Source organism: Diceros bicornis, chromosome 6 (genome assembly GCF_020826845.1).
Source record: "Diceros bicornis minor isolate mBicDic1 chromosome 6, mDicBic1.mat.cur, whole genome shotgun sequence".
Lineage (NCBI taxonomy): Eukaryota > Metazoa > Chordata > Mammalia > Perissodactyla > Rhinocerotidae > Diceros > Diceros bicornis.
Window position 1 is genome coordinate 65,179,934 of NC_080745.1, and position 243,997 is coordinate 65,423,930.

At 41.3% G+C, this 243,997-nt stretch overlaps 3 protein-coding genes and 1 pseudogene across 10 annotated transcripts; 1 reads left to right on the forward strand and 3 right to left on the reverse strand.

Moving 5' to 3' along the window:
- Positions 1-12,254: 12,254 nt before the first annotated feature.
- Positions 12,255-77,194, forward strand: ABCC2 (ATP binding cassette subfamily C member 2). Its single transcript, XM_058543746.1, has 33 exons — positions 12,255-12,399; positions 18,093-18,504; positions 20,136-20,309; positions 31,345-31,470; positions 32,908-33,042; positions 33,264-33,371; positions 33,775-33,830; positions 35,035-35,269; positions 37,194-37,357; positions 38,190-38,367; positions 41,147-41,401; positions 42,501-42,566; positions 44,512-44,649; positions 45,198-45,344; positions 47,237-47,321; positions 48,033-48,099; positions 49,511-49,637; positions 51,172-51,348; positions 52,336-52,503; positions 55,552-55,732; positions 60,739-60,862; positions 61,147-61,276; positions 61,937-62,156; positions 62,307-62,461; positions 64,915-65,070; positions 66,451-66,650; positions 68,136-68,262; positions 70,132-70,233; positions 70,674-70,817; positions 71,674-71,832; positions 72,820-72,986; positions 75,800-75,994; positions 76,697-77,194. Exons 2-33 carry the CDS (start codon positions 18,475-18,477, stop codon positions 76,824-76,826), a joined length of 4,626 nt encoding a protein of 1,541 aa, XP_058399729.1. The 5' UTR covers positions 12,255-12,399; positions 18,093-18,474; the 3' UTR covers positions 76,827-77,194.
- A 3,820-nt stretch (positions 77,195-81,014) lies between these two features.
- LOC131406808 (calponin-3-like) lies at positions 81,015-83,468 on the reverse strand (annotated as a pseudogene).
- A 3,656-nt stretch (positions 83,469-87,124) lies between these two features.
- DNMBP (dynamin binding protein) lies at positions 87,125-194,810 on the reverse strand. Of its 8 annotated transcripts, none has more exons than XM_058543750.1 (17): positions 194,667-194,810; positions 148,918-149,072; positions 147,124-147,246; positions 141,216-143,210; positions 107,480-107,673; positions 106,507-106,606; positions 103,298-103,445; positions 102,684-102,701; positions 102,120-102,319; positions 100,713-100,843; positions 99,581-99,685; positions 96,003-96,131; positions 94,491-94,823; positions 93,894-94,073; positions 92,397-92,595; positions 89,531-90,078; positions 87,125-87,416 (listed from the first exon to the last, which is right to left on the reverse strand). In XM_058543750.1, the coding sequence occupies exons 2-17, from the start codon at positions 149,060-149,062 to the stop codon at positions 87,231-87,233; spliced, it is 4,734 nt and encodes a 1,577-aa protein (XP_058399733.1). In that variant the 5' UTR covers positions 149,063-149,072; positions 194,667-194,810; the 3' UTR covers positions 87,125-87,230. The 8 variants fall into 8 exon arrangements, with proteins under 8 accessions (XP_058399733.1, XP_058399730.1, XP_058399731.1 ...); XM_058543747.1 differs by lacking the exon at positions 194,667-194,810 and adding an exon at positions 181,888-181,972; XM_058543748.1 differs by lacking the exon at positions 194,667-194,810 and adding an exon at positions 152,601-152,690.
- A 2,908-nt stretch (positions 194,811-197,718) lies between these two features.
- CPN1 (carboxypeptidase N subunit 1) lies at positions 197,719-222,309 on the reverse strand. Its single transcript, XM_058543766.1, has 9 exons — positions 222,087-222,309; positions 217,679-217,875; positions 212,726-212,881; positions 210,513-210,695; positions 209,332-209,443; positions 206,522-206,661; positions 204,172-204,271; positions 200,813-200,931; positions 197,719-197,919 (listed from the first exon to the last, which is right to left on the reverse strand). Exons 1-9 carry the CDS (start codon positions 222,307-222,309, stop codon positions 197,761-197,763), a joined length of 1,389 nt encoding a protein of 462 aa, XP_058399749.1. The 3' UTR covers positions 197,719-197,760.
- Between the last annotated feature and the right edge of the window lie 21,688 nt (positions 222,310-243,997).

Consider the following 243,997-nt stretch of genomic DNA (forward strand, 5'->3'; position numbering starts at 1 on the left):
TATTTAATTCTATTCTTTGCAATTTGTTTGTTTATTCTTCCAGAAGAATTTCACTATACTTCAGGTTCTTTTTTTTTTTTTTTTATGAGGAGGATCGGCCCTGAGCTAACATCTGCCAATTCTCCTCTTTTTGCTGAAGAAGATGGCCCTAACATCCGTGCCCATCTTCCTCCACTTTATGTGGGATGCCGCCACAGCATGGCTTGACATGCGGTGTGTTGGTGCGCGCCCGGGATCCGAACCTGGGAACCCCAGGCCGCTGCAGCGGAGCGCGCACCTAACCACCCGGCCGGCCCCTATACTTCAGGTTCTAATAATTAAAAAGAGAATAACTTTACAATAAGCAAAAATATGAAAAGATTAATGTTTATTTAATTATCTGTACATCCTTTTTGGCCTCTGGTTATTCTAAAAAATTTTTTTGTTTTAGCAGTACAAAAATGTACAGATTATCTTTGGTGGGAGAATTTGAGAGTAACTATTTTATTATTCACTTTTATAGTTTTTAGCTTTTGCTATATGCACATGAATTACCGGCCCAATTAAAAAATATGAAGGGAAAAACAATCTTTTACTGTTACCACTTAAATCTGGATATCTATTTTAAGATATTACAAAAGAAAGAAAACCTTTCTTAAGTTCATCTGTAATCATTAACTAAAAGTTTACAACTCTTTGGTTATCTTGAACATTGAACTTTTGTAGACTTCTCAAAGTTATTTAAATGTAACCACTTATAATCAATGTTTGCTTACTAAGTAGAAATGATACAGCACATTTTTTCCCAAGTCATTATGATCAAACATTCCCTCCTATCTCTATGCAATCAATTATTTATAGCATACATTATATTATATATTTTTATATTTATATATATTATAATATATATGTATATATATTATAGCACACATGAGCTATTAGGAAGAGATTTGGGAGAAATCATTTTACATAAGACCAGCAGAGCTAAGACCAGAATCCAGGTTTCCTGATTCCTTTACATCTTGCAGTCTTTCTTAGTACAGTCTTTAAATATCATTGATAACACTTAAAAGGAGAGAATTCACAGAACGCCTCATCTGATAGAATAGGAGCATTCCTGAAAACTTGCGTGTATTTGGACACATTAAGATCATATCTTCAGGGCATTAGGAGAACATGGGTGGTTCAGTGGTAGAGTTCTTAGCTGTCATGGCACTAGGAGAGCTTGTGATTTAAAGAAATCCTGTGTTGTATTCTTAGGTAAAGGGAATCATCACACTATTTTTGTCTTTTGGGTGAATTTTATACACATTAAATCATAAAATCTTGGAGATCTTGTCAGACCTTTCCCCAGAGCATATATCCTTTCTCCAGTGTTCCCTACCTCATAAAGGGGTAAGAGGATCATCTGTTGAAGCAGATGATCCTCATACCCCCTTGATGCAAAAACATGCAGATATGGAACATTATTCTTTGCAATTTGAGAGATATAGGACAATTTTCCTAACCTTTCTGAACTTCAGTTTCCTAATTGGTAAAACTGGAACAAAAATGCTTACCTCATAGGATTATTGTGAGAAGTGCAGAAAATCCCCATAATTAGGACAAATACTTGAAAATTCTAGTCATTTGTCTACCCTAAATTCATAGTGACATACTCAAAAGGCATCCTGCAAGTAGCCTTAACAAGATTAATTTCAGGAAATATTGATTGATTGAAGTACAGAAAATCATGTAATACTGCCATCCACAATACTACAAATTTGAACAAGACTTGTGTATGGCTCCCGTCCTCATCCAGCCTCACGTCTTTGTACAGTGTATCATCCATTGTGTTCAGTGTAATATTTAGTATCATTAGTTTGTATTTTATAGACTGAAAAGAATATTAATCTAATAACATGATACTGCAATTTATATGATTGGAAATTTTGAACCCTAATTCATTAAGGTAGGGTTTTACTGTAACTCTTTGAAAATGTTAAAAGTAGCTACTAATGGCAAAAAATTTCTTAGTAAACTTGAATTGTTTTTAAGAAAAGATTATTGTAAGGATTAAATGAGACAAAATTTTTAGAGTGCCTAACAAAGAAATGTATTCATTATTTAAGAAATCTATGTGAGGTCAGTAGTTTACATTAGAGTTCACTCTTGGTGTTGCACATTCTATGTGATAGATATCCAGTAAATGTGAGTTCTCCTAATGCCTATTAGTCACTGATAAAAATGTTGAAGGTAATGGAGCTTCTGCAGACCCTTTTGGAATGCCAGTAGAGATCTCTCTCAGGTTACATCATTCTGTTAATTTCTTTGAATATATAGTTGTTCAACCAGCTAAAGGTTTATGTAAATATGCTCTCATCTAGCCCAAGTGTCTTAATATTATCTACATGGAAATCATGATATATCTGGTCAGATGCCTTGCTAAGTTCAACATACACTATACTTGTTGCCAATGTAATAATGACATCAAAAAAGGAAATTAAATTAGTTTCCCTGGTTTGTTCTTAAAGTACTTATTCTGGTTTTTAATGATCATCTTCCTTTAAAACTCCAAAAAAGTTCTTTATTTAGCAAACCTTTCTAGATCTTTCCAGTGGTTAATGTCAGACTTTATCTATGATCCTTCAGCACTTTCCTATTAAAAAATCAAACACTTTCCTATTAAAAAATCAATTTGCCCCATCCACTCTTTTGATACTTTTCCTATTCTCAGTGATTTAAAAAGATTGCAGATAATGGTTCTGCAATTACTTCCATAAGTTCTTTCAGAACCTATTTTGGGCTGCAGAAACTTCTCTGATATTCATTCCACCCTTTCCAATGTATAATGTAAAAAGTGAAGTCTGCGAAGTTCCTGCTGTCCCATGCCCAAAGAATAAAAAATATTAACAGTTCATTTGAATTGATATTTATAGTTTGAATATACACGTATAAATATATAATTTTTATATCAAAATGGGTCACATACTGTTCTGCCACTTACTTTTTTTTTTTTAATAGACTTTCTTTTTTTTAGAACTGGTTTATGTTCACAGCAAAATTGAACGCTGAGATTTCTCATATACCCCTGCCTCTACACATGCATAGCCTCTCCCATTATCAACTTATAAACATCCCCCACCAGAGTGATACAGTTGTTACAGTTGTACCTATATTGACACATTATTATCACCCAAAGTCAGTAGTTTACATTAGAGTTCACTCTTGGTGTTGCACATTCTATGCATTTGGATAAATTTATAATGACATGCACCCACCTTTTAGTATCATACAGAGTTGTTTCACTGCCCTAAAAATCCTCTGTGGTCCCCCTATTCATCCATCCCTCTCTGCTAACACCTGGCAACTACTGATTTTTTTGCTGTCTCTGTAGTTTTGTGTTTTCCAGAATGTCACATAGTTGGAATCACAGTATATAGCCTTTTCATATTGGCTTCTTTCATTTACTAATATGCATTTAAGTTTCCTCCATATATTTCCATGGCTTGATAGCTCATTTCTTTTTAGCACTGAATAATGTTTCATTATCTGGATTATCACAGTTTATTTATCCATTCACCTACTGAAGGACATCTTAGTTGCTTTCAAGTTTTGGCAATTATGAATAAAGCTGCTATAAACATCCATGTGCAGCGGGGGCTGGCCCGGTGGTGTAGTGATGAAGCTCACATGCTCCGCTTCGGCTGCCTTGGGTTCGCAGGTTCGGATCCCAGGCATGCATCTACACACTGCTCATCAAGCCATGCTGCGGCAGTGTTCCACATAAAAAATAGAGGAAGACTGGCACAGATGTTAGCTCAGGGACCATCTTCCTCAAGCAAAAAGAAAAACAAAACTGATCTCTTGGGGCTGGCCCAGTGGCATGGCAGTTAGCGCGGGCACTCTGCTTCGGCGGCCGGGGGTTCGCAGGTTCGGATCCCGGGCGCACACCAACACACCGCTTGTCAAGCCATGCTGTGGCGGCGTCCCACATAAGTAGAGGAAGATGGGCACGGCTGTTAGCCCAGGGCCAATCTTCCTCAGTAAAAAGAGGAGGATTGGCATCGGATGTTAGCTCAGGGCTAATCTTCCTCACAAAAAAACATTGTATTGCATTTGTGCCTTTGTGAAAGATTAGTTAACTATAGTTATATGGGTATGTTTCTGGGCTCTCTGTCTGTTACATTGATCTATTTGTCTATTCTTTCATCAATACCACACTATCTTGATTATTGTAGCTTTATAGTAAGTCTTGAAGTTGGATAGTGTTAGTCCCCCAACTTGGTTCTTCTCCTTCAATATTGTGTTGGCTATTCTGTGTCTTTTGCTTCTCCATATAAACTTTAGAATCAGTTTGTCAATATACACAAAATAACTTGTTGGGATTTTTATTGGGATTGCATTAAATCTACAGATCAAGTTGGGAAGAACTGACATCTTGACAATATTGAGTCTTCCTATCTGTGAACATGGAATATCTCTCTATTTATTTAGTTCTTCTTTGATTTCTTTCATCAGAGTTTTGTAGTTTTCCTCATATAGATCTTGTACATATTTTGTTAGATTTATACCAAAGTATTTCATTTTTGGGGTGCTAATGTAAGTGATGTTGTGTTTTTTGTCTTTTTGGTGAGGAAGAATGGCCCTGAGCTAACATCTGTTGCCAGTATTCCTCTTTTTGCTTGAGGTAGATGGTCCCTGAGCTAACATCTGTGCCCATCTTCCTCTACTTTGTATATGGGATGCAGCCACAGCGTGGCTTGATGAGAGATATGTAGGTCCATGCCCAGGATCTGAACCCGCGAACCTGCGAACCCTGGGCTGCTACAACAGAGCGCACAAACCCCATCACTGTGCCACCGGGCTGGCCCCAGTAATGTTGTGTTTTTAATTTCAAACTTGACTTGTTCTTTGCTGGTATAAGTGATTGACTTTTGTATGTTAACTTTGTATCCTGCTATCTTGCTATATTCGCTTATGAGTTCCAGGAGTTTTTTTTGTCAATTCTTTTGGATTTTCTACGTAGACAATCATGTCACCTGAGGACAAAGACAGTTTTATATCTTCCTTCCCAATTAGTATACTTTTTTTTCCTTTTCTTGTCTTTTGCATTATCTGTGACTTCCAGTATGATGTTGAAAAGGAGCAGTGAGAAAAGACATTCTTGCCTTGTTCCTGATCTTAGTGGGAAAACTTCTAGTTTCTCACCATAACTCTGATGTCAACTATAGGTTTTTTGCAGATATTCTTTATCAAGTGAAGATATTCCCCTCTATTCCTAGTTTACTAAGAGTTTTTGTCATGAATGGGTGTTGGATTTTGTCAAATGCTTTTTCTGCAGCTATTGGTATAATCATATAATTTTTCTTCTTTAGCCTGTTCATGTGGTGGATTACATTAGTTGATTTTTGGGTGTTAAACTGGCCTTGCATACCTGGAATAAACCCCACTTGGTTGTGATGTATAATTCTTTTTATACGTTGTTGGATTTGATTTGCTAATATTTTGTTGAGGATTTCTGCATTTATATTCATGAGACATATTGGTCTATAGTCTTCTTTTCTTGTAATGTCTTTATCTGATTTTGGTATTAGGGTAATGCTGACTTCATAGAATGAATTAGGAAATATTCCCTCTGCTTCTATCTTCTGAAGGAGACTGTAGAGAATTGGTATAGTTTCTTCTTTAAATCTTTGGTAGAACCCATCTGGGCCTGGTACTTTCTGTTTTGAAAGGTTATTAATTATTGATTCAATTTCTTTAATAGATATAGGCCTATTTATATTGTCTATTTCTTCCTGCATGTTTTGACAGACTGTGTTTTTCAAGGAATTTGTCCATTTCATCTAGGTTATCAAATTTGTGGGCATACAGTTGTTCGTAGTTTTCCTTTATTATACTTTTAAAGTACGTGAGAACTGTAGTGATGTCCCATCTTTCATTTCTGATATTAGTAATTTGTGTCCTCTCTCATTTTTTCTTAATTAGCCTGGCCAGAGGCTTATCTATTTTTTTTTTATCTTTTTAATGAATAAGCTTTTGATTTCATTGATTTTCTCTATTAATTTCCTGTTTTCAATTTCATTGATTTCTTTTTTATTTATCTATTTATTTATTTATATTGTAGCATTGGTTTATAACATTGTATAAATTTCAGGTGTACATCATTATACTTATATTTCTGCATAGATTACTCATATTCTCATGTTCACCACCCAAATACTAGTTACAGTCCATCACCACACACAAGTGCCTAATCATCCCTTTCACCCTCCTCCCTCCCTTCTTCCCCTCTGGTAACCACCAATCCAATCTCTGTCTCTGTGTGTTTGTTTGTTGTTGTTTTTATCTACTACTTATGAGTGAGATCATATGGTATTTGACCTTCTGCTTCTGACTTATTTCACTTAGCATAATACCCTCAATGTCCATCCATGTTGTCACAAATGGCTGGATTTCATCGTTTCTTATGGCTGAATAGTATTCCATTGTGTATATATACCACATTTTCTTCATCCATTTGTCCTTTGATGGGCACTTTGGCTGTTGTGAATAATGCTGCAATGAACACAGGGGTGCATGTATCTTTATGCATTGGTGTTTTCATGTTCTTTGGATAAATACCCAGCAGTGGAATAGCTGGATTATATGGTAGTTCTATCCTTAATTTTTTGAGGAATCTCCATACTGTTTTCCGTAGTGACTGCACCAGTTTGCACTCCCACCAGCAGTGTATGAGAGTTCCCTTCTCTGCACATCCTCTCCAACACTTTTGTTTCCTGTCTTGTTAATTATAGCCATTCTGTCGGGCGTGAGGTGATATCTCATTGTAGTTTTGATTTGCATTTTCCTGATAGTTAATGATGTTGAACATCTTTTCATGTGCCTGTTGGCCATCTGTATATCTTCTTTGGAGAAATGTCTATTCAGGTCTTTTGCCCATTTTTTAATTAGGTTATTAGTTTTTTTGTTGTTGAAATATATGAGTTCTTTATATATTTTGGATATTAACCCCTTATCGGATGTATGGTTTGCAAATATCTTCTCCCAATTGTTAGGTTGTCTTTTGGTTTTGTTGATGGTTTCCTTTGCTATGCAGAAGATTTTTAGTTTGACGTAGTCCCATTTGTTTATTTTTTCTATTGTTTCTCTTGCCTGGTCAGATATGCTGCTTGAAAATACTTTGCTAAGAGCGATGTCGAAGAATGTACTGCCTATGTTTTCTTCTAGCAGTTTCATGGTTTCAGGTCTTACATTCAAGTCTTTAACCCATTTTGAGTTAATTTTTGTGTATGGTGTAAGATAATGGTCTACTTTCATTTTTTTGCATGTGGCTATCCAGTTTTTCCAGCACCATATGTTGAAGAGACTTTCCTTTCTCCATTGTATGTTCTTGGCTCCTTTGTCAAAAATTGTCCATAGATGTGTGGGTTTATTTCTGGGCTTTTGATTCTATTCCATTGATCTGTGTGCCAGTACCATGCTGTTTTGGTTACTGTAGCTTTGTAGTGTATTTTGAAATCAGGGAGTATGATACCTCCAGCTTTGTTCTTTTTTCTTAGGATTCCTTTGGCTATTCAGGATCTTTTGTTGTTCCATATAAATTTTAGGATTCTTTGTTCTATTTCTGTGAAAAATGTTGCTGAAACTTTAATAGGGATTGCATTGAATCTGTAGATTGCTTTAGGAAGCATGGACATCTTAATTATGTTAATTCTTCTAATCCAAGAGCACGAAATATCTTTCCATTTCTTTGTGTCTCCTTCAATTTCTTTCACCAATGTTTTATAGTTTTCAGTGTACAGATATTTCATCTCTTTGGTTAAGTTTATTCCTAGTATTTTGTTCTTTTTATTGCAATTGTAAATGGGATTGTATTCTTAATTTCTCTTTCTGCGACTTCGTTGTTAGTGTACAGAAATGCGACTGATTTTTGTATGTGGTTTTGTATCCTGCAACTTTACCATATTCATTTATTATTTCCAGAAGTTTTTTGGTGGATTCTTTACGGTTTTCTATATATAAAATCATGTCATCTGCAAATAGTGACAGTTTCACTTCTTCCTTTCTGATTTGGATCCCTTTTATTTCTTTTTCTTGCCTGATTGCTCTGGCTAGGACTTCCAATACTATTTTAAAAAGGAGTGGTGAGAGTGGGCATCCTTGTGTGGTTCCTGTTCTTAGAGGGATAGCTTTCAGTTTTTCACCATTGAGGATGATATTAGCTGTGGGTTTGTCATATATGGCCTTTATTATCTTGAGGTACTTTCCTTGTGTACCCATTTTATTCAGAGTTTTTATCATAAACGGATGCTGTATCTTGTCAAATGCTTTCTCTGCATCTATTGAAATAATCATGTGATTTTTATTCTTCATTTTACTAATGTGGTGTATCACATTGATTGATTTGTGAACGTTGAACCATCCCTGCATCCCTGGAATAAATCCCACCTGATCATGGCGTATAATCCTTTTAATGTATTGTTGTATGCCATTTGCCAGTATTTTGTTGAGCATTTTTGCATCAATGTCCATCAGTGATATTGGCCTGTAATTTTCTTTTTTTATGTGTCCTTATCTGGTTTTGGTATCAGGGTAATGTTGGCTTCATAGAATGAGTTAGGGAACTTCCCTTCCTCTTCAATTTTTTGGAAGAGTTTGAGAAGGATAGGTATTAAGTCTTCTTTGAATGTTTGGTAGAATTCACCAGGGAAGCTGTCTGGTCCTGGACTTTTATTTTTGGGGAAGTTTTTGATTACTGTTTTGATCTCCTTACTGGTAATTGGTCTATTTAAATTCTCTGTTTCTTCTTGATTCAGTTTTGGGAGGTTGTATGATTCTAAGAATTTGTTCTTTTCTTCTAGATTATCCAATTTGTTGGCATATAGCTTTTCATAGTATTCTCTTATAATCTTTTGTATTTCTGAGTTGTCCGTTGTAATTTCTCCTCTTTCATTTCTGATTTTACTTATTTGAGCCTTCTCTCTTTTTTTCTTGGTGAGTCCAGCTAAAGGTTTGTCAATTTTGTTTATCTTTTCAAAGAACCAGCTCTTGGTTTTATTAATTTCTTCTATTGTTTTTTTAGTCTCTACTTCATTTATTTCTGCTCTGATTTTTATTATTTCCCTTCTTCTACTGATTTTGGGCTTTGTTTGTTCTTCTTTTTCCATTTCCTTTAGGTGCACTGTTAGATTGTTTATTTGGAAATTTTCTTGTTTGTTGAGATAGGCCTCTATTGCTATAAACTTCACTCTTAGAACCTCTTTTGCCATATCCCATAAATTCTGGCATATCGTATTTTCATTTTCATTTGTCTCCAGGTATTTTTGATTTCTCCTTTGATTTCTTTGTTGACCCAATCGTTGTTCAGTAGCATTTTGTTTAATCTCCACATATTTATGGCTTTTCTGATTTTCTTCATATAGTTGATTTCTAGTTTCATACCTTTGTGGTCAGAAAAGATGCTTGGTATTATTTCAATCTTCTTAAATTTGTGGAGACTTGTTTTGTGGCCTAATATGTGATCAATCCTGGAGAATGTTCCATGTGCATTTGAAAAGAATGTGTATTCTTTGGTTTTGGATGGAATGTTCTGTATATATCTACTAGGTCCATGTGTTCTAGTGTGTCATTTAAGGCCAATGTTTCCTTATTGATCTTCTGTTTGGATGATCTATCCGTTGATGTAAATGGAGTGTTAAAGTCCCCTACTATTATTATGTTGCTGTCTATTTCTCCTTTTATGTCTGTTAATAATTGCTTTATATATTTAGGTGCTCCTACATTGGGTGCATAGATATTTACAAGTGTTATATCCTCTTGTTGGATTGTTCCCTTGATCCTTATGTAGTGCCCTTCTTTGTCTCTTGTTATAGTTTTCATTTTAAAGTCTATTTTGTCTGAGTATTGCTACCCCAGTTTTCTTTTCATTGCCATTTGCATGGAGTATCTTTTTCCATCCCTTCACTTTTGGTTTGTGAGTGTCTTTAGGTCTGAAGTATGTCTCTTGTATGCAGCATCTATATGGGTCTTGTTTTTTCATCCAGTCAGCCACCCTATGCCTTTTAATTGGAGCATTAAGTCCATTGATGTTTAATGTAGCTATTGGTAAGTATATACTTACTGCCATTTTTTAACATTTTTTCCCTCGGTGTTTTAGTAGTTCTTCTCTATTCCTTTTGTTCTCTTGCTCTCTTCCCTTGTGGTTTGATGGCTTTCTTTAGTATTATGTTTGAGTTCCTTTCTCTTAGTTTTTTGTGTATTTATCATAGGTTTCTGGTTTGTGATTACCATGGGGTTCATACACAATAACCTATGTATATAGCAATCTATATTAAGTTGATGGTCTCTTTAGTTTGATCTGAAAGCTCTACTCTTTAACTCCCCTCCTTCCACATTTTATGTTTTTGATATCATATCTAATTTCTTTTTTGTGTGTTTGTATCCATTACCCTCTTATCATGGAAACAGATAATTTTTCCTATTTGTTGTCTTCTCTTTCCTCCTTAAATAAGTCCCTTTAACATTTCTTATAGTACTGGTTTCTTGGTGACAAACTCCTTTAATTTTTGCTTGTCTGGAGGAACTTTTTATCTCTCCTTACATTTTGAATGATAACCTTGCTGGGTAGAGTATTCTTGGCTGTAGGTTTTTTCCTTTTAGCACTTTACATATATTGTGCCATTCTCTTCTAGCCTGTAAGGTTTCTGTTGAGAAGTCAGCTGATAGCCTTATGGGGTTTTCTTTGTATGTAACTTGTTTTCTTTCTCTTGTGGCTTTTAGGATTCTCTCTTTATCTTTAATTCTGGACATTTTATTTATGATGTGGGCCTCTTTGGGTTTATCTTGTTTGATGCTTTCTGTGCTTCCTGTACCTGGATGTCTGTTTCCTTCCTTAGGTTAGGAAAGTTTTCAGCTATTATTTACTCAAATAGATTCTCTACTCCTTTGTCTCTCTCTTCTCCTTCTGGGACACCTATAACACAGATATTAGTGCACTTGATGTTGTCCCAGAGGTCCCTTAGACTGTCCTCACTCTTTTTAATTCTTTTTTCTTTTATCTGTTCAGCTTGGGTGATTTCTTCTAGTCTTTCATCCAGCTCACTTATCTGTTCTTCTGTATCCTCTTCCTTGCTTTTGAGTCCCTCTAGTGAATTTTTAATTTCCAGTATTGTATTCTTCATTTATCATTGGTTCTTTTTTATATCTTCCATTTCTTTGTTGATGTTCTTACTGACTTCATCCATTTTTCTCCCAAGATCAGTGAGCATCCTTAACAATCTTTGTTTGAACTCTCTGTCGGGTAGGTTGCTCATTTCTGTTTCATTTAGTTCCTTTTCTGGGGTTTTGTCCTGTTCCCTTACTTGGAATATATTCCTTTGCCTCCTCATTTTGCCTCTTTCCCTGTACTTGTGTCTATGTATTAAGTAGGTCAACTATATCTCCTGATCTTGGAGAGGTGACCTTATGTAAGTGATGCCTTATGAGGCCTTGCAGTGTGCTTCCCTCTCGTCATCAGTTCCAAATGTTCCAGGAGTGACCCCTGTGTGGGCTATGTGTGTCCTTCTGTTGTGGTGGGGTTGCTCTTCCCGTAGGTACCCAGGGAGGCTGAGCTGTTCCCCTGGCCAGCCGTTGTAATACTCAGCTGCTTGCAGTTGTTATGGGCCCTTCAGTCTCTTTATCGGGTGTGGGGAGCCCCAACACAGTTGGCTGCGAGGTCTAACGGCACATTCCTGTTGCAGTTTTTCTATTAAGTGAGTGGGCCCCCGGCACGACTGGTTGTTAGGCTCAGGGGCTTGCAATTACTATAAGCCTCTGGCCTTTGAGTCTCTTGTCAGCTCTCTGAGGATTGCAGCTGGGTGGGGCTGGCCTCAGGCACCGGAGCACCCAATTGTTTCAGGCTTTGGAAGGTGGGGCCAATCCCCTATGTGGCTCTTTGAGAAGCACAGGTCTTCTGCAGCTGACAAGCCCGCCGCCCACTGGTCCACACACACAGTCAACACAGTCCTGCCCCATGCATGCACCCTGACCCCCTGAAGTGGACCCGGTCTCTCCAAGGCAGGAGCCCTACACACTCCAACAATGCCCCATACTCTCCACCCATTCCTTGCACGCGCCCTGCCCCAAAGAGTTGGACCCACTCACCAGGCTGCAGAGAATCCAGGCAGTTTGCTTAGCAGGCCCATAAGTTGCCCAAGGGCTTGTTGTTGGGTGGGGCCAGCCCCTAGGGTGGGCTGCCTGCCCTGGCTGAGCTGGATTAAATCGGTGCTCTAATGGGTGAGGCAGACCCTGGGCTAGCAGGCTGCAGAGAGAACTCCAATGGCATCTGCCAGCGCCTGTGTCAGCATGCCCACACCAGGTCACAACAATGGCTGCTGCCAATGTCTCAGTCCCTGGAGAGGTCTCACCTCTCACTGAGATGCACTCAGAGCCTATCAGGTGAGTCTCTTTTCACCAAAGGACTGTGCTCCTTTCTTTCTGGTGATTTTAGTTTGATTTCAGAAATGAGTGAATTTGTTCCTGGGCCCTTTAAGAATCAGCTTTAATTTCTTTGTGAACCAGCTTTTCTGGAAGTATTCCCCAATGTTGTTAGTAGCAAGCAAAGTCAAATATTATGTCACTTGTCTTGGTTGTGCTGGGTCCAAAAAATGCGTATAGTGGGCATGCTCCCCAGCTCAGGGCCCCCACTCCTCCAGGGAAGGCTGTGTACCTTTGGTTGCTCCCGGGCAACTGTGAAGCACTGCGCCTTGTGAAGGTGGTGTTTTTTTCTCTCCAGAGGAGAATTTCTGCCTCTTCCACCTCAATTAGGATTGTCATTTGTTGCAGGGGTTCCTCTTATCCAGTATTCAGTTCTCTCTCAGAGGTAATTTTTCCAAGAGTAGTTGTAAATTGGCTGTGTCCATGGGAGGAGGTGAGTTCAGAGTCTGCCTACGCCACCATCTTGACTTCTCTCCCATTGATTTCTGCTCTAATTTTTATTATTTATTTTCTTCTACTTACTTTGGATTTAATTTGCTCTTCTTTTTCTAGATTCCTAAGGCGGAAACTTAAGATGATCGATTTTAGATCTTTCTTCTTTTCTAATATATGCATTCAATGCTATAAATTTCTCTCTAAGCACTGCTTTTGCTACATCCCACAAATTTTGATCATTTGTGTTTTCATTTTCATTCAGTTCAAAAATGTTTAAAAATTTCTCTTGAAATTTCTTCTTTGACATATGTGTTATTTAGAATAGTGTTGTTTAATCTCCAAGTATTTGTCGACTTTCTTGCTATCTTTCTGTTATTGATTTCTGGTTTAATTCTCTTGTGGTCTGAGAGCAGATGTTGTATGATTCCTATTTTTTGAAATTTGTTAAGGTGTGTTTTATGTCCCAGAATGTGGTATATCTTGGTGAATGTCCCATGTGAGCTTGAGAAGAATGTGTATTCTGCTGTTGTTGAATGAAGTAGTCTATAGATGTCCACTATATGCAGTTGATTGATGGGATTGTTGAGCTCAGCTATGTCCTTACTGATTTTCTGCCTCCTGGATCTGTCCATTTCTGATAGAGGGGTGTTTAAGTCTACAACTTTAATAGTGGATTCATCTGTTTCTCCTTGCAGTTTTGTCAATTTTTGCCTCACGTATTTTGATGTTCTGTTCAGCGCACACACATTAAGAATGCTTGTGTTTTCATGAAGAATTGACCCCCTTTATCATTATGTAATATCTCTCTTTATCCCTGATAACTTTCCTTGGTCTGAAGTCTGTTCTGAAATTAATAGAGCTATTCCCACTTGCTTTTGATTAATATTAGCATGGTACATCTTTATCCATCCATTTACTTTTAATCTATATGTGTCTTTATATTTAAAGTGGGTTTCTTGTAGACATCATATAGTTGGGTCTTGTTTTTGAACCACACTGACAATCTCTGTCTTCTAATTGGTGTATTTAGATCATTGATGTTTGTTCATCAATTGTAGCAAATGTACTACACTAATGCAAGATGATAATAGGAGAAACTGTGTGTGAGCGGGGAGGGGTTGGGAGTATATGAGAACTCTCTGTACTTTCTGTGCAATTTTTCTGTAACTCCCTCCCCCTGCTACCAAATAAAATCTGGAGATAGTTTTAGGCAACACCAAGCAGTATGAGACAATTTTGAGACAGTTAGTGTATTTTCTCTTTTATGATGGCAGATTATTTATTTGAATAAATCCTGGAATTTCTCTTATTTAAAATTACATAAACACTTATTAGTCTCATTAGTCAATCAGAAGAGGAGCTCCATTAAATTTTAAGAGACTTTATCTGGTAATTTTAAGTAGGTCCACAAATTATTTGACACACATCTCTTCAAAGGTGATATCTAATTTCCTGAATGTGAGTCAGGCTTAGTGATGCACTTGTAACAAATAGAATAGGGCAGAAGGTAAGGTATGTGACTTTTGAGACTAGACCATGACAAATTTACAGCTTCCACCTGGCTAACTTTCTTGCCCTTGGAACTCAGGTTCCAGGTTGTAAAGAAGCCTGGGGCACATGGAAAGGCCATGTGTGAGTGTTCTGCCAACAGCCCCAGCAAAGCCACGACCCAACACCATCATTACTTGCCAGACATATGAGTGATGATCCTTCAGATGATTTTGACCCCAGCCTCAAGTCTGCCTGCTAAGACCCTAAGCAATGTGGAGCAGAGACAAGCCATTCCCTCTGTGGCTGAACTCCTGGCCCACAGAAACTGTGAGAAATAGTAAGGATCTTGGTTTAAACTTGGAGTGATTGTTGTGCTATCATGGATACCTAATACAGATTATTACTTTCCTCTGGAGACAGACAAGGTTTATCAGTTTGCTTGCTCAGAAAACATTTCATATTCAGATAATGAAAAAATATTTTGTCAAATCCTCCAGAAAACTAGAAGAACTAGTTACGATAAAATAACCAGATTTAAGGTGGAAACAGAAATACTTTTATCTATTAAGAATTTAAGATTATTAAAATTAAAGCAGTGGTTCTCAAAGTGTGGTCTGGGGATCTCTAGGGGTTATGAGACACTTCAGGGGATCTGTAAAGTCAAAACTATTTTCATAATAATACTAGGATGTTATTTGCCTTTTCAAACTCTCGCTCCTTAGCAAGTGTACAATGGAGTTTTCCAGAGACTACATAATGTATGATATCACAACAGATTGAATGAAGAAACAGATATAAGAATCCAGATATCTTCTACTAGGCCAGACATTAAAAGAGATTTGCAAAAATGTAAAAAAAAATACTTTTCAGTATTTTTAAATTGCTTTGGAAAAGATAGTTATTTTTCATAAAAATATGTTATTTATTAGAGTTTGGCAACTTGTAAATCTTGAGTTATATGGCTGAGTCCTCATTTAAAAATATGTTAATTGCCTAAATTTTGATAACATAGTTTCTTCTCTTTCTTTAGCCTTATTTGAAGAGTCCTGAAGGGACATGAATTTGGAATTCTGTGTTCATTTAGAGGCTTTAGTATGCTAATCAAAGAAAGCTGACCCTCATATGTTAGGGGTTTTGTTCCTTTCTGTTTTAAGGCTCTCCTTAGATACTGTCCTTTATTAAAGTCAAAAGTTCTTATAGAGGCCACTGTATATTTTTATCATCCCTGATATAGGAATTCCATTTTGCAGATACTGACAGCTAATGGGTAAGCATGAAAAAAGCTAGAAGTTTAGAGAGAGGAAGAAAGCTCTGATCCTTAGAATTACAGAAACCCATATTGGTGCACGTACAAATATACACAGTGTATTCTGTCTCTGATTAGAAGCACATGATAGAAACAGCTTCTCAGATTTACAGTGTAAATGCCAGAATCCTCGTGATGAACAGACAAAAACAAACAAACAAAGCTAACAAACCCAGATTTCCTCTTGTGTGCCACCTGGCACAAAAGGAATTCCTGTTGAATGCCTGCTGACAGAAATCACCACCAGTGGTTCGTCAGACAACCAAAATCCCACATCACTGATACCAGAAGGGAAGAAAAATTGGATGAATGCAAATCTGGAAAACAGCTTGGCTTGTGAGAGCCCAAAAGCTCAATTGCTATCTATACCACTCACCAGAAGAGCCAGGAAAGGTGAGCTGTGGACCTATGGGAACCAAATCGGAACAAGGTATAATTTTAGGCTATATACTTCTCTAGGCTCTGATGGTAGGACTCAGGTGGGAAAATCTTGGTAAAGCTCTCTGGGTTGTTGTGGTGACCTCTTTGCCTTTGTCCCTGCCTCCTGCTTTCTATTTTCTTGGGAGATCTCATTCAGCCCTGCTGCTGTCTCCCTTGGCCATTCCAAGGATGACTGAGGCTGCCTTACTCTCTGTGAAGGTGGAATTGCAGGGCCGTAAAGGAGAGGTTTCTCTCAACTATTCTGCCTCTTTATAGAGTGCCTAGGGATTTTCTTTCAGCTCTCCTAACTAACTGCCCCCTCCCTTTTTGTAGTACTATTCCCAGCATTTGGTGAAGACTAATGTGGCAAAGACTTGGGAGTAGTGCAGTCTGACTCTTTCTGGGGCTCTTCTAGATTCTGATCTGTTATGCCAGCCCCACACATGGCCTGGAAAAATTTGTTAGAAGTTGGGCTGATTTCTCCTGAACCCCATTTATGGTAGATTTCTCCTCCTCGCTCTGTTTCGGGCAGAGATGAAAGCTGCTATGGTTCTCTTCTGTCTTATAGAGGTCTTGTCATTTATGGAGTTTAGTTCAGGGGTTGGCAAACTTTTTCTTTAAAGGGTCAAATAGTAAATATTTGGGGCTTTGTGGGCCAAGAGGCAAAATTGAGCAGTTCTTATTGAAAGACTACTCATGCTGAGTAGTCTTTTTCACATTTTATAGTTAAAAATGTAAAAACTATTCTTATCTCCAGGGCCAGACAAAAACATGGGTCAGCTGGATTTGATCCATGGGCCAAACCAACCCATGGTTTGGTTCATTTAGGTTTCTTTGTGTCCTCACTGATGGATTTCTAAAAATCTATGATTATGTCATCTTTCCAGCTTCTTTCTGTTGGTATGGTCAGAGATCCATACCAGAGCCACTATACTGATGTCATGCCTTTATCTGACCCTGGATCTGATCTCATCCCAAGTCCTAACTCATTTTAACATTGTTACAGGCACATAGAAAAGTGTGGAAGTCCATCTTATAGTTATCTTCTCAGAAGAAGATAAGTGAATGAATGTCCTAATCAAATTTATACATCTTTCAGATGTTAATAATCCAGACCATATCCACTGATACTAGTGGTAAATATTTTTACCATTTGTGAATTTAAGGTAACCAAAGGTATAGTTAACCTTAGGCAAGGAATTAAAGTATACATTAAAATATATATGTATACATTAAAGTATACATTACTCTCTTGTTAATTAATCTCTGTAGATACAGTCTGTTTATACCCACAGAACAAAGATGTGTTTTTTTGTGTTGATGACCAAAATAGTTCCACATGATCCTCCAAATGATGGTGTTTGCACTTTAGTATGTTGGCAAGCGTGTCTGGGTGCTGTTAATTTAGGGTGCCCTGATTTTATAAGAACGTTTGCTTTACTAGGGGAAGGGGGTAATGGGAGTTGTTTGATGGGTATAGAGTTTCAGTTTTGCAAGATGAAAAAGTTCTGGAGATTGGTTTACAACGATGTGAATATACTTAACACTACTAAACTGTATACTCAGAAATGGTTAGGATGGTAAATTTTCCATCATGCTTTTTTGCAACAATACAAAAAGTTTGCCTTAAAAATATTATTACGTAAATAATACCTGATAATTATGGAAAAATCGGAAAATACAGACAAACAAAAAGGAAAATAAAAATCACCCACAATCCTAACAGCTAAGGTTAACGATTTGTTTCATAAATTATATATATATATGTGTGTGTGTATATATATATATATGTAGGTTCACACTGGATACCCTGTTTTATAACCTATTTCAAACAAAGTTTAAACTATTTTTAACTATATTTTACGTTCTATGTTCTTAATTAAAAATCCAGAGGAGGGGGATGTTTCTGTAAACTCTGAGGCCTTATAAAGAAGTGAAACTGCATGTTTAGGGGTGCATGGCCCTCCATTGATGCTTCTCTTTTTTGGTTATGTGTCTTCAGGAGAAGGAAAGGCTCCTCCACTTCCTGATTTGTCAGCCAGCTCTGCTGTCATCTTTCAGTGGTTCCTTTTAGATCTGACCACACCCACAGAGGCTTCTTATACTTTGGGAACTGGTGAGTTCTCCTCAGTTCTCAGTGGAGTGACATAGACTTCTCAGTCACATGTCTATCCACTGGGATAACATCAATACATATCTAAGCAAGGTTAACGATTAAATTGTTGGGATGAAAGGTCAGGAGACTTGCCTTTAGTTGGAACATCAGAACATCAGTATGGGAGGAAGTATATGGCTACTCGCCTTCCACCTTCTCTGAGGAAAAGAGTAAAGAAAAGACAACACAGTCCTACAAGAGTCTTCGTTCCAGAAGTGCTCCAGAAATCATGGAGAAGTTCTGCAACTCTACTTTTTGGGTGAGAAATTTCACTTAACCTCAGTGTTGACTCTTCTCAGACTCAGAACAAGTAGTAGATTAGCCTAGAGTGGCCACCAATAAGAACCAGAAACGTTAGATGTATAGATGGTCAAAAGCTTAGGTTTTCTTAGAAAAGATAAGTCATAATATCTCCAGAGTATATTCTATGTGGGAGAGGTAATGTATTTATTCTCTAACATATGTTTGTTGTATCCAAGACTCTTTTCTCAGACTAGCTAGTTGCAAAATTGCCTTCTCTAAAGGGAAACAGGAAAAGGCTTCCAATTTCATCAATGTTAAGAGGGGGAATTGTCGTGGTATAGTTTGTGGGGTAGAAGAAAGAAGAGAGGGTCCATGATTGAGTCTTATTGAGATATGTTGATGTTGAAATGATAATGGTTTGTTCTAGATTAACTGGCAAATAGCGATATGGACTGGAAGTTGAGGCCAGGGATGCAAATTTGGGCATCATGAGCACTGAGATAATTTTTGAACCATTAGAACAGAGAATTTCAAGACAGACAGGGTGAACAACAAAACCAAATGGTTTAGTGGAATAGAGAATGAGAAGGGACCTTGGATTTAGAGATTGTGAGAAAGTGTGGTCTGCAAATGCCTAGCAGTGCATTTGCTAGGAGTGTTGGTTAAAATAGTTAAAATATCTAGATAATTCTTCTGAATTCTAAAGTTAGATAACTTTATGGTGAAATGAGAAGAGCAGGAATGAGATAGCAGAGCATGTGGGCAGCACTTACCATCTTAGAAAGAACCTGGGCCCAAGGTCTTGGAGGCCAGGACATGTATACCACAGGAAGGTGGGTCTTAATAGGCCCTAGGATCTTGACAGGCTATCTTTTGAGAATTCTTTCTGAGAATTATCTGATAGATCATCTTGGTCAGGGCACCTCAAACTTTTCTTTAGAGAGTCTGTGCAAAGAGCTGTACAAAACAATTAAAAAATACTTATAAGAAGAGAAAAATCTACTCTCACATGACTCAGATACAAGAAATGGTGCCCCCCACCCTCATCTCACAAGACTCTTCTAATTTATTGCATAATGCAAAGACTAGCACAAAACTTACTGGGAATAAGCCTTCGTCCCACAGCGCCGTTGCTGCTCCTATGTCAAGGCTCCCTCAGGTTCCAACATAAGTCCTCAGGGCCAGAGGAGGCTAAATGCCATAGTATGACTAAGCATTCTGCTGCCTGCATGTTTAAAGGTCTGCCAGCACTAAAAATCAGAATAAGAAGAACGAGTTTTTATATCCCAGGGAACTATTTTCCCCTTTGGATTGAGGAACGATCCTTCTTCTTCCCACAACTTGACAAATGCAGTGGTGAAGTTTACTTAGAATAGCTCGTGGAGAAATAAGCTTAGAATCACAGAAAGAAAGATTTTTAGAGATTGGATTGGCCAGAAACATCACTAAATGTCATTAAATAGTGAATTCATATCAATGGAGATGAATAGGAAAATACAGGTAGTTAAAGGGTCAGGCTGCATATGGATATAGAACCAAGTTAAAATTGTTTGGAAGCCGGGGTAAGGGTGGGGGAATTGGCTGGGGGCTGGTCTTCTGTCTTCAAAAATGCATGTGTCCAACAATCCTTCCATTTTGTTCCCCTAGAATTCCTCATTTCTGGATAGCCCGGAGGCGGACTTGCCACTTTGTTTTGAGCAAACTGTTCTGGTGTGGATTCCCTTGGGCTTCCTTTGGCTCTTGGCTCCTTGGCAGCTTTTCCAGACATGTAGATCCAGGACCAAGAGATCTTCTATAACCAAACTCTACCTTGCTAAGCAGGTACGGAATCCCACTATTTTCTAACTAATTCTTTGGTGCACTAGAGGCATTTTCTTGGTGGTTCCAGTGTCTTCTTCCCTGTCTTGAACCAGCTTTCCCAGGTGCTGCTGTCTCACGTAGAGCCATACTCTGGGTCTCCTTCTCTCCACCTGCCTTATGCCTCACTGGCCCCTTGCCATATTTCTTAGTTAAGGTGACTTTGATTTATGCATAAAGATAGTGACTCTTAAATCTTATTGACATTGGACTCCTTAAACACAATGATGAATAATCAGTCAAATAGTTATTGTCTTTTCAGTGTTTGAGAAGTAAAAACTGGATTACCTGTCTTGAAGTTGTCCTAATGAATCAAAAGACTGTAATTCAATTGGCACCTACCATGAGGTAAAAATAAAATGTCCCTTGTGCACCATTCAGGCAATCCAGCCATTGCTCATCTCTCAAAATTTGGATCTGAAATAAGGGTTCCATTTTCCCAAAGTCTTCCATTGAGTCTGTTCAATCACTCACAGTAGAGTGAGGTAGGGTGAGTGCTCACAGCGACAAGCCTGAGTAGGAAAATAATGGAAAGGACAGGGGCTGTAGGAGAGAGCCTAGCAGGATCAAGGGGAGGAGCCCCTCAGCCAGCTCCACTGACTAATGCAGAGAGGGTCTGGTGGGAACTGAAAGACCTTCAATTGAGGTCATAAAGCTACCTCATAAAATCCACTATCTGTTTCTTCCAGTCTTTTAATTTTGTATGATTATTTTTAGTTCTCCTATTTGTTATCTTTATACCTAAAAATAATCTGCCATCAGTTTTAGACCCTACATCATACATATCCATGACTTCAGGTTACCTGGAATCTAAAAGGAAGGAGGGAACTTGGCCAAAGGAAGTGGGATTTGCATTGACGCTTCGAGGTGGGGACTGTGGTGGGTTTTGTCAGACTCTGGATAGGAAAAGAACAGTCTCTGAGAGCCTGGGGCAGGGTCACTCTCTCCCTTGTTGACCCAGCACAGGGCCTAGCACTCAGTATGAATTTGTTCAATGTTGTTATTAAATGCACTCTAGGAGTAAAAATTGAGTTAAGAGTGTTATATCCCATCCTAATCCTAGCTATTATTAACTTTTCAAAAACAGCTTTATTGAGATATATAATTCACATACTATACAGTTCACTCGTTTAAGTACAATTCTATTTTTTTTAGTATATTCACAGATATGTGCAACTATCATCATAGTCAATTTTAGAACACTTTCATTCCCTCAAAAAGAAACCCCCTATCTCCCCATTCACCTTAGCCCTAAGCAACCACTGATCTGTTTTCTGTCTCTGTAATTTCCCGATTCTAGACATTTCATATGAATGCAATCATGTAACATGTGGTCTTTTGATTGGCTTCTTTTACTTAGCATAAAGTTTTCAAGGTTCATTCATGTTGTAGCAGGTATTAGTACTTTATTCCTTTTTATGGTGGAATAATATTCCATTATACGGCTATATCACATTTTGTTTGACCTTTATAAACACTAATCTCTATGGAGAAAAAGGAAAGCAACGTATTAGTTTTTGTTTTTGTTTTTTTCTGTAGCTAATAATCTACTCCTTGCTCGTAGTCTCAGGAGCTCCATTTGTAATTTATACTTTACTTTTTTGTGCTCCACCTTGAGGGTGATAGGCACAGATTAGCTTCCTCTTAAAAATGTCAAAATAATTGGTTTCTTCTCTGAAACAGTCAGAAGTATAATTCCTAACAAAGTACAAAGTAAAACTTTACTTCTGTGAGAACTTTCTGCTAGGCTCACGCCTCAACTTGGTTTTATTTCTCCACTTCCTCTTCTACCTGTCTTCGGGCTGTTTGTTGCCCGTTGCCTCTCCTGAACTGTTGTTATTGCTGTTCTTGTTTGGTCATTAGTGCAGTGATTGTCTCATCTGAACTAAGTCAGTTTGCTTGACCAAGCTGGTGAGAGACTACAAGTTTCTTTGTTTGTTTAAAGGTGCATACTTACTGAAAGGTCCCTGCACACAGTAGGTAGCTGAATGAATTAAATTAAAAAATGATGAATGAGTGAATGGGCTCATATTTAGTCCCAGGGGAACAAAAGAAGTATTTGGTTCTGGAGGTTGTAGAAGTGCTGAGATCAGAGGAAGGTGTGCAGCAAAAATGGGCTTGGTGTTGAGCCAGTGAGACATGGGAATCATCAAGTATTTGCAGAAGTATAACACAGAAGATTGCCTGGCTTGTTCTGAAAAGTTTCAGAGAGAAGGATCAAGATTAAGTGGGTGGAGGTTGTTCCAGGGAAGCCAACTTTGGCTAAATATACAGAAGAACTTTCTAATAATAATAACTATCTCTTAATAGAATAGACTGCTGGAGGATATAGTCCCTGAAAATATTGAAGCTGAAGTTAGTTAGACATTTGTCTGTCAGGGAAGTGGGGGAAGTAGACACTCTCGGTAATGAGCAGAAGATTCAACCACAGTGCCTTGTCATTCATAATGTGCTGGGAAAAGGAGGACCTTGCAAAGATGGAGAGAGATTAAATATGGCCAAACCACTCTTCTTTCTTTTTTAATACCAATGAGACTGTGTCTCCTTAGGAAGCTGAGTGTAGTAAACTCCATGTGCATTTGAAGCTCCTCCAATAAATCAGAGATCAAGGTCAAAGGCTATTGGGACTTGGTAATCATTAAACAACCACAATATTTCCCTGATTCTAATTAATAAAAGTGTGTTATATGTTTCTGATTATAAAAATAATGCATGATTATTGTAGAAAGTTTGGAGACTCTAGAGAAACAGGAAGAAAAGTAAATCCATTGATAATTGCACCACTCTGATGTTAACTCCTGTTAACATTTTGGTATGTTTCCTTCCACTGTTAAAAAAAAAAAAAAAAACTGAACAAGAAATACAAAATGAAAAGAAAGTCTCTCTCTCACCCTCGTACCTCCCAGTGCCATTCTCCAGAGGACTCCATTTAAAATTATTTTGATGGTTACCTCCATATCTGCAAATAATGTGTTATACTTGTATTTTTGGATCTATCAACTTCAAAAAAGATCTGTTTATGCCCTCTGTAAAAAATAAGGACTTTAGCTCAATGATCCTGTCCCCTAGCTTCCTTTTTCTCTCTTCTTCTTTCAGTCCTTTAATTTTGTATGATTATTTTCAGTTCTCCTATTCGTTATCTTTATACCTAAAAATAATGTGCCATCAGTTTTAGACTCTACATCTTGATGCCACTTTGTGTAAGATGAGAGAATTAGTGCCCCTAAATTTCTTGGATCTGGAGACCACTCTCAAAATTTTCAGAGACAGCAACAGTAAATAAAGTCTCTAAGCCTTTGCTTTCTGAAAATGTTCATCTGAATAGGGAATGCTAGGTTCAAAAAAAATTTTTTTTAACTCTGAAGATGTTGCTATGTTGTTCCCCAACATTGTGTGCTACCGAGTTAGAATTCTCATTTCTTGTTATCCTCTCTAGAAGCTTTTATCCTCTTTATTCTTTTTTTTAAAGAAGAGATAGGCATATTTTTTTCCCCCAGGGGAAGATTCGCCCTAAGCTAACATCTGTTGCCAATCTTCCTCCTTTTTGATTCCTTCCCCACACCCCTAAAGTGCCAGTACATAGTTGTGTATAGTTGTAAGTTCTTCTGATTCTTCTATGTGACCTGGCACCACAGCATGGCCACTGACAGACGAGTGGTGTGGTTCCATGCCCGGGAACTGAACCTGAGCTGCCGAGGTGGAGCCTGCCGAACCTAACCGCTAGACCATCAGGGCTGGCTCTATCCTCTTTATTCTTGATGTGCTGAAATTTCGTGAGAGTCTGTTTATATAGGTTTTTTTTTCATTCAGTGGGTTCTACATTTTCAGCCTAAAGACTCATGTCTTTCTTATCTCTGAGAAATTTTCATATATTTAATCCTTTCATTTACTTTCCTCCAATTTCGAAATTCCATCTTTCTGGAATTTCTTTTAGATAGATGTTGGACTCTGAATTTGTCCTCCTTCTCAACTTCTCTCGCTCTGTTTCTACAATTTCTTTTTCTCTTTTCTCCTATTTTCTGCAAGATTTCTCCAATTTTTTCTTCCAGTTGTCCTAAAGAGCCTTTATTTTAGCAATCATGGGTTTGATATCTAAGAATTATTCTTAATTTCTGATTATACTTTAAAAAAAACAATCTCTTGGGTCGGCCAGGTGGTTTAGCGGTTAAGTTGGGGCTCCACTTCAGCAGCGCAGGGTTCATGGGTTCGGATCCTGGGCGCGGACCTATGCACCGCTCATCAAGCCATGCTATGGTGGCTGCTTCCCCAGCTGGCCTCTTTTTGATGGGAGCACTGCTTGTGAGCACTGGACGGCTGTCTGGACTTACCAGCTTCCCCCAAGAGCAGGAGCCTGGGCTGTACCTCTCCCCTTCTACTGCATGCTGAATGAAGATGAGCTTACTCTGGGGCACCAATACCCACACTTACCACCTAGCCCTCCTCAGGGAAAACATTCAATTTCTTTAGAGTAGTTCTGTATTGGCCTAGTTAGGGTTGGTGGTGGCAAACATAGTTGTTGCCAGTGGATTTGCACTGATGAGTTGGGGGTGGAGGAGAGAAGGAAGTAACTGGCATAATTGTACCAGTTCTGTGCACAAAACTTCAATTAAGATTGATTTCTGTCATGTTTCCCATTCTTACTCTCTGTCAGGACTGACTACAAAGAATAGATTTGTATCAGCTAATACTCTCTTACCTGCAAGTCACACCTGTTGGCTTAAACAACAAGGAGTTTATTATCTTGTATAACAAGAAGTCCAGAGGTTGTACAGGTCCAGAGTTTGTTAATTTAGCAGCTCAACAACATCAACAGGTAGCTTATTATTGTCATCTTTTTTCTGATGACCTCAGTATATCAACCAGTTTGTCAAGCTAGCACAGCTCCAGGCATCATACCTTCAAGTCAGTGTCCAGAGGCAGATGAAGAGGCCAAGCGCCTCTTTGTATCACTTTAAAAAACCAGCACAGCTTTATTGAGATATAATTCACATACCATTCACCTGTTTAAAGTGTATAATTCAGTGGTTTTAGTATATTCACAGAATTGTGTGACCATCACCACTGTCTTATTCCAGAATATTTTCATCACTCCCAAAAGAAACTCCATACCTATTAAGCGGTAACACCCCACTCCCCTCCTCTCGCTCCCCCAGTCCCTGGCAACTACTAATCTGCTTTCCATGTCTATGAATTTGCCTATTCAGGACATTTTGTATACATGGAATTATATAATATGTAGCCGTTAGTGTCTGATTTATTTCACTTAGCATTAGGTTTTCAAGGTTTATCCATGTTGTAGCGTGAGTCAGTACTTCATTCCTTTTTTTTTGAAGTATCTTTGTTTTGTTTTGTTTTGTTTTGGGCTGAGGAAGATTCATCCTGAACTAACATCTGTTGCCAATCTTCCTCTTTTTGTATGTGAGCGCTATCACAGCATGGCCACTGACGGACGAGTGGTGTAGGTCCACGCCCAGGAACCAAACCCAGGCTGCCAAAGCAGAGTATGCTGAACTTAACCACTAGGCCACCTAGGCTGGCCCTGAAGTATCTTTTTTATTGTGGTAAAATACACACAACATGAAATTACCATTTTAAAGTGTATAATTCAGTGGCATTAAATACATCCCAATGTTGCGCAATCACCGCCACTATCTAGTTCCAGAACTCTTTCATCATCCCTAATGGAAACCTTGTACCCATTAAACAGTCACTCCCCATTCTGTCTTTCTCCATCCCCTGGCAACCACAAATCTGCTTTCTGTCTTTATGTATGCCTAGTCTGGATATTTCATTTATATATGCAATCATACAATATGTGGCCTTTTGTGTCTGGCTTCTTTCACTTAGCATTATGTTTTCAAGGTTCATCCATGTTGTAGCATGTATCAATATTTCATTCCTTTTTGTGGCTAAACTGTATACCATTGTATGGATATATCACATTTTGTTTATCCATTCATCAGTCGATGGACGATGGACGTTTGAGTTGTTTCCATTCTTTGTCTATTTTGAGTAACGCTGTTAGGAATATTTGTATGCAAGTTTTGAGTGGATATAGGCTTTTAATTTTCTTGAGTATAAACTTAGGAGTAAAATTGCTGAGTCATATGGTAACTCTATATTTAATATTTTATTTTATTTATTTATTTATTTATTTTATTTTTTTCCCCAAAGCCCCAGTAGATACTTGTATGTCATAGCTGCACATCCTTCTAGTTGCTGTATGTGGGACGCGGCCTCAGCATGGCCAGACAAGCGGCGCATCGGTGGGCGCCCGGGATCCGAACCCGGGCCGCCAGCAGCGGAGCGCGCACACTTAACCGCTAAGCCACGGTGCCGGCCCAATGTTTAATATTTTAAGGAACTGACAAACTGTTTTCCAAAGTGGCTGTACCCTTTTACATTCCTGCCAGCAATGTATGAGAGTTCTAATACTCATCCTCTCCAATACTTGTTATTGTCCATCTTTTTGGTTATAGCTATCCTAGTAGGTGTGAAGTGGTATCTCATTGTGGTTTTGATTTGTGTTTTCCCAATGACTAATGATGTGAGCATCTTTTCATATGCTTTTTAGCCATTTGTATACTTTCTTTGGCAAAATTTATTCTTTCAGTAAACCCTTTACCCGTTTTTTATTTGGGTTATTTATGTCTTTTTATTGTTAAATTATAAAGAGTTCTTTATATATTGTAGATCTATGTATCACTTTGATCACTGAGGAAAACCTTTATCTGAAGTCCCCACAAGCTGTCCCCCGCTTCTTTTTGGCTGGAATTGTGTCACATTCCTATGGCTAAAGCAGTCACAGGCCAGAGGAATGGGACCCCATCAAGATTGGTTTTTAATTCACTTCATGGGGTTGGAAATGAGTCCAGCTTCTACCCAATCATATGGCTGAGCTGAGTAGGATAGATATTTTACAAAAGGGAGGTTCTGTTAGGAAGAAGAGCATGGCTTTGAGTAGGCGACTCCGCCATCGGGATCCCAACAGGAAATAGCTGAGGCAAAATAAGATAATATAAGGTTGTATTTACAAAGGGACGTAGGGCTTAACAGCAAACTGTTACCACTCTAGGCTTGAAGGGACAAGGGTGCAGAGTGAATCTGGCCGGGCAGACAGAAGATACAAGCACAGCAGCCAGGCATGTCTATCTCAGGCTCCCCTTTTACTGCTGCCTTTTCTTGTGTGTGTTTTGGGCCACAGTTTTCTCTGCTCTTTTCCCTGTCACTATTGGCACACTTGATTTTTGTCTTCTAAAACTTAATCTGATCTACTGAGTTCACCCTTCTCCATTCATATTCTCAGTGCTAGTATGGATTTATTTCTTGGGTGCTTCTTGGCCATCATTTCAATGGGTTGGAGAAAGATGGGAGATAAGCAAGCATACTAAACCTGGCATCTTGAACTAGAAACTCCCGTCTTTTTCTATGAATATTTTAAAAACATAATTGAATTCATTGTATATGCAATTTTGTAGTCTACTTTTTTCACTTTAGATGATATAAAAAGCATTTCTGAGTGTTGTTAACGTTATTCTTAAACATAATTTTGATGACTACAAAATAGTTCATCACATGAGTATACCTTAATTTATTTTAACAACTCGTGCAACATTAACTCCTCCCAATAAACCTCTCCACCACTGTTTTGGGTTATTTTAGGTTTTATAAATTATTCACTATTAAAAATGAGACTCCAATTAACATTCTTGTGCATAAATATTTGCCTACAATTCAGATTATTTCCTCAGAAAATATTCCTTTTTTTTCGTGAGGAAGATCAGCCCTGAGCTAACATCCATGCTAATCCTCCTCTTTTTGCTGAGGAAGACCGGCTCTGAGCTAACATCTATTGCCAATCCTCCTCCTTTTTTTCCCCAAAGCCCCAGTAGATAGTTGTATGTCATAGTTGCACATCCTGCTAGTTGCTGTACGTGGGACACGGCCTCAGCATGGCCAGAGAAGCGGCGCATGGGTGCGCGCCCTGGATCCGAACCTGGGACGCCAGTAGCGGAGCGTGCACACTTAACCGCTAAGCCATGGGGCTGGCCCAGAAAGGATTCTTAAAAGTAGAATTACTATAACAAAGTATATGAGCAGTTTGAGGCCTTTGTAACAATAGAAAATTTTTATAATCTGGGAAGGTTTTTACCAGTCTGTATTCTCACCAAAAATGTGTTAAAATCTGTATCTCTGCACCCTTGCCATCACTGAGTAACATATTTTTCTTTAATTTTATATGCAAAAATGTCATCCTGTTGTTTTACTTTGTATTTCTATAGGTACTTACACAGTTGATTTTTAAACATTTGTCAAGAATATTTCTTCATTTGTGAATTGTCTGTTCACATCACTTGCTCGTTTTTTAAATGGGGTGTTAGTGTATTTAACTTTTTGAGTAGATAATTCACAGAGAGTTACAAAATTCAAAAGGTACAAAAGGTACACAATATGCTAGTCACTCATTCCTGTTTGAGTGGGCAGCCATAAATCCTAGTTCCTTGTACACCCTTCCAGAAGTAACCCATGCTTGTACAAACACCTGTATATGTATATTTTTTCACACAAATGTTAGTGTATTATATATACTTTCTGTTTCTTGGAGATCCTTCCATTTTAGCACATAAAGATCTATTTCTTTCTTTCTTTTTTTTTTTTTGTAAGGAAGATCAGCCCTGAGCTAACATCTATGCTAATCCTCCTCTTTTTGCTAAGGAAGACCGGCTCTGAGCTAACATCTATTGCCAATCCTCCTCTTTTTTTTGCCCCCAAAGCCCCAGTAGATAGTTGTATGTCATAGTTGCACATCCTTCTAGTTGCTGTATGTGGGACGCGGCCTCAGCATGGCAGGACAGGCGGTGCGTCGGTGCATGCCCGGGATCCGAACCTGGGCCCCCAGTAGCGGAGCGCAAGCACTTAACCACTAAGCCACGGGGCCGGCCCATTTTCTTTCTTTTTAATGACTACTTGAGATACTGTTATTTGGATGTAGCATAATGTATGTGCCCTATATGATAGAAATTTCAGTGGTTTTTAACCTTCTGGCGTCATAAGCCATGGTGCAATAACTAGCTTTGTACATATGTGTGTGTCTGTAGGATAAATTCCTAGAAATGAAATTACTGGATTAAGGGTATGTGGATTCAAAATTTTTATAGATAGTACAAGCTACTCTCCGTAGAAGTTTTTCCTCAGTCTCGCCAATTTTTTATTAAACTTTTTGATATTTGCTAATCAGTTAAGTGAAAAATGGTATGTCGTCATAATTTGAAATTGCACTCTCTTATTATTAGTAAGGTTGAGCATCTTTTCGTATGTTTAAAAGCCATTTGTGTTTTTTTCTTTACATTACCTGTTTATATTCTATGCCCATGTTTTGCACTGAGTTGTTAGTTTGTTGTTTTTTTTAAATTGCTTTGTAGGAGTTGTTTATAACGTATATTGGTCCTTTTTGATATGGATTGCTCAGAGTATTTCTAATCAATTTGTAAGAGTTTAATATATGTAAGCCTGTGGCAAGACTCCTTCCTTTTCCTTGGCCTGAGGAGTGGTCTGCTGGTTAGCATTTCTCTTTACCTAGTCATCCTCAAGGGTGGGTGCTTTAGCTCCACTTTGCTCTATTTTGTCTCCTAATTTACCTAAAGGCAAATATAACTTACCACTTCAGAAGCTATTGTTTTTTCCATAAAAACCTTATAGTCTCATGTGAAAAAGCACAATATAATGAATTATATACTTGAGAAAAATGTATCTGCTTATCAACATGTCTTTGACTCTATGCCTTGCTAAATAATTGCACTGGTCCTATTAGTTAAAGGTGCATTCATCTTCCTCCTTGGCTGCTTTTCATTACAAAGGGCCCAATATCTCTGCCTGAGCCATTCTTGGATAATGAAACTTATGGCAATGAGTAAGGATAGATGGATGGGAGTAGAAGGTGATGAGGGTAGGGGAGATGGTACTAAAGATCTTCATTTTGAGGGCTAAGATCCTGGTGGACCTCCTTAATGGAGGGAGTAATTTTCCATCCTGATAGGTGGGGCATGGTCATTCAGAACAATGCAATGTGTATCTTGTCTTATGAGCTCATAGGACAAATATTGATTGGTTTGGCGTCATCCTAGGGTGACATAGTCCCAATCGTTGCAACATTAACTTCAAAGGTTATGTGGGGAAAAGGCTAGGACTAATGACCAAGGAAAGGGAATAGTGCCATCCCAATTGGGGTGAAGAAGTCCCCCTTTAAATCTATTGTATTTGTTATCTGTTGTTGTGTAACAAATTACCCCAAAACTTAGCAGCTTAAAAATAAACATTTTTTTAATCTTACAGTTTCTATGGGTCAGGAATTTGGGAGTAGCTTATCTGGGTTCTACTTCAGGATTTCTCATGAGGTTGCAGTTAATATGCTGGCTGTGTCATCTGAAGGCTTGACTGGGACCAGAGCATCTGCTTCTAAGATGACTCACTCACATGGCTGTTGGCAGAAGGCCTCAGTCCCTTACCAAGTGCACCTCTCCATATAGCTACTTGAGTGTCTTCATGATGGGGCTGGTAGCTGTCCCTGCAGTGAGTGATCTGAGAGAGAGAACAAGGAGGAAACCACCTTGCTTTCTATTACCTATTTTTGAAAGTCTCGCACTGAAACTACCGCCACATTCTATTCATTAGACGGGAGTCCCTGAGTTCAGCCCACACTCAAGGGAAGGGAAACAAAACTTTAATTTTTGAAGGAATATCAAAGAATTTGTGGACATATTTTAAAACCATCACACTAAAACATTCCTTAAAAACACTTATTATAGCATACTTTGAACTTTATTCCATTGCTTGAACTATATGTATCCAGAAATATTTATTGAACCAACTATATGATTCCAGAAATATTTATTGAGTGTGTTACCTGAATCACTGCATACCATTTTTACCATTCATTACTGGGAACCATTCTGTTCTAAAGACTGATATCCTCCTAACACTGGTCTTTTTCCCTTCTCAGGTGCTTGTTGGGTTTCTTTTTATTCTAGCAGCCATAGAGTTGATCTTTGTACTCACAGAAGACTCTGGACAAGCTACAGTCCCTGCCATCAGATATACCAATCCAATCCTCTACCTGGGCACATGGGTAAGGCCCGTCACCACTTCTGTCCTGTTTATTTTCTCTATTTATAGTTATCTAGCTGAAATTTGCTCTTTTGGAGTGAAATAAAGTCCAATTTCATCTACCTTTTTTAAGGGACCTGTGGTGAGGCAAAGTTTGGATGTAATGGAGTAAAACAAATATTAGCTTTTTATCTTCTTTTGAACACTAGTTTATAGAGTCTTTTCCCTAGGGTAAGTACTAGCTTTAGTGACTGAAATGTGTAACTTATGCCTGCATATCTTGCCATTTAAGGCTCGTACATGAAATTCAACTTTCTCTTTGTAAAAAAATTTTCTAAATATTAGTTTTAAATCGACTGACTGGTGACTCTAATCAATGGATCACTGAGTCTAGAGTTGTTTGCATAAACTTGATGACAGAAACTGCTGCCTCTCCTGCAGACAAGTTTTTTTGGGGGGACTGTACAGTGGTTTAAAACACAATGGAGTTAGATGCCATCATTTTAAAAGAGGAGGATGCCATATAATTATTTGGATTTCCAAACTTCCTTGAAAAATCAGAATGTCTGGCAACTATGGGCCTACATTCCCACAGGGCAATGGTCAGCTAGGACTGAGTAGCAGTTGCCCCCATTAGACCAGGCATGTGCTCAGTACAGTCCCCCACCCTCACTTCACTCAGTAACATGGGCTGCCCGGCCCCTGTAGGCATTATTGTTTGTTACCATTGTTATAAAACAAAGAAAGAAGAATCTAGGCAGTGGTATGCTGAGGCCAGCTCACAGAGCTGGTTGTGTGCATCTCTTCCCAATCCTATGTTTAGTGACATCATGTTGGAGCTTGAAATCCACCATAGTGGGAATATTTACACAATGGAAATTGGCAAAGGCTACAAGTCATGGCTTTTTTTTTTTTTTGAGAATGTTGGTTTACCAGCACAGTACTAGATGTAGGAAACTAACATTTGATTAATTATATCTAAGTGAGATATTACAAGGCAAATTTTTTTTATTAATTGCTTAGTCTAATATTAGAAAATCGTCATACAGACACCTTGCACCTATCCAGCAAAATCTGGCGCCCCTGCCTGACTACTGTAATGCCTGAAATTAATTTCCTTGGGTCTTGAAAAGCTTTCTCTGCTCCCAAAGTAACTCCATTAAAATGTAGACGATGAATTTCTGTGTTCTTCGCTAACTCCCCACCCAAGTGTAGTGAATAGAAATGAGGCAGGGAAGGGGGTCCCAGGGAGAGCACTGAGGCCCTGAAAGAGAAATTTGGATAGTATCAGAGAAGAAGTCTACAATTTGGAATTTGTGTGCTTTCTACCTGGTCAGATTAGTTACAACAATCTTCTCCTTCACCTCTCCTTTCCTCCTCTGTTCTCTGACACCCTTCTTGCCTCTTGTCCTTGGTTAGTGATAATCTTTTTCAGAACTTGATATGAAATTCTCTTTAGCTCCTGGTTGTGCTGATCCAACACAGCAGGCGATGGTGCGTGCAGAAGGACTCTTGGTTCCTGTCCATTTTCTGGATTCTCTCAATAATCTGTGGCACTTTCCAATTTCAGACTCTGATCCGGACACTCTTAAAGGTAAGGAGGAAAGAGAGGGTGACATGAAGAGAAATTGCTGGGTAACTTCTAAGTTGGAGTAAAGGGCATAAAGTGAGCTGTGCTCCAGAATAGAATTGTATTTAGGGGATTTGATAATAGACTTTAAAGACAAGCATTGACATATATGGGCTGTTTAGATTTAATTTGGATAAAAGTCTCATTATCTCTGTTTTTTGGTTGTTGTTTTTTTTTTCCCATAGGACAGCAATTCTAATCTGGCCTACTCCAGCCTGTTCTTCATCTGCTATGCATTCCAGATCCTAATCCTGATCCTTTCAGCATTTTCAGAAAAAGATGACTCATCAAATGTGAGACTCTAAATATACCCACCTCATACATTATCTTGACAAATGTGACTTTGAGATGTCTAGGTCTCGCAGAGGTCCCATGAGCCCAGAATACAGTAGTATAGACCATTTTATGACATAAGGAAACAGAAGGTGACTAGAGCATGGAAATATTGACTTTTATACTGACCCACCAATCTTCAGCATAGACATTTAACTTGTATGTCTATGCCAAAAAATTTGATGGTCATTCTATTGGTGACCTTAGAGTCTCCAAATACATATATGTTGTTCAGCCTATTTCAGTAACATATCTAGTTTCTAGCACAACATCGTACCTAGAAAATTCAGTTTCTGATTTTAGAGTCCCATAGAGTTCCTGTTTCCAATTGATTTACTTTCTGATTTTTTGTGCGTCTTACAGGATCCATCATCCACGGCTTCATTTCTGAGTAGCATTACCTTTAGTTGGTATGACAGGTAGGAAATGCCTGGAGTATGAGTTGTCTATTATCTCTATCCCCTCACTCTCCTGCAAGTGATGGACATGCCTCCTGTGACCTCCATTTCTCCTCTACTTAGAGTCAGAGAATGTTAAAATTTACAGATCAATTTAATTTAGTTCCTTCATTGGGCAGATTGGAATGCTGAGGAGAGGATGGGGGAGATTTGCTCTTGGTAGCCTGGGGGTTCCACGGAGAAAAGGAAGGACAGTAGGAAAAGAAGGCAGTAGGACAGGAAAAGGGAAATTTGGGGGCAGGCAGTGTGGCACAAATTTGGAGGGTAAGAGATGAACTAGCTGGCCTGGACTAACAGAGGATCTGCAGCAGGCATCCTTGGCCGTTGTAGTTCCATGGACCCCTTGGCAGGCTGGTAACATCCATGAATCCCTTCTCAGATAGTATTGTTAAGTGCATAAAATAAAAAACATAGGATTATAAGGGAACCCAAATGTATTGAAATGTAGTTACCAAAATATTTTTTAAAACACCAAATTTATAATATAGTAATACATGTACTTCTTTATTAATGCATTAAATAACAAGATCTAGGGAGGGATCTAATAATGACCATAATTTCAAAGTAGCGATGAGCATAAATTAGCCATGAAAACATCTGTGATGTCTCCTGGTGACAAAGGCACAGGTATTTCTTTTTACAACTGTGGTTGGTTGCCTATACTCATATTGAAAGGAAAGGCTAAATTTCCGTTAGAAGCCAATAAAGATAAAGATGTACTTTATCTTCCATCCACGTTCTCAAATCCCAGGTTGAGGAGCCCTGATCTAGAGAAACAGTATAGAGTCGGCCTCTAGTTCTGCTCAGTTCCTTAAGGGCATTGTGGAGGCACCTCAAAGACACGCCAGAGCGTCAGAAAGGTAGCCAGTGTTTGAGGAGGAAAGAGCAGGAACGGGGGAGGTGATGATCTTTTGGCTTTTAATTCCATAGTGCCCTTCCCCTTTCCCTTCTCTTGTTGTCTTCTCCCACCCTCCATTACCCCCACCTGCTCCCTTTTCTGCTCTCTCCACTCCTCTTTCAAGTTCAGAAGGCCAGGAGATGGGGTAGTGGGGCAAAGGAGAAGTCCCATCCTTCTGTCCCTTCATCCCAGAACTGGATGGTTTTGATAGAGGCAGCCTCTGACTCAGCCTGTAGGGTCTCAGCCTGTGGGTCACTCTTGTTTCAGCATTGTTCTGAAAGGTTACAAGCACCCTCTGACACTTGAAGATGTCTGGGATGTTGATGAAGAGACTAAAACCAAGACACTAGTCAGCCGGTTTGAAGTGTACATGACAGGAGAGCTGCAGAAGGCCAGGCGGGCACTCCAGAGATGGCAGCAGAAGAACTCTCAGCGAAACTCTGGAACCAAGCTACACGGCTTGAACAAGAATCAGAGTCAAAGCCAAGATGTCCTTGTCCTGGTAATTTTCCCATGAGCGTCTCTGCGAATGTGCTGTATGTCTCTGGCAAGAGGACATCAGTGTCATGGTGATTCTGTCCTTATATTTTGACAGCACTTCATGCTTTGCAGTGCATTTTATATTATTAGTAGTATTCACAATACTAATAATACCTTAGTCATGGATACATGGGGGTATAATATACTATTCTCTCTCCTTTTGGGTATATTTGAAATTTTCTATAACAAAATGTCTTTAAAAATAGAAAAATAAAATAAAATAATACCTTAGCATTACTAGAATTTGTACCTGGGTGAGATTTAGCATTAGCAGCTTATTTATTCACTCAAAAATATTTATTAAGTACTGTGTGTCAGAGACCATTCTGGGCACTGGGTACAAGGAACAGCTTGAAAGAGTTTAAACAGCTAGAAAATAAACAATAAATCAATACTGATGTTACTCTTTGAAAGTAATAAACACTAGTAAGAAAATAAAACATGTTAATGTATTTGGAGTGAAGTGCTACTTTAAGGTAATAGGGGAGGCTTCTCAGAGGAGGTGATATTTGAGCAGAGATCCAAACGATGAGAAGAGTCCGTCTGAGGGACCATCAGAAGGAAGTGTATTCCAGTCAGAGGGAGTAAGAGTGTGAGGCTGAGAGGGGAATGTTTGGCTCATTTAAAGAACTGAAAGAAGGTTCGGGAGCATGGAGAGAGAGACTGAGTATGGGGTGAGATGAGCTCAGGGAAGTGGATAGGATTAAGCAGTGTAGACCCTTTTGGACCATGGTAAGAAGTCTGGATTTTAAGTCTGATGGAAAGCCAGTGGGAGGTTTTAAGCAGAGGAGTAATGAGATCAGATTTATATTTTTCAAAGCCCACTTGGGCTGCTGCTGGGAGAATGGATGGTTGAGGGGCAAGACTGAAAGCTGGGAGGCAGATTGGGGCAGTTGTCCAGGCAAGAGAGACTGATCAGATGGGACCACAGTGAGAAAAATTACAAGAGAATGTCACTGATATAAAAACCTGGAAACTGAGGCTGGGAAGCTAGAATTTGGGGCTTGGTGGGACTCTGGAGAATATAATGAGGAGGACAAAACATAGGAAAAGGAAGGGGCTGGTGAGTGAGTGGTAAGGCCCCATGTATTAGATTCCCAGGGCCGCTGAAACTAGTAGCACAAACTGCGTGGGTTAAAACAACAGAAATTTATTGTCTCACAGCTCAGGAGGCCAGAAGTCTGAGATCAAAGTATTGACGCTCCCTCCGAAACCTGTAGAGGAGAAACCCTTTCCTCTTTTACCTTCTGGTTTTTGTCAGCAATCCTTGGCATTCCTTGGCTAATGGATGCATCACTCCAATCTCTTTCTCTGTCTTCTTCTTTCTGTGTCTCTTCTCTTCTTATACGGACACCAGTCATATTGGAGTAGGGCCCATCCTAATGACCTCATCTTAACTTGATTATGTCTGCAAAAGTCCTATTTCTAAATAATGGTACATTCTAAGGTACTAGGGGCTAGGACTTCAACATATCTTTGGGGGAGGGGACACAATTCAACCCACAGCAACCACAAGCAGGAAAAGAATGAAAAGGCTTCACAGCATCTAAAAGATAAATATTATCATGTCCACACCCTTCAGTCACAGGATTGCCCCTCGGGCCCCCACTCAGGGTCTGTTTTTTATTTTTATGTGGTGTTCTCACCAGTTTAGTTGCCTGTTTTCCTAATCCAAAATAGATTGTAAGCATCAGTTAGGAGGGGAAAGGGGAACAGTGATGGTGGCTAAAAGGGTGGACGGTGACCAGGCAGTGAGGAGAGGACCAAAACCCATACAAAGAAGGCAACAGGGCTCAAGAGGGTTAACACTCTGGAGCTGTTCGGTGCAGGACAGTCTTAAACTACACAGCTCTGTGGGCACTGTTGTTGTTTGGTTTTGTACCTAGGAAGAAGCTAAAAAGAAAAAAAAGAAGTCTGGGACCACAAAAGACTATCCCAAGTCCTGGTTGGTCATGGCCCTCTTCAAAACTTTCCACGTCATACTCCTGAAATCATTCCTACTGAAGCTAGTGTATGACATCCTCACGTTTCTGAATCCTCAGCTGCAGAAGTGAGTCCCTGGGCCTTGGGTTGTCCTTTACAGGGCCTCCTCTGCCATTCTTCCTTTTGCGCCTTCTTTATGCAGGCAGGAGTGTATTAGTAAATTCTCATTTTTTAAAATGCTTATAATTTTCTTCCACCTTACACCATTGTGTTTGTGAAAAGCACAAGGCAATTTTCAAGATGTAAGATGATATATCCGTTAGCCTCCCTCTTTTCCACATCCCTCCCCTCACAGGAAGCCAGATACTTGTTAGGGGTCCTGTCTTGTTAAACGGAACTGCTGTAGGCTGAGCCATGTCCAAGAGGTGGGCAGCATACCCCAGAAGAGCCTTGTACCTAGTGTATCTTGTGATCTCTTCACTCCACAGTCACAGCCTTCAGTGGGAGGTTCAGGTTAATCATGACAAGACTTCACAGTCTGCTGGGATCTACGGAATGAACTATCCTCCAGGGGAAGCCCTTCTAACTCTTGCTGGATACATGTCCTAATTCCTTTTCAGGCTTGCATTATCCAGGAATGAATCCACTTGTCCCCCACAGCCTCTTTTACCAGGGGGTGGGGGAAGACAGGGCCAAAGCATTGCAGTGGCAGCTCTGTGGAGCATTCATTATCCCTTCTCACAGCCATGGGTCATCAACCCTAAGCTCTTGCTGCTTGTCTTCAAGCAAAAACAAGAACATTGGCACAACTGTGGACCTCAGGTCTTCCAAGAGCATTGGACAGTTCTGGTCACTCTGTTACCTACAGGGTGTAGGGTAGGGTAGCTGGCTGTGTGCGAGGAGCGTGAGGAGCACTTGAAGGCTTGATGGGCATCACTTACTCGGTTTTGCTCTGGCAGGTGGCTGATCTCCTTCGCAAGTGACCCTGACTCATATGTGTGGGCTGGATATGTCTGTGCAATCCTCTTCTTTGTTGTGGCCCTCATCCAGTCTTTCTGCCTTCAGAGTTACTTTCAACTGTGTTTTGTGCTGGGCACAAAAGTACGGGCAACTGTCATGGCTTGTATATATAAGAAGGTAAGTGGGATAAGTCAGACATCACCAAAGAAAATCCCTTTAGTAAATGTGAGCATTTATTCCAAGATTGAGGAAAATTTGATGGAAATGATAACTGACATCAGCACTTGATTTTGATTAACCATATAGCCTTCTTCAGATGTTTCTTTGGAAATTAAAATATGAAAAGTGTGTATATAGACATGGGGGGGGGTGTGTGGGGATGCACTCCAGGGGAAAGTTGGCAGGATCTGCCTTTCAGCCTTGAAGTCTTGCATACCTGTCCCTCTTCTGACTTGTCTCAACAAGGTGAGAACACCTTGGGAAAGAATATATAGTCAGAAAAGAAGCTTGCAAAGGACAGACTCTTAAAACCACCAACATTCAAACCAAATACTGAATGAAACTGGGCTCATAAGACCTGAACTCATAAGTCCATCTCAAATTACAATTTCACCATAGACTAGAATGCTCTATGAGCCAGTGCTCCATCTCCCCAGACTTGCATTTGCCTAATGACTTCTTTGTCTAAATCTTTAGTGGCTGACTAACCCCTCCTCTAACTGGCTCCTTTTTTTGATTTGTAAATACGTTCACTCTAGTTACTGAGTTCTGCAGACTTGGGAAATTTTCCATTTCCTTAAGATAATTTTACTCATCTTCCCTCTGTTATGTTGCTTTTAACATTTAACTTTCTCAGGGCAACTGTATTTTCCTTATGTCATAAATACCAAGACAAAGTCTCATTTTGTCCCTTAAGAAATGAAAATAGTCAATTATATCTCAATTTAAAAAAACAAATAAATAGAAAGAAAGAAATGAAAATATAATAGTTATGATCAGTGACTACAAACCTGAGGAGAAAATTCATCCATGAGGATATAGGACTTTTTATAGGTCAGAACATCAAACAGTTGCCTTTTCTTCCACCCCTAAGGAGTTCCATCATAGTGATTTCTCTACTACAGTTCCTGGTTTTCTCCTTTGCTTTCCTCTCTTAAAACACCAATGTGTCTTTGTCTTCCCTGAGTAGATACTGACACGTCAAGAGACCCAGACAGGTAATCCAAATGTCTTTAGGTCAGAAGTCTGGTCAAGTCCTTTGAACTCCCAGATGCTCTCACCCTGGAATTTGTCTTCCTCCTGATTAATTTTTTAATCTTATTCCTTCTGGAGATACTGGATTTCTGCTAGTTTGCGGAATATGAGGTCACTAATCAGGCTGTCTCAGCCATTTCTACAAATGTTACACTTTTACAATTGTGATGATTCTTTCTCACTATTTTGTTTCTTAATATATTCCAGGTTTTGTAACTGTTACAATCCATAAAGAATCTGTAAAATAGAGCCCTTAATGAGACCTGCATTCAAATAAATATCGCTACTAAAATAGAATTTAAAATTGACCAATTTCATATATTTAGACAATGCTTCATAAATGTTATGAAACGTTTTTCATATATTATCAATTCATAGCCCTGTGAAGTAACCGCATTATCCCTATTTTACAGAGAAGTAAGGCTTAGGTCATTTCAATGCCTACAATTATATAGCCAGGACCTGCCCCCAAACAAGGGCTATTGGAACTAAATTAATGACTTTTCATTATTGAGATTTATTGACTTTTTATTGAGGTTTATTGAGAAAAGAAAAGCATAGTGATTACCTTGAAGGGTAATTAGATGTTACTTTTTTTCGCTTTTCCGTACCAAAGGGGAGGCATAACGACAGACTGACTTCTCTAGAACTTTGGTGGCCTAACATTTTAGGAGATTTCGCTCTTTTTACTGTACAACCCCAAATCCTTATATGTTCCAAAGAAGAATGTATTGGTGGATTAAGATAACAGTAGAGCTTCTAGGAGGAGGATGGAGGTGGATATCTAGAGCTACTTGTAGCCCATATACTATTTTTGTGGGAATTAGAAGGCTCTCCTTCCTCCAGGAAGATGTAGCCTGTACCAGATGGTGGCTTGGTGAGCATAGTGCAGACTGGTTTCAGTGCCTACCCACCCCCAAGTCTCTTGGCTGGGTGCATTTGTGCAGGGCATTGTTGTAACTGACAAATATGTGGGTATCAGCTTTCTGATCTCTCTACCATAAGGAATAAAGAAACAAACAATAAACAAATGTGTGAACCCTGCAGCTTTCCTCTCCATTCTAAGAGCTCTGTCCTTCTTGGGAATGGTTGCAACCTCCTCATAAGAGTATGGCTCCGAATAACATTGCTACATCGAAAGTCTGCAAGGCCAGAATCAACACATGCCTCCTCCCTTCATCCCTCTGTTCCTTCCATCCTTCAGTATTTGATTCACTACTGTGAACCATGTGATATGCTAGTGAAATGGACAGATGTAGGCCTTGTCCTCATAGAGTTTGCATCTGGTAGAGAAATAGAATAACAAAATAATTACATTTCAGGGTGATGAAGGTAATGGCAGAGGTAAGCACAGGGTGTTATGGCGGTACACAGGAGGGGTATCTAACCCAAACTTGGGAGTCAGGGAAATTTTCTCAGAAGAAATTCCATCTGAGCTGACACTAAAGGATAAATAGGAGTTTTCTGAGCAAAGAAGTGTGTGTGGGAGGGTGGGGTTGGGGAAGGTGGGAATAGCAGGAAAGAATGGTCAAGAATGAGAAAACACTGTAAGATTTGGAGGCAAGAAGGCACAGCCCCTTGGAATAGTTGTATCCATATGGAGCCCGTCCTTCTACTGTGTTCTCACTTCCTGAGTTTCCCCTTTAACTCTCCACTATCTTTGGCCTTGTCCATGGATCCCAATCCCAATCTTTATCTTTAGGCCCTGACCCTATCCAACCGGACCAGGAAGCAATACACCGTTGGAGAAATAGTGAACCTGATGTCTGTGGATGCCCAGAAGCTCATGGATGTGACCAGTTTCATCCACTCGCTGTGGTCAACTTTACTACAGATTGCCTTATCCATCTACTTCCTATGGATAGAGTTGGGACCCTCAGTCTTAGCAGGTGTTGGGGTGATGGTGCTCCTAATCCCAGTTAATGGGATACTCGCCACCAAGAATAGGGCTATTCAGGTAAAGAAACAGAGTCACCCTGGGGATACACACACCTTCTTCAAATTCTAAAGTCTTTTGCTTACTCTATTCTAACTCTTGGAGTTTGAGCAAGGTAAAACTGATAGAAGGCTTTCCATCATCCCAAATGAATTTGGCTTTCTCTATCTTCCCTTTTCATATTCTGACCACTTTTAGGGTTTATATACTCTATCTTCATTCCTGTTAGAGGGAAGAGCCTGACTGGAGAAGGAAGAGCTGCCCAGGGACCCTGCGCGTAGCTCTTCTACCCTGCTCCTCAGGGCTGTTCTTAGAACTGTGATTATTGGCCCTGTTTTTCCATCATAGCAATATAAACCAACCATGCAGGGAAGTCACATGAGTGACCCAACTTTAAGCCTAAATCTTAGCAATGAATCCTGCTACCATGAGGTGATAGGGCTCCATGTGGACGGTCCTTAGCTCTGCCAGAAATCATAGGCTGAGTGGTTCAACTCGGTGGTGTGTATGATTTATTCATTGTTTTGCATTCGTTTAGTTACAAATAATTATTTTAAAAATATTTATTGCATACCCTACTTTTCTGGGAACACAGCAGCAAATTAGACAAGGCTCTTGCTCTTGTGGAGCTTCTGTTCTACTTGGTGTGGAGAGTCAGGTCATAACAAACAAAAGCAAAGAAGAAAAATATCAGGTCATGATAAGTACTACGCAGAGAATTAAAAAGGGTGATGTGATAGTGAGTGAGGGGGTGGTTGTTTTAGATTAAGCGGTCAGGAAAGACCTCTGTGAGGAGGGGACATTTGAGCTGAGCTCTGAACAACACAAACCTGACTGTGAAAGAGCAAGCCTTGAGACAAACATCCTGGGAAGTGGGCATGGTCAGGCCAAGGCTGTGGGGGCAGAAACGGGCTTGGCATGTTCAAGGATCAGAAAGAAGATGGGTGTGGCAGGAGTGGAGAGAGCCAAGAGAGGAGAGTGGGAGAGATGCATCCCACAGGGCACCTCAAGTTCGTACCAAGTGACAGCCACAGGTGCCACCGAGACCTAGCAACTGCAGCAAGTCTGGACCCTCTCACATGGAAGTGTGTTGTGTTTTTGTTTTACTTTTTCCTGGCAGGTAAAAAATATGAAGAATAAAGACAAACGTTTAAAGATCATGACTGAGATTCTCAGTGGGATCAAGGTGAGAAGCCAAGTGTAGGTGGCCTTCTGTGTGCATTGACAGCAGCGGTAGGTTCTTGGCCTTAACAAACCCTGGTGGAGGCCCTGCTTCTGGGCCTGTGGTGCATCACATGACTCCTGACTCCTCCACCCACGGTCTCCTATTTCTTCTCCTACTACCCCTCTCAGGCCCTCTTTTAAACCTTGATTTCTATTTATTTACCTTAAATGGTTTGTTTTGTTTTTACATTTCACTGCAGAAATTTTCAAATGTGCACAAAAGTAGGGAGAACAATAGAATGAACCCCCGTGGACTTACCGCCCAGCTCCTATAATTATCAGCATGACCTAACTAGTTTCATCCATACCTTCACTCCCCACTTCATGCCCTGCTAGATTATTTTAAAGTAAATCTCAGATATCTTATCATTTCATTTGTAAATACTTTGTATGTATTTCTAAAAGAAAGACTTCATTTTTTAATAACCAAAATACCATTATCACTGTTATCATTGTTAAAAAAGTTAACAATCATTCTTTGGTGCCATTAAACTTCCCTAATTGCCTCATAAATGTCTTTTTTTGTTTGTTTATTTTACTGTTGGTTAGTTTTGAATAAGGATCCAAAAAATGGTCACACATAGCATTTAGTTGATAGTGCTTTAAATCTATAATAGTCCCTCTTTCCCTTTTTTTTGGTCATATTGGAGAAACCAGGTTGTCTTATTTCCTCATGAATTGGTAGTTAGATCTAGAGGCTTGATTAGATTTAGGTATGATTTGTTTTTTTTTTTTTTTGGTTGGGATGGTGGGGCAGGATACTTTCAGATGGTGCTGTGTGCTTCCAAACATCAACGATGATGAGTGGTCAGGGGTCCAGGTGTTGTCAGCCTGATTCATCACTTGTTAAGTTTCCTGCCATTCTTTCACCTTGAGCTGTGATCTGTGGCCCTAGTAGCACATTTCGATCCCCTGAGAAATCCGTAAAACCCACTGAGGCTTGGGCCTAATTCAAACCATTTAAATTGGACTCTCTGGGGGTGAGGCCCAGTCATATATATTTTTTAAAAGCTCCCTAAGTGATTCTAATATGCAGCCAAGGTTGAAAATCACTGTCATAAAAATTTTAGCAGTCACTGATGATCATTGCCTTGATCTATTCTTTCATTAGGAGTTGCAAAAGGGTGATATTTTAATTCTATTATTCCTTTGACATTAATTAGCTGGAATTCTATAAAGAAGAATTATTTTTAATCAACTAGTTGGTTACCTGAAAATAAAATTTGCACTAGATAGGCAGGATAAATGCTTGCTTTTTTCCCTCTATTTACTAGCTTTCAAAATGATGCATTTCATCTTCCAAAGGTGACCAATAAGTTCTTGTTTAATGTATATGTAGTTTTGAATTCATGGATTTTAAAATTACCAAAAACTTCTTAAAAATGAAACAGAGGCCTCTTTTAACTCTGATATTTCTCCATACAGAGCTCTGATGAGCCTTTTCTGCTAACGTGGCAAAATGAAAAGATAGACCTTGTTTTGAGTCTGAGCTCTACCGCTTGCTAGCTTGGTGACTTTGGGAAAGTTACTTAGCCTCTCTCAGCCTGTTTCCTTATTGTGAAAATGGATACAATAATTCTTCAAAATTAGGGGACTAACTCTCCCTGAGTTGCACTGGGTTTAGTACTAAAAACCTCGTGTCCTGGGCAGACCCTTAGTCCCGGGCAAACTGGGACAGTTGGTCACACTAATGTTGTTATAAGGATTAAGTAAGATAATGTGTATAAAATGATTTGTACATAGTAGGTTGTTAGCAAATACAAGCTACCGTTCTATAATCGTACTTTATAATCTGTATTTCTACCCCCCAAATTTTGGGGAGCATATCCTAAAATCTGGGTAGATGAGACACCCCTGGTGTCCTTTCAGGGCAACAGTGTAAGCTGTGCTCTTTTCTGTCCTATTAGATCCTGAAATATTTTGCCTGGGAACCTTCATTCAAAGACCAAGTCCACAACCTTCGGAAGAAAGAGATCAAGAACCTGCTGACCTTTGGGCAATTGCAGTCTGTGATTACATTTCTCTTGTACTTAACTCCTGTCCTGGTGAGTGACATGAGTCAGTGGGCTGGGTTAGCTTCCTGAAGAAGGTCTGTTCTAGATAGACTGCCCAGCACCTCTAGGCCTGACCTCAAAATCCAGGGAACTCAGGCCCACTCCTCAACTCCCCAAACTGCTATTCCTACCTCATGCCCCCAACTCTAGTTTCACCCTTGTATGCAATTTGGTGGTCTGGCAGCCCAGAGCAAGTTGCTGGGATATTCAGCATGAATGTGGCATCCAGGAGTGGTTTGCATAGAAAGGCTTCTTGTCTTCTTGTCTTCTTGGGGAGCCTCTATGGGTCTACAGAGGAAGGAATACTGACATAGGAGCCAGGAGACCTGAGCTCTCATCCCAGCATGCCATTAATTGACTTTGTGACCATGGGTAAGATATTTTCTCATCTTCTGGGCTCAGCTTTATCATCTGTAACATGGGAAGGTTGAGATAATCCCTAAGACTCCTTCAACTCTGATATGCTGTATTCCTGAGACTTAGCACAAGGCTGCTTGAGCCCTTTTAGGAATAAATTGCTCATGACTTTGCTTTTCCAGGTGTCTGTGACCACATTTTCAGTTTACGTCCTGGTGGATAGCAATAATATTTTGACTGCAGAAAAGGCTTTCACCTCCATCACCCTCTTCAATATCCTACGCTTTCCCATGAGCATGCTTCCCATGTTTGTCTCCTCTGTGCTCCAGGTAGGTAGGAACTCTCACTGTTAACTGATTATCTCTGATTAAAAGCCTTAGATTACAGAATGACTGGCCTTTCATGTCTCATTTCTAGCTTCTGCTGGTGAACTTGCAGTTAGAGAGATTTGTTTGGTCTCTGGGGAACAATGGTTTGATCTTAGTAATATCACAAGCTCTCTCAGCCCCAGTTTATCTGACTATAAAATGAAGATGATCATACCAATCTCATCTGCCTCACAGGGAGACAATGCTTGTGAAAGCATTAGTGAGATTATTGTGATTAGCCCTGGCACCTGGAACATTTCTAAGCCCTTTTCTCAGCCCAGTTTCCCCCACATTTTCCCAAAGCTCTTGAGGTATTTAGGCATTAGGGAACTATGGCATGAAGGGAGACGAAAGACTCTCTCTTTGCTTGAAGCCATGTGATGGTAAAACCAAAGGCAATTTGGGAGTCTCAAGCTGTCAGAAAGTGAGTTTGGAGTTCAAGAGGCCTTGGATGGGCCAGAGGGAGTGTCTGCGTCCTGAACACTAAGCAGAGCCACTGAGACGGACCAGGTACCAGACCTCAGGAAGAAGATCACAGGGCAGATGGCCAACTGGTGAGGCAGCCAGGATGATGGAGTGTGGTGATCTGCGCTCATTTCAGAGGTGGCTGACTTCCGACAACTCAGGCCATAGAAAGGACTGGGGTTTAGCAGAAGACCTCCTTGTCCCTGACATATTAGGCTGATAAAAAACAACATGCTGGGGCCAGCCCCGTGGCTTAGCGGTTAAGTGCATGCGCTCCACTGCTGGAGGCCCAGGTTCGGATCCCGGGCGCACACCGACGCACCGCTTCTCCGGCCATGCTGAGGCCGTGTCCCACATACAGCAACTAGAAGGATGTGCAGCTATGACATACAACTATCTACCAGGGCTTTGGGGGAAAAATAAATAAATAAATAAAATCTTAAAAATAAAACATAACGTACTCTTTTTAGATTCAAATGGTTTATTACATAGATAAAAAAAGCAAGATCAGCAAAAGTGCTAGCTCCTTGCATTCCCTGTGGCACAAGATGACACTGAAACAAAAGGGGCCAGATGACAATGCGTCAGGGGCAGTGGAGCACTCTGTTTCTGAGGAGCTGATCCATGCAGCAGCTGAGCAGTTTTACAGCCTGTGGTCACACTCTAAGGAGAGGGCAAAGCAGAAAGCCCAATGCTTCATCAAAACCCAGATGGTGATGAGGAACCATCTTGTGACAGCCTCTCTGGAAGATAGGGAGGCAGGTGAGAAACATCCTTGTAAAAGCTCCTGGAAATCCTCCCAAGTTCTCATGTTCCGGGAGGACCACAGGATGCTCTGCCAAAGCTTAGATCAGCTGCAATTTAAGGTTGGCCTGTGTGGCCTATGTGGAGATGTGCAAGGTCATTACGGTGACGTGGCCAACTCCCCTACAAAGGGTCCCATTAGTGGCTCAGTTAGGACACTGGATGACTCATCAAGGCATGGACTCAGTTAAGGAAGAACATGCCAGGGGCCTAATTACAAGAACCAGATAGAAGTTAAGGTTATGTCTTAGAGAGAGGCAAGAGAGTTTCTGGAACCAGAAAGACTGGAGAGATAGCAGGAGAGTTGACCTCCCCCAACCCAAGTTGTCTGAGGAGCTGAAACACAGCATCTTAATTTTCCTCTGTCCAGAATGGGATGGTCCTAGGGCTGAGGTGTGGCTGAGGTGAGTCTGTGATGGGGTCAGGAGGTTCCAGCTCTGGCAAATGGCAAATTATGGACAAGAAGCCTAGCAGGTTAACTATGTGCTTCCACATCCAAGGCTGATGACAAAGTCAAAATCCTCTCCCTGTTTGTGCTTGTCATTGGATATTTTATTCTTGCAATCCTTTGTGTCCTTCTCTAGGCCAGTGTTTCTGTAGAACGGATAGAGAAGTACTTGGGAGGGGAGGACATGGACACATCTGCCATTCGACATGACTGCAACTTTGGTAAATGAACTTGGATTTACTTCCCAAACTTCTGGCACCAGAATTTTGATAGACAAGGGCTCAGCGGCAGCAAACTGGTTGAAGGGAGAGCTAGGGGACTGCTCTTGAACTTATATTTCCATAATAAGCATAGTGTTTTTACTTAAATTATGTTTTCATTTAGAACAGATTGCTTAGCCAGATTGCTAAGCAAAGCTGGGCCAGCTGTTCTGAGGATAAGCAGGGAATCCTGCAAAAGATCTAGAAAGCAGGATGGAGCCAAGCATGTGGAATTGGGAACCTAGGATGGAGTGAAAGAACACACAGGTTCTGGAGGTTTAAGGACTGAGGGGCATCCACAGCCAGAGCGAGCAGTGGGTCTGGAATCCAGGGAAGAGAGTGACTGGATGTACATATGGAGGTGGAATTTGTACCAGAAGACTAGGTGAGGTGACAGAGGGCCTGAGAATGTACCCAAGTGTCTGTAGGTCGGGAATGTGGGCTACCAACAGGCTTGGGACTCCTGAATCAAAAAGAACTTCATATGCAAGCACCTTCTGGTCTTATCCCAGGAGCATTTGTTTGCCTCCTGTTGGCATAGGAGCCAGCACTTGACAGAGGTGATCTCGGGATCTACTGGAGGAAGTGGAGAGGGACACGTGAGGACTGAGAAAGGGCCAACTGATGTGGGGACCTGGATCTGACTAAAAGATGGGACGTTTTTCTTAACAGACAAAGCTGTGCAGTTTTCAGAGGCCTCCTTTACCTGGGACCAGGACACGGAAGCCACAATCCAAAAGTGAGTTGCCCCCTTTCCATCCTGCTGTTCTTCAGGATTCTCAATAACAGTCCCGTTATTGGAAAATTCTGTGTAATAAAACACATGGGGAAACGAGCTATGTGCACATGTGCAGTTAGATACCAGTGTAAGCTAAACCCCTGAAGGGGTGACTGACAGCAAAGATCCTTAGCTTCTTTGCCCATAACTGCATCTGCCACCCTGCTTTCCTTGTGGGACTACACACATCCAGCTGAGAACTCATGAAAACATTTGTTCTCCAGATTGTGGATGGAGGTAGTACAGGGCTGGCAGGTGGCCTAGGTCTCTGGGTATGGTAGAGGATACACACAAGAACCTGAACTCAATTTCAGTTCATTCATTCATTTAAGAATAGTAATCAAGAACATTGGAATCTGGCTTCTTTCCCCAGAGTGGACAATGGGAGCTGAATAAGATTCAATTTCAGATCTGGAGTTTTATATCTAAATAACCCATTCCCATATCCCACCCTGTAGGCCGGCCACTTCCTCTGCCTTAAGACAATCCCTTAACGCCACATTGCTGCATGTAATGTGTTTCTTAAGCTACGTGTAACAGCAGACCCAATTCACCCACTGAGCACAGCAGGAACCTGAGCAGGTGGATCTTTCTTTCTCCACAACCAAGCACACCTTATCATCTCCTGGCTACACCCAGGACTTTCCACCCTTCTCTCCTGTTCCTGCAGCCTTTAACATGGACTCTGGGGCTTGCCCCAGGATATGTCAGGCCAGAAGTTCCTCCTCTGAACCCTCCCAACCTGAAAGCCTCCCTTTGCAGACAGGAGACTGGACATAGCTCCCATTTTGTTAGTATAAGTCTAGAAGAAGTTAGCTCGATAGGCAGGTTCAGAAAGATGGTGAACAAGTTCCTGATGTTCCTAATGTTCCAGGGACTCAAATAATAGGGCTGGCACACAGAGTTTCCAGGGATCTAGCCCAGTGTGGGACTCTTCCCCACCACACACAGCCAAGCCTTCAGGAGATAGGGCAGGGAATCTGTGCTTTCAGCAAGTACTTCCATTGAATGGCTGTTCTCATTGAATAGCCAAGTTTGGGAAACATTAATCTAGTCTAACCTCATTAGTTTAGAAATGAAAGTCTAGAGGAAGTAACCTTCCAAGATCACATAGCTCAGCAGTAGTAGAGTTGGAACTTGAACTCAGGACTCCAGGCTCCCATAAGAGTCTTATTCAGTGGTACCATGTTGGTTCTAAGGGAATTTTTCCAGTTGAAACCTACATTTGGCACAAACACACACACAAAAAGGATCATTAAAGAAGCACTTTGGAGTCTTGTATATCCAAGACAAATTTTCCAGTCTTCCCATGGCGAATCTGAGAAGTGGAATAACTCCCATCATCTCTTTCAAACACACTTCTCTCTTTCAGTGTGAACCTGGACATTATGCCAGGCCAGTTGGTGGCTGTGGTGGGCACTGTGGGCTCTGGGAAATCCTCCTTGATGTCAGCCATGCTGGGAGAAATGGAAAATATCCATGGGCACATTACCATCAAGGTGAGAGAGAATGCCAAGAAGAAGACTTCTGACACTTGAATGTGGGCCGCTTAGTGCTGCTTTCTCATTTAAGAGAACGCACTGAGGACTAGAATCTGATAAGCACTGTTGTGTTGCTATAGGTGAGGTCTTGGGGACATCTGGTAGACTTGTAAACTGTAGATTGTTTGCCCCACCCTACGTATATAATCAGACTCTGGGATAGATTCTATGAGGCTGCACTTTTAATGAGCTCCCCAGGTTATTCTCATATGCATACTAAAATTTGAAAACTGTTAAATAGGGATGTCTTCCTTCACAGTCTAAGCAATTCTGCTCTATCTATGTTTCTGAAAACCTCACGTTCTACAAAATTGTGCAATAAAAATAACAGGGCCTAGAGAGAAAGAGTTGGAACAGATCATTAAAAACTTACATAACTTTGTAACAAGGGTACAAATAAAAACAATAACAACAATAACAATAAAAACAGTAGCACTGTAAAATTTCCACTGGCATTTACACCCAGCATCACAATTAGTTCTGGGTCTCCCACCTTCTCTTTTGAGATCTTGATCTTTGAGGGTACTTGCTTCCAATACAAAAATTTGATGTAGTATGTAGACATCTTCATCAATTATGATTTTTTTTAACAGAGAGGAAATCTTTTCCTGGCGTCTTCATCAGCACTCTCAGCTTCCCCAGAGAGCTAAATTTAGGGGACACTATAGGTACTTGGAATCATTTAACCAGCTACTACCTGCACCAAAAAAAGGCATGTCTATAGATTTTTAGCTTTTTTCCTTCATATATTTAAATATATAAATAAATATATATATAAAGCCTTTCTTTTTAATTATGAGAAAGTTTGTCCCTGATTGCTTTACACTGACATGCTTGAAAAAAATTTTAAGAATCAACACTTCTTCCACGTTGTACTGACATTATTCCCTGATTTATCAGTCACTAATGAGCTAATTTGCATTAAATAAACATGCAGTATAGCAGAATAGCCTCTACAGATTTAGCTCTGTCCCCTAACTCCTTTTAGGAAGCTTTTTCTTGCTAAGTCATAACTGAGTCCATCCTCAAACGCAGGCATCTGTCAGGTTACATCTCTCTTTGGACATGATCTGCTTCATGTATCAGCCTGGTGCCCTGATTCCAATCTCTTAGTTCTTGCTTCCTAAAATGTCATCTATAACATTTCCCCTGTCAGTGTTAGCTCTCTGTTGGTCCTAGTAAACTCACTGGGGTCTGACTAAAACCCTGTTCTAGAAGCAGCACATGCATTTATCCTCTGATTTTCAGGATCAAGGCTAGAAAGTGATAGTCAAAAAAAGGAGTATTTAAATGGTGAATAGGATATTGAATCTTTCTCCCTGGGTGGTAAAATAAATACAAGCACATTTGTAAATATCAGAGGCTCAGTCAGCCTGACATACATTTCTTCAAATCTAGGTTCCATTTGTTCTTTCCCCTTCCTGCCACCCCTTCCTTCAACCCTGCATTTCTGGAGGTACCACTGTCATATGGTCTGATCCTCCCCATCTAGGGCACTGTAGCCTATGTCCCACAGCAGTCCTGGATCCAGAATGGCACCATAAAGGACAACATCCTTTTCGGAGCAGAGTTGGATAAAAAGAGATACCAGCAAGTTCTGGAGGCCTGTGCCCTCCTCCCAGACTTGGAAGTGCTGCCTGGAGGAGACCTGGCTGAGATTGGAGAGAAGGTACTTGGGACACCAAGGGACCTTGAAGGGTGAAGAAATAGCGAAGAAAAAAAGTGAGGATGGTGAAGAAGTACATGGGAGTAAAATAGTTGACCAATTTTGGTAGTCATGTTTGGAACAAATATCAGAAAACATGAGTTCACACAATATTTTGTAATTTAAAATTTTGTGCCTGGAAGCAAATATAGGAATTAGGTAATCTAAAGGTAAGATGATGAGGCTAGGACCTGAGAGGTTAAGTAACCAGTGACTGGCTCAAGGTTGACCTTACAGGTGGAGGGGCAGAGGTGGGACCAGAACATAGATGTCCTGACTCTACTTCTATATATTAGTGAGGGCCAGGGTAGGGTTCTAATACTCTGCTTCAAACACTTAGAAATTTAGTGTGAATTATTTTCTCAGGTTATTAAATGCCTTTTTTAAAAATCAATTTTTAATGACTATATTGTATCCATCATATGGATATAGCATAATTTGTTTAGAAATCCCTGATTACTACATATTTAGGGTGTTTTCATCCTCCCTCTCCATTACTAAAAATGAATACAGCAATCTTTTGGAGACTAGGATCTTGAGATGTTAGAAGACTAGTAAGATATAGCTCTGGAGAGATTTTGTTCATTAATTAAACTTACATTTACTGAGTACCTATTATGTGCCAGACACTATTTTAAGTGGTGGAGTTATATCCATGAATGACAGAGAAAATCTGCCCTAGTATAGCTCTACATTCTCATGAAGCAGGAAGCAACAAAAATGATAAATAAGTAAATTATATGATAGAAAATGGTAAGTTGGGCATACTTTTAATTATTTGGCCTAAAGTAGTTTATTTGAACCAAAGTTATTTATTTGTATAAAGGAACTTATAAGATTTTTAAGCCATTGATACCTTGTTGAGGCAAATGTCTTCCTTATCCCTCCTTAATAGCTCTGTGAAATTGGGACTATGGAGTAGTGCTTAATAGAAATTATTTTCTTCTTCAGGGTATAAATCTCAGTGGGGGTCAGAAGCAGCGGATCAGCCTGGCCAGAGCTACCTATCAAAATTCAGACATCTATATTCTGGATGACCCCCTGTCAGCTGTGGATGCTCACGTGGGAAAACATATTTTCAATAAGGTCTTGGGTCCTAATGGCCTATTGAAAGGCAAGGTGAGAAATTATTTAAAGTGATGAAGACATGAAAGGGGCATACACATCTCCTAGGAATGCTGCTGTTCTGAAGCAGATTTCCCTATTTATCTGCCCACAGGCTGCTGAGGAGATACAGTGTCAGACTGGTCTCCTGGGAGACAACCCCATGAAGGCTTCCATCTTGAGGTCAGGGCTTATGCTGGAACTGGCTAATTTGAGCCTTATTCTGTGGCTCCAACATTGAGCCTCTTAGGATGATTGATTATGATAAAAAGTACTTTGAGACCTACGGTACAAATGGTATAAATTTATTTATATTTATTATACCTATGGTATAAATTTATTTATATTTATTATAAATAAATAGTTATATTTATATTTAAATATATAATATTTTATATTTATAAAAATATTAAATATATTTAATAAGAAATATATTTGGTCTTTGTCTCCAGTTCCTGGCATGGAGCTCCTAACCCTTAGAATTTTCTGGGTGACATTAGGAATGTCTTTTGTTATTCATAATGAGCCCCTTTACATCACACCTGAGTTTGTGCTAATGCGTGACTTATGATGGGGCCCCTAGATAGCCTTGGGACAGGGCTATTCGCTCAAAGACCAAATGATGGGAAGGTTGGAATTTTGAGCCCCATCCACCAACCCTGGGGGAGGGCAGGAGGGGCTGGAGATTGGGTTATAAAAATTCTTAAACAACGAGGTTCAGAGAGCTTCTGGGTTGGTAAACACATTAAGATACTGGAAGAGTGATGCACCTGGTAAGAGCATGGAAGCTCCACACGTGCACCTCCTCCCATACCTTGCCCTATGCATCTCTTCCATTTGACTGTTCTTGAGTTGTATTCTTTATCATAAACCAATAAATGTAAATAAAATGTTTTCCTGAGAGCTATGAGCCATTCCAGCAAATTATCAAACCTGAGGAGGGGGCTATAGAAATCCCCAACTTATAGCTAGTTGGTCAGAAGTACAGGGGGCCAAGACTTGTAACTAGCATCTGACGTTGGGGCAGTCTTATGGGACCAAGCCCCTAAGGTGTGGGGTTTGTGCTAATTCCAAGTAGTTAGTGTCAGACTTGAACTGAATTGTTGGATATCCAGCTGGTGTCAAAGAATTGGTTGGTGTCAGAAAACACGCCAGAGGACCCAACAACTCACCTTGCTGGTGGGACACAGAGCATTCTGCAGGTATTAGAATTATGCTCTAAGAAGGCACTTTTCTAGAACCCTTGTAGGATGTAGGAACACTATGCATGGAAAGGTAAACTCAACTTGATCACAGAAATAAAGCTAACACTTTTTGAATATTCATTATGTCCCAGGCCCGTGCTAAGCACTTTGATTGCATCGTCTCATTGATTCTCAAATGATACTATCTTTTGCTAGTATCTTTGAGATAGTACAGATAAAGTGGCCAGAGCAAGTCATTAGAGCAAGTCATACGAGTCTCCACTCGTAGGTGGAGACTAGGCTTTCCTTACCATGGGCAAGTTAGTGCATTTGTCCTGACACAGTGGGCTGAATGGGAGAGGGTCTGACAAAGCCCCTGGAGGGTTTGAATGTGCTCCTCACCAGCAGCAAATGTAGAGTGGTGGCTGTCAATAACAACATCTCCCTCAGCACTGGGCAGTAAGACTCCATCTGTATTTGGCCTGTTCCCTTCAAGAATTCTTGAATGCTACCAGTCAGAGGATGTTAGGGTTGACTGGGCTGCTGTCCCACTGAGGCTCTTTTTCTTTCTCTTGGATCAGTGAATCAACAGGAACTCACTCTCCCTCCTATTTGTAGTCCTGGCTTCTGTCCTTAAGGCCTCTTGGCTCCATTCATTCATGAACTGAATATTCACCTCGTGCCTGGTTTGTTGCAAAGACTGGGTATGCATGGTTGAAAAAGTTTAGTCCCTGTTCTCAAGTAACTTACAGTCAAATGGGAAGACATATAGAAAAGCAAACAATAATATTATAATACAAGAATTATTATTATTATTATTTTTTAAAGATTTTATTTATTCATTTTTTTCCCCCCAAAGCCCCAGTAGATAGTTGCATGTCATAGGTTCACATCCTTCTAGTTGCTGTACGTGGGACTCGGCCTCGGGTTGGACGGAGAAGTGGTGCCTCCGGGCACGCCCGGATCCGAACCCGGGCCGCCAGCATCAGAGCGCGCGCACTTAACCGCCAAGCCACGGAGCCGGCCCTATAATACAAGAATGATTTTAATGGCAGTCTATGCAAACTACAGTGGAAACATTGGTGGAATACACAAGTCTTGCTTGGGGATCAGGAAGGCTCCCAGAAGAGTTGGCTTTGAGCTGAGACTTGAAGGATGAGCATCTCCTGCGTCTTCCAGATAAGAGGGACCTAGTCTCTATGGGGCTAAGAAGTAGAGAACAGAAGCGGTGGGCTTGGGTTGTCTATCCAGAGGCCTGTCTCAACGCTGTGGTCCCTACCTTAGCCTCATTACTGATATATGAGTGTTTTGTCTTTCTTTGAGTGGAGTTCCTGTTGCAGTAGTCAGTGTGGTTCATAAATAGACAAGAATACAAGGGATGCCAAGTCTCCCACACCAGGAAGGGCCTGGGCCAAAGACAAAGTTTCTTGCCTTAATATGCTGAAAGAATCTGGGCAGTTCTTGTTAGTTCAGTTGGTTAGCTGGTTAGTGAAAGGGGCAGTTAGTTAGCTAGTTATTTAGTCAGTTTTGTATGCATCAGTTATATTGATAGGCCTTGATCTCAAGTGACATTCCTAAGCCCAACTCTTGGCTACCCAGGAAGCTGGAGGAGAAGGTGTGTAAGGCAAATCTCATTGTCACTACGGGAAAATAACTGTGAATATATCCACAACAACAGGAGTCTCATCTTACACCTAGGGTCAGGTTTTAGGATGAGGTGCTGGGAAGGAAAAAGGAAGTAAAAGAGTCAAGCGGTCAGGACCACATTTTGAAGCAAAGCCCCACAGTGAATTGAGGCATCTGTTTTTCCTTTTTTAAAGTAAGCCAAGGAAGGTGGTGGACATAGGGTAGTCAGCACAATTTATTGTTATTTTTACAGACTCGACTCTTGGTTACACATAGCATTCACTTTCTTCCCCAAGTGGATGAGATTGTGGTTCTGGGGAATGGCACCGTCTTGGAGAAGGGATCCTACAGCACTCTGCTGGCCAAGAAAGGACTGTTAGCTAAGAATCTGAAGACATTCATAAAACAGACAGATCCTGAAGGAGAGGCCACAGGTATGTAAGGAGGATTGGAACAGGATAGAATTTGGGTATGGGAAAGGGTGGGAATGGTAAACCACTATTTACCCTTCTGAGCTGATAATTATCCAGAAAACTGGATTTGTAAGTGAATTACCCAGAGATTCCAGATTTATCCAAAATCTGTCCTTTCTATGTTTGTGTCTCTGTAAAGAAACACAGACAGAAACTCTATGCCTGAACCAATCTGGGGCTAATCCTGCCCATCTGGTCTCTGACAAGCCATCGAATGGCACTGTTTAGAAAGGTATGACTGGGGTTTTGGCTTGACTAGCCCTTGTGGAAGAAACAACAGTGGCATGAGAGATGCCCTCTTAGAGATGCCCTACTTCTTTTGACTCAAGACACGCATCCTACCCCACCTACCCCAAATCCATTAAAACCACTTCTTGAACAGCTTTATAGGCTGGTACTAATAGTGTGCTGCTAATTTCTTGATAAGCCCTAACAAAAGGAAAGGATCTTTATTAATACACCAAAAACTACTGGGTGTTTTGAACTAGAAAAAATCACGGCAGTTGCATAGTCTCATAGTCTACCACAGAATGGCTGATACCCCTACCATTGGTCACTGATAAGCTCCAGTTGGCAATGGAGTCTTATTCCCTGGGGTTCTTCCCAAGAACCTGCCAACAGTAGTCCTGTGCATATTCTGGGTATATACTTCAGGTAGCAGGATTGAGAAGGCAAGATCTGGAGGGTGCAGGGGCATTCCAAGAGTCAGTCAGAAGAGAGAGTAGCTACAGAGCCTACAAGTGGGAGTACATTCAAGACTTGAGGTCAGGACATGTGGTGGTTTACAACTGCCCTGGGAGCACAAGAGAGGGAAAGAAAAGCCTAAACGAGGAAGTCTGTAAGTGTTGGAGGGACAAGGCAGGAACAAAGAACAGGATGGTGAGGGCGACAAGAATTGGGAGCCAGCCCAGGAGAGTGGGGCAGAGGTACCAGGGACCAGCAGAAAGGAAGGGGTCAGAGCTTTCCATCAGCCTTTATGTGCCCCAGGGACTGGCCTGAAGAAAACAAAAAGCACCTGCCTGGGGAGTGAAGGTCCCAAGCAAAGGGCTCCATCAACCACATCACTGTGACTGGGACAGTTTTCTTATGCCAATTCTAAACATTTTTTCCTTATTTGACTGAGCTAATTTTTTTCTGATTTGAGTTTCTGGACTCTTTTATAAACTCTCATGGATGGACGGCCCCTTTGAAGAATCCTATCTTTTATGTACAAAGGACAGTTTGCAAAATAGCTCATTAAGCCCTTGTTCTGGTAAACATTCATAGGTCATTTCTGAGCAGTGACGTAAGCCCCAGTGCCTGGCACGCTGTTGTGTTGGTTCTGGGACTTCAGGTACAGACCAGGAGGTGGTAGGGTGGAGGGAAGGGCAGGAGGGTCGAGGTGACCTGTATCGATATTGGCTCTGCGTATTATATTCCTAATTAGCTGCTGTAACAAAGCACTGCAAACTGGGTGGCTTAAACAGCAGAAATTTATTGTCTCACAGTTCTGGAGGTTGGAAGTCCAAAATCAAGGTGTCAGCGGGATTGGTTCCTTCTGAAGGCAACAGAGAATGATCTGTTCCAGGCCTCTCTCCTAGCTTTGACTAGGCAAGTCAGTCTCCGGTTTGACACCTTGGCATTCTTGGCATATAGACACATCACTTCCATCTCTGCCTGCATCTTCACATCGTGTTTTCCCTTCTGCATATTTCTGTGTCCAAATTTGCCCCTTTTATAAGGACATCAGACATATTTGATTAGGGGCCTATTGCACTCCAGTCTTACCTCATCTTAACTAATTACATCTGCAATGACCCTGTTTCCAAATGAATTCACATTCTGAGGTAGTGGAGATGACAACACATGAATTTTGGGGGGACACAATTCAATCTATAACATCTGTCCTCTGACACCCCAAAATTCATGTCCTTCCCATATGCAAAATGCATTCACCCCATCCCAACATCCTCCAAATTCTTAATCATTTCAGTATCAGCTCTAAGTCCAAAATCTCACCTAAATGTCAATTTATTTATTTACTGTTTTGATAAGGAAGATTGGCCCTGAGTTAACATCTGTACCAACCATCCTCTATTTTGTATAGGTGACGCCGCCACAGCGTGGCTTGATGAGCGATGTGTAGGTCCACGCCCGGGATCCGAACCTGCAAACCCTGGGCCACCAAAGCGGAGCTCGCAAACTCAACCACTACACCACCAGGCTGGCCCTTAAATGTCAATTTAAAGGCCCAAATTTGGGCTGGCCCCGTGGCTTAGCGGTTAAATGCGCTCACTCTGCTACTGGCAGCCTGGGTTCAGATCCTGGGCGTGCACCGACGCACCGCTTCTCCGGCCATGCTGAGGCCGTGTCCCACATACAGCAACTAGAAGGATGTGCAGCTATGACATACAACTATCTACTGGGGCTTTGGGGAAAAAATAAAAGAAGGAGGAGGATTGACAATAGATGTTAGCTCAGAGCCGGTCTTCCTCAGCAAAAAGAGGAGGATTAGCATGGATGTTAGCTCAGGGCTGATCTTCCTCACAAAAAAATAAATAAGTAAATAAAACTGTTAAAAAATAAATAAATAAATAAAGTCCCAAATCTCATCACCTAACTCACTCAAATCAGTTGTGGGTGAGACTTGGAGTTCTGGGGCAAAATGCTTCTCCATCTGCGAACCTGTAAAACCAGATGAGTTATCTGCTCCTAAAATACAGTAGTGAGACAGGTATAGGATAGACATTTCCATTCCAAAAGGGAAAAATCAGAAGGAAAAAAGGGATCACAAATCCCCAGCAAATCCAAAACCTAGAAGGGCAAATTCCATTAGATTTTAAAGTTTGATAATAATCCTCTTTGGCTTGATGCTCTGTTCTCCTGGCTCACTGGGGTGGTGGCCCCACCCTTTCCAGCCCTGGGCAGTGGTTTTACCTTCTGAAACTGAGGAGCAGCCAACCCCTGAATTGCCTTCAGGGTCATTTTCCCCTTTTCTTGAAGGATAACACATGTTCATGGCTGGATAGCTCTATTGACTCATTTTCTGCCTATAGAATCCCAGAAGTCTGACAGTGTTCCTTCATTTCATCCCATCTCTTTCTCCTACAGTCCAAGCTGGCAGCATTTCTGCTAAGATAGTTAATTGGATCAAGTCACATGCCTAATCTCTTTAGCAAACCTGCTGTTGAGACTTTATAGTGAATTTTTCATTTTATTTATTGTACTTTTCAACTCTAGAATTTCTATTTTCTTCTTTTTAAATAATTTCTATCTCTTTATTGATGTTCTCTATTTGAAGAGAACTCATTCTCATACTTTCCTTTATATCTTTAGACATGGTTTCCTTTTGCTCTTTGAACATGTTTATAATAGCTGATTTAAAGTTTTTGTCCAGTAAGTCCAATGTCTGTGCTTCCTCAGGTACAGTTTCCATTGACTGCTTTTTTCCTGTGTATGGTCCCATACTTTCCTGCTTTTTTATGTGTCTCATAATTTTTTGTTGAAAAATGATCTTTTTGAATAGTGTAACAACTCTGGAAATAAGATTTCTCTCCCCTTCCTCCTCCACCAGTGTTTGTTGTTGTTCCTCCTGTTTAGTTTCCTGAACTAATTCTGTTAAGTCTGTATTCCTTGTCACATGTGGCCACTGAAGTCTCTTCTTGTTTGGCTTAGTGATCAGCTAATGACTGGACAGAGATTTCCTTAAGTACCTGAAGCAATAAGTCACTCAGCCTTTGCTGAGAGGCTCTGTGTGTGGGGAGGAGAGTGGGGGTGGACATGTCTTCAACATTCCTGCAGGCAACTTACAATTCTGCCTCAGCCTTTGTTTCTTGTTTGCACAGAGCCTGAAGGTTAGCCAGAGGTAAGAGAATAGGGCCTTCTCAAGTCTTTCTTGGGCAGGTGCACAGCCCTATACATATGTATGACATTCTAGATTGCCAGGAATATATTGAAAATATAAAAACTCCCTATAGATATCTTATTCCCCAGCATTTCCTTTTAAGTTTCTGGTCAGCTTCTCATTTGCCCCAACTGTTATCACCACCACAAGCAGCAGTGAGCTTAAACAACTGCTGCTGATTGTTTGAGCTAGCTCCAAGTCAGGTCCAATAAAGACAAGCCCTGTGAATGAGGTTTTCCAGGGAACTGCCGGAGAGGTCAGATAATGACAATTCTCCAGGGATGAAGCTTTTGGGGGAGTTATGAACACACTCTGTTCCCTCCAGCAGCTGCTAGGCTGCTGGTTTTTGTGGTTACTTTGATTGTGAGGCTGTTGATTTTCTAGGCTCCAGCAGATCTGATGAGGAGGATGGGAATAGGGTAAATTAAATTATCATAAAGCCTACTATTCTTACTGAGATTTAGCCATTTTTATTAAAATAAATGCTTCTTGGATTGTTGCTAACCTTTAGTTAACTTCAGAGAAATGAAAAAGTTGATTTTGACAATTTTCTTGCCAGTATTCTCATTGCTTTTATGAGGTACCGATTTCCAGAGGTCCTTACTCTACCATTCTCACTGATGTCCAGGCTATGTTTTACATTTTATTTTATTTTATTTTCAGGGTATGTTTTTTAAATGCTTTAAGTTCATAAAAATTTGTCAAATTATTTTAATTTCAAAAAGAGCATTTTTAATTTACACTCACTTCTATGGTCAGTTCTTGGAATTATGACTCTTCTGTTTGTCTACTATCACCCTTAAAAGTTCTTTCCTGCCTTAAAGGAACTTAAAAGCTTCTGGGAATATTTTTCTCATTTTTGACCATTTTCTCTACCAGTGGAATGTTAACTCATTTCTCCCTTATCCTGGTATTTCTCAATGAGATGTACTAATAAATAGTATTTCTGGAGTAAAAGATTCCAGCCTCTGTGTACATCTGAGATCTCTTGCTGAGGCCAGCAAGATCAGAAAAGACCTGTCTCCTTGTTCGTAGGGCTGTGAGAGCTCTATGCTATCTCCCTAACTTTTGATGTGTCTCCTAGTCAATGAGGACAGTGAAGAAGAAGATGACTGTGGGCTGCTGCCCAGTGTGGAGGAAATCCCTGAGGATATGGCCTCCTTCACCACAAAAAGAGAAAATAGCCTTCGTCGAACACTTAGCCACAGGTTGGTCATCTATTCAGCTAGCAGCCTCATCCCTTCCGTATTTCCACTTGATCATTCTTTTTTTTCTCTGTGGCTTGTCCTGAGAGAGTGGACACTGTGGACACTCCCAGCTCTTCCTTTGTTTCCTTTTATGGGGAAGAGGGTTGGGGTGGTGTGTTTCCCTCATGGCCATCTGCTCTGAATGCACTTTGATGCAAGCAAAATGCGTGTGACATTTGCTTGTAGTGTCAGGATGCATCTACATACTCAGGAAAGCTTTCCCCCTCTCAATCTCTCAATTCCAGGTCCAGTGGCAGGCGTCTGAAGTCCCTAAAAAACTCCTTGAAAACTCGGCATGTGAATACCCTGAAGGAGGGGGAAGAAGTAGTGAAAGGACAAAAACTAATTAAGAAGGAATTCATACAAACTGGAAAGGTGAACACCACAATAAAAAGTACTGTTAGTGGTGACATAAGGCTCGGGATCTGAACATTTTAAAGTTTGATGACTTGAATACATACGTACAGGAGGGATATGTCGTATGTGCTTTGCAAATCTTTAAATTCATTGAAATGATATTAGAGGCTTTGGGCTTTCTATCAAATCATATTTCCCTGAAGAATGACATGATTCCTGTGAATATCCTCATACCACACTACAGAAGTGTTTGATTCCATTCTGATATGTAGAGAAAACAACAAAACTGCTTTGAGGTGCAATTCTGGGAGGTAGAGAACACTAACATATCAATCTCGGAGCACACAATTCAAATTAATAAAACTTAAAACCAAGGTCTTAAATTTAAGGTAACTTAAATCCAAATTAATAAAACAAATTCCAAGGTCTCCAGTATAATCCCATCTGTCCCACTTATATATCTTCTAGAAGCTCATTAATAATCTGATGGTTATTTACCCTGCATTATATTTTAGCATTGGTTATTATCCTGGCCCAGTGCAGAAATGGTGACCAAATTTTGCTACATGCTATCCACTTTTCTAGGGGACTCCACTTCCCCTTGTGATTGGTATTCTAGGTAATTCCTCACCAAAAGCCATTAAGAATTCTACTAATATTGAGATGGGGGTTTTGCAGGTAAAGTTCTCCATCTACCTGAAATACCTAGGAGCAATAGGATGGTTTTCGATAGTCTTCATCATCTTGGCCTATATAATGAATTCTGCGGCTTTTGTTGGATCCAACCTCTGGCTCAGTGCTTGGACCAGTGACTCTATTACCTTCAATGCCACCCACTACCCAGCCTCTCAGAGGGACATGAGACTTGGAGTCTATGGAGCTCTGGGATTAGCACAAGGTATGTCTGACGGCTAGGACAGCCATCTATTACAAAATCTGTCTGGTCCATGAACTTTACTGGACTTGAAAAGTATTTGCCATTATGTGCTTGGCACAAGTCTTCAGGGATCCTTGTGCATGGTGCTGACTAAACTGGTTCCATTTCTAGGTGCATTTGTGTTAATAGCAAATATCTGGAGTGTCTATGGTTCAGCCCATGCATCAAACATCCTTCACAGGCAGCTGCTGAACAATATCCTTCGAGCACCCATGAATTTTTTTGACACAACACCCATAGGCCGGATTGTGAACAGGTTTGCTGGTGTAAGTATCTCAAGGGCTGTAAGATGTATTTATATGCTGAGGATCTTTCTATTTCTGACAGGAAAAGAATTCTCATGTCCCCCTAGGCAACATTGTCCAGTTCCAGCTCTTTCGTCCACTCAGCATGCAAATGTTTTTTGAGTACCTTGTGTGAGGTCCTGAGGATCCTGGGGATACAGGGATGAACAGCTCTGGCCTTTTAAGTAGCTCACCATCTAGTGAGGGAGACAGCCAAGGAAATAAAGGATTATGACAGAATATGGTAAAATCAATAACAACGATGTGTACAATGGTATTCTAGGAGTACAAAAGAGTGACAGAAAAAAGAGGTACTAGCTCACCCGGAGTGACTGAGAGTGGGAAATGTCAGAAAAGGTGAGACTTGAATTAAGTCATAGAAGTTAGCCGGGAGATGGTGGGGGTAGGGGGTGGGTGGGTGGTAGTAGAAACAGGATTAGAAGGATTATTCTACAGAGGGAAAAACACAAGTAAAAGCACTATCACTGGCTGTGACAGTGAATAAAAGAGATAGCAGGATAACCCTCTGCTTAGCCTCTGCCTCCATTCCTGAAACTTCCATCTTTGATGCTTTAAGAATAAGTAAATTAGGTCTGGATTATGGAAGAGAGCCATCTATGATTTTAATGATGTTCTAAAACATAGTCTCCATCTACTACAGATCCTGGAACCCTTAGCATTCATTCATTCATTCAACAACCTTTATTGAGTACCTTCTATGAGCCGAGGACTATACTAGGCATTGGAATGCTCAATAAATGTTAAGATCATAGATGGCTCTCTTTCGTAGGCCAGACTGAACTCACTGATTCTTAATGCATTTGAGATGGAAATTTCAGGAACAGAGAAAGAAACTGGGCAATTCTGAGTAATATTCAACGATCATCAGTACAGTTTTTAGTCCTCTGTTTGTAGAAGAGGGAGCACATTTTTAAAAATGTCTGAGCGTCTCTGGACCCTTATTTGTTTGGTCTTGGAGCAGACACAGAAAGGCTAGCTCACAGGCCACAGCCAGGCTCTGGGGACACAGTGACTACTTCAAAAGTGGGCAGGTGACTGATCCTCATTTATCACCTTCCTCTGGGATAAAAATAGTGGGCATGATGTCATTGGAGACAACTTCAGTAGGCTCTCTGTTCTTTAATAAAATCTAAAAAAGCACACAATTTTCGATGCAGAGATTTCTCACAGGAATTTTGCAAAGATTACACGCTCTTTTCTGATGTGGTAATATATATAAATAGTATTCTGAAAAAGAGAGCACAGAGATCTTACTGTGAGTTATGTAGACAATAGTCATATTTTGCTAACTGCTTTTGCATGAAAAAGAAAATTGTCATAACTATATAGCAAGTTTGTAGGGGAGGTGGCTCAGGCCTATAAAGGAGAGTTTGATCCAGGGTCCTCTAGAACCGATGGCTGAGCTCTTAAGAGGAGATGAAGAAGAGGGTGGAGGAAAGAAAGATGGAGAATCTTTTTAAGGATCAAAAGTAATCTGTATAGAATTGATAGCTGGTAAGGATTTCTTTTTTCTGCCAACCCTGGACATATAGTTATTTGCGTTCTGATGTGACTTTGGGTAGAGTAAATTAGACCCAAGAGTCATCCACTTTTCAGGGCTCTCTTGGGAAACTATTATCCCTTACCCAGTTTGGGACACTCCAGAGATAATTGGAACTAACTTTAATACTCATGTATTACTAACCCTAGAATAAATATAATCTAAGAAATATAGGCAAGGGAAACCCAAAATATAAGCCAGGCTTCCTAAGAGTACTAAACCATCCATCTATCCATCCATTCATCCATCCATCTATCTATTCAATTACTCATTTATTAATTTATTCAACATGACATGAAGGTAATATGACAGTAAGACCTATCTGTCACCTCTGGGTTCCTTGGTTAGAACGCTGGCCAGGCAGGGATCACATTCAATCTCCACATCTCTCTCCCCTTGAAGGTCTATGCTTGTTAGAGGAAACAACTTCCCAAGTGGAGGATGGTTCTTCAGTCAAGGGTGGGTGACAGGGCTTGTTGACTGGAGCCTCCAAACAAATGTTTCTTGAATGCTTGTTTTGTGCCAGGTTCTGTTCTAGGTACCCAATGGAATTAGGACCTGTGTAAAGTTAGAATAATTGTATTGGCTCCTTTGTAGGAGCATTTACAAAGAGAGACTCCTTTGCCGAGTCTACTTAAAAAGGTGAAGGATGACTGCCATATCTGTTTTGGGGGGATTTAGAAAGATTAAGAAATTACAGAAAGGAGATTGGTTATTGGGTTGAGCAGAACAGTCCATGGCAAATGAATATCCTGAAACAATTAAATGAAGGAGTCACTAGAAACCCAGAATCGAACAAATTCCCTGCTGGAATTGGGAAGATGTAAATGTCATAGGAATTCATATACCATCTTTCCTAATTATGTGTTCCTAGGATATTTCCACAGTGGATGACACCATCCCCACGTCCTTGCGCAGCTGGATTTTGTGCTTCCTGGGGATAATCAGCGTCCTTGTCATGATCTGCATGGCCACTCCAATCTTTGTCGTCATCATTATTCCTCTTGGCATCATTTATGTGTGTGTTCAGGTAGGTTTGGAAATGGCTAGGTCTCCTTTCCTCTCTACTTATAAAAGCCCAGGCTCTTTCCTGAGAATCTTCTCTTTTGTTTATTGCTAGTCACTCACTCCTCTCCAGCATCTTTGTCGTTTAGTCATACATTGATATACTGAGGAGCCCACAGGCCACACTCTGAAGTTGAAATGTCAGCACCAATTATTGTATGGTTCACAGCAAATCTCGCCTTAACTGCTGCCCACCTAGAAGCTTAAGTGGGGCAAATTTATGTTTGGATCCAAGACTAATTTGAGGTTGGCTCTGGATGAAGTCTTGAAGCTCTGTAAGACCCCTCACGCTGGTTATGTCATTGGTTGCTGCTAGAAGAGTTGTGCTATGGCAGCTTCCTTGGTTGGCTTAGACTTATTTGCTTGGAGATGTCTCTGGTAGGAGTTATATCTCTTTTCACTTCAGGGCAGTTCTAGTTTCACTGGGATGTCTGTGGATGGCTTAGGCTCAATTCCAATGTGTTCTTGAGGGAACAGGTAGCTTAAGAGCCAAGCATAACAGAAAAACTGGAGCAAGTGGAAGGGACTCCATGCCCATAATAAAAACTAATGAGGAGAGGGAAGCAGTGGAGAGAACTCTTTTCCCACCAATTACCTTTGGGATGAACTGTTCACCTAGGGGAAAACAATTCTGAAGACATTGTATTCAAGGGCAGACTAGTGGCCTGTGGTAAGGTGATACCCCCTGGTGTTTGTGTTGAGTTCCTCAGGTTCATTGTCGTCTCCATAACAGCCTTTTGACTGTTAATAACAAACCAACAAATAAGAAGCAGGATATTTGAGGAAACTTCCAGGTGTAACATTTTAAATTCTGACTCTCAAATGCTCAGCTCTTCCCTGGTTTCAGCAAATCCTCACAGAATCTAGTAGCACCACTAACCCATTCCACTGAACCTTACCCTCCAGCCCTCTTGTCTCAGAAAGTCAGCCTGCACTCTCTATTACATCCAGTTCCGGTTCTTAGACCCTCAACATTTCACACACATTTTTCTAACTACTACTGTCATTTGGACAGTATATGCAGATTCTTGGGGAGAATATGGATTAGGCTGACCAAACTCCTGATGTGGTTTGGAAATTCAAACCTCTAACGCTGTGGTATAGTCTCCTCACTTTCATCCTCCTCTGTTCCCTACAAACCCCAGATATTCCCACCATCCTCTTCCTCTAGGCCTCTCTCATCATTCATTTAGCCAGAGGTGGGACTGGAAGCTTCTGTCCTGTTCAGATGTGGGCTATGGCCAACAAGGTGGAGAACGTTGAGTCATGGTCACAAAGGAAGAGGTACAGCATATGCAACATGATTGTGTGACTAACTGACTGACTCTTTACTTTTGGGGACCAGATTTTTTATGTGGCCACTTCCCGCCAGCTGAGACGTCTGGACTCTGTCACCAGGTCCCCAATCTACTCTCACTTCAGTGAGACTGTGTCAGGTTTGTCTGTCATCCGGGCCTTTGAGCACCAGCAGCGATTTCTAAAACACAATGAGATAGGGATTGACACCAACCAGAAATGTGTCTTTTCCTGGATTACCTCCAACAGGTAAGGCTGCTCCTGGCATTTAGCCAAATGTGTGCTTTGGGATTCTGCATGTTTGACATTAGCTAAGGGAGGGCAGGCGTGGCCAGTGATGTGAAATTCACTCTGGCCAAACGTGCTCGTCATGTATGTAGAGAGAAGAATGCATGAGCTTTGGAGTCAGAGACTGGGTCCCTGTGCCTGCTCTGCCATTTACCATGCTGGGTAAAGTGTCTTGACCTCTCTAAGGAAAATCTCATTTTCTTTGTTTTTACAATGGCTAGAACACAACTATTTTACAGGGCTATAGTGGAAGTTAAATGATATCTGTGAGCATTTTGTAAACCAGGTACTAAACAAGTACTGAGTGAACTGGACGTTCTCTGCTTCCCTGAGAGAGGATATGAGATTCTCCATAGGCAGGACATGGTTTGTAGGGTGGTGAAAGAAGTAGAGGTTGGAGGGAAGAGAGTTGGGAATTTTTAGGTAAAACCAGTGATGACAGAAATGGAAAGCTCACATCCTGTGAGGTGAATCCCTGAGTAGGGTAAGCATTCTTCATTTCTTCAGCATCATTAGACCCTGCCAAGAAGTGGTATGCCCTCTAAGGAGGAAGGTCTTTTTCAGGAAATGAAAATCTCTTGAGTGGCTTCCACATTGTCTTGAGGTGTTAAGGGCAAGCTAATGATGCTCAGTGTTATTTGGAACATGGAGAGATCAGGAATTTGATTGTAAAGATTTTATTTCTCAGGTAATTTCCAAGAAGGAAATAGGCATATAAGTAAATCCTATTAGACCCCCATTGTAAAATATGTTTCATATTTATTTGTACACATGCTAAAATTATTGGTGCAAACATTTAAATACATTTCAGTTGGGAAAGTCAATTTTTATAAAATATGTCTTTCTATAGACCATTCAGTTCTCTACAAAACTCCAATATATCTCCCTGTGATCAACTCCTACCTAACTTCCCTCTACCTCCAGCTTCCACATCTTTTTAAAATCATGAAATCAGACAGGGTACATTGAACCTTCCTCTGGTGCTTACTTTCTACCCTTACGTATGGATTCTCTATGGCATTGCTTCCCCTGCTTAATCAAAAGAAATCACTTGGAACATTGTTAAAAGTGCGGATTCCTGAACCCCATTCTAGTCCCTCTGAATCAGAATCTCCTGGGAAAGAGTCCAGGAATTTTTTGCATGAATCTGTATATTTTTAACAATTGCCCTGGATGATTCCTTTGATTTGTCAAGTTTGGGAGACATTGCACCATAGGATTCTCTTAGTTTAGCAAATTCCTCTAGTACCTTTAAAATGCCATTTATTTTCAAAAAAATCCAATTTAAAAGACTTTAGGAACACATGGTAATTTGAAGCACCTCCTAAGAGCATAGCCCTACCAACTCAAGCCCTCTGAGAGTGTCCTATGAACACCGAGGTTGCTGATTAAGGTAAGCAAGTGGAGATCAGTGATACTTCTCTCTCTGGTTCTGTTGCCCTACAGGTGGCTTGCAGTTCGTCTGGAGCTGATTGGGAACCTGATCGTCTTCTTTTCAGCATTGCTGATGGTTATTTATAGAGATACCTTAGGCGGGGACACTGTGGGCTTTGTTCTGTCCAATGCACTCAATGTGAGTCTGAAGGTTGGGTGTTTGGTTAAATTAATGTACTTATTCCTAAATTGAGTCTAGAGTATACTATGGAGTCAATGCTCTTGATTCGTTTCTAGATCCAAAGGGATGAGAGGAGACTGAGGTTCAAACTCTGGCTCCATCTCTTACTAATTGTGCAACCATGGACATACTCCTTACCCTTTCTAAGTAGGTACCAGTGTCATCTGGAAAAATGGACATAAATCTTGTTGCCCTTGAGAGTTAAGAAAGCAGTTTCATATGATTGAATCCAATAGTTCCCTGTCTCTTTGCCTCCTTGCTTGATTCTAGTCAAAAGAGAGAATAAATGAGTTTCTTTTCCATAATAGAGCAGTAGCCAAAAGGTCTTGTGAACAAATAACTTCACCTATGTTTGTTTTTCTTGGATCACAGAATAATTGGAGCTAATTCTAATAAAGAACATAGAGTCAAAAAAAAAAAAAAAGAACATAGAGTCCAATAAAACTATATAATGCATCCCCAGCATGACTAGGGGTTAAATGTTAGACATAATTTCCTAGCAGCTAAGACAGTGGCTGGCACTGTAAATGTTCAATAAATGATACTCATTTAATGAGTCATTTGGCCATCTTTCATGGTATCTTTTCAAACTAATATATTAGAGATTTGCATAGCTATCAGCAAGCTCTTTATGGTGCTGTCTTCAGCAGGAGTTAATAAGGCCCAAGGCAATCACGGCAAGGCACCCAAAAGGACTCTGTTTTTCACCAGAGTTACTAGGTTCCTTGTGCCACTGCCCCTTCATCCTCTCGTTTCTAGGCTTATTAACCTAGGACAGATGGGGCAAAGAGTTGGAGAACTATTAGATTGAACCAAAACAAAAACATTCAAATATCGACAATTACATATGGTTCAACCTACACAAAGTGGTTACTCTTAGTCCCCACGATCCTGTGCTTGCCCTCTCTCTAACCGCCATGTGCTCAACAGAAATTCCCTGTGCATATGTGCTAGGTCCAAGTCTTTGCCTGAACGGAGCTTGCATCAGAGTAATTCACAGATTCCCCGGATTCTAGACTGGCCCAGATCATGACAACCCTCTTACTGCTACTTAGATGTACAGTCATGTGCCGCATAATAATGTTTTTATCAACGACGGACCACATATACGATGGTGGCCCCGTAAGATTAGTACCATATAGTCTAAGCGTGTAGTAGGCTATACCATCTAGGTTTGTATGAGTACACTCTATGATGTTTGCACAAGAACAAAATCACATAATGACATATTTCTCAGAATGTATCCCCATTGTTAAGCGACGCACAACTGTATGTTTATAATGGCAGGAAGGCACCTGGAATTTATTGGGGTATAGGGGAACAAGGGTTCATGTGGATGTTCCACCTTGAGGGCTGGGTTCTCAATCAAGCTGTTGTTAATTGAGAGCAGAGAGAGGAGGTAGCTTTTTGGAATGCCTTTTCCTACCCTGTGTCTTTTTTATTGTTTTTCCCATTTGTAGAATGCCACCCCGTATCCTCTCCACAAAGAACTCTAGGCTTACAGGCAGGAGAGCTGAGTTCTGGCCCCGCTCCACCAACTTCAACCTCTCCAATCATAGCTTTAGCCCCAAGCCACTCCAAACTCATATTGCCTTTCACGTTTAGCACCACACAGTTGAGCACTGGCTTGTTCTCCAGCCATTCGATGCCCTGGTCTCATTTCCTCCCCCAGGGAGGTGAGAATTGTCACTTATACTTTTCCTTGCTCACTGGTAGAGCTTGGCATAGTGCTGGGTAAAAAGTGGGCACTGGATTGACCTTGTGGTTTAACTAGTTGAGTTGGTTTCTGAGCCTGAGACGATTTTGAGTCTTCTGTTTTTTCGATAGATCACACAAACCCTAAACTGGCTGGTGAGGATGACGTCAGAAATAGAGACCAACGTTGTGGCTGTTGAGCGAATAAATGAGTACATAAATGTGGAAAATGAGGTAAGGAGGAATTAGAGGAACCCAGGGGCAAGGAAAAAAAAAAAAACATGCGAATCCTTTGAGAGAACATTTTCACTTTGTCTAGAGATTGCACGTGGGGTCATAAAGGGTCTCCTAAAAGTTTCCCTTGCCCTAAGTCAAAGGACCTAATTTCTTGAAACAGAATAGGAAATGGTTTGGGGGAAATCAACTCTTGGAGTGCACCAGGTTAAATGGTGGCTACATTCTGGAGATCCAGAGAGCAACCTTGTGGGATAGGGTTTCTTTAATTGAATAATGTAAGAACCTTCTGGAAGTACCAATCTATTTCAGTCTATTCAATGCAGATGCCCACAGGTGGCTGGGACACTGCTACCCTTCTGTTCTGCGATGTGAGTCCCATGAGGACTGTTAGTGAGTTGCCACAGTGTAAAGCACTTCTCCTCCTGTCTCCTTGCCAGGCACCCTGGGTGACTGATAAGAGGCCTCCGGCAGGTTGGCCCAGCAAAGGGGAGATCCAGTTTAGCAACTACCAAGTGCGGTACCGGCCTGAGCTGGATCTGGTACTGAAAGGGATCACTTGTGACATTAAGAGCACGGAGAAGGTAGGTGGAGCTGAAGAAATGCCTGGATGTGAGTCCTTGTGATTGGAGACAGTTGGACACAGAGGCGGAGAGCAGCTGGACTCTGGGCTTTCATCATTAGGGCAGAGTGAGAGGGTAAGGATGCTTCCTCCACCCTGGGGAGGTGTAGGGACACAGTGCTACCACCAGAGGGCAGGATACCAAGAGATCAAACAGATTTAGTGGGGCTGTAGGGCTTTCTGTTCAGTCCTTCCCTGCCTCCTTGCGGCATCCTCTTCTGTGGCTAACGGGGGCTCATATCCTGTAAGGGCCAGGGCATGTAGAGAGGAAGTTAGGAAGCACCAGGCCTGGGGAAGGAACTGGTAAGAAGAGCAGTGTGGAGGTTGTCTCTGCAGAGAGAATGGCCTGTTTCTCCTTCTGGTCTGCAAAGTCCTGCACCCTCCTGTGGTGTTCTTGTCCTCTGAGGACATAGGGTCTAATGTAGGACCAAAACAAGTCTAGGTAAGACTGCTGAGATCCAGGTCAGGGTCTGGTTCTCAGCTGATGGCAGACCCGATCCTTCCCTTCTCCTCACTTCTAAACAAGGATTTTAAAAAATCTATAATTTCCAATAATAATTATAACAACAACAGCTGCTGATGTGTCCATTTCCAACGGTCACTGTAGTTCTCAGCAAGTGACAATTTAGGAGGTAGGATGGGAAGGCCATCTTTTTCTGACATCTGAGCACTTTTTTCTTACCAAATCAGTTTAACATCTTAGAGATGAAGTAGCCAATCACTGTCTCTTTCCACCTGTGATTATGAATGCCCCAGGCTAAATTTTTTCCCCCAAGAGTTACATGGTGAACTAATGCGCAAAGGAACTATATTTACAGATTGGTGTGGTGGGCAGGACGGGAGCTGGGAAGTCATCCCTGACAAACGGCCTCTTCAGAATCCTAGAGGCCGCAGGTGGCCAGATCATCATTGATGGGGTAGATATTGCTTCCATTGGGCTCCATGACCTCCGAGAGAAACTGACCATCATCCCCCAGGTGAGCTCTAGAACTTACTCTCACTCACAGCAGGGGACAGCTTGTTCTGCAGGAGACATGTGCATCTTCTTCTTGATGTATATTCAATTAGCAGTGTCATTTCTGCGGTCTACCCAGGATACCTAAGCTAGTTCCCTAAGACACATTGTTTGCAGAACTTACAAAAATAAGTTTTGCATCTTTTTGTAATATGCTTATGTGACTGCTGGTATCTAACAGTAGGTGGCAGCAACACAATAGCAGTCAAATAGAGCAGATAATTATTTAGCATTTCTGTAGCCCATTGTGGTTCTCAAGACCTTTGCAATCACCGTCAGCAGTTTTGCCACTGAAGCTTGAAACCATTAAGCTTTATACTTCCTATTTGATATGGTTAAAAGATAGAGGAGGGAATTTGCTGCAGGTTTCTGCCAGCAAGTGGAAAGCTTAGTGCATCAGCAAGAAAGGCTTCCCTTCAGCTTCCTTTCTGGACCCTACCAAATAGGGACTGCCCTGGAGGCTTCGTGGCTCTCCAAGCCATTCCTCCTTTGCTCACTGCAGCCAAGTGTCTGGGGATGGTTTTGGTTTGTCTGGTGTTTGCTCAGTTTGATACACTCTTTTCTCCAGGCTCTTCAAAAGCTTAATAAATTCTTCTCCTGCGACTGTACTATCCCTTCTCCTGGCTGGCACTGATCCCTCCCCTTCCACACCACATTTGGGGGTGTGGGAAATGCCTCTTAGCTTCTTAAGAGATACTGAGGCAAATGTGGAAATCCATAAATGAATCTCAGAATGAAAAACAAAAAAGCCAAAAACTCCTCTTAATCCTGTGCTTAGCTCCCCAGCTGGCAGCCACTCTAAGCCTTCAGGGAGGAAACCTGACAAAAGCTTACCACTAACCAGCTTTCCATCTCAGGCCAGTCCTACCTGCTTTCTCCTGGCCACAAAGAATTGCTAGTCCCTTTTCTGTCATTAGCCCCATTAGCCCCCTTGTGCCTTGACTTGCAGGATCCCATCCTGTTCTCTGGGACACTGAGGATGAATCTAGACCCTTTCAACAACTACTCAGATGAGGAGATTTGGGAGGCCCTGGAGCTGGCTCACCTCAAACCCTTTGTGGCTGGTCTGCAACTTGGGTTGTCCCATGAAGTGGCAGAGGCTGGTGACAACCTTAGGTAATATTTCATAATCCACTTTCCCCACAGGCAGTGAAAGGAGGTGATGGGGAACTACTCCTTTGTTCCTTGTGCTACCGGCATTACCTGGCATCACAGAATTTTCACTCTCCAGGTCTAGTTCCTAATGTGTAAAGTGAACCCATTGTGAAAATGACATGATAAAATAGACGTGAATGTGTATTGAAAACCTTTGTTAGTAAAGGTACCCTCATGAGACATGACACAATGGGAGCTTACAGATCCCACCATTGTGGAGGTTCTCAACTTAGCTGCACAGTGCAACCAGGATGAAAACAATCCTGACGCCTAGTCCAAGCCCAGAGAGTCTGATTTAATTGGTCTGAGGTGTAGACTGGATATGGGAGTTCGAAAGGATCCCCAGGGGGTTTTTACGAGCATCCCAGTTTAAGCAGCACTGGTCTAAGGGGTACGCAGATGATGGGATATGGTGTCCACAGAGTCCTTGGGCTCCTGAAACAGCTTAAATCAGTGCAAAGACTCTCTTGGCTTCACAGTTCTTTTTACCTTTCCAAAGCTTTTCTGTGTATGTTGACACTTCACACTTCTGGCCTTCACTGTGTGTTTACCTGTCAGTTAATAAGTTGACCTGCCATTTTCTCTATGACAATTGGGTTTTTCCCTCCAGATGCTGAAGTTCAGCCCTCAGCCAAAGCCCGCTGCCCAGGGGTAGTTCTTGCTCCAGTCCTGGGTGCCTTCAGAGTGGTGGGCAGGGTATGGACCATTAGCAGATGATGCTCAGAAAAGAAGGAAGGCTTAGTAGCTCAACTAATAATAGACCAGTAGCTCTGGCTTGACCTGAGAGCTTGTTATAAATGCAGAATCTCAGGCTCTAGACCTACTAATCAGAATCTGCATTTTAGCAAGATTCCCAAGTGATTTGTGTGCACATTACAGCTTGAGAAACACTACCTAGACCACTGATTCTTAACTTGGCTACACCTAGACTCACTCGGGAAACTTTAAAAAAATCCTAATGCCTAGACTGCACCCCAGACCAATTGAATCAGGGACCTGGGTGACTTCAGTGGGTGGCCCCAGGGAACAATTGTGAGCCTTGATATAGAACGCCATCATGTTTGTTTTCCCTCAGCAACAGATCTAGGAACTAGCAAGACTTAAGCAGGTCTTTAGGCCTATGAAAAACACCAAACATTCAGTCAGCAAATACATATTGAGCACTTACTGTATGCTAGGCACTGGAGATATAGAGGGAGATGACATTGACACAACCCAGACCTCCTGGCACTTACAACATAATGGAGAAGACAGACCTTATGCGAGTGCTAATGCTAATGCTAATCAAGCTAATGCTGTGCAGTAAAATGTTGCAGATGTGTGGGACCCTCTGGCAGGGTGTGATGGGGGCCTTGACACTTCTGTTTTGTAAGAACAAAAATCACGCCATCCTTCTCTGCCCATGCTGGGAGATGCTTAAATGGCATCATTACCGATGCCTTGATTTCAGACCTGGTTTGGGGTGTTGAAACTTAATCTGATTAGAGGTGAGAGATCAGAAATCAATCAGCTTGGAGAGAGAGTCAGCAGCTGAGAGCCAAACTGGTGCCTCAGCCACAGCCTGTTACTCTGGAGCCCAGCTGAACCAGGCAGGAGTTTGGGACAAGTTAAGTGAATAGTTTTGTGGTGTCTCTGTTCTTACATTACAGAGAAAAACTGGAAGTTCATCTTGGGTGACTTCTCATCTCCTGCAGAAATTTTCTTACAGAGAATTGCAGAACTTTAGTCTAGCCACCCCCTGTTTAATATGTTCCCTAATGGCCACAGCAGGAAAGATCAATTAGCCATTCCTGAATATTTCCTCCACATCATTTCCCAAAGCTTTTTTATGTAAGAGGTCCAGCCTTCATTACTAGCTTTTAGCAAATTAAAGCAATTTGCATTTTACAAGCATATTCGAATTCCACATACATTGCATCTCACACCAAGACATCGTGTTCATTAGATAGCTCTGTCTCTAATCAAGGCAGAAGGCCTTGAACAAATAATTAGCCTTGAGTCTAGAATTACACGTTAAAATAACGGATGGATTTGCTTTGCTAAGGCCACTAAGAAATGCCACTAGGGCATTCTGGTGCGGTGTCACCCTATATTAATGGTGTCAAGTCAAATACTGCTGATATGAACTTGGTGGCATCCATCTTATTTTGGAATTGTTGTTCATGTACTGGGATATCACTGTAGCCAAATGCAAAGCACTATTCCTGGGCTAGTGTTTTCCAAACTTGTTAAACATGAAAATTGCCTGGAGTGCTTATTAAATATACATGTTCCTAGGCTCCTCCCTATTCTGATTGAGTAGAGTGGGGCCCAGAAATACAAATTTTTAAATTAAGTACCTGTGGTAGGTCTTCTAATTAACTGGAAAAGTTTGGAAAACATTGCCTCCGGCAACAATGAATAGGTCGTGAATGAAGTTAAAACATTCTGGGGGAATTTAGGAGGGGGTTTTTTTGTTTTGTTTTTCTTTTTGGTGAGGAAGATTGTCCCTGAGCTAACATCTGTGTCAACCTTCCTCTATTTTGTATGTGGGACACCACCATAGCATGGCTTGATGAGCAGTGCATAGGTCTGCACCTGGGATCCGAACCCGCGAACCCTGGGCTGCCGAAGTGGAGTGCATGAACTTAACCACTACACCACTGAGTCAGCCCCTAAGAATGGGAGTTTTGAAAGTCTGAGCTGGAACGTGAAAACTGACTCCCTGCCCCCACCATCCCAGGTTATTCCTTGGTCCTTAGGTGCTAATGCTTGGTTTCTTCCATTGGCTGCAGCACAGGGCAGAGGCAGCTACTGTGCCTGGCCAGGGCTCTGCTTCGGAAATCCAAGATTCTGATCATGGATGAGGCCACTGCTGCAGTGGATCTAGAGACAGATCACCTCATCCAGACGACCATCCACAATGAGTTCTCCCACTGCACTGCTCTCACCATTGCCCACAGGCTGCACACCATCATGGACAGCGACAAGTGAGTTGGAGGGGTTTGGGTGGGGTGCAGAGCTTGATGGACATAGCTTAACCCTTTGTCAACAGCAGTAGCATCAGCCATGAGATATCTTACAGCAGAAGGTTTAACCACCATCATTTTACTGATGAAGAAACGAAGGCCTAGAGATTTCAAGTAATTTGTCCAAAATTATACATCAAGCCAATGAAAGCCAACAGGGTTAAGGGAACTGTCTTGAGGGTAAAATAGGAAACAGTGTGTAACTACTAATCAAGTGTGGGGAGGTGGAAGCCCAAGTCATGAGTGGCAGGTATTGACCACAGACCTTCCCAACTCAACTGGGTCTCAGCTGCTCCTCTGTAAACAGAAGCTTTCTGTTCCTTCCAACTCTGATATATTACATTCAAAATGAAGGTAACATCAGTAATCTTAGAAACTGTTTAGAGAGGATAAGCTCCCTTAAATAATGTGTGTCTTTGGTAAAAAAAAAAAGCGCTTATGTAAATGGACTCATACTGCATATATTCTCATACTACTTGCTTCTCTTGTTCGACATTATGTCTGGAATCCATCTGTGTTGATGCAGACAGCCATGGTTCGTTCATTCTCACTGCTGTGTAGCCTTGTATGAGTGAATATACCACGACTTAGTCCTAGTTGTTCTTATAAATGCCAAGATTTGAGATACTGCTTTCTAAGACCTTTCTTTCTTCCTTGTTTCAGGGTAATGGTCCTAGACAATGGGAAGATTGTAGAGTATGGCAGCCCTGAAGAACTTCTGAAAAACTCTGGCCCCTTTTATCTTATGGCCAAAGAAGCTGGCATTGAAAATACGAACAGCACATCATTCTGACAGCAGGTCCCATGGGTTAGAGATGGACTATAAGGATCATTCCTCATTTGATTTTTTTGTGTGTGAAATATATCATACATACAGAAGTGTGTGTAAAATGTACATTTTAAAGAAGGATCATAAGTGAACACCCATGTACCCACTACCCAGGTTAAGGAATGACTATTACCAGCTACGTCAGCCCACGATGATTCCAGTTTGATCAGACCTCCTTGCTACCACCCCCCCCGAGATAACCACTATCCTGAATTTCCTGATCATATCCCCTTGCTTCTCATTTTAGTTTTACCTCCTTGTATGTATCCTTAAACAATGTGTACATTTTTAAACTTATGTAAATGGCCTGATCCACTGGATTCCTCTATGGATTCTTCTATGACTTTTGTTCAATACTGTTTTTGATATTCATCCATGTGGATGCGTGTAGCGAGGTCGGTTCATTCTCACTGCTCTGTAGTATGGCAGGGTGTGAATATGCCACAGTTTATCCATTTTAATGTTGATTAGCAGGAGGATAATTTCTAGGGTTTTTTTTTTTTTTTCCTATTATGTACAATACTGCTGTTAACATTCTGGTTTATAACTCCTGAGATAGACATATAAGAGTTTCTTTAGGATATAAATGTAGGAATGGGAGATATGCACATGTTTACATACTTATACTAGGTAATGCCAAACTGATAAAGCCAATTTAAAACACTTTTGTCAATCTGATAAGTATGAATTGGTATCTCATTGAGGTTTTAATTTATAGTTCCCTGGTTACTATTTTGGTTTCAATATGAGGATTCTGCTGCTGCTTATGCATGGTGCTTTATTTCCTTGTAAGCCGTGTAAATTTTTACTGTAAGCTGCTCACTTTCCTTAGCATTTTATCTCTGGACAAGTTGAACCTGAGCTCACCTAAATGGAATTGTGAAAGCTTCTGCCTATCACCTGCAGGCATTACCCAGAACCAATTTGAGTTAAATTCTCTACTAAGGGGTTTCAAGCCTTACAGTTAGTGTGACTTTAGACCACAAGCCTGCACAAGAGCCAACTTGTGGTTTACAAATTCTCAAGGGAGATCCCTCCCCCTTGACCTAGCGTTGGGTTGGAGATAGACGTGTTGCCCTGTTGACTCCTTCCGCATAGTGGGGTTTATTCCTCAGTTACCGGTATACTGCAGGTATAGCCCTTTCGGGCCCAGGTTTATCAGAGGGTCTCCTGTTATGTCTCCAACTTGGCAGGCCTTGGCTTCATCTCTTGCCTTGGCATCCTGTATTGTCAACAAAGGTCAAGGTCTCCAGGTTTCAGAAGTCACCCTAAGCTTTGGCCCTTCCTTACCGTCAGAGTTTTTTGTGTCATATTATTTTGGGTTCAGCATATTCCTTACTTCCATTTCAGTGATGCAGTTATAAAAGATTTTTATTTATGCATCATTTTAGCTGTTTGTTGAGTGGGATGCTCAGAGAATTAAGCTTCCTAAAGGAAAGGTATAAATAGCTGCAAGGCTGGCTGAGGAAGGGATTTGTTTCCTCCTATTTGTTCTGTTCCCATCAGCATCACTCGAGCAGCGTTTCTCTGCGGCAGCGGTTCACACAAGCAGCAGCACTGATTTCAGTTTGCAGTTTCTCCAATACTCACAGAACCAGTGTCAGCCCTCAGGGAACCAGCACCGGCCGAGCAGCACCCCCTTCTCAGAAGTCTGGGTTTCAGCTCTGAGGGGCCCCTCCTAGGTTTTAGTAATGCTTTGTTCCCACAGCCCTCACAGCAACAGTTGCTTCTTGCGGTTGCTAGCTCTCTGATACTTGTTTTCCTTTGGCCCTTTCTTCAAGGCCTAGTAGACAATTCTTTGTATTGTTCTCTCTTAAAAGAGAGAGTTAGTCTCTTGACTAACCCAACTGACAGAGCCCTTGGAGATAATCCAGTTAAAATCTCTTATTTTTCAGATAAGCACCAGCCTGAGAAGGGTTATATGATATCCAGAGTGAAAACACGAGTGTTTCTGGGAGAGCCAGGACCAGAAACTAATTTCCTGATTTGGTCCAATGATTTCTTCTTTTTCCTATAATGAGAGACAGTTTTTGATCTACCTACTCCTATTGATGCAGATGAAGGGAAGGGAAGGATCATTCTTTTCTCAGCAGTGATGACAAAGACATCCAGTGAAGGCAGTGTGAACCAGAACCAGCCTGGATCCAAACCTTTGGTGATAACTCCTCCCACTCCAAATCTTTTGTTGGCCAGTCCCAGTCCCCACTCTGGACCACTGATAACATGATTGCTTTTTCCCACTTTCCTTCCTGAAGGTCTCCTTCTTTTGTCTGTCCTTGAAGCATTAAGATTTTTCTATGTTTTGGTCCTTGACACCCCCCCCCCCCAGTTTCTCTATATTTTCTCCATAATTGATTGCATGCACTATTGTGGTTTCAACATCTACCCATATGATTCTTATTTCTAGCCCCTTCCTCTCCTTCAGTTCTGAGATTCATATATTCAACTGCCTATGGATATTATCACCTGGATATCCTTCAGGCAGCTGACACGCAACTCACCCTACTTTGACAGACCTTTCTACTCCCTCCACTCAAAATAAAAGATTTTTTCCTGTACTTTCTTTCTCAAGTGGTAACATCATTGTCCACTCAGTCCTACAAAATAGAAACCTGGGCATTACTCTTTTCCTTTTTCTTCCAGGTCAAATCAGCCACCAGGCCCTTCCAGTTTTATTTCTTTACTCTTTCACTTTTGCCATCATTCAGGTTCTCATCACATCTAACCTGGACTGGTGGCATAGGTATCCCTGCTTCCAGTATTGTTTTTCTAAAATATACCCACCCACGGCTCCCAGTGATCAAATAAGCAGAAATGACCAGGTTACTCTTGTGCTTGAACTTTTCATTCAGTGGCCAACCAGAGGAAAGTTAAAATTCCTTAGTATGTATAACAAAGCTCCCTAACATCTGGTCCAACCTCATTTCTTCTAACTCCCATATCTCATGTTAAGCTCCACCAACACTAAAATGCTTTTAGATTCACACACACACTCACCTTTTGCTTATTGATCCCCTCTGCTTGGAATACCCTGGCTACCTCTAACTCATTAGGACTCAACTCAGAGGTCATCTTCTCCTTAGAGCCGTCCCTGACTCCCTCTCCTCTCAAACCCCCAAGCTAGCTTCAGTGATGTAGTGGATTTTTAATCATTTGGGAAACTCAGCGTCTGAATCTCAGGTCTATGTTGGGGACTTCCCCAGCTTAAGACTCTTGTTGGAACCCCAGGATGCAGCCATGTGACTAGGTTCCATTCATCGGATACTACACCAGCACCAGATTTTTATTCAGATACTGGTGACATAAAGAAGCAGGGAAATCTATTCTGGCAACGGTGACAGCAGTGGTGACAGTCACAGCTATTGTCCAGAGGTAGCAGTGGTGGTGGTTCTAGCAGCAGGGTCCCCTGATATCATGGTGTGATACTGAGCATCATTCCTGACTTCCAAGTCTCACATCTGGCTTTCCTACCCTCTCAGAGTGTCAGTGAGCTACCTGTGTCATTTGAAACTTTCCTCTCTGCTTAAGTTTACGAGAGTTGGGGACTGTTGTTTACAAATAAAAATACTCCCTAGCACACTTAACTGAGTATTACTGTATTTATCACTTTGTTGGATAATTTTCTGTTTAGGTCTCCCTCACTAAGCTGTGAGCCTCTTGAAAATAGGAACAGTTTCTTACTCATTTTTTGTATGTCCAGGGGCTAGAATATAGCAGGTACTCACATATTTTTCTGAATGTTAAAAAAAAAAATCTATAAAGAAAATACAATGGGAAAATGCATGCCAAGAATGCAGTGACAGGGTTGAAGAAAACAAAGTAACTCCACATTGATACATTGGCACAAACGGGAAGAATAAATGTACCAATCAAATGTCAATTTTTTTGCAGGCTACTTTTGTACAAGTGTGCTTGGAAACACCCTCTGAAGAAATTTGTTCCATTTAGGCAATAGGATGAGAATACATTTAATCACAGATGCACACTGATCATGATTTTATTTAAACATTAGCAAACAATATTGTACAAACGTTGACATTTAGATCTCTAAACCACTGAAACTTAGATTTAGTTAGCAAAGACTATTCAAGTATAAGTATGGATTTAGTCTTCCACATAGATTAGACACTAAACTGTTTTTTAAAAAGCTTCATATTGTTTGAAGATACTAAATAAAAGAAAGATTGTAAAAATGCATAAAAGAATTGGCTGTAAGCAGCACTCCATTTTCATAGTATTCCTTTTAACTTCAAGTAATGGGAGTATGCAATTAATTGGTTATGCTGTAGAATTTAATTGTTACAGTGTAAAAAGTAACTACTTAGGGAAGAAGTAGCAAAAAAAGTATACGTAAGGCAGTATTTCTTTTAGGTAAAATGGGCATAGAGTTTCAGGAAGAAAAGAAAAATTACTTGACTAGCTTGGTTCTTCCTGAATTTAAAAAATGGACTAATACAGAGCTCCTTTCTTCAACTCCTAACAAGGTCTTGGTCACCATATTGGTAATCTCTTGGCTAGTCCCCTTGGTCCTCACCGTGATAACCATCTGGCTAGTCTGCCTGATAACTAACTACTGTCACTGATTTCAGATCCACTTGTCCTGTTCCTTGGCTTCCACTGTGAATGACGGGCTCTGTCAGAGCAGCAGTCTTTGGGACATTTACCTGCTGCTTAAGCCTATAGCCACTCGTTCCTCTCTGAGAAACAACTTTGTTGGTATCCATCTATAGAGATTGTCGAGTTGTCTACTGGTTTACCTCTGGACATAGATGTTTCTCCCCATACCTGGTGCTAACACCCTCGCTGTTGGCTCTTTAGTTAGTTAGCACCCATCTGCACGTCAAGTGTGATCTGGTTTGTCAGGATTTGCATTCTGGCATCACGAAGACACCGCCTAGTCCCATAGCTATCGGCCTGGCTGATATGTTTATTAGTTCCAATCTGTAAACCAATTACATTTTGGCTAGCTTTTCATTTTCCTTTATCAAAAGGTCTGATTTTTCTGCATACTTGACTTCAATGTTAATGGTTGACCAGACTCCTTCTGTTCTGGCCAGACCTAGAGTAGTGGCATGGCTTAAGGGCCAAATCTGGCCTGCTATCTATTTTTGTAAATAAAAGTTTTATTGGAACACAGGCATGCTCACTTGTTTCGGTATTATTTTCGCCTGATTTTGTGTTACAATGGCAGAGCTGAGGAGTTGTGACAGACTGTATGGCCTGCAAAGCCTAAAATATTTATCATCTGGCCTTTTACAGAAAAGATTTGCTGACCCCTGCTCTGGAATCACCAGTGTAGTGGACTGGATCATGTTTCCATTCTCAAAAAGATAATTTGCCTCAAAAATGTCATGTGTTGGGGCCCGCCCAGTGGCGTAGTGGTTAAGTTCCCACGTTCCACTTCAGCAGCCCGGGGTTCGCGGGTTTGGATCCTGGGTGTGGACCTATGTACTGCTCGTCAAGCCATGCTGTGGTGGCATCCCGTATATAAAATAGAGGAAGATGGGCACAGATTTTAGCTCAGGGCTAATCTCCTTCAGCAAAAAGGGGAAGATTGGCAACAGATGTTAGCTCAGGGCCAATCTTCCTCACCAAAAAAAGAAAAAAAAGTCATGTCTTCATACCAGTGGTAGACAGAATAATGGTCCCCAAAGGTGTCTATTTCTGAATTCTTAAAACTTGTGAAGATTTACTTTACATGGCAAAAGGGACTTTGCAGATGTGATCAAGGATATTGAGATGGGGAGATGATCCAGGTGGGCCCAAAGTAATCACAAGAATCCTGACAAGAGTCAGGAGGGTCAGGGTTAGAAAGAAGACCGTGTAATGAGGGAAACAAAGACATTTGAAGATGCTATGCTGCTGGTTTTGAAAATAGACGAAGGGGTCACAAGCCAAGGAATGCAGGCAGCTTCTAGAAGCTGGCAAAGGCAAGGCAACAGTTTCCATAGGGAACCAGCACTACTGACACCTTAACTTTAGCCCAGTGAGACTGGTTTTGAACTTCTGATCTCCAGAACTGTAAGATAATAAACTTGTGTTGTTCCAGGCCACAGATTTGTGGTAATTTGTTACAGCAGCAATAGGAAACTAATACAATACAGTAAGCCCAACTCACTCTGACCAAATTGCCAGTATTCTCCAACTGAAGTCACTTTAATGATTATTCATTGATCTTCAATGAATCTCACTGTAGTTTGAATGCATAGAGGATTATGTCATCTTTTAAGCCCAGCTAAAAGTGGGCTTCGACTTTCACGCCTGTCACCTCTTCTATCAAATTGCAAAGATTTTATTCAGCTTGATCATATTTGGAGGAAATCTTTTCTTGATCTCAGCTGAGAGGCTGTAGGAAGGTCCCTGGTTAAAGTGAGTCATGGTGATTCAGACCATAGGAGGCGGCCACGACAGATGGGGAGTCTCACACTCTCAGCTTCCCCAATCCTGGGCCTGAGGAGCGGCTGCCGTGGGAAATGCTTAGAGCTGGACTCCTCTTGTGTCCCAGGGGACGCCTAGGCATGGCAGTGCACAGGTAGTGCCTGTGACATGGTCCTGCTGTCTGCAGACCCCCTGGTCTGCTGCGGGGTCCCATGTGCCTGCGTGCTCCCAGTAAATGTTTCCTGAATCAACGAACACATTGCTGCTACACTAACCCGAGGGCTCCCTCCCTCCCACCACCACACCACCAGAACCTACCTCCAGCAAAGCACTGTCTGCTCCCTTCCCCTTGAAGGTCACCTCTGAGTGGTATTAAGGAATGGATAACCCTATGTAGCTTGCAAAGTCTGCACTTTGTTGTGGAAAATTCCCTTCTTGATACATGCAAAACACTAATATTGATCTTCACTAACAATTGCAAGAAACTTCCAGTGGGCTGGGTGAAATAAAGCAGGGGCTCAGACTGGAGATTATTACCCCTGCTCTGTGGCACTGTATGCCACACCTACCAAAGGCAAAACAGTAAAAACTTTGTCAATATGTTGTACTAATAGGTGGGAGAGTTTAAAATCCTGAGTTGTGTTTGGTGACTAGACAGAGGATTTGAATGATGTATATAAATCTCGAGGTTTCTTGGTCCTCAAGCCTAAGGTTCTGCAAGTGAAACACAATTCAGAGCACAACTGTGTTCTTCTAGGGCCTGTTGGTAATGCTCACCCTGAAACAAAACCCACCTCAACAGTCTCGACCTCACAATTAATTAAAACTGGGTGATACAAAATTCAATCTTTATTAAAACCACATACTTCTAGAGCTCAGTGTACAAGAATTCGCAGCCATCATCTTATGCTCACAAGAATCCTAAATATTAAACCAGAAATCTACACTTCATAGATGATGACAGATTCCTACCACCGCTCCCTGTTCTCCTAGGACTCTTGGGTGAAAGCACAACTGAAGAGCTACTTCCAGACAGGAAAGGGAGAAAATTTATGAGAGGATGTAACCAGGCAAACCGGATTTAGAAAATTTCTGCAACACTTCCTTCTGTGGTGTCTGAAACATCTGACACCCTTCCCTTCCTTGGTTTTTGTAACTCCTACTTTTCCGACAGTAGAAAGTTCCATTAAAAAAACTGCCCAGACAGGTGCTCCTCAAACTTTCAGTGCACACCAATCAGCCGGGGACCTTGAGTCAGCCGGCCCGGGGCAGGGCCTGAAGCTCCAGTCAGCTCCCAGGTTATTAGGATGGTGACGCTGCTCATCTGAAGGCCACGCTTGAAGCAGCAAGACCTAGCAGACATTTAGTGTTTAAAACGAAACTCATCTTTTCATAAACTTGCTCCCATCCCCATCAACTCCCTTTTGCCAGTGATTCCACCCTTTCTTCAATTCATATTATTTATAGGATGTTGCTGCTTCTTGCCATTCTCAAGCAATCTTATGCCCAAATCAGTTAACTTTTCCCCCATAATTAAATTTTCTTGCCTTTGATCTGTCCTCCCTCCAAATCATCCTGTTACCATTTAGCCTTCCTAAAACAGGCAATCCACTTAAGGACCCACAGGAGTTTCTCATTACCCGACTCAACACATCCAAATTCCTTGACTTGGACCTCAAGGCCCTCCAATTTGTTTACTCTCTGTCAGGCAGTGTTCTAGTGCTCTCCACGTATCACCTCATTCAATCCTTAGAGCAACCCCAGGAGGTAGCAAGTACTACCAGCTCTACTCTAGATGCGGAAGCTGAAGCTGAGCCCACGTTAGTTAAGTCGCCAAGGTCACAAAGCTCTTAAGTGTCTGAGACCAGACAGTCTGGATCCAGAACAAGGTGGAAAGACTCAGCAAGAGAGCCTGAGGCACAACTTTAAATTCAGGATCCATCAAAAACTTGATGTATGACTTGGGCAAATCACAATGTCACTGGACCCCATTTTCCTAGTCCATAAAATGAAAGAGTTGGCGCTTAGCTGACCTGTTTCTTTCCCAGAGTCTGTCTATTCATTCACGGTTTCTATTTCCTAATATCAGCCACTTGCTTCGCTGTCACCCACACATTGTCCTCAGTGCCACCTCGCCCAGTGCTCCTGCTGTTTCTCCCTCCCCCACCCCTGACCTTCCCCAAGCTGCTACTGTGTCACCTTTTTAGTTAATCACTAGCGCATCAGTTTCTGCATCTGTAATAGCAGGAAAATATTTACCTCAGAGATTCCAGCTTAGAGATTTCAGCTCTTGTGTTCTGCTAGGATTTTGAAGTATGAAATGGCTTAAAATAAAGAGGCCTGCAGCATGGACATCTTTGGAGTATACAGTAATCCTGTTGAACTTATATTTGACAAAATGAATTTTTGACCTGAATTTCTTGTTAGCTTCTTCCATCTCCTGGAATCTGGGCATCATGGAATTGTCAAGAAGGTACCCTAGAAGGTTCAGGCTAAATGTGGAGGGAAATTAAGAAAACATACTCATAGCCCTTAGAAATGCTTTTATTTATAAAATAACTACTTAAATATAAACATCTCTAAACACTATTCACAAGAGACTTGCATTGCTGCCTTCTGACCGACCCACAGACACGTGGGGGCCAAGGGGTCTACCTACAGGCGTCTCTTGATTCATCAGGATCTTAAGGCCGAAGGTGCAGGTGGAGGAGCAGGGGCTGCAAGGCTGTTCTTAATTCCCTTTCTTACGGCAAAATTCGTAGTTTCCTACTCCAAGGTAGGCTTCATACCTGGGACAGACCTTAAGAATGAAAGCCCTGCTCAGACAGAACCTGCACTGGGAGATTCTTAGTGTAAGGATGAGCAAATATCTTCCTGAGGCCGGAGGGAGGTACGGTCAGGCACATTAGAATCCGTTTGGCTTAGACTATGGTCTCAGAAGCATGGAGGTTGGTGGTGAAACAGAAAATGCTTATTTCCAAGTCTAGGATAAGCTACTTCTGGGACTGCTCATCCTAATTCAAATAAGACTGATGCGTTATTGTTTTCTGCATCTGTGGATAGCCGCGTGCTTGGATGAAGGGGAAAGGCATCCAGTTGTCCACCAGGCTGGACTGGTTTCAGCTCATTGCTGAACGAATCCTTTTAATGCTGGAATGGCTGGAGCTCTGATCCTGTTCTCCCAGGAAAATCTACTGGTCACTGATTTGCAGGAGAGATTAGCACAACCAGACTGTATAAAGCAGAGATGACTGTCAGAATGGTATAGAAGACTGCATCCAAAAGGGAAGAGAACCTTTCAGATGAAGGTCGAAGGAAAATAAAGACCCTAAATGCTTTTTAACAGGAGAAAGAAAGCAGTTGAATTTTGCATACCCAATCTGGAAATGCAGTGAAATAAGAAAAAGATTACAGATGGTAGTGTTTTAGGGACTTTTAGAAACTAGAGGTGGGTGTGTGTGTATGAGCGTGTGCCGGACACTGAAGCTTCAATTTGAAACACCAGATTTGGTACAGTCTCAACAAACTCCTTGCCACATGCAGAGGCACAACCTAAAGGGGCTCCCAGAGGACTCTCTTCATCCAAGTCAGTTTCTGATCAGCTGACTGTGAAGCATGGGGCCACCTCAAACTCACTGTGGTACAACCAGTGCCAACATCTTCTAATGCTATAGCACAGCTTCTAGCATATATAGGATACTGGTCTTCTGACTGGAAATTTCTCATTTCCAAAGGCTGACCCCAGAACTTGCCTCTCTTCTCACGGTCACTGAATCATTTGCAAGCCAAAGGGTCCATTTCTAATTCTAGAAATTCTAGTGAGCATCAAAGTTGACAACCCAATAGAGGAGAACAAGACTTATCCTGTGCCCCACTGTGGCAATGCAGACAGGGCCCGTGTCTCCAGAGCAGGTGCCCTCTCAGTGGACCACCAGAACCCTTCAGCAGAAGGAAGTGAAGGCAGCAAGGCTGAGTGGAGGCAGAACAGGTTCAGGTGTACTCAGCTTTGCGGATATAATTGGATGGAACATAGCCCTTCTTCCCATTAACTTCGGCTAACCACCACTCTCTATTTCCCATAACATCTTTAAATTCTAGGATCTTGAGCCTCTGATTGGCTGACACACTCAGTTCATTTGGGTTCCGTGCCTTGAAGGTATAGACAGCAAAATAGACCTGTGTGAGAGAGACAATGAATCAGCAAATGGGAAACTGCTTGGAGCAACACTGTCCAACAGAACTTCCTGAGGTGATGGGGATGGTCTCTATCTGCATCATCCAGTATGGCAGCCCCCAGCCACGTGTGGCTACCGAGCACTTGAATTGTGGCTAGTGAGACAGAGGAACTTAATTTTTAATTTTAACTAATTTAAATTGCCACATATGGCTGGTGCTACCATAATGGATAGGGCAGATTCAAAGAAAACCAAAATTCACATCTTTTTACTCTTTCAGAGTTGCCTTAAGGAGTGGAAGAAAGAACCTTCAGGCAACATGGAAGATAGATGAGATATAAGGATACTCTTCCATATCCCAAAAGCAGAAATTGTGCATTTCAAAAGCTTAAAAAAAAAATACACAGGGCCAGCCCCATGGCTTAGCGGTTAAGTGCGCGTGCTCCGCTGCTGGCGGCCTGGGTTCGGATCCCGGGCACGCACCGACGCACCGCTTCTCTGGCCGTGCTGAGGCCGCGTCCCACATACAGCAACTAGAAGGATGTGCAACTATGACAGACAACTATCTACTGGGGCTTTGGGGGAAAAAAAGGAGGAGGATTGGCAATAGATGTTAGCTCAGAGCTGGTCTTCCTCAGCAAAAAGAGGAGGATTAGCACGGATGATAGCTCATGGCTGATCTTCCTCACAGAACAACAACAAAAAAATTAAAAAAAAATACACAGCTAACCTCAAGGCAAGAAAGGATGACCTCTAGGTGCTGATAACTAAGATATAATGCAAAGCGAGGGCGGTGCTCAGTGATCAGAAGGAGAAGCCGTGTGAGGCCCACGGAGCACGAGGATGAACACATCCCCGAGGGCTGGGGTGTTAGGACCTGGTCAGGGACAGGAGCTGATGAGGCGAGAACTGAGCTCCCTGTACAAAGTCAGAATCTGAGAAATGGCCATTTTCTCCCTAAGCATGTCTACAAAAATTGTCCACGGGTGGGTCCAGAATGTCTGGACTGGCGATGTCTGTCCTGGGCAGTGGTTAGTGACAGAATCACCAGAGAGAAACGGGCATGCACTATTCCCTGAGGAATGTGGTATGGAAAGTCTGGGCTGAGACACTAGTGTGAAAACTGGTCTTTTGGAATCCAGAGCTTGGCAGAGGCAAACACCTCCACAACCCAGGACATGACTGACTCTCCAACCAAGGCCACTCCCGCTGGAGATGAGCTCACAGATAAAGGTTATAAAACACACGGACACTCAACGGCTGCAGGTTGGCCAAGGCAACAAGCAGTGAGCCTGGCATTCCTCAGCTGTGCATCTGAAAGTGGCTTTAAAATACATAGGTTTAGGGCCAGCCCTGTGGCTTAGCGGTCAAATGCACGCGCTCCGCTATTGGCGGCCCAGGTTCGGATCCCGGGGGCGCACCGACGCACCGCTTCTCAGGCCATGCTGAGGCCGCGTCCCACATACAGCAACTAGAAGGATGTGCAACTATGACGCACAACTATCTACTGGGGCTTTGGGGCGGGGGGAAGGAGGAGGATTGGCAGTAGATGTTAGCTCAGAGCCGGTCTTCCTCAGCAAAAAGAGGAGGATTAGCATGGATGTTAGCTCAGGGCTGATCTTCCTCACACACACACACACAAAAATACATAGGTTTAAAATGTTTAAGATACAAAGGCTATATTCAGATTCCCAAGACAAGAATAGGCCATTATGAAAAGAATAGGAAAAAAGGAAACAGAGCCAGAATTTTACTTCTAAAGTCTAAAAATAAAAATATAGTTTTTGAATTAAAAAACTAAATAATGGGTTAAACAGCAGACTTTACACAACTGAGGAGTTCACGAATTGGAAGAGTGGAAAAAGTTTTCATTATAACACCTTGTAAACGCCCAATGACGCAGCAGAAGGGGCCCAATGAAGAGTCAGCCATAGAAGGTGCCCAGAGGTGTTGAGTTGCTCACTCAGTGCGTTTCCATGTGTGCTTCATAAAATCTGTCTGTGAGTGCCTCTCCAGATTCCCCCACGAGGCCTCTGACTCGCCCACTCCTGGAGGAGCATTATCTGTACCCACGAGACACCTGCCACCTGTTCCTGGTCACCAGGGAGCACTTACCTGGTTGCCTTCTGCCTCACTGCTTTCTGGCTCTTCGTTTTTGTTCTCCAGAGCCTGGGCTGTTCTTGGACATCCTTTCACAAGGTCTTTACCCTGCCCATTTCGCCCTGGTGTGGAGTAACCAACCATTTCTGGATGCCTGGAGTTTCGGTAGCTCCTCGGGGTGGGGGCAGGCTGGTTAACGTCTCGGGCCCCATCTACAGAGTCCCAGGGCCTGGGCTGGGAGGTAAAGTCTGGGTCTGAAGGGCATCTGGAAGGACCGCTCTCTGAACTACCCAAGTTTAAGGAGGCACTGAGCGCTCCTTGGTCAAATTCCTTCAATGAAGATGCATCTTGAGGCTGTTTCTGGCAAGACCCCGAGGTAAAGGACACAGCCATGCTGCTGGGGTTGAAGGTCAAGGTGCTGCTGCTGTTCTGCCGTGGGAATCTGGGGGAGGAGCCGCTGTGCTCGGACTCGGTGGAGGAATGGCTGCCTACGGAGACGTCAGAGTGGCTGCGCCGGGCATTGTAGGGCTTCAGGAAGGAGCTGTACACGAAGCCTTTGGTGACTGCGGGGGGGAAACACAGGCAGGAAGAGGAAGGGAAGGAGAAGGGAGGGAGGGAAGAGGGAATCCACAGAGAAGAAACTATGGTTTAAAAGCTAGGTCAACAGTGAGAGCAACACTAAGTAAAATGCCTAGTGACAAAACAGATTAAACATTCAATCTCCGAATACAATGTGGGGGGGTAGAGATGAAATGAACCTGCCAGTTCATTCTTGTCACAATCTCATAGCACATGAGTGATAAGGAGGCCTTAGTGGCGAATCCAGAGGACAGAAATAAAAATGACCACGTGTTGGAGAATGAGCATATGAAGAAAATTTAACAGGAAATCTAGATCATGGAAACAAAGGCTATGGGAAGACTTAACTAAGGATATGTTCAAATACACCACGTGTGGTAAAGAGAGATTTTAAAAACCATCCTCATCATGGCAGAGCCCCTCAGATATGCGTTCCTGTCCTCTTTCCCGTTCATAACACTTGCCTCTCTGCCTCTGGTTTAGGAATGTGGTGGAAATACCATGAGAATAGTCTCAAGTAGGAAGCTGCTTGTATTAGTTACAATACACACAATAACACACGTACATCACATGTTCACTTTAATGAACAGTCTAAACTGATGACTGAGAGGGCCCTCGGCTAAAACTTCGAAACATAAATAGGGATTGAGATCCCTAATCCACAGCAAAATTTTTTATAATATTAAGAAAGACGGGCCGGCCAGGTGGCACAAGTGGTTAAGTGCACGCACTCCGCTGTGGCGGCCCGGGGTTCGCCGCTTCAGATCCCAGGCGTGCACCAATGCACTGCTTGGCAAGCCATCCTGTGGTGGCGTCCTATATAAAGTGGAGGAAGATGGGCACGGATGTTAGCCCAGGGCCAGTCTTCCTCAGCAAAAAAGAGGAGGATTGGAAGATGTTAGCACAGGGCTGATCTTCCTCACCAAAAAAAAAAAAATAAAGGAAGACATATCTGTCAAGGGAGGGACCCAGAGAATGTCACCTCCTTGCGAGCAAGGGCCATCTCTGTCTTGACCTTCAACGTGCTTCCTGTACCTAAGAAAATGCTGGCCCGCACTTGTTATATCTGCTAAATGATGGGAGGGATCCTCTGGGCAGGTGGCGAGGGGTAGAGGGTCTAACAGCTCATCCTAATACTGTGGGCTTCTTGTTACCACCTGACTCATCAGGATCGGTGGATAAAAACCCCAAGGATGAAAGAGCTATTGAAAAGCTTGGATCTCTACTAGGAGTTCATCTAGGAACCCATCACCCTGGGAGGCTCTACCCTTCGCCCTTCTTTTCCCACTTCCAATCTTTATTATTTTGGGTAAGCAGAAGTGAGGAGTGGAGAGAAACATCCAGAAAATACTTTTAAAGAAACTGAGAAATGTTAAAATTTTCAGTTCTGGGCAGTGTGAACATAGATGTTTATTACATAGACCCACCATCCTTATCTAAAACGCAGAGGGCCAGATGTGTTTTGGAATTCAGATTTTTTGTATTTTGGAAAGGTAATCAAGTACACATACCATATATTTCACAACACCCCAGCAGGGTCTGGGTCAACACCCCAGAGTCAAACCCATTAATGTGTGTGTAGCAAAATATATGACCATTCACACCCAAACTGGGAAGTGACGATTATAAATAGTCTTACATCACTTTGTTCAGGTTTTGCCACCAAATGAATTCCGATCAGGGCAAGTTTGGCAAATGAGTTTTGAAACAAAACCTGTGTTTTTCAGAGCTTTTCGAATGTTGGAATCCTTTTGGAAAAAGGATTATGGATCAGTATTATTCTTTCTACTTTTATTTAAATTCTGTACCCCTTCCTCTACCACCAGCAAAAAAACCCCAACTGTGACCGTTTTTAAAGTCATTCTCTAAATAGTCATAAGGTAAAACTGTTTGTTATGGGGGGGTGGGGGCACAACTCAAAAAACAAACAATAAAACCCCTCCTTACAGGACTCTCACAAAACACATTTAAAGAACCTGGAAGAGGGCAGCTTATTTTGTGGTTTACACAGAATACGTGAAGAGGGCACAGGACTCATGAGGCAGTGTTTACTGAGTGTACAGCTGTAAAATATGGCAAGATCTTCAAAGTAAGCAATGGAATCTCCTCTGGAATTTGTAAAAACAAAAACAAAACCAAACACAGGTTTTGTATCAGTAATTACACTCTCTAGGGAGGGACAGAACTTTTAAGGTTATTTTTCCCTTTAATCAGAGACTCTCATATTTTTTTCTGGCCTAGACAGCATCCAGGTACTTGTTCCTCATTTAAGTTACAGTAATCTGCTGTCTAACGTTCTTACCTCCATTGTCAATGAGCCAGCGGTTCTGACTGCCCATGGGGTCTTTCTTTTTGATCACACCCACCAGGTCGCCTTCCAGAAGTGAGACGTCCAAGTCTTGAGCAGCATTGAAGTTCCGTTCTGCCTGGAAGAGTTTTTCAGGGGGATACCTTGCCAGCAGGGAGGCGCGGAGTTCTTCCGACTGCAGCATATAACTTGGCTGAAAGGCAACACGAGGGATACAGTCAACAAGAACCCTCCTTCGCCATTATCCCAGCAGCCATATTTAATCACGACACACAGTCAGAGCCTCAGAAATGGGGGCAACGACAGCCAGCCGCTGGCTACTCCCATCAGGTGTCTTTGTGTCTGAGTCAGTTCTTGTGGCTGGGTGAAAATCACGATCTCTTAGGTCATGTTTTGGTGCCTTTGTAACTATTAAGAAAATTTAACACGCACCTAGTTTTACATGTGTTATCCCATGACAAAAACATGTAATTCAAGTGCCACCTAAAGAATCAAAATATATAAGTAATATTACTAGGTCTTCTTATATTGTGCTATATGAATCTAAACAATTGAGACTTTCCTTATCTTGACTTTCCCATCTATAAAAACAAATAATATTGATAAAAATAAGAAAAAGTAAAATAATAAATTTTATTCTCCCTTTTATGGTAATATAAATTAATGTCTATGGGATTATATGAGGAAAAATATTGTAAGCAAAGACAAGTCAGTAGCCTTTTAGATTATGACCCCATACAATCTGGTGTATCTTACCCTATTTTTCAAAATATGAGGAGCTGAGTTAAAAAAATATATAACTCCAAGTAAAAAAGCAGTCAGTTATGAACTGTTTGGCAGTGTATCAGATAATTACCTTTTCTAATGCATGATCGAAAATAGGGAGGCCTGGCAGAATTAATATACCTTTAAATCAGTTCCCTTAATTAATCGATCAAAGTATTAATATTAAGCCTTTACTAACTCCTTTCAAAGATCCAAGAACACTTTTCAGAGGGCATTTGGAAGTACATATCAAGTGTGAGAAAACCAGAGGTGGTCACTATCAAGTACCAGTAGGCACACTGGTGATGCTTGGTGAATGAATGAACGAGCCTACGATAGAGGAGAACTCAACAACCTTCATTCTCCATTTATTATAAAATATTTAAACTCTTATTAAATTGCTAATCTGTAGAGACAGACCTATGTCCATCAATATTAATAATGATAACTATGATGACGACAATGTTGATAGCTTACTTGACTATGAGCCAGGCAATTTCCAAGTGCATCACGTATACTAACTCCTTTAAACCTCAAAATAACTCTACGATGTGGATACAACTATTACACGTTTTAGAGATGGGGAACCAAGGCACAGAGGTGAGTGGCTTGCTGAAGGCCACACAGTGAGAAGTGTTGAACCGGGATCTGAACCCAGGCCATCTAGCTCCAGAGTTTACAGTCTTAACCCCTAGGCCGTACGACCTGCTCTCGTTCTCTACTCACCAGGCCCAGGAGTGGCTTTCGGGCAGACTGGCGGTCCACAGTTTTCCTCTCAAACGGCCTTTTGGTGGCTGGAAGGGACTCGGGGAAGAAGGTGAAAACCTGGAGCTGCTGCAGGACCCTGCTGTGCTCTTCATGGAAGATGGCGATAAGGTTTCCCTCCTTGCCGGCAACTTTAAGTAACTGGAATCCCCGGGAAGAGCAGAGATAGGGGAAAGAAGAGAACTCGGATGAAAGATCCCAGGGCCGACAAAGTCTCGTTAAAACCAACTGGAAGCTGAAGTTCAGCTGCAGTTCACTCTGTGAGCTATCAACACTGCAGCGTGACGCCAGGGACAACACTCCCTGCGGCACGGCCAACAGGCCGAGGGGCTAGCCCTTCTGGGACTTGCTCAGGAGGGGGAGAGAGCCTAAGCTTAAAAGCTACAGGTTTCATCGTACCTCAAGGGATCAGGAATTCCAATTCCTGATGGGCTTGAACTAATGACATATTTAATCTCTCTAGTTTGAATAATTTCTCAACACCCCTACTGTGTGCTCCCAGAAAAATACCAGGAGAACGTGCGAGATGACTTCTCCACAGGGGACTAAGGGACTCACTGAAAGCAGCGGCTTTAACTGCTCCAGGGCCTGGCGCACAAAGTCACAGTGGGCCTCGGCATAGCCGTGGATGCAGTTGGTGAAGAGGCCCTGGGCCAACTGGTGGAACTTGGGCAGCTCATCCAGCAGCTGGGCGTTCAGGGCCTCGTAGTTGTTCCGGGCTGACTGCAGCTCCTCCAGGGTCTTCTTGTCCTTTAACTTCTCTGCCCGTTCTGTACAGTTATAGAAGTCCAGCAGCTTGTCAAAGCGTTTCTGTACCAGCTTGTGGGGCCCTGTAAACATGCTCAGTAACTGATTGAGGGGAGAGATGACAAGCCGCTCTGTCCTCTCCTTCTGTAGGGACGAGAAAGGCACGTTGCTCAGTTGGTCGGTTTCCCATATTTGTTTTTCTCAAAATACTCTCCCCACCAGGTTGACTGTGTTGTGTCCTGTACCCTCCGATTTGCTCCTAGTGCACAAGCTAAACCCACGCAGAGCCAACAGCATGGTCCTTCTCCAACACCAGATGTCTGGACATATTCCCCAAAACCTAACTCCGAACTTTTCACCCAACAATTTGCACACACTAAAGAGTTTGCAAAATATGCTAATCCCACCTTAGCTCCATAGTTGAAAACAAATGCTAAATTACACACATTAATATGTTTGCGTTATAACCCAGATGTGACAGTCTGTCTGGTATCACTTCTTATGTGTCTACATGTCTACATATAGCTTGAATTCAACTTAAGATATAGTTGTTACATAAATCTGGGGTAGCGAAACTTTCACACATCCATCATACCGCTCCTAATCATAACTACTTACTAATATCTGTTTTCACTTTTCAAAGGATTTTTCTCTTTAATTCTTTCTAGAGGGATAGACATTGAGGGTAAGGTATTGACACATAAAGAATATACATAGGTACTTGGTAAATTATTTTAATAAGATGCTACTATTAGAACACCTACAAGTTCCCCAAGGGTGCATGTTTTCTTCAGCCTCAAGCCATCCAGAGATCTCCAAAAACTATCAAACCCCACCTAGTTCTCCTTGGGAGCAAGCAATCCCATACATGTCTAATTAGAATTTCCCAAACAACTGGGCCCTTAGTGCTTTCTTTATAAGGGAGTTGGTACCATCTCAAAGATCTATTTATTAATCTCTTGACTATTCCTAAATATTCCTTTGAAAGTTATCACTCCTATAGTTGTATTTTTTTGATCAGAATTATTTGATCAGAGTGATCCCAGATTTAATTTCCCAGTTTTCCTCTGTCCCCTGAAACAAGGCTGATCACAAGCCATAAAAAATCCGTTTGAATACACACAGGCCCTTCCTGTTCTTTTGCCTAACTGAAGTCATGTTCTGAATATAAGACCCCGATACGAACCTAGTTAGAGGATGACTAGGACTCTGATGCACGGAGCACGTCTCTGTGGAATTCGCTTTTCCATGAGCTGGATGTTAGAGAGAAGGCTGGGAAGAGGGCCAACTCATGAAGAGCGGGTTGAAGAAAGGGTGACTTACGAAATTTGTGAAGAGCTGATCGCTGATGTAGCGATGCACCTTCTCGAACTGTTCCAGGTCTCGGTGTCCCTTCTCCATGCACACGTCCCACATGCTCATGGCAGCCACCACTTTCACACATGCCGATTCCTAGAGCCAGTTAGAAACAAACACAGTAAGATGAAAGAGAACTTCCTAGCCTTCATCATTCAGCTGAGGAAGCAGCCTGGAACAAAAGGTTCCATAATTAAAATTTTTCTCTCTAGTGTAATACTTTAGCTTTGAAACAAGCATGCTCTCATCAACTATGATTTATGGGCACAGAGAAAAGTCTAAGACTTTTAATTATAGGAAAACTGGTGAGGGTTTTTTATCACCCCTTTAGCATTTTCCTATGGGCCTTAATTCATCCAAAAGTACATGATCAAATTAGAGCCAAGACGATTCCTGCAGGATTATGGTAATGAACAACGACCTCTCCTTCTTCAAGTCTTGGCTCCTGCTGTCACCTTCTCTAAGACAACAGCCCACTGCCCTGTGAGTAATTACAACCCTGCTTCCTGCAGCCTGACTCAGGCACTTCTGATGGCTCTGCTCTGCTTTTTCCTTTGTCATTGCAAAAAATACCTTCTGACAGACAATCTAATTTACTAACATTTACTGTCTCTGTCTCCCACTCCCACAATAAAACGTAAGCTCCATGAAGGCAGGGATTTTTGTCTGTTTTGTTCGCTGACTCACTTACCATTTTCTGAATAAAAAGTGAATGCGAAGTAAACTCCTCCCGACCGATTCTGACAGTTTTTAAATCCCAGGCTGGTTTTCTTTGGCTACATGAAACAATGCTGGGTTTTTGCCTTCTTTGGTTTAAGTTTAGGGAATGCCTATTATTTTGATATTAACCCAAATAAAATCTAAATGTACTAAAAACCCCATTCATATTATTTCAAGGGTAAACAAAATCTCTAAGCCAAAAACACCAATCAGTGCCTCATACATCGGTTTGCGATTTTATTTTACAACATTTTTAGATCTGTCGTCTTTAAGCCCCATATCTGTACATAGAGATGATGCCAGTTGGAAGGATAAATTGAGGACTCTTTCTAACTCCTCCCAAGTGGGAGAACTAATGTGAAACATAATGTCCTATTATATCTTTTAAAGAAATGTTGTCAAGTCCCAAAATATCAGTCCACATGCCAATGTAGATACCAAATTATACAGTCAACGTCCCTCAGCTTATGTTCTTGCTGGCTCTCTATCAGTTGATCTACCTAATTTTATTATCTGGCAGGGCTTTTCTTTTTATGTCAGTGACAAAACTGTTCAACGTTTTCTCTCTTAATTTCCACTGTTAGCACGAGAATGAAACTGATCTGCCTGTCAAAAGGCTGTCAATGTTACATATGTCCCACCTCAAAATGGTACCACCCACTGCTATGGAGACAAGCCTTTTAAGAGTTGGGGGCTCAGGTGTATACTTGCTACACATTTAGAAAACATGGGGAGAAAATAGCCAATAGGGAGGTATCAAAATTAGAGGAATTGTAGGGAAAGTCCTAAGAAAATGGAACATCCTTGGTAGTTGTCTCAATATTGTTTTTGTTAAATCTCTCACTTTAGGCCAATGTGCTCCTGAAAAGTTTGATAAACCCTAATTTTTACCTAATTACATTTTTAAAACATGAAGGGAGAGAGTCTGCTATTTAAAAGAAACGTAGGGGGCATTTCAAATCAGTGGGGATTATTCAATAAATGATGATGACAATTGGACAACCAGCTGAAAAACAAAATAAAGTTGGATCCCTACCTCAAACGTTATCCACTAAATTCCAGCTAGGCCAAGAACTTTTTTTTTTTTTATAATTTTATTTATTTATTTTTCCCCCAAAGCCCCAGTAGACAGTTGTATGTCACAGCTGCACATCCTTCTAGTTGCTGTATGTGGGACGCAGCCTCAGCATGGCTGAAGAAGCAGTGCGTCGGTGCGCGCCCGGGATCCGAACCCAGGCCGCCAGTAGTGGAGCGCGCGCACTTAACCGCTAAGCCACGGGGCCGGCCCTAGGCCAAGAACTTTAACATAAAAAAAAAAAAGAAATGATAGAAGGACTGAAACATGGGAGATATTTATTATCTTGGAATAGAAAAGACCTTTAAAGTATGACACAGAACTAAGAAGCCATAAAAGAAAAGTTTAATTAGACAAAAATAAAACTTTTCTACATGGAGAAAATATTTTAAGCAAACTCAAAGTCAACAAATTAGAGCAGGCAGGGGGGGATATTTGTAAACCATCATCTGAGACAAAGGGTTATTTTATCTAATATTTACAGAGGTATTACAAAGAAATAAGAAAAAACCCAATAAATCAATAAATAAGTGTCCCAAACATAGACAAACCACAGAAAAAGTAATGCAATGATTTAAACATATGAAAATATCCTCAACTTCATTCATAATATAAGAAATGCAAATTTAAACTATCCTGAAAGAGCATTTTTTACCTATCTTGCAGACAAATATAAGACATCTTGATTTTGATAATTTGTTATCTTTGATAACACTGTGTGCTAGCAAGGGATGGGGAAACCGTTTCACATATTGCTGGTGAGAGTTTTCACTGGTACGAAATCTATGCAATATAACAACATCTATCAAAATTTATACTTTCATATGATTTGGCTCAGAAAATCTAGTACTCTGGCCTTCAGATATAATAACAAATGATTTTTTAAAAAGCAAAGGATCTCTCTTAAAGAAAATTATTTTTTGTTTCACAGCATGAGACTTACAAGTGTGAGGGACAAGGGCATATGGTATACTTATATAAACATTCTTCTCTTCACCCAATAGAGAAATTACGGATTTGGATAGAAAGGATTCCAGTCTTGGTTCTGACTTCACGAAGGAAACACTGCCTGAGGCAAGGAAGACCTGGGCCAGCCTGGTCTCAGCTCCTCCAGCTCTCCTGACCTATTCATGGTTCTTAGAGGCCTTGCAGATAGCAACTAAATCAGTTGGAAATGAATACTATTATTAGAAAGCACCCCTCCATAGGAACCCTTCTCTTACTATTTGATCTTCAAAAGGATTTTGACAAAATGACCTGTGACAAGTGCTTCTTAAGGAGACAGTAAAAAAGAGGGTGGTGGGGGAAAAAAGAGTAATGAAGATTGAAAGAGAGAGAGGCAAGAGCTAGGCCACTTTAAAATTAATATAACAGTGCTGATCTTCTAAATGTTGTTTAACTTTTAAATAACCTGTAGGAATCCTAATAAAAGTACGTCATACAGAGAGAACTACTTGGTGGTTACCAGGGGCAAGGGGGTTAGGCGTAGGCACAAGGGGTGAAGGGGGGCATTTATATGGCGACTGACAAATAATAATGTACAACTAAAATTTCACGATGTTATAAACTATTAAGACATCAATAAAATAAATAAAATTTTCCAACTGAAAAAAAAAAAAAAGTACATCATAGCATAATGGTCATTTGAGTCCCGATTATTCAACATTCATTAAACAATATGCTCAATGAACAAGAAAGTGGACAGAATTACCCTGTACGTGATTCTATCTAGAGTGATATCTTCACTCACCCGGATATGCTGGAGGTAGAGAGACAGGTCTCGGATAAAAGATTTGATCAATCTTTCTTGCATTCGGAAGTTTTTTTCTGTTTCTTCAAATGCTTCATCTTTTATCTGGTCAAAATAAACAAAGAAGCTGTTTATATAATTAACAAAATAAACAAGTGCTGTTATCAGACTTCAACGCTCCCTCAATTTATCTTATTGGCAAAAGTATCTTTCTTAAAAATATCTTTTGTTTAAATTTTAAACCTTTGACGTTTCCCTGAATCATACTGAACTGAATTTAAACAACTCTGCGTGGCTTTGAAAGATCTGCAAAATACATACAGGCCCTCCCACCTTCACACCTTACTTCCTCTGCTCCTGATGGAAATCCTGTGCTCTGGTCAGGCTGCTCCCTTCACCGTTCCTAGCGCCTGCTCGGTTGTTGACCCCGATGCCTTCACTTGTACTATAACCTTGCCTGGTATGCCCTCCCCTCTCCCCGCGCCCAATCTGACCCTTCCTTTAAGGTTCAGATTAAATCTCTTGTCAACACAAAGCTCACTCTCACTGAGCCCCTGTTTTCTTAAGTACTACAGCGTTCAGAGAAAAAATGTCAAAACTTAGCAACTGATTATTTTCTAGCTGGTATTTTCCACTAATTGTATCATGTATAAGTCATATAGTGGAATGAATTCTGGAGACTTCAGATCTACTCTCAGTGCTGTCAATAAACCATTTTTCAAATCACTCAATTTCTTACAGTTTATATTTCTTTATTTGTGACATATGGTGTTGAACTATGGTAATCTCTTAAATCCCTTTTAGCTTAATAGGTCTACAATTTTAATTTTGTCTCCCCACATGGATTATTAGCTCCTTATGGGTGTCTAAAACCACAATGACTATCATATAGTGACGGACGTGACCTCCTGATTTGCCTTGTACACACTGTAAGCAGCTCACCAAGGCACGGACGGAGGGTTGGGTGGGTAGATTCTCATAAAAAGGAACTGCAGGGTCCTGTACTCACCAGCTAGCAGCAACCCCAGGGGAGGTACTAAGAGGGGAATCATGCCAATCACACTGTGCAGGCTGCCCCGTGGAGCCTGCAAGACTGCGGAGGACGTGCTGAACTTCCGCACAGGAACCTCACCTGTGGAGCAAAGCCAGTGAGGTGCTTCAGGTGACTGCTCACTCGGTTGGATTTCTTGATGATGGAGTGGATGTTCAGTTTGGAAATTTTCTCCCTGAGGCTATCTTCATCACCCTTCCGGTACTTGAGGACTAGGGAGTGAGTCAACAAAGCACTTTTCTGAGCACGGATAGACTACAAAATGAGCTACACAATGAGACTAACAACCCAAACTAGAGCTAGTGCTTGCTTCCAATGAGCTTGTAACAGTAGAGACAAAATATTAATCCAAATCACCACTTCTGGACAGACAGAATATCTGAAGAACAGCAGAGAGAGACCGCACAGATTGGGGAAGGTTACAGACAAGGAGGAAAGGCAGCAGAGGTGTAAGGAAAAGAGCCTCAGATTTGAAGTCAAGGAAACCTCTCAGTTCAACGCCTGGGTCTGCCACTTCATCAAAGTGTGGCCTTAAATAAGTTACTCAACTTCTCTGAGTCTCATTTTTCTCTCTAATAAAACGTAGAGAGTAACAGTACTTGCCTTATAAGACCATCTTAAACGGCCTCATATACAAATGAAATACATATATACCAATTGCGTTACATGGTGAAATGCTATACAGGAGTTATTTGATTAACCACTGTGTAACATTTTAGGCACAATCTGCATAAAAGTCTAGAGATAACAGTAGAAGGATAGCAAGGGGACGGTTAGGTGGCAGCAAAAGGGCACACTTTACTGTTGTACAGATGAAGATGACATTACATTAGGAGATATGAACCAAGACAAAGGGCTGGATGGCCAGGGAACGCTCACAGCCACAGTCAACATTACATTTCAACGCGGGTGCATGGTTGAAGTGAAGGCAGAGAAAACAATTTAAGATAAAGCGTGGAGAAGAGTGGAGAGGTGGGCAAAGAGGTTATACTATATTATAGATTCTTTGAGGAGATGAATAATAAATCAATTTAGCACAGTCACCATGCTATCTCCCTGAGTGTTCAAATTAGAGCCACGACAAGAGATCTGATGAAAGGGAGAAAAAATGGTTCAGTTCGTTCTACATTATAAACAAAGAGAGGGTGGTGTGCCAACTGACTTAGTGTTGGGAGGGGAAGGAGGAGCTCAGACCAGAGGCAGGTTACTGGGTGTGGGCATCTAATCAGGCTTCACAACTCCTCTTACTGCTCTCAGCTTTATCTCAGATGCCTTATTCCCAATATTCCATGGCTGTGCTTTTATTACTATTACTATTACTGCTTTTCTTTTTCATATCACATTCCCCCAGATTCTACTATCGTTTCTCCATCACAGCCCTATTACCTACCACCTGCCTTGTCCTGCTCTAGGGAAATAACTGGTTCTTTTGAGAAGGAGAGCAATCGCAAGGGCATACCTCCCTCTCAGCAAGTATGCATTTCTTACCCAGGTCCTTTCGACGTTTATACTCGTTAATGTTAACGTTGATTTCCTTGACTGCAAGGACTGCACTGGTTAAAGGCACTTTATCCGGGTGGGATTCGGGGGTGGAATTCAGCAACTCCATCAGCAGGAGTGGGTAACGCATTATTCTCTGCACTGGCTTGATGAGGAAGGAGCCCAGGTTAATATAATTTGTGCACCCCCTATAAGAGAGTGAAAAAAAGAGTGTTCAGTCACCTGTCAAGAATACAGGGCCCATAGGGTGTACCTGTTATTCCTAACTATGGCTCTGTTCTTTCACCCTACTTCCTAATTTCATTCATCCAACAAATACTTCCTGGGCATAGGAATAATACCAGGCACTGTTCTAGGGTGCTGGGGGTTTAGTAGTGAACTGTCCTGGGGGAAGGAGACAGGCAATAAACAAACAAAAAATATACAAAATGCCATCTGGAGATAAGTGCTATGGAGAAAAATACAAGAAAGAAGGTCTACTGGTAGGTTTCTGTCTATAGAGGAGGAAAAACAGAAAAAAGAGTTTGTGCATCAAGGGGCAAGGGAACTTACCATTTGTTGTACAGGCTTCTACAGGGCAGTGGACATGAAAAGAAGAGACAGCTGATTAGAGATATGCTGATGCTGATTTTCACATTCTTCTCAGAACATATTAGCTCAACTAATGCCTATTAGTTGGGCAGACAAAAATCACATGGGATAAAATGGAAATTATGAATATCTATGGAGGTATATCTAGTCTATTAAAAAAATTAGGAAGCCCCTAACTTCACTTTGATATACTTAGACATATATTAAATCATTATAACCCGCCTCCCTAAGACCAGGAGAATCTCACCCGATGGTCAAGAATAACTGTACTTGGTCTTCTCACCTATGCTCATGTTTACTTGGACCAAACTATCCTCCTGACCGCTTCTTACCTGAAAATGCTAACTCAATACTTTGTATCTATAGATAAAAGTACAAGCAGGAAGCCAATTAAGATTTTCAAGATACATAACAGGAAAAAGGCAAGTTACATAATAGGGTCTACAATAATATACCATTTATATTTAAAATAAGATAAACAGATGTCATAAGAAGTCTAGACATATACATGGGAGTGACTTCTGAAAGGCAGAAGTAAAGAGCTACGATGCAGGCAAAGCGGTCAAAACTCCTACTTAAGATCTGCCAAGGAGTCTTGAAGATGCTTCTGGATCTTCTCATCCTTCTCATAGATTTCCAGCAGTGAAATGGCCTCATCATGATTCTGACAGTAAACTTTGTATGTTTCCTCAAGCTCAACCCGGTGATCAAGAAACACAGGTCCTTTGAAACATACGCAAACATAGTGTTTTTAGTAACCTTCTTCTCAGTATCCTAAATGTAAAGTATGTAACCAAAGTTTAATATCAGTTAAAGCCTATCACAAGAAATGACAAGACGACTATCCATCAAATTAATAAGAAATTTCCATGTAATAGCTTAAAATTGTACTTATTTAAAGCAAAATTTAAAAGAACCTTGTCATCAATGTATTTATTTTTCAGAAACCAGACACACACACACACACCACACACACACACACACACTCTCGCACGCATGCGCGTCCCTGAAACAGCCTCCAGTCCCTTTTCACAGGCAGAGTAAGGCATTTGCAAGTACTTCCCATAGAGAACCTGTAAGGACCTCTCACTCTCTAAGCCCCAGGAAAATCTCCACAGGGATGAAGAGATTCTTCTATAACAGCAGTTTCCAACCTTCATTTTGTGCATGAATTAAATACATAGGACTATAAAAGAAATTTATTATATTAAAATAGCTATGATATAAAAACCTCCAAATTTGTGATCTAATAACATATGTACTTCTTTATAAAATATTCAATAGCAAAATGTAGCAATAAATCTAATAATCACCATAATTTCAAAGTAGGATGAGCGACATATGAAACTGGTAACATTGGTTGCTTCTGGTTGAGTGTTATTGAAATTTCAAGATATTTGCAACAACCTAATGTGACACAAGCATGTGATTTCAGTTGGTGACAGCCACAGGAGCTGCTAATATTGTGTGGTTTCTTCCCTACATTCATATCTTAAATAAATGCTAAATTTCAGTTAGAAATTAGCGAAAATAAATTTCTATCCAAGTTCACAGACTCTGTGAAATCTACCCACAGACCCCCCGTTCTACAGCCAGTCAGGCAGAGGAATAGTTCCTCAACAAAATTCCACAGAACAATTTCATTTAGAGCCACTGCCTGAATGTGCCGATCCCTGACTTGTTAAAACTACTCTTCCTCATGCCCTTCTTTTTCTCTCAGTATACTTGGTCCTTCCTTCTTCAGCTTGTACTACTCCACAAAAAACCTCCTCTCATCCTTGTGCTCCTCTCAAAATACGGTCCTCCTTCTGCTTCCCCTGTAACTACTTCTACCAGCTGCTCTGGGCAGAAGCCCCTCCCTCATGGAACTCCATTCCTTTCTCCACAATGTCACCTCTGTTCCCTCTGTGTCATGTCCTATGGAATTCTCTGTTCTTGTGCAAATCAGTTTCTATTTAAATTAAATGTATTTCCTTAATTATAGCTCCTTTCTGCAAGAGAAACTTGATTTTTGGTTTCTCTTACCATCTCGTCGAGTGCTAGACAGACAGCTATTCTGTACAGAGGTTAATGGCACGAACTTGGAGGACAGAAAGACCTGAACTCGAATGTCAGTCCCATCAATTACTAGCCATGTGACCTTGGGCAAATTCCTTTCCCCCATAAATCTCAGTTTCCTTATCTGTAAAGCAAGATTAATAGCACCTAAACCTCACAAGGTTGTTATAGGGAACAACTGAGATCAAGCTGGACATCTCTCTAAAGGGTGTGGTGTATAATAAACACCTAAGAAACATCAGCAATGTTGCACTACTGGCTAACATCCCACAGCCTCCTTCCTTTGGGAGGGCAGAGCCTGATCTGTTCCTGTGTCCATTTCTCTCCCAGGTGAGTCAGGTAAATACTGCCTAGCCTAAGTCAATATCACTATCCCATTCTCATTTCTAGTGATCAGCTCGAGCGTCTGCATGTGACCCAGTTCTGGCCCATGAGAAATGACGAGAAATCTGACAGGGGAGCACTGGAAAAGGTTTGCTCACTCTTAAACAACACAAGGTCACTTCTTCCTTCTGCTGGATGTTCTCACGTGTGTAGTGCGATGGCTAGAACTAGATGCTAGTGGTAGCATCCTGTGACTATGATTCCAACAAAATCACAAAATGATAGGATGTCCCCTCCCACATGGTACCAGAGCTGGTCTGTATGACCAATAGAATACGGCAGAAGTGATGGTATGTCATATCCAAGATCAGGTTACAGATGACAAGGTGGTTCCCACCTTGAGCTTTCTCTCTCTCTTGGATCACTCACTCTGGGGAAAGCCAGCTGCCATGTCATGGGGACAGCCTGTGGAGAGGCTCACATGGCAAGAAGCTGTAGCCTATGAGCTCAGTGAACTTTTGGAAGTGGATCTTTGAGCCTCAGATGACAGCAGCCCAGACCACAGCTTGACTGTTACCTCATGAGAGACCCTGAGCCAGAATCACCCAGCTAAGCCACTCCCAGATTCTGACCCACAGAAACTGTGACATAACACGTTTCTTGTTTTAAGCTGCTAACTTTTGGTATAATTTGTTACACAGCAATAACTAACACAGTTTCCTTGTTTATAAGAAATAGATGATTGTTTTTCAAACATTTTTGATACTGACCTGCATGAATAAATACATTTAAAATCATGACTCACTATACATATACAGTCATGTGTTGCTTAACAATGGGGATACGTTCTGAGAAATGCATCCTTAGACGATTTCATTGTTGTGCGAACATCACAGAGTGTACTTACATAAACCTAGATGGCATAGCCTACTACACACCTGGACTATATGGTACTAATCTCATGGGACCACTGTTGTATACGCGGTCCGTCATTGACCAAAACATCATCATACCATGCGTGACTGTGAGTAGAACTGAAATAAAAGTTCCAAAAACTGCAGTTATTATTTACAGTACATTTTGATATTTTCTATTTTATCTTATTGAAAAAACATATACTAGGTGTAACCCATTGAACTGATCTCATGACACGTTAATGGGCTGCAACCGTCAGTCTGAAAAACGTTCTACTACATAACATCTAAAATTTCTTCTCTGGCTAACATCCTATATCACCTCAAAGTAGGCTGTAGATAAAAGGAGAGGCAGGGGCCAAACAACCTCTGAACTAAGTAACTAAAACTTCATTTTCCTAGCATAACTCAGGACCAGCAAGACCCTTCCCCCCTGCCTCCTACGCATGAAAAAACGTCGTTTCTGAAACAATGGCAGGAGCTCATACCTACAGCATTGCTGATTTCCAGATCGGCCAATAATTGCTTTGAGATCTTAATCACCATCTGCATATTTCCAAAAACTCCCTCAAAATCAATGTTTGGTACCTGAGAAAGGGAAACAAAACATAAAGATGGATGGAAATGAAATTAATGCATATCATTTATATTAGCAACATCTCTTCAAGGATGGTATAAAAATTGCTCAAGGTCATCTTCACTCATTCTCACAAAGTTTCTAGAACAGAAACATCCAACATTATCTTTAGTGACACCCTTTGCCCTTGATGCAACTACTCTCTGCTCCCCCACTACCTTAGTGAAATGACTGTGGAACCAGTTTGGCCTATAATTTACTGGGATACAAATTCCCACCCAGTACCTAAAATCTGATGGCACTGCCCACTTCCTACAGAAGTTTTTAGGAGTGACTGCTCCAGGAATATAAACCCAAGTCCAGCCCAGGAGGTCAAGTAACAAAGCAATAAGGACTGTAAATTCCCGAGATATTGTTAACCTTTTTTTCTATCTCCAGCATCTAGAAAAGTACCATGTTACACACGCACACGTAGAAAAGTATACACACACACGTTAGTAAGGGTTTCCTGAGAAAACTTTGCAAAATCAGATGCTAGAGCCCGGTAACCTATCATGCCCAGACTTCATTATATTATTGCACAGACTTTCTAGTAAAGTGACAATCCAGACTCCCTGGAACTGCTTTCAGGAGCCACAGAAACAGGAAATGTCCTAGGAGTTACTGCAGCGAGTCTGGTAAGTTAACAGTGGAGCTGATAAGTGACAGGATGCTGAAGGCTTAAGTTGATGACACACCTACGCTGGGGCCCTTGAATTGAGAGCAGCAGCCACAGCCTTTATTTCAAACCCAATAATCTTTGTGGTGAAAGCTCCCATATCCTGATGCCTCAGGCTTGGAGAACCACATTCAAGATAAAGCTAAATTTCTCCCGTGGTTCTGACCTGGGCCTGCTGCAGGGGTACCATGATCCGCTCAATACACATTTCCAGATCCCGAATGTAGTCTCTTTCTGTCTGAAGAAGTTCTTCTACCACCTTGGCTCTCTTCTCCAGCATCCTCTGCTCTGGGTTTTCAGTGGACCCAGACCCAGAAGGGGCCACCAGTGATGAAGACTGGGAGGAGAGGAGCGTCATTTCTAGAAGAGAAAAGAGAACTGGTCAGCAGTCTGGGTGTGAAAGCAGGACTCTTCAACAGTTTGAAATGAAAAGAATACATTCCTTGAGAACCAAAGGTCTCACTGTTGTCAACCATCAGGAAATCTGATTCCACAAATCAGTTCTAATCATGATCAGATGAAGAGCTTAGAAAGCCATCCCTGCAGAGAGAACTCCCATCTGTGCGATACCATCTCTAAAATTTGTCCTAAAAAGGAGTAGCTGGCCTGTTTTATGAGGACAAATCAGTGTCCACAACCTCCTTGGGAAAGAGGTTGAAAGAGGTGCTGCTCTTATACAGAATTGCTTTCACTTAATTAGGTATAAAACCCATTCCATGATCTCAGCAGCAGAAATACCAAGCTGGAAGTTAAAAATGTGATGTAGCACATTAAAAAGAATATTATGGGGAACATAATAGTGCTAAGTAAAGGGAAAACAATATTAGGTAGTAATTATCCGTCTGCAATCTGGGTGACTTTAGGGCCCACCATGTTCCAGTCTGTGATGGTGGATTAACATTAGCATACAATGAAATATATAAAAATTGTTTAGATTCTCCCTATCAAAACATAAAGACTCATAAGCAGGTTTTGTTACTTCAAATGTCCTAGAAGATAGACACAAATGAACTATAAATGAAAATGAGTATCTGTCTTGTCATTAGCTTTTACAATTACCTGACTGATACTTAGATTCATATGATTAGACTTATTTATAAAGATGGGATGGCATTTGTTCATTTACAATGAACATTAAATACGAAAATAAACAACTGAAAAAATTTCAACAGTGAAGCAGTCTCTGCTATTTATTTCAAATTCCTTAAGATCCACTTTAAAAAACTACAAATTTGGTGAGTAAATATACTAGTAAGTCTGAGTATGCTTACAAGAATATTTTTACCCAGATCTAAGAAGCAAAAACACAAGCGTTCAAACTACTTATAGAAAACTAGGCTTTCACAGCAGATTTTAGTCTCCAAAAATCTTCCCCACTGCCCCTTTTCTAAGAATTTAGGAATTTCAATGTTTAAAAAGTGCAACCCAGATTTTGGTTTCTAAAAACCATTCTCCCCTAAAAGGAATCAGAGCTCTTTGGGCAGGGAACGTACAGATGAGCCTGAAATATCTTATGGCAGAAAGTAAGGAAACGCTCAACAAAGTGATGGGAGCATGTCAAAGGGCACAGAGGTGGCTTGAAGGGGCTCCCATTGGCCAAATCTGGTACAATTTGAGTATCAAAATAAATAAGCACAGCAATGGATTATAATCTATTGAATAAAATAAGAATCCATGAGCTCATATTGATAATATATAAGTACATAAATAAATGGGGGAGAAGAGAAAGCCCTTTCTTACAGTAGAATGTCAACTAATAAAAATAACGGAGTTAGAAAATCAATATTTTGCAACCATCAGAATAAAAGTTGGGTCAGCCACAAACAATCAATGGATGATTCTGGTGTTGGTAGTGGGGTCTGATGATGATCAGGATATCTGCATAGTTTTGAATTAGTTATTACAAACTACTTATTAATGATAAAAATAGAAAAGTGACTACATAGCAGAGAAACAGATAATACCATAACTCAGCGATCAAAATTAACTGTCAGGTCTGGAAACAACACAATCTCCCTTACGTAGACTCCTAGTCAAAAATGAATAATCTGTAATGAATCTTGAGGAAACACGAGACAAACCTAAATTGAGGATTTGGACTCTTAAAAATGTCATGTTATGGAAGACAAAGAAAGCCTGAGGGAGAGTTCTCAATTAAAGATAACTGAAGAGATGACAAATACATGAAATGTGTGATTCTGAACCGGATGCTGACCTGGGGAAAAAAATTGCTCCAAAGGACATTACTAGTACAACTGATGAAATTGGGATATAGACTGCAGGTTAGATAAACGATTAAATCAATTTAAAATTTCCTGAAATGGCAAATCTATTGTGGTCATGTATGAGAATATCCATGTTCAAACAAAATACACACTGAAGCTTACTAAGGAGCACGATACATGCAACCTACTCTCAAATAGTTCAGAAAATGAGAGAATGAAAACAAAAACATGGCAAAATGTTAAATACTGGTGAATTTGAATAAAGGATATACACGAGGATCTTTGTACTATTGCAATTTTCTGGAAATTTGATATTATTCAAAATAAAAATTAAAAAGACGTAATGGAAAAGTATGGTTCTTGAACTTTTTTTGGTAGAATGAACAACAAAATTTCAAGCATAACTCTTATTTCATCAGTGTTAAATTATGACGCTAAAGTAATTGTAGCATATGTAAAATTTATTTTCAATGGCCTTGTTTTAAATTTTCTCTGCCATTTCAAAGCTACAGAATCTCAGTCTCATATATGGTTTCCTAAGTGGCAAGTTGAGAAGAGAAACTCATTTTTAATACAGGACTAAAAAGCTCTGGAAAGGGAGACCATTTATCGAACTCCCACCATGTGCCAGGCACTTTACATATTATGGCCCTGAACTCATTTAATATTCACACTCAAACTTGGAAGTAGTATTATTACTCCCATTTAGTAGATGAGAAGACCTAGACTTTGAGAGGCTGCCCAACTTGTCCCAGCTTACGTAGTGAGTAGATGGTAGTTCTGGAATTTGAATCTAAATGTATTTAAATCCAAAGCCTGTCCACTGAATCCCGCACCATTTTGCCTCCCTAGCCTGGAATCTCAACTAGAAAACATCAGGGGCTTATTTGCTTCAAAGCTTAAAAATTTCCTGGAAACGATTCTCTCCTGGGAATCAGTTCTATTAATTATAATAGTCAAAAGCATAAAATACCAGCAAACACTCATCAATCAGAAGCCAGCAACCTACATTAAGAGAATCAACTGGATTTTTATTTATACTGAGAGAGAGAGGGAAAAAAACTATCAGCATGCCTTTTTTTCTACAGGTGGACTTATAAACTCGATTAACTCTTAAGAAAACAAAACCACAACAGTGTAGCGTGATTAAAAACCCCTGCCGGGTATTTTCGCTAAACTGCAGTTTCCTGGGCACCACTCCTGAGATTCTGAGTCAGCAAATCCGGGTAGCGCCCAGGTATATGCAATTAACAAAGTCCTAGGTGTTTCTGAGATGCAGGTGACCTTCAGGCTCCACACATATTAATTAATACTCAGATTAAGTCCAACTAGAAATATCTGGCTGTAATTACTCCAAACGTGAAACTGGTTTTCCACTATTCCAAATATAGTCTAAGAAAAAAGTTAGATCTAAGACTTCAGCGTCTGGGACAACTCAGTGAGAGCAGGCAGCCTCCGCCCTCCGCCGGCTGCCCTTCTTGCTCCTCCTCCACTCTTTAGCTGGGGAGCCCCCGGGAAAGTCCATTTTTACCACAAGCCCTCAATTGCCTCATCTGTAAAATGAGAATAAAAATTCCTGCTTTGCACAGTTGCTTAGGGAATTAAAGTAACAACACAAGTCAGACCTTTTCCCACCATGGGACAGAAAATGCTGTGGGCACCAGGGTAAGGTAAAATGCACCAAGTAGAAAATGCTCCTTTCAGATAACATAACATTCTACTTTTCTATTAAAAAAAAAAAAAAAAAAAACGGGATGAGGAAGCCCATGGAGGAAGTTGTAGCCCAGGACCAGCCTAGCAATAAAACGTGCAGCCAGCTCCCACTTTCTCTGCAGGATGGCCCTGGAGGCAGTAAGGAGCTGGGCCTGACTGCACAAATCTAGTTTCTGTGATAAAACAACTAGTGGTGGGTTTCTTTCTTTTGCTCCCCTCTGCATCCCACCTTCCACCCCAGTCCCCACTCCACCCCTTCTCGAGATATCCCACCCCTTCAGGTTAGCGCATTATCAGACTCAGTTCTCAGTGTCCTAAGGAAGAGATGCAGTTAACCCAGAACTTCCCAGAACAACTCTAACACCCACACTTTAAAGTAGAGCTGAAGAGAAAAGCCACTCACTTCTTCCCTTGCCTCAGAAAGCTGACTGTCTTGCGTGGGGAAAATCTTTGAATTCCCGGTTTGGTCCCAAGCTGCAATGCAGCGAGAAGGAGGCTGACTGTTCTACCTGCTGTTGTGCCGGCTCCAGAGACCCCAGGAGGTACTTGCAGCGCCAAAACTCTGGTGCGGGCGTACATGTGGGTCGAAGGGTAAGCAGGCAGCGTAGAATCTTCCCAGGGCTCTGGAATGCTCCACAAACCCCTAAAATCCTTTGAATAGGGTCGGCATTTCCCCCAGGCTTTTCCATATTTACATATGAATCGCCCCAAGTCCCCCAGGCTATCACAGCAGGGTCAGCTCTAAAGGATGGAGCTGGAATCCTCTGCTCACTGGACTGAGATGTAGAAGGGCGGGCTTGCTTTGCTCAAGCTCAACACCTGTCCTTAGCTTTCCCTTCTTGGTCCTAAAACAGTCACAATTTTAGTTCAGGAGTTTTTAATCCAAGAGTATCTCTTACATTTCCTATCCCCTGCTAAGCGTTGTTTTCTGGGATGCTCTTTTTAAGGAAGAATTCTGAAGGCCCACCCATCTCTCACGATAAGAGGCAAAGCTGCAAAGCGGCCAGCATTTGTCCATTTGTCTGCCCCGGGGCCTCTCCCTCTGCGGTCCCTCCCTGCGGTCCCTCTCCCCGGCCGGGCGCAGCCCTCATTTTCTCTGGGGCTTTGCAGAACCGGACCTCCCACTTTAGGGACCTCACCCTAAAGCCCTCAGAATGCAGCAGATCTCAGCTGGCTACTCCCAGGACAGCAGGAACAGCCAAGTAATTCACGGGGCTGGGAGCCCGGCTCACAGCTCACGAACATTTCTTTCCACTTTATAAGAAACCGAGGGAAAGAAAGCTGCAGAATATGCCATTTTTGTTTAAAAAAAAGAGAGAGAGAGAAAAGAAAGGAAAACCCCCTATATATTTCCATATATTCATACAATACGTAAGTGCACAGAAAAAGGTCTGGAAGGAGAACACACCAAACTCATCAGAGAATTTGCCTCAGGGAGGGAACTGGGATTTGGGGTAGAAGCTCAATGGGGACTTGAGCTGAATCAGCACTTTTTAATCTCACAAGAATATATTAATATATTGCCAGTAATTTAAGACAAACTGTCCTGCTGTCTCAGACAATCTCTACTGGTGAAATTTTAAGCAATCTGAGAGATGACTACTTTTACCCTTTACCCTGCCAACTCCTTCTAAAATCGCCCGTTACCTTGTGAGGCCTTACTGGCTGGTAAACTGGGGCGCTGCTGCTTCCCTCCACCATCAGGTGGAGCTCCCTTCAGATTTAAACAGTTTTATTTATTTATTTATTTATTTATTTATTTTTTTGTGAGGAAGATCAGCCCTGAGCTAACATTCATGCTAATCCTCCTCTTTTTGCTGAGGAAGACCGTCTCTGAGCTAACATCTATTGCCAATCCTCCTTTTTTTTTTCCCCCAAAGCCCCAGTAGATAGTTGTATGTCATAGCTGCACATCCTTCTAGTTGCTGTATGTGGGACGCCGCCTCAGCATGGCCGGAGAAGCGGCGCGTTGGTGCGCACCCGGATCCAAACCCGGGGCCGCCAGTAGCAGAGCGCACACACTTAACCGCTAAGCCATGGGGCCTACCCTCCCTTCAGCTTTAAATGTTACTTTAACAAATATTTATACGGCACTTACTATGTGTGTCAAGCACTGTTCTACGCACTTTACAAGTATTAGTTTATTTACTCCTCATAATGACCCTTCTACCGCCCCCATTTTACTGATGAGGGACCAAGAGAAATTCAGTAACTGGCCCAGTCTGTGGAAGCTGGGCCAGCTGGGGTTGGAGCCCACATTGGCTCCACAGTCTGTGCTCTTGACCCATAGCTATTCTGCTATTCTGCCTCCAGTCCTTTTCCCAGGCAGATCATGTGAGTTGTGACCTGGAACTCTACTTGCGGGTTTTGGGGGCTCCCTCATAGCCAATGATAGTGCAATTCTAAAGCACAACTTAACCTCTGGGGAGCCACAGTTTACCCACGATTAAGACTGTGAGGGGTATGGCCCTGGGGCACAAGCGGTTAAGTGCACGCGCTCCACTGCGGTGGCCGGGGGTCCCCCGGTTCGGATCCCAGGCGGGCACTGACACACTGCTTGTCAAGCCATGCTGTGGTGACATCCCATATAAAGTGGAGGAAGATGGGCATGGATGTTAGCCCAGGGCCAGTCTTCCTCAGCAAAACGAGGAGGACTGGCAGATGTTAGCTCAGGGCCAATCTTCCTCACAAAAAAAAAAAAATAGACTGTGAACAATTATGTATTTAAGTATGAGTGTGTATGTTCATACGATTATAGCTATAAAAACCCGCTCAGTATAATGTAAATAAGCCCTAGACAGAACCAAATCTAGTAGTGTCATACAAAGTAAATAGTCAATAGTATGCCAGATAATTTATGGCAGAAATTATGTGAAAGGAAGGGAAAGCCCTATTTTGTCATGTCTTTTGGTGGATCTTTCTGACTTACACATTGATCATCTTACTGAGGGAAGGGGAGAGCCCCCTTCATGAAACCTCAGTTCCTTCCTGGTACCCTGAGAAACCTGGCATGCAAAGGCATAGGGCAGTAAGTAAAAACCTTTAATACTTTCTCCACTTCTTAAAAAAGAGGAGGCAAACATTTTAACCCAGGAGTCTACTTTTAGGAATTTATTCTATGTAAATAACTGGACAGGTGCACAAAGATGTACAAATAGAGATGTTCATCAATGCATGAAGAAAATTTGGAAACAACCTTAACGAAATTTCTACCAAAAGGGGCCTCATTAAGTGACAAAGAACAATAAAGTGGAAAAAAGAACATTTGCTTTAAAATGAAAATATTGTAATACTCACTCTCAATTACCCTGTTAATCCATTTCAAATTCTTTCTTCACTTTTCAATAATCTGAGGTTTCTTTCCTGACCTAATGCCTCTAAATTGAAGAAAACAGGTAATAGAACACTGTTGAAATAACGATTTGCTAGTCTAATGAAAACAAAACCACAACCGCCTGCTTAGCAATCTATCTAGAAAACGCTGTGAGGAAGCGATCTTTGTAAATTTGCGCATCTTCTCACCAGGCCCAACAGGAGGACTCATAATCCTGGTTTTCCTTGTTACCACATCGCTGCAGCCAGCCCACCCAGCCCCCACCACTTCGTTTCCTTTACATTACTTCTATCTGGAGAAAGTTTATCCTGCTCAATGTGAAACTGTCAGCAGTGTGGTCCCTGGCGTTTCTGCAGGGCTCACAGCAGACTATTCCTGGATCACCAGGAGGAATCTATTACATTTAGGTCCTAAATCTCAACAGCAACAGAAGAAACTTTCCCTGTGGCTTTTGCTCAGTAACTACCCCGCCTGTTTTGGCTGGTCGCCTCCAGCACAATCCCTGCTGGGAGAGTTTCCACCTCGGAAAACCTAGCTCAGAGCTTCCCATTCCCGCTTCGTCTTCCAGGCTGTTAGAAGAACGGGTCAAGTACCCAAAGTCCAAGAGTCTGCAGCTTCTGATGCTGCCAGATCGCGAGTTTCATACTATGATCCACTGAAACACCAGTTTTGAACCCTCACCAAACACACACAAATCCTAGAGAGGTATGCCCTTGGTGTGCTTAAAATGGTGAGGTTCTTCTTAGTTAATCTTTAGGCAGCAGAAGTGAAATAATCAAGACGGCAAAGATAGTTTTCACAAAATAATTAGAAATAAATTATTACTATTTAATAAGCAAATTTTTATTATAGTCAGCCAACAAAACTTGACCTGAAAAGCTTTATTTTCTAAACAGACACACCTCTGACGTTATATTTACCGAGTGTCTTGAGGGAAGGCAGGATTGCTCTCCTTTTACGAATGAGGAAATGGGCACAAAGGAATGAAATGACTTGCCTGAGACCACACGGCTAACGACGCTGCGTATTCAAAACCAGCATCCCACGCCAGTCTTTCCATTAAATGTCAAGGGCTGTTCTGGGTTGTATGTCTTTTTCGATATGAGCACGGCCATTTCCTGCCTTATATTTCCATTTTTACTAATAACACAAGTGATGTTTCAAAATTTGCTCATTTACATGATCCTCTGGCTATTTTTCTATCCAACTCTATAAAACCAGACTTTCTTCAGCTTCCGTGAGATACTTTACTTTCTATTCCTTCCACTTGCCTTCATACCATTTTATGTATCTTTTACGACTGTGTACAAAAAAAATCAGTTGATCTGAATGATAACCCTGTTCAAAGTACTAATTACAAAAATGTGTGACTATTGACTAGCGAGCTACCAGGCAGAGTGCTAGGAGAGGAGGCACAGGTACAAAGAGATAGAATGCCAAGCTTTCTTCAGTCCAGGCAAGACACGTCATCTGTCTGCTGGTCCGGAACAGCAAATCGAGTGGGGTTAAACCAGATGGTCTTTAAAGTTATTTCCATTTGAATTCATGAATCCAGTTAAACAGGCAAAACACAAATTCATGAAACAAAAGAATAATATAAAATAGAATGAACTTAAGTGTTAAGTGTTTTGGTTATATTTATTTAAAATGGTGAACCCTGGGGCCGACCGGGTGGTGCAGTGGTTAAGTGCGTGGGCTCTGCTTTGGCTGCCCAGGGTCCGCAGGTTCGGATCCCCAGTGCGTACTGACGCATCGCTTGTTACGCCATGCTGTGGCGGCACCCCATATAAAGTAGAGGAAGATGGGCACAGATGTTAGCCCACCGCCCATCTTCCTCAAGAAAAAAGGGGAGGATTGGCATAGGATGTCAGCTCAGGGCTAGTCCTCTTCACGAAAAAAAAAAAAAAAAAGACGGTGAACCCAGTCTCTCAAAATAAGGATTATTTTCAAGTGTGATCCAATATTTTGATGGTAAAATCTGATTAAACCTAGGATATCGATCAGTACTATCTTACTTTCTAGCTGAAACATGGAAAAAAATAAAACCTCAATATGAGGGAACATAAATTGGGTTTTCCCTGGGACCCCAGCATACATGCTGTACAAACTTAAAGGAGCTGTTGGCACCCCGATGGTGACTCTGTTCCCCTGGTTTCCATTTCTAGGAACATGTGTGGAGCTGCTTCTAGATCTTGAGAGGGCAGCAGGTGTGGTGAATAAAGCACTCGGACTCCAAGTCAAAAGACCTGGGATCCAGCCCTCCTCCCCTACCTGTGTGATCTTGGACATGTTATATAACCTCTCTGGGCCGTTGTGTATAACAAAGCAGTTGGGCCTCTTTGGTCACTTCCAGGCTCTAAAATCTTACGTCATTTCCCACTCTGTTACTTCACTTACTCCTCTCAATTCGGTACAATCACACAAGCCTCTAGCTAGTTCCACAAGGAGTGTCACTTACTGTGTGAGGCCTGGTTGGACTCACCTAGGCAGTTGGTCACTTCCTCTCGACGAGCCCAGAGGACTGGGCACTTGCTGCTGTCATGGAACCTAGCACGACACACCTGAAGTATTTGCTTCCTTATTATTCCTTGAACGTGCCCAGCCCAGCTTGTCTCTGTGCCCTCCTGCTCACCTACTGTCCTCTAAGCCCAGCTAGATGAAGGCTTCTCTAGTCCCTGGATTACTCTTTTCTCTAAACTTCACTTCTCAAGTAACAATACAAAATAATACTTATTATTTATCTTTAGATGTACGTGCCCTCAAATAGAATATTTCATTTGACAACAAACATTCCTTGAGCACCTATTATACGCTAAAGATTATATAAGGGTCTGCAAACACCACCTTTCTGCCATCATGGAGCTTCAACTCCACTGGACTTTTCTGCACACCTAACATGTACCTAACCTACAGTAATTAGCGCAGCAACCCGCACTTAATAAATGGCAGCAATTATTATTACTTAGAGTACCCTAAGCATTGCTCTGCTACGGTTGTGATGGAAAACACTACACAAAGATTTTAAAAAATCATTAAATATCCTAACTTTTGTTTGCCTTAGCTACTTAGCTGCCACACCTAGTTAGAATTTAGGACCTCAGCACTGGGTAAATCAGGTTTCAATCTTCCTCTGAGGCGGGGCAGAGGCTGGAGAGCAGAGGAAACTGAATTCCCTATCTCCAAATCACTGAGGGAAGAGCTACAGGAATTCTATAATATTTTTTGTCTAATTGCTGTAAAGTCAGCGGTTAAGTGGAAGCATCTTGATATTTCAGTAGATGCTAAGATGCACATTCTTTCATATTTTAACATATTGGAAAGCAATTGTGTTTTCCAATTAATAGCATGTTAATTAAAGTCTTTTAGTCTAATTAGAAGTCTCCTTTCTTTCTAATGGTACATAAAATTGTTCAGTGTCTTACAATAGATCGTGTTTTAGAGTCAATGAAATGCAATATATTTCATCTGCTTTGTCTCCTCTCAGCTTATGAATAGAATAAAGGAGTTTCTTGAGACCTTGGAAGGAGCTCCACGATCTAGGATCTAGCCCTGCCTTCTGCTGTGGAGCCATGTATACAAACGTGTATCTTTCCACCAGAAATGACGGTGCATTGGCACTGTTAAACCACTATAACTTGACAGCCTGATGTTTATGCACAGTGAGGACACTTAGTGGTTTCTCAGGAAATATCGAATTAGAAAACTCGGTGGTGTCAGGGTGTGTGTGTTAGGTTTCTGAGCCCCCACCTTGACTTTCCATTGAAGACGAGGCCTTCAGTGGTACTGCCAGTTAGGGGCTTTGATTCACCCCTCCTCCCGCTGCATCCATTAACATCCTCAGGTCCACACGAGAGATGATGCCCTAGAAGACTGCCTCTTGCTATCCTACCTCAATTTCTTGCCTTTTCTTGATATCTTTTTGCCCTTACCTGGGATCTCCCCAGACCAATATTCCTCTATTGTTGATGAAACATGATATAAAAATAATTTAGGTAATGGCTTGTGGAGAAAATTGATAGCGTAGCTTCTTGAGAATACAACTCATGGTCCCAATAGGCAAGGTCTTTGAGTTGGATGCGAGTCTGCCAGATTCAGTCACTCTGATCTCAGAAGAAGAGTGCCTTATTTTCTCTAATGCTTCAATCATCTCCCAACTCTTGAAGAAAAACGTCCCTACATTTATTTCCTTTTGCCTCCACGTATTCACTCTTTGCCTCTCCTTTGCCTCCTACACACCCATCTATCTTCAAACAAACACTGACACCCTGACTTTAACAAGTAAATACATGAGAGAGAGAGAGCAGGAAGGGAGGGAGGGAGGGAGCTGGGGGGACAACCCCCCAAAATAAAAATAGTAAATAGATGAAAACTGTTCAACTTTGTGCTTCCCTCAGCTATCATCACATCTCTTTGATTCTTTTCTCAAAAGGTCTTGAAAGAATGGCCTTCATGCCCTCCCTCCATGACCTCATCCCCTATCTAAATCCTTTGCAATTAATTCTGTATCATCACTATTCTAGTAACTTTTGAGTCAACAAGTAACCTCCTCAATAAATCCAATGGCATTATCCTTGATTTCCCCGTGGCATGTGAAAGTGTTGGCCATTCTCTCTTACTTTAAATTCTCTGGTTTTCTTCTGCCCTCTTCAAATGTTCTGGCCCCATCCCTCTCACTGGCCTCCCTCCTCCTCCTGCCCCCAGGCTGAGAGCATCTCCTAGGCCTGCTCTTTTCCCCAGTTGTTCCTTTCCTCAAGAAGTCAGCTACTCACAGTTTTAGTGATTACGCCTAAGGGGATGACTCACCATGTGCAGGTCAGCTCTGACTTCTTCCTCACATTCTGGTCCACACTCCCATCTGGTTTCTAAGATTTCAATACTCTAGTTCTTCCCCACACTGTATTCCTCTTTGTCACCACAACTCTGTATAATTGCTCATACAGTTTCCCCAATCAGGAATCTTCCGCTTCTCTCTAACTCAACCCCACTACTCCTTAAGCTTTAGCTCAAGTTCAAACATCTTCCTAAAGCCTTTTCCAATTACTTAAGTAAACACTGAGCTTTCCCCCTTCTGATTGTCCATAGTATTTACTGTCTATGCTCTATACTTCTGTACTTTATTTAATTATTCATAGTTTTACATTTTGTCTCTTCAACTGATCTGTAAACTTCTGTGTGTAGGGGGAGGCATCCTTCTTTGGATACCCCCAATGCTTGGTACAGTGCTAAGTAGAAACACTAGTTAATAAATACTTGTTGAACTGCATTCAAAGGGGATGTAGGATCTATGCGCTGGTGTAATGACGAGTGATGATGATGACAGTACCTCATGTTTACTTAGCATTAACTATCTGCCAAGGTCTACTGCACTATTTTAAGTGCTTGTATGTCTATAAACTCACTTAATCCTCATAATACTATCATATAGGTACATTATCTGGTTTTATTGATGAGGAAACTGTGGCACAGAGAGATTAAATAATTTACACAGGGTTACAAAGGTAGTAGGGCCAAGGTGGGGGAAGGTATCTAATAATTCCCCTTATAGCACTTACAAAATTATTTTTAGGGGCCGGCCTGGTGGTATAGTGGTTAAGTTCCACACGGCTCTGCTTTGGTGGCCTGGGTTCACAGGTTCAGATGCTGGGAGTGGACCTGCATCACTCGTCAAGCCATGCTGTGGCGGCAACCCACATACAGAGTAGAGCAAAGACTGGCACAGATGTTAGTTCAGGGCCAATCTTCCTCACCAAAAAAATTATTTTTGAATTATTTATGTTTATATTACTTGTTTTTATGTTTTATATGTTTATATTCTGTTCAAGTTCAAATTCTGTGAGTTCCTAAAGGCAGGCACAAGTCTTACTCATCTTCTCCAGTGTCTCAATAAGGACACAACTGGTATTCGGGGCAGGACAATTCTTCATGTGTAGCATGGTCCTACACACAGAAGACATTTAGTGTCCCTGGTCCTTGCCTTCTAAATGCAAGTAGTCCCCCGCACCCTGCCATTGTGACAACCAAAAGATACTTCAACCACTTCCAAATGCCACTAGTCTGGGCTAGCCAAGCCCCAGAATGCCTGCCACCTCCAGAGCCCACTACATACCAGTAATCGGCACCAGCAGTAGTCCCTGCAGCTATGGCCCCAGCCTTCGCCACTGCCATTTGGACCATGGATGTGTATCTAGTCAATGAATGGTTGATTCATATGAGGAGGCCTAAATAAAAAACTCAAGCTGAGTCAATTATACTCACTCTCCTGGGAATCTGAATTAAGAAATATCAGGCAGATCAGACAGGAACAGAAGCAGAAGCTGCAAGAATGCCCCAAGGCTGTGTTGGGACAACCGTGGTGTAAAGAGGGAGTAGAAACTATGAGTAAATAGAAAGTGTTGGTCTGAAGTAAGAGGAGACCAAAGCAGAAGTTCAGAGAAAAGCAAAAATGTCATGAGGAAGCTGGCCCTGAAAGAGAGAGACAGTGAACAGCCAGTCCATAGGATACCTGGCTTCAGCCCACTTGCACTGGAATAATAGTCTTTTCCCTCCTCAGGATCTCAAGGTAATCTTTGTCTCACTAGAATGTAACACAGTGTTTGGTACGCAATAGATTTCTGTTAGATAAAAATACATGAATGGCTCATGTTTACTATAACAGAATGGAATTAGACAAGAGGTGCAAAAGGTGCTCTGAAAATTGTACAGCATGTAAATTGAAGGGGTACCACTGCTACCACGACAGATGATGAAACCCCACCATTCACTTGCTGGCCGTTAGTTACTGCCCAGTTAACTCTCACGAGTACCCCTGTCTCTCGAGTGTCAGAGATCTCCTGGCATCTGCTATACCCGTGGCTTGTAACCAGCATATGAAATCAACCAGAATAAAAAGCTAGTGTCTTGGATTGACTGGCAGATATTTTATTCCAGTAGTGTGAATGCAGACTGCAGCTACAGAGATATCATGTTCACATACTTACAATGCAAAGACCATCAGGGTCCTAAAAACTCTGAACTCTATGTAACACTGGCAAAAGTGCCTCTAAATCTATGCAGGTTTTTCTTATCTTGGGAGAAAAAATACAACAGAAGATCTTCCTAGATTCTGCTGCTCCACTGCAATTACTGTCCAAACTTTTAAGGAACTGCTTTTACATCCTCATCACCACTTCCCTCCTAAACTCCCTGTAACATGCTTTGTGCCTCTGTTGCTTCCATTGCTCACCCCACCTACCTCAGTCCATGTCCTCTCATATCTCTGCTGCGTGTAACACAGTTGTGCCCCCTCCATTTGAAGCCCCTCCTCTGGCTCCCCTAACACAATACTTTTCTGCTCCTCTAAGTTCATTTATGCAGAATGAACCTAGAGCTGCGCTTCTGGCTTCAGCTGTAGTGATGCAGTGACACCACTGGTCTGGGCATCAAGAGATCCAGATTCTATTCCCGATCTAAGGATTGACCAGTTAGTTTCCTTGGACACACATTTCGACTTCTCTGAGCTTTCTCTCTCTTTAAATGAGTGGGTTGGATTTAAGTGTTTTTCAAACATTTTTTACTGTGACCCACACTTTATACTTACACTGTGAGTCAGCATATACATACAGACACTACATATACACACACACACTCACACATACAGAAGTGCTTTACCACATGAGATGTGCTATGAAATTTTCCATTCACTTCTACTTTATTTTTCAGAAATGCTAGTTGTAACCCACTAAATAGACTTCAAGACCCAATCATGGGTGGTTATCCACTATTTATAAAACACTGGACTTGTTGATATGTCAAGTTCCTTCTAGTAATAAAATAGGAGGATTCTGTGAGGTAGTCTTCAACCTAAACCTTTAGCCTTAACTCTCACCTGAATTCCAGTTTCATATTTCTCTCTGTAAGAGTTCTTCACTTAGATACCTTAATATAACTGAAATTAACCCAGTTAACATGGAGTTTGAAACACCAAGTCCCCTTCCCATCATAACCGTTTATGTTACTAGCAAGTGCAAAACCTTAGAGCTGACTTTTGGTCTAGTAATGGGAGCGTAGCTTACATTGCACTAACCTCCCTATTGATAACTTAGCAACTCTGGACAAGATACTTTTAAAAACAACTATGTGAAGGCATTGGAAAGCAACCCAACGCAGGCAGAAACTGAAGCGGATATGACTCAAAAAAAAGGGAAGCAAACTATGCAAGATCCATATTTATCTGATTTTTCCGCTGAAGGCAATTCCTAGTCTTTTAGCACGGGGGTGGGAGGGGATAAAGCAAACAGTGAAAGCCACTAAGTGGCAATCTTATTGGGCTGAAGAGTCAAGGTGCAAGTGTGGGGCTCTGAAGGGTTAGATATTAAGGGGGAACTCCTGGAAGAGAGGAAGCCATAGAGAGGACGGCCCCAAAATTCGCATAGAAACTCCCCTCAAATCCTTGAACTGTGCATGCGGGCAATAAGACTCCAGGGAACCCAGCGGAAAGCAGTAACAGCCGGAGGCCAAAGAGCCCGGCAGATATTCACAATTATCTGGGACTGGGAACACAAAGTTTGAAATTTCAGTCCCTCCAAGTTAGGAGGTTCAATAAATACTTCCAGTTTCCCCCTGAAACTTCAGAAGAGCCGCACCTTAGGAATAAGGCCCACCTCCCAGGACTAGGGGCCACACCCGAGGACTAAGGGCAAAACCATAACAGACCTGCCCTAACAACATCTAAGATGGAGGCTTCCACAGGAGAATGAACTGATAAGGCAGCTGAGGGAAACGGCAAATCAGGGAAGAATGACTGGGTTTCTAGTTTGGGAAACAGGCTGGGAGCAGCCACTAAACTGGCTTTGTTTCTCAGATGGAGTTGGGGAGGGTGAGGAAGAATGGGAGAGGAGGAAGGGATGGGGTCTTCCACCTGGATAATTACTCCTGCCAACACAGGGTCTGAGGGCAGATGTCCAATGGGGGGTCAATCTGGACCTCAGGAGAGAGGGGACCAAACAGTGACAGTCTGGTGGGGCAACTTGTGAGGAGTAGGGGGAGGTGGGTGGATAAAAGACAAATCATAATTTGTGAGACCTACTATGTTCCAGACGTGTGCTTAAATGTTTTATTTGTATTATCTCACTATGAGACAGGTATTATTACCTTCCTTTTACAAATATGGAAGCAAAAGCTCAGAGAGGTTAAGAAACTTGTCTAAAAGTTCCACTACTAGTAAACGGTGGAGCTGAGATGCGAACTCAAGGCAGAAGACGGGCTCCAACGCTTGTTCCCGGTCTGTAATTGCATGTCATGACTGTAATGTTCAGGAAGGGGAGTGATACATGCCCCATGAGACAGCCAGCAAAGAATGCTGGGAAGCAAAACGATTTCTAGCGCGGACTAAGATTTTTGTTACAGGCCAATGAGGATATTAGCAGTATAAAAAGGGATGTCGACTGAGCTAAATATGAACATACTGTCAAGTCCTCAAATATAAAGAAAGAGAGTCGTAAAAATGGAAATGATAGCAAGTGGAACTGAGCTGGTTTCAGAGAGATCATAGGGCATATTACAACACTCCAGAGAGAAGGGGTTGACTTGTGCTAAGTCAAACAGAATAAACACATTGATTACAGTTAGGAAGCTTAATACAGTAAGGAACTAAGGATAGTAAGCAAAGTTCATCTAAGGAACAGATGTGGGGGGAAGGAATAGGAACAATGCAAAAACCAACACAAGGAATCACAGAATCAGACTTTTTTTTTGAGCCAGAAGGAATTTAGAAGTCATCCAATCCCTATCATTTCAGAGTTAAAAGGCACCTAGAAAAAAATGGCTCGCTGCTAAATACTTCAGCCTCCCAACTAAAGCCAGGTTTGGTTTCATTTTTATTGTTATAAATGCAGGTAGAAAGCCTGCTTTGTCCAAAATGGTGCCCTGGAAATTTAAGTCAAGTCAAGTCTATGTTGGAAGACCCAGAATAAACCACTGGCACTTCCAGGATCACACCAGGGACTGATCTTTTCAGTCTTTGTTGGCCCCCACCACAAATCTAACCAGTGAGCATCTTGTGAAGGAGAACTAGACAAAAAATTTCCCACTTAGGAGGAAGGTGTGAGATGGATTTTTCCAGATCGTTCACATTTTCTGACTCTAATCCCTGGACTCCCCTAAGTTGGCCAAAACCAGAAAGTCTGCTTGGCATGAGGATAACATATAATAAAAATAAAGGTTTAACAGGGGGTTCAGTAATTATAAAAACGATGACAGCAAAACAATAAATAAACCTAGTTCATTTCAAACAACTGGAGAAGACAAACTGGCAAGAGAGAAATAACCTCTACATGATAAAAGACTCTTACTATCCCCATTTTACAGACAACTTATTAAGGCTCAGTGAGATGAAGTAATTTGAATACCTAACATGTACAAAGCACCATGAAGAATATAAATAATCTTCTGAATTCCACAAGAGTTTTGGTGCTTATCATTCACTTAAGATTCCTGAATGTGAAGGAATGAACAATCTATAAAACAAGTCAAGTCTTCCTTTCCACTAATGTCTAAAAAAGTGTACGGATTGAGAGAAAGAACACACTAGGAAAATAAATTTTTGCTTGGTGCCCTGATAATGAACTTGCCATTCCCATAAGACAAATAAAAATATTAAAGTAAGAATGGAAAGATATTTGGGATTAGAGGCCCCTGACCAAACCAAGAAAGGTAAAGGAAAGTTCCCATGAGAACACTGTCTGATTCTGAAAGCCATATTACGCATTTATGCCCCATACATGCTCTTGCTCTGTAAAGTGCCTCCCCAAGGAATTAAGTCTCTAAGGTTGCTTTCACTCAAGATACACTTAATAAGAACTTTGGAGGCCAGGTTCCTTCAGTACACAAGTGTTCCTGGTTCCTGGTAAAACCACCCCTTTAATCTCTATTCACAGTTTATCCTTCTAAGAAGGCTGGCTGAGTTCATACCTTGGGTTCTCTTCCTGTTTTGCACAAATTCTGAGCGTCTCAGGGTGCTGGGTGCTGTGCGGCGGAGGCAACTATTCCTTTTCCAAGTCTCTGGGCGATTTAATTTTCTCTCCTCCTCTAAATGCCAGGTACTCTTCTCTAATGAAGGGCCCTGAGGAACGCCACAACGTTCTCCTGGGTCTCCCCTAGTCCACTGATGCTGCAGACCATCCGGGTTACTCTCGCTGCTCCCAAGTGCCATCCTCCCGGGTTTGTCAAGCCCATTATAGTCCACACTCTTCATTTGACGGAGAGAACCTGTGCCTCTGTGATTCTGAAATTTATACTCCCAGTTTGCAAAGAGAGTATCAGAGCCTGTATATTCTGTCTCAAAATTACTCTGATCCATGGCATGAGTCTTTGCTTTGGGATAGATTTTATCATTTTGATAAACATTCCTGTCCCCTTCATAGTATTTGATAAATTCCTTAACTTCATTGACACCATTCAAATCTGGAAAATCCATAGACTGACCATTAGTATAATTTTCAGGAACATGATATAAATCATTGAGGTCTCTATAATAAAAATTAGTTTCTTTACAATCCTCAAGATTATAATTAAAATTCCTGTGGCCTATGTGACAGTTTTGAGGTTCACCAAAATTCCCCAAAGAATCATCTAAACCCTGGTAGCCAGTACACTGTTCAGTTTCTTCGGAGTCCTCAGTATTATAATTCAGATTCTTATGATCTATGTAGTCATTCATCTCCCGGCATCTGCCAGTTTTCCAGGTTACATCTGGGCTTCCTGTAAGCAAATCATCCTTAGTCCCAGGGCTCAGATTCCCATAATCTACATTTTCTGAATTCCTATAACCATCTCTTCCTTGAGTCACACTTCCGTGGTACAAACAGTCCTTTCCATTTTCCCTCACTTCCTCATAGTCCGTGTAGCTTGGTTCACTCTGCTCAAAATCCCAGTATCCGCAGTGCCTTTTTCTGTAGGGCCGATTCCGCCCCCTGGTCTGGTATCTGGAATCCAAGTCACCTTCTCTGTGAAGTCCATCCAGCACCGTAGGGTCCCCCTTCTGTAGACTCCTGCAGTCTTCATACTCCCAGCTGGAGCCCCAGTGCCCTTTCTTCTCCGCTTCTCTTTTCTTTCTAATGTCTTGGGTTTCACACATACTCAGTGTGCTGGAAGACACAAGTTTTGCTGCACTCTTCCATGGGCCTGGGTCGGGCTGAAATGTGGACAGGTGCGGTTTAGCCTAAGGCTCTATCTGTCCTTAAAACGTCTCCCAAGCACTCAGACACTCTTCTTGCTACTCCGGTTGGAGCCGGAGAGATGTGGAGTTATTTCGACCTCAGGATCCAATCAGTGAGCTGCTATATCTTTCCCCACAGAGGCCGGAAGATAATTAGTAACTAGTGTTCATGTGATTGGAGTTGGCAGTTTGTTTGGTGTTTCCCTCAAGCTGGTCAAACTGGCTTGGCTGCTTTATGTGCTGAAGGTAGAAGCATTCTGCTGCTCGAAAGGTTTTGCAGAAAAAGCAGTGTGAAAGAGAAACAGCCCCCTTTACAAGCCTGAGGTAAGATCATATATCAGTCTCATCTGCCCCTTTAATCCTTTAGTAATCAACCAGGGGTAGAAATAAATGCTCTCACATGCAGCTCAAACTGGACCTCCATTCCCCATCTCCCAAGGCCAGCTTTCTAATCCTTGGACACCTGAAACTCTTCGGGACTCCCTTCCCTTTACTTTGAGGCAGAACTCTTCCTCCTTTGAGAGCTCTACTTGTACAGGATTCAGGTTACCAGTCAGTACACACTCAAATCACAAGCCTTTCAAGCTCCTTCCTGCAGACACGTTGGACGTGCCACTGAAGGAAGAAAAAGCACTTCCTTTTACTCTGATCTGGTGTACGGGTAATCTTATAGTGTAAAAACTCTTCCCCAGAAGAACACAGTTATGTCTGCTTTCACACTGCCCTTGATACGTGTCGTGCCAGAGAAGCATCAAAACCATTCCTTTCCTAAATAGATAGATGGGAACATCTATCTCATAGAGTATATTTAGGAACTGGAGAATGAGGCTAGATATCAGAAAGGTAGGTATAAAAATACCATTTTGAATTCAAACATTAGAGAGAGAGCTATTAAATGTGAAGCATTGTGGAAGAGAAAAAGATGAACAAGTTAGTCCCTGCCTCTTACAATGCAGGAGCAATACACTATAAAGGAAGATCTAACATGGTAAGTGCTTAACAAACACAAACAGCAACGGCGACAAAGCAAAGTCCCTGGTGGGGCAACTGAAGGTTTTTTGGAAGTGGTGGCATTTGAACAGTGCCTTCAAGCATAAGCAGGAATTCCACAGACTTTCTACATATGGAGAACTAGGAAATGGGGAACAGTTTGAAGAACATAATATGTGGGAAAAGTACTAAGAGATAAGGCTGGAGAGGTCGGTTGGGGCAGATCCCAAGGGACCTGAATGCTATTTATTTTATTCAATGCATTATGAAGAGTCGCTGCAGGTCTCTGAGCAGGTGAGTAACATGCTAAGAGACAGGCTTTAGTAAGATTACTCTTTCAGCTGTCTGGTCAGCTATCCGATGTCCAGGAATGATTCCCTGAACTTGTATCTAAGCCCTATTTGTGAAATAATATTAAGAACCCCAAGGAGACCAGGGTTATATGCTTGGTCAATAATTAGATGTTTCCTCTTGGGTAAACCACTTATCCTCTCTGGGACTCAACTGACCCATCTATAAAATGAGGCAGTCGGCCTCAATGATGTCCCCAATTCCTTCAGTTTTAAAAATCCGAGGAATTTCCTCACAACTTCTTTTTCCTTTCCTCAAATACCCAATGTGCTATTATGCACCTTTTGGATTCTCTACTAATAGTTACGGAATAGTACGGAATAATACGGAATAGTTGAATCTCTAGATTGTCAAATCCTATGATTTTCATGCAAAGTTTTTTGTTCATTTGTTCTGCTCCCTTACACTTTCCAAACCAACAGCAGTAGGAGCAACTCCCCTGGCAGCTTCCACGCTGTCAGTGTCTATCATGTGCCATGATCACGGCTGAGGCTAGGAAATTGATGTAAATTTTTTTTGATCGTCACTATTCTGCAAGGAGAGTCTTGTATTATCCTTATTTTACCACAGATAAAGAAAGAACCTCTGAGAGTCTGAATTACCTGCCCAAGATCATATAAACTAGCACAAGGTAGGGAGACAATTTGAACCCAGGTCTGTTTGACTTCATGGCAATAGACTAAGAGGAGTATCTCAGAACATAGTAAAACAATTTCCCTCAAACCAAGTAAACTCTATCTCAGTGTAATTCAGAGGTGGACCACCCCTGAGGCAAGTTTGCACACACCCCTGCCCCCCTGCCAACACTGCCACTCCCTGTCTCCAGTCCTGGCCTACTTCCACCTGCCACAGTGCTGTTCCCCACCACCCAACCTCAATGACCACCGAGACCTGCACAGTAACAGAGAGACTGTCCACGACCGACAGACTCGATGATCTAAAACCTATTGCCTGAACCCAAGAAAGACTGTGATTTGGTTCACCAAGCCAACATCATTTGGGAGGACAGCTTTCACCATGAGTTATACAGAGTGACAGAATAATAGAAAGCACATGAGACCAGGAATTAGGACATCTAGCTTCTAGTTCAATTTCTGCTAATTACTGGTTTGTAGATACGCTAAACTTCTCCAGCTGTCAGTTTTCATATGTGTGAAATGGGAAATTAATGCTTTCTCTGCCACTTTAAATCTAAAATTCTATGATCTTACTTATTTCTAAGTAAAGATTATATATAAGTAAGCATTTATCTTTCCCTCACTGTCATGGAAAACAAAATTCCCTTTAGCAACTTAGTATCTTCGATAAAGCTGGCATGATTAGAAACACACCTAGTCAATCAACCAAGAGAAGAGATAAAAGAGAGGATAAATTAGAGGTAAGAAGGATACTAGTTATAAAAACTTCCAGAAGAGGTTAAAAGCTAACGCTAAGGGGCCAGCTTGGTGGTGTAGTGGTTAAGTTCACGCGCTCTGCTTCGGCAGCCCGGGGTTCACGGGTTTGGATCCTGGGCACTGACCTACACAACGCTCATCAAACCATGCTGTGGCAGCATCCCACATATAAAGTGGAGGAAGATTGGCACAGATGTTAGCTTAGGGCCAATCTTCCTCACCAAAAAAAAAAAAAAAAGCTAAAGCTAAAAGAAACAATCTGTGGATAAGTGGAGAGTGAATAGCTAGTTATAATATGGGGCTCCCACTCCCCCACTCTCCTTTTCTTTTTTTTTTTTTTTTTGAGGAAGATTGGCCATGTGCTAACATCTGTTGCCAATCTTCCTCTTTTTTCTTTTTTCTCCCCAAAGCCCCAGTACCTATGTACTAGTTGTGTATCATAGTTGTAGCTCTTCTACATGGGACGCTGCCTCAGCATGGCTTGATGAGTGGTGAGTAGGTCCGCGCTCAGGATCCGAACCAGTGAACCCCAGGCCGCCGGACTGGAATGTGTGAACTTAACTGCTGCGCCACTGGGCCAGCCCCCCACTCTCCTTTTCTGAGTCCTATTGCCTTTAGAGCATTCAAGATATAGTTTGCATAAAGAAGTGAACTGCCTCAGCTTTACCTCCATATTACTATGACCCAGAACTAATCAAAAGCTGTGAAGGGGTTGCTATTTTCATGGGATAAATACGTATGCAAAAAATGTGGCCTCAGGGAAAGGAGAGAATAACTTTTCTACTTTTCTCAATCCTAGCATCCCTGGTGGACTACAATCTTGTAGATAGTCATCCCTCTCTGCAGCTCTCCCTGTCATGACACAACAGTCACATTCCACCAGCTCTTTTCAAAAGCCTTAAGCAGCACTCCATCCGGATGTTTGTTATTTGTTACTAGAGGGTGGGTGATCCACTATAATGACCACCTGTGCGACTCCCAGAGTGGACGGAAATACTGCTGTACATCATGCTAGAAGTGAAGATGGGGCAGCAGGATTTGGAGAGAGAGAAAAGGAGAAGGTAGAGGAAAGGTAAAAGAAGAAAAGGGAGGAGATAGTAAAAAAAAAAAAACCCCAGCAAGAAGAATTCACTAAACTTTTGTTAATGTCTCTTAACTGCCCATGTCGTTCCTCCAGTCTGATGATCAACTGCTCCTCACTTTCTTAGATTCTGCCCTAGTGACACTCTCTGATTCCCGTAGTTCTTGCTATTTTCCAGAGCACCATGCAAATATCCCTCTCATCTTACCTGTTACTTTATTATACTTGTTTATCTCCTTTTATCATACTGAAAGTTCCTTGAGGGCAAAGACTATGGCTAACTTATCTTCCAATCTCCAACACAGCTCTGTCCATGGGGTACATAGTAGTACTTGCATGTTTAATGAGTTGATGCTTGTAACATTTACGGAGTACATGCTAGATGCTAGGAAGAGGGCAGTACCGCTTAGAGATTAAGAGTACAGGCTTTGGAGCCTTGGGTTTGAATACTGACTTTGCCACTCACTAGCTGTTATATAATCCTGGGGAAGTTCCTTAAGCTCTCTAAGCCTGTTTCTTCACCTTTTCACTATCAAATCTACCATCCTACCTGCATCTGTACCCATAGGCTCTCCCTTCCCCGGTAAAATGGAGGGAGGAAGTGTCTCTGCTCTGATAACAGGCCAATCTCTCTGTGGGTTCACTGGCTCCCACTCCCTCCTGACCCCTCGAAGGCTTTGTTCCAGCAATTAAGCTCTCCCTCTCCTGCTTCCTCAATGTGTCCGCTCTAGTGGATCAGTCTCACACACCCACGAACATGTGGTAATGTTTCCCATCTTACAAAGAACTTCTGTTGGCCCCTCAACCCAATGCCCCCTCCAGCTACTACCTCACTTCTCTGCTTTCCTTTATAGCAAAATCCTGTGAAAGACTTGAGTAAGCCAAATACTCAATGCCTCTATTTCCTTACCTCTCACTCTACCTTTTATCCACTCCCCTAAGACTTTCGTCCCTTCATCACTGCTTTACTGAAACTACTCTTGATAGGGTCACCAAATCTGATGGTCATTTCTGAGACTTCATCTTACTTGGCCTCCCAGCAGATTTTTGACAGTGACTTTCTATTTCCTGAAACTCATCCTTCACTTGACTTTCCTTAACTTGACTGGCTGCTCCTTCTCCTTTGCTAGTTCATCTCTCTTGTCGTCCACACTCCTAAACATTGGCGTGCCCCAGGGCTTCTCCTATATACCCAATTACCTAGCACATAGGAGGAATTCAAGAAATATTGATATGACTAGGAATGTGATTTCCACTCTTATTCAGGCCTCTCAGCCTAAGGGTTAATTAGAAGGAGTTGTAAAGAAGACCTATCATTATGGCTAAAGTTACTCACAGGATGTCAACGCTGCTACAACCTCTGGTTGTGTGGAAAAGGGGTCTGGAAATGAGAGAGAAGAAAGACACCAAAGATCTAACAGTAAGTTCCCCAATAGAGGAAAAGACTAAGCACTAATAAAAAGAGACTAGAATGGGGCAAGCCCGGTGGTATAGTGGTTAAGTTTGCGTGCTCCGCTTTGGCGGCCTGGGGTTTGCAGATTCAGATCCCAGAGGTGGACCTACGCACCGCTTACCAAGCCATGCTGTGGCAGGCATCCCACATATAAAGTAGAGGAAGACTGGCACGGATGTTAGCCCAGGGCCAATCTTCTTCACAAAGAAAAAAAAGAGAGAGACAAGTGACTGGGAGAAGGAAAGGCAGACACAAAGAGAAAAGAATCTGTAAAAGGAAATAAAGACTGGAATACAGGAAAATAAAAGATGTTTGGGGGGAAATCTGATATACTCTCAAGGCTACAAATGTTCTAAGTGGGACAAGGCTGTGAGAAGTATTTAAGATGTTTTAGAGCTTAAACCATATGATGAACCTAAAGGGTTATAGTATGAGGTAGGTGAGGGTTCAAATAGAGAAATTGGAACTGCAAGCAGCTTAGGGATGTTACTAGCATGAATGGGTAAACGTTCTGGAAACTTGAGTAACTTCATTATAAGCTAGCAGTCAAAAGTATATCTGTGAGGAAGGATTAAATATTTAAAAAATAGATATCAATACATACATACATGCTCTTAAATCCACAGATACATGCAATCTAGCAAATAGTTTTCAACAGAAGAGAGTACTAAAAATGTTATGACTGGCATAAATTATTTTGGAAGTAAGTTGGCAAAAGTGAGTTGGGATCCCTCTTCCTTGAGCACCTGTAGAAGTATCTGACTTTTTCAAGTGTTGCTTCCTACCCCCCCGTCTCAGAGATCAAGCAGCTCCTCCATAAGTCGAGACACACGGACATTACAGTGTGGCACAGTGAAAAAGCGCAATGAAACAGACCTCAATTTGAATCCCAGCCCTCCCACTTACGAACTGTGAGACTTTGGGCAAATCCCGGTGTTCTCATCTGTCAAATGCAGATGTTTTTGGGGATTAGAAAAAAATGTATAAAAGTCTGTAGCACACTGTTTGACAAGTAATAAATGCTCCGTGAATTACAGTTACTGTCACTATCCTACTCTTTCAGTTCCCGTCGTCCAGACAGCTCATGGTGAAGCTCGGTCCCTGGGCCTCTTCTCTTTTTCTCTACTTTTTTTTTTTTAAGCAATCTCATTAAATGTCATGGCTTTAAATAATGTCTATGTGCTGTCAAAATTTATTTGTCCCAAATTTATGTCTCCAGCTCTAACCTTTCCCTTGAACTCAGGGCCTATGTATATCAAATTGCCTAATCAATGCTTGTACATGGATATCTTATGGGCAACTCGACATAATCAAAACAGAGCTCTCGACCTCTGCCCTGTCCCACTTCCTCCAACAATCAGATCTCCTGCAGTCTTCACCATTCATTGAGAAATTACTGGCAACTCTAATCATTCCGGCTGATCAACCTCAAGATCATCTGTAACTTTTCTCATTCTCTTACACCCCACATCCAATCCATCAGCAAGCCCTACTGGCTCTAACTCAAAATATAGCCAGTACTGAGCCCTTCTCATTACCTCCCCTCTACCATCCTGGTCCAAGCTGCCATCATCTCTTGCCTGGATCACTACAGTAGCCTCCCAACTGGTCTCTCTGCCTCTGCCTTTGTGTCTCTTCTGTCTATTCTCAACACTGCAGTCAGAGTGACTCTGTAAAGTTGTTAATCAGATCATATCACGCCCCTGCTCAAAACCTTCCTGTGGCTTCTCGTCTACAAAGCCCATGCCTTTGCTCTAGCTGAACTGGCCTCCTTGCCATTCCTCAAACACCAGGCACACTGTTGTACTTGCTGTCCTATCTGCCTGGAACGATTTCCCCCACCCCCAAAAATGGCTTGGCTGGCTTTCTACAGTCATTCAGATATTCACTCAAATGTCACTTTCCTCATTCCATAGATTCTTTTGCCTTTTAATACATATTCATATTTTTACTTATGTACTGTTTCTCTCTCCCCATGAGGGCAGAGATCACTGCTCTAACTCCAGAGCACTGCACAGAATACAGCAGGAGCTCAATTCTATTTGTTGAATAAATGCCCCAGGGTTTTTAGTCTTTTGGGTCTTGCTATATCTGGTAAGGTAGAAGTGAAGGAGGCTGCCACTCAAGTAGGGGTGTGGTGGCATGAATGCTTGCGCTGGAGGGGTCCCATGCTACCAGGAGACATGTACTGAAGCCTCAGTGAAATCTGAAACCGATACTTGAAGTCCCTGGATCTATTCCAGTTTCTCTACCTCTTTGCCCGGAGCTAAGGGTGAGGAAACTTTCCCAAAGCCATACTACAAACTGCTAAGAATAGTAGTGATTCACAGGTTAATCATAACTAAGTTAACCATTCCAAGCTACATTTCTTGACATACATTAAACCATGTATCCTAAAAGGAAAACTAGTTTCTGTGCTGAATTAACACAGACTGTTGATATAGGCTCTGACTATGGTTGCGGCTATATACGGAGATAAAATCCATTAGAAATAACTGAGCTAACTTTTACTGAGACAACATCCTGAACCAGATGGTACGCAAGTCAAGGGTACTTGGTTTTTTTTTACGTACTGATAAACTAGAAAGAAAGATTATTATTTCTTTTACATAAACTTTTATCAACTTGAAAGACCACACCATGTTTTGGCTATTTAACTCTATTTTTACTAGTTTTGAGAAAGAATTCTTATACCCGAAGCATTCCAAGGAGTCTTCAGAATAACTAATTGCTTCTCTATGTAGAAAACTATACTTTCAAATTTAAAAAATCTGTCTAGGATATTATGCATCACTTTAGTATAAAGATGTTATTGTCCTGCATCAGTAATTCTCCAACTTATCAATCTAATGGCTCTCTTTACTGGGCCTTAGATCTCACCCAATATCTTGCTGAAAATGTTACTTTCCTAAAAAACATACTCTGATTTGATTTGCAATAGTCATTTCAAATTCAAATTAAAAACTACCCTGAGAGTCTCTGGTCAATTTTCATCTTGGCATTACCTTAAAGGGAAGAGACAAGTTTAGGGGCAAAGTTCCTGGTGTGGAAGAGGCTGACTCACTTGTGGTTGACCACCCCACTGCACTGACTGAGAACAATGGAGACCTAGCCCACAGAGAAAGTAACTATGGCCGTGATTCAAGGGCAGCAAGACACACAGTGTGATTAAATACGAAGGTTAATATCAGTACAGTCACTAGAGTTTCAAAGATACACAAATATGAATGATACTATGACTATGTCCTTCTTATTAATCAATGTGTAGCCAGTGCCTGGTTCATAGTATCTGCTCGAGAAATATTTGCTGAGTAAAGAAATGAATGCACAACCCTGACCATTGCTCAAATTCAGGCATGTGAACCTCTCCTCAAGATAGAAAAGGAGCATGATATGCTAAAATGAGATTCTCTCAGGGCTACAGTATGTAGTCCTCATCAAGGCTTCCAAAAGTAACATGTACTGGCAAATCTGAAAGTCTGTGGACTAACCTTGAATGTTAACACTGCTTCAGAGCCAGCCAATTATCAGATTTGAAGCTACTGTGTTATAGATATGGAACGAACATTAATTAGCAACTCATTTGACCAGAAGCTCCTTGAGAGTAGAAGCACATCTATGTTTATTACTATACACCCTGAGCCCTTTGCACAGTGCCTGGCACATGGTAAAAACAATGAACATTTGCTGGATGAATGAATGGTTGACCTGAATACCATCCTGAAGCCCACAAAATGACATTTCATTCACCAACACACGACAATCGTAACTGCCTCCTGGTAGTCTACTCTGACTCTACTCTACAAATTTACAACTCCTAATTCTCAGTCAGAGCCAATACTGGCTTATGTAAAACAACTAACACTGGGCTATTTCCAATCATTAAAGTTTAGGTTATTTGCACCAACCCTCTCACAGAAAAAAAGCTAAAAAGTTAGGGGAAATATTAAAAAAAAAAAAATCTTAAAACTATCAACACACTGACAAGATAGCAATGTAGAGGCCAAAAGCAAAGGGAAAACTGGAATCCAGAGAGGGAAAGAACCACAGAAACTGCACTGCCCCAGGGCATTTGCCAGTTCCAGAAAACTGTACTTTTGTGTCAATGGCCCTCTGGGGAGAAGGGGTCAAAAACTCAAGGCCCAGAGCTACTACAAGGTGAGGAGTCTAAAAGTAAACCCTTTCTATAATAAGCTAAGATTCCAAGGGACTCCTGAGGGTGAGTCGGAATTGGACTAGCCCTCCTGCAGAAGGCGGGGACTGGCATCTCTGCTCTGACGGTCCCCAGCTCCCCGTAGTCCAAGTTCAAAGTTACAACACAGGTAGGAGATCTTTGAAAGCTCTGGGAGATAGAGAGTAGGCAACTTCAACTCAATTTCATTTGGTTAAACTAAATTCAGTTTATCAAGTATTTAATGATCTCTACAACCTGTAGAACATTATCGCAGGTGTGTGGGAAATGACACACTAACACACAGTTCCTGTCTTCTCAGTAGGTTAAAATTCTCATTGGGAGGCATCTAAACAACTAAATATAAAATCAATCAAAGATAAATTCTGTATTGATGGTTCTTTAAATCTTAGGCCTTAAATTTCAAGATTAGAGATTGTAGAGGACTGGATTGGAGTCCACTAAAGCCTAGTGCTCAAACTGATTAACCTCCTCCTCTTTCAAGGGACTGCTTTTATTGTTGTGTATTCTTTTTACAATGATAGAAAAAGATGACCTTAAGAGGCTTTGTCCGTGATTGCAAGAAATAAGTAATTTCATCATATTAGCAATAGATATAAACAATACACCTATTGAAAATCCATCAAGTCAACATTAACATAGCCAACGCTGTATTTTGTGGATTCAAATAAAGAAAAGTCTACACCTGTCAGAATGGCTATAATTACCAAGACAAAAAAATAATGAATATTGGAGACAATGTGGAGAAAAGGGAACCTTCATACACTGCTGGTGGGAACGCAAACTGGTGCAGCCATTATGGAAAATAGTATGGAAATTTCTCAAAAAATTAAAAATAGAAATACCATACTATCCAGCTATCCCACTACTGGGTATTTATCCAAAGAACTTGAAATCAACAATTCAAAGAGATTTATGCACCCCTATGTTCACTGCAGCATTATTCACAATAGCCAAGACATGGAAGCAACCCAAGTGCCCATCAACTGAAGAATGGATAAAGAAGATGTGGTGTACACACACACACACACACACACACACACACACACACACAAATGGAATACTACTCAGCCATAAAAAAGACAAAATTGTCCCATTTGTAACAACATGGATGGACCTTGAGGGTATGATGTTAAGCGAAATAAGCCAGAGAGAGAAAGACAAACACTGTATGATTTCACTCATATGTGAAAGATAAACAAACACATGGATAAGAGAACAGATTAGCGATTACCAGAGTCAAAAAGGGTTAGGGGCGGGCAAAAGGGGTAAAGGGGCACATGTGTATGGTGATGGATAAAAATTAGACTATCGGGGGCTGTCCTGGTGGCACAGTGGTTAAGTTTGTGTGCTCCGCTTCTGCAGCCTGGGGTTCGCGGGTTTGGATCCCAGGCAGGGACCTATGCACCGCTTATCAAGCCATGTTTTGGTAGGCATCCCACATATAAAGTAGAGGAATATGGGCACGGATGTTAGCCTAGGGCCAGTCTTCCTCAGCAAAAAGAGGAGCATTGGCAACAGATGTTAGCTCAGGGCTCATCTGCCTCACCAAAAAAAAATTAGAGTAATCATGGTGAGCATGATACAGTCTATACAGAAACTGATACATAATAACATACACCTGAAACTACACAATGTTATAAACCAATATGACCTCAATTAAACAATTGAAAAAAAAAAGAATATGCAGTGTTGAAGTGTTTAGGGATAAAGTATACTGATGTCTATAACTTATTTTGAAAAGCATTAAAAAATTAAGCTAGATGGATGGGTAGATGGATAGACATGTGGTAAAGCAAATATTGGTGGGCATATGTACTATTCTCTCACCTCTGAGAATTTTCTTTTAATTTTTTGTTTATTGCAGTAACATTGGTTTATAACATTGTATAAATTTCAGGTGTACATCATTATACCTCTATTTCTGCATAGATTACATCATGTTCACCACCCAAATACTAATTACAACCCACCACCACACATGTGCCGAATTATCCCTTTCGCCCTCCTCCCCCCCCTTCCCCTCTAGTAAGCACCAATCCAATCTCTGTCCCTATGTGTTTCTTTATTGTTGTTATCTACTACTTAATGAAGGAAATCATACGGTATTTGACCTTCTCCCTCTGACTTATTTCACTTTGCATAATACCCTCAATGTCCATCCATGTTGTCACAAATGGCTGGATTTCATCGTTTCTTATGGCTGAGTAGTATTCCATTGTGTATATATACCACATCTTCTTTATCCATTCGTCCCTTGATGGGCACTTAGGTTGCTTCCAAGTCTTGGCTATTGTGAATAATGCTGCAATGAACACAGGGGTGCACGTATCTTTATGCATTGGTGTTTTCAAGTTCTTTGGATAAATACCCAGCAGTGGAATAGCTGGATCATATGGTAGTTCTATCCGTGATTTTTCGAGGAATCTCCATACTGTTTTCCATAGTGGCTGCACCAGTTTGCACTCCCACCAGCAGTGTATGAGAGTTCCCTTCTCTCCACATCCTCTCCAACACGTTGTTTCCTGTCTTGTTAATTATAGCCATTCTGACGGGCGTGAGGTGATATCTCATTGTAGTTTTGATTCGCATTTCCCTGATAGTTAATGATTTTGAATATCTTTTCATGTGCCTGTTGGCCATCTGTATATCTTCTTTGGAGAAATGTCTGTTCAGGTCTTTTGCCCATTTTTTAATTGGGTTGTTAGTTTTTTTGTTGTTGAGATGCATCAGTTCTTTGTATATTTTGGAGATTAAGCCCTTATCTGATAATTTTCATAATAAAATGTTGGGGGAAAAAAAAACCAACAAATAAAGAAAATTCTTCCTGACTAAAACTTTCCCCACCTGCTGTAGGTCTTTCACAGTATTACACTTTTAACAATTAGAAAAAAAATAACATAGTAAGAACACTGGCCGAATTAGTAAATTAGCCTTGAAAAAGGTCAGTTGAATAAAAAAGAATAACAATTTCATCACTTAGTACTAATTCATTAATCCATATATCCATTTAAAAACACTGCAGTGTTTTTAAGCATAGAAGACATAACATTTCTGTGGGACACTATTAATTCTAAAAAGTATCATTATTGAGAAATTCCTGCTACCCAGAATTTGCGAGACTTTTGTTCTGCCACTTGTATATCTAATGCAAGAATAGTTTACAAGTGTATCTCAAAACTTGCAGGTATGGAAGGCAATGGAGGATCCCGGAGCTTGCTATGGCTTTGGGAATGTAGTGCCAAGCCAAGGTCCCCGCAGAATTCCTTTTCAGGCACACTGAAATCAAGGTATCTGGCATTCCCCAAAAGTTCAGGTACTCATGTTAAATGATCACTGTTCTGAGGACACGTCTAAGCGCTTCACCTCATGCAAATGTTGTTGCTGCTGCCCCTGTTTAGCGCAAGTCACCCAGGGGCCCAGAGGCCCAGCTGTTCCCTAATTAATCACACTGGATTTGCTCCAAGACTCCCTCCCACTGCCATGCCTCTGAGTTGGGAGCTCCCTCAGAACTGTGCCCAACTGCACAGCAGTCCTCTCCTAAGCATATTTTAGACAGAGGTTTCCTCTCTTTCTGTAATACCATCTACTTTCCATCTTTCAGAAAATTACTCAATTTCCAGCCTTCTGATAATATTCTTTCTTGTTGGAAATTGGTTTTGGTTTTGTTTTTTTTTTTTTGCTGAGGAAGATTCACCCTGAGCTAATATCCCTTGCCAATCTTCCTCTTTTTTTGCTTGAAGATTAGCCCTGAGCTAACATCTGTGCCAATCTTCCTCTATTTTTCTATGTGGGTCGCCATCACAGCGTGACTGATGAGTGGTGTAGGTCCACGCCGGGATCCGAACCGTGAACCCTGGACCACTGAAGCAGAGCGTGCTGAACTTAATCACTGTGGAATGGGGTGGTTCCCATTCGGGAATTCCCCAAATTCCACGGGGCCGTCACCTGGAATTTTTTATTATATTTTTTCATTCACTTTTAGAGATCTAAAGTAGAAGGGGAGGTAGGTAGGTGTACTTGGTCTGCCGTCTTGATCCAGTCTCTCTGGGCCACCATTCTCCTGTTTTTATTTCTTACTAGTGTCCTGCCATTCCTAGATCCACAGATTAATTTTTATTATTTACTTTCCTGATGACATGTACGTTCGGGGCTCCCTGGCACACAATGCCAACAGTGATATGCAGTCATGTTCTCCTGGGGTCCTAGACAACGGCTGTTGCATCAGTCTCTTCCTCTTCCTACTTTATAAGTGATTTCCCCTGTGAGTCTGGTGAATATGAATGAAGTCTCCAGGGGCTGGTCACCCCAAATCAAGAGACAGAATGTGAATTTTTGAATGTGCAAGTGGGAAGCAGTAAACTGTAGTAGTTAGAAACATGAGCTCAAATCCCAGTTCCCCTGGCAAGTTACTTAATCTCTGCAAGTCCTAGTTTCCTCATCTATAAAGTGGCCATATGAATTATCCCAGTACCTTAGGGTGGCTGTGAAGATTTTTGTGTTAGCAAATGGTAACAAATACTTATTAATAAGTTAATAAATGTTAGCTATTATAATTATTATTATCATGGTTGAAACCTAGTCTGGATCACAAAGATACAAGATGCAGTTTTCTCATGAGTGTTAGCCTGGAAGTCTTTAGTCCTTAGTAGAGCCTGGTTAAGGAAAGTAATATTTAGGGACTTCCCATCTGCCCGACTGCTATGGATGCCACAGCAGCATAGGAGGTATAAATGTCAATGAGCTTTGAGCTTCTTTATCTGAACAGCAAATGAAGTCAGGAGGCTACCGTGGTCATAGGATACACTGAGACAGCAGTTCAATTGTGATAGAATAAGAAATTAGGTAATGAAAAAGCAAATCATTCTTTAATTGGTGAGCACAGATGGTAACATATCCCTAAAAAACATGGGTAGGCTGTTGCTTGGACTTGCGGGTGTCAAGAAACGAGCAGATATTATTTCCTCATCACTTACCTCTAAGTTGCTGGAGTTCCATATTCAAACTCTCGATGTTACTCTCGTAGAACTCAAGATTCTCAAGGGTCTCTGCCCTTAATGATTCCTCTTGCTTCTCCTCCAGCATTAGGTTTAGCTCTTCCTGAGCCCTGCCATACATATCCAAGTCCTGTTCCATTTCCTGAATCCTCACCAATACTAAGGGACACGGGGAGGTCTGGTCCAAAGTCTCCTCCATATTCCCAGGGCTCTCCTTCTCCAAGGTCTCACAGCTAGGATGGTTACAGGGTAGGAGCTTGGAGGGTGCTGCGCTCATTCTCTGCTGTGCCGTGGGGGGCAGGGGAGCTGGGCGAGAGGGTCGCACTGCCAAGGGTGGTTCAGGTTTCAGGTTCTGGTCCACCAGCAAACGGGAAGAAGGGGATGCTGGAGTACAGGGACGGGGTGGTGGTGGCCTTAGGGCCTTTCTCCTCTCAGGCAGCTCCTGCTGCGTGATTAGCTTTGAGGAACCTCGGACAATATCCTTCTCGGAGTTAAAGTCCATGATTGAAAAGTGGCGCAAAATGTTATCTGCTTCTGTGCCGGGCCCTGACAAGCTCTTCTCAAACTCGATCAGCTGTTGTGTCAACTTAGAGTCCAGGTCAATGTTGCCGTCTCCCTGGGAAAGCGCCGTTGCTTCTACAGCGGGCTCCTTGTCTTGCAGACCAGGCTTCATCTCTGATCTCCCTGATGCAGAGCTAAAGCTGGAAGCATTTCCTTTGGATGTGTGGTGCTTTTTAGCACACCTTGCCATGCCCTGGAGCTGAGGCCTCAACTGGCTGGGTCTGACTACCCTAGAGGCTGAAAGAGAAGAGTCACTGTGAAGAGGACGCACGGGCTTCTGAATGGTTTTTGGCTGGGAGTACGTTCCTCTAGGAGGTAGGCTGGAGTAGTCTCTAGTCCTGGCTTCTAGAGGAACAAGGTCAGAGTACTGCTCTGAGCTTGCGTGGCTCCCTCCTACTGTAGAATAATACTGGTTTTCCTGCAATCTGGGATGAAAAGGTATCTGAGGTTGGGAGGAAACACCATTGACTACCTCTGAAGGATCCTTCATGGAAGAGTCTTCAGCAAGAAGCTCTTCGTGCCCCACACCTGGGCTTCTCTGGGGACCTCCTGAGGTGCCCTCATCCCAATAAGGGTTTTTGTTTACTTCATACTCAGAAGCCAGATGATCTGGGGGAGAAGTGGATGTTTCAGAAATAACACAGTTGGACTCCTCTGCTTCACACTCACTAGACTCATGTCCTTTTTCCTCCGCTACTGAGGAGTTCTCTGATTCATCCAAAGAAGTTTCGGGGATGCCTTCCTGTGGCAGATCCATGGTTTCCTCCACCGTTGTTTCAGGACATAACTTCACAAACCGATAAGGAAAGATGCCTGTCCTGCCCTTCAGGGATCCTTCTAGCCAGCCATCTTCTAGAGTCCCCAGAATTCGGATTTTATCGCCTACCTCAAAATCCAGCTCATTCGGTTCCAGGGCTTGGAATCTGTAGAGGGCAATTCCATAGGTCCCTGGCTGCTCGTCATCCTCTTCCGGCCCTCCTTCTTCTTCTCCTGTAGGGGTATCTACTTCACCATTAATAACGCAGTCATCATGATTTCCAGAACTCACCGACTCATCCACAGTCCTCAGGGGACCCAAAAGTTCTACAAAACCTTCTGGAAAAATGCCTCTTCGACCCTCTAACTCCCCTTCAAACCAGCCTGGTTCAGGAACTCCAACAATGGTGATCACATCCCCTTCTCTGAAGTCCAGCTCCTCATCCAGCTGGGCAGAAAGCCCCATCAGCGCCCGGGCTTGTCCCATGGAATATTCAGGAATCTGGAGCAGGGCACTCTGTGAGTGCCAGTGCCGGCTTTGTGAAGACAGGCTGAGCTCCCGAACACACGAGGATGGGAAGAAGCCCCGGGCACCCCAGCAGCTTCGGCCCTGCAGCCAGCCAGCCGTGACAGCGCCATCAAGAATCACTAGGTCGCCTAAAGAAAGAGAAGCAAAGATAAATGACCTCCGTCATCACCCCAGCAGAATATTACTATTACTAACAGTGGAACTCATCATTTTAAACATCTATCAAATTCAAGGAAATATACACCTAGAGTTTTAAGGGCATGAACACTTTTGACAATTTAGTGACAATCTAGTAAATTTTGACAATTTAGTGAAAATATAGTGAACATTCCTGTAAACCAATGGTTTTCAAAGTGTGGTCCATTGAACCCCCGGGGTGGGTCCCCAAGATTGTTTTCAGAAGGTCTGTGAGGTCAAAACTATCATATTTTCTTCATATACTTCAGCAAAAACAACATATCACAGCAGACTGAATACAGACACAAATATAAGAATCTAGCTCTCTTCTACTAAACCAAATATTAAAGAGATTTGCAAAAATGTAAACCAATGTTACTCTAATTTTTTTCATTTAGAAAACTAGTTATTTTTCACAGAAATATGTTATTTATGTTAATATGTAATCAGTTTTTAAAAATGAATTAGTAAATATTTTTTAAATTTCTCAGTTTTGGTAGCTAATATGGTAAATATCAATAGACCCACATAAGCAGGAGCTCTTTAAGGATCTCAATAACTTTTAAGAGTGTAAAGGGATTCTAAGATCAAAAAGTTTGAGAAATGCTACTATAAACAACGTTCTTCAAGTCTGTGCCACTGATTAGCTTATAAACGATAAAGAATACATTCATGACCACTACAGTCCTTTGAATAGACGGATCGAATTTCTCACACTAAATTTTATTCAATATCAAATATGGAACAAAGGAAGAAGTCTTCAGGAATGGGTTCTTTGCTGGAGATACAGGGTGTGGACAATAAGCTCTTCCTTTATTTTCTCCAGAGGCCTTCCTGAACTATCTTTACCCTGAAAATACAACATAATCCAATCTTAAAAGAATGTTCTAATAATCAGCACTTTTGTTTTTGAAAATAACCAATAGTTCCAGTCCTGGTGTTTCAGGTTATCTTCACAAAACATAAGCTGCACAGTCAGCATCCGTCTTACTGTTGAAGAAGTTGAGGTAAAGAAAGGATAGGGCACACTGTTTGTTTCTGGAAAAAATAAAGTTAAAATCAGTCTTATAGGATTTGCCTCAGTTAAAAAATTACTCTATAATTTTGTAATAACTTATTTTATAACAAACTCTTAATTATCTGATTATGAACTATGCATTTTGTGGATTATTAGTTTTAATCTTTTTTTTAACTTTTCTCTTACTTGACGCCTAAGTCACCTGTACTTTCACGAGTAGATGCAATCAAGAAATGTGGTACAACCAGCCCACATAAAATAAGGTCAGGATAGCAAAGTATCCAGCAAAATCATATGAGTCATTTTACAGTCACGCATATTTGAACACTGGCTTATCTTTTAAGGTATCAACATATATGCTCTTGATTTTTAAAAAATTAAGCCTGCCCTACCTGACTTAGTGAATTATATACTCCTTCATTTCAGGTACCACTTTCTCCTTTGTATTTTAAGAGTTTGGTACAATCCCTTTCACACAGCAAGCACTTAAGGTCCATTTGCTAATGATGATGATTCTTCAACTCCAAGTCCCAAATTAATTAATTATATCTTCCCTCCCAAACTAGCTCCACACTGCTAACTTCCCTTTTTCCTCTAATTTGTTCTTTCAAAATAGTCATTCCATTCATTACTTGCTCTTTGCTACCACCCTAGTCCAACTCCCATCTCACTCTTTTAAATCTTGCCCCCAGACGTCGTCTCTTCCAGTCTACTAAATGATTCATGCCAAATGAAGATTATAAATGTAGCAATTTTATCATATCCCTCCTCTGCTCAAACTTTTACCACGAGGCATGAAGGCTTCTTTCTACAGCTAAAGGCTTCTTGTCTAATAATCCTATTCTTATTACCTGAAATATATAGAAAATAAGTTTGCTCTGGATATTCTCTAAAGAGGTTTACTTACTAAGCTACCAAAAGGCTATTCTCATGTTTTCACCCCAATGCAACCTGGCATTCATATGCAGTCATGACGCCCCCCCAGGCCCTCACTCCCAGCTGTGCAATATTATCTTGCCTATGAGACCCTATTCCACACAAGGGGATTTTCATCATCTCCTATACAAGCCTCTCCATCTGAAACCTTGGCATACTTCTCTAAAAAACCTTAGAAGCCCACATTCATCTTGGTCATCTGTAGTCTACTAAAGAAACGATTGCTTATATCACTAATTTTGACACGTATTTTTATATACTCCACAGCACCTAATGTAAGATTCTGTACTTGGTGGTAGGCACTCAACACATTTTCACTGATTTGATACTGTTTTGCTTAGATGTTCTTAAAAAATAGGGTCTTGGTCCTATATTTCTGTATTCCTTTAATTTATGATTCAGTATCCACTGGTCAGAGCTTGGGGTCCTGAGAATTACGAGTGACTTTTTTTCCCACTAGCTCTGAGGCCATTTCATCACTGCCACAGAGGGAACTCACTGGAGACATGGCTACTGTTCAGACACAATAGGCCTTTTGGTGAATAAAGAGAATGAAAGCGTGCCATAACTCCCACTCTACTGGCTTTGAAATGAACTGGCTTTCTTAAAGCTGCAGAATTACAATATTTTCCTTGTTTTGCCAGATCTCTACGAAAAAGTCCATGCCATGCACATCCTCTGCACAGCACTGGTGGAAGCCACTGTGCTCTGGCCCTTTCTCCACTCTCTCTGGCTGGACTGATGTGGACTACAGCCCTCCAATGGGAGAGCTGGGAGTAGGGACAGACAAGGTTCCCTGCTATAACATCTTGATCTGTTTCTGTCTGCCCTCCCAACACTGATTAGCAAGAAAGGATACAGAACAGAGGTAGAGGCTGAGCGTAAAGTGAAGTGCAAGAAACTTACTTGCATAGATTTTGAGGATTAAGATCAAAATTTTTCTTTCTTTTCGGGTTAGGGAAGTTTGCTAGGTTTCTCCCTCTCCCCGGTTCTGCTCTCTTTCTCTCTCTCATATGTGTACATGGTTTAAGAAATTAAGCCTGTCCTTTTAGTGCCATCCTCAAAAGAGCACGTAACAAAATTAATGACATATCTAATAAGTTCTACCATTTTGCTGACTGTTCTGAGTCATCACAAAATTGGACTACATAAGCCTCAGTTTGCAGAACACTACTGGTTTCAATGCTTATGCAGAAATGTATGGACTTAATCAAGTACACTTGTAGAAATGGTTTAGAAGTTCATACGTCTATCAGAGTGCAAGAACTGAGAAATACTCGGAAAGTCACTGAGATTTGGCTGTGACTATCTGTTTTAAACTGCTTCCTTTTAAACTGGTTCTGATGAGAACTTTTAACAATATCTAATGGTACAGTAGTAAAATGGGGCTGTTTTGCATCTGTCTCTTAATTTCCATACCACAATTCCTGCTCTACTATTACACATTAATAAATAGTAATGTTGTTAGCAAAACCATATCAGTTTTTATGGGAAAAAAGGATAAATATAGTCTGAAGTGTGGCTCCAGCATGGGGCAGTGGAAAGAGAAGACTGGACAGAGGATCAGGTGATATGAGTCCACACTCTCAGGCCAAAACTTCTCCTCCACACATAATATTCTTTGAATCTCATTTTCATTATTTATAAAATGCACTTAATAATAATACTCACTTGGTTGCCTCCAGGTCTGTGTTGAGGATCAAATGGAATGTATTTGTGAGAAAATACTGTAGAAATTATAAAAATGCTACTAAAATATAAGGCATTATATTGTCAGGATTATTTTGGCATTGTTGAAGGCTTTCTAGAGGTTAGCCACTTACAAAAATTCAAAAAAAGACCTAGTTGTCAAAATTGGCTGACTCCACCAATCTTATTTGAAACAGTCTACTTTTGGATGATCCACTTACCTCGATGAAGGGGGAGATTGTTCAATTCTTGGGATGTAAATTCACAGATACAGACAAACAGCCTCTCTCCCTCTTTTAGACTGGGAATGGTCACAATTTCCACAAAACTGCTGGGAAACTGTCCTGAAAATAAAAGCAAACATTTCCAATGTTGAAATTTCTTTTTCTCTCTGTGCACCAGGACAAAAAACTTTTTTTCTGAGCCCATTTCTAGACACTGAATTGAAAACTCACTGAGTACGTACTCATAATTTAGAGAATCTATTATAGAAAAAGTGCAGTGCACAAAATTAGATGCATGCAGAACACAGAGAATGCAATTCAATCCAGTAAGCATTTACTGGGTGCTACTCTAGGCAAGGTGCACTGCAGAGCGGAAAATGAGTAAGACAGTCTTGGACCTCAGAGACCTTAAAATCTAGCTCAGACATAAAATCTAATTCCAACATAAGTAATAATTCAATTATGAAATCAAGTATCACAGTACAGTTACACACGTTGCCATTTAAGTTCAGAGAAGGAAGAGAATGGGTCAGGAAGAATATGAAAAATTTTATGAAAAAGATTGCATTTGAGTTTGAAGACAGGTAAAGGTTTTAATAGGTAGTAGTAGAGAGCCAGGGCCTGCCAGTTGGAAAGCATAAGAAAGTTTGATTGATTCCACCTTCTAAATTTCTCTCGCATCTGTCCACTCATCTCTAGACCCACCAACTTGGTCCAAGCTATCAGCACCTCTCACTGGATTACTGCAACAGCCTCCCATCCTGCCTCCCTGCCTGCAGTTTTGCCCCTTCCTATCATTCTTCAATCTACAGCAGTGAGCTTTCTAAAATACAAATCTGTTTGTACTTTTATGGTTTCCCATTTCCTTAACTCCCTCCCATGGCATACTCTGTCCTCTGTGATCCAGCTTCTGCTCATCTCCCCAGCACCATCTCCCCCTCCTCAACCATCCATGCCCAACTGAACTTTTCTCAGTCCTTCCATGTTCTTTGTCTCTCACTCCAGGGCCTCTGAGCAAGCCTATCTTCTTTGCTTTGCTAACTCCTACTCATTTTTTTCTCAGCTGAGATATCATTTCTACGGGGAAATAATCTATTATCTCCCAAATGTGAGTTAAGTGTCAACAGAGTCTGTTCTAAGGACTGTATAACATACTGCAGCCCAGACTTACATAAATATACATAAGTTAAGGACTGGATTTAACATAGGTACATAGTGTGAGGGAAAAACTTCCACGCCCCGCAAGCTAATTAATGAAAGAAATTGGTGCTAACATATATTTTAAAGAATAGAAGTAAGGAAACCAGGGGCATCCAGGGTAGAGGGCAGCTTTAACAAATTTGGGCCAATCATGGATCCAGGAAGGAGCGCACAGGATGCATCATGCTCCCTTGAAAAGAATGAAAGAAAGGGTGGAAAATGCTAAAAGAAGACAGCCAGAGAAAACAAGGTGCAGAGTGACTTATGTTCCATAAAAACTGGTAGTGAAAAGCAGTGGTAAACAACAGGGATTCTGAAAAGAGGAGTAATGCATATTTTCAGAAGAGAAATAACGCTGAATACAAAGGATAAAGACCTGGGTAGGGAAGGGAGGCATGTGAATAGAAAACTGGGCTGGATGGAATGATAACAGACATCCTCTCCTCGCTGTAGAGACCACAGTATGAATACATATGGAAAACACAAAAGGATTCTGAACTTTGTTGACTTCTGTTTCCCATTCAACCTTTATTTTTAACATGGAAAGAATGGAGGGTCCATTTTGTACATGAGGAATTATGAGCCTCTTACCTGTCACATCCTCTTTCTTTCCTAGAAGCCAAAATTCATCCACCACTGCCAACACTTCAATAATATCTCCCACAAAGAGCGGCAGCTCTTCTGATACACTTGGGCAGAAGTCAAAGATGGCTCGAACCACGGAGCCAGCCTCCATGTTTTATAACCTGGAAAGAAAGGTCAAAAGAAACAGGAAAGCACAAATATTTAAGACATTATAGTATAGACCTATATCTTGACAATGATAAAGCTTAAGATCTAAAGATACTTAAAATCAAGTCAAGGCTAAGCAAATAAGAAGTTTGTACTCTATACTTAAAAACAAAAATCAAACTACTATCTCATTTACTTCTTTAAAAATAGTAATTTCCTCATACATCTTTCATTTGATTCTCAAAGTCATTCTGGAAGTGAAAAAAAAGAAAAGCGACCTATACCTGTGAGTGACAGAAAAGATTCAAGTTGGGAAATGTAGACTTTTCAATATGCCTGAAGAGGGCAATAAGGAAATTAACATTTTTAAAGTACCAGGCAACATGGTACTTTTAAAATATGGTATTTAGGGGCCGGCCCCGTGGCTTAGCGGTTAAGTGCACGCACTCCGCTACTGGCAGCCCAGGTTTGGATCCCGGGCACGCACCGACGCACCACTTGTCCGGCCACGCTGAGGTGGTGTCCCACATACAGCAACTACCAGGATGTGCAACTACAACATACAACTATCTACTGGGGCTTTGGGGAGAAAAAGGGAGGAAAAAAAAAAGGAGGAGGATTGGCAACAGATGTTAGCTCAGGGCCGGTCTTCCTCAGCAAAAAAAGAGGAGGACTGGGCTGGCCCCGTGGCTTAGTGGTTAAGTGCGCGCGCTCCGCTGCTGGAGGCCCAGGTTCGGATCCCAGGTGCACACCGACGCACCACTTCTCCAGCCATGCTGAGGCCAAGTCCCACATACAGCAACTAGAAGGATGTGCAGCTATGACACACAACTATCTACTGGGGCTTTGGGGGAAAAAAATAAATAAATAAAAATTATTTTAAAAAAAAAGCAAGAGCTAGATTAAGATGGAACGCTAAAAAATATTTAAAAAAAAAAAAGAGGAGGACTGGCACGGATGTTAGCTCAGGGCTGATCTTCCTCAAAAAAAAAAATTTTTTTTAAATATGGTATTTAAAAAGTAGGCATTTTAAATATGGCATTTCATTTATTCTTCATAACCATCTTAAAGATTAGGACACCGAGGCTCAGCAAGTTAGAAACTTAATTTGTGCAAGATCACACAGTTCAAAGCAGCAGGGCCAGGATTCAGACCGAGGGCATTCTGGCTGCTACCTACGGAGATTGGGTCTGCAAAAAAAGTAACATGACCTAAAGAACAGCAGCAGGACTGTGCCTCAGTGGTCGAGATTTAAAACGTACTGAAAATAAAAATCCATAAAAAGAACAAGAAAGGGCTACATAGATTGCGCCTCCAGACAAGATTTAGTATGCTACACCAGATCAGGTATGTGTTTTTGGTTCAAAGAAGCCTATGGCCCAACCTTGCCGAGTATCCTTGCACTGTTACAGCGTCTGTGCTGTAATAAGGTGATGTGTCCGTTATCTTGACACATGTGGCCGAGGAGCCTAAGCACGTGCTTAAGCAATAGAAAGGGAGGAAATGAATGGCGTGCATATGCCTACCTGTAAACCGTCAGCCATGACTAGCTACATTTCTCCCTAGTCTTTTACAAGGAGCAGCTGAAGATCCCCAGTGTCCAGACCCCAAGTCTATTCTTCCTTATTTACCTCAAGTACTCGTTTGGTGTTGGTAGAGATGAGGATTCTAACTTTCATCTCACACATAACTATAATCACATCAAAAAAGCACTAAGTGCCCAATTACAAAAAAAAAGATAGTTAAAGCTCTGTTAAGTTTATAATCTAAGAAAACAATGTGGATAAACATGTCAGGCATATAATAAATAGTTCAGTCTGTCAATGTGGAGTACCTATAAGAGTTTAATGAATCATGTAACACAATTAAACATTACATATTTAATTTGCACTACTGACTAAAAGGAGCTGATCTTTATGTTACTGAATTTTTTTTCTATAATGAGATGACTTCAGTCCACAGTGGAAAAGAGAAGTGGCCAGTAATATTCCCCACATCCTCTGCCCTCTCCTACCACATATTTAAGTATTAAAAAGAATATAATTGTAGCAATCGCTGGCTGAGGAGGCAGCACACCGTGAATGCAAAGCATTAGACTCCTAGAGTCAGAGAGACTAAGGTTCAAATCCCAGCTCCACTATTTATTAGCTATTTCACCTTGGACATATTACTTAAATTCTCTGGGCTTCAGTCTCTTTGTTCAGAACAATGGAGATAATAATACTTTCATATTGATCATCAAAAGGATGATAATGAAAAAAATAATGATAATTCCTAATATTTATTGAGCACTTATATGTGCCATGCACACTATGCCCTTCCCTCACTGAGTCCTCACAACAACTCTATCGTATATTATTGTTCCTATTTTGCAGGTTTAGGACACAGGCTCAGAGAGGTGACGTAATCTGTCCAAGGTCACACAGTAAGTCAGAGATGGAATGGGAACCCAGATCTGTCTGTCTCCAAAGCCTTAACCAGCATGCTAATAGTATGAAAGCACCTAGGACAGGACTGCTACAGTAGGTGCACAATAAATGTTAGCAGTTATTACAAAACATTATTTTCACAATTAGCTACAAGCTCAAATCTGTGTCACCGATGTAGCATCACCAGAGAATGTGCTATTTCAAGTATATAAACACTACAGAATGTACCATTTCAACTTGCCAAAACTCGATTAATTTTGACCATGTTTAAAAATAGACACATTATATACCTCCCTGCCTTCTTCAGGGGAAGACACTGGAAGGGATTTACTCTTTGGCTGATGGACCCAAGTTCATTATTAAGACGATACATTAGTGTACTGTGTTGTAACACATCATATACAGTACTGTGTAACTTTCAGGTCTCTCTCTTTTTGATGTCAGCCTTCCCTCTGCTATCAGTTTATCCCTCTGCCAACTTTTCTACCCTCTTTCTAGATGGTTGTTTTTAATCTGCTGGGGAGGGGGGACCACACATACACCACCAAAATTGTTAAAAGTTCCCTCAGAAATAAAAAGTGAACAAGCCCTAAATGAGAGGCAAACAAACTCTTCTGTGGTGGTAAAGTACATGTGTAAGTGCGAGAGTTTTCCAACCGTTATTTTTTATGTGCTCTGAGGCCCCTTTCTTATTTTTGGGCTGCCTGCCAGAGGGCTGAAGTTGCCAGATGTCAGACTTCCGCAAACGGGTGGTGTCATAAATATTTTTTTTCCTAAAACAAACAACATTTTGCAAACCTCTTAGCCATCTACACGTTATTAAAATAACTCCTCAAGGTTGGGCCAAGGTGGATATTATTTTCCTTCTTATACTACATTTTCCTAAACTTCATCTCACTATCAGACTCAATATATACCTCATTATCTAAAATATCAAGTAAAGAATTAGCATAGTCCCCCTAGGATGACTTAAGAGAGCTACCTATTACACTGAGGAGTGACCTGTGTGACCTGAAGGAGTTCAACTTTCTCCCTGAGAACCTTTTTGCTCTAGCAGAAAATGACTCAGAAGCAGAGGAGGGTCTGGCGCAGTAAATACTTTTAGTGACTGACCTCTGGCCCTATTGGAATGAGTGTGTAATCGCTGAGGAATACACACCCTGGAAGGGTGCTGGAGTCAGAGTCTGGCTAAATTACAGGATTCATGCATGAGACCAGAAAGGAGATCTTAGTGTCCTCTGTTTGACATGGAATAGCATGAATTTCATCTCAGTCTTCTCTGCTCTGTATACACAGGAAAAGCAACTATTATTGTTGCTGTCTGGGCTATTTTAGAGGCCTAGACATATATTTTGAAACTTAATCATAAATAGCTTATATAAGCTGTTCCTCCAACTCCAGATGGAAGTACAAAGAACTGGGGAGGAAACCAGAACACAGATGGGCTCGAGAGAAAGCAGAGGAAATACTGCCTGTATGGCATGTCAGGGACATGGGAAAAGAGCTGTGAAAACACCACCTTCTTTTCTCGCTGGTAAACAGCTGCACTTCCACCTGTGAGGAGTCATTCTGCATTTGAGATGTAAAGGTCCTTAATTCTTCAAACATTTTTAGAACTATAACCCTATGAGGGAAGAGACTTCTGTCTGTTTTGTTTGCTGGTCTAGAGCAGTGCTCAGCACATAAAACGCTCTCACATTTTTAGTGGGCAAATGAGTTCCCGAACTTTAGGAAAATATAGCAAATTGTTCATATCAAAATCTCCACTTCTACTTATCTAAAACAAAATTAACCATCTCTTTTCCACAAACGGTTTTACCTTCCAGCTTGTGTAACAGTGTCATATAAATCTTCCAGATCAAACATTATTATCTCGGACTTCTTCATCCCCTACAGCCCATGGTACACTGATAGCAACAACTACCATTTGAAAATCCACCATGGGGCCGGCCCCGTGGCATAGCGGTTAAGTGCGCGCGCTCCGCTGCCGGCAGCCTCGGTTCAGATCCCGGGCGCACACGGACGCACCGCCTGTCAGGCCATGCTGTGGCGGCGTCCTATATCAAGTGGAGGAAGAGGGGCACAGACGTTAGCCCAGGGCCATTCTTCTTCAGCAAAAAAAAGAGGAGGATTGGCATGGATGTTAGCTCAGGGCTGATCTTCCTCACAAAAAAAAAAAAAAAAGGAAATCCATCACGTGCCAGATACTGAGCTAGAAGCTTGAATCATACTGCACTGCAAGATAGACAGTAAGGCTCTAGAGCCAGGGTACACGGGTTCAAATCCCAGCGCCACCACTGAGCAATACATTTAAACTCTCTCGTGCATAAGTAGCTAAGCCAGAACAAGAATTCAGGTCTGTTTGACTCCAATGCTCATGTTTTTTTTACTATAAATATCACTCTTCTTAAATCCCACTGGTTCTTCCTTCAAAATCTTCTAGACTTCCATTTTCTTCTCTTTGGTTCGCCAACATTTTATTACGAAAATTTTCAAACAGCAAAGCTGAAAGAATTTTACACCTATCACCTACATTCCACCATTAACATCTTACTGCAGTGACTTTATCACATAGCCTCTCTCTCTTTATCCATTTATCAATCCATATTACTTTTGATACATTGCAAATATTTATTTTTAATTTTTTTGATGCATTTCAAACTAATCCACAGATATCTCCCCCAATACTTTGGCATATATATCTTAACTAGAGTTCATTATTTGTTTACAGTTTTGGTTTTTTTTCTTTTTGGAAGTACCACTCCTCTTTTCTTGGCTAAAGGTACAATTCTTTTCCCTGTCAGTGAACCTGGTTAATCGTTTAAACTGTTGATTTTTACACTTTTACATATTATTCAGTTGCTTGAGAATTTACAAGGTCTATTTTCTATAATTCATGCACATATTCAACAAATATTTATCAAGCCTAATGGAGTCAATCAAATTCCTATGCAGGCTAAAAATCTGGCTCCACTGGGTAGGCTAATCATTTGATGACCCTTTAACCCAATATTCTTTAAATGTTTATTCTCTAATCCTGTTGATGGCTGACAGGAGCATTAAACTCTCCTCTCTTGTCCTAAGCAACTGAGAGACAGAGAGAGAGACAGAGACAGAGAGAGACAGAGACAGACAGAGAGAGAGACAGACAGAGAGAGATTGATTCTTAAATCTGCAGTGACTTTTTTTAGTGCCTCAAGAATATTTTAACACTTTCTATGGGCTTATGGCCTTGGCAGCTACCTCTAAATCCAGTTTTACTCCCATGATGTACAAGCAACATTCAAGATATTGTGTGGGGGATAAGCTACAGTTCCTGCCCCCAAGAAGCTTAGCTTAGTCCCCACCATTTTCCCAAAACATGTTCTGAGGACACTAATCAGCTCCAAAATACAAGAGCTCCATGGTCATTACAAACTTGGGGAAGGCTATAGACCATATTTTCCTCTTGGAGGAAAATACTAGTATATGAAAAAATACTAGTATATGAAAGACCAAGACAACTCAGCCAAGAATCTTTTTTAATCCAACTTTCCTAAACTTGTCTGGCCACAGCACACTTTTTTCAGGTCAAACTTTAGATTTTTTTTTAACCTCATCTCACTACACTTATTCATAGTCCTCTCAGTGCATTCCTATCTGATCAAAATCCTCTCTGCTCCCATAAAGCACTTTCTGTCCAGAACTTGTTCCTTGTTTACATGCTGTTTCTTTTATCCACAGTGGGTTCCCCTGTCTTTCCACATATTTAAAGCCTCCTGCTCTCTACTTCCTCCAAACTATGCCCACCTCTCCCACTCAACCCCACCTCCACCTTTCATGTCTCAGCTCCTAGAGCCCTTGCTCTTACATCATCTTGTAGATTTCTGAGATATCACTGGACACTGGACACATAAAAGTTAAAGCCATGACAGTGAATGTATTAATGAAAACATATTCAGAAATGAAATAACATTTTAAAATGTACCTCACACAACCCAAGTGTCCATCCACAGATGAATGGATAAACAGAATGTGGCATATACATACAATGGAACATTATTCAGCTTTAAAAAGGAAGGACATTCTGACACATGCTACAACATGGATGAACCTTGAGGATATTATGCTAAGTCACAAAAAAACAAATACTGTGTGATTTCACTTAGATGATGTATCAAGACTAGCAAAATTTATAGAAACAGTAAGCAGAATGGTGGTTGCCAGGGGCTGAGGGGAGGGGGCAATGGGTACAGAGTTTCAGTTTGGGAAGATGAAAAATTGATGAAGATAGATACTGGTGATGATTGCATAACAATGTGAATGTACTTAATGCCATACTTAAAAATGATTAAAATGGTAAATTCTATGCTATATATATTGACCGCAACAAAAAATATTTTTTTTAAGTATGTCATAAAACGTGAGAGAACGTGAAAGAAGCCCTGGGAAACTTCAGTAATTTTTAATAAGCAATATATCTTAGTAAAGTATGTCTGGACATACTTTACTAAAAAATCTCCTGAGATCACAAACTATAAACTTTTACCCTGATAGATACTGATATCACACAGCTTAACGAGTAATTTCCAATGCAGCCTTTTGAAAGAAGATCTGAACCTGGAACAGATTTAGGACACTGAACAATAACCATGTGTTGATGTCTTCTATTTCTCCTCCTAGGTCTGTCCTCCACCCTTCTCCGCCCTGCCTGTGCTCATCAAGGCGCTCCCTTGCCTCTGGCTTCCAGTTGGGTTCAGCCAATGGGTGGCACCAGCAGGAGATCTGAAGGCAGAGGGATGGTGAGGTTGGGGTATTTATTCTCCTGGCTCCTTTCCTGCTAGGCTGTGAGTTGGCTGTGCTGTTCTACTAAAGGGCACAACTACCGTCAGAAGGCCTCCTCAAAACAGCTTTCTCTTGATTCAGGTAAACAGCCGATTCCCTGCCCCTTCAGGCCTGGGGGGCCCTCCTGCTAGCCCTGGGGTACAGTACAATTCTTTGTTATTTTCCTTAAACCTGTCCATTCCATTCTAAGTAGGACCTCCTCAAATTACCCAATTTGAGCCTGCCTTCTACATTCTGCCGGGCCCCTGATGGATACATGCCCAAAGGAATTTTTAGGATTTATGAGAACTATGCATGAAAAAAATGAGGATAGAGAAAATAGAAAACTATAAAATTAGTTTCCTAAATCTACCATTCTAAATCTAGGGAGCTTATCTAAGAGATAAGAGCTAAAGATATAAATTTTGAAGGCTTTATAAAATATTTTGAAAAATACTGATGCCTGGATTCCCCCACTAAAATATTAGCCCCACTTTTGATGGATTTGGTGCATAGGACCCAGACTCTAAAATTCTTGTTTCGAAATTCTAAGCAATCGATTTTACTACTAGGAAAGTGAGACACAATGTGTGAGAGTTTTGAAAATTTATTTTTTCAGAAAACACTGGTGACACCTTCTACCTTCTTCCTAATATTTCCCAATTCATAGTATAAGTCTAAATTCTGGGATCCCAGAACAAAATTTCTGAGGGAGTTTTCTTAACTGGAAGACGACAGACTGCGGTGTCTCCTTTCTCGTTTGCTCCTACAAAGGGGAAGTGCCGGCACAACAGGTACGTCTCTGCCTACCCGAGAGCTGGGGAAGGCCCCCTCTACAGGGACTCTGCAGTTCAGGCTCCTTCAAAGGAACATGCTTTCATGAGCATCTGGATATTTCCTTACGCCTCGGAACTAACTCCCCAGAAAACATAACCTTTTGGGAATGGGAATCCATTTTAAAAATTTCAAGTCCTAGCAATGAGAAGTAATATTTAACCTCACAAGCAATTGCAAGGTTCTCTTATTCTTGACAACATAGGGCTAACAATAAGTCTTTCTCCTTTGTGTGAAAGGATAAGACGTGTTAGAAAATGAAGTCTAAATCTGTTTCAGGAAGGAAATGAAAGAAGCTAGGAAAACAACATTTCCTCCTCTGGTTTATGTCACTGGAGTTCATCTTGGACAGAAGGCCAGCAGTCACTGCCAGGTGATTACTCAGAGAACTAGCAACTGATGAGGAGGAAAAGTAGAACCCATCTTGATCACGGCGCCCCCATGAGGCAGAGTAGCACGGCCTGGGCCAATCCGTCCTCCTTCATCAGCACCTTCTGCCTACCCCCATGCTCTCCTGATGACAGCAGCACTGACTCACGACGTGTACTTTGGTTAAACAGGTTATGGAATGTTGGACTGTAAGAAAAAATGAAAAGCCTGTTCTGACTTGGGTGAGATGATCAGAGAAATGAGGGTAGAACAGGAAAGGAATCTGCTATCATAAACCGTCCTTATTTCAAATGTGTCCCAATTTGGAAGCCAACGACCTCAGCAGACGGAAAGGGATAAATATCAGAGTCTCTGCCAATCATGGAAGGACCCTTCAGTCCTTTTCAGGGTTTAAACCAAACAACTCTCATCTAAAACACCCTAATACTTCTAAAATTTTTTGTTCTACCAAAAGACCAGAATTTAAATTAAGTTTCAGGATTGAATCTTATGGTATAGCTGTTTTAGCTAATTTAAGGATTCTACTCTCACCTCCCACCCCTACATTAAGCTGATGTTTTTCTCCTTTTTAAGCTACCTTAAAAAAAAATATGCTTATAAATCTCCACATCAATTTTATCTTTTTGATAAAATTGCACTGGTGGATGAAGGTCTCAAGATTAATACTTCAGAACCTACCAAGTCTGAGGAAATTTACATTAATTAAACAATTTCAAATGGGCCAACCTAAAAGCTCCTTAAGTACTCTCTCAGGTTCACATTTCTTATATCATGCATGAACCTCATGGGTGGAGGTTTAAGAATCGCTGACTCATAAATAAATACACTGGACATGTCTGAGCTAAGTAGCTTAGCGACACATTAAAATGAACAGCTCCACTATGCTGTATATGTAACAAATGCCCAGATAATACACACAATAGCAGTTGCAGAAGTGCAGATTAAGGTGAAACTATAAAATGAAACTTTAGGGTGACGCTGCAGGTAACAAGGAGCACAACAAACATGTGAAAACAGGCAGTTTTTAGGACAATTTCCAGGATAGGCCAAAAAATTTATTAACCCAGTGTTCCAAGCCACAGGATAAATGTTACAGATTCTTCAAGGTAGCTATCATGTTTCTTTTCTTTATCTGTTTCAAGTACTAGCTAGTTATTCTGCTCAAGAAGAAAATTAAAAAAGACATGAGGAGTCTACCCTTTGGCCTTTCTTAAAGTAACATTCTGGATATTTTGGAAGAAAGAATAAAGACAGGAATACAGAAAAAACTAAAGATTCTGAGGAAGAAAAATAGGGAGGAAAGAAAATTGTGCAATTAAGAGTTAAAAACAATTAAGACCTTTCTTGGTGGGTGATGATAATTTTAAGGAGCACCAACCTCCAAGCACCACGGAAAACAGGGACGAGCAGCTTTATACAAACAAATAACAAAAAACTAACACTTGCCATTTATAGAAACTAGAGCCACCATACTTGAAAGGAAAATGTTTATATGGAATCTTCTGGTAGTTTCTATTCAAGACGAACCAGAGAGTTATGTCAAGACACAGCAAACCCACTGAACGGCTGATTCCTGAGATGGTGTCAATAAGAAGGATTTAATGTCCTAAATCAGGATGTTCAAACCTAAAACTCAATAACGGAAAGGTTCATCTGATTTAAAAGAGATCTTTGACAGAAAAGGAGGGGCAAGGGTATGATGTAAAGAAAATAATATATCTATATGGAAACCTGTGAATCTGGGAGTGAAACATTATGAATAGTAGCTGGGATGGGAGAAAGGGAGAAAGAAAACAAGTAGGCGATTTATATTACAGACGGCCATGATAGAGAACAAAGATGAGGTTTTAATAATAAGGTTACAAAATTGCTACAGACACTAACAAACAGTAGTGCCTGGTAGTTGATATAAGCTGGAATACTAATTTCCTAACAAATAGCAAGTGCATACAAGCACAGGCCAATTAACTAACTACGTCCTAAAGATGGCACAGAGTCTTGCTGGGCCACCTGAGCAGCTAGCATGTCTGATCATAGTGATTCCTGCCGAGAGGGGTGGAGGGCATAGTGCAGAACTCTGCTCCAGTTCTGCATACTGTTTTGGTTTGCCTTTTTTTTATTTTTAAGTCATGAATAGGTGTTGAATTTTATCAAATGCTTTTTCTGCATCTACTGAGATGATCATGTTTTTTTTTCCTTTATTCTATTAATGCGGCAAATTACATTGATTTGCAAATGTTAAATCAACCTTGCATTCCTGGAATAAACCCTACTTGCTTATAATGTACTATTCTTCTCATACAGTGCAAATTACGATTTGCTACTATTTTGTTGAAGATTTTACACCTATGTTCCCAAGGGATATTAGTCTGTCCTTCTTTTCTTTAAATATCCTTATCAGATTTGCCTATAAGGGTTAGGGTAGCCATATAAAGAACTGGGATGTGTTCCTTCCTCCTCTATTTTCTGAAAAAGTCTGTGTAAGATTGGTATTATTTCATCCTTAAATACTTGAGAGAATTCATCAGCGAAATAATCTGCACCTGGAGAACTTCAAGGAAAGGTTTTTAACTAAAAATTCAATACCTTTATCAGATACAGGGCTATCCAAGGTTTCCATTTCTTCTTGTCTCAGTTTTGGTAAGCTGTGTTTTTAATTTGTCCATTTAATCCAAGCTGTCAAATTTTCAGGCATAAAGGTGTTAAAAATATTCCTTTCTTAACCCTTTAATATCTGTATGATGTATAATGATAATGGAAATTTGTGTTTTCTCTCTTTTTTTCTTAATCTTGCTAGGGGGCATCAATGTTGTTGATCTTTTCAACAAATGAACCAACTTTTGGCTTTGTTAAATGTCTCTACTGTTGTCTGTTTTCTATTTCACTTATTTCTTCTTCTATTATCTTTGTTATATTCCTCCTTCAACTTTAGGTTTAATTTGTTCTTCTTTTTCTCATTCCTGTGAAAACTTAGATAACAGATTTTAAACCCTTCTTCTTTTCTAATATAAGCATCTAAAGCTATGAACTTCGCTCTAAACCCTGCTTTAGCTGCATCTCGCATATTCTGATATAGTGCTTTCACTTTCGTTCAACTAAAAATATTTTCTAGGGCCGGCCCCGTGGCTTAGCGGTTAAGTGCTCGCGTTCCACTACTGGCGGCCCAGGTTTGCATCCCCGGGGCGCATCGACGCACCGCTTCTCCAGCCATGCTGAGGCCGTGTCCCACATACAGCAACTAGAAGGATGTGCAACTATGACATACAACTATCTACTGGGGCTTTGGGGAAAAAGAAAAGGAGGAGGATTGGCAATAGATGTTAGCTCAGAGCCGGTCTCCCTCAGTAAAAAACGAGGAGGATTAGCACAGATGTTAGCTCAGGGCTGATCTTCCTCACAAACAATAAATAAATAAATAAAATAAAAAATAAAAAAATAAAAATATTTTCTAGTTTTCCATATGAGTTCTTCTTTTAACCAGTGGTTATTTAGATGTGTGTTATTTATTTTCCAAATATTCCAAATATCCAAAGATCTTTCTGTTATTAATTTCCAGTTTAATTCTGCTGTGGTCCAAAAACATACTCTGTATTATTTTAATCATTTTAATGTATAGAGATGTTTTATGGTCCAGCATAAGTCTATCTTAGTGAGTGCTCTGTGTGCACTGGAAAAGAATGTATATTCTTCAGTGGTTGAGACCAGCATTCTATAAATGTCAGTTAGGTTAAGGTGACTGATGGCATTGTTCAGATCATGTATATCCTTGCTGATTTTTTATCTACTTGCACTATTAATACTGAGAAATGGGTATTAACTCCCTAATTCTTATTGGGATTTTTTAATTTTTCCCTTTAATTCTGTCAGTTTTGCTTCATGTATTTTGAAGCTCTGTTACTAGGTAAATGCACATGTAGAACTTTTCTATCATCTTGATGAACCAACCCTTTTATTATAATAAAATGTCCCTCTTTATCTCTGGCAATACTCTTTACCTTGAAGTCTACTTTCTCTGACATTAACATAGCCATGCCAGGGGACTGGCCTGGTGGCATAGTAGTTAAGTTTGCCCGCTCCACTTCAGTGGCTCAGGGTTTGCAGGTTCGGATCCCAGATGCAGACCCACGCACTGCTTATCAAGCCATGCTGTGGCAGGCGTCCCACATATAAAGTAGAGGAAGATGGCCATGGAAGTTAGCCCTGGCCCAGTCTTCCTCAGGAAAAAGAGGAGGAAAGGTGACAGATGTTAGCTCAGGGCTGGTCTCCCTTACCAAAAAAAAAAAGTAAAAACAACAACAACAAAATATATATATATATATATATATATATATATATATATATATATAGCCATGCCAGCTTTTTATGCTTACTGTTTACATGGTACATCTTTTTCTATCTACTTTTTTACTTTCAACATATCTACACCTTAATATTTGAAGTACATTTCTTTTGTTCCCCAGCTTTATGGAAATATAATTGACACACAACACTGTGTAAGTTTAAGGTGTACAATGTGATGATTTGATACACATATATATTGTGAAATGATTACCACAATAAGGTTAGTTAACACATCCATCACCTCATATAATTACAACTTTTTTTTTTCTGTGAGAACACTTAAAATCTACTCTCCTAGCAATTTTCAAGTATATAATACAATATTGTTAACTATAGTCACCATGCTGTATATTAGATCCCCAGAACTTATTCATCTTCTAACTGGAAGTTTGTACCCTTTGACCAACATCTCCCCATTTCTCCCACCCCCCAGGCCCTGGTAACCACCATTCTACTCTCTGTTTCTATGAGTTGGCTTTTTTTTAGATTCTACATATAAGTGAGATCACAGTGTTTATCTTTCTCTGACATTTCTAAAGTGCATCTCCTTTTTTGTGTGTGTGTGAGGAAGATCTGCCCTGAGCTAACATCTGATGCCAATCCTCCTCTTTTTTTTTTGTGAGGAAGATCAGCCCAGAGCTAACATCAGTTGCCAATCCTCCTCATTTTGCTGAGGAAGATTGGCCCTGGGCTAACATTTGTGCCCATCTTCCTCTACTTTATATGGGATGCCGCCACAGCATGGCTTGACAAGCAGTGTGTCGGTGTGCGCCCAGGATCCAAACCTGTGAACCCTGGGCCGCCGAAGCGCAGCACACACACTTAACCACTGTGCCACCGGGCTGGCACAAAAGTGCATCTCCTTTAGACAGTTAATTGTTAAGTCTGATCATTTATACTTCTAAATTAAAATATTTAGAACATGTACATTTAATGTAATTATTGATATGGCATTTGTTTTCCATTTGTCTCATTTGTTTGTTCCTTCTTTCCTGCCTTCTTTTGGGCTAATCAAATATTTTTTAGTATTCAATTTCATTTCCTCTATTGGCTTTTTAGCTATACCTCTGGATTTTTCAGGTGGCTGTTCTAGGGATTATAATATGCATCATTAACTTATCACAGTCTACTTAGAATTAATATTATACTGCTTTACATACAATGTATGAACTATACAACAGCATAATTCCATTTAGCACCTCATCGTGTCCTTTTTGCTATTGTTGTCATATATACTACTTCTACATAGTTGTGGTAGCTTTAAAGTATCTCCACAAATTTTTTAATACTACTCCCTCCAAAGAGAGCAGCCTAATTCCTCTCCTCTTGAAGCTGGGCTATGCTATTTACTTGTGTCTAACCTACAAAATGTGGTGGTAATGACAGAGTATGATTTCCAAGACTAGGTTGTGAGGACACTCACGTAGCCTTATGGAGGGGCCCACATGGTGAAAGACTGAGGCCTCCTGCCAACAGCCATCTTGGAAGGAGATCCTGGAGCCCCAGTCAAGCCTTCAGATAAATGCAGCCCCAGCCAACACCTTGATGGCAACTCATGACAGACTCTGAGCCAAAACCACCCAGCTAAACCACTCCTGAATTCCCAACCCACAGAAACTGTAAGATAATAAATGTTTACTGTTTTAAGCCACTAATTTTGGAGATAATTGTTACACAGCAATAGATAATTAATGCAATATATTATAAACCCCATAATACAATGCCATTCCTATTATAAACAATCAGTTGTTCTTTAAATAAATTAAGGAAAAAAGTCTTTCACATTTGCCTATACAATTACCATTTCTAGTGTTCTTCATTCCTTTCTACAGATCTGAGTTTCCTTCTGGTATCATTTCCGGAACTTCAGCCTAAAAACACCCTTTAGTATTTCTTACTGTGTAAGTCTGTTGGCAACAAATTCCCTCAGCTTTAGTTTATCTGAAAATATTTTTATTTCACTCTCATTTCTGAAAGATACTTTTGCTTAGTAGAGTATTTTTGAATTGACAGTTTTATTTTCCTTCTTTCGAACATTAAAGATGTTGTTCCACTGTCTTCTAAGTCAGATGAGAAGTCAGCTATCACTCTTATCTTTGTTCCCTTGTATGTAATATATCGTTTCTGTCTGGCTGCTTTTAAGAATTTTTTCTTTATCTTTGGTTTTCAGCAGATGACTACAATGTGCTTAGGTGTAGTTTTCTTCATATTTACCTGTTTGAGGTTCACTGAGCTTTTTGGATCTGTAGATTGATGTTTTTCACTAAATTTGGGGAAATTTTGGTCATTATTTCTTCAAATATTATTTCTTCCTCATCTTTCCTCTTCTCTTTACGGGACTCCAATTAGACATATGTTAAACTGCTTGATATTGTCTCACCGTCACTACAGCTTTGTTCTTCCCTATGCCCAATCTTTTTTCTCTGTGCTTCTCAGTTTGGAAAACTTTTATTTATCTGTCTTCTAGTTAATTGGCCTTTTTCTTCTGCAGTGTCCCTCCTGCTTTCTTAAGTCCATCCAGTTAATCTTTATTTCAGCTATTGCGCTTTTCAGTTCTAGAATTTCCATTTGGCTCTTTTTAATAGTTCCATTTCTCTGCTGATGTTCCCCATCTATTCATTCATTATGTCCGTCTCTTGTTTTAAATATCTGAACATCAACTGTTTTAAATTCATCGTGTGTTAAATCCATTATCTGGGTCATCACATGATGTGTTGCATCTTTTTCTCTATAGTATGGGTCACATTTTGGTTGTCAGATTTTAAATTCTTTGTATTTTAGTAATTTTTATTGTATGCTAAACATTGTGGATAATATATTGTAGATGGTGTGGATTATGTTGTCTTCCTTTAATAAGTATTGAATTCTGGTTCGACAAGCAGTTAAATCACTGGAAGATCCTCTTGATCCTGATAGGCTTGGTTTTATACCATGTAGGGTGGGTCTCTTTTGGTTTTGTCCTTAGTCTTAGGGTATGGCCTTTACTCTAGGGTGTTGTTCTCATTCCTGAAGTTGTCCCATCTGGGGTCTCAAATGAATTCCTTAAGTGCTTATCAAGGTCTCTGTACTCTGGCTAGACTAGAATTCCAATATTTCTGAGCAGAGTGCACCCTCAGGTGTCTTTGTTCATCTCTCAGCACAGCAGCCACCCTGTGTCAGGCCTCACAGAGTCTTGCCGGGTGCATGCCCAGCCCAGACCTTGGCCAAAGACTTGAGGTAAATCTCCAAGCAGATTCCTGCCCCACACCCATTTGCTGCTCCCTCTCCTCCTTTACACTGTCCTACAAATCTCAGCCCTCTCCGTAGTCCCAAACTCTTATCTCTGCCTCCTCAGTTCAGTGAGATCATTGCTCTCACTGAGCTCCACCTCCCTGGGCTGTAGCTGCGAAAGTGACTTGAGGCAAAGAGCCAGAGTGACTGTGGGTCTCACCTGGTGTTTTCTTTCTCTCAAGGATCACAGCCCTGCAGTGCCTGTCGTTTAATGCCTAGAAACAGTTGCTTCACATATTTTCCCCACTTCTATAATTTTTTACAGTGTGAGTATAAGTCTAATATCAGTTACTCCATCAGAGACAGAAGCTTTTCATAGCATTTTTTATTTGCAAATGTTTCATACTAAACTTCTTGGGTCCACAGATTAGAACATATTTTTTAACTCTCTAAATCCAAGTTTGTTTAGTCATGCACCACATAACAACTTTTCAGTTAATGACGGACCACATATACAATGGTGGTCCCATAAGATTAGTACCATACAGCCTCGGTGTGTAGTGGGCTACACCATCTAGGTTTGTGTAAGTACACTCTATGATGTTTGCACAATGAGGAAATTGCCTAATGACACATTTCTCAGAACATACCCCCATTGTTAAGCAACGCATGACTATATATGTGAATGGTGGGTTTTTCTATAATATTAGGAGGGAGCCACTATAGCCTACAGACAGAGCTCCTCCTCCAGTTTTCTAGTACCATGTAGATCCAGGAATCTCCCTGATACTACTGGGTACAGGGAGGGAAGAAGGGTTCTAATGATCCCTAAAATTAAATTTTCCAACAGCCAGGTGGAGGAGAGCTTGGAATTTAGATAAATCAAGAAATATTTAATGTTGTTACACCATAGTGCTATGAATTAAAATTCATACCAGCAACACTGAATTAAAATAAGTCAAGAATCAGTGAATCACCATAATTCACAATTTGCAACATCCTTGACATATAGTCACAACTTTTAGTCATTCCTATACCCATGTCCATTCACATCTGTATTCATGCCATGTTCAGCTATTTCTTATGTTTATAATATATACTCTTGTAGATCAAATTGCTATTCAAAAATCTTCGCCTTCTTTTAGTAGAATTTTATATCCATCCCCTTTGCTGTGTAATTGTGCAGTGCTTCCCACTGTGGGCAGAGTATACTTCCCTGGAACATTTTTGTTGGACTTGGCCATGTGACTTGCTTTGACAAATGGAGTGTCAGTGGAGATGACACGAGCAGAAACTTTTAACCATGTTTTACAGGTTGGCCTGCCCCCTTGTGCCCCTATAACCTACCATGAGAAGAGCACGCCATGGGAAGTTGCTGCCGCTTCAGCCTGGGCCTCAGAATGAAGACAAGGGAAAACAGACTTGAACCTGAATGGAAGCCTATAGAGTTGTGCCTGGCCCAGCCTAGATGAGCCAAACTGCAGCCTTCAGACCTATCAGAATGAAAGTAAATGGCCATTGTGATAAGCCGTTGAAATTTTGGATTTGTTGCACAGCCAAAAACAAAAATAAAAGGACAATATGACGTTAGATGTTTTGACTAGAGCAGCTGAGCACCTCACTCTCCCATCAAATGCACAAAACTTATCTAGGTAAACTCCTATTATCTTTTAAGATCCAACTCAAATGATACCTCCTCTATGAAGCCTATAGGATTAGTCCTTATCTTCTACATGCTCTACAGGGCAGGGATTCTTTTCGTCTATTTTATTCACTGATGTGTATCAAGTACCTAGAGCACAGCCTGGTACATAGCAGGCCCTACATAAATATTTGCAGAATGAATGATTTAACACACTGAACTACTTTAAGTTAAGTATCAAAATATATATTCACATTCCCAATGATCACGCTTCTCTTTCCCATAGAGCTGTTCGGGGTCTCACAGGCCTCACTTCCAAGTCAGGAAGGTTGGGCTTTCATTTTGAGGCACTTGGAAGCACATGAAATGGTTGAATAGGCAAGTATAACGGTCAGAATTAGAACTGGTTACAAGTGACTGAGCACCCTAAATAAAGGGGGAGAAAAAGTGTGTGTGTGTGTGTGTGTGTGTGTGTGTGTATACACAAATAATTTTTTTTTTCCAGATGAAGATAATGGTAGTCTAAGGAAAATCGTTTTGGTTGTTTCTCTTCATATCATTTTTTAAAACAGGTTTATTGAGTTATAATTCACATACTATACAATTCATCCATTTAAAGTGTACAATTCAATGGGTTTTGGTACATTCACAGAGTTGTGCAACCTTCATCACTACCAATTTTAGAACATTTTCATCATCTTAAAAAGAAACTCCATACCTATTAGCATTCACTTTCCATTTCCCCAGTCAGTCTCCCCACCCACCCCACCCCACCTCTAGCCCTAGGTAACCACTAATCTACTTTCTGTCTCTATAGATTTGCCTTTTCTGGACATTTCATATAAATAGAAACATACAATATGTGGTCTTTTGTGACCAGCTTCTTTCACTTAGCATAATGTTTTAAGGTCTTCATATCATTTTCAAATATAAATATGATCAGCTTAAATCATATGTAATAATTAAGAGCACAGACTACAAAGCCAGACTGTCCAGATTTACATCCTAGTTCCATCCCTTATTAGAGTCAGACAATTTGAGGCAAGTTACTTAACTTCTCTGTGCCTTAATTTCCTCATCTGCAAAATGGGTTTAATAATAGAACTTGCCTTCTAGGGTTATAGCAAAATTTAAATGAGTAAATATATGCAAAGCACTTAGAATAACACCATACATATAGTAAACACTACACAGGTGTTAGCTATTATTATTATCTGCATTAAAGAGAGGGATATTGTGGATAGATATTCTCAAAATCTTTTTCATAGCTTTGGAAAGTGCTTCAGTATTTTACAGGTTTGAAAATGAGTGTCTCAGAAGGGAGAAATGGGAAACGACTGCTAATAAGTATGGGTTTCTTTTTAGGGCAATGCAAATGTTCTGGAATTAGATAGTGGTGATGGTTGCATAACTTTGTGAATATGCTAAAAAAACCCCACACAATTGTACACTTTAAAAGGGTACAATTTTATGCTATGTGAATTGTATCTCAATTTTTAAACATGAGTGTCTCTATTTCAAAGATTGCTATACTTCAAGCAAAATAGTAAAGACATACATGAATATTCTGCCTTGAAAAAAACTAGAAATGTAAACAGCTTCCCTATTCTGTCTCTCCTCCCCCAAAGTTTTTCTTGCACTTTGTTTTAAAAATGTTCTGTACTTGTGTTTTATACCTGCTCTGAGCTGCAAATGGAGGGTCGGTAACACAGGGTTTGATTACTTGGACTTTCACTGGGCAGGGCTACATAAAAGAGCAAATTTAAAAAGAGAAATCATAATTGCTACTAAATTTTATTAAGTAATAACTATATTCATAACAATTAAGAGCTCCGACTCTAAAGTCGGAGAGAATTAGGTTCAATTTCTGGTTCTGCCATTTGTCAAGCTATGTGACTTGGGGCAAGTTATTTAAACCCCTCTGTACCTTAGTTTCCTCATCTGTAAACTGAAGATAATAACAGTCATTTACTTCATAGGCTGTTATGAGGATTAAGTTTGATCATGTAGGCAAAACATTTAATACACTTCATGGCAAACAGTAAGCACTCATATATTTTGTAAATGTCAGCTATGAGAATGGTGATGATGATAATGAAGGAGGAGGAGGAGGAGGACGGTCATCATCACCCAGACTGATTATAACATAAATACAGATGAGGCAGCAACTTCTAGGCGGGGCTAACTGCTCAAAACTGCTACTGTCTTCTTGAGAGGAAGCGGGAGTAATACAACTCTTTGTGGTTACTGGTCACAAGGACAAAGGAACTGACAGCCCCCTCTACTCTAAGCTCTAAATGAGCTGGGTATTCATAAGAGACCCACAAGGATTTGGCAGCAGTTTACAAACGAGATTCCTGCATACAGGTCCAAGAAAACCTTTGCCAGATGCCTTCCAAGGATAGAAAAGGGATATGAAATTAATTTATTTCCTCTTCTAAAAAAATTATCCTGTACTTCTAGGAAAACCATTGGTACTACTGTTAAATCCTTCAAATGTATCAACCTCCTAAAAATTGTTCTTTGGGGCTTGAAATTGACGAATTTGAGACTGCCGCTGTTAGACTGTCATCACGTTTTCTTTGGGACTACTGCAATAGCTTCCTAAATGGTTACCCACCAGTCTCACCTCCCTCTGTTCTATTTTCCATAGTGTAACTGGGATTATCTTTTTAAATACAAAATCTCATAATTCTTTACTGCTTGAAGTTCCACAAGGGCTTCCCATCCATCACATGTAGGGAAGAATCTAAAACTCCTTTGCAAATCATACAAAGCTCATCATGACCTGGTCCCGCCCACAAGTTCAGCCTCACCCTAAGCTCTAGCCATACACCCTAAACTCTAGCCTCACCAAAATACCAGCAGTTCTCTGCAAGGCACTACAGCTTGATAATACAATATACAATTACATCTACAGACTGCTTTTCAAACACATTATCTCATGTGTGTGTTCCTGCTACCTGTGATCAGGTGTGAATATGAAATGCTTATTTTTATTGTTAACTGATCACCGTAAGGAAGAACAATCATTAAACTAGCAAATCACCTCTGATTAACACTTTTATTGTGAATAATAACACTACTTTAATTTTTAAGCATTTGGAGTCACCACAATAGAATATTGGCCAAACCTGACTCTCACTAATGGAATATAAGAATGAATATACTGGTAAAATTCAACATGAACATTTTCATTAGTTTACTGTTATCAATGCCTTTAATTAAACCAAATCTTTTCCTTAAAATAACCAATTAGCCTCACAATAAAAGTCTAAGTAGGGTTATAAAAAAAATTACTAAATGTCTTTCTCATTCTACGTTAGATTTTTAGCCTTGGTTTATTAACCATTCAGCTTTAAAACTAAATGAAAATACTGAGATTGAGATACTTTATTCTTACAACCTTCAAATCACTAGTAAATCCAAACATAGCTTCACATTTTAACAATTTTCATTCTTTTTACTTTAATATTGACATACTACCCTGCAGAACTACCACAGCTGACTAGCAGGTCAAGGCAGCAAGACTAAAAATAAACAAAACAAAATTGGACTTCTTCATGTCTACAGTCCAGATATTATAATTACTAAACAACATTTAGACAGTGGCAGCAAAAAGAATAAGTAATGAAAATTATGGATTTGAAAAACTTATGTATGTATTAGTATTATGCTCCACAGTCCAGCTAGCTGCTCAAGAATACAGGACCCCAAAAGGCACTAACAAAAGTCTGGTTTTAAGGTAAACTCATTCTCCTCTTACCTGACCCTCCAGGGATTCTCTTTCCTGATAAGCAGATCTAACTGTAAGACAATAATATCCCAAGGAGGTTCTGGCACTGAGCCCCAGAAATCCTTAAAGCAACAAACACTGTCTAAAAGAAGAAAACCAGACTACTCGATCGCTTCTCAGTTCTCTCCACTAACTCTAGGGAACATGAAAATGCCTTGCCAAATAGAAGTTATAAAATTCCCTCTAAGGCAAAATATTTTTAAATAGAGATGGTCTGCTGTTGATAATGTCATTCCCTGTCACCTGGGACATTCTGAAAGACTCCTCAGAAATGACCTCAGGGCCAGATCAACTATATGTGGACCAGTGAATCCTTTCTATTTATGGAAGCTGAATAACTTGGAACCTCCTGTAGTGACTGACAGATTTAACTCACAATAGGTCAATAAAGTTGCGTCAAAAGCCATTTAAAAAATCCAGAATGTGGGAAACTACAGGACAAAAGGCCAGTTTCTTCAACAAAATAAACTGTAATCAAAAATTAAAATGAAAAAGGAAGGAAGGGGAACTTATCAATTAAAAGCCACTTAAGAAACACATTAACTAAATGCAATGTGCACCTGTTTCTTGGATCCTGATTCAAAAAAATCAGTTGTTTAAAAAATTGAGATAAATGGGGAAATTTTGAACATTGATTAGCTATTAAGGAATTACTGCTACTTTTTTTAGGTGATAATAATGGTATTGTTGTCATATGTAAATTAAAGGGAATTCTTTTTTTCTTTTTTTTTCCTTTTTATTTATTTATTTTGGGGGGAGAAAGATCAGCCCTGAGCTAACATCTGCCAATCCTCCTCTTTTTGCTGAGGAAGACCGGCCCTGGGCTAACATCTGTGCCCATCTTCCTCCACTTTATATGGGACACCGCCACAGCATGGCTTGACAAGAAGTGCGTCGGTGCGCACCCGGGATCTGAACTGGCGAACCTGGGGCCACGGTGCACTTAACCGCTTGCGCCACTGGGCCAGCCCCTTTCTTTCTTTTTTTAAGTCATCAGAACCAAAGAGTTTACAAGAGGTAAAGGCAGGTGGAATATAGAAATCAACTCAGCTTTACAGATCTTAAATTGAGTGTTGGATACATGGAGGTTTGCTGTATTATTCTTTATTCATTTTTGCATATCTTAAACACTTCATCAGGAGAAAGGTTGAAAAGCCAAAGAATGCTACCTGGATGCACAGTTTCAGAGCCCTTCCCTTTTTGAAGTGCCTCCGTCTCTGACTGTCTGCAGCAGTCAATGCAGGATCTGGAGAGGACTCTGAGCAGTTCCAGCTGCAGGCAAATCCTCCCCTCCTCTCCACACTCAGAGAGTGCTGGGGAGCACTGTGGCATACGCGAAAAAGGACAATCCTCCATAACCTAAGTCACTCCTTATTTTCAGTCGCCTGCTTACCTGAGGCCTACTACAGCACACTGGTTAAGAGCATGAGCTTTGGAGATACACAGATGTGAGTTTGAACTCTAGTTCTATCACTTAACAGCAGTATAACTTTAGGGCAGGTTTCTTAACCAATTTGTACCTTAGTTTCTCCTCAGATAAAATGAGGATTACAACAGCACCTTCCTTATAAAATAGTTCTGAAGATTAAATGAGAGTACATTTAGTTTGGTGACTGGCTAAAATATTAGCTGCCATTATTATATTATTGTTGTTTTTTTATATTCCTTCCCTTTTATTTGAATTCAGAGCATTCATGAAACCCAGTAAAATGGAAAGAAGAAATATTCAGAATTATAATTAATACTATACTTATGCTATCATTATTGTTGTATGAAAGAAAAGAGACATGTCTGATTAAAGCAGAAAGTGGGGACATGGAAGTAAATTAGTATACAGGTAGATCTGGATCAGACTTGAGGGCCAGGCAGCAGCGTTTAAGATCTGCTGCGGGGGGGCCGGCCCCGTGGCTTAGCGGTTAAGTGTGCACGCTCCGCTACTAGCGGCCTGGGGTTCAGATCCCAGGCACGCACCGACGCACCGCTTCTCTGGCCATGCTGAGGCCGCATCCCACATACAGCAACTAGAAGGATGTGCAACTATGACATACAACTATCTACTGGGGCTTTGGGGAACAAAAAGGAGGAGGATTGACAACAGATGTTAGCTCAGAGCCGGTCTTCCTCAGCAAAAAGAGGAGATTAGCACAGATGTTAGCTCAGGGCTGATCTTCCTGGAAAAAAAAAAAAAGATCTGTTGGGGGAAGCGGTGGGTCATGACAAGTGCTGAGCAGTAGAGTAATAAACGAAAGCAGTATTTCAGGACAAGTCAGACAATGGTGTACACAGGACAGACTGGATCTGTGGCCTTGGTCTCCAGGACAGCATGACGGTGTATTTGTGGCAACTTTTGTTTTTTGAACACCCTATATCATGCTATTAATATGATATGAGGCCTTGCTTTATAATCAAGTGATCAGGTATACATGGCATGGCTGTTCCTCATAACAATTCTGAATCAGATCCAGAAATGAGAGAAAAGCCAAAAGGTTTCCGCATTGCTGGGAATGAGAGGAAAGAATAAACTAGAAAGGGGGAGGACATGGGCGTGAGGCTGTGGAGTTCAGCACAACTCGGCACATCCACTGCAACTTTTCCTGCTGATGGGGCAGATCATTTATCCTAAGAGAATCACCTCATGAAAACAATGCAGAGCGTGTGCTGGGCCCAGAACCCATGTCTGGAACGTCAGCCCTGCTTATTCTGTCCGGGGCCCTTCTCCCACCACGTGCTTGTCAGCAACACAGACACTCACATCCACTTTCAGAAACCATAGACTCCACAGGAGCAGCTAAACCAGATGTGGAGAAATTAGCTCTGTGGCTGGGTTGACGGTTACACTTACAATGTCAAGGAGGAACTGGGGATTCTACCAGTTTATTGAACCCATGCATTAAAGGAGGCTAAGAGAACTTTCTTTCCTCACCCCTCCCTTAGACTTCCCTTCTCTGTATCACAGATCTGCCTCTTTACGGACTGATTCATTTTATGGATTCCATTTGGTGAGGGCACACTATGCTCCAGACACGCTCGAGGTGCTTGGGATTTATCAGTGAACAAAACAAAGATTCCTGCCCTCAAAGAACCTTCTCCTTGAGGGAGGGGGAAGGCAGACAACAGCATTTTAGGAAGTGACAGGTGTTACAGCAAAATGAAAAATATACAGCAGGGTGAAGGGAAGAGGAGTGAGGAAGAGAGGGCAGTTGAATATTAAATCTAGCAGCAGACAGGAATGTTAACTTATGAATTCTGTTACTTCCTGCTATTTATTACCACGCTCCCTCACCACTCATCACACCAACAAAGGCAACTGTGTTGGGTTTATTTCAGAGTCAAAAGAAAATAAATTATAACTATATTCTCCGTACTTTTCATTTTCTGAAAGATGAAAGCAAATGTTGTCTAAAGGAGGAAGGTGCTAAATGAACTGAAGCAACATGACATCAAATAGACTTCTCCTCCCCCAAGCTAGTCTTTGGTCTGTTGGCATTTGGACTATGACTGCTCCATATTCTGATAATGAGGCCAGGCTGTCTGTGTACAGTGTATTCTCTCAGACATAGCCGATTCGGAATTTCCAAGTAATCAGCAAGCTTTTACCCCACTGCTATAAGCTAATCTTAATAAAGCTTTTTTTCAGAAGATCAAACAATGCAAGACAAACAAGAGTTGATGGTCTAACTCTGAAAAAGGAGGGGTGATACCAAATCATATAGCTCAATTTTAAGTGCATTCTCCTGCTCCACAAACATGCCCCCTTCACCCCCCAAAAAACCATCACAGGAAGAGAAATAACCAACACTTTAACAGGAGTGTTAATGTTTAGTTGGTGCTAAAAGGCAGGATTAAAAATTTGCTTTCCTATATTTTGCAAATTTTCGACAATGAAGAGGTAACATTTTCACAATTAGGAAAAAATAGCTAATTAAAAAAAAATCAACCACATACCAAAAGAGATGGCCATGAGAATCAACTGCCCAAAACTCTAGCAGTTCCAGTTAATGAGGAGCTACTTGCCGAACTGTCTCAATATTTCATGAGAGATACTCACGTAAGATTTATACCCAGAGTAGGGACTGATCCACAGAGTAAGGAAACTATAATTTTACATATCTTATATTTACAGTCATGCTGATGATTATAGTTATGATGCTGAATATGGCTCTTTCTCTCATTCTGCACACCAGCTATTTAAATTCTGACTCTTAACAGCAGGAGGAAAAAGCTGACCTAATGGTGAAATAAGCTTATATTGGAATCATGAGATGTGTACCATAAATATATATATGTAGGGTTCAGAAACATTGAAGACTCATTAATCTTCTTTCGCTTGAAACTTAACCTTAGCACAGGCTTAGGATTTTGGTGTGAAGCCTGCCTGATGTCATCTTATTTCCTTAGAGATAAATCCTGAAAAATTATTTGATAAGGCTTAATACCCATTTATGATGAAAACACTCAGGAAACTAGGAAAAGAGGAGAACATCCTAACTTGACAAAGGTCCATCTAAAACCTAAAACAGGGGGCTGGCCCAGTGGCGCAAGCAGTTAAGTGTGCACACTCCACTGCTGCAGCCCAGGGTTCGCAGGTTCGGATCCCAGGTGCGCACTGATGCACTGCTTGGCAAGCCATGCTGTGGCGGCGTCCCATATAAAGTGGAGGAAGATGGGCACGGATGTTAGCCCAGGTCCAGTCTTCCTCAGTAAAAAAAAAAAAAAAAAAAAAGGAGGATTGGCAGATGTTAGCACAGGGCTGATCTCTTCACCAAAAAAAAAAAAAAAAAAACTAAAACAAACATTATATAAAATGGGGAAACTTTAGACTCATTCTCTTTATGATTGAGAACAAGACAAAGATTCCTACTAGCATAACAACTGGATTGATATAGTCTTGGAAGTTCTGGCCATTGCTGTAAAGAAAAAAAAAAGAAACAAGAAGTATAAGGATGGGAAAGGAGTAACGAAACTACCACTATTTTCAAAGCTTATGATTAACTGGGAAATAAACAACTACAATAGCAATCAGTAGACTATTTGAATAAGACAGTAAAGCAAGGCTGTCAAATACAAGATCAGCTTATCATTTCTCTTAAACTACCAATAACCAATTACAAAATAATAATAAAAAAAGAGACATGATTCACAATAGCAACAAAATTATGAAGTATTTAGAAATTAATTTAACTAAGAATACCCTCCTAGACCTTTATGGAGAAAACTTGTAAGTTCTAATAAAGGACTTAAAAATGAGCTGAAGTATTTAGGGATAAAAGGGCATGATGTCTGCAACTAACTCAAGTGGGTCAGGAAAAAATATGCAATAGAAACGTAGAGAGGGAGTAATAAAGCAAATATGACAAAATGCTAACATCTGGCGAATCTGGGTGAGGGATATACAGGAGCTCTTTGTACAAATCTTAGAACTCTCCTGTTAGTTTTAAATTATTTCCAAATAAAACAAAAATTCTAAAATAAAAATGAGCTGAGTAAATGGAGAGACACATTACACACTCTTGGATAAAATGAGTTGATATCAAAAAGATGTCAAGCTTCTCCCAAATAATTTATAAATTCAATGAAATCCCAGTAAAAATTCCTCAAAAAATATAATTTTTGAGGAACCTGATAAACTTACCCCAAATTTTATAGGGAAAAATAATGGTCCAGGAGTAGCTAAGCAAACTTAAAAATGAAGACTTGAGGGCCAGCCCTGTGGCTTAGCGGTTAAGTGCGCGCGCTCCGCTGCTGGTGGCCCGGGTTGGGATCCCGGGCGCACACCGACGCACCGCTTCTCCGGCCATGCTGAGGCCGTGTCCCACATAACAGCAACTAGAAGGATATGCAGCTATGACACAACTATCTACTGGGGCTTTGGGGGGAACAAAATAAATAAATAAAATCTTTAAAAAAAAAAAAAATGAAGACTAGAGATGGGGCACTTGCTGTAACAATCATTAGGATATATTACAAAATCACTGTAATAAAAACAGAGCAATAAAAAATGAAGCAACAACTGACAGACTAATGGGACAAGACAGAGGCTTAGAGACAGACCAGTGTATCCATGGAAACCATATAGAAGAAAGAGGGTGCCCACAATGCAATGGAGGAAAGCATGGGTTTTGTTGGAGATGTCATTGGAAAAAATGGCTCATTAAATGGAAAATAACAGGGCTGGATCCCTATCTAACACCACATGCAATGTGGGCTCTAGACGAATTAAAGAAATAGCTATGACCTAGGCATTGGGAGCAGCTTCTTAAACAAAACTCCAAAAGCAGAAAATATAAGTCAAAGAATTTATTTATTTGATTATATTGAAATTAAGAATTTTTCTTGATCAAAGGACAACAAAAACAAAATTAACAGATGACCCAATGAGAAGATATCTGCAAAGTCTAAATGTGAAAATGAGTAAATATCTATATTATGTAATTACTTCTATAAATCAACAGCAACAATACAGATAGCAACTCTAATAGAAAATGGGCAGAGATATGCATAAGTAATTTACAGAAGAAGCTATAAGTATACGAGATGCTCAAAATTCATTCATAATCAAAGAAATACAAATTAAAATGATAAGATATCACTACACCTATGAGATTAGAAAAGGTGGAGAGCTGGATAAAGCCGAGTGTTGACAGCACATGAGGATATAGGAACCCTCGAACACTTCTGGCAGGAGAGAGCTGGTGCAGCCATTGTGGAGAGGAACCCAGCATTATTTAATCAAATTCAGTACATGCAAGCCTATATTCCAACAATTCTCTTCTAAGTATATATCCCACAAATATATTACACAGCTTTATAAGGGGATGCTCATTACAGCAAAATTTTTGGGGTTAGGGAGTAGGCACAACCTGAGTATCTATCACATGCAGAGCAGATAAGTAAAACTGTGGTTCACACACACAGCATGGAGTATAACACAGCATTCAGAAATAAAGAATTAGATGTACACATGGAAACATGGGTAGATCTTAAAAATAGTACTTAGACAAAAAGAAGCAAAATGAGATATCGTATTATAAATTAAAATACATGCATATAAAACAAACATTCCTACTTTGCAAGATCCTATACAGACAAAAAGAAACACATAAATACATTAGAATGGGTATCTATGAGGCATAAGGCAAATGGGAAGAGGATAAGGGCATTAAAAAAAAAAAAAAGAAATCTTTTGGATTCCTTGCATGTTAAGAAAGAATTCAAATGGCCTACGATAAACATAAAATTAGAATTGTTTCCTTTCCCAAAGTTTCCAACTTTCCTAACAACAAAAACTACTTTGGTTGCCAGCTCTGTTGATGAGTAACAGCTTTTCATCCTTTTTCAAACAGGAAGGGAAAATTCAGGGATCAGCAGAGTACTAAAGGGATCAGCAGAGAATATTCATGAAACAGTGTTTCTGTTCTCATGACCTGACAACCTGACTGAAAAGACCTGATTACCTCTTGATTTGGAGTGATTCAGCTAACGGTGGGTCAGCGACAAGTTTTCAGGTCATTTGAAGCTATCTACTTTTAGAACCTCTTGGTGTGCAATCCTCTGGCCTCCCCATTGAAATATTCCACACTACTTAGAATCTTAAAATTCTAGAGCTAGAGGGGACCTGGTTATTCTACAGATGAGGAGACAAAGGCCTAGAGAAGGGTTATGGCTTAGAGTCACACAGCTAGAATGAAAGGGAAGGCCTCGCTGACTCTGCCCTTGTCCCCCTCTGTCTCGCCCAGCAGCCAGAGTGATCTGTTAAAACATCAGTCATCATGAGCTTCTCTGTTCAAAATCCTCTCATGGCATCTTCCCCCTCACTCAGAGTAAAGGTCAAAATCCTTACAAAGGCTTACTCTGATGTGCCCTCCCACTCCCACCGCCTCTCATCTGCTGCCACTTTCCCCTTGGCCACACTGGCACGGCCTGGGCACCATGACCTGCCATCCCTCACACATGCCAAACATGCTCCTGCATCAGGGCCTGGAACTTACTCATCCCTTGGCCCCCTGTTCACTCCCTCAATTCCTTCAAGTCTTAGATCACAAGTGATCTTGGTAGAGGCCTTCTCTGACACTCCGTATAAAGTAAACCCCCCCTACACACACGTACTCTTTCCCATGGACACCTCATTAAAGTTCTCCACAGCACTGAGGATCACGTGACCATCTATCCTATCCGTTCACATATTCATTTACTGTCTGCCTCCACCCCCCTAGAATGTCTACTGCAGGAGGGCAGGGCTTTGTCTGTTTTGCTCACAGATGTATCCTCAGCACCCAGAACAGTGCCCAGCACATACGGGTGCTCAATGAATACTCTGTGAATGAATGAACAAGTCAGGACCAAAACTCATGTCTTTAGACTTCAGACTCCTAGCACAGGCCCTATCTGCTCCACTGTGCTGCCTCACTTCTTGGTGGTCACATCCTTGAGGTTAGAAAACCCTCCAAATCTAAAAATGAAATAATACACTTTAGCTGCTCTATGTCTATTTTACCTCCTACGGCTGACTTACAGTGTCGAGGATAAAGTACCCAACCAAAAGTTAACACCTTGGTTTGTTTAACGGCTCTTTCATTACTGTGATCTGATTTTATGGCTGCCACTTTAGACCTTTCTGCCTTTCCAGGAGAAAGACTATCTCATAATTAACTCCTGACCAACAATACTAAGTTATCCAATCATGAAAATTAGTTTATTCAGATGTTTTCTTAAGCTGAGCATAATAAGAAACTAATATTAATTAAATTGATGTTTGAAACTTTTCATAAGTATTCTGAATGAATTTTAAGGATGCGTTAGCTGAAGACCAAGCACATGAGAATTTCAGAGAAGATAATCTTGCAATAATGCTATGTTGTAGGTAATACATTAACTGACTTCAGAAACAAAATAATAAGCCTGGAAAATAACTGAAGGCTTATATCTGGCAACAGGTATGCAAGCCACTACTTGCATTCTATTTTAATTGTTTTTATCATTTTTTTAAAAAATTCCCCAAATTTAAAAACTATCTGCAATTTGAAAAATCACTGAAGTACCTGAAATCTGAAAAATCACCTTTTGCTTATTTTAGCCCAACACTGACAAAGTGACTGGGAGGGTTGAGAATAATAATGCATGTGAAGATTCACTATGCCTCCTGCAGAAAGGGTTTCCTTCTGAGGCAGAGATAAAAGAGTTTACTGGCTCTGGAGCTTCCTAGACTGCAGTCTCCAAGCATAGCAAAGATAAAAATCTAAGCACAGTCCACTTAACCCTTTTTCAGAACCAGAGCCTCATGGAGTCTAGCACTACGTTCTAAAAATGAATACCCACCCTTAGTTTTTAAGAGATCTTAAATGGTGACTCAAGAATTATGATTTATCATATTCTTTTTTTCTCCCAAAGCCCCAGTATATAGTTGTATATTCTAGTTGTAAGTCCTTCTAGATCTTCTATGTGAGCCACTGCCACAGCATGGCTACTGACAGAGGAGTGGTGTAGTTCCACACCTGGGAACCAAACTCAGGCTACCAAAGCGGAACGCACCGAACTTTACCCGCTAGGCCATCAGGGCTGGCTCTATCATATTCTTTAAGAGGAGAAAAAGTAGTCTAAGTTCAATCAATGCTTGAAGGAGGCTCTGAATTACAATGTAGATGAAAGAGGAATGTGAAAGAGTCTGCAGGTGAGAGGGGCGCTCAGGAGAAAGGAGCTAGAAAAGAAACAAGAGACGAGAAAGGTTCTGCCTTGCGGCTGCATGACAAAATAAGTAACTCATACATAATGGGACAGATTGTCTATAAAGATTATTATATCTCAGCCGAAAATACACACAATATGAACACTGTATAAAAGACATCTTATCACATTTTCTGACGCAGAATGTTCTTGGTTTATTGCAAAAGTTATCTGTGCACTGCACAGACCCCATCCCCAGGTCAGATTTTAGCTATTCTCCACCATACACTAAGCACTCCATTCCAGTCTCTGAATTTAAGTGAATTTGACACTGACGTATCTGTGATTTGAAAAACCACTTTTCACTTATGTTAGCCCAACATTGACAAAGTGACTAAGAGGTTGAGAATAATAATGAATTTGAAGATTCGCTATGCATCATGCAGAATTTTAAACTTGTTTTCTTAAAACTTTTTGTTGTCACAGTGAGTGACATATGTTTCAAACTAACATGTAAAATCAGAGAACTTTAGAGATGGAAGAAAGCCTTAGAGATCTCTTAATTTAATAATTTAAAGAAAAGTGGGTGCTGAAGGATAAACTAACTTGCTCATCACCTGGAATGTATTTATGTTGTGAGAATAATAAATGCAGCACTAACTGTGGGAAACCATGCCGGTATGCTGCCAGGTCCTGCAGTCTTGCAAAATACAACTACAGATTAATCAGCCCTGCTCTCCTCCTGTAACACAGCTATGCAAACAAGCAGAGCTAAACTATGCTCAATCCTAAATATTAGTGCTACCACTGGGTTGCCACATACCACAGCAACACTAATTATGAAAAGAAAGCGTTTCAACACAAGATGCTCACATTACTGTAAAAATAGACCTAAAATATTACAAAATAATGTTCAGTGCCCTTCATTATGGTATAAACGAGACAAACCATAAAGGATAATGAGATTGTATTTAAAGCGGATTTCTTTTTTTTTTTCATTTAAAATTTAACTCTATAGCCCAAGCATTCTCCACAGCGCCTAATTTGCAGCAGACCTGGCCTGTTTGCAACTCCCAATGTTCCTTTATTCAACTGACAGCATCGTCACCCTTTTCAAGGTTGGGTGCTTTGAGAAACTGATGCCTGGTGCACATCAGCACCTGCGACAGGAATGCAGGTATCCGTGGGTACCTGCAAAGCTCCAAAATAACCAAGCTTGCATCTCCAGCCAAACAGGTCTTACTCTTGCTTCGAAAACCATCCCTCCTTGCCTCCCTGACACAGAATCACGGACTCCTATACCACGGACTGGATGTGACTTTGAGCAACCAGAAGAATTTCTTCATCAGTAAAGTAAGAGGGCTGGGTTAATGCTGAATTCTTTTCCAGCTCTCAAATTCTGCCTCATTGCCGGAGTGGCAGGGCGGTGCAGTGAGAGAACCCTGGGCTTGACACCGTTCAGAAAGCCCACGTCCGCATCCCTCTGACCGCGGGCCACCCAGCCTCTCCGACTCCCCGGGACCTCACAGGGCCCAACGTGAGCGTGGACCGCAGGACTCCGAGGAGGGCCCGGCGCACGCCGCCCTTCGGGGGGTCCCGGCCGGGCAGCAGCCGCCGCGGGGAAGGGGCGGCGCAGGCCCGTCCGCGCGGCGCGTCCCTCCGGGCGCAGGTCCCCTCCGCCCCGGGACGGCTACCCGGGCTCCCCGCCCCGCCCGGCCCCTGACCTGCTCTCCGCCGCCCGGCGGTCCCTCGGCGTGGCGGGCAGCTGCGGCCGCCCGTCCCGGGCCCGCTGTCACCTCCGCCCCTGGAAGCGGCGGGCGGGTCAATCCGGCGTGACTCAGCGCGGCCGCCCCGCCTCCCGCCTCCCGCTCAGGCTTCCGCCTCGCGCAGCCCGTGCGGCCCGGGGGCGCCACGCTCGGTCCCGCGCGCCCACCTCCCGGGGCCGGCCCCCCGCTCGCGCCCCCTGGCGGCGCGCCCGGCCCCGCCCGCCCCGCGACGTCAGAGCGGGCGGCGCTCCGAGGACCCCTGCCCGGGAAACTGAGGCACCGGGGGCCGCACCGCGCCCGCCCCCGCCACTGCAGCGCGGGCGTCTGCTGCTCGCGGGGCGTTGGGTCCTGTGTGCAGCGCCGGCTCCCAGCAAGTTCTTTCCCTCCCTTGCTGCGCCCTCGCCCTCCGCACCGCCCTCCAACCTAGAAAAAAGTGAAAATTCCATTTAGAGAAGGCCAATTCAATTCCTGTCGGTGGTGCCGTCCTCTTTGCTGCCCTGAGGCAGTTTCCTTTATCAAGTCACACAAAACTTAGCGTTCGCTTCTGTCTGTCCCATTTGTTTTCTGAGGACTGTCCCTCAGGACATCTTGGAGAATTTAAAAGCAAGGAATAACAGAATGCAAGAACTGGGAAGGGCTGAGAGAACGCTTTTAACTCTTTCCTGAATCCTCGCAGGATTCCCTTTGTGTATTCATGGCCGCAAAGTCACACTGTTGGGTATGTTGCTCCAATTTCTGTGCCTTAAGTTTCTGGGCTCTACTGACGAGATTCTGAAGAATGCGAGTCCATCACTTTGTATGCATAACCGAGATAAACCTCTGTTTCAAAATTTTCATCAGGGCATCATTTCTTCTTTCCTTTGCTTTTGTGTTTGTGTGTGGTAAAACACAAGTAACATAAAATTTTACATTTTAACCATTTTCAAAGTGTACAATCCTGTGGCATTAAGTACATTCACATTGTTGTGCAACCATCACCGCCATCCATCTCCAGAACTTTTTCATCTTCCCAAACTGGAACCATATTGTTACACGCTAACTCCTCGTTCCTCTCTCCCCTAGCCCAGCAACCACCATTCTACTTTCTGTCTCTATGAATTTCATTACTCCAGGTGCCTCTTATAAGTGGAATCACACAGTATTTGTCTTTTTGTGATTGGCTTATTTCACTTAGCTTATTTCACTTAGCACAATAATCCTCAAGGTCCATCCATATCGTAGCAGGTGTCAGAATTTCCTTCCTTTTTAAGGGGGATAATATTCCACTGTATGTATATACCACATTTTGTTTATCAATTTGTCAATGAATTTTTTCCATCCAACATTTGCTTCCACTTTTTGGCTATTATGAATAATGCTGCTATGAACATGGGTGTGCAAATATCTGTTTGAATCCCTGCTTTCAGTTCTTTTGTGGATACACCCAGAAATGGAATGGCTGGATCACATGGTAATTCTATTTTTCATTTTTTTGGAAACTGCCATACTGTTTTCCTCCTTTTCTTTTTTTCTTTTTTTTTTTTTGGTGAGGAAGATTGTCCCTGAGCTAACATCTGTTGCCAATTCTCCTCTTTTTGCTTGAGGAAGATTATCCCTGAGCTAACATCTGTGCCCATCTTCCTCTATTTTGTATTTGGGACGCCACCACCGCATGGCTTGATGAGCAGTGTGTAGGTCCATGCCCGGGATCTGAACCTGCGAATCCTGGGTTGCTGAAGCAGAGCACACGAACTTAACCACTATGCCACTGGGCCAGCCCCTCTCCTTTGCTTTTTGATGCATGTGAACATTGTGGGCAGAAAGCCTTCTAGTAAAATATAAGTGTTCTGGGTTTTGGCAAAATTGTTAGCAAATGCTTCATTTGCCTGTAAAACAGTGACTTTTCTTGACTTTTCTTCCCTCAAGAATAAGTAATTAACATTACAAATCTATTGCCTTTATTATTTTTTTTCTTTTTTGCTGAGGAAGATTCGCCCTGAGCTAACATCCGCTGCCAATCGTCCTCTTTCTGTATGTGAGCCGCCACCACAGGGTAGCCACTGACAGACAGGTATAGGTCTGCGCCCAGGAACCAAACCTGGGCAGCTAAAGCTGGGCACACCAAACTTAACCACTAGACCACGAGGGCTGGCCCCTATTGCCTTTATTTTTGAAGACACTGTCACTATTCAGTTAACCACAATACTATGTTCTGCTGATGTACTTATCTAAAGTTTTTTGGATAGAGTCAAGTATGCCACATGAAATCAAGATGAAATAAAGTCAAGCATTTTGGAGCCAGCCCTGATGGCCTAGCGGTTAAAGTTCCATGCTAGGTGGCCTGGGTTTGGTTCCTGGGCGCAGAACCACACCACTCCTCTGTCAGTAGCCATGCTATGGTGGTGGCTCACGAAGAAGCACCAGAAGAACTTACAACTATACACAGTATGTACTGGGGCTTTGAGGGTGGAAAGAAGGAAAAAAAAAAGTTGAGGAAAGATTCGCAACAAATGTTAGCTTAGGAGGGATCTTCCCCTGCAAAAACAAAACCAAGCGTTTCATTTTAAAGAAAAAACAACTTTGGATGTCTTAATATACTCCCAACCCAACCTGAACTTTTTTGCTTTTACTTAAAAGAGTCAATTTCAGAATGATCTGATTACTGAATCTGAATCTTTGGAGGAGGGTTCTTTAGTGAATACACTAACGTTTAAGAACCACTGCCCTAGGGCATTGCAAAGATTCTAAATCATCAAAGGCAAAATAATATTCTTTCACTTATCCACAAAGATTTTCCGTACATTTACAGTGTAGCAGGCATTGTGCTAGACGTCTGGGACTCAGCCTGACCAAGACAGATAGCAAGCTCCCTGCCCTCATGGAGCACACATTCTAGAGTGGGGCGACAGACAATAAATAAATAAACAAATGATAAACCAAATAATTACAGAATGTGGTGAGCACTGAGAAGGTAATAAACCAGATGCTATGACAGATTAGATCACAGAGAATTAAAACCTAATGCCCTAGGCATTCATTTGCATGTAATGGATTAATTTCCCTCCTCTGCAAGGAGAATGGTACAAGTTATATACAGTCCTTGAGACAACTGAGAAAATAATCGCTGAAAACATTTTCTTTGTTCTGTGGTTTAGATGAAGATCTGGTCTGATAAGGGCCAAAGTCAGGGGTGGAAACCTTCTTTGGGTATAGCAGTGGTCAGGGAACTCTCTGGGGATGTAACATTTACTAGAGACATAAATGATGAGAAAGAATCAGCCGTGTAAAGAGCTGAGGAAGAGCCTTCCAGGTAGGAGAAACTGAAGGTGCAAAGCCCTGAAGTAGAAAACAACCTGGTAAGTTTCAGGAACAGAAAAAAAGCCAGTGTGAGCAAGAGAGCAACTTTATGAGATGAAATTGTAAAACAAACAGGGGTGAAGGTCATACTGGGCCTGGTGGTCCATGGTAAGGAGTTTGAATCTCCTTTTAAGTCAATGTACATTTTATACATCATAAAATATCCTCAGTTGAAGGGACTGAAATGAAAAGGATCAAAAAGAGATAAATGTGTGTGGAACTTCTTTGTTAGCAGTAATGGTAACATCCACGTGTAATATTAAAACAAAAAAGTTTGTTTTTTTGTCCTGGATAATCCTCAGTGAAACAAAACAGAACCGTTCAATTCCTGTCCATTTTGATTAATCTCATTGATCAAAACTATTTGAGTCTGTCATCCTTTGATCTCATGTCTGAACCTAAATCCAACCTGTCAGGATGTACTAAAGTGTCCATCACTGTTAAGATGGACTGCATAACTAACAGTTTGGCATGGCTTGGCCCCAAATCAAAGCCAACTCCCCCTGGCTTCCTTCTGGAAAGTATCATGTCACAGCCGCAAGCTGTTGTTAACAATGGCAAGCTGATGAGAGTAGCAAGCTGCTGAAACTAACCTAAACTGGCCTTGCGCATGTGCAAATCATCTAGCTATTAATCCTGGAATTGCTAGGGGTCCAGCTAGAGAAAAGGGAGCAGTGCAGATAAAATAATATATTCTTATTTCTATCATTAAAGATGTAGTCCAACAACTTAGCCGTAGAATATAGAAGGCATAGGTTTGCATTCTAAGATATCAGGAAAGAAAGAGACATCACTGGGAATTACTATTAACTATTCATCAAAATGGTGCCAGAATGCACTGGGACAGAAAGGAGAGGATTCAGGTTGGATGGAGGAAGGAAGGGTGGGGGAAATCTTGTGCTCTCTTGGGGAAGGGAGGATTCCAGGACAATTCTGGAGGGAGGGCATCTCTATAGTGGACTTGTGATGGGGCAAGGCCAACTCCTAGAAGAAGACAGCAGAGGCCATTTGGTTCCATTTAGGAATAGACTCCAGTTGGCAACTCCAGTAAAGCCAGTTCCTGTTTTGTTCTTCCTAAGAAGAGGAAGGGCCCTGCAAGGAAGCTCTGAGTTCTAAAAAAAGGACTGTATCATGTTTATCTTAAGGGCTGTTCTTATATATTGATATAGTATTTCTTAGAGGCTCTTTCTCTTCCTATCTACTTGTAGAAGCTTGAAATTGGTTTAATGAGGAACAGGAACTTATTTCATAATTAGAAGTAAAAATCAAATAGGCAAACAAATACACAAATCTACCTTAAAATGCAAATGCTTGGTTGAGGTAATATTTTGGAAAAAACTCATTCTCTTGTGTATCTGTCAAGATATATCTAAGTGATGCTGCCAGACCTCTTCCTATTTCCACGAGGAGACAAGAAAGAGAGAATGTATTTGGGGATCTGGAAGGAGATAGGGGAAGGAAAGAAAGGGGAAGCTTTCTTTAGGGGAATATTGGAGACTAGACTTTACAGTAAATGTTCATTGAGACCTGGCCTTATGTTAAGAGTTTACTGTATATTATCTTTTTTCTCTTTTATTAGTCAGAAAAATATTTAGATTTTTGGGTTTTTGGTTTTTTTTGTTTGTTTTTAGTGAGGAAGATCAGCCCTGAGCTAACATCCATGCCAATCCTCCTCTTTTTTGCTGAGGAAGACGGGCCCTGAGCTAACATCTATTGCCAATCCTCCTCCTTTTTTTTTTTCCCTTTTTCTCCCCAAAGCTCCAGTAGATAGTTGTATGTCATAGCTGCACATCCTTCTAGTTGCTGTATGTGGAACGCCGCCTCAGCATGGCCGGACAAGCGGTGCATCGGTACGCACCTGGGATCCGAACCCAGGCCACCAGTAGAGGAGCGAGTGCACTTAACCGCTAAGCCACAGGGCCGGCCCCAGAAAAATATTTATTACCCCAAGAAACAGAGCCAGCATTCCCCCATTTGAATAGAATCAATAATTTAAAAAAATAATTTCTAAATCATTTTTATTTTCTTTTCCTGGTTGTCTACATTAACGAAAAAGATAATCAAGCTCATCTTTTCCTTCTCCAAATAATATTGGTTCTTTTTCTTAGCATATATCGTGACAACAACCCAGCAAGTTATTGTTATCCTTAGCTCAGAAAGGAAGAACTGAGGCTCCATGTGGTTAAGTAGCTGGCCCAGTGCTTCCCACACTTCCCACACTTGAGTCATTCCTATACCACTTTTTTGCATGATCTTGTATTCTCAGAAAACCGTTATAATAATTCTTTTGTTTCTTTCTTTTTTTTTTTCTTTTTTTTGGTGAGGAAGATTAGCCCTAAGCTAAGATCTGTTGCCAATCCTTTTTTGCTGAGGAAGATTGGCCCAGGGCTAACATCTGTGCCCATCTTCCTCTACTTTATATGTGGGATGCCTGCCACAGCATGGCTTGATGAGCAGTGCATAGGTCTGTGCCTAGGATCCGAACCTGTGAACCCCGGGCTGCCAAAGCAGAGTGCACGAACTTAACTACTATGCCACCAGGCCAGCCCCTATAATAATTCTTAACTAAATAGCATACCACCTTTCTATTGTTTTTAATATTTTTATTTAGATTCACTCACTTTGTTAAGGGAAATTTTGTACCACTCCCATAAATGGAAAACCAGTATAGATAGCAATTCGTAGGAGGTAATCTTTAAAATAAATACAATGGAAACAAAATTGTTATTAAAATCTAATTCTGAGCCTGAAGCCTACTCTCCAATTGTCAAAAAATGAAACTATCCAGTGTTAGAAAGTTAGGACCAAATAGAAACCTTCTGCTTGACGTATTCAGAAGGATCTAAAGAAATTGATAAGAGAAGAACTTTCTCCCTAAGTGACTTATTGCCTGGTCGGAGCATCACCCAGCACTGGCTCCTGCACCACCTGAATTGTCCTGAAGAACATCTTGAGTACTACTTGTGATTCTTTACCCATATTTTGGGAAATACCTGATTTGCCCAAGTGAACAGAGCTTGTAGAGGACAAAACTAGGATTCAAACCACCATCTGCCAGTTTCAAAGTCTTCCCATTGTGCAGTGTGGGATCCCCACTCAGCTAGTTTCAAAACTTTGCTCTGAATTAGCCATGTTTGTCTTCCATTGGCAATATTTTATCCTGGTGTGTCCACGGGGTTTAGTGATGTTGTATCCTTCCATATCCTTCCTGAAAATGTGCCAGGAACTATACATCACTCCAGAGAAAGCCCGACTCCCGTGGGGCCTGGTGGGGCTGTGCTCTTCGATGTGACGCTGTGTTTCTCTGGCACAGACTGGGAATGCATTACCTGTTGAAGCAGCTGGGCTGCATTGCTGTCTCTTGTTGAACTGTGGTCAAGTTCATGTCCCCCCTCCACCCCTCTATGATAATTATCTGTCTGAAATTAGTGTACAGTGTATCACAGCAATGAGTCATCTGACTTCATACTGTACTAAGTCACGTCTTCATTAGCCAAGCAAAGTAGGGAACTGAATGATAACGCAGATTATGATTCTTTGGTCTTTGACAGAGCTGATCTCCGTCGCTTCACACACTGTTGTAGAAAGTTGTCTACCTCTCACTCTCCTAAGATGGTGAGTTCATTGAAAGCAGAGACTAGTAAATATATCTTTGTATACCTATTGCCTAGCAAAGTGCCTGGCCCATAGGTGGGCCTAAAAAATGTTTGTTGAATGATTGAGTTCACTTAAGAGTCACAGTAAAATTAAAATGGTGCTTGAATTCCATAAAATTGTCATGCTCTTTTGTTGTTTTTGTCCATTACCATCCATTCTTCCTTATTTGGTAACAGTGTTTTGTTGTCTTAAAAAACGAGAACCAACTCTCCTATACTATCAGTCTCCCGTACCCGCCCCTCTCCCTTCCAGGAGGGGGCATATGACCCCAGACTGACCCATCAGTCACTATGATAGTTTTAGGACAGGCACGTAACCCAATTTGTGCTATCGAAAGTCAGGCCCAAGAATCTATAGTTTGTTGCTAGGCTGGTAGAATACAGGCTTGAAGCTGATGGTGGTCATCTAGTTCCCTCATGGGGAGAGCCTGTGTGAGACTGATGTCACCACTGACAACAACAAAATCAAGAAGTGGAGAGAGATTCCAGACCACGTAACTAGGGCATCTGAATCCAGCTGTGTCAGAAAACGCATAAGTTCTTAGTTATTTGAACCACTAAAGTTCCCATCTTCAAACTACTGTCTCACAAACGCCAATCTGAGATGAAACATTTACTGTTCCCTAACAAAATGAGAAAAATAATTTACTTTATATGACTTTATTCTGAGATTATATCTTTCCTATTTTTTGGCATTAAAGTATTTATGAATTGATTGTGATCGTAGATAGCAATTGTATTTTTCTAATTGTCCTTAATAGAAAATTAGAAAGTTAGTCCAAAATAGAAACTTAGTGGGCCCTATATCTATCCTTCTGTCTTAGTCTGCTTCTGCTGCTGTAACAAATTAGCATAGACTGGGTGGCTTAAACAACAAACACTTATTTTTCACAGTTCTGGAGACTAGGAAGTCTGAGATCAGGATGCCAGCATGGTCAGGTTCTGATGAGGACCTGCTCCCCGGCTTGTAAATAGTGGTCTTCTTGTTGTAGCCCCCATGGCAGAGAGAAAGAGAGGGCTAGCTCTCTTCTTCTTCTTATAAAAACACAAAACGCATCATGGGGGCTCCCCACTGATGACCTAATTACCCCCCAAAGGCTCCACTTCCAAATACCATCACATCAGGGCTTCAACATATGAATTTCGGAGGGATACAAATGTTCAGTCCATAGCACTCTTTATTTAAAAGAATTTTTTATCGATCTGTGAAATAAGTCTGTTATAAACTATAGTGTGTGTAAAATACTATATTTGGATATACAAAAAAATAATAATAAAATTGTGATCCTTTTATTTCTTGGTTTATTTGTACTTCATCTGATTCCAGAAAGGATTTAAGGAAATGCACTCCACTCCTTTGATCTAATGCCCAGGACAGACTCTTCATTCCAAAGGCCTCACATGGGATGATTTAAAAGGAAGTCAAAGAGGCCTCTCCTCTCTCCTCCTGTGGTGTAGATATGGATCCAATCAATGATTTTATTTGCCTTCTGCCTGGGACTGCAATAGGAAGCAGTGTGTCAGCAGAAACAAGCACTGCTCTCGAGGGCTTCTCCTCAGCTGCTGGTCACCTATCTGGTAACGGCTCCAGGTCCCCTGCTTCTAGATGAGGCTACATCCCTCGTGCAGCAGGGCCTTGATGGGGTGAGGGTGAAGGGGTGCCGGGAGTGTGTGGGAAGTGAAGAGAATGAAGGTAGGAGACGGAGAAATCCATGAGGGGAAGGGGCAGGGGAGGAACATCAAGTGGTAAGGGAAGAAATAAGAGAAAGTGAGAGGAAAAAAGCCTTTACAAATAGTGGAATTTAACTTTTGGGAGGAGGGAGAGAATGGATGTTTATTTAGGCGTTTGCCCAGGGGGAATGTTTACTCATGGTTTAGTAGCCAGAATGAAGTTAGTGTTAAAGTAGAAATGAAGTAATATTCCAGGCAAGAGGTGGGCATGATGGGTTGTTGGTGCGGGATATGTATCGGGGGTGTGTGGATTAGACAAGTCATAGTACCAGACATACGAAGATGCTCCGGGCACATGAACTTTGACTTCTCCTGTTCTGATGGCAGATTTCTCCCAAGCCATGCTGTCCCACATTCTTGATCCTCGTTTTGAGATGGCTGGTTGGATTAGGGGTGTTTTCTGTAGCCATGGAAAAAGTGAATCTTACTGGCTCGCTTCTGACTAGACTTAATGTGGTTTGGATGCTACGCTGTGTCTTGGACTTATCCTGGGTTAGGCTTCTCGCATGTTAGATCACAGATCAGGAAGCTAAACATACACACATGCACACACATGCACACACATGCATTCTTAGACCCAAGAGACACAGCTGCTAGAACCAGTCAGGCTCTTTCCTGCCACAGGATCCTTGGCTTGCTATTCCTTCTGCCTGGAACTTTTATTCTTTTTTTTTTTGGTGAGGAAGATCAGCCCTGAGCTAACATCTGTCGCCAATCCTCCTCTTTTTGCTGAGGAAGACTGGCCCTGGGCTAACATCCATGCCCATCTTCCTCTACTTTATATGGGACGCCGCCACAGCACGGCTTGACAAGTAGTGTGTCGGTACGCGCCAGGGATCGGAACCCGGGCCGCCACAGCAGAGCGCACACACTTAACTGCTATGCCACCAGCTGGCTCCCTGGAACTTTTATTCTCATTCTTTGTAAGCTTCCTTTTTCTTATTCTTTACTACTCAGCCCATTTATCACCTCTTAGGAGAAGTCTTTCCTAACCATCCTATCTCAAATCGATCCCCCTGGCATTTCCTCTCTCAGTACCACTTCTCAAATACTAAGTCTTTTTATGTATTTGTTTATGAACTGGTTTTATTCTTTGTCCCTCCAAATCCCTCCAACTCCAATAATTGTAGGAACCATGTCTCTCTGTTTTACCACTGTCTCCCCCACTCTTATCACAGTGTCTGACTCATAAATGGGACACAACTATTTGTCAGATAAATGAATCAATAGCTTAACTGCTCTGAATTCATATCCTGGATCTTTAACCGATAAAAACTTGACACCATTGTATTGAGATCTTATTGTCTTAGAATAAAATTCCAAACTGTGGGAAACTACGTTTGGCTATTTAAGAAGGCTCTGCTCCTGCTTTTCCTTCACTTTGTCCTGAAGATGGACAGAAGAGGTTAGGATATTACACACTGTTTATTGATTTTGATCCTTTAAGAAAGGCAGAAGAGCCCCCATTTGAGAAACAATTATGTCTACAGAATCTGTGGACACGCTTTACATTTTCTCTTGTTTTAGTATTTGTGCCAATGGTGTATGTCCACAATCCAGGAACAAGGAATTTGGTGCAAAGAATGGAAACTATTTGAGGCAGGATACTACAGTTACCCAAAGGCTGAAGTCCCTGCTGTCAGACATGTGCTCTTTAGAGAAAGAAATGTTGTCACAGTCACCTACTGAGTAAAGTTGACTACACCAGCCCTCTTATTTAAAGAGTTAGTATGTTTTCGTTTTTTCCTAGGCTTTGTTTTACATACAGTCACTTGAGGTAGGAGCATGGCAGCTCTACCACTCAGTTCACTGATCACAATTGGTTTTTTGTATTTTATTTATTTATATCCTACCTAACTTAGAAAAATTTTTGAGATAGTTTATATATTAGTTTTCTATTACTGTGTAACAAATTAGCACAAATTTAGAGGCTTAAAAGAGCACAAATGTATTGTCTCCTAGTTTCTTTTGGTCAGGAATCTGGGCATGGTTTAGCTGGATCCTTCCCCCGGCCAGATGGATGTCTGCTTTAGGATGGTAAGGGAGACTGTACCGTGATCAATGGATTCTTAGTTGTTACTGTACCTGGGAATTGTATCTAAAAGACAGATCTTTTTTTCCCTCTGAGTTATATTTGACATATTGATGGGTTATGTTGATTTATTTAAAGGCTATTTGACAAAGGAGGTGAAATCTTTTGAAGCAGAGTATGTTATTCAAGGGGGTTTGCAGTGGTTTGAATTTGGCATTGAATAGACTGGCTTATCATGCAACACTTATGTATGCAGCTGCCTAACAGCCATTTGATTTTAGAGTAGATGAGGAGCAGGGTATAACCAGAAAAGAGGGAAAGAGGACGCGTTGATTGCGAAATTGGGACCAGGGAACAGGCTGCCACACAAGAGTTCCTCTTTGCTTCCTGCATCTGCAAGTACAAGTAGTTGATAATACGCAGGAGATGGGAATGGAGGGACTAGCTGAGGGGAAAGGAGAAACCATCCAGAAACTTCAGAGGAATTTTCAAAGGATTTAAAGAACTCTTTACCCTGATCCTTGTGTTAATAAAAGGGGTTATGAACACAGGTTGAGAGCTTAGCATGAGGCCCTGTAACACAGTGGCTAAGAAGGCAGCCCTGAAGCCCAAGAGAGGTTCAAATGGTGGCTCCCACCACTTACTCACTGTGTGACATTGGACAAGCTTCTCACCTTCTCTAAGTTTCACTTTCCTCAGGCACGAATGGGGATACTTATATCTACTGTACAGGGTTGTTGTGAAGGTTAAATGAGATAAAAGAAGAAAAATAGTGAAAGAGGAGAGAAGGAGGAAAAATGTCAAGATAATCCTGTAGATCAGCCACTCGACAAGTATGGACGATGAGTCTATATATGCCAGACGCTGTTCTGAGGGCTAGGCAGACTCAAGTCAAAGGACAGGGCGGTCACAGCTTATCGGAGCAGAAACTCAGGAACAGAAACTTCTGCGGGAACCAGTATTAGATCCAAAAGTCATCAGGTATCACGTCTGAAAATTGGAAATTTTCCTAGGAGAATTTCCTGTGTCATGAAACCTTCAGTTTGGAAGAAAAAGTGCCAGGAAGAATAAGGAACTAATAAAGAACTTTCAGTACATGAGATTAACAAAAAAAAAAAAGACACAATGGGCTCCGTTCAGCCCCTCGGGAGACTGCCTCACTTCCAAACTCCCCTGTGCACCCTTAAACCCTTGACGTTCCTGTTAAACTCATCGGCTTAGGATCGGCCAGCCTGACAGCGATAATCTTTTGAGGAGGGCTTGGGGACGAGCTGCCTTCCCCTCCTTACTGATTTATGAGAGTATCATCTTTAATTCCCATAAACTCCAAGTGAGTAACTGTAACTCAGAGAAGGTAAGTTACGTTTTCAAGGTCACACAGCAAATAAGGAGCAGAGCTGGGATTAAAACCCAGGTCTGTTAGAATCCAAAACCCATGCCCTTAACTACAGCAGTCTACTCTTTTAGCAAACCCCATTTATCTAGGCTGGTATTCTGTACAGAAGATTTCCTCTTTAAAATAAAATGCTAGCTATAAAATAGAAAGGGTACCAGCCAGGAAAATGCTGGACAGAAAGTCGGAGGACCTTCCTTCTTGTCCTATGAATCCTGCCCTCTCTCTCCCTGATTAGCTGTGATTTCACATCCTTCCTCGATATGCTGTGAGAAATTTCCATACGGACCCGGCCAGACTCTATATTTTCCATATAATACTCTGTATAATCACCTCCAGCGTGGGTGAATTTTACTCAGGATAGTCTTTAGGGTTTGGTTGAAAACCTGCATCTCCTTTAGTGCTTAAAATCCTCAGGGTGGCAGGCAGGCAGGTTCTGAATGAGAAGACTGGAAGTCTTGAAGAGGGCGGCGAAGCCGTGGGGGCTGACGGGAGCTCCCTGGAGATCCAGGACGGACTCAGTAACTCCCGAGTTGCCTGGTGTTTCCCCGTCCACGTCGCCCTGCCCAGGCTCAGGCCACCTCCTCACCTGTCAATCAGCAGTCTGCGCACTGACTCAGTCTTGCTTCTGCTCCAGCCAGCTCTTCAGGCCGCAGCCAGGGTGATCATTCTAAATCTGATTTTGCCACTCCCCTCAGTAGAACCCTTCAATGGCTCCTTGTTCTTCTCAGGATAAAGTCCAAACTTTCTAATGTGGTTCAAAGGTCCTTCAGGATCTCGTGCCTCCCTGTCCCACTGGCCTCAGCTTTCGCACCTCACCCGCCAGCGCCTCACCCGCTCCCACCGCCGCACCCGCTCCCACCAACTCACTCGCTCCCGCCGCCGCCTCACCCGCTCCCGCCCCCCCCCACCCGCTCCCTGTGCCGCCTCACGCGCTCCCACCAGCGCACCCGCTCCCGCCGCCGCACCCGCTCGCATCAGCTCACCCGCTCCCGCTGCCGCCTCACCCGCTCCCACCAGCTCACCCGCTCCCGCTGCCGCCTCACCCGCTCCCACCAGCTCACCCGCTCCCGCTGGCGCCTCACCCGCTCCAGCTGCCGCCTCACCCGCTCCCACCAGCTCACCCGCTCCCGCCGCCGCCTCACCCGCTCCCACCAGCTCACCCGCTCCCGCTGGCGCCTCACCCGCTCCAGCTGCCGCCTCACCCGCTCCCACCAGCTCACCCGCTCCCGCCGCCGCACCCGCTCCCCCCACCTCACTCTCTCCCATCACACTGAATTTCTTGCAGTTCCTTGAACGCCTCACTCTTTTGGGGCTCTGACCTCTGCACTGGCAGCCTCCTTAGCCTATTGCTCCCCCATTTCTTTGCATCCGGCTAGTGCCTCTTTGTCTGACCTCACATATCTCAAATTGGACTTCACTAGCTCTGGAATGACTTCCCTGATCTTCCCAAGACTAGAGTAGGGCCCTTCCCCCAGGCTCCCCGCCCCCAGCTGTGAGTTTCCTGAATCATAGCAATTACCACAATGCAGTGTAATGACCTATTTGTCTTCCCAACTAGACAGTGGCTGCTCTGAGATCACAAGCTATATCTTATTTCTCTTTGTATTCTCTGCATTTATTAAGAGCAAGGACTCCATAAATGTCCCCTACAAGAATGAATGAACGATGAAATGTTCGTGGCTGTGCCAGGGAAAGCACTGTGACTGTATTTTACGAACATCAGCTCTGTTAAGTGACTATGTACCAGGGAACCTGAAAACAAAGTGATATTCAGACAATTTGGAAAAATCGAGTGCAAATGGCAACCTCAGGCTTAAAGTTTCACTGAACTGAAAAGAAGCCCTCTCAAGTGGCTGCTTTATTATAACAACAAGAAGGGAACCAAGGAACCTGGGATTAAAATTGGAAAGAAAAAAAAAATGTAGAGAAAGTGTTAATCACCTGAGGAGAGAATTCTCATTCTAAACAGCAAAAGATACATTTTCTTCTGTTTTTCTCTTGACCACAGACTGCGAGATTGCTCAAGTAACAGAAAAATAAGTAATTTGTTAATCCTAATGTTGTATGGCCTCCTGCAGAGGGTGAGTTGTCACAGCTAGAACACCTCTTGTTTTCTGCTGGGTGTGGGAACTCTTGTTGAGAGGAGCTAAATTGCTCAATGTTAAGAAACGGCTGTGTTAGAGGCTGGGAGTGGGGTGTGGAGAGGCTGAGAGAGTTGGGGGGAGGTGGAGCAAGGGGGGAGACTGGAGCCTGCCCTGTGTCACTGAGGCTGAACCCTGGGGTGCATGGTAAAGAACCCCCACCAAGCCTCGGGGACAGGGGACCGAGGAACCCCAATATGCCCAGTGGGGGTTTATGAACTTGTGTACTGTGTGGTGTGTGATGAAAGACTATGCGTCCCTTCCAAATCTTAAGTGACATCTACTCTGCTCAATAACAGTATGAACAGGTTCTTACTAGGGAACTCAGCAAGGTGGAGAGTGCTGTGTACCACTGGCACAGGGTCAGGACAGAGTCATTCCACAAGGCATCTGCATTACACTTACAAACCCAGAAAAGGTTTGCAAAGATGCATGTTTAAAATGCCCATGTACAAAAACGGGTAGCAGTGAGACTAGGTGTTTGTGTGAGAAATTCCCGTTGTTATTGTTGAAATGGTCCTCTGGGATTTCAGAAGAATTGGTCTCCTGGTCTTGCTATGGGAACAAAAGATTCATCAATGATTGATCATCTCAGCATTTCAGCCATTCATTCAGAAATCTTCATGGAGTATTTCTGTTGCAGGCTCTGTGCTGGTGAAACTGGTAAATAGCCATTGATGATTAGGTAGCTAGTAACTAAAGTTTTTTTTTTTTTTTTTTTTTGCAATTACTAATTATAGTTTTTAGTTGTTCACCCACCCATTGTTAACTATGCTGCTTAGGCATCACCATGGTAATGGGTGTTTGAGCTGTATTTCAGGAATTAGGACCCCTTGTCCAGTTCAGGCCGGCTGAGACCACCAACCCATCAACTGGGCCTGTGCAGATGTCCGATAAGTGACCTTTGACGTCAAGAGGCTAAAAACTCCACCCTCAGATCCTGCTAATGCCACCATTTTGTGAACATGTGTCCTTATGAAGAGGCATGAAGTCTGACTACGCTTGCACAGATCATCAATTACCTCACCTCTCCTCACCTCCAATCACCTATCTCCACATTTCAGACCACCTTGCCCCCCTACCCCATAAATATCCCTGAATCTCCATTTTCTAGGAGGCAGATTTGAAACTTGTTCTCCCACTTCCTCGTTTGGCTGCCTTGTGATTAAAACCCTCTCTCTCCTGCAATCTCGTCATCTTGGGGTGATTGGCTTTCTGGGCAACAGGCAAAAACAAACCTGGTTCAGTAATATTAGACTCTGGTGATGGAGTGGCCAACCAGCCAGAACCAGTCTCTGGATGCAGTGTGGACTGGCATGGAGCCTCCTGGACCTAAACCATACCCCCAGAAGGTACCACTGAGTGTATATACTATTGCATCAGAGGGTTTAACCCTGGAACAGACGGAGACCATTCTGAATTGTTCTGAATATGTGTATATTTAAATATGTCCCAGATAATAAAATAGAAAGAATGCTTCATCTGATCAGAGAAGGGGAACAAAACCTTTCTAAAGTGTTGCCCTGGGCACTGTGGGTTTCAGACAGGGACTCTCCGGGGCTGCTTCATCTCCATTTCTTTCTTCCTGGCTGCCTGCGGCTGCATTTTCTTTGGTAAGACTCTGCCTCCATGCCCTGAATTGGGAACTCTCCTTGTAGGGGTTGCCTGAGGGACGCTTCTCTTGAGCTGGAAGTTAACCTGGAAGAAAAAAAAAGAAGCTAGGAGAATAGAGGAGTCTGTTTTCTACTTTCTGGAATTGAAACTGGGGGAAGACCAGTTTGGACCTGGTTTCACCACAGTTCCGGGTTCTGAGGGCAGGGGACTAAGGAGAATTATTACAGCAATGACCCAGAGCAGCCTTGGTGGTGTCATATAGGCTTGGCTAATATTCCCCCAAAAGTGGTACATGATCACTGGTGATATGTAAGGTGTATTTGGATGAAGTTAGTATACATTTATTTTATATTTGTTAGAAAAAAATTACGTCTACACCTCAAAGCACAATTTCACCAATATTGTTGCTTAGGACAAGAGCTATGATTGATGGTGCCATGATAATCCCCTTTATGCTGACTGTATGAATCACAGGTGTCATGCTCAGGCACGCCAGCAAATGCCTCAGACTTTCAGAACTAAACCTTCTGTCATAATTGTTTGGAAATATAGATAGGAGAGATGATATAGATTGTTACTGTGAATTCCTAAATTCTAAATTTTCGTGTGCATTAACGTATCATTTCCGGCAATACACTGAAACCTCCCTTCTGGTCATGGCACGCAGGTGTAAAGATGCTGTTAACTGACAAGTATGGGATATGCTGGCTGTGCAGGAGCTGAAGACCTATCCCAGGAAGTGAAGGGAGGGGAGTAGCACAGTGTTCTAACCACACTCCCCGGCGGCATCCTTGGCTTTCAGGTCCTTGGAACAGCTTGAGCTGCTGAAGCCAGCTGGGAGCTGGAAAACATGCAACTGAGAGATCTCTCTGTGAGGTTATTTCCTGCCCCTTCCATAAAAATCCATAGCCAGCTTTTCCACTAGTTCTCAAAAGTATGGGAAATCAGAGCCAATTGCGCTGTATCATTTACTGTTTCCTATATAGTAATACAGAGATCTAGGAAAGAAAAAAAAAAAGAGAGAGAAGAGAGACAACAAAATGAAGAAAGGACAGAGGAAAATGAAAGGAACATGACATCTGGAAGGCTATGAGGAAAAGCAAAGAGGAGAACCCTTGACGCTCCGAAATATTTGAAAGAGTCTTAATTGTAACATGAAAAACCCTCTAGTAAATGATATTTTTTCCTTTCTCTTCCGCCAGTCAGACGGATCTCTGCTTTAGGATAGGAAGAGAGATAGAGTCTACTGTGATCAATAAGCAGATTCTTAGTTGTTACTGTATCTGGGAATTGTATCTAAAAGACAGATCTTTTTCCCTCTGAGTTATATTTGACATAATGATGGGTTATGTTGATTTATTTAAAGGCTATTTGACAAAGGAGGTGAAATCTTTTGAAGCAGAGTATGTTATTCAAGGGGGTTTGCAGTGGTGTGAATTTGGCATTGAATAGACTGGCTTATCATGCAACACTTATGCATGCAGCTGCCTAACAGTCATTTGATTTTAGAGTAGATGAGGAGCAGGGTATAACCAGAAAAGAGGGAAAGAGGACGCGTTGGTTGGGAAATTGGGACCAGGGAATAGGCTGCCACACAAGAGTTCCTCTTTGCTTCCTGCATCTGCAAGTACAAGTAGTTGATAATACGCAGGAGATGGGAATGGAGGGACTAGCTGGGGGGAAAGGAGAAACCATCTAGAAACTTCAGAGGAATTTTCAAAGGATTTAAAGAACTCTTTACCCTGATCTTTGTGTTAATAAAAGGGGTTATGAACACAGGTTGAGAGGTTAGCATGAGGCCCTGTAACACAGTGGCTAAGAAGGCAGCCCTGAAGCCCAAGAGAGGTTCAAATGGTGGCTCCCACCACTTACTCACTGTGTGACATTGGACAAGCTTCTCACCTTCTCTAAGTTTCACTTTCCTCAGGCACAAATGGGGATACTTATATCTGCTGTACCGGGTTGTTTTGAAGGTTAAATGAGATAATTCTGGAAAGCTCTCATATAGTGTCTGATACATAGTAACTGTTAAATAAATAGTACCTATAACTGTATTTAAAAAGATAAGTTGCTCGACTTGACTGCATTCAGCTAACAGGGAAAGGGGAGGAAGAGTCTGCTGAGCTCTAGGGATGTATAGAGAAGGAATGGGACAGAGTGAGGAGCCTCTAGGGAAGAGCTGACTTGTGGGAAATAAGGTTTGTAGATGTTCATTAAATAGAACAGCCTTATTACCTTTTCCTCCTTTGAGAACTCTGAGGATTAGCATCCATGATCTCTGAGCCTCTTTAGCTCCGAGATCCTAATCTAATATGACCAAAGCTGAAAAAGTCCAGACTGTAGATCAAAAAAGTTCTTCGCTTTTCATCCCATCTATAAAAGGAAGCCCTGAGAGCGGAATATTAGAGAGCATGGGTGGAAAGCAAGGCTGTCTGGTCTCACCAGGCACCAGAAGGGGGCAGGACTTGTGGTGCCATCTGGTGGTAGAACTTGCTGATGGCACAGAAGAATGCAACCCGTGGGAGCCGTGTATCTGGGCAAGGTCTCCGGCGTTTACAAACCAACACTTGTTGAGCACTTTCCATTTAGTGACTGTACTAAATGCTTGCTATCCACTTTCTCATTTCCACCTCTTGTGAAAGAGGTACTATTACCACCAATTTACAGAGGAAGAAACTGAGGATGAGAGTGACTAGGTAATTTGTCCAAAGTCTGTGGACAAATGAGCTGGATTTAGAACCAGGCAGTGTTTTTAATCACTATGCTATGGTTAAACAGAAGAAAAAGGAAAAGCCAAAAAGAAGTGAGGAAGAATATAATAGAAAAGTGCAGAAGGAAAATTAGCATATGAGAGCCATGAATTCTTTTTAAATGGTGACAGAGGGAAGCTCAGCAAAGATTAGAACGATGCAATTGGTTGTTGGTGACTTTGTATAAATGATCTTTACGGTGCTTTGTAAAGATCAGCCTAACTCACCAGTTTTGGTTCCCCAGGACCTACGGTCACACTCACTGTCTGTGGGTCGAACCCAGGTGCTGTGGCAGTGACGGTGTAGGTACCTGGAAGCAGCAGCCGGAAGTAATCGCCATGGTCGCCTAGAAGTTACAAGGATTAACTCAGTTTGCTGATTAGAAATCTGCCCCAAATGGGACCTTGATATAAAAAATGTTCTGAGGGTTTAAGCTTGATTTTTATTTATTTATTTTTAATGTTTAGGCGAATTATTAATAAATTTAACAAAGAAAATTTCCTCACTTGGCTGATGAAGCACATCTCTTGAGCACTTTTCAGTTCTTCTGCACTTCCTGTGACTACTAAAAGTGTTAATAACTCCATAGCATAAAACTTGGAAAGTTAGAATGCGTTTTCACGTCACCTCTTACCAAAGATCAGCTCTCACTCTGGATGCATTAATGCTGATTCTTGGTCTGCTTTCCTAAAATGACACAGCTCATTTAACCTGTGAGAATTTCATTAGAGGGCAAGCTAAGGGCACATCATCCCCTCCTGCAATTTGTCTTCCTCCTTATTACCATGTAGTCCATGTTGGTTATTGTCAAATATTACAAAAATTTCTCCTGCTTTCATTGTAAAGGCAAATGACAAATTGCTTTCGGGTCAAGTTTTATGAAAATGATAAAATCCTCAAGGTGTCAGGTTCTTCTTTACCACCAGTTGTGAGGCCATCTTGAGGTCACTGCTCGGATATTATCACAGCTCAGTGATATTGATACGACAGGTGTGCCTGATGTTTTTCTTTTATCATCTCTTTATTTTTTTATTTTTATTTTATTTATTTTTTTCCCCCAAAGCCCCAGTAGATAGTTGTATGTCACAGCTGCACATCCTTCTAGCCACCGCATGTGGGACACGGCCCCAGCACGGCCGGAGAAGCGGTGCGCCGGCGCGCGCCCGGGACCCGAACCCGGGCCGCCAGCAGCGGAGCACACGCACTCAACCGCCAAGCCACGGGGCCGGCCCTATTATCTCTTTTAAAGGCTTTCCATTGAAATCTGGAAGTCTTAGATGCTGAGATTTGCTATATGGAGGGAAGATGATTTTACCTTCCTTGAAAATTCTATTTCTGATGTGACTTTATAATCCTCAAGAGCAATTTTCCCCCTGCCTCTCTTGTGCTATGAAGTGATACATGTCTGCTTAGCACCAAGGCTTGATTTTTCTTAATAGCATGATGAAACTGGTTAAGATCTAAAACAGTTGTAGGCTATGGGACATAATAGGAGTATGGGCCTCAGCTCCTGGGAAGGAGAAGTTTCGCTGTGCTCTGCACTGAGAGTATTGTGTTTAATTCTAGACTCTGTAATTTAAAACACTTCATGTCCAGTAAAGGGTCACTAGGAGAAAAGTTGAAAGATCTATGAATGTTTTACCTGGTAAGAGACTACATGAGGCCTCTGTTTCAATGTATGAAAAGCCACTGTGAAGAAATGACATATACCTAAAGGAATAAGACTGAGAACTATGGGTTTAAGTTGCGGGGAGGAAGATTTTGCTAGACAGAAGCAAAAGCTATTGTGACAAACAGAGCTACCAGAAAAGAAATGGACTGCTTTATGACATTGTAAGCACTTAAACACAGACCCAATGAGGAACCCTGGAAAAGCTATGCAGTTGTGCAGTGCACAACCTGCTAATGGATGTGGTGGCCCTGGGTTGGACAACCGTCAGCAGTGTTGTATGTGTGTAATCTTATATTGAGTGGGAGGGCTAGACTAAATGACCACTAAAGGTCTGACTTCAAGAATCTTTTTTTTTAATATTTCTTCCGTCACCTTCAAAAGTATGCCAAAGGGAAAATAAAATCCAAAAGAAAGCCTATTTCTCTATGGCAGGGATGCAGCATTTTGGCTAATGACTTTATATCTCTTTAGAATCAATTGTGATGGTACCTTTAAAATTTCTTTTAAGTGTACAGTGTTGAATAGTTGAAATAATAAATGCAGTTAAGAATGAGACAGACAATAAATAATGAGTCTCTTCCCTGCCCCCTACTAAATGTCTGTAATTTACTTTATAATACTTTAGCAAAAGCAGTGTGTTATTATGCATATGTTAAATAGTTTAAGGTATACCCCAAGGACTGTCATTTTCTTAAATGGGGGCTCACATCCAGGAGCAGTTAGCTGGCTACTGTTTCAAAAAGCCTCAACTCCAGGTGCAGCTATTAGAGGGCTGGAGCTCTCTTTATCTCTAATAAACACTTGATGCTTTGCTAAGTAGCATAGTGAATGTTAGCAATGAGTTTTTTCATTGGTGAAATGAGTAATTTGTTAATTTAGCATAATGAGTGATGGAAATGGTCTCTTATTGGTGAACTTAGCGGTATTCAATATACGTTGATTGGCAGGAATGTTTTAGAGACATTCCCCACACTTGCATGAATACGGTATAGGAAGCTCTTAGGGATGCCCGAGGTTTGATCTCTAAATAGTCCTGGGTCCAGCCATTGGGCTGGAGAATTGTGGTTGTCTGGTGCCTGTGAGGCTACAGAATTTTCTGTCTTTAGAATATTGTTGCCTTTGCCTTGAATGAACCTTTCATGTAAGATGTGTTGGGATCACCTTAAAGAACATAAGTTATCTCCTTCAAGTTGAGATTTCATCCAGTTTAAACAGACTGTCTGAACCATAACATACCTGCTTGGTGACACACGTTTGTGTGATAAAATGTGGTTGGGCTTTGCCGGTGTCAAGGTTGTGGGAAGAAGGCAAATTTCACCTACCCCTAACCCTTGGCAGCTACTGCTCTACATTAAAAACAAAACAACCAACCAAGAAAACCTCTAAGAGTTATGCATGATCAAATTGGGCTAGGGGAGTTTACAACACCATTGTGCCACAAGGTATTCTGTATCCTTCTAGGAGATTCCAGGCTGACTCCAAGAAGATCTGCCTCCACCATCAATCTTGCCTTGCAACAAGCCTACAGAATGAATCTTGCTAACTTTTCACAGAATGGCGGTGTAGCTAAATGCCTGAGTCAGGGACAAGACTAAACATCAGTTTTACGGTCTTTTTCTATTCTGCCCCATTTCACACCAGTATATGAGCTATTCATAACCTCAAACCCAGAAAACACCCCTAACAAAGTTGTATGAGGCAGTGATTCATGCATGCTGAGAGAGATGGTACATTTACATCTTCCGGGTCCTTACCTCTTAATCCACTGCCCCCATTTCTATTATCCTTCCTTCCTCCAAGTGTCCTTGACACCCCTGCTGATCTTGCTGGCTTACAAATTGGCCTCCTGATTATGCTGAAGAATACGAGGGAGTAAAAGCTTCCTTCTCACCCCGCTAGGCAGTGGCCACCTACCCGAAGTGACATCATGGTTAATCCCACTGACAGAAATGACAGCCTCCACGACATTATTATAATTCTCATCAACCACCATGCCCTTGATGCCCTGGTGTACCTGCAGAAAACAGTCTATGTCAGTATTTTAAAAAGTGTAGTTATGATCATAAAACATTTGTACAGTGTTTTTGAGTTCTCAAAGCCCTTTCTCATACATTTTTACATTTGATCTTCACAAAAGTTATGGGAATAGCCCCTTAAATGGTCTCTCTACCCCACCCTCTCCGTCCTTAATAATCTCTTCTCAATGGAGCAGACAGAATGATCCTGTTAAAATCTAAATCAAATCATGTCACAGGTCTGCTGAAAACCCAACTCACAGCAAAAGCTCAAGTTCTTATTACGGTCTCTACAGCCACAGCCCAGGTAGCTCTTTGATCTCATCTCTTACTACTCTCTCCCTTACATTCCTGATTGTTCCAGCCATACTGGTGTCTTGGCCTTGTATTTTTTTAATTAATTTTTTTTTGTGAGGAAGATCAGCCCTGAGCTAACATCCATGCCAATCCTCCTCTTTTTGCTGAGGAAGATCGGCCCTGAGCTAACATCTATTGCCAATCTTCCTCCTTTTTTTTTTCCCCCTTTTTCTCCTCAAAGCCCCAGTAGATAGTTGTATGTCATAGTTGCACATCCTTCTAGTTGCTGTATGTGGGACACTGCCTCAGCATGGCTGGACAAGCCATGCGTTGGTGCACGCCCGTGATCCGAACCCGGGCCGCCAGTAGCAGAGTGCGTGCACTTAACCACTAAGCCACAGGCCGGCCCCTAAAAATTTTTTTTTAATTGTGGTAAAATACACATACATAACATACAATTTACCACCTTAACCATTTTTAAGTGTACAGTTCAGTAGCGTTAAGTATTTTCATTCACACTGTTGTACAACCAATCTCCAGAAATTTTCATCCTACAAAACTGAAACTCTACACCATTAAACAGTAACTCCTCACTCCCTTCTCTGCCTAGCCCCCGGCAACCACCATTCTACTTTCTGTCTCTGAATCTGACTACTCTTGATACCTCATATAAGTGAAATTATACAGTATTTGTCTTTTTGTGACTGGCTTATTTCACTTAGCATAATGTCCTCAGGATTCATCCATGTTGTGGCATATGTCAAAATTTCCTTCTTTTTTTTAAGGCTGAATAATATTCCGTCGTATGTATATACCACATTTTGTTTATCCCTTCATCATCAATGGACTCTTGGGTTGCTTCCACCTTTTGGCTATTGTGAATAATGCTGCTATGGATATGGGTATGTGAATATCTCTTTGAGATCGTACTTTCAGTTCTTTTGGATACATACTCACAAGTGGGATTGCTGGATCATATGGTATTTCTATTTTTAATTTTTTGAGGAAACACCACACAGTTTTTCATGGTGGCTGCACCATTTTACATTCCCACCAACAATGCAAAAGGATTCCAATTTCTCCACATCTTTGCCAACACTTGCTATTTTCTGTCACCTTTTTTTTTTTTTTGGTGAGGAAGATCAGCCCTGAGCTAACATCCATGCTAATCCTCCTCTTTTGCTGAGGAAGCTAACATCTATTGCCAATCCTCCTCCTTTTTTTTCCCCCAAAGCTCCAGTAGAGAGTTGTACGTCCTTCTAGTTGCTGTACGTGGGATGTGGCCTCAGCATGGCCGGAGAAGCGGTGCGTAGGTGTGCGCCCGGGATCCGAACCCAGGCCGCCAGCAGCAGAGCGCGAGCACTTAACCGCTAAGCCACGGGGCCGGCCCACACCTTTTTTTTTTTTTAATAGCAGCCATCCAATGAGTGTGAGGTGGTATCTCATTGTGGTTTTGATTTGCATTTCCCTAATGATTAGTGACGTTGAGCATCTTTTCATGTGCTTGTTGTTGGCGTTACATTTGCTGTTGCGTCCTCAATAGGGGAGCCCTTTCTTCCCTGAATATCTGCATGGTTCTCTCCCTTACCTCCTTTAAGTCTGCTTAAATGCTACCTTCTCTGAAAGGACTTCTTCATAGCATTTTATATTTAACATGTTATAAAATTGACTTTATTATTTTGCTTATTGTCTGTTTCTCTACATTAGAATATAGGCTCCATATGGGCAGGGATATTTGTTTGTTTACTCATAATCCCCAGCATATAGCACTGTTTCTGACAGATAGTTGTGCTCAATAATGTTGAATGAATAAATTTAATTGGTAGAAGAAGCCCAGATCTATCATATTAAGTCAGAGCAAAAGTCAGACCTGAGCCACACAAAAATCCTTGCCTGCCATTGAAAACTACTTTTCTTTCTGTAACCACGAAAATTGAAGAATGAAATTTTACCTGTTCCAAGAACTGGATTAGGGCTTCCCGATTCCCCAGCCACTCGCGCTGTAATTCTTCTTGGCGGGGAAACTTGTCACAACTCAGTTCCAGTGTGATCTCAAAACAGTTGGTGTGGAGATAATTAAAGTCTTGCATTCCTAGGGCAAAGAGGGCATCGGCGGATTTGTATAACCAGGTCCCTACCCAAAGCCCCACCTCTACTCTCTTTAATGACAATTTCTCCACCCCAATCGGCTTCTATTCTACCTCTTGACCTCCTTTTATTTTTCTCCTCCGTAAAACCTTTCCCCAATTTCTCAGTTCACATGCTTCTATCTTTCCTGGTTTCTCTTTTCATAAATGCCCATTTTGTCATCCGTATCCTCTACTTTTTTCCATTTCATGACTTAAATTCGCCTCCTATCCCTCTTAAAATTTCCAAAATCTGCTTATTAGCCATGCCTTAATATTACACTATGCACTATTGTACACTATGCACAATATACGTTATGCACTATGCACACATGCACTGCTTTCAGGGAGACAGATTTTCTCTTTGGATTATGATGTTCTTCAGACCTGAGAGGCTAGAGACGAGGTGAATATCTTGCTTTCACATCCCTCTTCCTACCTGAGAACACAACACTAGCCTGAAAAACAGTTACCCTAGAAAAACAGACCCCTGAAACAGCAGAGAGCAGCTATGTTTGTCTTCCATCGAATGCTTGCTTGCTCCTATCTTCTATATTAGTCAGCTGAATCAATTATTTTAATATGTTTCTGATTATTACAATAGCATTTATATTACAATTTTGTTTGGGTTAAAAAGTATCCATTTAGGGGCTGGGTTGGTGGTGTAGTGGTTAAATTTGCGGGCTCTGCTTCAGCGGCCCAGGGTTCACGGGTTCAGATCCCAGGCGCAGACCTACATACCACTCCTCAAGCCATGCTGTGGCAGCATCCCACATACAAAAAATAGAGGAAAATTGGCACAGATGTTAGCTCAGGGCCAATCTTTCTCACCGAAAAAAAAAAATCCATTTAATTAACTTTCACCTGCTTTCTAAGCTGATTCGTGCAAGCAACCGTTATAGAAAGAACGGTGAAAAGTTGGAAAACAACTATAGCCTGTTACATTGGTTCTCTCTATGCATCAGAATTGCTAGGCCTTAGTCCCAGAGTCTCTGATTCAGTAGGTCTGAATTAGGTGAGGGCCTCAAATTTGCATTTCTAACAAGTTCCCAGGTGGCGCTGATGATGCTGGTCCAGAGATTGTTCCACACTGTTGGAACAATCATTTTGATGAACTTAATGATCTTGGAGTTGTATCAGCTTAATTTTTTTTTTTTTTTATGTGTGTGTGTGTGAGGAAGATCAGCCCTGAGCTAACATCCACACTAATCCTCTTCTTTTTGCTGAGGAAGACCGGCTCTGAGCTAACATCTATTGTCAATCCTCCTCCTCCTTTTTTTTCCCCAAAGCCCCAGTAGATAGTTGTATGTCATAGTTGCACATCCTTCTAGTTGCTGTATATGGGACGCCGCCTCAGCATGGCTGGAGAAGCGGTGTGTCAGTGCGAGCTCGGGATTCGAAGCTGGGCCGCCAGTAGTGGAGCGCGTGCGCTTAACCGCTAAGCCATGGGGTCGGCCCCTGTAACAGCTTAATTTAAGGCAATGAATCTCGGTGGAGGCTCCGGCCATGCTTTCCTAGAGGATGGGAAGGGAGAGGGAAGAACAAGTACAATTTGAAAAAGTATATTTGATATTTTAAATTTTGGGGGGAAAACACCTATTGCTTTCCTAATGCAAACTAAAGAAAGTAAAGTTCAACAATATCTTCTTGCCTTGTGTTCAAGTGAGTTTTCAGCCGCAAGAAGTCTACCACCTTCCCAGGACATAGTGACTCCCTAACCTTCCTCCTCCTCACTCTCCACAGGACCAGCGATCAGCTCAGCTCTCACCAGTGAGTTTTTCTACCACCTGGCTCCAGACAGGTAAGATTTGAGAGGATGGGGAAAGACAGCTGCTAAAAGACGATTCCTAAAATATCCTAGCTTCCTGCTTTAGCCTCTTCCTTATCCTTAGGTTTCCTACCTATTAGAAGTTCATGAACAGAGGTTTTATCTTGAGCCTCAGTGATGAGGAAGGCCCAGGGAATAGAGAAAGAAGCCTCTTGCTGAAGGTTTCTGCTAGGTTATCAATGGCCAATGTCACGGCAAACTCCTGCTTATAGGAGATGGGCAGGCAAGGTACAGAGAGCACGTGTCGGAGGAACTGTTTGTGTCCAGGCCAGCTCCTCTGCTCTTCTGTTGCTAGGTGAGGCATACCTCCATGCTACTTAGAAAAAACCTAACATTTATAAGCCAGGCATTTCCAAATGCTGTCTGTGCATTATTTATTTAATACCTACATCAAAATTATGAGGCAAGTATTGTTATTCTTGATGTACAGATGAGGAAACCAAAGCATAGAGAGGTTAATTAATCAGCCTGAAGCCACATAACTGGTCAATGGGCAAGCCAGGTTTTAACCCAGTGTACCCTTGGACCCCACACTTAACCACTTGACTACATTATTTCCCTCTTATGCCCTCATCTACTATGTAAACCACCAGTTTTGAAGGACACCACAAGGTGTCACTACCTCCATTTAAAAAATTCACAAGATGACATTAAATGCCAACTTAAGACTCCATTTTTCAGATCTCTACTTGAACGCAAAATTTTATAATATTCTTGTCATTTCCCTGAGAAAAATGATAATTTAGAAGGAGAAATGAGCTCTACTCTACTTCAGCTTGCAGACTGTTGTACCCAGGACTCTCCTTACCCCTGCTGAGAGAATACCAGGACGCCCCATTGGTAATGCCGTCTGGGAAGTAATCCCCACAGTTCCAACCTTGGTGCATCCATCCGTGTGCATAGGAGTAGACCTTGGCCAGCTAGAGGAAAAGTGGGCAGAAAATGACCTTGAGTGTCCCCAGCTTAAATGGCAATGCTCATACTCAGAAGTAGGGTGAAGCCAAAAAACACCACTAGGTATAAACGACTGATTATTTTCTTTAGTGAAAGAAAATACCAGCAGAGAAAGAGACATGGGTGTGTGCGTGTGTGTGTGTGTGCGTGCACGTAGTGGACTAGAATTAGGAGACCTGTACTCTGATTTTTTCCACTATCTCGGGGCTAAATTTCCTCAAGTGCAAAGTGAGGGGTGGCACTAGATAATATGTTAGTTCCCTTCTAGGTGTACGTTTTCTAGCTGCGTTTTGTAAAAGAAATCAAGGAGCAAGTAAGACAGGCCTTTACCAGGAAAAGAACTGTGTTTTGGGGGTGCAATGTGTGTGTTGGAGGGAGAGAAATATATTCGGAATTTCTATAATTCTCTTTCATTATTATTTTATAACAGTGGACAAAATGAGACTACTAGAGAAGAAAATATAATAATATACTTGCTTTGTGAAGCAACAACTGATGTTATTCTCTATACAATTCATTAACTGATGAATTAATAACTCATGCTATTATTATTTATATTACTTATATATCATTAATAATATAAATAAAATGATAAATCTTCATTTTATTCTATTGTTGTTTTGAACTATTATGTAAACCTTTTTCCTGTGCATGGTCTATTTTTCATTAATATAGCCATATTACCATAAAATTGTAAATTAGACTCCTCAAAATTCACATTTAATGCCATTCGCTTACCACCAATACTATTAGTCTTTTGGCATATTTCTTGTTTGTCATTAGCTTACTTTTTTTTTTACATTGTGGTGTTTGTACTACAAAAGCTTTCCTATATATTTACTTTTTCATGAGTTTATGGCTTATCACCCAAAACAAAATGTTATTTACTAGATTGTAAGCTCCTAATGAGCAGGCAGTGTTTTCAATTATTTTCTGTAGACTTGTACCTAGTAGGGTCCAGTGTTACTGACTTGACTTGTGTTACTCTCCTGAGCCCCAAGTTCCTCTGGCTGGACAAGCCGCCATTCTGCATACCTTCTGGAAAAGCTTGTCATCAGGTGTGGGGGTATTGGCAGTGCGGCGGAAACCTCGGACCCGATGCTCAAGGGATTTGTCATATGGGTAATTGGCCACCACTGCCCCGCCATGGAGATTGGCTGAAAGAACAAAGTTGAAGGAGCGTATCCACCGGATCATGGCCCGAGTCTCAGGTTCCACCTGAGGAGAGACGAAAGCTGGGTGGTGAGGCTGCAACTGGAGGTGCCAAACGGCTGTTCTAATAAGCTTGTCAGCAAGTGGCCTGAGGAGATCATGTGTCTGAATAAAACAGAAAGAGTCCTACCAGATATGAGAAGTGCAGAGGGCGAAATTTTGATCTTTTGCATGATGGTTTTAAAAATTAAGTGGATGGAACTCTTTTTCAAAACGAAATCTTATGTGGAATCCCAATATACAAAATAGCTAAAAAGAGAACATTTAGGGCAGTGAAACAATTGTGTATGGTACATAATGGTGGATACACGTCATGATACATTTGTCAAAATGCATAGAATGTACAACGCGAAGAGTGAACACTAGTGTAAACTATGGACTTTGGGTGATAAGGATGAGTCAACATAGGTTCATTGATTTTAACAAATGTACCACTCTGGTGCTCAATGTTGATCATGGGAAGCAGGGAGCATGGGAGCTCTCTGTACTTTCTACTCAATTTTGCTCTGAAGCTAAAACTGCTCTGAAAAATAAAGTTTATTTAAAAAGAGAGAGAGAGAGCAGTTCTGTTTGAAGAGGGGTGGCATGACTGGAGAGCTCAGAGCCCCTCTCTCTGGCAACATGGAAAGAGTTCTCCAATTTACCCACTGCTCCAGTGGCTTCTGAAGCACCTTTGTAGGCATTTAGGGCTCTAGTAAATAAATCTGGAAAACGCTGGTTTACAGTAATGGTTTTCAACCTCCTCCTTTCCCCAACATATCTGCTGTAATGTAGACATGGGGAACACACTCCTGTGGTCATATCCAAATTGGGTGGATTAGATATAGTGTAACATGGGCCAGTCTTGGCTAAGTGAAATTCCACCCTTTCTATTGCATATTATGTTGCTAGTGAGTGACAGTATTCTAAAGAAAGTATTGAATCCACTTGGACTTGCAGTACAAGTAAATAATTTACAGACTTCATTGTTTTTCCTCCTCTCAGGGTAGATGTGCTTAGAGGTTATGTGGTGTTAATGTGTTAATGGCTCCTCCTGGACCAAGGGTCAGCTGTGAGGGCTCCCATCTTTTCTATCCCAAGGGGGACTGGATGAATAGGGTTAAGTTTCACCCAATCAGAATGGATATAACACCAAGGACACCAGTCCTGCTCTGTGACCAGGGCTCAGACTCTTTAAAGCAGTCTTTTTTCCATGTCCTAAGCCTCGATGCATCAGAACAAAGCCAGCTTCTCACTGTTCCTCTCCCTCAAGTCTGTCCCATGAGGAGCGAGAGAGACGTCCCAGGAGGACGCCCACTAGCAGGATGAAACCATTCACATTACCAGGGATGGCCTGGAGAGAAAGGCCTGGGAGCATCGAATGGGATGCTGTGATCGAGAGAGTAAGGGAAATGAGAGTATGTCAAAGTAGGCAGGGGTCGTATAGGAAGGGAAGAGGAAAAACTATAAAGGTGAGACTCTCTGAAGCTCTTTCTATAGCTAATTGTTGATGAGCATACAGTTCATCACACGTGGGAGAGATTTCTCTGCAGAATGCTGGAGTTCTGTGTAGAGCGCAGTACAAAGAATGTCAGATTAGGAGTCGGAAGACCTGGGTTTTAATCCTGCTTCCATCAATTACTAGCTGTGTGAATTTAAATTATTTTATCTATAAGCATAATACATATAAAACAGGGAAGGATAACACTGCTTGATGCATCCACCACAGAGGGTTATGATGATCAACTGAAACGCTGCCTAAGAAAAAACTCTGTAAAATTGTAAAGTACTGTGCACCTGTATGATTCGCTTTCACCTCCTTCACTACCATTGCCACCAACATCAAACATTTTGTGACCCTGTGCTCCATGGAGGGCTCTATGCTGGGAGAAGGAATAAATACAAAGAGGTATAAGATATGGTTATTATTGATATGGACAGATTAACATGCAGTTGAGTTGATGCTTAATTCTCGCTTGTTTAGTTGATGTGAAAATTTCTAAAAGAAATTCCAGATGCTGATTTACATGCTTCTGTATGCAAATTTCTTCTCATACCTGACTTTTCCAGTTGTCTGGAAGGGGCAAGTGGTGGTTGGGGCCCCCGTACTTCTCGTTGTAGTAGAAGTAGGTATTGAGATCGGGGAAGTTGCGGTTCAGGTCCACTCCATTTGCGTTGTTCCTGCCAACCAGATCCCTAGAAATGTCTGGGCCCTAAGGGGAAAATGAAGAGACAAAAAATGAAGGTTTCAGACTGAACCCTATATTTGAAGAACACTGTATAGTTCTTTTTAGGTATTAACTTAATCTGTCAAATGATATAGTATTTTCTTCTTTAACTTATCCAAAGTCCCAGGGGTGTGGCTCAAGTTTCCCTGTGCTGGAGGTAGAGATCCCAGGAGAAGCTCTAACAAGAGTAGGGCGTTTCAGGATAATGAGAACCCTTATTTTTTAAAAAATAGCTTTATCAAGATATAACTTACATACCATAAAGTTCACCCATTTTAAGTGTACAATTCAATGAATTTTAGTATGCTTACAGAATTGTACAAGCATCACCACAACCTAATTTAAGAACGTTTCTATCACCCTAAAAAGAAACCTCAAGCCCATTTATAGGCACTGCTCATTTTTACTTCAGCTCTAACAAATCACTTTTTGTCTCTATAGATTTGTCTTTTCTGGACATTTCACATATGGTGACCATACATTTTTTTTTTTTTTTTTTGTGAGGAAGACCAGCCCTGAGCTAACATCTGCCAATCCTCCTCTCTTTGCTGAGGAAGACTGGTCCTAGGCTAACATCCATGCCCATCTTCCTCCAATTTATATGGGACACCGCCACAGCATGGCTTGACAAGCGGTGCGTCGGTTCATGCCCGGGATCCGAACCGGTGAACCCCGGGGCACCACAGCGGAGTGCGTGCACTTAACTGCTTGCGTCACTGGGCTGGCCTGAGGGACCATACATTTTGTGTTTGGCTTTTTTTCACTAGACAATGCTTTTGAGGTTCCTCCACGTTGTAGCATGTATCAGTACTTCATTTCTTTTTATTGATGAATCGTTCCATTATATGGATTTACTACATTTTGTTTACCCATTCACTAATTAACAGACTGTATTAGTTTCCTAGGGCTACTGTAACAAAATTACCACAAACTAGGTGGCTTATAACAACAGAAATTTATTCTCTCGCAGTTCTGGAGGTGTCTGAAACCAAGGTGTCAGCAGGGTGACGCTCTCTAAAGGCTCTAGGGGATGATCCTTCTTTTTCTCTTCTAGCTTCTGACGGTTGCTGGCAATCCTTGGCATTCCTTGGCTTGTAGATGCATCACTCAATTTCTGCTTCTATCTTCACATGGCCTTCTCCCCCGTGTGATTGTGTCTCTGTGTACAATCTTCTTTCTTCTTATAAGGACACCAGTCATATTTGACTTAGGGTCCACTCTAATCCAGTATGACTTCATCTTAACTTGATTACATATGCAAAGACCCTATTGCCAAAGAAGGTCACATTCATAGGTTCCAGCTAGACAAGAATTTTGGGGGGATACTATTCAACCCAGTACATGGATGTTTGGGTTGTTTCCACTTTTTGGCAATTGTGAATAATGCTGCCATGAACACTCATGTACAAGTCTTTGTGTGGACACATGTTTTCACTTCCCTTGGGTAGATACCTAGTAGCTGAACTGCTGGGTCATAAGGTAAGTCTATGCTTAACTTTTTCAGAAACTGCTAAACTGTTTCCAACATGGCTGCACCATGGAACACCCCCTTTTTAAAATTTAGTGTCCTTGCTTATCTTTCTTCTGAGCAATCTCAACCACATGCTTACACTTCAAATTTTTCTGTTCACACTTCAAATTTTATCATTTATTTGGTCATATATTCACTTATTTATTCATCCATTTAGTCAACCAACATTCATTCAAGTCCCTCTCTGATGGACTCTCTGGTAGAAACTGGGGAAAGAGATAATGAGACATTACTCTAGCCTTCTAGGAATTCATAGATGAATTATACATAGTCATATATGGGGAAATAGATATATACATAAATACATGAATAACTGAAATATATACAGCAATAGAATAGAGAGATGTTCGAAGGCCCTTGCAAAATTGAAATTCCATTTAATGTTTTGTGTGGCATTGGAGAAGGGGAATAGTGTCCACCAGAGCCCTGTGGACTGAGAGAATAGCGCCCAAACTGGTGGCCATTCCTGGAAGAAGGGTGAATGTTTTGATGTTGGGCAGCTAAAAATTCACAGGTGTACTACCATTCTCATATTTTTCTAAGAAATCTTTATTGTTCTCAGATTTCTTTATTTTTCATGACATCTGCTCATATTTTATTCTTAGACATCATTAAGAACATAATATTTTTTTGAAGCTCTCTTAAGTGTCCTACATCAGTTCCATCCAGTGGAAAACATTTATCTGATTTTTCAGTTTGGAGTTTGATTTTTCAGTTCTATGAGATACTGATTTTCCTTATGTTTCCAGGGATTTTTCACTACTTGCTTATTTGTATCAATATAGGTCTTAACTGTCCGTATTAACAGCTGTGTTAATTTACCTATCAGTATTACCACTTACACTGAGTCATTAGTTAGGCAGGCAGGTAAGGACTTCCCTTAACAGAAGGTTCCCATAAACAGGGTTAGTGGTATATTCATTTCCTATTATTGCTGTAAGAAACTACCACAAACTTAGTGGCTTAAAATAGCATGAGTTTATTATCTTTTGGAATTTTGGAGATCAGAAGACTGAAATGTGTCTCACAGGACTAAAATCAAGGTGTCAGCAGCTCTGTTCCTTCCAAGGGCTCTGGGGAATCTGTTTCCTGACTTTTCCAGCTTCTAGAGGCTGCCCACATTCCTTGGCTCACGGTCCCTCTGTCATCTTCAAAGCCAGCAGCATAACATCTTCAAATCTCTCTCTGACTCTGACCTTCTGCCTCCTTCTTCACATCTAAAGGACCCTTGTGATTACACTGGGCCCACCCAAATAATCCAGGATATTTTAAGGTCAGTTGCCTAGCAACCTTAATTCCATCTGCAATCTTAATTCCCCTTTACCATGTAACATAACATACTCACATGGGATTAGGGACATCTTCGACTTTCCAGGGACTAGGACTTTGACATCTTTGGGGGAGGGGCATTATTCTGCCTTACCTACAGGCAGCTTTAAAGTTTGGTGGCCAGGTCTTCCCTCTGTAGCCATGCAGGCAGGTTTCCTCTGGATATGGCCAGTAGCTCTGGAAGTTTGAGAACCTGATGGGTCCTCTCTTGGATTCAGGTTCAAGATCTGCTCCCTCTGAACAAGTACACAGCAGGTGAGCAGAAGTGACTGGCTCCCCGGATACGGCTCTAGGATTTAGTGGGCTGGCAAGGGTTTTCCCCACTTCCTTCCACTCCACCTCATCCCACAAAAGATGTGGGCAGGTCTGAATGCTTCTCCAGTTTCCCCATTGCAATACAGGGAAGGGCCAATAGAAGGGGAGCAGCCAGGGCGGGGTTCTCCCCCACACCTCTCTTAAATTTTCCTGCTCTTTTGGAAACTGAAGTCTTGAGGCATGGTAGTGTGTACCTCTCTGATTTCCAGTGGAGGGGCAAAGTTTTCTTTTTTCATTTGTTGAGTCATGTCAACACGAATTTGTGAGACTGCAAGGGTCAGATCTGTGTTTGGTTCAATACCTTGGCTCCATTCTCCTCCCTGCCTCTACTTATCCCCCAGCCCTATCCTCAAGTAAGTTTAAAATATGTTTGGCATGGACTGGTCATGGAAGGACTGATACTTCGTGGTTCCACTTGTATGGGACAGAGTGGTCAGATGGAGGGTGGTTGCCAGGGGTTATGGGGAGGAGAAAATGGGGAGTTACTGATCAATAGGCACAAAGTTTCAATTGAGCAGGATGGATAAGTTCTGGCGATCTTCTGTACAACACTGTACCTATAGTCAGTACTGTATTGCACACTTAAAATTTTGTTAAGAGGGTAGATCTATCTTGAATGTTCTTACCACAATAAAATAAAATTTAAAAAAAGTCAAGTAGTGAAGTCTAGTCTTAAAAATAAAACAATTTTTCAAGACTACCCCAAATAAACACATTTTTAAATTGAAAACAAACAAAAAATGCTTTAATTTACAACCTTCCTCCACACCACCCCCCCTAAAAAAACCCCCAAACTAATCAGGTTTAAACATAGCTTTTAAAGGAACATATTCATTGAGTAAGGCAGATGTCTGGCTTCACCCTTGAAAATTGTAATTCAGTAGATCTGGGGGGAGTAGGGGAGGAATCTGGGAATCTGTATTTCAGAAATCTTCACTTATGATTCTGATGCACAGCCACAAAAGAATCACTGCTTTAAAGTTAGGGACACTAACATTCTGAATTTATGTTAGAAAATAATCTAAAAGCCATAGACATTTTTTCTTATGTGTCCCCTGCAAATGTAACTCTAAAATAAAGAATCAAAAAGCTGAGTACTGTTCTGGTAGAGGAAAACACCCTACAGAAATACAATAAAGTATGAAGAATCTAGAATTAACCTTCCACCCAGCAATTCTGGGAAAAGTGTGATCTCCCTGATATTCCTCCCCCAAATGCAAATAGAAGCGTCTTGTCATGAGGGAAGGAGTAGAGTATTTAGGGTTCGAAGCTAAAAGTTCAGGGAAGGAGTCTATTTGGCAACATCCCTTAACACCTGTATAGTATTTTCCAGTTTACAAAGTGTTGTCATAGATATTGCCTCACTGATCCTCACAATAAAACCAGGAGGTCAGCTTGAAGGGTGTTGAGGGAACTGAAGCTCAGAGGGAGCCCACATTCATCGCCTAGGGTGCTATAGGACTGAACAAAATCTTCATGCTTTATTCTATTTCCATTGTTTTTTTCTCTATTACATAGCGACATTTACAGTGGGACAGAGAGGACACATTGTCTACTGGCTTTTCCTTGATTCCTTAAGATGGTTTTATCCTCTGCAGGCTCAATACCTGGGCGGCAGCCACCTCGTAGCCGTCTGGGTTCATGGAGGGCATGATGTGAATGCGCGTGCTCTCCACCAGCCGGACGATGCGCTGGTTCCGGTTCCGGAACTCCTCGCACAGGAACTCCGACAGCTGCAGCAGCAACTCGCGGCCCAGCACCTCGTTGCCGTGCATGTTCCCCACATACTTGACTTCTGGTTCCACTGCAAGCGTGAGAAAAGCACGCAGGAAGGTGAAAGATGGGGAAAGCTTGCAAGTGCCGTTGGTTCCTAATCTTGCAAAGGGACCTTTTCCCTCTTTTTCTGTAACGAATCCAAGAAAATCTCATGCTTCCATTGGGTTTTTTCCAATAATCTCTGAGCCCCTTTCCAACAAATTGCAATTACGAACACTGCAAAAATTCATGCCAGGGATAATAATGACTACCATTTATTAAACCCCTAATGTGTACTAGGCATTTATGCTCATTATTGCTAATCTTCACAGAAAAACTATAAAGTGGTCATTATTATTAGCCAGGATGAGCGTACTGGGGAGAGGAGAGGTTAAATAACTTGTCTGAGGTCACTTAGCTAATTAATATGATGGAGGCCAAAGCCAAGGTAGCATTTACAATAGCTCCCTGCTGCTTCTCAGAGACAAATCTTTTCAGGGTAAGGATAACGTTTTCCCTAGACTTGCTCTGGTAAAGTTCTTTGGGTGATATCATAACAGTTCCTAATCATCCTATTGAAAATTTAATTTAATTTAAATTTAAGGAAACTAAAATCTCTCCTTCATATCTGAGAAGGTGGTGTCTTGAGACACAGAGTAGGAAGGAGTCTAGTATGTCTCATTCCTTAGCCTTCTGTTTGGCTGTTAACTGTTCAATTGAAGTAAGAATTGAGGTCATGAAAAGAGCCTCTAAAACCAGGTAAAGAAAGTCGTCCTTGCCCCGTTTTAAAAAGAAGGAGAAAAGCTCTGGCCAAGTGATTTCCCTTCCACCCAGCACTCTCCTGCCTCCATGACTTTTCTGATTCTGTCCCTCTTCATCTCCACATTTCCAAATCCTCCTCACCATCCTTCTTGGCTCAGTTCAAATGTTACTTGCTCTGTGAAGCCATCTTGGGAATGACCTTGCTGTTGAACTTCATTTTCATGGCACTTACTCCTTTCTACTCTGAGTTTTACCTAATTTTGCACGTGTCCTACTTCCTTTATTGGACCTGCCTTTTGTAATGTATACAATTTCCAATTTTCTTTAGGACATGATCCAATGTTACTTATTTTAGTACACCCACAACAATCTTTTCCAAAGGAATGTCTATAACCCACAAGGATGGTGTAGTGGATTTTGCATAATATGGAGTCTTTAATCTTAGTAGTACATTTCTTTAATCTTAGATTATGTCTTTCTTACTTTTCTTGGTGTTAAAATATTCCTTCTTTTAGGAAAGGATGGTGATAGTAGAAGGCAGGTAATGTTCTTCAACATCCTTGTTCAGTAAAACAAAATTTGGAAAATCTGTTTTAGTCCCCTTCAATCTCTCTTATTTATTAAAAAAAATTTTTTTTTAACTTTTCTGTGAAATCCAAAAGTCTGGGAACCACAGCCCTAGAGAACCTCACATAGTGTCTTGCACTTAGTGGCTGCCCAATAGCAAATTCTGTTGTCTCTACTTTCAATATATCCAGAACACAACCACTTCTCATAACAACCACTGCCATCATTTTGGTTCAAGCCCCCAGGACCCCACGCCTGGATTATTACAATAAATCTCCTACTTGAACTCCTTGCACCTGCCCAGGCCTGTTAAAATCTATTCTCCTGAGTCAGGGGTCAGCAAACTTTTTCCATAAAGGGCCAGTAGTAAAGACTTCGGGCTTTGTGGGCTGTAGTGTCTCTGTCATAGCTACTCAACTGTTCCAGCAAAAGCAGACATAGACAATACAAAAACAAATGGGCGTGACTAGGTGTCGGTAAAACTTTATTTACCAAAACAGGTAGCTGGCCCTCAAGCTGTAGTTTGCTGACCCCTGTTCTGAGTGATCTTTTAAAAATTTAAGTCAGACCATGTCACTGCTTAAAACCCTCCAGTGGCTTCTCACTTCGCTCAAAGCAAAAGCCATAATCTTTACAAAGGCCTGTAAGACCCTACATGATCTCCTCCTTCTGCCCAGTATTCCCACCATACTGTTCTGACCTCATCTCTTGCTCTCCCATTGTTCATTCTGCCCATTGTTCACTCTGCTGGAGTGACAGGGGCCTCCCTGCTGTTCCTCACGCATGCCAAGCATGTCCTTGCTCTTCCCGTTGCCTGCAATCGGCATGTTCCACCTTGTGCTCAAAAATCACCTCCATGGAGAAGCCTTTCCTAAGTAGCAACTACCCCCTCCCCGACTCATCCATGGCATCCCCTGTCTCTCTTTCCTAGTTTATTTTTCCATATAGCACTTATTTTCATCTGGTATATGTTTACTTAGTTACCCATTTACTGCCAGTCTTTTGTTGTTATTGCTATCCAATTGATTCTGGATCCTGGCTACCTTGTGTACAGAAGAGCTGAACACTACATTATCTTTTTGTGCCATCCTCTCATCTTCCGGTGCTCTATCAGAGAATGATCTATACTGTTCATAGAGTTTTCATGGCCAATTTTTACAAGCTCTGCTGAAACCTGTCAAATACCAGTGTTTCAGCGTCACAGCAACACGCAGCCGGCCATATAACAACCAGCAGCAGATGGTGTTTTTCCTTGACCAAGAAACGAACCCGGGCCATGGTAGTTAAGAGCACCAAATATTAACCACTAGACCACCAGGGCTGGCATTGCCGGTCTTACCCCACTAGAATTAAGGTCCTGAAGGCAGGATCTTGTTTTATTCACTGTTGAATATTCAGAGTCTACAAAAGTGCTTCCATATAGTAGATAATCAGTAATATTTGTGGAACAAATAACGAATGAATGAAAGGAATGAATGGACGAACAGCCAAGTTATAGGGCATCAGAGAAAAGAGGGGTCAGTGGAGGCTAGAATACTATGAAAAATCTTCAAGGAAGCCTTGGATGCTAGAAATTAGAGGGGGCACCAAGAAAAGGACATGGAGTGAGGGGCTAACCCTATAAAATCCACTAGCATCCACAAGTAAGAACAGAAAGCTTGTTATGCAAATGCAGCTTCAAAGCAAGGCTCTTACCCTCACTTAATTACACAGCCTTCCTTGAGCTACCCATCCCCTCCCACTGTGCAGTATTCTGAAGCTGTCATGGACAGAATCCACTGGGTGTGAGGTTGTCATTGAAGGTTTTTAAGCATGGGAGTGAGAAGATTATATGAGTATTTAGGAAAATTATTGTGGCATCTCTGTGTTAAATGGAAAGTTCAGAGAGTGGTGACCGTTAGGGGTTAGGGGGCCAGGAAAGAGACTAGTGCAATAATTTAGGCAGGTTGTGATGGAATTTGGGCTAGACTGGAGGGTGTGGAAGTGAAGAGGAAAAAAGAGACTTGCAATTGACAGTTTGAAGGAGGAACTGACATAACTTGAATGTCACAATTGCTATAAGTAAAGCAGTGAGAAATTAGAAACAACGTAAATTTCCATCAATAAATGAACAGTTAGATACAACCATGCAATGAAATATCATGCAGCCAAAAAATGATGATGTTGATCTACATTTACAGTCATGATGCTCTTCATAAAAGACTATGAAATGAGAAATGCAGTTATAGTATGATTCCAGTTTTATAAAACAAATTATATGTTGTGTAATGGTGGTTTAAAAATGCAGAGAAAAAAGTCTGGAAGGATATATATCAATATGTTAACAATAGTCATGTGTGAGAGGTGGCATTATGGGTGAGGTGTTTTTTTCCTTCTCTAATTTCTAATTTTAATCCAAACATGGATTACTTTTATAATAGAAATAAACTAACAAAAAATAGTCCAATGAATTAAACTAATACTCCAGACCTCAAACTCTCTCCAGGATATCCCTATTCCCCAAAGAGATATTCCTAAACCCTTCTAAGTTTCCCGGCAGAACTAAAAGAGCTAACTGTTTCTGCTTAAGTCTCCTGAAGCATTGGATAGGGAAAAATAGAAAAATAGCAAGGGAGAAAAAAGGGTAATGGCAGGGAAGGAGGGGGGATGGGATGGGAGCAGGGAGAACACTCACCTTTTCCCATTAAGGTCTTGAGGAAACAGAACCCAGGAGGGAGGAAGGGACAGAACCTGAATTGGGTTTTCAGCTCCCCAGAGCCAGGGGCAGTTTGAGGGCTAAGTAGGGAAATACTTAGCACATGCTGAGGAAGAGGTGATACTTTATAGGTGGAGGAGCCCACTGACTGCCCCCCCCCCATACACCACTCCAATTACTGGATTTGTAAGGGAAGGGTCCTGCCCCATACACTCCAAGAACTGCTCAGGGCTTACAGGGCTCGTGAATTCCAGGGTAGTCGCTGAATTCCAGCACGTAGAGGTGTCTCCCCTTCACACTGCGCCCGATGCTGTAAACCTGCGTGATGTAGGGGCATTCGTTGTGCACCTTGTACAGCGTCCGCACAAGGTCATCATAGTGGTGGTGGCGAAAGGTCACTGGGGCAACCAACTTGAAGAGAAGGAGGAGGTGGAGGAAGACTGAGAGCAGGCCTGACATCTTGCTGGGCTTTTTCAAAGAGATCCAGTGAAATGGGCCCCACCTCTCCCAACAAGCTGGCTTCTTCACCAGTCAAAATCCAAGGGGCCAAGAACCAGCTCTTCCTAGTTTCCGGCCAGTAAACACCAGTGTGACAGCACCTGGGAAGGAAGTTCAGAACTGTCCTGTCCAAAGTTGGAAATTATTTTTGTAGCTCTGGAATAGCCACTCATCTCTCCTCCCCCATTTCTCTGCTTCTCCTAATCCAGGAAAACCTTTTGAAAGCTTCTTTTGCTTCCCCAGATTGGGTAGTTTCACTGATTCTGGTTTACTGATTAACTGGACTGTAAACAGGCTTCCATAAATAGCTGCTTATAACCCTTTGATTCCCAGAGAATTTTGAGAAACTTGGCCTGTGCTTGTTCCCTGTATTACAATTTAAGGAGGTGCATTAAAATAGAGCTCTGTGTCCCTTTCAATCCATCCCACATACTGCTACCAGTCTATCTTTCTGAAGCACAGCTCTGTTTTGTCCCTTTTCTCCTCAAAAATCTTTCAACAGATACCATTGAGAAAATGAAAATATGAGCCATAGGCTGGGAAAAAACAATTGCAAATCATATATCTGCTAAAATATCACATAAAGAACTCTTACAACACAATAATAAAAAGACAATCCAATTTAAAAATGGGAAAAATATTTGAATATATATTTCACCAAAGTAGACATATGAACAGTTAATAAGCACATTTAAAGATGTTCAACATCATTGTTCACTAAGGAAATGCAACTTAAAACCACAAGGAGGTATCACTTCACATCCACTAGAATGGCTGTAATCAAAAAGACAGACTAACAAGTGTCAGCGAGAATAGGGAGAAACTGGGACCCTCACGTATTGTCAGTGGAATGTAAAATGGTGCAGCCACTGTGGAAAACAGCTTTGCAGTTTCCTAAAAGGTTAAATATATACTTACTATATAACCCAGGAATTTCACTCCTAGGTATCTACCCAAGAGAAACGAAAACATACATCCACACAAAAACTTGTACATGGATGTTCATAGAAGCATTATTCACAGTAGACAAAAAGTGGAAACAATCCAAATGCCCACTAACTGGTGAATGGATAAAGAAAATATGGCATATCCATACAATGGAATATTTGACAATAAAAAGGATTGAAGTACTGATACATTGTACAACACGGATGAACCTTAAAAATATTATGCATTTTTATGTAGCTCAAAGAAGTCAGACACAAAAGACCACGTATTATATGATCCAATTCATATGAAATGTGTAGAAAAGACAAATATATAGAGACAGAAAGTAAATTAGAAGTTGCCTAGGGCTGGGAGTAGAAATGTAGAGCGATTATAAATGTGCATAAGATTTCTTCTTAAGTGATAAAAGTGTTCTAAAATTAGATTGTGGTGATTGCACAGCTCTGTAAATATACTAAAATTCATTGAATTGTATACTTAAAACAGGTGAAATTTATGGTATACAAATTATATCTCAATAAAGCTGCTTAAAAAAACAAATAAAAATAATTAAGTACAGCCCCCAAACTATAAATTTATCTATATGACCCAACAATTCCACTCCTGGGTACCTGCCCACGAAAACAAAGATTTGTACACAATAATGTTCACAGCAGCATTATTCATAATAGCCAAAAGGTGGACTTTACCCAAATGTACAGTAACTGGTAAATAGATAGATAAAGTGTGGTATATCCATACAATCGAACACTATTTAGCAATAGAAAGGAATAAAATACTAATACACTCTACAACATGGAGAGACCTCAAAAAACACTATGCTTAGTGAAAGAAGCCAACACAAAAAACCCACATATCATATGATTCCATTTATATGAAATGTCCTGCAAAAATAAACCTACAGAGGCAGAAAGTAAATAGTGGTTGCCTGGGGCTAGGGATGGGAATGGGAATTAACTGTAAAGGGGCCTGAGGGATCTTGTTGGAGTCATGGGGATGTTCTAAAACTGAATGATGGAGATGGTTACACAACTCGGTAAATATACTAGAAATCATTGAATTGTACACTTAAAATGGCTGAATTTTATGGTATGTAAATTATACCTCAATAAAGTTGTTTCAAAAAAACAAAGTTTCAGTGGATCTTCATGCACTATAGTATAAAATCCAAATGTCTCAGCCTGGCCTTCAAGTCTTTCCTACCAGGTCCAGTTGTGACTTGTCATCCTGTCTCTCACTCCAGCCCAGCCCCGCTGCACCGCCTACTGTCTTCTAAGCATGCCCTCAGCGGCTGCCTCCTGCTTTTGTTCATGCTGTTTCTCCAGATGATTTAACCCAGCTCCAAATCCTGGGTCTTCCTCACATCCCCTTGCAATTGCTGCTACAATCTGTCTTTGTATCTCCAGTTCTTACTCCTCTCCCTGTTATGCGCTTATCCACCATGCTAGGTGTTAGGTATAAGGATATAGTGCAGGCCTGCTGATACACTGTTCCTGGCTTCCAGAATGATCATCCGCCTCTAGCGCAGAGCCTGGAACAGGTGAACAATATTTGTTGAATGAATGAATGAACAAACCCATTATTGACTTTTCCTCTTGCATTCTGCTGCTCTGCCTTTAGCAAGTTTTCCCGAGGAAATCCTATGTTTTTATAACCTGCCAGTAAAGATAGCTATTCCCTCTTGGATATATTGGGTGAACACTATATAGCCAGGCCAGTCTGGCCCATAGATAGTCCAGAGGGTTGGCTCAAGATAAGTACCAAATTGGCAGTACCACAGGGCTGCTACCTTCTACCTACTGCTAAAATCTCTGAATTTTCTGATGCAATCCTGACACCCCAGGTGGTAAAGGCAGGGATCAAGAGAGAAGACTGAGAGGACATCCCTAATGCTGTCACACATTAGGCCCTTGATCTAGGACAATATCTACTGTCACTACTGAAGGCTTGGCTTAGTGGCCCCCAGATAACTCCAAATTGTCCTTCTGCAGAGTTCCCATTTCTCTGGCAAATGGGCCTATAGTTCTTGTGAGAACCTCGCTCCTGCTAAACAGATGACTCCTATTCTCTAGGAGAAGGATGCACCCTCTCTGCCTGTTTGAACTTCGAGTTGTTGTAAATAGGGAACACCCTCTGCATGTCAGGGCTGAGGCTGGCACTCCTTCCCTCAATTCCACATAGAGCACAAGAGCATGTGCCTTGAAGCCAGAGGGCATACAATACCTCTCAAAGCAACTAGAAGTAGAAGGAGTTTGAGTGTCAGAGGGACATGACATTTAAAAAAATTTTTCTCTAGATTCATTGAAATATAATTGACATATAATAGTGTGTACATTTAAGGTGTACAACGTGATAATTTGATACATGTATATGTTGCAAAATGATTACCATAATAGGATTAGTTAACACCTCCATCACTTCACATAGTTATCTGTGTGTGTGTGTGTGTGTCTGTGTGTGTGGTGAGAACATTTAAGATCTACTCTCTTAGCAGCTTTTAAGCACCTGTATACAATACAGTATTGTTAACTATAGCACCATGCTGTACATTAGATACCCGGAACTTACTCATTTTATAGCTGGGAGTTTGTACCCTTTGACCAACATCTCATTTCCCCCACCCCCCAGCCCCTGGCAACTACCATCCTACTCTTTGTTTCTACGAATTTAGCTTTTTTAGATTCCACATATAAGTGAGATCATGCAGGATATGTCTTTTTCTGTCTGACTTATTTCACTTAGCAAAATGCAGAGGGATGTGATTTTAAATATAAGTTCAACTCCCTGTTAGGCCATTTGACCTTGGGCAAATTAACTTCTTTAAACCTCAGTTGCCTTCTTTATGGGATAGAGAAAAAAACAGCTCCTTCCTTGAGTTGTGTGGATCAAATAAGATACTGTATGTAAGGCATTCTGCATAGTGCTTGACACATGGTAAGGACCCAATAAATATTATTAGCAACATTAATAGTAGCAACAGCAACATTAAGCATCTGAAACTGAGAACGAAGAGGTTAAAAAATCTTCCCTGGGCTAGACGAACAGAAAAAAACTTTGAGACGAGTTTTGCTAACTGTAGCTGTGCATACTCAACATAATCAACTGTTGTTCAAAACTAACCAGGTCTTTCTGTCCCTCCTTAGTATATGAGTGAGCTGTCTTTCCCAGGAAGTCAAGGTCCAGACATCAAGATTCAGCCTCACAAGGCCACATGCAGGTTGAAGACGAAAACTAACCAGGAAAGTCCAGGGAAAAGAAATTCAGTCTTCAAGGCCAAACACAGGCTGGTGGGAAAGTGCCAACCAGCAAGGTCACATGCTCCCCTTCCCCTACCTAAAACCCCAGGACATGCTTTCCCTCCCCTACCTAAAACCCCGGATAAAAACCCCTACCTTTTTCCCTTCGAGGAGGTGGATCTGAGTTCTAACTCCCATCTCCTGTCTGGCCGCCTTTTGATAGTAAACCCTTTCCTTGCCACAAGCCTGGTGTTTCATTTTTTTTCTTTATTGGCCCTCCTGTGCAATGGGTAAGTGTACCTGTGTTTGTGTTTGGTAACACATCTACTCTGGGCTAGGTGATGGGGATACAATTCATTCATTCAACAAATCCATATAAAGCCTTTACTACTAAAGGTTAAAGGCTTTACATATATTATGCTTTTTGATCTGGAACAAAACCAACAAGGACCCTGGTGGATGAGGGCAGGCTTCCTGGAGCATATGTGGGAGTTGAACTAGATCAGAGACTCCTGTTGCCTCCTGTGGTAGGTGTAATAATGGCCCCCCAAAAATGTCCACATTCTAATCCTTGGGACCTGTGAAGATGTTATGTTACATGGCAAGGGGGAACGAAGCTTGCAGATAGAATTAAGGTTGCTAATCAGCTGATCTTGAGATGGAGGGATTATCCAGGAGGGCCCAGTGTAATCACAAGTGTCCTTATAAGTGGAAGAAGAAGGCAGGAGGGTCAGAGTCAGGGTGATGAGATGTGAGAAAGACTCAACCAGCCATTGCTGGCTTTGAAGATGGAGGAAGGCGGCCATGAGCCAAGGAGTGCAAGCAACCTCTGAAAACTGAAAAAGGCAAGGAAACACATTCTCCCCTGGAACCTCCAGAAAAGAATGCAGCCCTGCCAATGTCTTGATTTTAGTCTAGTGAGACCCATTTCAGACTTCTGATCTCCAGAATTGTAAGGTAATAAATTTGGGTTATTTTAAGCCACTACATTTGTGGTAATTTTTTACCACAGCAACGGGAAACTAATACACCCTCTAATATCTTAAGTCTTGGACAGAGCTGGGACTCTTGGGGGCAGGCGGGAGCAGAAAGCTTACTTGTCTGACATCCTCTCACAGTCTTGACTCAAATCTGGGAAGCCAGCCCTGCACGTGACCATGTCGGCCCCAACCAAATGGCGTCTCCAGGGTTCTCTCTGTTTCTCCTCCTCGCCCTAATTTTAGGCACTTCCTTCTTTCTGCCTTCTCAGTGTCCTCAAAGCTGCCCTTGCCTGGACCAACAAGTCTCCATTCTGCCTTAGGCAAACATTAATAATACTCTACAACTCTATATTGCCTCATAGGGTAACAGCTAATTCCTTATTTATTCCCCACAACAGCTCAGGGAGGAGGGTACTGTAATTCCCATTTTAGAGGAGGGATTTGCCCAGAGTCACATAACTAGTAAGTGGTGGAGGAGGACCTACCTCCACGCCCTCTGGCACAGTGAGCCCAATATCCTTCTCAACTAATTCCAGGGAATACAGCTATGGAGCAGGAGTAAGAACCCACCAGAGAGATGTGAGCAAAGAAAGGAGTACATTACAACTTCGAAAGTGTTAGGAGCAGGTATAAGGATACTTACCTCAGGTAGGGTGGTGGGGAGCACGCATCCTTTTTTTTCTGTCACTCCTCTTGATACCCTAGACAAAGGACAGAGTGAGTAGGGGGAGAGAGAGACAGAGACAGAGACAGAGAGAGACTTGTTTGGGCAAATGAACCATCCTTCCCAACCCACACCTCCGGTTATCTTAGAGTTAAAATTTCTTTCTATCCTCCAGCAGTAGCTCTGTGCTTCTGCAGATCAGCCTCAGTGTAATTTAACCCTGCTTAATAAATATTAACTGATTGGACCTATAAATGAACGAAGAGTCCAGCTCAATTCAAATCACCAGTCACTCTCTGAGAGACATTTTTTTTATTGTGGTATAATTGACATATAACATTATGTTAGTTTCAGGTGTACAAAATAATAATTTGATATTTGTATTTTTGCGAAATGATCGCTGCAGTAAGTCTAGTTCACATCCATCATCATACATAGTTACAACTTTTTTTCTTGTGATGAGGACTTTTAAGATCTCTCTTAATAACTTTAAAATGTGCAATATAGTATTATTAACTGTAGTCACCATGCTGTACATTACATCCTCATGTCATTTATTTTTTTAACTGGAGGTTTGTACCTTTTGACTCCCTTCACCCATTTCACCAACCCTCCAACCTCTGGCAGCCACCAATTTGTTCTTTGTATCTATGAGCTTGGTTTTTTTAGGTTCCATATATAAGTGAGACTGTATGGTGTTTGATATTTGGGTTTTAAGCGTTATGAGAGTATAGGGCAAAGGGCACCTGGCCAAGTGTGGAGAGTAAGGAAAGTCGGTCCACAGGACAGACCAAGACCTTTCCAATTTTTGCCCGGAACGTTCTTCTCCCAGCTCATCTTATACTTCTGAGCTTAGCATAGTGATCATGGAGACTTCCTCCTGATCATCTCATCTAAAGAGGCCGCCCCTAGTCATGCCTGGTCTATCTCCTATTTATTTCAATCAGAGCATTTGAAATCAGTCTGTAATTATCTTGTTTATTGATTGATTTGTTTGTTTGTTTATTGGCAGTCTTGCCCAGTAGAAGATAAATTCAATGAGGGCTATGGCTAATTTATCTTACTGTTTTCCCCTCAATCCCAGTACAATGCGCTGGATAAATTAAAAAACAAATGAAGAAAGTAAAGTATGAACTGAAATCTGAGATCTAAATGAATAGATGTTAACCAGATGACAGGGGTGGAGGAGTGGGAGGGTGGGGGAGGCAGTTTTTGAGAAGGAAAAGCTTGTTGGTTCCTCCTTGCCACCCTTACCCTGTTGGAGTCTGCCAGGGTTCTGTCCTTGAGTTTCTTCTCTGTACCTGCACTTACTCCCAGATGATCTCATCCACAAATCCCACTATAAGCTGATGACTCAAACTTAGTTCTCTTGATTATACTTCTCTGAACTCCATAACTGTACTTCCAACTGCCTAACTCACATCTCCACCAGGATTTCTAACAGGCATCCCTGCCTAATGCCACTCACCTCCCTCCAGGGAGTCACAGCAGAGCCTTACAGATACAAACTGCTTCCACAAATGGCACCAAATGATGATGAGTCAACTGGATGAGGAGAAACCAGTCCTGTCCCCCAGCACTCCCTTTTCCCTTTTCATCTTGCCTGCTTAATATTTCTCAAAGCACTTATTACCATCTGATATATTATATATTTAGTTGTCTGCTTATTGTCTTCTCTCCCTATGAGGATATAAGCACCTTGAAGGCAGAGAATTGATATCTTTTATTTTCTGGTGTATCTCCAGCAGCTACAGTAGGGCCTGGCAGTAAGTAATTTCCCAATGAATGCTTGTTGTGTGAATGAATGATTGAATGATTTAAAATGCTTTTACCTATGTAATTGCAGACCATATAATTGCAGACCATATAACCATATAGTTACGTTCCCCATTATATCCCATTTCCATATATGAGAACCCTAAAATTTAAATGATTTTCTCAGATCATTTAACTTACATTTGGCAAATCTGGAGATTAAATCAGCTTTCTGACTCCAAAGCCTGTGCTTTCCACAACACCAGGATGCCTCCGTCGCTTCAGCCTGGTTACATTGTGAAAACTGCCTCCAATTTCGCTTCCCATTCTTAAGATCACTTGAAAAATAATTCTTTTAAAAAATGACTTTCTGGGGCCGGCCTGGTGGCATAGTGTTTAAGTTCTCACGCTCTGCTTCAGTGGTCCAGGTTTGCATGTTTGGATCCTGGGTGCAGACCTACATCACTCATCAAGCCATGCTGTGGCAGCAACCCACATACAAAAAAGAGGAAGATTGGAACAGATGTTAGCTCAGTGACAATCTTCCTCACCAAAAAAAAAAAAAAAAGACTTTATATGTTTATGTAACTTTATATGTTATATGTTATGTAAAAATGAAATACGTTTGTTATAAAAATGCAGACAACAGGGACCGGCCCCGTGGCGTAGCAGTTAAGTGCACGCGCTCCACTGCTGGTGGCCTGGGTTCGGATCCCGGCCGTGCAGTGATGCACCGCTTGTCAGGCCGTGCTGTGGCGGCCTCCCACATAAAGTGGAGGAAGATGGGCACAGATGTTAGCCCAGGGCCAATCTTCCTCAGCAAAAAGAAGAGGATTGGCATGGATGTTAGCTCAGGGCTGATCTTCCTCACACAAAAAAATAAAATAAAATAAAAATGCAGACAACAAAGAGAAGCACAAGACTAAAAATAAGATACTACCCTATACCCCATCAGCTAGGAATAACCACTGTTATCAAATGATGGCAATCAGTCCTTTTGGGATTACTCTTAAAATCTGTTCCTTCCCTCCTCTGCTTCCCCATATTGGCAAATATTACCATGATTGATCCAATTGCTTAGGCCAAAACCTAGGACTCATCCACAGTCCCTCTCTTTATCTCACTCCCCATTATCAGCAAGTTATACTGACTCTGCTTTGAAATATATTAGGAAACTGACTAATTCTCTCACCTTGACCACTGTCATCCTAGTCCAGGTCATCATATATTTCTTGCTTGGATGATGACAATAGCCTCCTTGAATATTCTCCCTGCTTGCATTTTTGCCACCAGTTTTATTCCCTACACAGTAGCCAGAGTGCTTTAAAAACATTAAATCAAATTACTTTCCCACTCAAAACACTTTAGTGACTTCCCATCACACTTAGAATAAAAATAAAAATCCTTACAACAACACGACAAGCAACATTGTTGCTTACTGTTGCCCAGTAAGCAACAATCATGCATCCTTCCTATTCCTTGAACATACCAAGTTTATTTCTGCCCCAGGGTCTTTACACTTGCTATTCTCTCTGCCTGGAATGCTCTTCTCCTGAATCTTTGCGTGGCTTTTCCCTTTACATCATTTAAGTCCATGCTCAAATGCCACCACCTTAGAGTGGTTGGTAATTACCTCCCTACCCAAACTAGTCCCCAGCTCTTATTCCTTATTATTCTCTAACCCTTTACACAAATCTTCTTAATACTTATTATCTGAAGGCAAGCAATATAATTCTTTCTTTCTTTTTTTTTTTGTCAGTACCCATCACTAAAACGTAAGCTGCATGAAGGCAAGGATTACTATCTTGTTGTGTTCACTGCTCTGCCCTCAATATTTAGCACACACTAGGTGCTCAAGAAATGTTTGTAAAATGAATGAATTTTCAGATAGAAGGATGGATAAATAATTTTGTGAAAAGAGATTACAGCCTTTATGCTTTTAAAAATAAAAATTACTATATTGAACATTTCTTATGTTTAACAGAGGAAAAAGAAATTGAAATAAAGCTGAAGAAATTGCTTAGCTTTAGAAAAATGTCTCTTCACAAGATGAAATAACAGTTGCCAACTGATGGCTCTAGAGAAAAAAAGGCATGGAAGTCATTAAAGGCCGGTGACTGTTATCGTGCTGTTTTTTCAACCACATATTTCATCTTCAGATGGTATCTATTCCATCTATGCTGTGATAGATCTTTTTTTTGTTTATTCAGTCAACAGAAATATATTGAACACTTTGTGGCAAGCTCTGGTGTAGGTGCTAGATAATAAAATGGGCAAGATCCCTACTCTTACGGTGTGAGTGTTTGTGTGTGTGTGTGTAGGAAGCAGAAAATAAACAATAAATACCCAATGAAAGAGAAATTTTCAGATTTATTTATGAAGAAAATAAAACAGAGTATGGTGATAGAGATTGGCCTGGGGTAGGCTAGTGTGGGTTGGAGTGGCTGGTTCAGGTTGGGGGTCAGAGATGGCCTGTCCTGGGCAAGTGACATTTGACTTGAGATTTGAACCATCAAAGGAGTCAGTCAGGTGAATCTCTGGGGACAGAGAGCAGCCCAGGCAGATGGAACACCCAGTGCACATGCTCAGAGCAGGGCAGGCTGGCCTGTCTCAGGACTGGAGAGTAGGCAGCGTGGGGCCTGGGAGACGAAGGAGAGTGTGAGAGGAGAGTAGGGAGTGGGTATGCACCTCATTCTCTTGGCAAGGAGTTCAGATTTTATTCTAAGAGTAATGGGAAGCCATCAGAGAGCTTTAAACAAGGGAATGGCATGAAGTTAGCTCTCTCTTTTCCTAAACACCTCCAGATTTATGTTAGCACATCACTGCTGATATCATAAGATTTACATTCAGGTCTATGTCTATAATTCTCACAATTGTTTAGCTGTCTTTTAGATTTAAAATGATACAATGATCATTATTTTTTTTTAAAACTGTGGCTTTTCTTCCTCCCTCCCACTCTTTGTTTTCTTTCAGAAGAGAAACTAATTTTATTGTTTCCCATCATTACGTATTAAACAGAAAATTTATAGAGAAGGAGAAAGAACTCATAGAAGGAAAAAGAAATATAATTTAAACCTGGAAAACATTATTTTTTCTGTGATGTTAGGTTGATACCTTCCCAAAGTGCTTTTGTCTGGCCTTCTCAGTAAGCTTTGTTCACTAGTCAAAGCCTGCCATAAAACCAAGGCTGTCCGTGTCTCTGTCTATTCTACTTGTCTTGACAGTGGAGTCCTTATAAACAGCCGTGTACTCCCGGTGCTTCAAGGCTGTGTTGAGCTCTTTGTAATGGATCTCTTTTTCACTTTTATTTTTCTTCCTGACCCCTTCCTTTGGCCACCTCCCTGCTGTTCTCCTTCCTGAATGGCTTTCTCTATATTCTCCAATTTTCTAGGAGTGTTCCCTGCCCCCAGCACCCTATATCCATTAGGATTAGATACAAAACTCCAAATGACTATAGGTTTACTTCTTTCTCACATAAATGGAGTTTGGAAGCAAGCAGTTCAAGACCATTGTTGTGATCATAAACGGCCCAGGCTCCTTCTAGCTTGTTGCTCTCCGAGTTTCAACATACATTCACCTTATGTCCAGACAGATGTTCCAGCTCTGTCACCGTGTTCACATTTCAGCCACCAGGAAGGAGCCTACCTTTTGCCTTTAAAAAAAACTTCCCACCCTCACACTCTGCTGGTGGGAATGGATAAATGGAATGTGGTGTATACATATTCAGCAATAAAAAGAAATGAAGTACTGATTGAGTGATGTCACAATCATGGCAGAATGGCTCTCCCCTTAGACTCACCTCTCTAAGATACAGCAAAAACGACATTCATATACCAACAGAGGACATTCATACAACACAAAAGACATCTGAGAGACCCACACAGGCAAACGACTGAAGGTAAAGGTGCTGGACCCCCTGGAGGAAGTGGAAGGAGGTAAGGAGAGCTCCTCTCCCTTCCAAACGGCAGTGACCCCAGGACTGCACGGCTTGGGGTGGGGGGCGGCCCTCCGTGGGAACCATCTCCAAATTCCCTCTCCAAGTTCCCTCACAGCCTGTGGGAAACCCCCACATGCAGGTAACTGAATTGTTGTGGGGGTGTCTTCATCAGGTTAGCACCCCAGGAGAGCAGATAGTGAGGGAAGAGCAAGAAGCCCCCTGGATTGTGCAGGTGAAAGAAAGCACCCCTACCCCCACCCAGCGCTCCAGCTCAGCCTGTTGGCCAGAACGCCCACACATTCCTTACAAAAGCAGCAGCTAGAGGCAAGGGCTCATGGCGGGCCCAGAATACACAGCTCTTGACCCTCACCCAGTGGCAGCAGGTGGAAGCTGTGACCAGATACTATCACTATGTGGAGATGCAAATCCATGCCATCAAACAGTATGAAAAAATATATTAAATCTCAAGACCAGAAGGAAAATGACAAGCACCTAGAAATCAATCCTGAAGGCACAGACATCTATAATCTAAATGAAAGAGAATTCAAAATAGCTATCATTAAAAAAGCTCAATGAGTTACAAGAAAATACAGATAGACAGTTCAATGAAATCAGGAACTTCTTCACAAAAGATATTGAAAGGATAAAGAAAAACCAATCAGAAATGTTAGAAATGAAAAACACAATGGAGGAGACAAAGAAAAATCTAGAGTCCATAAGTAACAGAACTAACAATATGGAGGATAGAATTAGCAATCCAGAGGATAGGAATACAGAAATACTTCAGATGGAGGAGGAGAGAGAACTAAGACTAGAAAGAAATGAAGAAATTCTCTAAGAAATATCTGACTAAATTAGGAAATGCAACATAAGGATTAGAGGTATTCCAGAGGGAGAAGAAAGGGAAAAAGGAGCAGAGAGCTTGTTCAAAGAAATAATAGCTGAGAACTTTCCAAACCTGAGGAAGGAACTGGAAATACAAGTGAATGAAGCCAATAGATCTCCTAACTATATCAACATAAAAAGACCCTCTCCAACGAATACAGTAGTCAAGCTGGCAAAAGTTAATGACAAAGAAAAAATATTAAGGGCAGCACAGCAGAAGAAAATAACTTACAAAGGATCCCCTATCAGGTTTTCAGTGGATTTCTCAGCAGAAACCTTACAGGCTGGGAGAGAGTGGAATGATATATTCAAAATTCTGAAAGACAAAAACTTTCAGCCAAGAATACTCTATCCAGTGAAAATATCCTTCAGATATGATGGAGAAATAAAAACTTTCCCAGATAAACAAAAACTAAGGGAGTTCATCACCACAAGACCACCACTACAAGAAATGCTCAAGAAGGCCCTCATACCTGAAAAAAAGAAAAAAACGAAAAAAAGAAAGGGGATACAAAGCCTTGAGCATGGAGAAAAACAGGTAGACAAAATCTGAAAAATTACAGCTCTCTATCAGAACAAGTTAGCAATCACTTAATTATAACATCAAAGATGAAGGGAAGGAAAACACCAAAAATAAATATAATCTCATCATTTTAACCACAAACTCATAACACAAGATGATATAAGTAGTGACTATAATCACTTAGAAGGAGAAGAGGAAAGGGTTGGAATTGACTTAGTCTAAGGAACTAGGAGGCTACCAGAAAATGGACTATCTCATCTATGAGATTTTTTATACAAACCTCATGGTAACCACTAAACAAATAATCAGAACACAGACACAAACCATAAATAAAGAAAAAACTAAGAAAACCATCATAGAGAACTACCAAACTGAATTGGTAGTCCGAAACACACGGGGCAAGAAACAAAGGAAATGCAGAAGAACCAGAAAACGAGCAATAAAATGGCATCATTAAGCCCTCATATATCAATAATCACTCTAAATGTAAAGGGATTGAATTCTCCAATCACAAGACACAGAGTGGTGGGGTGGATTAAAAAACAAGACCCAAAAATACGCTGCCCCCAGGAAACACATCTCGGCTCTAAAGACACACACAGGCTCAGAGTGAAGGGATTGAAGATGATACTCCAAGCTAATGGCAAACAAAAGAAAGCAGGTGTTGGCACACTTATATCAGAAAAAGTAGACTTCAATATAAAACAGGCAATGAGAGACAAAAATAGGCAGTATATAATGATAAAAGGGACTCTCCTCCAAGAAGACATAACACTTATAAATATATATGCACCCAAAACGGAGCACCAAATTACATAAAGCAACGATTAACAAACCTAAAAGGAGATGTTAACAGCAACACAATAACAGTAGGGGACCTTAACACCCCACTTACATCAATAGATAGATCACCCAGACAGAAAGTCAACAAGGAAATAGTGGACTTAAACGAAAAACTAGACCAGATGGACTTAATAGATATATATAGAGCACTCCATCCAAATACAACAGGGTATACATTCTTCTCAAGCGCACATGGAACATTCTCAAGGATAGACCATATGTTGGGAAACAAGACAAGCCTCAATAAATTTAAGACTGAAATCATAACAAGCATCTTTTCCAACCATAATGCTATGAAACTAGAAATCAACTACAAGGAAAAAACTGGGAATGTGACAAAGATATGGAGACTAAACAACATGCTACTGAACAACCAATGGATCAATGAAGAAATTAAAGGAAAAGAAATGAAGTACTGATACACGCTCTCACATGGACGAACCTTGAAAACATTATGTTAAATGAAAGAAGCCAGTCACACAAAAAAATACATATTGTATGATTCCATTTATATTTGGTGTGTCCATTATATCTCAATAAGCTGCTAAAAAATAAAAATGAAAGCAAACTTCCCACAGTTTTATACATGGCTTCCACTTACATCTCACAGGCTAGAAGTTAGTCACATGGTCACGCCTACATGCAAGAGAAGCTGACAAATGTAGTCTTTATCCCAGACAGCCATGTGCCCAGCTAAAAATCAGAGGTTCTATTACAATAGGAAGAGAGGGCAGATATTGTAGAACATTGGCCATCTCTGATGCACCCTTGGCGAGACCTTAGACCTTGTCAGATACCCACAGAGGATCACTGGATGCACTTCTCAGGAACAAGATAGAATTTTAGGTAAATTGATCTCTTTCCCAGAGCCTGTGCAGGGATGTGTTGGCTCTGTGGTCTCACGTACTTTAGGTCAAAATTCTCTTTATTTGGCAGTCGTTCTTCATAGTTTTTTTTTTTTAATAATTTTATTTATTTATTTATTTTCCCCCCAAAGCCCCAGTAGATAGTTGTATGTCATAGTTGCACATCCTTCTAGTTGCTGTATGTGGGAGGCGGCCTCAGCATGGCCGGAGAAGCGGTGCGTCGGTGCGCGCCCGGGATCCGAACCCAGGCCGCCAGCATCGGAGCGCGAGCACTCAACCGCTAAGCCACGGGGCCGGCCTATAGTTTTGTTTTATAACTTTTTCCTTGTTTATGGAAGGTGCAAGTTTCTTTTTTATTTTTTGTTCTTTTATTTTGCTTTCAGTTGGTTTCAAGAGTTGGAAGTGAATTCAAAATGCCCCTTTCCTACTATCTTTAACTGGAATTTGCCAGAAAAAATATTCTTGAATATGGTTTCCTTTAAATGCAGCCCTTCTGGGGTTTCCCAGAATTTAAAATCCTTCTGGGATTTTCTCTGCTTTTTGAATTTAGCCCAACCTCCAGTGTTGTATTTTCATTGCTCTCTATAAACAGGCTAATCTCCCTGTCCAGATAAACTCCCCCCAGACCCCATCTCCCACGTCTGTTCCAGTCATGTCTCACTTTTCAGTAACAGTTTTGTATAAAGTGTAGAGTGCTATGTATATGTTAGTTGTATTTATTATTTTCTCATTGCCTTAACTAGGATGCTTTCCCCTTTTTCCTGTTCCTCAGGGACCTCAAATGCAACTTGTTTGAATCTAAATGCAGTATGTCTGCCCCCATAGCAGCTTTTCTTGGGAAATGGCACCACCTGTTACCCAAGTCAAAAACTTGGGAATCGTTCTAGATTCTTCCTTCTCACTAATTTCTCAAATTTTCTCACCCTCTAAGCCCTCTCAGTTTTCTTTCTTGCTGATCCTCACAACTGCTCCTTACTTTTCACATCCACTGCCACCACCTCAGTTCTGCTCTCATTCATCCTTGCCCGGATCTGCCTTCCTGCCTGGGATTCAATCCCCTTCCACTGCACACATCACCCAGCAGCCGGGTGATCTTCCTTCAGTGCAAACTACATCATGTCTCCTGGGTGCCTCTCCCTTCCACTCTTCAGATCCTTTATTGGTTCTCCATTCTCCTCAGTTAAGTCCTGACTTCTTTCCCTGCCAACAGTGCCCTCATGACCTGGTTTTTACTGCCTCCTAGCATCAGACTGCCTCTCTTCCCCAACACCCTTCCTTCCTGCTAGCCATACCAAACAACTTGCAATCTTTCAAAAGCCTCTATATTTTTTCCTCCAATTTTTAAAAATTACTGTAAAATACACCAACATGAAAGAGGTTTTGAACATCTCCTGTCCCAACATTTGGAAGCTAACTGACTCCTGTTTGTGTTTCAAAACTAACTTCAGGCATCATTTTCTCTAAACCTCTCCTTCACCTTCCTCTGGTCTGATTTCAGTGTCCCTCCCTTGGATTTCCATTAAACTCTGTGCATACTTCTCTACAAACCTATCCTTATGCTATAATTGTTGGCTTATTTGTTTGTCTTCCCTGATTAAAATATAAGGTCCTTAAGCCCAGAAATGATATCTAATTTGTTCCTGGACTCCAAGTCCCTAGCCTACACTTGGTATACAATTGGTATTAAATAAATGTTGAAAAGCTACAACACATAATGAACTATCTCCTCTGCATTAACATTTGTTGACTCTAGAACAGGGTGGGAAATGATTAAGTGGAATTCCAGAAACCCATGCCCTTCCACATGCCCCTACTAAACCTACTTCCAACAGGGCAGTCATTGGTTCAGTGACATATTGACTCAGATTGCCCTCTAGCCAATGGCAAGCATGCATGGCATGGACTCTGGATCCATTCTGTGTACCACTGTTGCCTAATGTGTAAATAGCCCTGTACCTGTGTAATCCTGCCTGTTAGGAGTAAAGAGGTTCTTTCTGAATTTGAAAAATCTAAGGTAATGTGTATTTACTGATCTAACATCATAGCAGCTATTAGGGTATCAGGCAAAAGGTTAGTGGGAAGAGAAGAGCCTGACTCTAAGCGATCTGGTCATCTGGGATGAAGGGACTAACATACTCAGACTTTGAGCAGCCCTGTTAACTAAATCAGTAATGGATTTTAGGTACAAGTATAGTAGGGAGCAACAATATTTCATTGATTCTAAAGTGCTCTTTATTTTGCATTTTAATGTCTCTGAAACTGCAAAGTGTCTTAAAACAGATGGCATCTTAGATTCAGAGAAATACAAGATTATAAGAAGAAGTATAAGAGAAATACAACATGTCACTATTATGCCAGAGAAACATAATAATAAATATTAGTTGATTGAATAGTGACTAAGCATGGAATTTCACACATTAAACCATGAAACAGAGGGGAAAAAAGCAATGAAGGGCTTACAAAGAATGTCCAAAAACTTGAACTTACATAGACAGTGGTAGAATTTTCAATGACTAGATAATAAAAAATATCATTTATGAGTGCCTCCTAATTGCCAGCAAAAATACACATATTATTAGTAAAACTCAACCTCCTAACCCTAGAAGGTAGGTCTTATTAATTCCCTTTTTTAGATGAAGATCAGAGAAAGTCTGGACCTGCCCGAGGTCGCACAGATAGAAAATGTCAGATGTGATCAGATTTCAAAACCTGTTAACTTTATTCTCTTCTATGTTCCCTCCTGAAGCAAGCACTGACACCGAGGATAAAAATAATTATCTAAGACCAAAGTTTTTTTTTCAGTTTGAGCAACTGGATCATCATCAAAGATCAAGCATGTCCTTAAGTGTTAGTAACTAACAGAGAGTATAATTAGGAAAAAGAGGCCTGAGCAAGCTTCTTGGGTTTGGTCTATAATTGCCCTGAGAATTGGAAATTCATGGGGGTTATTTCATCCCAAATAACCATAAATATGAAGTTGAGTCTGGCTTCACCAAAAATTCATATCTAGAACTGACCACTCTGAATATATTGTAGCTCTCTGTGTTGGATTATGTAAATGTCTTCGAGACTTAAAATTTGACATCACTAAGGCCAAAGGTATTTTGTCCTAAATCTTTCTTGCTATGATTGCAAATTTATAGAAATATCTCCTATTTACTAAACAGGACCTATGCACGAAATTGAATTCATCTCTCCTGTCTCCTCCTCCTTTATCAACATCAGCCTCAATCTAGCCTGAGTTTGCCAAGCCCCCTTGGAAACTCCAGATTGGATTCTTGACTTCACATAAATGGCCCAATTCCCTCCAGTTCTGGTCATGCCTGGTACTGGGATCTTCCCTTCCCCTTACTGGCCTGTTCTGATTCCCTACTTCTGATGCTCCAGCTTGCCTTGAGCTGGGATATTGTCTTGAACCTGAGTTTCGACTGTTGCATGCCATGAGGCAGGCTTTAGAACATACCTATGGGCCATAAAGTACTTACTAGTGATCGTGCTTCTATTTTATCAGGACAAGTTGTACTAATTATTGATGATTTTATGCTTGTATATATATTCTTTTTTAAAAAAGACAGCTTTATTGAGATTTAATTCACATACTGTAAAATTCACCATTTAAGTGTACAGTTCAGTGGTTTTTAGAATATACAAAGTTGTACAATCATCACTGCAATCTAATTCTAGAATATTTTCATCACCCCTCAAGACAATCCTGTACCCATTTGTAGTCGTTTTCCAGCCCTAAGAACAGCTACTCCACTTTCTGTCTCTGTGTATTTGCCTATTCTGGACATTTTCTATAGATGGAATTGTACATTATGTGGCCTTTTGTGTCTGGCTTCTTTCACTTAGCATTATGTTTTCAAGGTTCATCCATGTTGTAGCATGTATCAGCACTTCATTCCTTTTTTATGGCCAGATAATATTCCATTATATGGATATATCACCTTTTGTTTATCCATTCATCAGTTTATGGACATTTGAGTTGTTTCCACTACTTGATGATTATTAATAATGCTACTGTGAACATTCTTGTACAAGTTTTTGTGTGGATGTATGTTTTCATTTCTCCTCGGTATATACCTAGGAGTGAAATTGCTGGGTCATATGATAACTCTATGCTTAACATTTTGAATAACTGCCAAACTCTTTTCCAAAGTGGATGTACTATTTTACATTCACACCAGAAATGTATGAGAATTCCAACACTCTCACAAACACTTGTCATTGTCTGTCTTTTTTACTTTAGCCATATTAGTGGATGTGAAGTGCTATATCATTGTGGTTTTGATTTGTATTTCTCTGGTTACCAATGATATTGAGAATCTTTTCATGTGTTTATTGGCTATTTGTATATCTTCTTTGAAGAAATGTTTATTCAAATTCTTTGCCCACTTTTTAAATTAGGTTGTCTTTTTTTTTTTTTTAAGATTTTATTTATTTATTTTTTTCCCCCCAAAGCCCCAGTAGATAGTTGTATGTCATAGCTGCACATCCTTCTAGTTGCTGCATGTGGGTCGCGGCCTCAGCACGGCCGGAGAAGCAGTGCGTTGGTGCGCACCGGGTATCCGAACCCGGGCCGCCAGCAGTGGAGCGCGCGCACTTAACTGCCAAGCCACAGGGCCGGCCCAGGTTGTCTTTTTATTGCTGAGTTATAAAAAACTCTTTCTGACCTAACTATTGTTAACATAAAAGGTGCCAACCATGCCTACAACCTAAAGTTAGGTGCTGTTCTCTGAGGCAGAACCCCTTTAAGCTGTCTCTCTCTCTCCCAAAGGCTAATATCTCATCTATGAGGAAGACTCACAATTCTTTATCTTATGAATTCTGAGAGTACAGACCGTTCCAAAATACTCTAGTCATTGTCTCTCACAGTTAGACTTCCCCAGGTAAATCTCAGACCTCAGTACATTGTGCTACCCCAATCCTAGGAACACTTGTCAAGCTCTCCAAATAGTTTTCATGAAGCCCCTCTTGCTTGGTTTGCCATGAGTGGGAAGCATCCTCTTCTATCCCTCTTGGCAAGAGGTGGGAAACACACAACACTCTGACAACTCACTCCCAAGCAATAATCTTTCTCAACTTCAACCTTATGATTTCTTCCAGGAGGATGAGGGGCTAAGGGTTGCAGAAACTATTTTTGGTTATCTCCTTTGCAACTCTTGATGGGTGATCTAGCACCATGGAATGTGGTCATGTTTGGCATCTATTGTCTGGGGACCTCTGCTGAAATGGCAACAGAAAGTTCCATTTTAATGCACTATTACACACCTTTAGAGAATGGTTTTGCATTAACTCAACATTAGCTCAATTAATCTTCATAACCACCCTGAAAGTAGGTGTTGCGATCTCCATTTCGTGGATGAGGAAACCAAGATTGGAAAATATTAAGGGACTTGCTCACAGTGATATTTCTTCAATATCATCTCAGCAATGTACAAAGGGACAATTAGATCTGTAATCCAGATGGCTCCAGACCTCACAGCCTGTGGACTAAGAAAATCCTGGAGCTGACCCCACGTGGCAGTCTGTGAAGGGACATGCATGTGAAGAGAATAGTCCAGCAGCCAAAAGTAATTAAATAGGAACTTCATTATTTATTTTTGTCTTTTAAAGAATGTTAAACCACAGCCATACTTAAATTCTCTTCCCTTTTCTTCTCAATTCCCTTGTTCTCGGCAGCTTCTCTAGAATTTCTCACTTGTCTGCTCCCTGTCTCCCTAAAGTCACCAAATCAAACGGAATCCTTCCCACAATCATCACTCTTCTGTTTTCTCTTCCCTTATTTTTAAATTTTTTATTATGGAATTTAACCCAGCTTCCCAAACTAAAGTTTCCTCCTCTCTCTAGTCTTTGCTCATTCTACTAATTCTGCATCCCAAGTCAGGGAATCTAGCTGGCAAATTAAAAACTTCTCAGAATGCGTGGGAGTAGGAGAATCTGAATGACAAAAGGAAAAATTCCTTTTAGTTGGAAAGGAATACAAGAGTTGGATACAAGGCAGAGAACATTTATATGTTAATAAATCACATTAACATTTAGATTCAAAATTTACTGCTTCAAAATCCCCACCTCAGGCCAGTAACATGGCCTAGTGGTTGGGGTTTGGCACGCTCTGTTTCGGTGGCCTGGGTTCGGTTCTCAGTCATGGACCCACACCACTTGTCTGTAAGTGGCCATGTTGTGGCAGCAGCTCACATAAGAAAAAGAAAGAAGATTGGCAACAGATGTTAGCTCACAGCAAATCTTCCTCAGCAAAAGAAAAAAAAATCTCCACCTGTATAACTCAAGTACCTCTGCTCTAGTTTTTTTTGGCACGGTAAAATATACATGACATAAAATTAACCATTTTAACCATTTTTAATTGTACAGTTCAGTGGCACTAAGTACATTCACATTGTTGTGTAATCATCACCATCATCCATCTCCAAAACTTTTTCATCTTCCCAAACTGAAACTCCATACCCATTAAACAATAACTCCTCAGTCTCCCCCTCTTTCCCACGACCACCATTCTACTTTCTGTCTCTCTGAGTTTGACTACTCTAGGTACCTCATATAAGTGGAGTCATACCATTACCACTCAAAATTGAGGTTCTCTTGCCCAATGCTCATAAAAAAGCCAATTATTATGGCATCAGATTTTGGGAAAAGAGACTAGCTTTATTTTGCAAGATCGATCTGCAAGGAGACAGGGGCATATATCTCAGATCTGTCTCCCCAATCCAGGGCTTGGGGCACAATTTATGGGATGAGGGGCAGGGTGCTCTGAAGTATGGAGATAGATGATTGTGTTACCAGATACAAACACAGGTTCATTTACCTGTCCCACAGGAGGGCCAATAAAGAGAAAACAAACTGAAACACCAGGTTTGTCGCAAGGAAAGGGGTTTACTATTGAAAGGAAGCCAGATGAGGAGATGGGAGTTAGAACTCAGACCCACCTCCTTGAAGGGAAAAAGGTAAGAGTTTTTGTCTGGGGTTTTAGGTAGGAGAAGGAGAGCATGTGCTG

Bases quoted from the DNA above. Each gene is read 5' to 3' on its own strand.
- ABCC2 (XM_058543746.1), top strand. From the start codon at position 18,475: ATGGAGAAGTTCTGCAACTCTACTTTTTGG. The intron at 68,263-70,131 runs GTGAGTCTGAAG...TTTTTTCGATAG, and splicing joins TTCTGTCCAATGCACTCAAT to ATCACACAAACCCTAAACTG. The intron at 75,995-76,696 runs GTGAGTTGGAGG...TCCTTGTTTCAG, and splicing joins ACCATCATGGACAGCGACAA to GGTAATGGTCCTAGACAATG.
- CPN1 (XM_058543766.1), bottom strand. From the start codon at position 222,309: ATGTCAGGCCTGCTCTCAGTCTTCCTCCACCTCCTCCTTCTCTTCAAG. The intron at 209,444-210,512 runs GTATGCAGAATG...CTTTTCCTCTAG, and splicing joins ATGACAAGCTTTTCCAGAAG to CTGGCCAAGGTCTACTCCTA. The intron at 204,272-206,521 runs GTAAAATTTCAT...TGTTTTCTGCAG, and splicing joins TAATCCAGTTCTTGGAACAG to GTACACCAGGGCATCAAGGG.
- DNMBP (XM_058543750.1), bottom strand. From the start codon at position 149,062: ATGGAGGCTGGCTCCGTGGTTCGAGCCATCTTTGACTTCTGCCCAAGT. The intron at 147,247-148,917 runs GTAAGAGGCTCA...TTTTATTTTCAG, and splicing joins AAAGAAAGAGGATGTGACAG to GACAGTTTCCCAGCAGTTTT. The intron at 107,674-141,215 runs GTAAGTGATGAG...TTTCTCTTCTAG, and splicing joins GGAACTCCAGCAACTTAGAG to AAATGACGCTCCTCTCCTCC.